The sequence below is a fragment of the Bufo gargarizans genome, chromosome 1, assembly GCF_014858855.1.
Source record: "Bufo gargarizans isolate SCDJY-AF-19 chromosome 1, ASM1485885v1, whole genome shotgun sequence".
Lineage (NCBI taxonomy): Eukaryota > Metazoa > Chordata > Amphibia > Anura > Bufonidae > Bufo > Bufo gargarizans.
This window is the reverse complement of record NC_058080.1, coordinates 478,176,585-478,464,942: the sequence shown is the minus strand read 5'-3', so window position 1 is coordinate 478,464,942 and position 288,358 is coordinate 478,176,585.

Below are 288,358 nucleotides of genomic sequence, written 5' to 3'. Positions count from 1 at the left end.
GCTTTACTTATATAGTGCCAGCTAAGGATGAGCGAACCAGTTCAAACCAAACCGGTTTCAGTCTGAACTTTGCTATTTTTTGGATGACAAATCTGCAAGTTGTGCCCTTCTGAGGGGGTACCAGCTGTACCTTCCACAGTCTACCGTACTGGAATCAACAAATATATTGGGGGGGGGGGGGGGGGAGCAGTAGTAACTAATAGTGACCCATACGACTTAACTTTTAATAAATAAATAGTAAAAAGATCAACAATCCCCTAAAGCATCAAGCCCCAGAAAAATAGACAGAAAGTAAAAAACACCAAATACAAATAAATAAATAACACTTTATAGGGTGTATAGGGTGGACAGACAGAAAATAGATGGTTCTTACCTGTCCAGTGGTTCGATAACGTATGGATAGGGCTTTAAATCGAAATAGGTGTGCAGTGGCTCTGTCCTGTTGAGGCCGTGTCTTGCTTTTTCATCTATCAGCACATCAGTCCTTATAACTGGCAGGGTATGGATGCGGCCCAGGAACGAGTTGCATGCATTGTAATTCAGTCTTGTTGATAATGTAGATGTTGTATTTCTACCTGTTCACCCTATACACCCTATAAAGTGTTATTTATTTACTGTATATGTGGATTTTTTGGGTCCACTTGGACTTTCTGTCTTTTTTCTGGGGCTTGATGCTTTAGGGGATTGTAGATCTTATTCTCTAACACTTTTTACTATTTATTTATTTATTAAAAGTTAAGTCTTATGGATCACTATTAGTTACTACTGCTCCCCCCCCAATATATTTATTTTTTGGATGGTAGATGAACCTGAATATTTTCAGGTTTGTTTTGGAAGAATCCACTAAAATGGCGCTTAGTGCCATTTTAGTGCACATGTTGGCTGGAGAAAAAAACTAGGGAGGAAGAAGAAGGGTTCTCACATGACCCTGAGAGGAAGTGGTGGGGGTGGGGGGCTTGCCTTGATTGGCTCCCAGGCTGACAGAAAGCCTGCATGAGCCAATCAATGCTGCAGCAGGCAGGGAGGTGTCGTAGCAGAACACCATTCTGTGCTTGGCTGTGATTGAGGGTGGTTGGGACTTACAGTGTCTGCCAGAAAAGCTATCTTACATAATCAGGGAGACCAAAAAAACTGACCGAAAAAATCTGTCAAAAACCAACCAATCAAGCTTGGAATCTACTGCCAGGGCGAGTGAAAGGAAAGGCTAGAATTACAAAGAAGAAGAAGAATTGTGTGTGGGGCAACTTCCTTTTTCCTAAAAAGTGGCAAGAAAACCCCACCTCTCCCTACGGCAGATAGTCAAGAGAGTCTCCCTGTTGACGACTTGTATGAGAGCTGTTACCATTTGGGATGCCCTGAGGAGGATTTTGGGAAGGAGGCTGGGGACCCCATGCATACCTGTGTTGGTGGTGGTGGTAATAGTGGCACCAGTAGCCATAGCATTGGAGGTAGGGGCAGCAAAAGTGGGAGTCAGGGAAAACACAGAGCAGGGGAGAGGGGCCCAGGAGCCCACTATGATATCACACAGTCTAATAAAAGCTGCAGGGAGGGTGAGGACTTCGGTGCCGCTTGTGTGCTGGACAGTACCTGGGAGCCGTACCGGGGTGCTGAGGTGGAGGCGGCAATATCAGTGAAGGGTGGTGGCGGCAGCAATAAAGAGCAAAGACCACATACCTCCTAAAGAACAACCAGGGTGATTCCACTGACACTGTGGGTGGGTTAAGCCCCAAAAAAGCCAAAGCTAGGCTGCCTGTAGCTCGGTGCAAGTATGGTGCTTTTTCTTCACAAGGCAGGCGCACAAAACCACAGTGATGTGCAAGATCTGCAGTATTAAAATAAACCGTGGCTGTTCAAACGCACTCATAGCTACCAGAGGTCTATGAGGCAGCATCATCGGATCCTTTGTGAAAATACAACTGGCCAGCATTCCCAATCGAAACAAGTCTGTCATCCTTCTCCTTGTTCTCTTTGTGGCAGCCAACCCGCATCCGCAAGCAATGCGGAATCTTTGTCATCATCATCATCACCTTCTTCTCCTGCTAAGACTCCTCCTTGTCCTCTATAACGGAATGTTTGGGCATAAAATTTTTTTTCTCTACCAACAATTAGCCCTACCTGGTCATATTACTGGCAGTGCAGTCACTATAGTACCATTGTAGTAGTGTCTGGTACTTTCATGTGTCAGGGAATGTGGGCCACTCCTTGCAATTCTTGCTGTGCGGCAAGCTGCACTCCACGGTGGACACCTGGAGCAGCTGTTATGGGCAGGGATAAAATCACAGAAATATAGTGGCAAATATGGAGGAACTGCTCAAACCCCAAACACTGTAGCGTGTTTCTCATTGGATGAGCAGTCCCACCGCATGTGGACCGCAGCAAACGACCATCCCCAGCAAACAAATGCGTACAATGGAGGATGTTAGCGCGGTCCACATGCACCACAAAGGCATCCTACACAAAACGTAGCATTGTGCGGATGAAAATATAATTATTTAAATCACAGAAAAAAAATGCACCAAACGGATATGCCACTGACTATACTAGCTAGTCATACAAGCAGATATTAAAAGCTGAGACTTTTGCCAATATATTCCTGTCAGGAAAACATCGGAGCCCATGATGCACCACGTCACGGTCTCTCAGCATGGCATGGGTCCTACCACTACGCTAACTATGGTGTGAACACAGTCTGAAGGTGATGAAGTCCAGCTCACAGCCAAGCTTCCACACAACCGCATAGCAGGACAACTAATGCAATGTGAATAAAGCAAGACTGTAAGCCACACCCATATCAGACCGTGTGATGGAGGTTACCAGGTGGAAAAGAATGCTTAAATGCCAGGTAAAGGCACATTCAATACATATAAAACAAAATCACAGAAATATAGTGGCAAATATGGGGGAACTGCTCAAACCCCAAACACTGTAGCGGGTTTCTCATTGGGTGAGCAGTCCCACCGCATGCTCTTTTCAGCCATCCTCACTTGGTGAGGAATGGTCTTCTGGACTTGCAACATCAGAAAAGTCCACAGCTACACTGTTTAAACTCGCTGGAATTCAACATTGCACATGCTTGAGCGTCTATACGAGCAGTGGAAAGCCGTGAACGATTTGGTTATGCACTAGACTGCCTTAGCAGGAAGCATGTGTTGTTTCCAGGTCGGGCAGTGGCAGTTCAAGGTGCAGTTGTCCCTCTTCCCCCTCATATGTATTTTTGAAGAGATGCTGACGCTCATGCAACAGGTGGTGACGAAGCAGAAGGAAGAACAGCTAGTACATCTTACTGTCTGCCCTGTAGCTGTTAGGGACCCACAGTGAGAAACTCTCATGGAGAAGGAGGAGGAGGTGCTGCCACTTGAGGAGGAGGAGTTGGGGGAGAAAGAGGATAATGATGATGACAGCGATACCAGCCACGACACCCAGTTGTCTCAGTTTGGGGCGGAAAGAACTGGCTCCTTGGGCATGCTGGCCAGAATGGCAACTAGAGATGGCCTTGCAGTTTGCCAGTGCCATATGCCTGTTTCCGCCAAATACTGATTGAGGGGTGCTATATACCTTCTTCCACAAAATCCTTATTGAGGAGTGCTATATACCTGTTTCCGCCAAATACTGATTGAGGGGTGCTCTATACCAGTTTCCGACAAATACTGATTGAGGGGTGCTATATACCTTTTTCCACAAAATACTGATTGAGGTTTGCTATTGCTATATACCTTCTTCCACCAAATACTGATTGAGGCCTGCGATACACCTGCTTCCACAAAATACTGACTGAGGGGTGTCATAAACCTGTTTCCGCCAAATACTGATTGAGGGGTGCCATATACCTTTTTCCACAAAATACTGATTAAGGGGTGCTATTGCTATATACCTTTTTCCACCAAATAATGATTGAGGGCTGCGATATACATTCTTCCACAAATACTGCTCTTCTCTACAGACTTAGGCAGAGGGTCATTTAGAAAACGAAAGGCAGAGGAAGAGGCAGACCATTCCGCAGGGATGGTAGGGGTTGGGCAGGTGCACCAAGCCTGAGCCTAAGTGAAAAAGGCACGTGTGATAACTTCAAAGGGCGCACCAGAGTTGGTTGAGTGGCTCTCTCAGCCTTCCACTTCTGCAGCCTCCTCACCCTCTGTATCTGCACCCTCCTCACTCTCTGCTGTGTACACCCCAAAAGACACCACCACCATCATAGTCTCTCCACTCGAGTCAGAGAAATTATTTTCTCGTCCATTCCCAGACCTTACCAATGCGCAGCCATTCTTGGCATCGGATGAGGAAGAGGAGGTAGCAATGGCCACCACCCAGCGGTCTGACAACAGTACCCAGTTCAGCCAAAGGAGGGTGGTCCCCACTGTTGCTGCCTACTCCGAGATCTCTAATGTCAGTGGTGGTGAAGATGACAATCATGACATGTCGATGGACATCACGTAGGTGCCTACAAGAGAGGAAGAGGAGGGGAGTTCAGAGAGAGAGACGGCGCAGCAGATAGGGAGGAGAAGCAGGCAGAACTCGCAGTGCACAGGAAGCAAAAAGTAGACTGCAAATGTATCTGGAGCAAGCCATCCACCATGTACAGTCACATCTTGCGCTCCCAGGATGCCAGCACATGGCTCCCCAGTGTGGGCTTTTTTTTTAACATGTCAACTGTTGATAATAGTGTTGCCATCTGCAGCATTTGCTGTCAACGCATAAGTTGCGGTAAGCCCAACACTCACCTAGGAACGTCTGCCATAAGAAGGCACCTGGCCTCCCATCATCAAGCCCAATGGGAGCAACGCCATCAGAACCCACAAAGCCACACTCCTGGAGCTCCATGTCCTGCCTCTTCTCATCTGGCACAAGTCAGGCTTCTGTGGCCCAAATGTTCGAGCTTGAAAAAATTATGACACTGGATAATCCTCTTGCCCAATGGCTGACCGCTGGCTTGTCAGAACTGCTAGCCCGCCAACTACTGTCATATAAATTGGTAGATTAAAGGCCTATAGAACATTTGTGGCCATTGGCACACCGCAGTGGAAGGTCCCCGGAAGGAAATATTTCTCCCAGAAGGGCATCCCTGAACTATATGGCCACGTTCAGCGGCAAGTTAATATATCTATGGCACACAGTGTTGGTGCCAAGACACATCTGACCACAGACACGTGGTCTAGCAAACATGGGCAGGGAAGGTACATAACTTTTACTGCCCACTGGGTGAACCTTCTGACGGATGTCAAGCAATAACTAGTGGCACCCATGTGGATTTGGTGTTACCGCCACGGATTGCATGCAGGCCTGCCTCTTCTTTTCCTCCTCCTACTCCATCCTCCGTCTCCTCCTCGGCTGACTCCTCCTTTTCCACTGCTACCGCCTTTTCCACTGCACCCCCCCAGCTTCCCAGAACCTATTCGACGTGCCAGATGAGACGTTGCCATGCTGTGCTGTGGCTGTTGTGCCTGGAAGCCAAGAGCCACACCAGTCCTGCACTGCTTTCAGCTCTGCAGTCACAGGCCGATCAGTGGCTAACCCCGCTCAATTTGACAGTTGGTAAAGTGGTGTGCGACAAGGGTGCCGATCTGCTGAGCACGTTGAAACAGGGCAAAATGACAAACGTGCCGTGCATGGCACACGTTCTGAACTTAGTCATGCAGCGATTTGTTGGCAAATACCCCGGGTCCAGGACGTCTTGCGGCAGGCCAGGAAAATCTCTGGCCATTTAAGAAGATTTTACACGGCCATGGCTCGCTTTGCTGACATTCAGCGGCGACACCACTTGCCCATCAGACGTCTGATTTGTGACTGCCCGAAGCGCTGGAACTCCACCTTGTATATGCTTGATAGGCTGCTCCAGCAGAAACGTTCCATTAACGACTACCTGTACAAACTCTGCGGCATGACTGGTTCTGGGGAGCTTGGTTTCTTTTCACCGCACAGTGGCTGCTCATGCGCAACTTATGCAGACTTCTGCAGCCATTTGATGAGATCACCAAACTGGTCAGTCGAAGCCAGGGCTCCACCAGTGACATCGTGCCTTACGCCTTCTTTCTGGAGCGTGCATTGCATCGTGTCATTGATCAAGCCGTCAAGGAGCAAGAGCTGGAAGATGAGGAAGTCGCAATGCTGAATTAATTCCCAGGGGGGCTACTCCATATTAGACAAGTCAGCAGGAGTCTGAAGAGGAGTCAGAGGAGGATGGTGGCTGGGGGAGGAGCAGGAGCAAGAAGTGCAGGCTTTAAAATTTTTGGGGATCCCTGGTGTTGTCCGGGGTTGGGGGGGGGAGACCGAGGACGACATTCTCCTGGGCGATGAGCAGGAGCCAGGGCGCTCAACCGCTTCCAATTTAGGTCAAATAGGGGCCTTCATTCTTCAGTGTTTGAAGAGGGACCCCCGTATAAAAAGCATAAAGGTCAAGGACCTGTATTGGGTGGCAACATGCTTAGACCCCCGGTACAAACACAAAATGGCTGACATGTTGCTAGCATCACAGAGGGCTGTCAGAATGCAGCATTTCCAGGCCTTGCTGCAAGAGATACTGCATTCTGCTGTTGCGGGCACTGGCAGAGGAATTTCCACCAACAGCGAAACAGGTGCGGGTACCAATCCTACCGCGCCTGCAAAAAGAGGTCGGTTTGAAGATGTGTTGGTCACTTCAGATATGAGATCATTCTTGCAGCCAACCCATCAACAGCGGCCCTCCAGATCCAGCCCCAGGGAATGCCTAGACTGACAGGTGTCCGACTACATCGGGTTAACGGCCAATGTGGACACTCTGAGAAGCGAGGAACCCCTTGACTACTGGGTGTGCAGGCTTGAGCTGTGGCCAGAGCTGGCACAATTTGCCATGGAACTCTTGGCTTGCCCCTCGTCGAGTGTCCTGTCCGAAAAGATGTTCAGCGCAGCAGGGGGGATCGTGACCGATAAGCGTACTCGCCTAGCTCATGACAGTGTGGACTACCTCACATTTTTAAAAATGAATGAGGCATGGATCTCGGAGGAATTCAACACCTGTGATGACCACGTGTAATTGAATTTCCTCATGCCAGCTCACACATATCCACCACCACCCAGAACAAATAATGGTCCTTGCCTTATGTATATACAGCGGCATAAAAGGCCTTTTATGTCAGGTGAAGGTCTAATATTTAGGGCCTGTACTGGCTGACAGTTACATATTTATCCTGTGACTGCCTAATGCACGTCTAGCCACAGAATCCAAAGTTCTGTTCTGTCAGGTGAATGGGTATATCATCAAAAATAAATCCTTTATTGAATTAATGTCACATAAAAACGAGACATGAGACAACAGATAAAAAATGGCTACATCTGAGGAGGTATGTTAACACAAATGACACATGGGGAGGAGGGGTTTTGGAGTATGCAATGTACAAAATGGTAAGATACATCACCAAATACCACTCACAGTGGGAGGATATGTACCAAATGTTGAAAAGGTTCTGGCCCATCCTTAGGACGGACCCAATTTTGGAAAAATTCTTGTCCCCCACTCCATCACTGGTTGCAAGGAGATCAAGAAATTTGAGAGATCACCTGGTAAAATCATACTATACTCCAGATGAGGCAGCGGCAATTTTTGGGTCCAGTGGACCCAAAGGGGGCTGCTATCCATGCGGTAAATATGTGGCGTGTCCCAATGTGGAGAGGGCCATGGATTTTCTGAATTCAGCCCGGACAAAAACATATAAGATCAAGAACAGTATATCCTGCACTACAAAAGCAGTGATATATTATGCAACCTGCCCGTGCCAAAAGATCTATGTAGGTCTCACTACCAGAGAATTAAAAGTGAGGGTTAGAGAACATGTTCGGGACATAGTGAAAGCAAGAGATACTGAAGATCTGGTTAATTTAAAACCGATTCCCAAACACTTCAGGAAACACCACAAGGGCAACCCATCCCTTTTGAAGGTACGTGGCATTGATCACGTGGATTTGGGGATGCGGGGTGGTAATATAGCCAAAACCCTGGCTCAACGTGAGACCAGGTGGATCTGGACCCTGGACACCGTGCCACACACTCTTGTTCTTAATATATAATTTTTAAGCGTTGGCATCCTTGTTGTTTGTGTGTCAATTATTTTGTGATTACTTATATATGTGTTTTTATATTCTTTAGTATACCTGGTGCTCTACTCACCTGTGCCCCTTACCATATGGAGCCTGCAGGATATAGTGAGATGAGAAAATTCTGAGACGTTTGTCAATTTGGAGAATTTACTGTATATTTTATTACATACTTTTCATGTATTTGTGCACGACCTCACTGTCACATACATTCTACACATGCAATTATATTTTGTCTATGTATTATAATTTACAGTAGTCACACATTCACTTATTTGTTTGTTTTCTGTATTCACTGTGCCCGATCGCGGCTAGCTCCCATCCCATTAGTTTTCTCTTGGGGGGGATGCTGTCCGTCTTCAGATACAATTTACTGGCAATTTGACCCCAAAATGAATGCATTTTATTTTTTAACACATTTTGTTCATGTTTGACTTATGTATTCCTTGTTCACCCACTTGATCATGTATAATAGAACACATTATATATTGGTTTTTCACTTATATCTAATCATGTATGACAGAATTTGTTATACATTATATATTATGTATTATGTCACATTCTTATATATTTTCCACCTTGTTAGGATTTCTCTATATATATAGTAATTATTTGCCATTCTAGTGCAATAATAGTAAACATTGAATATGCTGAGTACTTTGATTGTGAGGGTTTCCCATGTTATGGACACATTTGCTTTACCAGCTAAGTGCTACAATTTATGATCCACTTTGTCTGAAGGACCTTCCTGGAGGAGTGGTTTACCATCTGTGACAGGTCGGAGCATGTGACTGGCCGTCACGTGACCTGCGCATCACGTGGGCAGAGAGAGGTGTGCGGCCTCGTGACTGGCCATCAGGGGGCCGCGCCCACCTCCCTGCCTTCTTGTGGGCGTTTACGGGGGCGCGATTGGCCATCGCGGCTCTGACTTAGCATACGGGTGGGGCAGGGGGTGCGGACGGCTAACTGCCCATTGGCCGGCTGCACTAGTTTGCCTGCCCTGAACTTTCCCTCCTCCCAATGTCCTGATTACAATGGGGCGTTCCTAGATCAATTTGATATGTGATACAGGTGTGTAGGGCTCTTTATAAGAAGCACATTCACAAGGAGAGCCTCATCTCCCCAGAGGAAGGCATCCGCCGAAACATGCATCGGGGTTACGTGGCTCTCCTGAGGTGTACATCCCCACATCTATGTGTATGTAGACATGCTATATTGTTGTGGACTTTGAGGGATGTGCTCTTTGGCTCTAGGTGCTCAGCTATACCCACTTGGGTTATCCACAGGTGGATGTTTACTGTGCACCTGAGCCAGTTTTGCATGTATTTGGAGGTTTAAGCTGTCACCACAGCTGCAATTGTGGTATCTGACCATTTGATATGGTGACTTCTTATGCACTTGCACTTTAACCTTCTGTTGGCTGTTATATGGTCCCATAACTTGGAACCATCAGACATCCATATGTTGCGGTGTTATCTGCAACCACTTTTTTGATATGGTGTTTTGCCACTCAGTATTTGCACTTTAGCATTTTTATATCTGTGGTTGCAGTTATACATACAGAAATCAGTGAGGTATTGTACTCCTTTTTTCTACCGCCTTTTGTACATTGCATACTCCAAAACCCCTCCTCCCCATGTGTCATTTGTGTTAACATACCTCCTCAGATGTAGCCATTTTTTATCTGTTGTCTCATGTCTTGTTTTTGTGTCATTAATTCAATAAAGGATTTATTTTTGATATACCTGTTTAATCTCAGTTTATTCTTGTTGGTTGGTGTATTCATGTACACTGAGTGGGTTTTTGCTTACTCTTTCCGGGTTTATTTAACAGACATACACGGTAATTAAATATACTATGTTTTGTGTAACCTACTTTTAATTAGCTGTCAGGTGAATGCCTATCAACTTCTGTCAGCTGCAGGGGTGTGTAGCTTACACTCAGACAGCACGGTGCTGCTGTCTTAGAGTGAGCTGTTCAAAAGGACACACCCCCAATCCGGTTAGGCTATGCCACCTCCCACTCCTCAACCGACTGAGATTGAAAAAATGAAGCAAAAAAATCCACTTCTAGGTCCTGCTAAGCCACGCCCAGATCTGGTTAGGCCATGCCCCTTCCCACTCCTGAGCTAACGGGGATTGAAAAAATGAAGGTAAAAATCTACTTCTAGTTCCCGGTAAGCCAAGCCCTGATCCTGTTAGGCCACACCCCCTCCACTCCTGAGCCAACAGGAATTGAAAAAATTAAGATAAAAATCTACTTCTGTCAGCTGCAGAGGTGGGAGGGAGGATGACTTTCTCCCTGCAGCTCACACTTAGACAGTACTGTGCTGCTCTCTTAGAGTGAGCTGTTCAAAAGGACACACCCCTGATCCAGTAAAGGCCACTGTTAAGGGGGCGGGCCCCTGTTGAGGTCACTGTCAAGGGGGTGGTATGCTATGAAAGTCACTGTTAAAGGGGAAGGCTGCTATAAAGGTCAAAGTTAAGGGGGTGGGCTGGTGTGGAGGTCCAATTTTAAGGGATGGGGCACTGTGGGGGGTCAGTGTTAAGGGGTGGGGGCTGTGGAGGTCACTGTTTTGGGGGCGGGGTGCTGTAGATGTCACTGGTATAGTGGATAGTGTTATCTTTTAACGACACACAAACATTAAATATACACGAGCGAAGCTGGGGCCTTCAGCTAGTATTGTATAGATTCTAGTGTATTATACTGTGCCCTGCATTTCCTAGGAGAAAATGATCCTTGGGAAACACAGTCCTCATCCCTGACCACCAGGACCAGGTAGCGCTTTGTCAGTACATGGCGGCCTCCCCTCTCCGCCACGCTGCTCTGCTGTGTACTGGTGCTTATTCTGACACTAGGGCTGGGTTCACATCCTATTTTTGCCATCCATTTAAACGCATACATTTTTGGTATGTATAACAGATGCCTCAGACTGATGCCTTACAGTAGCATAAGTTCACCATACAGAATTTTTTTTAAGTTAAGGTATGCATTTTTTTTAATGGACTCTGCACATTTGTATACATCAAACCAATAAGAAATAAAAAATTTCTAGGCTCCAGCAGGGCACATTTTTGAGTTTCCCTTTAAGACGCATAAGAATGGCCCCTAATTAAAATACATATTTTTATGGGAATTTTTTACAATGATCCCCCTCTGGTATATCACTGTACATGTTGTGAGACTATTTATGTATTTCTAGTAAGTGTTTGCTGGCTGCAAATATGACATGAAGGTTTCTCAGGTTCACATGCCATTAAAGTGAATTGGGTTCACGAACATCTGATCGCAAACGCACGTTCGCAAATCGTCTCGGCCTATGTTCGTCCATCACTAGTGGCAACCTGTCGATTAGCTGGCTAACGCAGTGATAGGCATATTGTTGACATCAAGTAGTCAGATGATTACTGGATAGCCATGCTTTTAGACCCTTGCTACGAAGGCAAAATGGGGAAATGTTATTTTTTCTCACAGAAAGGGAGGCCAAATTACGTCTGAAAGAGAGGCCCTTCTCCGCCTCCTGCAGAGTCCTACCCCCTCCTCCTGCTGTTACCAGCCGCAGAAGGGGCAGCAGCAGCCATTTCAGTCTCTTCAACATGATGGAGCAATTTTTCCATCTGACACGCCATGCTGAGGCCACTTAGCAAGTCCACAGCTCCTGCCTTGATGCTCAGGTTCAGGCCTTCCTAAACTCTGGCCAGTCTCTGGCGCATACCCTGTTCCCAGGCCCGGTGAATTTTTGGGCAAGCGGACTGGCACAGCATGCTCTCTTTCTTGCCCAGCCTCCCGTGTCATCTCAGAGAGAGGGTTTTCAGCACTGCATGCAGCGTGGTGACACCCATACTGACCAAATTGTCCTCCACCACAGTTCGAAACATCATATTTGTCAAAATAAATTAAGCCTGGATTCAGGAGGATTTTCACACTCTTCCGACTAATTCCGATGAATAGATCTAGCCTTGCTGGTGGTGCCCCATCTTGCCACTGTTGCTCTCTGCCTGCCTGATTCCATCATTCTATTGCTGGGACCTGCCTAGAATTACGTTGAGTACGGCTGCTGCTGCCACTTACCTCATGCCACTGCTGTGACCTGCCTACCATATAAGTCACAGGGGCCTGATGGGATACACCTAAAGCTATTAAAAGAGCTTAGCGGTGAACTAGCAAAACCATTAACAGATTTATTTAACCAATCACTGGTAACAGGAGTCGTCCCAAAAGACTGGAAATTAGCAAATGTTGTGCCCATTCACAAGAAAGGTAGTAGGGAGGAATTGGGCAACTATAGGCCAGTAAGCCTGACATCAATGGTGGGGAAATTAATGGAAACCATACTTAAGGAGAGGATTGTGGAACATCTAAAATCCCATGGATTAAAATGAAAAACAGCATGGGTTTACTTCAGGGCAGGGCCGGCGCTTCCATAGAGGCAAGGGGGGCAATTGCCCCCGAGTCCTTAGGGGCCCCCTCCGCGCCAGCCCGCAACTAACTTTAGGCAGGCAGGACAGTCAGTGTCACACGGAGATGAGCACATTGTGGAAGCGCTCATCTCCAGTTATCTGTATCGCTGTGCGGCAGGGGAGGGAGAGGTGTGTCCCTTTCCCTTCCTCTGATAGGCTGCAGGCACTAGGCCGATGATGTCATTGCGCCGCCTGAGCCCTGAGCCGTACACAGCGTGGGACACAGGCCGGCTGCATCACATCACTGCCAAGAAGGTAAGTATAAGTGTTTTTTTTTCTTTTTTTTTTTTTTTTTCTGTACAATACTGGTGGCTAGTGGCACATGATAGGGGGGGGCCCGCCTATGGCTAGTGGCACATTTTACTGGCACACTATTTGTGGCACTATAGGGGCATCTACTGAGGCCACAAAGAATGGTTATTTTATATGGGGGCTCTGTATAGGCAAGAAATAAACAATAAGACAGCACTACTCACTATTGTTATAGCTACTCCGGTACGTGGTGGTGCCTGCAGCATTAAATCCTGGTCCTAGGATTCCAATAGTTAACAGTGTAGAATAAGCCACGGCACTCCAGAGGGATTCCAATCGATTTCTTTTTATTACACCTTGTGCAGCAACGTTTCAACCTAACGGTCTTTATCAAGCTCCCAATACACAGGTAACACAGTGAACATTAAATACAGTCCCATAGCCCCGCATTGGTTCCTGCTAGGCCCTACCCATTAACCCTCCCTTTACTTCTTAAAACAACATACACATATTGCCCACTCCATAATCTATCTAAAACAACATATACTTTTGTCTGTCACATTACCATGCTGTAGGAGATTCTGCCTTCTTTATTCGGGTGCATATTCATGCTTTCGTTTTCCCATGAGGTCTCGGCGTCCCTGCATGCCTACTGCGCCTGCGCGACATCGTCACTTCCGCCCTTCCATGCGTACTTCCGCCAGGCAATGCCCAGCTTTCGAATCATGTGATTCTGTCGCTCTGGTGACGTATTGTCATGTGATCGTACATCGATCATTTATCTAAGTGTCATTAGATGTTCAGGCTCAGTTACCCTAGATATTTAAACATTATAAGCGGGACGAGACCTGTGGTTTCATGGTGCGGGCCGTCTGGTGCATATCAAATACAAGCCGATGTTTTATCAAACTATCAGCTATACCATTTCACTACTATTCAATTACTGTTTAAGAGGCTGCAGCTATCGGGTCCATTATTACATCCTTAATGCATCAGCATTTTCTTGTTACATCTCCAACACTTCAGAATGAGTCGCATGGCGTTCTATTCACAGGTTATTCTTGCAGGTTTGCCATCATTCATCCAGTGGCTGGTGTATAGAGCTAGCGTTCTAGGGGTAGTTAGCCCCCAGTCCACTAGCTCATCCAGTCCCATACTGTCATTCATTCTATAGGAAAGTTCCAATGGGAGCACGTAGGGTAGCCCTTCCTTACGGGGAGTCACCCCTATCCTCTCATGACTTCCTAATATTTTATGGCTAGTCCTGCTACATCTTTAATAGCCTCCAGCGCCATTTCACTCAATTGTTTTTACAGAGAAATTCTCAAATTATAGAATATCAAGGACTGGGTCCTTCTAGCTGCAGTCTCAAAAAGCATCACAAAAGACTTTTTATATATGGTGCAAACCTTGACAGACCCACATCACCACCAGAGGACCCGTTCAACTATTTCCCATGCTTCCTTATCAACTATAGGCCTTTCATTTAGAGGCATCGTGAGCGTCAAGAGGCGGTTCTCCCACAGCATGTATGTTGACACCATCTATGGACAAAAGAAAAGGTTTTATTAAATGAACTTTTACCATAAAAATGGAGATATAGGCAAATAAAAAGAAAAAAGGAGTTAAATATTGTACATATATATGCATACATAAAACCGGCTATTCAGCCTAATGTCTTTTACGCACAACCCAGTAGAGAGTCAGAAAAGGGAACCAACCTTGAATTCCCTATTCAGGCCCTTCGGCTCCATTGTTTCCAACTCATAAATCCATCTTAGCTCTTTTTGTTTTAGCAGCTTTTCCCTATCTCCACCCCTCCTTAAAGTTGGAACATTATCAATGATCCTGTATCTCAATTGAGAGACATTATGTATATATTTCCAAAAGTGCTCAGGCACTGGTAACTCCGTTTCATCATCACAATCTAAACTTGGCTGATTTTTTTCTTTTTCTTTTTTCGCTAGTAGCTTGCGTATAGTGTACCGATGTTGATTTATCCTGTTCTTACAGGGCTGCGTCGTCTCGCCTATATAGAGAAGGCCACACGGACACTGCAAGCTATAAATAGCAAAATCTGTGTTACACGTGTAGTGTCCTCTAATGTCGTATTTCTTCCCCGTTCTAGGGTGGCAGAAGGAGTCACCCTTGATTAGGTTGCCGCAATTACAGCAACCCAAGCAAGGGTAACACCCCCTTCTGCCAACCTCTTTTTTCTTAGTTTTAACATCAGCTGATGTCAGGCTATCCTTGAGGTTTCTAGGCCTCTTGTATGACATCAGTGGGGGGGATTGGAATACAATTACATTAGGAAAAGAATGTGTCAATATATGCCAATTATGTCTTAATATGCCTGAGATGCGATTACTTATTTTACTGTAGGTCGATACAAATGGAATCCTGCCTGTTTTTCCTTCTCTCTTTGTTGTATTGACTAGTAATTGCTGTCGATTGGTGTTTCTGGCCTTTTCCAAATGTCTATCTATCAATTTTTTGGGATATTTCCTTTCCCTAAATCTTTGTCCCATTTTTTTCAATCTATCATCTACCAGACTTTCTTCAGACACTATTCTTCTCGCTCGCAGGAACTGGCTAAACGGTAAAGATTCCACCGACCTCCTAGGGTGTGCACTATCAAAGCGTAACATGCTGTTCCTGTCCGTTGGCTTAATAAAGAGATCGGTTTCTAATTTACCTTCCCTTACATAAACCAACGTGTCTAAAAATTGTAATGATTCCACTGAATACACCTTTGTAAATTTCAATTGATCATGCAACTGGTTAATGTAGCCATGAAATTCCTGTAGTTTTTCTTCTGTACCATTCCATATAAGGAAAATATCGTCTATATACCGCATCCACCCTCTCACATTAATGTAGAAGGTGGATGGGTATATAGACGTCTCCTCCATTTTTGACATGTATATATTCGCATATGTCGGGGCCACGTTGGACCCCATCGCGGTGCCCCGACATTGCTCGTAAAACACGTCCTCAAACAAAAAATAATTATGATACAGTAGAATTTCAAGTAGGGAGATTAAAAATGATTTGGTGTCAGACCGTGGTAATGGACACAGAGAAGTATAAAATGGAGGTGATGAGACAAGTGAATGACAAGGAGATATACAAACCTCTAAGTCAAGATCCAAAATGGACTATTATACGCAAGATCAGACTATTGGTGGATAATGCATTCGCGAATGACCTGATCGATGCAAATTTACATACTTACCTTGTGCCTCAGAACCCGGTGACTCCTCTCTTATATAGCCTCCCTAAGATACATAAAGGGTTGATAGACCCGCCAGGTCGCCCCATTGTGTCGGGCATGGGGTCAGTCTTTTCCAATGCAGCAACTTTTTTGGATAAAGTTTTAAGATCCTATGCAATGGAGGCTAAATCTTATGTGAAAGATACCACAGATTTCCTGTTAAAAATTGATGCACTAGAATTTCAAGAGGGAGATTTTTTGGTTTAATTCGATGTAACCAGCCTCTATACCAGTATCGATCATGAACTGGGATTGGAGGCAGTCAAATGGGCCCTGGAAAGGTCGGATTTTGGGTCTGACACCAAATCATTTTTAATCTCCCTACTTGAAATTCTACTGTATCATAATTATTTTTTGTTTGAGGACGTGTTTTACGAGCAATGTCGGGGCACCGCGATGGGGTCCAACGTGGCCCCGACATATGCGAATATATACATGTCAAAAATGGAGGAGACGTCTATATACCCATCCACCTTCTACAGTAATGTGAGAGGGTGGATGCGGTATATAGACGATATTTTCCTTATATGGAATGGTACAGAAGAAAAACTACAGGAATTTCATGGCTACATTAACCAGTTGCATGATCAATTGAAATTTACAAAGGTGTATTCAGTGGAATCATTACAATTTTTAGACACGTTGGTTTATGTAAGGGAAGGTAAATTAGAAACCGATCTCTTTATTAAGCCAACGGACAGGAACAGCATGTTACGTTTTGATAGTGCACACCCTAGGAGGTCGGTGGAATCTTTACCGTTTAGCCAGTTCCTGCGAGCGAGAAGAATAGTGTCTGAAGAAAGTCTGGTAGATGATAGATTGAAAAAAATGGGACAAAGATTTAGGGAAAGGAAATATCCCAAAAAATTGATAGATAGACATTTGGAAAAGGCCAGAAACACCAATCGACAGCAATTACTAGTCAATACAACAAAGAGAGAAGGAAAAACAGGCAGGATTCCATTTGTATCGACCTACAGTAAAATAAGTAATCGCATCTCAGGCATATTAAGACATAATTGGCATATATTGACACATTCTTTTCCTAATGTAATTGAATTCCAATCCCCCCCACTGATGTCATACAAGAGGCCTAGAAACCTCAAGGATAGCCTGACATCAGCTGATGTTAAAACTAAGAAAAAAGAGGTTGGCAGAAGGGGGTGTTACCCTTGCTTGGGTTGCTGTAATTGCGGCAACCTAATCAAGGGTGACTCCTTCTGCCACCCTAGAACGGGGAAGAAATACGACATTAGAGGACACTACACGTGTAACACAGATTTTGCTATTTATAGCTTGCAGTGTCCGTGTGGCCTTCTCTATATAGGCGAGACGACGCAGCCCTGTAAGAACAGGATAAATCAACATCGGTACACTATACGCAAGCTACTAGCGAAAAAAGAAAAAGAAAAAAATCAGCCAAGTTTAGATTGTGATGATGAAACGGAGTTACCAGTGCCTGAGCACTTTTGGAAATATAGACATAATGTCTCTCAATTGAGATACAGGATCATTGATAATGTTCCAACTTTAAGGAGGGGTGGAGATAGGGAAAAGCTGCTAAAACAAAAAGAGCTAAGATGGATTTATGAGTTGGAAACAATGGAGCCGAAGGGCCTGAATAGGGAATTCAAGGTTGGTTCCCTTTTCTGACTCTCTACTGGGTTGTGCGTAAAAGACATTAGGCTGAATAGCCGGTTTTATGTATGCATATATATGTACAATATTTAACTCCTTTTTTCTTTTTATTTGCCTATATCTCCATTTTTATGGTAAAAGTTCATTTAATAAAACCTTTTCTTTTGTCCATAGATGGTGTCAACATACATGCTGTGGGAGAACCGCCTCTTGACGCTCACGATGCCTCTAAATGAAAGGCCTATAGTTGATAAGGAAGCATGGGAAATAGTTGAACGGGTCCTCTGGTGGTGATGTGGGTCTGTCAAGGTTTGCACCATATATAAAAAGTCTTTTGTGATGCTTTTTGAGACTGCAGCTAGAAGGACCCAGTCCTTGATATTCTATAATTTGAGAATTTCTCTGTAAAAACAATTGAGTGAAATGGCGCTGGAGGCTATTAAAGATGTAGCAGGACTAGCCATAAAATATTAGGAAGTCATGAGAGGATAGGGGTGACTCCCCGTAAGGAAGGGCTACCCTACGTGCTCCCATTGGAACTTTCCTATAGAATGAATGACAGTATGGGACTGGATGAGCTAGTGGACTGGGGGCTAACTACCCCTAGAACGCTAGCTCTATACACCAGCCACTGGATGAATGATGGCAAACCTGCAAGAATAACCTGTGAATAGAACGCCATGCGACTCATTCTGAAGTGTTGGAGATGTAACAAGAAAATGCTGATGCATTAAGGATGTAATAATGGACCCGATAGCTGCAGCCTCTTAAACAGTAATTGAATAGTAGTGAAATGGTATAGCTGATAGTTTGATAAAACATCGGCTTGTATTTGATATGCACCAGACGGCCCGCACCATGAAACCACAGGTCTCGTCCCGCTTATAATGTTTAAATATCTAGGGTAACTGAGCCTGAACATCTAATGACACTTAGATAAATGATCGATGTACGATCACATGACAATACGTCACCAGAGCGACAGAATCACATGATTCGAAAGCTGGGCATTGCCTGGCGGAAGTACGCATGGAAGGGCGGAAGTGACGATGTCGCGCAGGCGCAGTAGGCATGCAGGGACGCCGAGACCTCATGGGAAAACGAAAGCATGAATATGCACCCGAATAAAGAAGGCAGAATCTCCTACAGCATGGTAATGTGACAGACAAAAGTATATGTTGTTTTAGATAGATTATGGAGTGGGCAATATGTGTATGTTGTTTTAGGAAGTAAAGGGAGGGTTAATGGGTAGGGCCTAGCAGGAACCAATGCGGGGCTATGGGACTGTATTTAATGTTCACTGTGTTACCTGTGTATTGGGAGCTTGATAAAGACCGTTAGGTTGAAACGTTGCTGCACAAGGTGTAATAAAAAGAAATCGATTGGAATCCCTCTGGAGTGCCGTGGCTTATTCGGCTCTGTATAGGGGCATTTTATACTGGGACACATTGTGGTTGGTACTATGGGGAAGGGGGGAGAGGACTACTATGGGGTCATCTACCGGGGCGCTGAGAAGGGGTATTTTATACTGGCACATTATGGAGGCACTATGGGGACATTAGCTCAACTGGGGGCATTACAAGGGGGTATTTTTGCACTGTCACATTATAAGGAGAATTATTTCTACTGGGGGGGGCATTATGGTGGGCGTTATAACTCCCACATGGTATGACCCCCTAGTAGCAGCACCATCCTCTCCCTGCTCTGCTATTCCTCTGCCCCTTCTCCAAATCCTTATTATGAAATCTTTCTCATTAGGATAAAACACAACATCAGCTCCGCCGAGCCCCCAGCCAAAGTGTGGAAGTGGCGTCCGAGATCCCCAAGGGCCAAGCCAAGTAACTCTAAGTTTTCATATGAAATATGTTTGTTATACACACAGAGCCTACACTGTGCCCCAAAATATACAGTTTCTTCTGTAAAAGTCATCAAGTGTCATGGGGCGGGGGCCCCTTATTGTTTTTTGCCCCAGGGCACCATTTCACCTAGAACCGGCCCTGCTTCAGGTAGATCATGTCAAACTAATCTTATTGATTTTTTTGATTGGGTGACTAAAATAATAGATGGAGGTGCAGTAGACATCGCTTATCTAGACTTTAGTAAGCCAAGTCAAAGAATTAGATCTACTAGTTGAGGAAATAACTTCCCCCTTCAATGTCATTTTAGCTATCATTATGGGAGACTTCAATCTTCCTGATGTAAACTGGAAAACCAAAATAGCTAATTCTGCCAGGAGTACAGATATTCTAAATTCCCTACTGGGATTATCTCTACAACAAGTAGTTGAGGAGCCAACCCGGAAGGAGGCCATTTTAGATTTAGTATTCACAAATGGGAATTTGGTATATGATATTACTGTAGGGGAAAGCTTGGGATCTAGTGATCACCAGTCAGTGTGGTTTACTATAAGTACAGTGACTGAGTCACACCACACAAAAAGTTTTAGATTTTAGTGGTATACGAGTCCCTATCAGATTGGAACAGTTTCATTGGAGTCCATGAGAAATGGGACTACTTAAAAGAGGCACTATTGTGTAATGACCGGCATCACGCACAGGGAGGGAAAAGGGAAAGCCCTGGCCAAGGGAGAGGGAAAGGTGGTGACCCCTGACTCATCTTGCGGCTGGCACCTGACTGCCCTGACGTCCCTAGACGGGTTCCTCACCCGTGCGGCAATCACGTGCCTAAACCCTGGCTTTCCCTAAAATGAGCCCTAGATAGTGAACAGGCCGGTGGGATCGCTAGTCCGCACCACTGACACTAAGAGGAAAAACACCAGGGAGAGGACAGACAAACACATAAACCCAGGTGGGCGACCACAGCAGACCACAAAGGTCCAACAGGGTTCCGGAGGGAAACGTTCTGGACCAACAACCAGAGAACGCAGCAACACAGCTCCAGTGGGTCAGTATAGAAGTCCAGGCAGGAAGCTCTATATCTGGCAACCAGAGAAGTGTGAGAGGGGAATATAAGGAGGTTGGGAGTGCTGGACAAGGAACAGCTGGGGAGAAGGAGCTACGGATCCCTGATTGAGCCAAAAAGGGTTGCAAAGCAAACCCAGAAAGCTACCATAAGGAAACAGCCCTATCTTACTACATAGAGCGCGCAGCCAACCGCTGCGACTTCCTGACCCCGGGTATAACAGAGTCAGGCGTGGTTCTTGACACCCTCGTGACATATTGAAGGCAACAGAAAATTGCATTAGGCTTGTCAGTAAAAGCAAAAAAAGGAAAAGACCACTGTGGTACTCAGCAGAAGTGGCCAAAATCATTAAAAACAAAAAGATAGCATTTAGGAATTATAAAAAAACAAAAACGAGGATGACAGGCTAATTTACAAGATTAGGCAGAGAGAGGCCAAAAAAGTTATAAGAGCTTCTAAAGCACAGGCAGAAGAGAAATTAGCTCAGTCAGGGAAAAAAGGCGATAAGGCATTCTTCAGATACATAAATGAAAAAAGGAAACTAAAACAAGGAATTACAAAATTAAAAACAAAAGAAGGAAGGTATATGGAAGAAGATAAAGAACTAGCTGACTGCCTCAATGAATACTTCTGTTCAGTCTTTACGAAGGAAAATGAAGGAAAAGGACCTCAGTTAGGAAAGAAGACTAATGAATCTTTTGATGCATGTGTCTTTACAGAGGAAGAGGTTCTAAGTCAGCTGTCTAAAATCAATACAAATAAGTCACAGGGGCCTGATGAGATACACCCAAAGCTATTAAAAGAGCTCAGCGGTGAACTAGCAAAACCATTAACAGATTTATTTAGCCAATCACTGGCAACAGGAGTCGTCCCAGAAGATTGGGAATTAGCAAATGTTGTGCCGATTCACAAGAAAGGTAGTAGGGAGGAATCGGGCAACTATAGGCCAGTAAGCCTGACATCAATAGTGGGGAAATTAATGGAAACCATACTTAAGGAGAAGATTGTGGAACATCTAAAATCCCATGGATTGAAAGATGAAAAACAGCATGGGTTTACTTCAGGGAGATCATGTCAAACTAATCTTATTGATTTTTTTGATTGGGTGACTAAAACAATAGATGGCGGAGGTGCAGTAGACATCGCTTATCTAGACTTCAGTAAGGCTTTCGATACTGTCCCACACAGAAGGCTTATCAATAAATTGCAGTATTTGGGCTTGGACTCCCATATTGTTGAATGGATTAGGCAGTGGCTGAGGGACAGACAACAGAGGGTTGTAGTCAATGGAGTAAATTCAGACCAAGGTCTTGTTACCAGTGGGGTACCTCAGGGATCTGTTCTGGGACCCATATTGTTTAATATCTTTATCAGCGAAATTGCAGAAGGCCTCGATGGTAAGGTGTGTCTTTTTGCTGATGACACAAAGATTTGTAACAGGTTTGATGTTCCTGGAGGGATACACCAAATGGAAAAGGATTTAGGAAAACTAGAGGAATGGTCAAAAATCTGGCAACTAAAATTTAATGTGGATAAGTACAAAATAATGCACCTGGGGCGTAAAAACCCAAGAGCAGAATATAAAATCAGTGATACAGTCCTAACCTCAGTATCTGGGGAAAGGGATTTAGGGGTCATTATTTCAGAAGACTTAAAGGTAGGCAGAAAATGTCATAGAGCAGCAGGAAATGCTAGCAGAATGCTTGGGTGTATAGGGAGAGGCATTACTAGTAGAAAGAAGGAGGTGCTCATGCCGCTCTACAGAGCACTAGTGAGACCTTATTTGGAGTATTGTGCTCAGTACTGGAGACCATATTTCCAGAAGGATATTGATACTTTGGAGAGAGTTCAGAGAAGAGCTACTAAACTGGTACATGGATTGCAGGATAAAACTTACCAGGAAAGATTAAAGGACCTTAACATGTATAGCTTGGAAGAAAGACGAGACAGAGGGGATATGATAGAAACTTTTAAATACATAAAGGGAATCAACAAGGTAAAAGAGGAGAGAATATTTAAAAGAAGAAAAACTGCTACAAGAGGACATACAGTCAGGTCCATAAATATTGGGACATCGACATAATTATAACATTTTTGGCTCTATACACCACCACAATGGATTTGAAATAAAAAAACGAACAAGATGTGCTTTAACTGCAGACTGTCAGCTTTAATTTGAGGGTATTTATATCCAAATCAGGTGAACGGTGTAGGAATTACAACAGTTTGTATATGTGCCTCCCACTTGCTAAGTGACCAAAAGTAATGGGACAATTGGCTTCTCAGCTGTTCCATGGCCAGGTGTGTGTTATTCCCTCATTATCCCAATTACAATGAGCAGATAAAAGGTCCAGAGTTCATTTCAAGTGTGCTATTTGCATTTGGAATCTGTTGCTGTCAACTCTCAAGATGAGATCCTAAGAGCTGTCACTATCAGTGAAGCAAGCTATCATTAGTCTGAAAAAAACAAAACAAACCCATCAGAGATAGCAAAAACATTAGGCGTGGCCAAAACAACTGTTTGGAACATTCTTAAAAAGAAGGAATGCATCGGTGAGCTCAGCAACACCAAAAGACCTGGAAGACCACGGAAAACAACTGCGGTGGATAACCAAATAATTATTTCCCTGGTGAAGAAAAATACCCTTCACAACAGTTGGTCAGATCAAGAGCACTCTCCAGCAGGTAGGTGTATGTGTGTCAAAGTCAACAATCAAGAGAAGACTTCACCAGAGTGAATACAGAGGGTTCACCGCAAGATGTAAACCATTGGTGAGCCTCTAATACAGGAAGGCCAGATTAGAGTTTGCCAAACGACATCTAAAAAAGCCTTCACAGTTCTGGAACAACATCCTATGGACAGATGAGACCAAGATCAACTTGTACCAGAGTGATTGGAAGAGAAGAGTATGGGGAAGGAAATGAACTGCTCATGATCCTAAGCATACCACCGCATCAGTGAAGCATGGTGGTGGTAGTGTCATGGTGTGGGCATATATGGCTGCCAATAGAACTGGTTCTCTTGTATTTATTGATGATGTGACTGCTGACAAAAGCAGCAGGATGAATTCTGAAGTGTTTGAACTCATTGGACGGCGCTTCAGAGTGCAGTTAGACAATGACCCAAAGCCTACTGCAAAAGCAACCAAAGAATTTTTAAAGGTAAAGAAGTGGAATGTTATGCAATGGCCAAGCCAATCACCTGACCTGAATCCGATTGAGCATGCATTTCACTTGCTGAAGACAAAACTGAAGGGAAAATGCCCCAAGAACAAGCAGGAACTGTAGACAGTTGCAGTAGAGGCCTGGCAGAGCATCACCAGGGATGAAACCCAGCGTCTGGTGATGTCTATGCATTCCAGACTTCAGGCTGTACTCGACTGCCAAGGATTTGCAACCAAGTATTAAAAAGTGAAAGTTTGATTTATGATTATTATTATGTCCTATTACTTTTGGTCCCTTAACAAGTGGGAGGCACATATGCAAACTGTTGTAATTCCTACACCGTTCACCTGATTTGGATGTAAATACCCTCAAATTAAATCTGACAGTCTGCAGTTAAAGCACATCTTGTTCGTTTCATTTCAAATCCATTGTGGTGGTGTATAGATCCAAAAATGTTAGAATTGTGTCGATGTCCCAATATTTATGGACCTGACTGTAGTTTTAAATTAGAGGGACAAAGGTTTAAAAGTAATATCAGGAAGTATTACTTTACTGAGAGAGTAGTGGATGCATGGAATAGCCTTCCTGCAGAAGTGGTAGCTGCAAATACAGTGAAGGAGTTTAAGCATGCATGGGATAGGCATAAGGCCATCCTTCATATAAGATAGGGCCAGGGGCTATTCATAGTATTCAGTATATTGGGCAGACTAGATAGGCCAAATGGGCTAAATGGTTCTTATCTGCCGACACATTCTATGTTTCTGATGATGATGATGTATAGTCTTGTGTACATGCAGTCTTACCCTTAGGGCCTCGATGCGCTTAGCTGGCTGAGAAGAAGGTATGGCACTTTACCATGGGCCGCAAAGGCCTAGAGGATAAGGCACCTATTCCAGAGACCAATTTGCTAGCACTTATCAAATGGAGAATCAAGAAAGAGGGAGGGAAGGTAGGGGGATCTCAAGGTTCAAAGGGTTCGGACGAGATATAGAGAATGTGAAGAGAACAAAATTAATAAACGTGAGGAAAAGGTATCTTTAAAATAAAAGGGACATTACCAACCGTGAAGTTATAGACTAAGATTTACGAAAACCCCCAAAATTATATGAACCAAAAATAAATATTACATAGGAAGATCAAACGCCTGTTTGAAAAGTAGGGTTTTCAGTGCACGTCTGAATGAGAGAAGACTGGGAATCATTTTCAGGGCCAGAGGTAGGTGGTTCCAAAATCTGGCCCCTTGAGCCGAAAAGGATCTACCACCACGTCTGATCTTATTAACTTGCGGGATGTTAAAATTCGCAGAGTCACTAGACCTCAATTTCCTCAACGGGGCGTACCTGGTGAATTTACGTCACAGGTACAAGGGCCCCACACCATGGAATACCCTATGCATGAAGCATCCAATCTTGAACATCACCCGTTGTTGGACGGGGAGCCAGTGCAAGGCAATAAGAGAGGGAGTGATATGCTCTCGGCGGGCAACACCCGTTAGTAGCCTTGCTGCAGCATTCTGCACAAGTTGAAGTCTATGCAAATGTTTCTATTACCATGACGTTCTGTATGGCTGCTGTTGCAATCATGCCACTGCTGTGACATGCCTACCATCATGCTCTGTACGGCTGCTGCTGTCGCCTTCGTCACATCACTACTATGACCTGCCTACCATCACGTTCTGTACGGCTGCTACCATCATGTCACCACCGCCATCATGCCAGTGCTGCGGCCTACCAACATCTACTGCCACCGCTATTAAAGCAAAGCATCTGCAACTACCACTGCCACTACTACTGCTAGGCATAGACAGCCAACCTACTTCCTTGTATGTTCCATGCTATGCTGCTTCTGTTTTCATTACTATTGCAGCCGCATGCAGCTATATCTGTACCATACCCTTTCCATATCTACACTGTACTGCTGCTGTTTCCAACTAAAAGAGAAAGTTTTTTTAGGCTTGTTCACAACTGTCAAGGCATTTTTGGATGCCTGGTCCCCCATGACACTTTTTTGCCCCATAACACCATGTGTGTTTAAACATCATCTGCCCCTGGTTAAGGGACAATTTTTGGAAGCTTTGGAATATGAAAAAGTACGACACATGTGCCGTCGCGTTGTGTTTTTAAACACACTGTATGTTAACACTGTGTAACATGTGTTTACTAGAGATGTCGCAAACAAAAAATTTTCAGTTCGCGAACAGCAAACGCAAATTTTCGCAAATGTTCGCGAACGGGCGAACCGGGCGAACCGCCATTGACTTCAATGGGCAGGCGAATTTTAAAACCCACAGGGACTCTTTCTGGCCACAATAGTGATGGAAAAGTTGTTTCAAGGGGACTAACACCTGGACTGTTGCATGCCGGAGGGGGATCCATGGCAAAACTCCCATGGAAAATTACATAGTTGACGCAGAGTTGGATTTTAATCCATAAAGGGCATAAATCACCTAACAATCCAATTTTTTTTTAACAACGTGGTTTAAAACATCCAGTGTGTGTATACGATCAGGTATGATGTTGTATCGATCAGGTAGTGTAAGGGTTACGCCCGCTTCACAGACATTGACAGACCAAACTCCCCTTTTAATGCACCGCAAACCACCGCAAACAGTCCATTTGCCCAACCGAAAACTTCCCATTTGCACAAGGTTGGATACCAAGCTAGCCATGTCCCATTGATGTCATTGAAGATTTCTTCCTCCACCCAGCCACATACAACACCAAGGGTCCCGGAAAGGTGAATTGAATAGATTTTTCGAATGGGGAGATGGTTAAAAAAATGCTGGCTCCCTCCCCTTTGTTTGAATCCACGGTCACTGCGTCTGTGCCGTGCAATTTACTGTCCCACCCGATATGAGTGGTATTTCCTGTAGTTCTCTCTTCTCATCAGTTTAATCCCTGTTACGTCCCCAATCTGGGGTCCATTTATTAAATAGATTTTTCGAACGGGGAAATGGATAAAACATTGTTGGCTCCCTCCCCTTTGTTTGAATCCACGCCACGGTCACTGCGTCTGCGCCGTGCAATTTACTGTCCCACCCGATATGAGTGCTATTTTCTGTAGTACTATTCTCATCAGTTTAATCCCTGTTACGTCCCATATCAGGGTGGGATTGCCTTTTGTGAAAAAAAATTTAGGCCGGGTATCTTCAACTGCCTTCACAGTGACAGACCAAACTCTGATACACCAAACTGAATTGATTTTAGGAACCGGGAGATGGAAAAAGCAGCTTGGTCGGTCCTCTTACTCCCAAGTTGGGGCACTGCACGTGCACGGAGCAATGTGCTGTGACACCCTATATGAGTGGTGTCTTAACTAGTACTATTCCTATCAGTTTAATCCCTGTTACGTCCCCTATCCGGGGACGTGTGTCGAATTGATTAACCATTGTCGAATTAACGAACCATTACGACATCCTGGAATAATTTAGTTCTGAGCTTTGTACTTGATTTGTATTGGAATTGTTGGGGATTTTTTTAAATTGTCTGCATTATTTCTAATAAACTATTAAGAGACTTTATTATGATTTTTTATTTTATGTATTAAAAACCCACCCATACAACTTAAAAAAAGATAAATAAAAAAATGTAAGTTTTTTCTATGAAAAAACATCCAGCCGTCCCTCGCTTTTGGTCTGATTATAATGAAGCAACGGCCTTATCATCTGGGGTGTGGCAACATTGCCAACACACTCAGAGGTGATGATCGCTTCATTGTACGCAAGCCCCTTCACCACAACAAGGTAACGATCACGAAAGGGGAATTGACACTTGTATGTGCCTTTTTTTTGTTTTGTTTTTTGCAGCCACAGTGCAGCACCAGAGGCCAGAAAAATTAGGCATGTACACATGCCTGAAAAACAATGTTATTGTTGCAGCCGCTGTTGTAGCAGCGGCCGGAAAAATTGACGTTTTCAAGGCAGAAAGGTGACTAAAACATTGCGGCTTGAACCCAAGTTGGTGGCGGAGAATTCACGAAAGTCATCCGGTATGCAGACATTAAATACAGCAGCGTGGGGACCATTGTGAGGCCAAGGCATGTTAGGCCTTTTGTTAGTTAAACATATCACAAACACAGAAATATAGTGGCAAATCTGGGGATGCTGCTCAACCCCTAACACTGTAGCGTGTTTTACATTGGGGGAGCAGCCCCACCGCATGTGGACCGCAGCAAATAAATATCCCCAGCAAAAAAATGCATACGGTGGAGGATGTCGGCGCGGTCCACATGCACCACAAAGGCATCCTACACAAAACGGAGCATTGTGCGGATGAAAATATAATCATATAAATCACAGAAAAAAATGCACCAAACGGATATACCACTGACTATACTGGCTAGTCATTAATGCAGATATTAAAAGCTGAGACTTTTGCCAATATATTCCTGTCAGGAAAATATCGGAGCCCATCATGCACCACGTCACGGTCACTCAGCATGGCAAGGGGTCCTACCACTAAGCTACCTATGGTGTGAACAAGGTCTGAAGGTGATGTAATCCAGCTCACAGCCAAGCTTCCACACAACCGCATAGCAGGACAGCTAATGCAATGTGAACAAAGCAAGACCGTAAGCCACACCAATATCAGATCATGTGATGGAGGTTACCAGGTGCAAAAGAGAGTGTTTGAATGCCAGGTAAAGGCACATACACTACATATAAAACAAGACACAAACACAGAAATGTGGACCGCAGCAAACGACTATCCCCAGCAAAAAAATGCATACGGTGGAGGATGTCGGCGCGGTCCACATGCACCACAAAGGCATCCTACACAAAATGGAGCATTGTGCGGATGAAAATATAATCATATAAATCACAGAAAAAATGCACCAAACGGATATGCCACTGACTATACTGGCTAGTCATAAATGCAGATATTAAAAGCTGAGGCTGCGTGACCTTGACGTGGTGCACGATGGGCTCCGATATTTTCCTGACAGGAATATATTGGCAAAAGTCTCAGCTTTTAATATCTGCATTTATGACTAGCCAGTATAGTCAGTGGCCTATCCGTTTGGTGCATTTTTTCTGTGATTTATATGATTATATTTTCATCCGCACAATGCAGCTCCCCCAGATTTGCCATATCCATCACATGTCAGTCCCTTCGGGATCCATGCCTCATTAATGAAGGTGAGGTAATCAACACTTTTTTGACCGAGGCGACTTCTTTTGTCAGTGACAATGCCTCCTGTTGCACTGAAGGTCCTTTCTGACAGGACACTTGAAGCGGGGCAGGCCAGAAGTTCTATCGCAAACTGAGATAGCTCAGGCCACAGGTCAAGCCTGCACACCCAGTAGTCAAGGGGTTCATCACTCCTCAGAGTGTCGATATCTGCAGTTAGGGCGAGGTAGTCTGCCACCTGTCGGTCGAGTCGCTCTCTAAGGCTGGATCACGAAGGGCTGTGGCGATGTGTAGGACTGAAAAAGCTCCTCATGTCCTCCATCAACAACACGTCTGTAAAGCGTCCTGTCCTTGCCGCCGTGGTCGTGGTAGGAGGAGGATTACTTTGACCTCTTCCCCAGTTAGATTCCCGTTGTGCTGTGACATCCCCCTTATAAGCTGTGTAAAGCATATTTTTTAGTTTGGTTTTGAACTGCTACATCCTTTCTGACTTCCGGTAATTTGGTAACATTTCCGCCACTTTCTGCTTATACCGGGGGTCTAGTAGCGTGGCCACCCAGTACAGGTCATTCTCCTTCATCCTTTTTATACGAGGGTCCCTCAACAAACATGAGAGCATGAAAGACCCCATTTGCACAAGGTTGGATGCTGAGCTACTCATTTCCCGTTCCTCCTCCTCACTGATGTCATTGACGGTCTGTTCTTCCCCCCAGCCACGTACAAGACCACGGGTAGGTGACAACAACGAGCACCCTGGGGTGCCTGCTGTGGTTGGTCTTCCTCCTCCTCAAAGCCACATTACTCCTCTGACTTCTCTTACTCATACTCCTCTTGCAGCGTTGCGGCAGGTACGGCAAGCGATGATGACAAGGCTGTTTCTAGTGGTGATGGTGACCACAACTCTTTCTCTTCATGCTCATCTACAGCCTGATCCAGCACTCTTCGCAGGGCACGCTCCAGGAAGAAAACAAATGGGATGAGGTCGCTGATGGTGCCTTCGGTGCGACTTACTAGGTTTGTCACCTCCTCAAAAGGACGCATGAGCCTACAGGCATTGCGCATGAGCGTCCAGTAACGTGGCAAAAAAATTCCCAGCTCCACAGAGGCTGTCCTAGCACCCCGGTCATACAAATACTCGTTGACGGCTTTTTCTTGTTGGAGCAGGCGGTCGAACATTAGGAGTGTTGAATTCCAACGTGTCGGGCTGTCGCAAATCAAGCGCCTCACTGGCATGTTGTTTCGGCGCTGAATGTCTGCAAAGTGCGCCATGGGCCGTGTAGGAACGTCTGAAATGGCCACACACCTTCCTGGCCTGCTTGAGGACGTCCTGTAAGCCTGGGTACTTAGACACAAAGCGTTGTACGATGAGATTCAACACATGTGCCATGCACGGCACATGTGACAACTTGCCCAAATTCAATGCCGCCAACAAATTGCTTCCATTGTCACACACCACTTTGCCGATCTCCAGTTGGTGCGGGGTCAGCCACTGATCCACCTGTGCGTTCAGGGCGGACAGGAGTGCTGGTCCGGTGTGGCTCTCTGCTTTCAGGCAAGTCAACCCCAAGACAGAGTGACACTGTCGTATCTGGGATGTGGAATAGCCCCTGGGGAAACCTCAGAGATTGTTGTTACACGCCCCCACAGCTCTGCAACTGCATGTCAACAAAGGGCCAGAACAAGAATTAAGGAAATGCATAAATATATATATATATTTTTTTTATTGCTTAAAACTTGCTTAGCTTAAGTATATGTTGCTGTCCATGAGATTTACAGTGCTTTATAAATTTTTATATCTGTAAAGAATAAATCAGCAACTGGACGTACTGTAGATTTCTTGGAAACGTTTCACTCGTTCTTCCAACGAGCTTTCTCAATTCTGAGTGACTGTACAAAAATTCTGGGAATAAATATGTAACTGAATCAACATCTGGTAATTATACCAGATGTTGATAAATTTTTACATAACTCAGACAACCGAGTTGCAAATTCTCCTCTTTTGTGAATTCACTCCTGGTTTTGGCTTCCAAAACTGCATCAGGAAAAGTGACCATGTGGCTGTACCCTAAAGCAAACCTCCAGTTAAAGAAAAAATGTTTACATTAACAGAGGAATGAACAGAACAATTACCTGGTGACCTCCTTTTCCTCTTGTTAGCAGCAGACCTACCAATTCCTCTTAATTTATTTAACATTGGCAAGCAAGCAATTACTCAATCACTGGTATATTGCACTGCTGTACTTCTGCATTGCAGTGTATTATGTCTGTTAGTGTAATTCTGCCTTTATTAGTCCTTCAACTGTCCTATCTGCACACTGCAATCATATTGTGGGGACACAATTGGAGGGACCGAGCTTGTTCTCTCTGCCTAACAACCTCTGAGGCGCTAAATGTGCAGGATTGAAAATAACTATGGTGTTAACACCTGCTACAAATGGTACAGTCGCAGCTACTTCACCTGCACTTTCTTACTGCACATTTATGGCATTTGGCATTGACTAGGTTGTGCAAGCGCCATAAATGTACAGCAGATGGCCCCAAGAGTTTAACCAGTCATCCATGCAGTCTATATACTTTTAAAACAAGTATATGCGTCCAATATTAACAATACTCATAATGGTTTTTACTGGTCACATACATTACACAAAAGTCATCCAAACCAGACATTTCAAATATTGAATTTGAGGGCAGGGAAAAGAAGGAGCAAGTGTTTTATTCACCTCTCCCCATTAAAAAAAAAAACATTCGGCTGAGCCATACATAAACAAGTATGAATGTTTATAAATAAGAATTAGCTGTCGGATAAACGGGTGGCTGTCTGGTGTATGGTTAACTGTTGAATAGACACTTGTCTACCTAATACAAATGTTGCAGTAAGTTTTAGTCTGCAATTGCTTGATTTATTTTCAGATCTCCTAATGCTCAGTTTGCAACCTGTTGCTAGTTTTACACTTTTCTCATGTAGGTGTGTCCTTAATATATACTGGATCTGTGTGTCCAGAATGCTGCCGTCTTCTTCCTGCAAACTGCCATGTTTGTGCTTAACTCCCTCGATACAGCTTGTGTGAGCTGTCCTCCTTGGATCTTCTGTGCCCTCTCCATACTGTGCAACCTCCAGCTGGTATCTCTAACACCAAGAGAAGGAAAGGGAAAAGCAGAGAAAGCCTTCTGAAACAGAAGTGCTCTTATGGATTTGTCAGATTCACCAGCACCACCAGCCAGATGAAAGACTCTCTGTAGAAGCAAAATAGCAGGAAACTTTGAATAAAGACTGTCTAGAAAGCTGCTTAATTTTGCATTTTAAAAGCAAATGAACAATAAATATATTTCAGTGCAAAGGTATCTATAGCCTTAACAATCAGCCTCGCCAACCCCCCCCCCCCCTCCCCCAATACACACACACAGACAAACTTTTTTTAGTACAATGGCATGCAAAAGTTTAGGCACGCCTGATCAAAATTACTGTTACAGTGAACAGTTAAGCAAGTTGAAGATGAAATGATCTCCAAAATGTATAAAGTTAAGATGACACATTCTCTTTGTATTTTAAGCAAAAACAATTTAGCATTTTCAAAATAACAAAAAAGAGCCTGAAGCAAAAGTTTGAGCACCCTGTATTGTTAATACCTAGTAGCTCCCAAGTCTTCCCTTTCTGTGAGATTTCTGGGTCATCTTGCATGCACTGCTCTTTTGAGGTCTAGCCACATATTTTCAATGATGTGCAGACCAAGGGAATGTGAGGGCCATGGTAAAACCTTCAGCTTGTGCCTTTTGAGGTAGTTTATTGTGGATTTTGAGGTGTGTTTAGGATCATTATCCATTTGTAGAAGCCATCTTCTTTTCAACTTCAGCTTTTTTACAATTCGTGTTATGTTTTCTTCCATAATTTGCTGGAATTTCACTGAATCCATTCTGCCCTCTAACTGCAAAGCATGACTGATCCACCCCCATGCTGTCACGGCCTATTGTGTGCTTAGTGACATTTTCCTTCACTTGGTTGCCCATGACTACGTTTGGTGTTGTGTGCATGTGGTGGCAGTGTCTCTGCCTTCTGGCTGATCCCCAGGACATGGTTGCCACGCATGCCGTTGCCCGCGGTAACAGGTGGAGTGTGATCTTTATGTGTGTTATTCCCCTTTAAGTGTCCGTCTTCCCTTGCCTTGTGTTGGAAGGGTTAACTACCTTCCTAGTGTGTGTGCACTGGGTGTGTCTGTGTGTGGGTGTGGCTACATGGGCTATTTAGCCTCTGCTGTGATCAGTAGTCTGGGGGGTACTTCAGCCATGGCTAGCTGGAGTCATCCTCCTGTGATATACCATCTGCCAGTGGGGGCCACCCTTGTGGTCATAGGTTCATGTATGGTGTTATGAAGATGTTTCTTTGGTCTCTTTATTTATTGCAGCTTATGGTTTCCTGGGTTCCCGTGTGATGTGTGGTGTGTGCTGTGTCCTTTGTGTTGTTGTTGTGGACAGCAACACTTGTACATTGTATTGGTTGGTGATGAGGCCTTTCAAATGTGTGGAAATCTTCTGAAACTTCTGAAAGGGCTCGAAGAATGGTTGAATGCACATTTGGAATTTTGGTTGCAAAATGGAGGATTTTCACTAAACCCATTCATATGAAGGTAGAATCGGCCAACGAGGTTGTAAAGTCTGCTGTTGTGTTACACAAATACCTCCTTAAAAAAGAACCACTAAATTTGGAACAGATACCGGAGGACAGCGAGATGGCAAGCATTCAAAGTTTTGGACCGCGGTCAAGTGTAGCGGTTGCACGGATAAGAGACTGTTTTGCAGATTATTTCTGCTCTGATACAGGAAGGGTGGACTGGGAGGACCGATTTGTATAAACATTTTGTGATTAATTTGCAAAGAACCGTTAAGTTCTGTTTGTTTGCCTGTTTGTTGGTGGTTACAGTATGTTATATTGTTGTATATTGGATTTTTTGTTCAATAAATATTGTTTATCAACGTACTTGTAATTTTTTTGTACTATATTTATGTCCCCATGCTTGAGGAGCAACATATTCTTGTGTTGCTCCACTGGCGCTGGTATATTATGTCCGCCTTGTTATAGAGACTTAATGTTCAATCTACCCACGCTTGAGGAGCGACACATACTTGTGTCGCTCCACTGGCACTGGGATATTTTGTCAGGCCTGTTATGGAGACTCATTTTCAATCTCCCCACGCTAGAGGAGTGACACATACTTGTGTTGCTCCACTGGCGCTTGGTGATTTGTTAAGGCCTGTTCTACATACACTATAAGTTATCTCCCATCGCGACCCAAGTATTGGTCGCTTCAAAAGCGATGTGAGATGTTAAATTTTTGTAAACACTTAAAAAAAATACAAAACAAATTACATTTTGCAAAACAAAAATATTTTATTTTAAAATATATCTTTTTTAAATAAAATAAATATATATTTTTTTTTTAAAGAAAGGCTACAAATGCCTGTATGTAGGCCCAGTTGGAGTAGAAGGTTGGGTGGTGGAGGGCAGAACACGGTTTGGTCCCCCTCGGTCCTGTTCTTGTGCCCCTGTGGACATATACAGTTGCAAGAAAAAATATGTGAACCCTTTGGAATGATATGGATTTCTGCACAAATTGGTCATAAAATGTGATCTGATCTTCATCTAAGTCACAACAATAGACAATCACAGTCTGCTTAAACTAATAGCACACAAAGAATTAAATGTTACCATGTTTTTATTGAACACACCATGTCAACATTTACAGTGCAGTTGGAAAAAGTATGTGAACCCTTGGATTTAATAACTGGTTGAACCTCCTTTGGCAGCAATAACTTCAACCAAACGTTTCCTGTAGTTGCAGATCAGACGTGCACAACGGTCAGGAGTAATTCTTGACCATTCCTCTTTACAGAACTGTTTCAGTTCAGCAATATTCTTGGGATGTCTGGTGTTAATCGCTTTCTTGAGGTCATGCCACAGCATCTCAATCGGGTTGAGGTCAGGACTCTGACTGGGCCACTCCAGAAGGCTTATTTTCTTTTGTTTAAGCCATTCTGTTGTTGATTTACTTCTATGCTTTGGGTCGTTGTCCTGTTGCAACACCCATCTAATGTTGAGCTTCTGCTGGTGGACAGATGGCCTTAAGTTCTCCTGCAAAATGTCTTGATAAACTTGGGAATTCATTTTTCCTTCGATGATAGCACTCCGTCCACCCCCTGATGCAGCAAAGCAGCCCCAAACCATGATGCCCCCACCACCATACTTCACAGTTGGGATGAGGTTTTGATGTTGGTGTGCTGTGCCTCTTTTTCTCCACACATAGTGTTGTGTGTTTCTTCCAAACAAATCAACTTTGGTTTCATCTGTCCACAGAATATTTTGCAAGTACTGCTGGGGAACATCCAGGTGCTCTTGTGCAAACTGTAAACGTGCAGCAATGGTTTTTTTTGGACAGCAGTGGCTTCCTCTGTGGTATCCTCCCATGAAATCCATTCTTGTTTAGTGTTTTACTTATCGTAGATTCGCTAACAGGAATGTTAGCATATGTCAGAGACTTTTGTAAGTCTTTAGCTGACACTCCTGGATTCTTCTTTACCTCATTGATCAGTCTGCGCTGTGCTCTTGCAGTCATCTTTACAGGACAGCCACTCCTAGGGAGAGTAGCAGCAGTGCTGAACTTTCTCCATTTATAGACAATTTGTCTTAATGTGGACTGATGAACAGCAAGGCTTTGGGAGATACTTTTATAACCCTTTCCAGCTTTATGTCAACAATTCTTAATCAAAGGTCTTCTGAGAGCTCTTTTGTGCGAGGCATCATTCACATCAAGCAATGCTTCTTGTGAAAAGCAAACCCAGAACTGGTGTGTGTTTTTGATATGGCAGGGCAGATGTAACCAACACCTCCAATCTCATTTCATTGATTGGACTCCAGTTGGCTGACACCTCACTCCAATTAGCTCTTGGAGATGTCATTAGTCTAGGGGTTCACATACTTTTTCCACCTACACTGTGAATGTTTACATGGTGTGTTCAATAAAAACATGGTAACATTTAATTCTTTGTGTGTTATTAGTTTAAGCAGACTGTGATTGTCTATTGTTGTGACTTAGATGAAGATCAGATCACATTTTATGACCAATTGTCACGGAAGGTGTACAGGAAACAAGACAACACAAAATGAATATACGACTCACTGGATCCAAAACTAAGGAACAAAAAGGGAGACCCCTGCATCAGACCTGGCACTCTCCCTGACTGCTCAGCCTATGCGAAAATCCCAATGGTAGATGATCGCATATCCTCGTACCTCGACTGTATAACACCTGAACACCCTATAATAGTGAGGGGACACGACCACCGGCTCCCTACACTAGATACGGAGGGAGTCAGGGTCACCTGGGATCCAGCAAACAGAAAAACACAAATGAATGCACAACACTTATCTTGTAGAAGACTGGGAAGTAGGATCAGCATGCACACACACTCCAGGAAGTAATATAAACCGCAAACTGATGCACTATGGGGAGGGATTTAAAGGTATGCAATCAGTACAACTACATGACAGCTGAGAGAGGCTAACGAGATGAGGAACTGAAAGCAAAACAAAGGAAGCTCAAGGAGGAGGTTCTGAAAGGCATCTGTCAGAGCTTCTCAGATGTCTGGTGGTGACATTACCCCTCCTTCTACGAGTGGACTCCGGACACTCAGAGCCCACCTTCTCAGGATGGGACCTATGGAAAGCCCTGATGAGACGAGTGGCCTTAATGTCCGTCACTGGGACCCACATCCTCTCCTCAGGACCATAACCCTCCCAATGAACGAGGTACTGGAGAGAACCGCGGACAACACGAGAATCCACAATCCTAGAGACCTGAAATTCAAGATTACCATCAACCATAATTGGAGGAGGAGGCAAAGACGAGGGTACAATGGGTTGGACATAAGGTTTTAATAAGGACTTATGAAAAACATTATGGATCTTCCAAGTCTGAGGAAGATCAAGACGGTAGGCAACAGGATTGATGACAGACAAGATTTTGTAAGGCCCAATAAACTTAGGACCCAACTTCCAGGAGGAAACCTTCAATTTGATATTCTTAGTAGACAACCACACCAGATCACCAACATTCAGGTCCGGACCAGGCACACGTCTCTTATCCGCCACACGCTTATATCTCTCACTCATGCTCTTTAGATTATCCTGAATCTTTTGCCAAATAGATGACAAAGACGAGGAGAATCTGTCCTCATCAGGTAAACCAGAAGACCCCTCTCCCGAGAATGTCCCAAACTGCGGATGAAACCCATATGCACCAAAAAATGGTGACTTATCAGAGGACTCCTGACGACGGTTATTTAAAGCAAACTCAGCAAGGGACAAAAATGAACACCAATCCTCCTGATTCTCCGCCACAAAACAGCGCAGATATGTCTCCAGATTCTGATTGACACGCTCTGTCTGGCCATTCGACTGCGGGTGGAAAGCAGAAGAGAATGACAACCGAACCCCCAAACGAGAACAGAAAGCCTTCCAGAATCTGGAAACAAACTGCGTGCCCCTATCAGAGACTATGTCTGAAGAAATACCATGCAATTTGACAATGTGATCAATAAATGCCTGCGCCATTGGGCAAGCCAGGAAAAGGGATGAAAGGCACCATTTTGCTAAAACGGTCCACCACCACCAGAATCACAGTCTTCCCCGAGGAACGAGGCAGGTCCGTTATGAAGTCCATGGACAGATGTGTCCAAGGACGGGAAGGAATGGGTAAGGGAAGGAGAGGACCGGATGGCCGTGAATGAGGGACTTTGGCACGAGCGCAGGTCTCGCAGGCTGCCACAAAACCCTCAACCGACTTACGAAGCGCCGGCCACCAGAATCTCCGAGCGATGAGATCCACTGTGGCTCTTGCCCCCGGGTACCCAGCAAGGACCGTATCGTGGTGTTCCTTAAAAATCTTGTGTCTTAAAGCGAGAGGCACAAACAACCTCCTAGGAGGACAAAGATCAGGAGCCTCTGACTGGGCTACCTGCACCTCTGCCTCCAATTCAGGATAAAGAGCAGAGACCACCACACCTTAAGCCAAAATGGGACCCGGGTCTTCAAAATTCCCACCTCCCGGAAAACAACGTGACAGGGCATCTGCCTTCACATTCTTAACCCCAGGGCGGAACGTGACAACAAAATTAAACCTTGAAAAGAACAAAGACCATCTGGCCTGTCTCGGGTTCAGACGCTTGGCTGACTCCAAGTAGGCTAGATTTTTATGGTCAGTAAACACGGTAATAGGGTGTCTGGCTTCCTCTAGCCAATGGCGCCATTCCTCAAAAGCCAACTTGATGGCCAACAACTCCCTATCTCCCACATCGTAATTTTTCTCTGCGGAGGAGAGTTTCTTCGAGAAAAAGGCACACGGTCGCCATTTGGCAGGAGAGGAACCCTGAGACAAGACCGCACCCACACCCACCTCAGAAGCATTAACCTCAACTATGAAAGGTAGAGAAATATCAGGTTGTACCAAGATGGGAGCGGAAGCAAAACTCTCCTTGATATTAGAAAAGGCCTTACGCGCCTCTACCGACCAGGAAGAAAAATCTACCCCCTTTCTGGTCATATCAGTGAGTGGTTTAACAACAGAGGAATAATTCAAAATAAACTTCCTGTAATAATTGGCAAAGCCCAAAAAACGCATCAGCGCCTTCTGATTCTCAGGAAGCTCCCACTCAAGCACAGCGCGGACCTTCTCGGGGTCCATGCGAAAACCAGAAGCGGAGAGAAGAAACCCCAGAAATTGAATTTCTGGAATCGCAAACACACATTTTTCCAGTTTCGCGTATAATTAATTCTCCCGCAGGATGAGCAAGACCTGACGTAAGTGTTCCTTATGAGTTTTGAAATCAGGAGAAAAAATCAAAATGTCATCCAAATACACTAATACAAATTTCCCCATTAAATGATAAAAAATGCTGTTCACGAAATGCTGAAAAACGGCTGGAGCATTCATCAAACCAAAAGGCATAACCAAATTCTCGAAATGGCCCTCAGGGGTATTGAAGGCCGTCTTCCATTCGTCTCCTTCTCTGACCCTGACCAGGTTGTATGCCCCTCTTAGATCTAATTTGGAAAAAACTTTAGCCCCAACAATCTGGTTAAACAGGTCCAGGATCAGAGGAAGCGGATAAGGGTCACGAATTGTGATACTGTTCAGCTCCCTGAAATCCAGACAAGGTCTTAAAGAACCATCTTTTTTCTTAACAAAGAAAAAAACAGCGGCAACAGGTGACTTCGAGGGTCGTATGTGTCCTTTTCTCAGACTCTCAGAGATATAAGCACGCATAGCGACCCTTTCAGGTTGGGAGAGATTGTATAAACGAGATTTAGGCAGCATGGCGCCTGGGATGAGATTAATAGGGCAATCGTACTCCCTGTGCGGGGGCAAATCCTGAACTCCACTCTCAGAGAAGACATCCGAAAATTCAGAGAGAAAAGATGGTACAGTCTTAGTAGAAACCTCAGAAACAGATGTCGTGAGGCAATTCTCTCTGCAAAAGTCATTCCAACCATTTATTTGCCTCGCTTGCCAATCAATGGTGGGGTTATGTTTAGTGAGCCAGGGTAGCCCCAACACTAGAGGAGTAGGCAATCCGCTAAGGACGAAACATGACACATCCTCAACATGATCCAATTAAATGGATATTGTGAACTATGCCCTTTAATGATTTCTGAGAAAGTGGAGCGGAATCAATAGCAAAAACAGGAATATCCTTTCCCAAAGTGCATACCTGGAAACCATGAGTTATCGCAAATTGATTATCAATGAGATTGACAGCTGCTCCACTATCTACAAAAATCTCACAAAAAAATTTCTTGCTCTCTAGCGCCACCCTGGCAGGCAGGACAAAACGGGAACTACAAGCAAACGGAAAACCTTCAATTTCCTCCTCAACCCTGCCAATGTTAACAGATGAAACATTTTTAAAGGATTTTTTCTTTTTTGTTTCTTTATTACTCCCAGAAAACTGCCTGAATCTCCTAGAGGGACAAACATTTGCCAAATGATTTATACCTCCACAACAAAAACAATCCTTCCCATGCGGGCTGAATCTTCTATTGTCAGAGGCAATCAACCCCAGCTGCATAGGCTCCTGCTCAGAAGGGGTTGACAGTGACCGAGACCCCTGCGCACAGAATGAGACCGCTGCACTGTCCTGGGATTGAGTATGACAGGAAGGAGTGATCTCTCCTCTCTCTCTAAGCTGCCTGTCAATACGAACGGCCCGAGACATGGCAGAGTCCAAGGAGGTAGGCCTCTCATGAAAGGCAAATGCATCTTTCAATCCCTCTGAAAGACCATGGCAAAATTGACTTCGGAGTGCAGCATCATTCCAACCAGTATCAGCTGCCCATCTCCGAAATTCTGAGCAGTATATCTCTGCGGATTGTTTAACCTGGCATAACAGACGTAGTCTAGACTCAGCCAGATCAATACGATCCAGATCATCATATATCTGACCCAGGGCAAAAAAGAATTCATCCACTGAACGGAGGGGCCGTGCCCCCACCGGCAGCAAAAAGGCCCAGGATTGAGCGTTATTCCTGAGCAGCGAATATAATGATCCCCACCCTCCGTTCCTCATCACCAGAGGAATGGGGAAGAAGGCAAAAATGGAGTTTGCAAGCCTCTCTAAAACGCACAAAATTCTCACTACCCCCGGAGAACGTATCCGGGAGCGAGATCTTAGGCTCAGAACAAACTCCATGAACGCAAGCTGAACCGGTCACTAGAAACTGAGAAAGAGTCTTACGGAGATCTGCTACCTCCAATGAAAGACCCTGCAAGCGTTCAGTCAAAAGTGAAACCGGATCCATGCTTGAGACTGTTTTGGCAGTTTATAATGTCACGGAAGGTGTACAGGAAACAAGACAACACAAAATGAATATACGACTCACTGGATCCAAAACTAAGGAACAAAAAGGGAGACCCCTGTATCAGACCTGGCACTCTCCCTGACTGCTCAGCCTATGCAAAAATCCCAATGGTAGATGATCGCATATCCTCGTACCTCGACTGTATAACACCTGAACACCCTATAATAGTGAGGGGACACGACCACCGGCTCCCTACACTAGATACGGAGGGAGTCAGGGTCACCTGGGATCCAGCAAACAGAAAAACACAAATTAATGCACAACACTTATCTTGTAGAAGACTGGGAAGTAGGATCAGCATGCACACACACTCCAGGAAGTAATATAAACCGCAAACTGATGCACTATGGGGAGGAATTTAAAGGGATGCAATCAGTACAACTACATGACAGCTGAGAGAGGCTAACGAGATGAGGAACTGAAAGCAAAACAAAGGAAGCTCAAGGAGGAGGTACTGAAAGGCATCTGTCAGAGCTTCTCAGATGTCTGGTGGTGACACCAATTTGTGCAGAAATTCATATCATTACAAAGGGTTCCCATATTTTTTCTTGCAACTGTAAGTGTGTGTTGGGGCAAGTACGACAAAGGGAGTATGCAATCGGGGGGGGGGGGCAGGAGAAGGAGTTGACCTAGCAAGAGTAGAGGGAGTGTTGAAACTGGTTGCAGAAAAGTAATGAGGAGGAGAAGGAGAAAAGTGTTGAGTAAAGTGCTTAGTGTATTGGGAATGGGGATGGGGAGGCTGAGAAGGGGGATGAGGAGGTTGGGAAGAGGGGTAGATAGTTTGGGAAGGGGATTGTTGAGGTTGGGATGGGGAATAGGGCATGGATGGGGGATAGGGCATGGATGGGGCATAGGGCATGGACGGGGCATAGGGCATGGATGGGGGATAGGATGTTCGGCAGATGTGTACTTGCCACAAGACACTGTCCACCTGTCTTCAGGCCTCAAACAGCTAGTCGGGCGTAAACCATTCCATCACAGGGAGCAACGATAACCAATAGTGATGCACCGGATCCAACTGCGACGTCAGCACCACCCCCTCCTGCAGACATCGCACTGTGTCCTCCATAGCAGCAACTCTATTGGTGAATCCCATCAAGGACTCGTAAACGAGCCTTGTGAGATCCTCGTAGTCCACCTGGCGGCTCCTAGCGATCCTCTGGCGAACCATCAAGGCCTCAAAGAGTGGTGCCATTGTGGCCGTTGTTGATTCGCAGAGGGCACAGGTAGGGGAACATTGAGGTCCTGACCAGCTGTTGGAGTGGAAAGAGAGGGACCCGCGGTGGACGGCTCTTTTGGGACCGCCTCCGCTGCGCCAGCCTCCGGAAGGACTTCACAAGGAGGTTTGGGCGCCCGAGTACTGCTTGATGTGCTGTAAAGGAAACAAAAAATAATTAATGAAAAAATAGAGAACTATATGTGGATGTCACGGACAGAGTGTCAAATGACAGCCTGGCCAAACACATAGATCGGAGATTAACATTCATAATTAGTATAAACATTACAGCTTACCTTCGCAGCTGCAGGGTTCTTCTAAGGAACACTAATACGGCTTCCTCTAGACCCACATCGGGCGCTTGACCTCCTCGTTAAAGTCCTTCTTATAGCGGTCCCTGTCATGGAACCATGAACCAGACGTACAACAAGAGATAAGTGGAAAATAAGAAGGTTTTATTGAAGAGCAAGCCGTAGCAAAGTCCGAACGGATGGCTAAACCGAAGCAGGGTCTTGCGGAGACAGAGGTCAGGAACCAGAAGGGTAGTCAGACGAAGCCGGAATCAGGAACCAACGGGGTAGTCAGACGAAGCCGGAATCAGGAACCAACGGGGTAGTCAGACGAAGCCGGAATCAGGAACCAACGGGGTAGTCAGACGAAGCCGGAATCAGGAACCAACGGGGTAGTCAGACGAGGCCAGGATCAGGAACCAGAAGCAGCAGCAGTCTTGGAAGCATGTGAACACAGGAGGACCAAGCAAGGAACTGAAGCCACAGACCTCCTATATATATGAGCTAGGCATCCAGCTCCTCCCAGTGGGAAGGAGGAGCCGCAGGGTGGGAGGCTACAAGAAAACCCAGAAACCAAGATGGCCGCCAGCACATGTCAAACGAAGGGAACAGCAAGGAGGTAAGACCATGACAGTACCTCCCCCTCAAGGGCCCCTCCTCCGCGGAGTAAGGAACGGTTTCTGAGGGAAGCGTGCGTGGAAGGCTCGGAGCAAGACAGGAGCATGGACATCTGCGGAGGGAACCCAGGAACGCTCCTCTGGACCATAACCACGCCAATGGACCAAAAACTGCACCCGGCCGCGGACCAGGCGTGAGTCCAGGATATTGCTCACCTCATACTCCTCACGATTGCCCACTTGGACCGGACGAGGCCGAGGAATCGAGGAAGTGAAACGATTACACACCAGTGGCTTCAACAGGGAGACATGAAACACGTTGGAGATCCGCATGCCAGGAGGAAGCGCAAGGGCATAGGCTACCGGGTTTACCCTGCGAAGCACTCGGAAGGGACCAACAAAGCGAGGCGCCAGCTTGGGAGTGGGCACTCGAAGGTTGAGGTTGCGGGTGGACAACCATACGCGGTCTCCGACCTGGTAGGAAGGAGCGGGCGCTCGTCTGCGATCAGCCTGGAGTTTCTGGCGCTGCGCAGAGACCTCAAGGGACCTCTGGATCTGTACCCAAGAAGCACGTAGGACGGAAAGGTGATCCTCCACAGCCGGAATATCCTGGGGAGAGAATACCTCCGGTAACACGGCAGGTTGGAACCCATAATTGGCCATGAAGGGAGACGTCCCAGAGGAAGAGTTCACCGCCGTGTTCCTGGCAAACTCAGCCCAAGGCAGGAGGTCAACCCAATTGTCTTGGTGATCGGAGACATAGCAACGAAGGAATTGCTCCAAGGCCTGATTGGATCGTTCTGCGGCCCCATTGGACTGAGGGTGGTAGGCCGAGGAGAAAGAGAGATGAATCCCCAACTGGGAGCAAAAGGCGCGCCAGAACCTGGACACAAACTGACTCCCCCGATCCGACACAATCTCCTTGGGCAAACCGTGCAACCGGAAGACCTCCCTGGCAAAAATCGAGGCCAACTCTTGTGCAGAGGGTAACTTCTTGAGAGGAACACAGTGGCACATTTTGGAAAACCGATCCACAATCATGAGAATGACCGTATGGCCTCGGGATGCAGGGAGGTCCACAATGAAATCCATCCCCAGGTGTGACCATGGACGCTCCCCGGTGGCTATGGGTTGCAAAAGGCCCAACGGAAGGTGCCGAGGGGACTTACTCTGGGCACAAACGGAGCATGCCGCTACATATGCGGCGATGTCGGAACGTAGAGAAGGCCACCAGAACAGACGTGAAACCGCCCAGGACAGCTGATTCTTTCCAGGGTGCCCCGCGGCCTTGGAGTTATGGTAGGTTCGCAACAACCGAGTGCGCAACTCCTCAGGCACAAAACATCTGCCGTTGGGTCTCCCAGAGGGAGCACCAGATTGAGCCGCCAAAATCTGCTCACCCAGAGGAGAAGTCAGGCTGGTGCGAATAGCGGCCAGGATCTGATTCGGGGGTATGACCGTAGTCGGAATCGACTCCTCCTCGGACAGCTCGGAGTACTGCCGTGATAAGGCATCCGCTCTGATGTTCTTGGAGCCGGGTAGGTAGGAGACCACGTAATTAAAACGTGACAAGAACAGAGCCCATCTGGCCTGACGTGGTGTCAATCTCTTGGCCTCAGAAAGGTAGGTCAGATTCTTGTGGTCCGTCAGGATGAGAACCGGAACCACCGAGCCCTCGAGCAAGTGCCTCCATTCTTTAAGGGCCTGCACGATGGCCAATAACTCCCTGTCACCAATCTGATAGTTGCACTCCGCGGAAGACAGTTTCCGGGAGTAAAACCCACAAGGAAGCAGAGGACCCTCTGGTGTTCTACGCTGAGACAGGAGGGCGCCTACTCCCGTCTCAGACGCGTCCACCTCGAGGACAAAAGGCAACCCAGGGTTGGGATGCGACAGAATCGGAGCCGACACAAAGGCGGACTTTAGAGCCTCAAAAGCTCGGATGGCCTCGAGCGGCCAGACCTGCGGATTACTGCCCTTCCTGGTCAGATCCGTGAGAGGCTTGGCTAGCATGGAAAAGTCCCTGATGAACTTCCGATAATAATTGGCGAAGCCCAAAAAGCGCTGCAGGGCACGAAGCCCACTGGGCTGGGGCCACTGTAAGACAGCCGAAACCTTCTCAGGATCCATGGAGAACCCCTCAGCGGAAATGATGTAACCTAAGAAGGTTACCTGGGATCGGTGAAATTCGCATTTCTCAAGCTTACCGAACAGCTTGTTCTCTCGTAAGCGTTGCAACACTCGTCTGACATCCAGAATGTGGGCCTCCATGGATGCAGAATATACCAAGATGTCATCCAAATAGACCACCACACACTGCTGCAACAGGTCACGGAAAACATCGTTGATGAATTCCTGGAAGACTGCGGGCGCATTGCACAACCCAAAGGGCATAACCAAGGATTCATAATGACCGGTCCTGGTGTTAAACGCGGTCTTCCACTCATCGCCCGCCTTGATCCTTACCAGGTTATATGCCGCCCTCAGGTCGAGTTTGGTAAAGACCGTGGCCCCTTTGAGGCGATCGAACAGCTCGGAAATCAAGGGTATCGGGTAAGCGTTCTTGATCGTGATGCGATTGAGACCCCTGTAATCGATGCAAGGCCTCAACTCGCCGCCCTTCTTTTTCACAAAGAAAAATCCAGCCCCTGCCGGGGACGAGGATTTGCGAATGTGTCCGCGTGAAAGCGCCTCCCTCACGTACTCCTCCATGGCCTCATTCTCCGCTACCGACAGTGGATAGACTTTGCCACGAGGAGGAACGGCACCGGATTGTAACTCTATGGCACAATCGTATGGGCGGTGCGGAGGTAGGGCAACCGCGCGCACCTTATCGAATACATCCCGGTACTCTTCGTATTCAGGAGGCAACAGAGAGTCCGAGGAAGTACACAGCAACTTGACAGGCCCATGGATGCAACTAGCCCCACACTGCGGTGACCACGAGAGGATCTCGACCGATCTCCAATCGAAAGTCGGATTATGCTTCTGGAGCCAGGGGTACCCCAAGACCACCGAGTAGTGTGGAGACGAAATAACCTGGAGACAGACCGACTCTCTGTGAACGGCACCAATGGCCATCCCCACTGGAAGGGTCTCATGAGTCACGTGTGGCGGCAGAAGGGGTCTGCCGTCTATCGCCTCAAGAGCCAGTGGGGAACCTCGAGGCTGCAGAGGAATGGAATTGGCGGCAACGAACACTCTATCAATGAACAAACCACCAGCACCAGAGTCCACCAACGCCTGGGTCGTCACCGAGCCCCCGACCCAGGAGAGGACAACCGTGATCAGTGGTTTGTCAACACGGGAAACCGGGGACGAGGAGACTCCACCCAAGATCTGCCCCCGACAGGACCTCAGGTGCGAGCGTTCTCCCGGACGGTTCGGACATGCCAACCGAAAATGCCCACCGAGACCACAGTACATGCATCGGCCCTCGCGTCTCCGGAGTACCCTCTCCCCCTCAGACAGGCGAGCAAACCCCCGCTGCATGGGTTCACCCCCAGACAAGTCATCCCCAGGAGGCGTGGGAGGAGAGGGAGGCACGGGTGGGACAGCAAACGTAGGCGCCAATCTGTTAGGAGACCTCCGCAGGCTCTCCTTAAAGGAAGGTCTCTCCCTGAGTCTGGTGTCAATCAAAATCAGGAAAGAAATAAGAGACTCGAGCTCCACTGGTAGGTCCTTAGCTGCAACCTCATCCTTCAAGGCATCCGAGAGACCATGAGAGAAAGCAGCGACCAGAGCCTCATTATTCCAGCCCACCTCTGCTGCCAGGGTACGAAACTCAATGGCGTATTCAGCTACGGATCGTGAACCCTGTCTGATGGACATAAGGAGCTTCGCAGAAGAGGCAGCACGAGCCGGCACATCGAATACCTTCCGAAGAGAAGCAACAAAACCGGAAAACTCGGCAACCACCGGATTGTTGTTCTCCCATAAAGGGCTGGCCCAGGCCAAGGCCTTGTCCGAGAGCAGCGAGATCAAGAAGCCCACCCTTGATCTCTCAGTAGGAAAGGCATGTGGCAGCAACTCGAAGTAAATGCCCACCTGGTTAAGGAAACCTCGGCACTGAGTTGGCTCTCCCCCAAAGCGCTGTGGAAGGGGGGCAGAACCGGTCATACCCTGAAACCCCACAGGCGCAGCAACAGGTGTCAGGGTAGACTCTGGCGCAACAACCGGAGCGGCAGTAGGAGCGGGCCCAGGAGCGACAACCGACCCATCGGCAACGGAAGCTAAATGAGCCGTGCGTTCAAGCAGGGTTTGCAACGCCACAGCGAACCGACCCAACAGGTGATCCTGCTGATCAAGTCTGGCAACCAGCGTAGGTAGCGAGGGTGGCCCTGTACCGTCAGAATTCATGGCTTGGTCCTAATGTCATGGAACCATGAACCAGACGTACAACAAGAGATAAGTGGAAAATAAGAAGGTTTTATTGAAGAGCAAGCCGTAGCAAAGTCCGAACGGATGGCTAAACCGAAGCAGGGTCTTGCGGAGACAGAGGTCAGGAACCAGAAGGGTAGTCAGACGAAGCCGGAATCAGGAACCAACGGGGTAGTCAGACGAAGCCGGAATCAGGAACCAACGGGGTAGTCAGACGAAGCCGGAATCAGGAACCAACGGGGTAGTCAGACGAAGCCGGAATCAGGAACCAACGGGGTAGTCAGACGAGGCCAGGATCAGGAACCAGAAGCAGCAGCAGTCTTGGAAGCATGTGAACACAGGAGGACCAAGCAAGGAACTGAAGCCACAGACCTCCTATATATATGAGCTAGGCATCCAGCTCCTCCCAGTGGGAAGGAGGAGCCGCAGGGTGGGAGGCTACAAGAAAACCCAGAAACCAAGATGGCCGCCAGCACATGTCAAACGAAGGGAACAGCAAGGAGGTAAGACCATGACAGTCCCTCATTGACTGCCACCGCACCAAGATTGTCGTCCCTGTCCACAAGAAAAAGAAAGCAAAAAAAATAATTATTATAATTCTTTTTTTTTTTTCAGACATCAAAAATGGTTTACTATTTGATTGTACCTGCCACAACAACAATAAAAAAAATATTGATGTTCACTATAGGTAGCAGTGACCAACTTCAGTGACCAACTTCAACCATTGACCAACTTCAACCAGACACAAAACCAATTAATAAGCAGTATACAAATTAATACTGTATACATTGACTTTCATTGAGGTCATCCCAATTTGGCACTATCACCTCACAGATCTCGAGCCAGAGGAGCCCGGTAGCATGATGGCCTGCGTCGCGGCGGTCAGTGTGGTCCCACAGTTGTGGTCGGTCCTCCACCATCTGGATGAGGAGTTCGTTGTCGATAAGCAAACCTCCGACATCCTCCTCATCCGTTCTGGTGGAGCCTCTGGAACCCTAAAAATAGAAAAAATAATAATAATAATATAACCTCATGTTTGACAGATTTCAAATTAAAAACACTCATTGTGAAAATACTCACACGACCACGACAGTCGCGTGCTCCCCGACTTCCTCTGGCTGTAGCTCGACGACCTCTATTGGAGTCAACGGGGGGAGCTGACTGTAATAGAAGTAAAAATAAGAAAAATTTACAAACATACAAATCATAATTGTGCTATAAAAATAAAAAACAAAAATAATAAATTACCGCTTGCTGTTCTCCAATACCGTAATGTGCGCATTGTACACGCAATACAGGCGTGGGTCACTGTTGCTACATTTTTCAAGCTGCTAGAAGTTTCCTGAGACTGAGAGAATGGTTGGCACGGCAGAACATTACAATAGCTTTATATGCAGAGTGCTCCAATATGATCACGATTGCGCAAATCAGCAATTAATGATGCGCATATTTTGGCTCAATAGGTGCAACTTCTCATTGTAGCATGTATAATGTATAGCAGAACCTATCACACTACCTAACACCCTGCACTGGAGCTGCTACACTATATCACGATCTAACCTACACTAACTATCTCCCACTAACTATCTGTATTATATATATAAGCTAACTAACTATCTAATGTAATTAAACAGTAAAGCACAGAGCACAGCAATAAAACTGCTGTCTCTCTTAGAACTTTAAAAAACAGCAGAAAATGGCTGCTGGGGAGGTTCTTATATAGTAAGGGGTAGGCAACTTACTATTGGTTGCTAGGGATGTTGCTAAGCTCAGACAAAGACATTGCAGCCTTCTCATTGGCCGACAAGCAAGAAGGGAGGTTACCGATGAAAAAAAAAATCTAGAATATTCGAGAATACGAATATATAGCACTATATTCAAAACCTTCGCGAATTCTCGAAGTGGCGATATTCGAGATTAAAATTCACGATTCGAATATTCACGCCCAACACTAATAGATATGTGTCTTCTATATAGAGCCGGACATTTATTAAATATTATATTAGAATTTTTATTTACCCTTTAAATGTAAATAGGGAAAGAAAATGTAAAAATAAAAACTGACGTTTTAACAGTGAAACACCATTTCAATCAGAGTTTTCTTTTTAAATATATGGATCATAAGACTATACTAAGCCCAGTTTTTGCACCTTCTCTTTTAATTTTATCTTCTTGTGAGGTTCTTTGCAATAACACTTCCAGTAAGTTATGGAACATAAAATCTGAGAATTAGTCTGCTAGCAAAGAATCTGGCAATAACTCAGGCATTTCCTTCTGGTGTTTACTACACGATGTAGGTCTTAGCAAATGTCTACTGTCCAAGTGTCAAACATTAGAACAGATAGACCAGAGGTATTGGGTTTGTATACATATCATCAAGTATACATTTGTGAAAGGCTAAATGTCAGAAGTCAAAGCTTTGCACTCTGATAATACTGTATATTGTCATAATTTGCATTTATTCTTGCATATTATTTATTTTGCTACATATTTGTAATAGCTTCATCATACATCAGTCAATAAAATGGGTAGCAAGGCCTGTTTAAAAGGTCGAGCCTTGACTTATAGGATAGCTACCTTACATCTGATGGCATTAGAGACCCAGCTTTCTTTTACGTTTTGGAAAGAGAGCTAATCTAGTCTTTTTTCTCAAAGGAGCACTGCCTGGTGGCCTATAGGACTCTCTACCTCTATTAGGCACTTGCCATAAGGAGAAATAGTACACCCACATCCCAACAAAGGCAGATGAGGTACTAGCTTAGCTATTATCCAAGACTTCAAGGCCTGTTTAACCCCTTAGGGACCATTTTCACCTTAAGGATGAGGCCATTTTTTGCAAATCTGACCAGTGTCACTTTAAGTGGTGATAACTTTAAAACGCTTTGCCTTATCTAGACCATTCTGCAAGTTTTTTGTCACATATTGTACTTCATGACACTGGTAAAATGGAGTAAAATTTACTCTACTTCTACTAAATTTCTCTACTTCTATAATAGATAGGAATACCTCCAAAGATAGTTATTATTTTACATTCCCCATATAACTACTTCTTGGTTGGATCATTTTGGGAATGACATTAAATTTTTGGGGGATGTTACAAGGCTTAGAAGTTTAGAAGCAAATCTTGACATTTTCAAAAACCCACTTTTTAAGGACCAGTTCAGGTATGAAGTCACTTTGTGAGGCTTACATAATAGAAACCACCAAAAAATGACTCCATTCTAGAAACTACACCCCTCAAGGTATTCAAAACTGATTTTACAAACGTCGTTAACCCTTTAAGGTGTTCCACAAGGGTTATTCGCATATGGAGATGAAATGTAGGAATTTAAATTTTTGGGCTAATTTTCCATTTTAATCAATTTTTTCCAGTAACAAAGCAAGGGTTAACAGCCAAACAAAGCTCAATATTTTTTGCCCCGGGGGGCGGAGCCTGACCGTGCTGCATGGCGGCTGCTTAAGAGGAGCGCTCCCGCCACCAAGCTGCTTTCAGCCACATTAGCACTCTAATCCCCGTGCCATGGTCAAGATCCAGCCTAAACCTGGTGCAGGAGTACTAGCTGGAGGTTCTCTGGAAGAGCAGGAGGAGAACAGAATGGAGAAATTCGTCCACAAGCGTGCGGCACAGCTCCCCATCAGGGAGGACAAGATGGCGCTGAAAGCGCTGAATCGCAGACTGGACGCGGCTCAAGGAGAATGCACTCTGCCCCTGGAGGGAGACGGCCGGCCGCAACATGGGGTGAGCGATTCTAACCCCCTATCTAAGGACTATTTCGACATGGCCCTGCAGAGAGCCTTAGCCCCGATCGCTGCGGACTTGTCATCTATTAAAGTGGATATCCGTCATATAGGCAACCGTGTGGAGGCCCTAGAGCAATCGCAGGACGCGCTCTTTTCACAAGCGGCGTCCGTTGCTAAAACCCTGGAGACCCACAACGAGGCGATCAACACGGCCCTGCTATTAATTGAGGACCAAGAAAATCGCAGCCGCCGCAAAAACATCCGTGTGAGAGGCCTTCCAGAGGCTGCGGACAAAGAAAATCTCTTTGCGGCTATGCATGAGCTCTTCACTTACCTCCTGGGTGCTGAGCGCGCCAAAAACATCATAGTAGAGAGGGTGCACAGATCCCTCCGTCCCAAGCCTTCTCCGGCGGATAATCCTAGGGACATTATTTGCGGCCTACTAAGTTTTCGGGACACTGACGCCATTTTAAACAAAGCCAGGGGTCTGGAGGAGGTAAAAATTGCAGACTCCACAGTCCAGTTGTTCCAAGATGTCGCCCCTTCCACTCTCCAAAAAAGAAGAGTTTTGAAACCACTTACAGAGGCTCTGCGTGCAGCCAGGATCCCATACAAATGGCTTTACCCCTTCGGGGTTCAGGTCACATCTGGAAATAGGCACATTATAATCCGTTCACCCGAGGACTTACCTGTGCTCTGGAATGCCCTACAGATCCCACCGATCGCCATTCCTTCATGGCTTCCAGTCCAGCATGATGGCACGTTCCCGCAACTCCCTACTCCGTGGACCACCGTTGGAAAGCAGAAACTTAAGAAGCCCAGAACGTCGCGGTTGGACTCTAATGATTGAGGCCCTTTTTATGGTCACTTTAGTTTCTTCTTTTTCTACTTGCAGGTCATTGGGTTGAGGTTGGAGTTGTGAGGATGAGGCCCTTTTTTGGTCTTTCTCCTCACTCCTGTCATCCTCTCTCTATGCGGTTCCCTTTGACCACTCTCCTGGGCCAGTTTTTCGGTCCATACTAATTGGTTATAATGCTTTATATTGCAATGCTTATATATAATAGGCTATATACTTACTTTATTCCCCCTCTTCCCTCTCCCTCATGTAATTTTCCTTTGTAGTGTTGGGTTTGTTTCAACCCCCCCCCCCCCCTCTTGTCTGTCCACATTTTTGCCTCCCTTCCTCGCCCATTGTTGTTACTGACCATATCTTTCCCTGCACGGGATTAGACCTTTTTCTTACTTGCACTTTATGTGCTTCTGTCTGAAATGCTTGGCAGCTTGGGCAGATCAGGCCAGAGGTTTTGAATCCTTACTTCCCCCCCTCTCACGCTCGTTATAGAGCGCACCATATCTACACTTGCTCCATACTTATGTGTATTGCTATTCTACATTTTTGTGGCAATGTTTGCCTGTTTCTTTTATTTTCAGTTAAGTTTATCGAGGACATATTTTGCTGGTACGGGCGGTTATCTGGTGTTTTTAAGACATGGCGGCTCTGACTATCAATGTAGCCTCGTTCAATGCGAACGGGTGTAACAATCCCATCAAGCGTAGTCGGGTTTTCCAAATACTAAGGAGACATAAGGCTGACATCATTTTACTCCAAGAAACCCACTTTAGAGCAGGGCATGTTCCTAATTTATCCAGATCCAGCTATTCCAAATGGTTTCATGCGTGTCACTCTAGCTCTTCCAGGGGGGTTAGTATTGGGGTACATAGGGATGTCCCCCTCACTGATCCCACTATAGTTGCAGACCCGGAGGGTCGCTATATATTTCTTAGCTGTAAAATTGGGAATGTGGCGGTCACTTTGTGCAACTTATACGCCCCCAACAAGCAAACTGTACCCTGGCTCACCAAGATCATTAGGGATATTTCTGCAATGTATACTGGTTTGTTACTAATTGGCGGTGATCTGAATCTCACTCTTAATCCTATTTTAGATGCATCATCAGGGAGATCAGCTATATCATACCGTGCCCTGGGGAGTCTGCAGGGTCGCCTGAGGGACCTCAACCTGTGTGATGCCTGGAGGTCCGTCCATGGAGATGCCAAAGATTTTACTTTTTATTCTAATCCACACAGATCGTACCAGAGGCTCGACTACTTCTTTATCCAGGACAGGTACTTGCAGCAGGTGCATGGGGTGGATATCCACGCTATCACAGTCTCTGATCACGCCCCTATTGTTATGTCCCTGTCACTGCCCGGGGTTGCTTCTAGAGAGTGGACATGGAAGCTGAACCCCACGCTTCTTAATACATCCTCACAAATGGATGCTATCTCACGTTCACTTACAGATTATTTCCAGACCAACTCAGTCACAGAGGTATCTCCCGCATCCATATGGGAAGCCCACAAAACTGTGATTAGGGGGGAGTTGATCTCGATTGGTGCCTTCCTGAAGAAGAAGCGTCTTGCGGAAATCAACTCCCTTCTATCTAGAATTGCGACACTAGAATGTACACATAAAAAATCACTGGCTATTCAGGAGCATAAGCTCCTATTATCTTTGAGGAATGAACTAAAAACGCTTCTAAACGCCAAGGCCGCTAATGCTTACTTAAAACTGCGTCATAGACAGTATGCCCATGGCGACAAGGGCAACAAGATAATGTCGGCTCTGATTAAAAAACGTAAAGAGCAAACACACATTAGCTCCATGAGGAACACTGCAGGTGCTTTAGTTTCTGACACTTCAGAAGTCGCTAAGGCGTTCACTGAATATTACTGCTCTTTATATAATATTCGTCAGAGCGAGACTCCTGATGTAATTGATTCTAGGTCAAAGAAAGTTGCAGACTTCTTAGACTCTCTCGCCTTACCTGCCCTGTCTGAACCAGAAAGGGACTCCTTATTAGCTCCTATCACGCTTGAAGAAATTAAGAAAACCCTCTCCTCCATTCCCCAAGGAAAAAGCCCTGGCCCCGACGGGTTCCCGATCACGTACTACAAAAAATTTCTCCCGGTCTTAGGCCCCAACTTGTTTCCTATTTTAACGCTTTGCTTACTGGTGCCGCCATGAATTCTCAGGCTTTGGAGGCGCATATAGTGGTGCTCTCTAAAGAGGGGAAGGATTTGTCTCTCCCTTCCAGCTATAGGCCCATTTCTCTGCTAAATGCAGACACTAAATTATGGGCAAAGATTCTGGCCCACAGAATAAACCCTTTACTCCAGAGACTGATAGGGGGCGATCAGGCCGGTTTCGTGGGGGGTCGGGAGTGTTGGAACGGCACTTTCAGGGTATTGCAAGCCATAGAATATTCTTTGACGAGTAACAAGCAGCTCACCCTTCTCAGCACTGATGCCGAGAAGGCATTCGACAGGGTTGATTGGAAGTTTATGGAAGCCACTCTTAACAAATTTGGTTTCCCTCCTCATTTTATCCGAGCGGTGCTGTCCCTGTACTCCTCGCCCCACGCGAGAGTTAGAGTCAATGGGGTACTCTCACCCTCCTTTGCCATAGCCAATGGGACCAGGCAGGGCTGGAAACGTTGTTGCAGGCCATCAGACAGGATGATGACATTGCCGGGCTAAAGGTTGGCACGTCGACTCATAAGGTCGCGGCCTTTGCCGATGACATGTTGCTCCTCCTACCAGATCCAATAAAGGCGTTCCCAGCTATCCTGGGTCTTTTTGAGTCTTTTGGCCATATATCCAACTTCAAGATTAATCTATCTAAATGCACGGCACTGGGGGTTTGTGTCCCCGATGCAACCATCTCATTGCTGTCACAGGATCATCCCTTTCATTGGTTGTCCAGTATCACCTACTTAGCGGTGAAGATCTCAGCCAGTATAGATCAGGCCTTCCAATTAAACTATGCCCCTCTCCTTGCTGATATTAAAGAACAATTGAAACATTTAGATATTCCATTTGTTTCTTGGATGGGGCGAAAAAATATAATTAAAACGTATATCCTTCCCAAAGTGCTGTTTCTTCTCCAGACTCTACCTATATACTTACCTGACTCTTACTTCCAGGACCTGCGTAGGATTATTTCAGGCTTCATTTGGAGGCGAGCTCGTCCGAGATTGGCTTATGACTTGTTAACCCTGCCAAAACATAGAGGCGGCTTTGGCTTGCCAGACATCAAATTATACTATAGGGCTATTCAGCTCCGTCTGTTGAGTGAATTACTAAACATTAACATTAAAAAATTGGGTTGCCAAATTGCACGCCAATTAACACCACCTGACGTGTTCGCCCGCCTTTGGAAGGGGGATCGTGGTCCTGCGTTTGGCATTGATGCGCCACCCCTTCTAAAAGGTCTCTTAACAACTTGGAACGTTACAGCCAGGAAGTTTGGGTTTTGCCCTGGTCCCTCGCCCCTTCTCCCCATGCACCTGCTGCCGTACTGCTTATCTTCAAACTATTCAGATGTCTTGGGGATATGGCCTGCCTTTAACGAATTTGCTGTGGGGGATTTCTTGAGAGACGGGCGGATTGCGTCCTTGGGGGACCTCCAGGCATCACAATTGGCTTTGAATTGGACCCCTTTGCATTACTCTCACTTTTCATTTATAGGCCAACAGTACCTCGCTAAAGCTAATAGGAATTTTATTCCTTCTTGGTTCGACACTCTGGTAGCCTCACACAAACCGGTGAGGAGGGCTATTTCGTTAATCTACAACAAATTGTTGCTGGAGGGCGTACCTAGCAGACCGTCCTTCATTGGGAGGTGGGAGCAAGATTTAGGCATTACTTTATCAGATGAGTCTGTCTCTTCACTACTTAGGAATTCTCACGGGTTCTCCAGATGCATCAGAATCCAGGAGAATTCCTTTAAACTGCTGACGAGATGGTACCGCACTCCGGAGGTGCTACATAGGATGGACCCTCTCACTTCCCCAGCCTGCTGGAGATGTCACGAAGAAGTTGGCACAGTCTCACATGTATGGTGGTCGTGTCGAGGGGTCTCCCAGTTCTGGACCTCGCTTAGTAAGATACTACAGCAAATATGTCCTTCAGCCCCTCCACTTTCTCCGACTCTGGTTCTTCTCAATGTACCATCAAAGGATTTCCCCTTGCATAAATATTCTCTACTAGCACACATGTTGACGGCGGCCAAACTTTTAATCCCTCTACATTGGCTCTCGACACATACTCCTTCAATTGAGGAATGGACCCAAAAGGTTCACGAGATCTGTAGGTTTGAAGAACTTACTAGTTGGGAGTCCTTCTCACACGACAAGTTTAATGATATGTGGGGACCGTGGTTTAATTGGTTGGAATCAGAGTCGAGGAACTTGTGTCTTTCTACTGGGGTTACTGTGAACTCTCCCCCTTTTTAGTAACTAACCATTTGTGCTATACACCCTATATTGTATATCATGCCTGTTCTATTTACCAATGGTCATGTTTCACTCTACATCAGCACACTTTATTACTATTCCTAGCCTACACCACCTCTGTCTTGTGGACTAGGGTGGTTGAGCCTCAGGGGTATCTGACCCTCCTTACATGACACGCATACTACTCTTGTTAGGTCCGCCTGACTAACTTATCTTTATTCATTGCCTGTACATTCATGATAATGCACTTATATTCACATCATTGTACTGCATATGTCTCCTCGATTGTTGGGCTGTTGCCCGCATATTGTTCTTGTCTTTTTTACCATGCTTGCCGTGATAAATAAAGATTTGTTTAAAAAAATATTTATTGCCCCGATTCTATAGTTTGCAGAAACACCCCATATGTGGCCGTAAACTACTGTACGGGCACACGGTAGGGCGTAGAGGGAAAGGTGCGCCGTGTTGTTTTTGGAAGGCAGATTTTGCTGGACTGTTTTATTTACACCATGTCCCATTTGAAGCCCCCCCTGATGCACCCCTACAGTAGAAACTCCATAAAAGTGACACCATCTAAGAAACTACACCCCTCAAGGTATTCAAAACTGATTTTACAAACGTGGTTAACCCTTTAGGTGTTCCACAAGAGTTATTGGCAAATAGAGATAAAATGTAAGAATTAAAATTTTTGGGCTAATTTTCCATTTTAATCCATTTTTTATAACTCTTGTGGAACACCTAAAGGGTTAACGACATTTGTAAAATCAGTTTTGAATACCTTGAGGGGTGTAGTTTCTTAGATGGGGTCACTACTATGGAGTTTCTACTCTAGGGGTGCATCAGGAGTTCTTCAAATGGGACATGGTGCCAAAAAAAAGCAATCAAAATCTGCCTTCCAGAAACCATACGGCTTTCCTTTCCTTCTGCGCCCTGCCGTTTGGTCATACAGCAGTTTACGACCACATATGGAGTCTTTCTGTAAACTTCAGAATCAGGGTAATAAATATTAAGTTTTGTTTGGCTGTTAACCCTTGATTTGTTGGTTTAAAATAGCTGTTTTGGCACTGTTTTTATTTTATTTTTTGACCGTGTTCATCTAAGGGGTTAGGTCATGGGGTATTTTTATAGAGCAGATTCTTACGGACGCAGCGATACCTAATGTGTCTACTTTTTTTAAACTTATTTAGGTTTTACACTATATTATCCTTTTATAAACAAAGAATAACATTTTAGTATCGTCATAGTCTAAGAGCCAGTATTTTAAAAGTTTTTAGCCGATTATCTTAGGTAGGGGCTCATTTTTTGCGGGATGAGAGGACGGTTTTATTGGCACTATTTTGGAGGGCATATGATTTTTTGATCGCTTGCTATTACACTATTTGTGATGTAAGGTGACAAAAATACCTTTTTTTGCACCGTTTTTATTTTATTTTTTTGACCGTGTTCATCTGAGGGGTTAGGTCATGGGGTATTTTTATAGAGCAGATTCTTACGGACACGGCGATACCTAATATGTCTCATTTTTTATTTATTTTAGTTTTGCAAAATAATATTTTAGAAAAAAAAAAATTTGCCATGCATTTTGTTTTAGTGTCTAAAGTCTGAGAACCATAGTTTTTTTTTTCCGATTGTCAGTGACTAAATTGGGGAAGGGGAACTTCATGGAAGTGTGGTACTCCCTAAAGCAACCAATAATGCAGAAGCCTGGATGATCAGGGCACGTGTCACACTGAGTAGCGGTGTCCTTCCGTATCCCCCTCCTTTGACACACTCTGCACCTTTTTTGGGTCCGTCCCTTCTTTCCAGTATGGGGGACCACACCTGGAAAGTGTTGGCCAGGGACGATCCGGGCAACTCCAGTTCCCGAGGTACTCCGGCCTGCTCTTTCCCGGTCAGAAAAGATCAGGTCCTTGAGGACTGCCTCATAGAACTAAAGGAATTTCCCTGTTTTGCCAGCGCTCCAGGACAGCACAAAAGAGTTGTACAAGGCCACAACCTTTTTGTACCATGCCTGGGTTTTGCGCATGGCATTATACTTGATCACAGATATGAACTCCTCCCATATACCGATTGTAGTCGACGATACCATCAGGCTTGAGGACCGTTGCAGCTGTACCTCGCACAGGGACAGGGGTGATGCTGTCACCGTGAATTGTGGACAGTACAAGGACATCTCTCTTGTCCTTATATCTGACCAGCAACAGGTTACCACTGGTAAGGCCACGGGTCTCACCTGTCACGGGGCGCCAAAGGCGCACTCGGTCTCCCATCAGCCACAGACCTGCTGCTTAGCTTCGGGAGCGAGGATCTGTGTTTGGCCTCGTTCCCAGGGCGGCTTTGCTAGCTGGAAGGCTCCCTGCTCCTAGGTCTGCCTTGAGTGCCGAGCTGATCACTCGATGCTCGACTTGTCTGTCTGTCGGTCATGTGACGCTGGCCACGTCACATGACCCTCAGACCCCACTAGAAATACAGGCAGCCTGCTGGCCACAGGTTGCCTGTTAATTCTAGGTTCCTGGCTAATTGTTGGACTACTGAATACTACCTGATCCTGTTCCCTGACGATCCTTTGTCTGCTCCTCCTGTACTGCGCATCTCTCCTGGTATCCTGACCCTGGCTTCCACCTGACGATTCTTTGCGGACTCCTGTTGAACTTTGTTTCTCTCCTGGTATTTCACCTCGGCTTTTCCTGACTATTCTCTGCTCATTCCTTAGTACTGCGTAGCTCTCTAGGTATTTACCCGGTCCGTTCACGTTCCGTTTTTTGTCTTCCCTGTCTTCCCAGCACGTTTCCTAAGTTAGGGACTGCCGTCTAGTTGTCCCCTGTCATGAGGACTTGCGAGGCAAGTAGGCAGGGCCAGGGGTGAGGGTGGAGCGCAGTGGTCACTATCCTCCCCCCTGTGTATAGAGTACGTGACCGTCACAGATTAACAGGCCATAACCTAAAGACCAGGTACACCCTGATATTATGAAATTTAAGCTTTTGGTACCTATAACAATATCTCTGGGGGTTAATAAATGGCCGGGTAAGGCATTATTGGCTCTGGTTCAGCGGCCAGCTTTATTGACTCCGCGTACGCCATTAGACTGGGTATTCCAATTTTTCCTCTTCCTACACCTATCCATGTCATGGCTATTGATGCCACTCCCCTGGTAGGTGGTATGGTGAGGTCATGTACCTCCAGAGATTTCTTTAACCGTGGGGGTGTGCCACTCTGAGAAATGTTCCCTCTTAGTCCTGGAGAACTTACCGGTCAAGGTGGTACTAGGGTTGCCTTGGCTCCGATTACACAACCCCACTATTGATTGGTCCAGGGGGGAGTTGGTGAAATGAGGACCTAAGTGTGACTCGTGCTTGTCTGTGGTACAAGCTGGGGTCTCAGTAGAATCTGATATATTACCCACCGTCATTAGGGAATATTCTGATGTGTTCTCATCACCTACCCGGAGGTTCTACCACCCCATAGACCTTATGGTTGCGCCATAGAGTTAGTAGAAGGTGCCAGGTTTCCTAAGGGGTGTATTTATAATCTGTCTAAGCCTGAACGCAAGGCCATGGAGGATTATATTAAGGAAAGCCTCGGTAAGGGGCACATTAGACCTTCTGTCTCTCTTATGGGAGCGGGGTTTTTCTTCGTTAAGAAGAAGGATGGTGGTCTTAGGCCTTGTATCGATTACCGGAAATTGAATAAGATCACTATCCAGAATAGATACTCTCTCCCATTGATTCCGGATTTATTTAACCAGGTTCTGGGGGTAACCTGGTTTTCTAAGATTGACCTGAAAGGGGCATATAATCTAATCCGAATCAAGGAGGGAGACGAATGGAAGATGGCGTTCAATACTCCGGCAGGACACTTTGGATATCAGGTTATGCCTTTTGGACTCAGCAATGCCCCAGCTGTGTTCCAAAACTTTATGAATGATATTCTTAGAGAGTTTTTAGATAAATTTGTCATTGTCTATCTTGACGACATTTTGATATTTTTTCCTGATTTCAAATCTCATGTGTCTCATGTTAGACAAGTATTAGAGGTGTTGAGGGAGAATCAGTTGTCCGCTAAACAAGATAAATGTGTCTTTGGTGTACAGGAGATACTGTTTCTAGGGCATGTCCTGACCCCTCATGCCTTCAAGATGGCTCCTGGTAAGGTACTAGCTATTAAGGAATGGGTAAGGCCTTCATCCTTAAAGGCCTTACAACGGTTCTTAGGTTTTGCCAATTACTACCGTAAATTTATTAAGAATTTTTCAGTAATTGCTAAACCATTGACCGACCTTACTAAGAAAGGGGCGGATTTGGAGAACTGGTCTACTGATGCCATTACTTCATTTGAAACACTAAAAAAGGCATTCGTAGCGCTCCCATTCTGATCCAGCCAGATCTGGAGAGACCTTTTATTGTGGAGGTGGATGCTAGTCTAACTAACCTGAGACCGTGTGCATTCTTTTCCCGAAAATTTTCTTCCACCGAGAGAAACTACGACATAGGGAATTGGGAGTTGCTGGCCATTAAGTGGGCATTTGAGGAGTGGAGGCATTTTCTGGAGGGGACAAGGCATTGTGTAACTGTTGTCACTGACCATAAGAACCTTATGTTTCTCAAATCTGCTAAGAGGTTAAATCCCCGTCAGGCTAGATGGGCACTGTTTTTTACTCATTTTGAATTCTCCATTACTTTCAGGCCTGGAAGTAAAAACGTGAAGGCTGATGCATTATCTCGGAGCTTCCATGCTTTTCAGCCTACAGAGGCACTGGCTGAATCCACCCTACCAGCAAATATCTTCGTAGCAGCCTTAACTCAAGATATCTCGGCTCTCATTAAGGCTGAGCAACATCTGGCACCGGCAACCACCCCAACAGATAAGTTGTTTGTCCCCATACAATTTCGTCTCCAGCTGTTGGGTGAGTGTCATGATTCTGCCTTTTGTGGACACCTATCTCCCCTGGGGATAGGTACCTGGAGGGGGTGTGTAGGGAGGACGCGTTGATTTTTCTGCATGGTCCCACAAGCGGACGTGGCTCTGGCGGTGAGAGACTGGAACAAGGGGATACTAGTATAAAAGTTATCCACGTACAGGTGCTAACCCTTATCTAGCAGTGGGTGCATAATGTCCCACACAAGTTTCCCGCTAACACCCAGAGTAGGGGGACATTCTGGGGGTTGAATACGGGAATCTCGCCCCTCGTACACACAACTTGTAAGTGCACCCTGAGGTACTCTCACAAAGTTTGTACAGCTTCACGCCATACCTCGCCCACTGAGAGGGAACATACTGGCGGAAAATGAGTCTCCCCTTGAAAGCAAGGAGAGACTAATTTTTTGTTTGTTTGCGCCACCATCAGATTTACAAAGTGGTCACTGAAAAAAAAGACTAAATAGTCGTATTCAGTGAAGCCCACTGTGGAAATCTGGATTCCTGGTTGGCCTACAAAATCAGGAATCGCGGGCTCAAAATGCTCTGGGGTACACCATGCAAGTTCACCGGTAGGGGGCTCCAGTGGATTTAACTGGTGGGCCGCAAAACTAGTACGAGCCCCAGAGCGCCTCGTACTAGTGTGAGCCACAGGGTCCCTAGCATGGCGGTCCCCTTGCTCCGCCTGGCGGCGTCTCCGCCGCCCTGGGGGCTCATCATCATCTCTAGATGATGAGCAGTTTGGCGAGAGAGAAAAGAAAGGGGAGAGGCGCTCATAGGGTGGTGGGTAGCGGTTGTGTTGTTCTGCGTAATGGTCGAAGTGTGCTCACCTTTTGGTGTTGTGCTGGTTGGAGCTCAACGTCCGTGAAGGTAGGTACACGTGGAGAAATAGGGGGGCGTTGGTTATTTTGGAAAGGTCGGTGCTGCCAATACCCGTTCGGTCCCTTAGGTGGAGTTGCCAGGGACTCCTAGGGACTGTGAAGGAAGAAGTTGCTGGTTTGTGTGCGATTGCACACAGTAGGGTATTTGTTTGGCGCACAAAAGGACGACCTCAGACAGTGGACTTTGGTGAAATAGCTGTTTTTATTGTTCAGTAGACAACGCGTTTCGGAGTTTATAACTCCTTTATCAAGTCTTAATCGGGCGTCGTCAGCAGAGAGACAGGCCAGATGGCTGGAGCGTCTGGTTTGTGCTGGGAACGCCGCGGCGGAGGACATGGATGACAAAAGGAAAGTGGAGTCATCCTTGTCCTCACTGGGGCTCTCGGACTCGGAGGCAAGCTGGGTGTATGCCTTCTCGGCCGAGAACATCCGGCGGGCCATAGGGGAGTGTGTGCGCGCGCATGCGGGGAAAACTTTATTTGGTGTGTGTGGGGGCACGGTTGTTCACGGACTTACCCTAAACCTAACAGACCAAAATAAATAAATAAATAAAAAAAGGCCAAAAAATTTGGAAAAAAATAATAATTCAAACTTGCTGATCAATCGTCCGATGTTGATCAGTGGTGGGGTGTGCGATGCGCTAACAGTGGCCGGATGCTAAGTTGCCGGCCACAGTCAGCGTACGCAGAAAAAAATAATAATATGCTTGCGCCCAAAAAAAGTTGGGGGGGGGGGGGCAGGGGAGCAAGCTGCAGCATCCCTGGGGGGTCTAGGGTCACACTGTGCTGTGGACCCCAGACACCCGATTTAGGGTGATGCAACCAAAAACTTTTTTTTTTTTCAACTAAACTTTCCTTGAATATCCCTTCCTAACCTAACCTGTCCCTAACCTTTCCCTAAATACTTTTTAGTGAAGGTGAAGGGGGTGCTGGGCACAGATGGGGGTGCTGGGGTGCTGGCTCTGGAGATCCTGGACACAAAAGGAGGCTGAGAGGAGCGCTGCAATAATTTGAACTGCCCGCCCGCCCCTGCAGCTGTCACGGAAGGTGTACAGGAAACTAGAAGACACAAAATGAATATCCGACTCACTGGATCCAAAACTAAGGAACAAAAGGGAGAGCCCTGCATCAGACCTGGCTCTCTCCCTGACTGCTCAGCCTATGCAAAAATCCCAATGGTAGATGATCGCATATCCTCATACCTCGACTGTATAATACCTGAACACCCTATAATAGTGAGGGGACACGGCCACCGGCTCCCTACACTTGATACGGAGGGAGTCAGGGTCATCTGGGATCCAGCAAACAGAAAAACACAAATGAATGAACAACACTTATCTGTAGAAGACTCAGAAGTAGGAATATACTCCAGGAAGGAATATAAACCGCAAAGTGAAGCAGTCTGGGAAGAGATTTAAAGGGATGCAATCAGTGCAACTACATGACAGCTGAGAGAGGCTAACGAGATGAGAAAATGAAAGCAAAACAAAAGGAAGCTCAAGGAGGAGGTTCTGAAAGACATCTGTCAGAGCTTCTCAGATGTCTGGTGATGACAGCTTCCAATCCGAGACTATCCTGAGAGGTGATGTCACCATCACCTCTCAGAATCGCAGGATGGTGATTGGTGGTGTATTATTACACCACTGATAACCATCTTGTTCCAGGTTATCGAGTTCCCAGAGACCCGAATAACCCAGAAATGCAGCAAACCGCAGGTCTGAAATGACCTGCGGTTTGCTGCGATCGCCTACCCGGGGGGGAAGGGGGTCACAGGACCCCTCCGCGCTTTGTCCCAGGGTGCCTGCTCAATGATTTGAGCAGGCACCCAGTTCCGATCACCGCCCGCCAGTGATCGGAACTACACATGACGTAACGGTACGTCATGTGTCCTTAAGTACCGGAACATCATGCTGTACCAGTACGTCAGGTGTCCCCAACAGGTTAAAAAGTCAAACATTGATTTATAGGATAGCTACCTTACATCTGGTGACATTTTCTTTTTAGAAAGAGAGCTAGTTTGCATAAAATGGGTAGCAAATACTGTACAATCTACTCCACAGTCACCTCAACAGTCTCACTCCTTTGCCTTCTTCACCTGTATGGATTAGTCAACTAAAGAAGGCACTCCAGCACTGAAATGCTCCAGCCTGTGGGTTAGCAATACAAACTCCTTCTCTTACGACTTACATTCATTTCAATGTATGGCACAATCGGTACAGAAAACTAACCATACTTCCTGTCAAATTTTTTCACAGGATTGTCCCTTAAAACATCACAAATTGAGTGGTACATATTCAAGTATGCTTAAAAGTAAGAGTTTCCAGACAGGCTGTGGTGGTGCTAATCACTGGTCTCAGCGATCTTGTGCCATACACCACTTAGGTAATTAATTGGCTGCAGAGGTCACATGGTTAGACAACAGTGGCACTGGAATAGCAGGGGATTTATCAGGTGAATTTATCAGGTGAGTAAAGGGTCTATTATTTTATGATGTTTCTCCTCTTGGCCAAATTTGTGCTCATCTCAGAAAAAAAACTTCCAAGTAACATACAGCACAATGTACATGTATAAAAAAAATACTCTAGAATTGTTATTTCATGAGGAATGCAAGTAGTTAAAGGGGTTGTCCGCTTTTTACTATTGATGACCTATCCTCAGGATAGGTAATCAATATCAGATCGGAAGGGGTCCAACTCCTGGCACCCCTACCAATCAGCTGTTTGAAGAGAAGGTAGCGCTCATATGAGAGCTGCTTTCTCTGCTCTGTTCATCTGCTTGCTACAGAAATAGCAATGGTGAGCAGGTGTAATTACAAGTATGGCATTCTCATTCACTTCTATAGGTCAGCTCAGGCTGTTCAAGTGCATAGGACAGAGCCGTCCCGAAGAAGTGAATGAGGACGCCATACTTGTAATTACACCTGTTCACCACTGCAGTTGCTGCAGAGAACTGGTAAACAGAGCAGAGAGAGCAGCTCTCATAGGAGCGCTACCTTCTCTACAAATAGCTGATCGGTGGGGGTGGCAGGTGTCCGACTCCCGCCGATCTGATATTGATGACCTATCCTGAGGGTAGGTTATCAATAGTAAAAGGCAGACAACCTGTTTAATAAATCAGATATGTCAGGAGAGCTGTCAGGCCCTCTGTAAAGAGAAAGACTTTATACTGGCTGGTGAATGGCTCATGCAGCGTTATATCTACTTACCATTTTGCTAAGATGGCTGGACCATTGTACAAAAAAGCACTTCTTATCTTTTGTGTCACTCCTATCTCCTCCTATATTGTAAGCTCTTGCAAGCAGGGACCCCATTCCTCTAGTTTTTATGTTTAAAGTTTTATTAGTAAGAATGAACAAATCAATAAGTCAAAGAACTGTGACAACACAAGCCTCACGCAGTAGGTGACAAACAGTAGAGACACCTTCATTCATAGTCAGTATCGAAGAAACCAAAAACAAATATTCAATGGTGGGCAATATATGAAATGCATAGGGCATATGAGGTGAGCACCACTTGCTTATATAATAAGGTAACATAATATGCCCTATGGGAAGAATAGGAGAACAGCCACAGCTGCCAATGTTTCAAGTATGAATCAACGGCATCACCCTGGATTGCTGCAATCTTTTCATTCTATAATAACTTCAGATATATTCTGGTTGTCAACTCGCCATTTGGTAGCAATATGGATGGGTGCAGCTAGAAGAAGAAACTGTGCTAGCTTAAATGGAGCATGTTTTAGGCCCAGAGGTTTGTCCCAAAGTATACAAACAGAAGCAATTTTATGAAAGGTGAGCCCCAGCACATCAGAGATAATTGCACACAACAGAGTCCAAAATGTATTAAACATGGGGCAGGCCCACCAAATATGGTACATAGACCCAATCGTATCACAACCACGAAAGTAAAATGCCGAAACCGAGGGGTAAATACGATGCAATCTTTCAGAAACCAGGCTACTGTACGTTCTATGTGTGTGCAGATGGCGTCCTCCTGAATGAACTGAGCCTCTGTCCTCCTGAATGACCTGAGCCTGCTGCAGATAGATTCCTATGAAGACCCTGCCTGGGGCAGGGCTCCAAAGAAACACAGTGACATTTTCACATTATTGCGTGAATCCTACAGAAGGGGCTGGTCCAGCCTCCGAAGGTGTTTCTATTCTACACAAAAAAAAATTGATATACCAAGAGTACGCAGTTGAAAGTTTCTTCAGCAAGCATTGCAATGAAAAGCCTCATTTTTTCTTTGTTTCTTTTGATACGTGGTGTATCCCAGCATGTCACAAACAGCAGCAGGAGTATTGGAGAAGCACAGCAGAGAACAGTGCTAGAGAAAGAGGAGAGCCTCAGATATTTTTTTTATTTAAAGGATAGTTTTAATTATCTCAGACAACCCATTTAACAACAAAATTGTCTACATACGTAAGTCACTCTCCCACCCGTCTTGCTATAAATTAATTTGATTTCATAAATATCTCACCAGATTTACCTTAGTTAGGTTTAGTTTACCAGCAAGTAGAAAGTGAAATAACTTTCCGTAAACAGATAAAGAAGTGGTTCTCTGGAAAAATGCTTCTGCGTAAATGTCATATGCAGAACAAACTAGACTGCAAACAGTAAAATGACTGAGCGGTCTCAAAAGCCTGCCCAGAACACCTCCAGCAGCTCAGAAGCTTATTAAAATGAACATGTTACTGCCTCACAGCTATGAAGTCATGACAGCTGTGATTACAAGCATGAAAAGTGAAATCAGTGGAAATATTATGTGGAAAAAGTATTCTCACTCTAAATGAACTAAAATCTAATTACCAACATTAAAATGCACATGTCCAAAACACTCATAATGCTGTAATTAACACAAGCAGAAAATATTAGGAATAATTATGTCTGACACTAGAGCCAAAGTCTCTTTCTTACAAATTCATATAATGTAATGGCAGATATTTCCATACCTTAAACTTTTATTTAACTTTTTTATACATAATTAGATATAAGTTCTGAACTAACAACATAAACAGCAAATTCTGGACAGAGCCTGTACATCCACTCACAGTTGGAGCAAGCTATAGAATCGAGCTGTATGGCCAGCTTCAGCCAGTGTATGCATAAATTCAATGCACTTCAGATTTTAAGAGGTAAAATGTTTTCTTACTTATAGCTTTAAAAACATAAAATTATTATTTCAAGGCTGAATATGGTGCTAAATTGATGTCACAAGGGTGTCACGACCTATACCTGACCCTGTTGCGCCTGGGGTCAGAAGGTCGCAGCGGGTGGCTCCTCACTCGGTTTCAAGAGATTACTCCATGACCTAGTGGTGGGAATGGATTCCGGTCCAGGTTTTCCTGCTTAGGTTTGCAATCCTTTTTGACCCAGTTAAGAATCTGTAGCTTTTCCTTTCAGCTGTTCTCTGTCAGCCATTTCATTGCTTCCCTTGTTGCAGGATATAGACCTTCCTTCCAGATCTTCTATTCTGATCTCTAGTGGAGTTGGAGTTGCTGTGGAGGTATTGGATCTGAAGCTGTTGGATCTCCAATTCACTCCTGTTGTTGTCTCCCTTCGGGGGATTGTTTGTGGTGTTTGTGTTGTTTGTCCTTTCCCTCTGGTTACCCTAGGTGTCAGTGTTGAGGACTAGTGCTCCCAACGCCCTATTCACTACCTAGGGCTTATTTCAGGGTAAGCCAGAAACAAGGCACGTGATCAGTGTACGGGTTAGCAGCCCATCTAGGGACGTCAGGGCAGCCAGGTGCCAGTGCTAGGTGAGTTAGGGGGTCACCACTCCTTCCTCTCCCTAGTGAAAGGGTACCCACCTTCCCTCCCCTCTGCGCCACGACACGGAATAAAACAACGGTCGTGTGCATGAGGCCTAATTCACATGTCCGATTTTCTTCACTGATCATAGGTTTGTACTGAGAAAATTGTACTATTTTGGTCTGATTTTCACATTAGACATTTTTACATTTTCCAATACTCATTTCTATATGTGTGTATATATAATATATATATATATACACAGTACAGACCAAAAGTTTGGACACACCTTCTCATTCAAAGAGTTTTCTTTATTTTCATGACTATGAAAATTGTAGATTCACACTGAAGGCATCAAAACTATTATATACATAACAAAAAAGTGTGAAACAACTGAAAATATGTCATATTCTAGGTTCTTCAAAGTAGCCACCTTTTGCTTTGATTACTGCTTTGCACACTCTTGGCATTCTCTTGATGAGCTTCAAGAGGTAGTCACCTGAAATGGTTTTCACTTCACAGGTGTGCCCTGTCAGGTTTAATAAGTGGGATTTCTTGCCTTATAAATGGGGTTGGGACCATCAGTTGCGTTGTGGAGAAGTCAGGTGGATACACAGCTGATAGTCCTACTGAATAGACTGTTAGAATTTGTATTATGGCAAGAAAAAAGCAGCTAAGTAAAGAAAAACGAGTGGCCATTATTACTTTAAGAAATGAAGGTCAGTCAGTCCGAAAAATTGGGAAAACTTTTAAAGTGTCCCCAAGTGCGGTCACAAAAACCATCAAGCTCTACAAAGAAACTGGCTCACATGCGGCCCGCCCCAGGAAAGGAAGACCAAGAGTCACCTCTGCTGCGGAGGATAAGTTTATCCGAGTCACCAGCCTCAGAAATCGCAGGTTAACAGCAGCTCAGATTAGAGACCAGGTCAATGCCACACAGAGTTCTAGCAGCAGACACATCTCTAGAACAACTGTTAAGAGGAGACTGTGTGAATCAGGCCTTCATGGTAGAATATCTGCTAGGAAACCACTGCTAAGGACAGGCAACAAGCAGAAGAGACTTGTTTGGGCTAAAGAACACAAGGAATGGACATTAGACCAGTGGAAATCTGTGCTTTGGTCTGATGAGTCCAAATTTGAGATCCTTGGTTCCAACCACCGTGTCTTTGTGCAACGCAGAAAAGGTGAACGGATGGACTCTACATGCCTGGTTCCCACCGTGAAGCATGGAGGAGGAGGTGTGATGGTGTGGGGGTGCTTTGCTGGTCACACTGTTGGGGATTTGTTCAAAATTGAAGGCATACTGAACCAGCATGGCTACCACAGAATCTTGCAGAGGCATGCTATTCCATCCAGTTTGCATTTAGTTGGACCATCATTTATTTTTCAACAGGACAATGACCCCAAACACACCTCCAGGCTGTGTAGGGGCTATCTGACCATGAAGGAGAGTGATGGGGTGCTGCGCCAGATGACCTGGCCTCCACAGTCACCGGACCTGAACCCAATCGAGATGGTTTGGGGTGAGCTGGACCGCAGAGTGAAGGCAAAAGGGCCAACAAGTGCTAAGCATCTCTGGGAACTCCTTCAAGACTGTTGGAAGACCATTTCAGGTGACTTACCTCTTGAAGCTCATCAAGAGAATGCCAAGAGTGTGCAAAGCAGTAATCAAAGCAAAACGTGGCTACTTTGAAGAACCTAGAATATGACATATTTTCAGTTGTTTCACACTTTTTTGTTATGTATATAATTCCACATGTGTTAATTCATAGTTTTGATGCCTTCAGTGTGAATCTACAATTTTCATAGTCATTAAAATAATGAAAACTCTTTAAATGAGAAGGTGTGTCCAAACTTTTGGTCTGTACTATATATATATATATATATATATACAGTGCTGCCCATAACTATTCATACCCCTTGCAAATTTTGACTTAAAGTTACTTTTATTCAACCAGCAAGTAATTTTTTGACGGGAAATGACATGGGTGTCTCCCAAAACATAATAAGACGATGTACAAGAGGCAATATTGTGGAAAAAAACACATTTCTCAGCTTTTATTTGCATTTGAGCAAAAAATACAAGATGTTCCGCACTGTGGAAAATTTCAGAGGACGTGGTCGGAAGCCAAAAGTGACACCTGTGCTGGCCAGGAGGATAGTTAGAGAGGTAAAAAAGAATCCAAAGATCACCACCAAGGCCATCCTGGTGAATCTGGGCTCTGCTGGTGGCAATGTCTCAAGGCAGACAATCCAACGGACACTGCACACTGCTGGGTTCCACTTCTCCAGATAAGGCACTCAAAAGCTTGCTTGGCCTTTGCAAAAGCTCCTCTGGACAAAGAAGAAGAATTCTGGTCTTCTGTGTTATGGTCAGATGAAACAAAAATGTTATTGTTTGGTCACAATGATGTTTCCTTCATTTGGCATAAAAAAGGAGAAGCCTTCAACCCAAAGAACACCATCCTCACTGTCAAACATGGTGGTGGGAACCTAATGCTTTGGTGGTGTTTTTCAGCTAATGGACCAGGGAACCTAATCACAGTAAACGGCACCATGAAAAAAGAGCAATACATGAGGATTCTCAATGACAACATCAGGCATTCTGCAGAGAAACTTGGCCTTGGGCACCAGTGGACATTTCAGCATGACAATGACCCAAAACACATAGCAAAAGTGGTGAAGAAATGGTTAGCAGACAACAACATTAACATTTTGGAGTGGCCCAGCCAGAGTCCAGACTTGAATCCAATTAAGAATCTGTGGAGGGAGCTAAAGATCAGGGTGATGAAAGACCCTCCAACCTGAAACATTTGGAGCTCATTGCTAAAGATGAATAGGCAAAAATACCTGTGGAGACATGCAAAAAGCTGGTCCGCAATTATAGGAAGCGTTTGATTGCTGTAATAGCCAATAAAGGCTTTTCTATTGATTATTGAGAAGGGTATAAATAATTTTGGACTGGACACTTTTTGCTCAAATGTAAATAAAAGCTGAGAAATGTTTTTTTTTCCCACAATAATGCCTCTTGTACACCGTCTTATTGTCTTTTGGGAGACACCCATGTCATTTCCCGTCAAAAAATTACTTGCTGGTTAAATAAAAGTAGCTTTAAGTCAAAATTTGCCAGGTGTATGAATAATTATGGGCAGCACTGTAAATATAAATATATATAAACAAACGTACCGAATAGAGCAGCACTCCGAAAAATAAGTGAAGAAATTAAGTTGTTTATTCACCCAATGGTGTAGCAACGTTTCGGCTCTATCCAAGAGCCTTTCTCAAGCCATGTGCTTGAGAGAGGTTCTTGGATAGAGCCAAAACGTCGCTACACCATTGGGTGAATAAACAACTTCATTTTTTACTTATTTTTTGGAGTGCTGCTCTATTTTGTACTTTTGGATATTGGGTAAGCTTATTCCCTTTGAGCCTGCACCCAGCTTTTCTTTTTGAGTCGGTGCTGCCCTTCCTTTTTAATATATATATAAATTAATGATTATACTTTACTAAGGTAAGTGTTGGGTAAATATATTGTAACAACTGTAGGTAAGACGGAACTGGTTGATGGTCCCTATGCTATTTAAGTGCGGAGATGGACTAACAAAGACAGACAAACACAATATCAGAGTTCTACATAATTGGGTCAGGACCAGATGAGCTTTACAGTACCAAACGAGAGACAGAGAGTGGTCAGAAGATAAGCCATGATCAGAAGCACGAGCAATCCAATAAAGCACAGGAACAAGAACCATGAACACAGCTAATGAGTCCAAAGACTATGACTGGCAAAGGTGTATGGCCAGGAGGGTATTTAAATAGAGTGCCGAGCCCCTGGATCAGAACCTGATATGTCCATGGACTCGGCACTCCATAGGACAGGATACAAACTACACAGTAACTAGGCAGCTGGGCTGTCATTCAGCCCGCTGCTAATCTCCGCCAGTGCATGCATGCAGCGGGGAGAAAAAGAGCATTGCACTCTGTTGCTAGGGACACGACAGCGTTACTGATTGGCGTTTCTTAGCAGCCCGTCTCTCCCATGCCGTAGCTGAGACTTACATTGCTGGAGCCCGGTCAGGTAAGTATGTTACATATATAAGGTAGCTGGCTAAATTCTATAACATTGTGAATGTATGCTTGCAGGTGCCGCAACGGCATCACAACTGTATCCAAACTGCGCTGTGTGGCAGCATTCTGAAGGTGCCTGTACACAATACAGTCTTGCTGTGGAGTATGCATGGAGATCAGCACTAATTGCAATGCCACACCTGTACTTGTAGCAACAACAGCAAGTACAGCGCAACAATTAGCTGTAATGTGTATGCAAAGTCCACAGTTGGAAAGCTCCATGTACAGGCAACCTTACATATTATTGTGTGATGCGATCATTATCATTGGCTCTAACTAAAGTATTTCAATCTTGTAATCAACATGGAACATTAATCTCCATTTCATATCCACTCGTCAGTCAGCAAAGTGTCTGTAGTAACTGGGTAAAATAGTAAACAATGGGGCAGATTGAAAATTAACCAGTTTTTTGGAGAATTTTGTGCCTGAAAACTAGCTTGCATGTTATAACCACATTTACTGTTTTGCACTCTTCTCTAAGCATTTTACTTCCTGTCTGACAAGGGGTTGTGGCTTCGTAGGAAAGGGGCGTCATCTAAATGCACCTTCATGCACCAAAAATGCAGCATAATTTTGGCTCTTTTTTGAGCGAAACTATACCAATTTATAGGTGGAGTAGACTTGCAACAGACAGTTTCTTTGGTGCACGGACACATTTAAGATGCAGTGCACAAATTTTAGGTGCAGAGACAAAATTCTGACAGATTGACACATTTTTCATGCATGAACTGAATCCTATTGTAAATTAGGCGCAGGATTTTCGATACTCCAAATTTACAAAGGTCCTTGCACCAGAATAGTAAACTTTGTCTAATATTAGGACTGGGATTCATATTCTTAGACAGTGTAAAGTGTGACTCTATTAGCAAATTTGTCAAATGTGTGAGTACCAAGTCCAAGCTTCTTAAAAGTCATCCACCATGTTCTGAAGTGGTCACATTGTTTAATATTGTTCTTTTAACGAGTGTTGCCGAAAAATCAACAATTGTGACTTTGTGAATGAAATTGCAATCATGAGCTTTCTTTGCTAACAACCTCTGAACTGAATTACATTTCCCTAAACATCTGAGTCTCTAGTCGCTACAGTAAATCTTAGGCTCTTCCTGTTTGAGCCTGATCTTTGCTTTCTTAACGATGCACACAAGTGCAATGCTGCACAGCTGCCAGGGTTCTTGACTTGCTGCTGACATAAATAATACAGCTGGATTGCATGGTTTTTCTTATGTGAAGCTTTTCCTGAAGCCTTTTTGTCAAGCCAGCTGGTTTTAATTGCCAACACAAATGGCATAAGGAACAGAGAAAAAGCTCTTCATTTCCTGTCACTTTCTTTTTGTTCATAAGAAGTACAATTTGTAACACCATTAATGGTTCCAATCCATGTGATATTAAACTTTTAAATGGTTATTATAGATTGTACATCAAACGATAATGGTGTGGCTGCCTTCCATAGCTTTACGAAGAATGTAAATTGGCTTCTTTGCATGTTCCAAGAGAAGGAAGTTATGCCTGTTTCCTCATTCTGAAAGCATTTAAGAGTAGGATGTGTGCCAAATCCATCCCAGTACAGTTCAGCAAGGTCCTGATTTCTGAAAACATCGATTAAACATTTTACTAAAATTATCATCATATAAACACATTGGCCTGTATTTACAAACCAGGGTATGCCACTTTTAGCATAAATCATGCTAAAAAGGCACAAAATTTGAGAAAGAAAATCTGGACTTCTCTTGCACTTGACAATGTGATGAGAAAAGTGGACTTGGTCTCCAGGGAGACAAAGTTTAAGCTAAATGCCTTAAAAAGAAAACCAGAAAATGGTGCTTATTAGGCTGGTGCTCATAGCATGCATAGGGGAATTTGTCAGTAGCTTTACACCTGTTTTGTGGCTTAAAAAATGTCAAATCATAGCACACACCATCAATTTCAAAAAGTGCAGATAAATGTGGGCAGCACAGGAAGTGAGTGCAAGTCATATATATTAATGATGCATATTAAATTTTCTTAGAGAGCCTTAACTGTGACAATTTTTTAAGAGGAGGAAGATTTTTATTAAAATTGGTGCAATATACTCCCAACCCACATTGGGACACAATTAGACTGGTGCCATTCTATTAAAAGACACGTCTCTTCTTAATTAAATCTGATGCATTTAGGACTGTCTAAAAGTCAAAAATGCAAATCTACATCTGCCATGAGCAAGCGTAGATTTACATAAAAATTTTCAGGCTTCCTTCTAAATTGGACTAAAACTTACTATACTTACTCATTGAAGACCCCACCCACTCATCTCATCACTTTTCAAATTTGTCAAGTGATAAGAAAAGTCATACATTTTTGTGAATTTTGGGATCATTTATGGGAAATATAGGCGTAAACTGCTAAGTAATTATGGGGCCTATATCCTTAACTCAGACTGATGTAAGATATACCAGTCTTAGTTACTGTGGGCCATTGGTCTTACCATATGTTAGAAAAGCAAAACTCCCTCAAGTTACAATATTAATTGCTTCCAAGATAACCATTGTAACATGAAAATATTAAGACCATATCTATGAGCGAATCTAGCTTTGGATCATAGATCCAAAGTCAATTAGTTAAAAAATACTTTGATTTTGTAATTACTTAGATTTTTAATGCTGTATGTGAATTAATTCGGCATTGCTATAAATATTTGGTATATATATATTTGGGTCTCAGAGGCTACTTTGGTGAGAGATCATTGACTGCCAAACATGCCTCTATGATATACATTTTTCCCAGCTGACAGACTTTGAAAGGGGGCACATCATTGGACTGACAGAAGCAGGATGGTAGTTTCAATGAATTGCCTGCCATCTAGGCCATCTAGGCCATTTTGCTCTAGCTGTTAGGAGTTTAGGGAGCATTGGTTAAGTGAGGGAAAGCACAAAACATTTTCCACCATCCAGACACAGGTGGCAAATTCATTACACACCCCTGTCTCTGCCTGAACTATTTTCTGACGCTTAGCAGAAGGAAATTTAGTGTCATGGTGCCCATTACATGTCCTGCCATTGACAGCTAACCAACATCTTCTTTTGTTTGCAGTAATGTTATAAATGAGAATCCTGAAGGACTGCTATGGACTGTAACCATATCATCTTTAGCAATAAATTCAGCTTCTGTTTGAGATCCCACAAATGTTGGGTTTGAATATGGAGGCCTGGTGATGATCATTTACCACAGTTGGTCATACCTAGTAGTGATAGGAGGGACACGGACTGGTATTTTTCAGCAGGACAATGCTCACCCACACACAGCTATAGTTTTCCAGAAATGTCTCCGCCAGATTGCAACATTTATTTGACCTGCTCGGTGACCAAAATTATCACCAATTGAGTATTATGACCAACTGGGAAGCCAGCTTTGATAACCTACAAGTGTGCAGGATCTACAGGCCCAGCTGCAACAACTGTAGGCAAATGTGCCACAGACTCTGTATGCCTCCATGCCCAACTGTATCTTATCTTGTATCCAGGCTAGAGGCAGCCCAGCAGGGTGCTAGAGCCACCTTTCGATAGTACAGCTTTCAACCGGTAAACATCTATTCGCTCTAATATTGTAATCATGTACATATATCATCATTACATGCGCATATAAAGTTTTATTCAATTCCAACAACCCCCTTGTGTTAGTTTTTTTTTCAATGTGTGTACAACGACTGCAGAATCGAAGTGGTGGGATAGATGGATGGGGCAAAAGTGTAAAAAACACATATATGAGAATAACAATTATAACAAATTAAGCATCCCACCTTGATCTATCTAATGTATTTGTATTGAGTGCACTGACAACCTTCCTATATGCACAGAGGTATACAAAAATAAGTTATGTTTCTACCAGTCAGCCCATGAGACACTAAGAACTAAATAATTGCACATACCATCAATAAATTGTGTTCAAACATATGGATTACTAAATACAATTCTATATTTGAAAAAAATAATAATAATAATAAAACAAAATAATGGTAAAAAAATAAAATTGTTAATAAGTCTGCTATTAGATCTACCTAACACCAAGAAGGAAATATTCGGCAAGTATATCATATTGTGCAGTCCACCAATGCTGAGACTTGTAATGTGCTTAGGTAGCTGCTGTTGACTGTTAGTTATCCAATAAGTATGATTGAGTTGTATTTCATATTCACACATGTTATAAGTGCACTAGCTGGTAGATATAAACTCAGCTATTTAATTAGATCCATTGTATCATGGTATCCATAATCATAAGAAACACCGTCAGAGAAAAGTTAGATGCTTAAGATGTGACATGTAAAAAAAACATTTATAGTAGCTTACACACTGTAAGTCACAGCATTACCAAGTGGTAAGTTATTACCTTCTTGGTGTTAGGAAGATCTAGTAGCAACCTTTTAAACTATTATTTTACCATTATTGTGTTTTATCATCATCACCATTATTATTATTATTTGTTTTTTATATATATATCATGGTATTTAGTGACTCATGTCTTAAAACATTTTATTGATAGTATGTGCAATTAATTAGTTGTTTGTGTCTTGAGAACTGACTGGAAGAAACATATGATATTACCATAAGGGTCCATTCACACGTCCTGTTTTTTTTCATCCTGAAAAACGGTCCGTTTTTTGCGGATCCGTTGTTCCTGAAAATGTTTCCGTATGTCATCCGTATGTCATCCGTTTTTTGCGGATCCGCAAAAAACGGGAACATGTATACATTTCAATAATCAAATAAAGTTGTTTGGATTTCTTTGAAAAAAAATTGGAAAAAAAAAAATAAAATAATAATTTGTTATGTGTTTCCAGGAACGGAATCCGCAAAAAACGGATGACATACGGAATGACATCCGAATGTCATCCGTTTTTTGCGGATCCATTGACTTTGTATTGTACCAGGATCCGATTTTTCAGGACAAGAATAGGACATGTTTTATATTTAAACGGACATGCGGAACGGAACAACGGAAACGGACAGCACACATTGTGCTGTCCGATTTTTTCCAGGACCCATTGAAAATGAATGGGTCCAGATCTGGTCCTGATCTGTTCCTGAAAAAACTGAACAGATCAGGAAAGAAAAAACGGACGTGTGAATGGACCCTAATTGTAAGGACCCTTATAATAAAGTTAACGTTATTTAAACCAAAACAGCAAACAACATAAAACAATGCAAAAAACAACAGCTGAATTTCTTTTTTCCATTGCCTTCCATGAAATTTAAAAAAAGTTAATCATTAATTTATATGTACCCCAAAATGGCTCTATCAGAAATGTGACTGATCCTGCAATAAACAAGCCAACATACGGCTTACGTACATGAAATAATAAAAACTTTATGGTTCTAGGAATGTGGCGGCATAAAAAATATTAGCTTTTTATAAAATGTGTTTTTATTGTGTAAAAAAGTAGTAAAACATTTTCAAACATACATTTTTGATATTGCTGTAATCGTACTGAACCATAGAATAATGTTTTTATGTGGATGTATGTGTGTATGTTGAAAACAGCACTTATTATAATTATTTTTTTTAAAAGCCCCATTAATTCCATAGTGCTGTACCTGTAAAAGGGGTTACACATATATAATATAAAAAAGACAAATACGATAAACACGAAACTGTTAACAAACTGGTACAGAGGGAGAGAGGACCCTGCCTGCGAGAGCTTACAATCTACACTTAGGTTACGCTTCTATCCAATGGCCTATTGTATTATTTCTGCCAGGTAATGTGTATAGATGCACAAGGACCTTTTGTTCATGTGAATTAATTTATTTAGGTCCTTAAGCTGTAGTGACAGGACATGGCTGGGAGAGAATAAACAAAAGAGCGGCAAGCTCCATTGAATTGATCTGCACATGACAGTACACATGCCCTAATTTTCCTTGCTAATGCCACTAATGGATTGATCAAGCCACATGACCCTCCATCAGTGGCCATGTTGGGATATGAATGCAGTACAACCAGAGGTGCGGACTGGTGTAAGCAGAGGGACAGCTTTTTTGAAAGCAGGTAAGTTCTCAATACATTAAATAAGTAATATATTTTATAAGCTGTTTTCAGCACATTTTAGGAGATAAGGAGTGGCCAATCCCTTTAAGAGTTGTCACACACCATGTAATGTACAGTATGTTGAACTCAGTTATAAATTCAATGGTAAAATCTACAAATTCCATTTCCATGTAAACCTCATAAGTCATGTGTCAAATAAGAATTATACTATGTAAGCACATTTTACTCAAAAGTTGTCATAAAATTAGATTTATAACCAAGTATCATTGAATATATGTAACATATAAGATACGGTATGAGTGATTTACTGTTTTAATATACACCTGAAACCTAGAACTGCGTAATATATTTCTCCATGTTATGAAGGGATGATATGAGTGTACTGCCTTACATTTCATCTCAGCCAAACCAAAACCACAAATATCCTTCTCGGTTTAGATGGAATTTCGCTAAAATAATAGTAGTCACCAGAGGATTAAGCCACCAATCTAAAATGGGTACAAATGTATGTAAAATGAACAAGTTATTTTAACAACAATTTATTTATCGTGAGAACCTCAGTTTTTTGTGATTTTATAAAAGTGCCATGGCTGAACTCTTGCTTGCCAATGCAAAACTTTTACAGATGCCCAAGTATAATTTAAATACTCAAAATCATTTGTGAATTTCATGCTGGGATATGTAATAATAACAACTAATTCCAACCCAATTAGGGGTGTTATTAAGGATGAAGTAAAATAATTGAAAATATAACATTTATAGATATGTATCAGCAAGGTTTAATATAACTGAGTTAGATGTTTTCTTTATTCTTAGGAGCTTCAATTGTTTAGGATTTTGCAAAAGTAACCTTATTGAACTTCAAATACCTACAAATAATTGAAGAGCAAGAAAGAGCAGGTAACCATTAGTTATGCCATGCACAAGAAATGTAGAATTACTGTTAAAAAGAAACAATGACATCAATGAAGTTTGTATGTTCTCCTTGTGTTTGTGTGGGTTTGCTCCAGTTTCAACCCTTACTCCAAATACATACTGATAGGGACCTTAGATTGTGAGCCCCATTGGGGCAGCTTGATACTAATAGAACACCAATTGAAGTATATGTGGTTCAATAATAAATAACAAGCTAACCACACATCCATCATGATTATAGTATACATATTTTATTCCCTTACGTCCTACCAGCAGCACAGATGGGGTTAACTGCCCCCCGTGGACTGGTAGGACCGGCGGAATTTTTAATGAGCACAAAGATTAAACCAATATAAGAACTCCAGCTCCCTTAAAGGGAGGGGTTCATCCCCCAGCCCACCGTGTTTTTTTCTGTCCTTTGGACAGGTGGACTGGCGAGTCTTTTCTCTCCCTGGTTTATTTTTTAAAGAGGGAGTTAGGGACGTTATCGTGACTGACCTGAGAAGGTCTCCTTTAGTCCCTTTTTTTATCCGAGTGCGCTTATATTTGCGCCCCTTTGCAGCTGTGGTTTTCTCCACACGCTCGCAGGTCCTTCCCTCCGTCATTTCCCCTGCGATAGCTGGCAGCGCTCCGCTGTTAAGTTTTGCCTGGGCGCCGCCATGACCGGAAGTGACGCGGGCCTAGCCTCGGCGTCACTTCCGGTTTCCCCGGCGTCAGCCGGCCGGTTTTTTTCCGGCCGGTTTTTCTTTCGCAGGGGGGAATAGGTGGATGTGGGGGACACTCTCACTTAGGCTTAGGCCTTTCTTTTCCCTTTCTTTGCAAGGGAAGTCTGTTTGCATAGCTGTATTAAGGGGGAGGTTTAGGCCTGGACTTCACCACTCCCCTGGGCGGAGCTACACTATTTAAGCTCCCTGATTCCCTCAGTCGGTCTCTGGTTGCGCTGCTTTAACAAGCTAGCTCCAGAGTCTCCTGTCATTTGTGAGACATTGCCTTCAGACCGGTCTTTTTTGCTGTTCAGCTATCTTTGTTCTCTCCTCTGGTTCGTGCTCTAAAATCTGGAGGGATTTCCCTTATTTCCATTCTATGATGTTTTAAATTCTTCTCCTTTTTGTTCCTTTTCAGCTATGGCCTCTCCCAGAGAGCCCGATCAGCCACGGAAATCAGCCACCAAGAGGAGACACCTGGCTTGCTATGATTGCAATACGCCTCTTGAGGACAGCTGCCTGTTTTCTAGATGCAACAGCTGTCGTTCCGCCACTGCTACAGAGCCTTCAATGCAGGATATGTACCAGTGGGCTAAGACTTATGTTGACGACTCCAGAAGGGGGTCGTAAGTCTCCTTAACGAGAGACTACCCATTCCCTCCCAAACGCCTATTGAGGTGGCCGCCCCCACCGATAGGCCTATGCCCCTTTCTGTGGGGTCATCTTCCTCGGATGAGGAAGAATCGACTTCTGGCTTCTTTCCACCGGAAAAGACCCAGAAGCTTCTAAGGTCCATCAGGTCGGGGGACCATGATGTTGACGTAGGGGAGTCTTCCGATCCCGCCTGCCGGACCCAGCGGGTCTTTAAGGCAGATGAGACCCTTCTCTCTGTGATGCGCACGGAGTGGAAAAAGCCAGAAAAAGGCCCAGTCCTTACCAGGAAGTTTAAATTAATGTTTCCTATGGCTATACCCTTAGTGGAATCATGGGGTTCCATTCCTAAGGTGGACATGGCGATTGCCAAGTTGTCCAGGCGCACTCTGGTCCCTGCAGACGATGGGTCTAGCCTGCAGGACCCTCTAGATAGGAGGGCAGAGTGCACCCTCAGAAGAGGTTACTCGGCGGCCGCAGCCTCGGCCTCAACTTCCATTGCTGTCACAGAGGTCTCCTCCTTCCTCAGAACCAAGCTGAACCAGATCCAGACGGCTGTTGACCAGAGTGTCTCTCGTGACGATATTCTCGCTGCCTTTAAATCCGTCAACTTAGCCATGGATTTTCTTTGTCACACAGCCCAACTCCAATTAAAGTTGGGGGCCAAGACTATGGCTTTAGTGTCTGCCGCCAGGAGACCTCTGTGGCTTAAACCTTGGAATGCGGATAATGCGTCCAAATATAACCTCTGTGGGCTCCCCTTTGAACCTAGCCGTCTATTCGGATCTGAGCTAGACACCATCATGGAGGGTCTCTCAGACAAAAAGGGGAAGAGCCTTCCCCAACAGCCCTTTCGAGGCAGGGGAAGACAAGCCCGCGGGGGCCGACCAGGACAGCAGGGACGTAAGGATTGGGGGGGGGCCGCCTAGAAAGTTTTCTAGACGTTCCCGCAAACCCACCAGGGAGGCAAAGCCCTCCTGACTATGGGCCTCTCAGAGGCTCTTGGATAAACCCTGCTATCCCTGCCTCTGGATTTTCCCGTACCCCTCCCCCACCTCCCTGTGGGGGGGCGTCTTCTTTTCTTCAGACATGTATGGGCCCAGGAAATCCGGGACCCCTGGGTCCAAAATATAGTAGCCGCCGGCTATCTAATAGACCTTATTCCCCCCCCCCCCCCCCCAGGAAGATTCATTGCCACACGCAGTTTTTTGCCGACCAGGCAAAGGATCTTGGAAGCCTATATCCAAGACTACCTTTCCAAGGGAGCCCTGGAGGAGGTACCGGCAGGGGAGAAGGGTCTAGGGATTTATTCTCCAGTATTCCTGGTACCCAAAAAGACGGGAGATCTTCGGATGATTATAGATTTGAGATTTCTCAATCGTTTCATAAGGAGGACCAGGTTCCGCATGGAAACCATAAGGTCAGTCAGCCACCTCCTCAACCCTGGGGATGTGATGGCTACTCTGGACCTCAAAGACGCTTACCTCCACATCCCGATCCATTCTTCCGCCCGGAAGTTTCTCAGGATCGCGGTCCAGATATCAGGAGTGTGCAAACATTTCCAGTTTGCCGCCCTTCCCTTCGGAATCTCGTCTGCCCCCCTGATCTTCACCAAAGTGGTAGTATCAGTAGTGGCAGCATTGAGACTCCAAGGTCTGACCATTGTCCCTTACCTGGACGACTGGCTTCTTCTAGCCCCTTCAGTCCCTCTACTTTCCCACCAACTTCATGTCGCAATTTCTTTTCTGCTCCGCCTAGGCTGGATGGTCAACTGGTCGAAGTCGAACGTGAGCCCTTCGACTTCTATCCATTATCTGGGATTCATAATCGACTCTCTGGAGATGTCCCTCCAGTTGACACCAGAAAGAAGAATGCGGATTCAGGACCTAGCAAGGTTCCTTTACGTACCACGACGAGTCTCCATACGGACCCTCATGAAGATGGTGGGGCTCATGTCAGCGGCTGCGGATGCAGTCCCTTGGGCTTTATGGCACCTCCGACCCCTTCAATCGGAGGTCTTAAGCAAATGGAACGGCAGCCCCATGGGGCTAGATTCCCTGTGCTCCCTATTCAACCTATCCCGGAATTCCCTCAGATGGTGGTTCCATCTACCAGAAGGGAAGTCTATGACCCAACCAGCTTGGCTCATATTGACCACGGGACGCGTCCCTTGTAGGCTGGGGCGCTCATCTAGACGGGTCCCCAGTTCGGGGATCCTGGTCTCCTCAGGAGCGGCATCTTTCTTCAAACCTCCGCGAGATGCGTGCTATCCGGCTAGCCCTCCTTCACTTCGCCCCTCGGATTCGGGGCAAAGCAGTGAAAGTCCAGTCAGACAACATGACTGCCGTGCTTTATATAAACAAGCAGGGAGGCACAAGAGCCGTACCCCTTCTCTTAGAGATTGGGGTAATTCTTCGGTGGGCAGAGCTGAACTTATCCCATCTATCCGCCACTCACATCAGAGGCTCTCTCAATGTCATCGCGGACCGCCTAAGTCGCGGCCTAGCGACCATGGAATGGTCATTACATCCGGAGATCTTCAAACAATTAGTCCTCAGGTGGGGGATGCCAGAGGTGGATCTCATGGCAACCAAGTTCAACGCCAAGGTACAGAGGTTCTGTTCCCTATACAGGGAGGACAACCCCCTGGCGATAGATGCTCTGACAATACCGTGGAGGTTCAGGCTGGCGTACATCTTCCCTCCTTTTTCCATGATCCCGAGGGTATTGATGAAAATCCGTCAGGATCAGGCCTCGGTAATAGCCATCATACCGTTTTGGCCCAGGAGATCCTGGTTTACCCAGCTCATTCAGATGAGTCGGGGACAATATTGGAGACTCCCCCCGGAGCAGACCCTGGTGTCGTGGGACACTCATTTCTGCCCAGATCTGCACAGATTCAACCTGACAGCCTGGAGGTTGACCAGTCCCTTCCCAGAGTGGAAGGGCTCTCTGAGTCGGTCCTGAGAACATTATCGCATTCCAGAGCAGAGTCTACCAGAAAGGCCTACTCCCGGATTATGAGGATCTTCACCTCTTGGTGTAGCTCCAACCAGGTGGCGTTTGCAGATCCGCCCCTCGCAGCGATCTTACAGTTCCTTCAGGATGGGATAGACAGAGGTCTCTCCCCTTCTACCCTGAAGGTCCAAGTGTTTGCCATCTCGGCCTGTCTTAACAAGAGACCATATTCTCGGGACCCGCTCATCAAGCGCTTCCTTAAAGGAGCGGAAAGATTGAAGCCTACAATACTGAGACCCGTTCCTCAATGGGATTTGTCAGTTGTTCTTAGGGGGCTAGCATCTCCCCCCTTTGAACCCTTGGAGGAGGCAAGTTTTAAACTCTTAACACTTAAGATGGTTTTTCTTCTGGCCATAACTTCGGCCAAAAGAGTTTCGGAGCTTCAAGCTTTCTCCGCGTCATACCCTTATACCATGTTTCTACAAGATAGGGTCCTTCTGAAATTTCTACCTTATTTTAGACCTAAGGTTTCTACCTTTCAAAATATTAATCAGGTAGTCTCTCTACCTGTATTGCTCTCTGCCTCCTCCTCTGCTGTTCCAGTCCGACATCCACTGGATATAGCTAGATGCCTTCAGATCTATGTGGATAGATCCAAAGAGTTCAGGATGGATGAAAATCTCTTTATCCTGTTTGCCGGTAAGTCAAAAGGCCGTAAAGCGTCTAAAGCGACTATTAGTCGCTGGGTTACGGAAGCCATTAGGGAAGCCTTCATTTCCCAAGCCTTAGATCCTCCTGAGTTTGTGAGGGCCCATTCTACAAGGGCCGTAGCTACCTCTGTGGCGGAGAGAAATCTTCTCCCCCTAGAGTTGATCTGTAAGGCAGCTTCCTGGAGCTCTGAGTCTACCTTCATCTCCCATTATAGGATCGATGCTAGGATATCGGAGTTCTCGGCCTTTGGGCAGACAGTCCTTACTTCTGCCGAGCATGAGGACCCTCCCTAGGGGATTCTTCTTGCTATCTCCCCATCTGTGCTGCTGGTAGGACGTAAGGGAATCGTTAATTTCTAACGATAATTTGTTTTCCCTTAGTCCTAACAGCAGCACACAAATTTCCCGCCCTAAAGTACTTTTCTCTTGTGACATACACGGTGGGCTGGGGGATGAACCCCTCCCTTTAAGGGAGCTGGAGTTCTTTTATTGGTTTAATCTTTGGGCTCATTAAAAATTCTGCCGGTCCTACCAGTCCACGGGGGGCAGTTAACCCCATCTGTGCTGCTGTTAGGACTAAGGGAAAACAAATTATCGTTAGAAATTAACGATTAAGGCCTTGTTCACACGTCAGTTATTTGATCAGTCATTTCCATCAGTTTTCGTGAGCCAAAACTAGGAGTGGAGGCTACTCAGAGATAAGGCTACTTTGAAACTGACGTTTCTGGGTCCGCTTGTGAGATCCGTTTCAGGGCTCTCACAAACGGCCCAAATCGGATCAGTTAAGCCCTAATGCATTCTGAATGGATAAGGATCCGTTCAGAATGCATCAGTTTGGCTGCTCTTGGTCTCCGTTGCGTTTTTCAGACGGTCACTAAAACGCAGCTTGCAGCGTTTTGGTGACCATCTGACTATGCGGAGCCAAACGGATCCATCCTGACACACAATCTAAGTCAATGGGGACGGATCCGTTTTTCAATAACACAATATGGTGCAATTGAAAACGGATCCGTCCCCCGGGTCCGTTTTGACTTAGACTTTTTTTTTATGAATAATGTTAACGGATCAGTTATTAACGGATACAAGCGTTTGCATTATTGGTGTGGATCCGTCTGAGCAGATACAAGATGGATCCGCACCAAACGCGAGTGTGAATGTAGCCTTAGGTATAATGAAAAGATCTGCTCCTGTTCTGTGTTTTTGAACCACACCTGGTTTTGGCTCACAATCACTGATGGAAATAACTGCGATGCAGTATAATACAAAGTATATAGGCAGATATCTATATAGTACCAACCAAATAATTGTGTACAGCCTCAGGTCAGACCACCACCATGCCCTGACGCGCGTTTCGCCATCAGCTTTCTCAAGGGGTAGTGGTTGGTGGGAACATAGTGGATTTATATAGTGCTAACAATAATGCATTCATATGTGAGTACAAACCATTAATTAGTAATGTGCCAATGCCCTTCATGACTTAATTAAATAAGACCTCTTAGAATCAGACATCTAATCAAAGAGGAAGAACCAGTTACCTGTGTGATTCAACTATGAGATGAGCCTCTGCCGACTATAAGGACCGCCATTGTTCCCGGCACAACGCCAGCCTCGAGATGCCGCAGTCGCACCTGGAAGAGACGGAGAGCGCAAGGAATTGCGCGGTCCGCCACATCACGAGGCCGAGGGAGCTACCTCGGCCTGGCGTATTCACAGAAACAGGCGCGCACGGAACGGAACCTCAGAAAGCACTCCGTAGTGCTTCCGTAGTGTTCAGTTCCGTAGTTCCGTTCCGCATCTCCGGATTTGCAGACCCATTGAAATGAATGGTTCCGCATCTGTGATGCGGAATGGCCACCGAACGGGACCAGTGTATTGCGGATCCGCAAATGCGGTCCGCAATACGGGCACGGGCTTCACGCGGTCGTGTGAACGAGCCCTTAGACCTTGCAGCACTGACTGGGGATCCAAAATGTCATTATACAGCTCTGCAAATCCAGCAAAGTGTTCTTATTAGGGTGCAAGTGCTGTTTGCTACAGGCATTAACAGGGTTTATTATAAGGCAATATTTCTACGTCTTATTTGCCCTTGTGCAGAGCACTTATCTGTATTAAAGGCTTTTGTGGGGTGTTTTAGCAGAAATAGAAAAAATATATTTGCCGTTCAACGGTGCAGTTATTTCTTGTTAAGCCTTTTGTGACGTGTATTAGCGCAAAAAGAAAAAATACATTTGCCACTCTGTGGTGCAGTAATTTGTAGTAAAGGCTTTTGTGGGGTATTTTAGCGGAAAAAGAAAACATATATTTGATGCTCTGCGGTGCAGTTATTTCTTTTAAAGCCTTTTGTGACGTATACCAAAAAATACATTTGCCACTCTGCGGTGCAGTATTCTGTAGTAAAGGCTTTTGTGGGGTATTTTAGCGGAAAAAGAAAACATATATTTGATGCTCTGCGGTGCAGTTATTTCTTTTAAAGCCTTTTGTGACGTATACCAAAAAATACATTTGCCACTCTGCGGTGCAGTATTCTGTAGTAAAGGCTTTTGTGGGGTGTTTTAGCGGAAAAAGAAAACATATTTGCTGCTCTGCGGTGCAGTTATTTCTTTTAAAGCAATTTGTGTATGAGCATAAAAAGAAAAAATTTATTAAATTAATAAAATTTAAAAATTAATTTGCCGCTCTACGGTGCAGTGATCTGTAGTAAAGACTTTTGTGGGGTGTTTTAGCGGCAAAAGAAAAAATATATTTGCGGCTCTGTGGTGCAGTTATTTCTTGTTAAGCCTTTTGTGACGTGTTTTAGCACAAAAAGAAAAAATACATTTGCCTCTCTGCAGTGCAGTTATTTTTTATTAAGCCTTTTGTGACGTGTATTAGAATAAAAATGAAAAATACATTTGCGGCTTTGCGGTGCAGTAATCTAGCAGAAAAAGAAAAAATATATTTGCCTCTCTGCGGTGCAGTTATCTGTAGTAAAGGCTTTTGTGGGGTGTTTTAATTTCCTTTTTATTTATTTGATCTAACCGTATGTCAAGCAGAGAAGTGCCAGGCCCTGCGCAGGCAGTGGTCGCAGCAGAGTAAGGGGCAGTGGCAGCAGGGGTCACTTCCAGAGGCCTGAGCTCCTAGTCTCAGCTAGCGGTCGTGTCGTGACCAGCAACCCAGCGATTTTCAACGTCTCAAGTGACAGCAGATACCCCCAGCCAAGAGTCAGTGGGTTCATCAGACACAACCCTTAGTTTGCATGTCCCAGGAGCAGGCCCTATGCCCTCACCTGTCCTCAACCTGCCTCTGTCCTTTTCTGTTCCCTCACCGCGAGAATATGCTGTAGGCTCGGCTCCACTTTTCAGCGAGGAAGATCTTCTAGAGGACAGTCAGCAGCTACTGCCCAGCCAAGATTTGGAGGAGACATCCACCGCTTCCTCCGCTAGGAGGGCAAGTGGTGATGAGGAGAGTGGCGAGGGAGCTGTTATTGAGTGCGGTCAGGCCCCTGACCCAGAGACGGTTGAGGAGGACATCAGTGATGTGCAGACAGTACTCGATGATGATGTAGCTGATCACATTTGGGAGCAGGGTGACAAAGGGGCTTCATCATCATCAGGAGAAGAGGGTGGCAGCTTGCCCTTGAGCCAGCAGCGGAGCCAGCAAGTCGCTAGCGTGGCCGGGAGTCAGCAGAGTGGCAGCAGTGGAAGGTCGGGAGCCAAACGTGACTGGGGTAGACCACCTGCTTCGAGGGAGCCTACCTGCCCGGGAAGTAGCGGTGCATGGGTTCACGGAGGCAGCGGCGGAAGCAGTCAGTCAGTGTGTAATGTTGGGGGTAAAATCACCTAATCGGCAGTGTGGCAGTTTTTTCTTAAGCCACTGGAGGAGATGAACATGGCCATATGTGGAATCTGTGGGCAGAAGGTGAAGCGTGGCCAGGGTGCCAAAGTTGGCACTACGGCCCTGGGTCAACATATACAGCGTCGCCATAAAGTAGCCAGTGAGTGGTAGTCCAGCCTGCCGCAGCAACCACTGTATCACCCAGTGCCACGCACCTGGTTTCAGGCAGTCAAGGCTTCACCACCTCAGCCGAAGTGAGCTGTCTGTCATTCCCATCATCTGCTGGTCCCGATGCTCCTGCTCCTCCTCCTCCTCATCACTCATTCCGTCAGCAATCGATCACCGAAGCGATTGCCAAGAGACAACAGTATGCGTGCACTCATCCAACGTTGCAGAAGCTAAATGTGCTCCTGTCCAAGTTGCTGGTGCTGCAGTCCCTCCCTTTCCAGATGGTGGACTCTGCATCTTTCAGAGAACTGATGGCTTGTGCCGAGCTGAGGTGGAGAGTACCAAGCCATCATTTCTTTGCCAAAAAGGCAGTACCAGCCCTGCACAGAAATGTAGAACAGAAGGTGGGCCAGTGCTTCAGCCTGTCAGTGTCTGCCAAAGTGCATGGTAGGGCCGACATGTGGAGCTGTAACTATGGTCAGGGACAGTACATGTCCTTTACAGCCCTCAGGGTGAATGTGGTTCCTGCACAGCCACACCAGCTACTTGGCCAGGTGACGCCGCTTGAGCCTCCATGTTGCATGCCGGTGGTCCACCGACAATGTCCGCCTCTGCCTCCTCATCCTCCGCCGTGTCCTCAGCCTCCACTGCAGGGACAATTCAGAGTTCCCCTTAAGCATACCACATGTGCAAGGCACAGCAGTGTCACGCTGTTCTGCACCTCGTTTGCCTGGGTGAATGGAGTCACACAGGGGAGGAATTGCTCCTTGTCCTTCAGCAATAAATCGAATTCTAGCTTTCTCCACAACAAATGAAAATTGGACCGACAACGGTAAGAAAATTGTGTCAGCGCTGCGTCAAGGAGGTCTGAGCCATGCGCCCTGCATGGCACACGTGTTCAATCTGGTTGTCAAACGGTTCCTGAAGTCTTCCACCCATCTGCAAGACATCATAAAAATGGCCAGGAAACTTTGCATGCATTTCAGCCACTCGTACATCACGAAGCACACCCTCCCTGAGCTGCAGCGGCAGAACAGCATCCCCCAACATAGGTTGATATGCTACTTTTCCACCCATTGGAATTCCACCCTCCATATTTTGGACCGACTGTACAACCAGAGAAAGGCCATCAACCATTTCCTAAAGATCCAAGAAGACAGGAGTACTCCCCTGTGTAACTTCGATGTCAGCCAGTGGCCTGCGGTTTGCTCAGGCCCTTTGAGGATGCAACGTTATTTGTCAGTCGCCTGGACTACGGGATGAACAACGTTATTCCACTGCTTCATGTCCTGGAATAGATGCTGCTAAATCTGGCTCGTCAGGGGACTGGAGACGTGGCGCCTAGATCTCACAGCCACATGAGCCCTGTGGGGCTGAACTGGAGGAGGAGGAGGACGTTGGAGTACAAGCAATGTCTAGTGAAATGGATGTTTTTTCTACACAGGTGACAGGAGAGGAGAAGAAGGCGGAGGAGCAAGAGGGAGATGAGGAAGATGAGGCAGATGACCCAGGCACACCATGTCAGTATGCAGTGGAGATGGAGGCAAGGAGTCCCTCCAAGTCACTTGCGCAAATGGCTGGCTGCATGCTCACTTGCTTGGGAAGTGACAGACAAATTGTCACCATTCGACAGAAGGATGACTTCTGGCTCTCCACCTTGTTGGACCATTGCTACCGGTCCAAAATGGGGGTCTTTTTTTACACCCGCTGAGAGGGAGGACAAACTGAACTACTATAGAGACATCCTATGTAGTCAGTTGGTCGCTGCCTATCTGCGCCATCGTCCATCCTCTCGCAGGCCTGACCGGGGGGCCCTCTGTGCTCACGTTCCACTGCCATGGCTGCTGGGGAGGGGTGGGGTGGCAGGAGCAGTACCAGCTCCATCAGCAGCAACCTGAGTCTAGAGTCGCTGATGAGCATAGAAACATAGAAACATAGAATGTGTCGGCAGATAAGAACCATTTGGCCCATCTAGTCTGCCCAATATATCTGAATCCTATGAATAGTCCCTGGCCCTATCTTATATGAAGGATAGCCTTATGCCTATCCCATGCATGCTTAAACTCCTTCACTGTATTTGCCGCTACCACTTCTGCAGGAAGGCTATTCCATGCATCCACTACTCTCTCAGTAAAGTAATACTTCCTTATATTACTTTTAAACCTTTGCCCCTCTAATTTAAAACTGTGTCCTCTTGTGGTAGTTTTTCTGAGCAGATTCCTTCACCTGCATAGTGAAGAAACAACTCACCAGCAGCTAGACATAGAGCAGGACCTGACTGTCACGGCCAATTTATGTTTGACCGTGACGCTGTTGCGTGCAGACTGGTTGACGGGGGCAACTTGTAGGTTTCTGTTTGCACGTACACTTTCCTTTATTTGGTGCTTTCCCCATTTTGGTTGTCACGGGGTTAATTTAGGTGTGTCTGCTAGGTGCGGTGGGTGTGACCTCAGGCCTCTTTATAAGATGGTGTGTTGGAGCCTGTGGTCATTATTCTTTTGTTGTCTGCCTGTGTAGGAGCTCTGCTCCCTGGCGGTATGTCTTTGTGTCTGTGTGAGTCACCCTTATTTATTATATTGATTCCTTACCCTGGCTGTGTGTCCCCTCCGGTGTGTCTGTTTTCCTCCCCCACCTGGTGTATGTTGTATTGGTGTGGTTGGTGCATGGAGGTTTTCTGGTGGTGTCTTTGCCTTCGAAAGAGGGTGCAGCATGTATTGCCAGCTGTTTTCGGCATACATGCGCGTTCTCTGGAGGGAGAGCGTTATGAGGTTCACCGTTAACGGCACGGTTGGTGGATTCTCCCCGCCACCTTGCTAACCGTGTCCGTGTTGGTGACCCCTCGTCCCTCTCAGGGTTCCTATCTCTGGTCGTCTGCTGGCAGCATTCCTTTGGTGTTCCGGCAGGTGTGCTGGTTGGGGAGTGTCTGCTGGCAGCGACCTGGAGTAGGAACGTTTTCCTGAGTTGGACACGGTGTCCAGTGTCCCTCCTCCACACTGCTTTGGTGGCTGGCTGCCTGAGACTGAGGTGTCGGTCCAGGTATGTTGGCGGAAGTTCTGGAGGAGGATACGGGTACCTGTCTGGCAGTGCCTCCAGTTGTTCTTTTCTCCAGTCTGCTTTGGTGGCTGACGACCTGGGACTGTTGTGTCGGTCCAGGTTTGTTGGCGGCAGTTCTGGAGGGAGACACTGGTGGTTATCAGGCATTGCCCCTCCCCCCCCTCCCTGTTGTTTGGCCCCACCAGCTTCCCCTTTTCGGTTGGAGGGGGCTTTGAGGGGTGGGAGTGTCACGGCCAATTTATGTTTGACCGTGACGCTGTTGCGTGCAGACTGGTTGACGGGGGCAACGTGTAGGTTTCTGTTTGCACGTACACTTTCCTTTATTTGGTGCTTTCCCCGTTTTGGTTGTCACGGGGTTAATTTAGGTGTGTCTGCTAGGTGTGGTGGGTGTGACCTCAGGCCTCTTTATAAGATGGTTTGTTGGAGCCTGTGGTCATTCTTATTTTGTTGTCTGCCTGTGTAGGAGCTCTGCTCCCTGGCGGTATGTCTTTGTGTCTGTGTGAGTCACCCTTATTTATTATATTGATTCCTTACCCTGGCTGTGTGTCCCCTCCGGTGTGTCTCTGTTTTTCTCCCCCACCTGGTGTATGTTGTATTGGTGTGGTTGGTGTATGGAGGTTTTCTGGTGGTGTCTTTGCTCCGGAAGGGGCGTGCTTTCCCGGAGGGGTTAAGCGAAGGCAAGACCGTGGGTTTCCCAGCCGGGAGCCTCCGTCCATCTTGGCTGCGGCAGGTAAGAGTAGATAACATTGTTATTTTGCTGTGTGACTTACCTGCCGTACTGCTTTACCCATGTTCTTGCTTCCTGTCTGCCACTGGGTCTCTGGAGACACCTTTTCATCCGTTGTGTAGGATGAATGGGTGGTCTCTGCCCTGTCATCAGGCCTAGGGCATAGCAGGGATAGCAGGGTCCTAGGTTGGTGAGCATGAGCCCACTTACCTTATGAGGCGGCTCATGCACTAGGAGTCTAGGGAGAGCGTTTAGGGTTACGTGAGGAGGTGACCTGCTCCCTGTTCCCTGCTATCTGTCGTTGCAGCCCCAGCTATTGCACAGTGGGGGGGTTTTCCCCACTCCCCACCATGACACTGACCCAGCAGGTGGTGGCATACTTGGACAGCAGCCTGCCACCCCACATTGAAGATCCGCTGGACTACTGGGCAGCCAAACTGGATTTGTGGTCGCAACTGGCAAAGTTTGCCCTGGAAAAGATGTCCTGCCCGGCCAGTAGTGTGGCATAAGAGCGGGTGTTTAGTGCGGCGGGGGCCATAGTTACCCAAAAAAGAACTCGCTTGCCCAAAATGTGGGGAGATTGACCTTTGTCAAGATAAATCAGGCGTGGATCAGCCAGAATTTCCACCCACCAATTCCTGATGCATCAGACTAGATCATCCATGGTGCCACATCAACACTTTGACAAAAGAGACCGGTTTCTTCTGGCTACCTGCCTCAGCTACTACTCTGATGCTGCCACCCGCCTGATGACACACATCTGATGCCAAGTGCTCCTTCTTTTACCCACCATCTTCATCGGGTACTGGTATTGCCAGCCACCTCCACACTATGTCACCTTGCCACTCTGTGGCCTCCTGATGCTGATGCCACCTCCACACTCTGTCATTGTGCCACTCTGTGGCCTCCTCATGCTGCTGCCACCTCAACACTGTCATTGTGCCACTCTGTGGCCTCCTGATGCTGCCGCCACATCCATACTCTGTCATTGGGCCACTCTGTGGTCTCCTACTGCTGCCGTCACCAACAGACTCTGTCATTGTGCCACTCTGTGGCCTCCTGATGCTGCCTCCACCTTCAGATTCTGTCATTTTGCCACTCTGTAGCATCCTCATGCTGCTGCCACCTCCAGACTCTGTCATTGTGCCACTCTGTGGCCTCCTGATGCTGCCTCCACCTTCAGATTCTGTCATTTTGCCACTCTGTAGCATCCTCATGCTGCTGCCACCTCCAGACTCTGTCATTGTGCCACTCTGTGGCCTCCTCATGCTGCCTCCACCTTCAGATTCTGTCATTGTGCCACTCTGTGGCCTCCTGATGCTGCCGCCACCTCCACACTCTGTCATTGGGCCACTCTGTGATCTCCTCATGCGGCTTCCAACTCACCACTATATCATAGGGCCACTCTGTGCATTTCTCATGCTGTTCCCACCCTCCACACTTTTTGACTGGGCCACTATTTAGCCTTTTTAGCTTGGCTGACATCTTCATTTATTTAACCTGTCTTCTGATCTGTCAGAATCAAGGAAAAATGAGACACACAACGGATCCTCTCTGTGCAGCAGCTGTAAGGCCTGTATGGTCCCATCAGAATTGGCTTATGATTTAGTAGCCAAAAGCAGGAGTGGGTACAAAACACAGAAGACATGCAAATATTCAATTCATGTGTCATCTCTGTTTTGGATCCACTCCTGTTTTTTTTGGGCATTAGCAACACTGATGGATTACTGACCAAATGCTGACTGAGTGAAAGCAGATGCTCATCAGACAGGATCCATTTTTTGTGGGTTATTGTTCTGACGGATCAGAGGAAGGGCAAAATAATCAGGGATGTCAACACAAACTTACTGCTGACACCCTTTCCACTCTGTCGGGGGGCTCTACTTATATAAGCGATTAATAGAACAGGTTCTGTAGACATCTATGTGGAATCAGCTGACAACAGTGTAAAGGGAGTGCGCTTCTTCTTGGCGGTAACATTGAACTGTAAGGCTGAGTTCATAAGTGAGTTATTTGGTCAGTTTTGGCCCTGTGACTGCCCAAATAAGTGTGCAGTGATTATAAGTGTGACACCTGTCATCTGCATGTCATACGGACTCACAGTATTATTTCACTACCAAAGCAGACTCCCTATGCGTGTTACAGCAAGGCAGAGTGTTCTACACCACTATAACCACTCTCTGCAGCAAGGAAATAACCTTTTTTTTTTTTGCGTAATTCACCACAAATTTATTCGGATTGAACCAAAGTTTTCCCCCAAAAATTCGCCGAACTGGCGAATCGAATTTTAGAAAAATTCGCTCATCTCTAGTGAGTATAATTAATAAATAAAAATAAATAATGATAATATAAGTTTAAAAGTGATATCACCGAGAGTAATTTGTGGTTTTTCATTGCATTATAACATACCGATACAAGGGTTTTACAATGTTTGCAAATTTTGTAGGGTACTATAAGCATAAAATATTAAATATCCTCTGTCAGCATGATAAATCCTATAAAACCAGACATATTGCCTGGTGGGTTTGATCATGCTGATTAAAATGATACCTTAGTTTTCTTTGTACGTAGCAGTTTTCCAAAATATCAGCATTTCTATTATTATAATTATCTCTCTCAAGCAACAATGGGTGGGCAGAAGGCTTGGAGTACCACTATTCTAACGCCCATCTCTTCTGTGCACACCCCCTCCCCTTTGGTTGACAGGCCTAGAGATGTCGTCCAGTCCTGTATTCAGAAATGCCCAATAGCATCCTTATGTAAACACTTCTATAGTCCCTTTAAAAAAAAATAATAATGTTGGGAACAGAGTGGTCTTATAATGTAACAAATAGTCATTGGTGGCCCAGCGGTATGGAAATACTAATAATGCCGAATACATCATTGGTGTCAGTGTGTGCTGTGGATTACATGCGGGTCTCAGCATTCATTGGTGGCAGTGGAGCATCAGGACAAGGGAGAGAGGGCTGTACAGACAGGGAAGAATACTCACCTCACAATCCTCCCAGCAGCTGCTCTCCTCCACTCTCAGTGAAGTCACCAGTTCTTCCACCTCCAGGAGCCCCTCATGTCACATTACATCATCACTGGTCCTTCCCCACTACTTCTCCACTACCAAGCTCCACCCCGTACTGCACTGATCACATGATGGTGATGTCATCACAGGTTCTTCAGCTCTTGCAGTTTGGCAGATACAGAGTATGTCCTAAAGGCCTGGGCCCCTATGCTGCTGCAGGCAACATAGCAGCCATCATGGGTGCCATGGCAGTAGTTTCGCCCCGACACTCAACATAAAACCACTATAGTGCTCAGTTTATATGAAGTATCTAATGCACTACCTATGATTTCCATGTCATACTACATACAATTTAATTCTCAGATAATTCCACCATGGCCTCCTAATACTTTTAATTTACTCATATGGTTCTTATACTAATGGGCTCCCTAGGAAACAGGGACCCGAGTCAGCTGCCCAGTTTTCTACCCACTAGAACGAACAAAACAAAACAATAAATAAAAAATGAGTTTTCTTTCCTGTTCGACAAGAAGGTCCTGATCATGTTGCTACACATGGCAAAATGTCACAAATAGAACTAGACCCTTACTCTATGCTAACTCTTGAAATGACTGGTTAACTTTACCAGCAGTAATATAAAAAAAGGATGTATATACTGTACTATTCATTTTTCAATTTACATATTTTACTGTGCAGTGTTATAACTGGGTTAAATTCATCAGAATGCTATATTTTTTTACAGATTAGTGGAAAATCTGTCTAACGCAATAAAGTTAAGAAGATGTTTTCCAAAAATAATACTTTTAAGCAATTTATGGGCAGAAGGGAACACAAACCATTGCAGCAAAATAAGTTGAACTATTCCATAGTGGACAGTTACTAATGCTCCCTGATCCCAGACATGGTGACCTCCACTCTCCTGATGTATCTCTTCTCGAATACACCCAGAACCCTGCCTGATTTATTCTAGTGTGACAGAATAGAAAAAGGATATTGCAATATTTTTTATTCCATTACTAAGCCTGTGTACTGGAACCTGCCAACCTAAATAACTCTTGTCTGAGATCACCTAACACACAGGGACATTTGTTAAATAAATGAAATTTTACATTAAGTAAATGTGTAAGTAACATGTAATCATTCTCAATTATAAAGCTGTATTATTATTTTTATCTGCTTTTATCGCTATACTGAGTTACAGTCCCTGTCCTTGCATACCCTACTAAATGAATGCAGTGTCTTGGCTCATGTTTCTAAGTGCAATTAGTCAAGAAAGACTCCTTCATTTTTCATAATTCAACTGAAGCACACTAGTTATACTGCATAGTGTTGGCTTTGAACCAGTGTTTAAAATGATTCAATGTCCAAAGCAGTCACAAATCCCATCTGTCGCCGAACAAGTCAGAAATAATTAATGGACTAACTCAAATTGTTTTAAAATGTTCTATAAATCTAAACAAATTGAGAGAAACCACCAATGCCATATATAGTTTTTCCCTATGATGCTTCTCAACATCACATGCTAGTCGTTTGTTGGATTATGCTAAATAAGCTAATTTGTAAAGCAGAAAACACCTCAGTCAATAAAAAACATTGGCCAAGATTCACTAATCCGCATAAACGTATACATGTTGTCTGGGCCTGCACCAGGTTTATCACGGTGGCTCACCCTGGATAATAAATACAGTGCAGGGATAAATACTTTGTACCGACTACTATTTGGACGCAAGTGCAACCAGTAGCGCAAATGTGAAACTCCACCCTTCTACTAAGCCCCTCCTTTCCCTGTGAAACTCCACCCTTTCTTCTAAGCCCCCCCCTTGTCTAGTATGTGTAGAAACCCTAGATGTGCCAGATTGTTTCACTTTTTAGACAGATTTTTGGTGCTGATACATTAATAAATTTGGGCCATGGAAAATGGCTCAATGTACCTAATATATGAGTTCTGTACACTGATCTGGACGATTTGCAATAGGTTTGACTTCATGCACTGACTCAAACCTTGTTCGCATTGGACTCTTCTCAGTTTCTCTTGTTACAGACTGGATATACTAAGATTCTGTGCAAAGTGAGACCTACATTTAGCAAATGTGCTGCGCACAGCATATACAGTATATGAAATGTAGGTCTCCATTTTCCCGGTGGAGGCTAAAAGAGTGTCACGGTGGTACAGTATGTCACGTGGTGTACCTTTTTTCTTTTTACCATTGTGACCAATGGACAACTTATTGACAATGTGACAATACATCAGAGACGTACCTTACCTGTCATCAATCCTTATTGTCAAAAAATATTTTTGAAAATATTGCATTTTTCTATAAATGGACAATTTCTACTAAAGGACAATGTCCATAAAATTGAGTCTCTCTGTGTCAAGGTACAGTCTTCATTATAAGCAATTACTTTTCTAACAGGTCTTAAATAAACCTGATAGGGTGACCAGTAAAAGAAAGGTTAGGTAAGCACACAATTATTTTTACACCAAATTTATTTTAAAGGCTGGGAACTTGTCAAGAAAAAATACGGAAGATTATATGAAAGGTTTTTGTTATATCCGCTCGCTTTACTCAACATATTTTTTCAATAAAAAGAGTCTGATGGAAGCAAATCTACTCCAGCCTCTTGTTCTGACAGGCATAGAGCCGGAGGAGGCCAGGTAACAGGGGTTACTAAAACACTTGAGGTCATTAGAAGTAGGTCAAAGGTCACCTTCTACATGTCTGCTCTCTACTGACATACTATAGACAACATGGAGAAAGAAGACTAATTACTAATACCCCATGAATTATGGATATGAACATGTTCAGGGTATGTATATATATATATATATATATATATAACACTTAGATGAAGAGGTAAATCTGCAATTTACAGACTATGAAATGTAAATTTCAAATTAAGGGAAATCTAAACTAGAAAGTTGATAGTAGAATTTTTTTATTTTATTTTTTAAATAATGATATACAAAGTTGTGGTTGGTAGTAGATGACCCGGTAATGTATTTAAAAATTGCCTACACTTGAAGTAAATGCTACAGATTTTCTGCAGTGGGATTGTATGCTGAAAATCCACCACGATTTACAGTAGCACGCTGCTGGAAAAAAATCCATAGCAAAAATTGACCTACAGTGCAGATATAAAATCTGCAGCATGTGAATTTACGCAATTTATGTCCACTATATGCAGGGGCCCCAAGCAAAGTTATATCTGAGGGACCTCATCAGGATAGTCAGCCAGGAATCGCTTTTTCCAGCAACGGTTCCCGATCCGTCGACAACTGTATCTGCTTTCTTAGGAAGCAGATACAGTTGAAAATGATGGCCTGGGCTGATTCTACTCATTTACTCCCTGGTCACTGCAGTAAACACGCCACAACTAGGGATGAGCGAACTCGAACTGTATAGTTCGGGTTCGTACCGAATTTTGGGGTGTCCGTGACACGGACCCGAACCCGGACATTTTCGTAAAAGTCCGGGTTCGGGTTCGGTGTTCGTCGCTTTCTTGGCGCTTTTGTGACGCTTTCTTGGCGCTTTTTGAAAGGCTGCAAAGCAGCCAATCAACAAGCGTCATACTACTTGCCCCAAGAGGCCATCACAGCCATGCCTACTATTGGCATGGCTGTGATTGGCCAGAGCACCATGTGACCCAGCCTCTATTTAAGCTGGAGTCACATAGCGCCGCCCGTCACTCTGCTCTGATTAGCGTAGGGAGAGGTTGCGGCTGCGACAGTAGGGCGAGATTAGGCAGATTAACTCCTCCAAAGGACTTGATTAACTGATCGATCTGCAGCTGTGGATCATTGAGCTGCTGATCCTCAATTGCTCACTGTTTTTAGGCTGCACAGACCGTTTGTCAGTCTCATTTTTCTGGGGTGATCGGCGGCCATTTTGTGTCTTGTGGTGCGCCAGCACAAGCTGCGACCAAGTGCATTTAACCCTCAATGGTGTGGTTGTTTTTTGGCTAAAGCCTACATCAGGGTGAAGCTGTCACACCAAGTGCATTTAACCAGCAATAGTCTGTTCATTTTTTGGCCATATACAAAATCAGGGGCAAGCTGCGCCTGTCACCAAGTGCATTTAACCCTCAATGGTGTGGTTGTTTTTTGGCTAAAGCCTACATCAGGGTGAAGCTGTGACACCAAGTGCATTTAACCAGCAATAGTCTGTTCATTTTTTGGCCATATACAAAATCAGGGGCAAGCTGCGCCTGTCACCAAGTGCATTTAACCCTCAATGGTGTGGTTGTTTTTTGGCTAAAGCCTACATCAGGGTGAAGCTGTCACACCAAGTGCATTTAACCAGCAATAGTCTGTTCATTTTTTGGCCATATACAAAATCAGGGGCAAGCTGCGCCTGTCACCAAGTGCATTTAACCCTCAATGGTGTGGTTGTTTTTTGGCTAAAGCCTACATCAGGGTGAAGCTGTCACACCAAGTGCATTTAACCAGCAATAGTCTGTTTATTTTTTGGCCATATCACAGTCTAATTCTGTCACTAAATCCATACCGGTCACCCAGCGCCTAAATACTAGGCCTCAAATTTATATCCAGCTAAATCTGTCCCTAGTGCTGTAGCTGGGCGAGTTATTTAGTGTCCGTTCAAGCACATTTCTTGTTCTGGGTTGAAATACAATTCCCAATTTAGCAATTTCATAATTTAGTGGTTCCTGCTATATCAGAGCTATTTGAAATCTATCCCAAAAAGGGTATATAATATTGAAGGTGCACATTGGGTCATTCAGAATAACTTCACACACACCCGCTACTGTGTATTTCCAAGTCTAATTCTGTCACTAAACCCATACCTGTCACCCAGCGCCTAAATACTAGGCCTCAAATTTAAATCCCTCTAAATCTCTCGTTACCGCTGTACTGTTGTTGCTGGGCAAGATATTTAGTGTCCGTCAAAGCACATTTTTTGTTCTGGGTTGAAGTACAATTCCCAATTTAGCAATTTCATAATTTAGTGGTTCCTGCTATATCAGAGCTATTTGGAATCTATCCCTAAAAGGGTATATAATATTGAAGGTGCACATTGGGTCATTCAGAATAACTTCACACACACCCGCTACTGTGTATTTCCAAGTCTAATTCTGTCACTAAACCCATACCTGTCACCCAGCGCCTAAATACTAGGCCTCAAATTTAAATCCCTCTAAATCTCTCGTTACCGCTGTACTGTTGTTGCTGGGCAAGATATTTAGTGTCCGTCAAAGCACATTTTTTGTTCTGGGTTGAAGTACAATTCCCAATTTAGCAATTTCATAATTTAGTGGTTTCTGCTATATCAGAGCTATTTGAAATCTATCCCTAAAAGGGTATATAATATTGAAGGTGCACATAGGGTCATTCAGAATAACTTCACACACACGCTTCTGTGCATTTCCAAGTCTAATTCTGTCACTAAATCCATACCGGTGACCCAGCGCCTAAATACTAGGCCTCAAATTTAAATCCCTCTAAATCTCTCGTTACCCACCGCTGTACTGTTGTTGCTGGGCAAGATATTTAGTGTCCGTCAAAGCACATTTTTTGTTCTGGGTTGAAGTACAATTCCCAATTTAGCAATTTCATAATTTAGTGGTTTCTGCTATATCAGAGCTATTTGAAATCTATCCCTAAAAGGGTATATAATATTGAAGGTGCACATAGGGTCATTCAGAATAACTTCACACACACGCTTCTGTGCATTTCCAAGTCTAATTCTGTCACTAAATCCATACCGGTGACCCAGCGCCTAAATACTAGGCCTCAAATTTAAATCCCTCTAAATCTCTCGTTACCCACCGCTGTACTGTTGTTGCTGGGCAAGATATTTAGTGTCCGTCAAAGCACATTTTTTGTTCTGGGTTGAAGTACAATTCCCAATTTAGCAATTTCATAATTTAGTGGTTTCTGCTATATCAGAGCTATTTGAAATCTATCCCTAAAAGGGTATATAATATTGAAGGTGCACATAGGGTCATTCAGAATAACTTCACACACACGCTTCTGTGCATTTCCAAGTCTAATTCTGTCACTAAATCCATACCGGTGACCCAGCGCCTAAATACTAGGCCTCAAATTTAAATCCCTCTAAATCTCTCGTTACCCACCGCTGTACTGTTGTTGCTGGGCAAGATATTTAGTGTCCGTCAAAGCACATTTTTTGTTCTGGGTTGAAGTACAATTCCCAATTTAGCAATTTCATAATTTAGTGGTTTCTGCTATATCAGAGCTATTTGAAATCTATCCCTAAAAGGGTATATAATATTGAAGGTGCACATAGGGTCATTCAGAATAACTTCACACACACGCTTCTGTGCATTTCCAAGTCTAATTCTGTCACTAAATCCATACCGGTGACCCAGCGCCTAAATACTAGGCCTCAAATTTAAATCCCTCTAAATCTCTCGTTACCCACCGCTGTACTGTTGTTGCTGGGCAAGATATTTAGTGTCCGTCAAAGCACATTTTTTGTTCTGGGTTGAAGTACAATTCCCAATTTAGCAATTTCATAATTTAGTGGTTTCTGCTATATCAGAGCTATTTGAAATCTATCCCTAAAAGGGTATATAATATTGAAGGTGCACATAGGGTCATTCAGAATAACTTCACACACACGCTTCTGTGCATTTCCAAGTCTAATTCTGTCACTAAATCCATACCGGTGACCCAGCGCCTAAATACTAGGCCTCAAATTTAAATCCCTCTAAATCTCTCGTTACCCACCGCTGTACTGTTGTTGCTGGGCAAGATATTTAGTGTCCGTCAAAGCACATTTTTTGTTCTGGGTTGAAGTACAATTCCCAATTTAGCAATTTCATAATTTAGTGGTTTCTGCTATATCAGAGCTATTTGAAATCTATCCCTAAAAGGGTATATAATATTGAAGGTGCACATAGGGTCATTCAGAATAACTTCACACACACGCTTCTGTGCATTTCCAAGTCTAATTCTGTCACTAAACCCATACCTGTCACCCAGCGCCTAAATACTAGGCCTCAAATTTAAATCCCTCTAAATCTCTCGTTACCGCTGTCCTGTTGTAGCTGGGAAAGTTATTTAGTGTCCGTCAAAGCACATTTTTTGTTCTGGGTTGAAGTACAATTCCCAATTTAGCAATTTCATAATTTAGTGGTTCCTGCTATATCAGAGCTATTTGAAATCTATCCCAAAAAGGGTATATAATATTGAAGGTGCACATTGGGTCATTCAGAATAACTTCACACACACCCGCTACTGTGTATTTCCAAGTCTAATTCTGTCACTAAACCCATACCTGTCACCCAGCGCCTAAATACTAGGCCTCAAATTTAAATCCCTCTAAATCTCTCGTTACCGCTGTCCTGTTGTAGCTGGGAAAGTTATTTAGTGCCCGTCAAAGCACATTTTTTGTTCTGGGTTGAAGTACAATTCCCAATTTAGCAATTTCATAATTTAGTGGTTCCTGCTATATCAGAGCTATTTGAAATCTATCCCAAAAAGGGTATATAATATTCAAGGTGCACATTGGGTCATTCAGAATAACTTCACACACACGCTTCTGTGCATTTCCAAGTCTAATTCTGTCACTAAATCCATACCGGTCACCCAGCGCCTAAATACTAGGCCTCAAATTTATATCCCGCTGAATTTGAATACAATACATTGGGCCAAATAATATATTTGTTGTTGTGGTGAACCATAACAATGAGAAAAACATCTAGTAAGGGACGCGGACGTGGACATGGTCGTGGTGGTGTTAGTGGACCCTCTGGTGCTGGGAGAGGACGTGGCCGTTCTGCCACATCCACACGTCCTAGTGTACCAACTACCTCAGGTCCCAGTAGCCGCCAGAATTTACAGCGATATATGGTGGGGCCCAATGCCGTTCTAAGGATGGTAAGGCCTGAGCAGGTACAGGCATTAGTCAATTGGGTGGCCGACAGTGGATCCAGCACGTTCACATTATCTCCCACCCAGTCTTCTGCAGAAAGCGCACAGATGGCGCCTGAAAACCAACCCCATCAGTCTGTCACATCACCCCCATGCATACCAGGGAAACTGTCTCAGCCTCAAGTTATGCAGCAGTCTCTTATGCTGTTTGAAGACTCCGCTGGCAGGGTTTCCCAAGGGCATCCACCTAGCCCTTCCCCAGCGGTGAAAGACATAGAATGCACTGACGCACAACCACTTATGTTTCCTGATGATGAGGACATGGGAATACCACCTCAGCATGTCTCTGATGATGACGAAACACAGGTGCCAACTGCTGCGTCTTTCTGCAGTGTGCAGACTGAACAGGAGGTCAGGGATCAAGACTGGGTGGAAGACGATGCAGGGGACGATGAGGTCCTAGACCCCACATGGAATGAAGGTCGTGCCACTGACTTTCACAGTTCGGAGGAAGAGGCAGTGGTGAGACCGAGCCAACAGCGTAGCAAAAGAGGGAGCAGTGGGCAAAAGCAGAACACCCGCCGCCAAGAGACTCCGCCTGCTACTGACCGCCGCCATCTGGGACCGAGCACCCCAAAGGCAGCTTCAAGGAGTTCCCTGGCATGGCACTTCTTCAAACAATGTGCTGACGACAAGACCCGAGTGGTTTGCACGCTGTGCCATCAGAGCCTGAAGCGAGGCATTAACGTTCTGAACCTGAGCACAACCTGCATGACCAGGCACCTGCATGCAAAGCATGAACTGCAGTGGAGTAAACACCTTAAAACCAAGGAAGTCACTCAGGCTCCCCCTGCTACCTCTTCTGCTGCTGCCGCCTCGGCCTATTCTGCTGCTGCCGCCTCGGCCTCTTCCTCCGCCTCTGGAGGAACGTTGGCACCTGCCGCCCAGCAAACAGGGGATGTACCACCAACACCACCACCACCACCTCCGTCACCAAGCGTCTCAACCATGTCACACGCCAGCGTTCAGCTCTCCATCTCACAAACATTTGATAGAAAGCGTAAATTCCCACCTAGCCACCCTCGATCCCTGGCCCTGAATGCCAGCATTTCTAAACTACTGGCCTATGAAATGCTGTCATTTAGGCTGGTGGACACAGACAGCTTCAAACAGCTCATGTCGCTTGCTGTCCCACAGTATGTTGTTCCCAGCCGGCACTACTTCTCCAAGAGAGCCGTGCCTTCCCTGCACAACCAAGTATCCGATAAAATCAAGTGTGCACTGCGCAACGCCATCTGTAGCAAGGTCCACCTAACCACAGATACGTGGACCAGTAAGCACGGCCAGGGACGCTATATCTCCCTAACTGCACACTGGGTAAATGTAGTGGCAGCTGGGCCCCAGGCGGAGAGCTGTTTGGCGCACGTCCTGCCGCCGCCAAGGATCGCAGGGCAACATTCTTTGCCTCCTGTTGCCACCTCCTCCTTCTCGGCTTCCTCCTCCTCTTCTTCCACCTGCTCATCCAGTCAGCCACACACCTTCACCACCAACTTCAGCACAGCCCGGGGTAAACGTCAGCAGGCCATTCTGAAACTCATATGTTTGGGGGACAGGCCCCACACCGCACAGGAGTTGTGGCGGGGTATTGAACAACAGACCGACGAGTGGTTGCTGCCGGTGAGCCTCAAGCCCGGCCTGGTGGTGTGTGATAATGGGCGAAATCTCGTTGCAGCTCTGGGACTAGCCAATTTGACGCACATCCCTTGCTTGGCGCATGTGCTGAATTTGGTGGTGCAGAAGTTCATTCACAACTACCCCGACATGTCAGAGCTGCTGCATAAAGTGCGGGCCGTCTGTTCGCGCTTCCGGCGTTCACATCCTGCCGCTGCTCGCCTGTCTGCGCTACAGCGTAACTTCGGCCTTCCCGCTCACCGCCTCATATGCGACGTGCCCACCAGGTGGAACTCCACCTTGCACATGCTGGACAGACCCGTGCACAGCTGCAGCACGCACGGGTCAGTCGCACTACAGAACAGCACCACTTCACCACCAATGACTGGGCCTCCATGCGAGACCTGTGTGCCCTGTTGCGCTGTTTCGAGTACTCCACCAACATGGCCAGTGGCGATGACACCGTTATCAGCGTTACAATACCACTTCTATGTCTCCTTGAGAAAACACTTAGGGCGATGATGGAACAGGAGGTGGCCCAGGAGGAGGAGGAGGAGGATGAGGAAGAGGGGTCATTTTTAGCACTTTCAGGCCAGTCTCTTCGAAGTGACTCAGAGGGAGGTTTTTTGCAACAGCAGAGGCCAGGTACAAATGTGGCCAGCCAGGGCCCACTACTGGAGGACGAGGAGGACGAGGATGAGGAGGAGGTGGAGGAGGATGAGGATGAAGCATGGTCACAGCGGGGTGGCACCCAACGCAGCTCGGGTCCATCACTGGTGCGTGGCTGGGGGGAAAGGCAGGACGATGACGATACGCCTCCCACAGAGGACAGCTTGTCCTTACCCCTGGGCAGCCTGGCACACATGAGCGACTACATGCTGCAGTGCCTGCGCAACGACAGCAGAGTTGCCCACATTTTAACCTGTGCGGACTACTGGGTTGCCACCCTGCTGGATCCACGCTACAAAGACAATGTGCCCACCTTACTTCCTGCACTGGAGCGTGATAGGAAGATGCGCGAGTACAAGCGCACGTTGGTAGACGCGCTACTGAGAGCATTCCCAAATGTCACAGGGGAACAAGTGGAAGCCCAAGGCCAAGGCAGAGGAGGAGCAAGAGGTCGCCAAGGCAGCTGTGTCACGGCCAGCTCCTCTGAGGGCAGGGTTAGCATGGCAGAGATGTGGAAAACTTTTGTCAACACGCCACAGCTAACTGCACCACCACCTGATACGCAACGTGTTAGCAGGAGGCAACATTTCACTAACATGGTGGAACAGTACGTGTGCACACCCCTCCACGTACTGACTGATGGTTCGGCCCCATTCAACTTCTGGGTCTCTAAATTGTCCACGTGGCCAGAGCTAGCCTTTTATGCCTTGGAGGTGCTGGCCTGCCCGGCAGCCAGCGTTTTGTCTGAACGTGTATTCAGCACGGCAGGGGGCGTCATTACAGACAAACGCAGCCGCCTGTCTACAGCCAATGTGGACAAGCTGACGTTCATAAAAATGAACCAGGCATGGATCCCACAGGACCTGTCCGTCCCTTGTCCAGATTAGACATTAACTACCTCCCCATAACCATATATTATTGGACTCCAGGGCACTTCCTCATTCAATCCTATTTTTATTTTCATTTTACCATTATATTGCGATGCTACCCAAAGTTGAATGAACCTCTCCTCTGCCTGTGTGCTAGGCCTAAATATATGCCAATGGACTGTTGCAGTGGTGGCTGACATGAAGCCTGATTCTCTGCTATGACATGCAGACTAATTCTCTGCTGACATGAAGCCAGATTGTCTGTTACGGGACCTCTCTCCTCTGCCTGGGTGCTGGGCCTAAATTTATGACAATGGACTGTTGCAGTGGTGGCTGACGTGAAGCCTGATTCTCTGCTATGACATGCAGACTGATTCTCTGCTGACATGAAGCCAGATCCTCTGTTACGGGACCTCTCTCCTCTGCCTGGGTGCTGGGCCTAAATTTATGACAATGGACTGTTGCAGTGGTGGCTGACGTGAAGCCTGATTCTCTGCTATGACATGCAGACTGATTCTCTGCTGACATGAAGCCAGATCCTCTGTTACGGGACCTCTCTCCTCTGCCTGGGTGCTGGGCCTGAATATATGCCAATGGACTGTTGCAGTGGTGGGTGACGTGAAGCCTCATTCTCTGCTATGACATGCAGACTAATTCTCTGCTGACATGAAGCCAGATTGTCTGTTACGGGACCTCTCTCCTCTGCCTGTGTGTGTGCTGGGCCTAAATATATGCCAATGGACTGTTGCAGTGGTGGCTGACGTGAAGCCTCATTCTCTGCTATGACATGCAGACTGATTCTCTGCTGACATGAAGCCAGATCCTCTGTTACGGGACCTCTCTCCTCTGCCTGGGTGCTGGGCCTAAATTTATGACAATGGACTGTTGCAGTGGTGGCTGACGTGAAGCCTGATTCTCTGCTATGACATGCAGACTGATTCTCTGCTGTCATGAAGCCAGATTGTCTGTTACGGGACCTTTCTCCTCTACCTGGGTTCTGGGCCTAAATTTATGAAAATTGACTCTTACAGTGGTGGGTGACGTGAAGCCTGATTCTCTGCTATGATATGAAGACTGATTCTCTGCTGACATGAAGCCAGATTGTCTGTTACGGGACCTTTCTCCTCTGCCTGGGTTCTGGGCCTAAATTTATGAAAATTGACTCTTACAGTGGTGGGTGACGTGAAGCCTGATTCTCTGCTATGATATGAAGACTGATTCTCTGCTGACATGAAGCCAGATTGTCTGTTACGGGACCTTTCTCCTCTGCCTGGGTTCTGGGCCTAAATTTATGAAAATTGACTCTTACAGTGGTGGGTGACGTGAAGCCTGATTCTCTGCTATGATATGAAGACTGATTCTCTGCTGACATGAAGCCAGATTGTCTGTTACGGGACCTTTCTCCTCTGCCTGGGTTCTGGGCCTAAATTTATGAAAATTGACTCTTACAGTGGTGGGTGACGTGAAGCCTGATTCTCTGCTATGATATGAAGACTGATTCTCTGCTGACATGAAGCCAGATTGTCTGTTACGGGACCTTTCTCCTCTGCCTGGGTTCTGGGCCTAAATTTATGAAAATTGACTCTTACAGTGGTGGGTGACGTGAAGCCTGATTCTCTGCTATGATATGAAGACTGATTCTCTGCTGACATGAAGCCAGATTCTCTGTTACGGGACCTCTCTCCTCTGCCTGGGTGCTGGGCCTAAATTTATGACAATGGACTGTTGCAGTGGTGGCTGACGTGAAGCCTGATTCTCTGCTATGACATGCAGACTGATTCTCTGCTGACATGAAGCCAGATTCTCTGTTACGGGACCTCTCTCCTCTGCCTGTGTGTGTGCTGGGCCTAAATATATGCCAATGGACTGTTGCAGTGGTGGCTGACGTGAAGCCTCATTCTCTGCTATGACATGCAGACTAATTCTCTGCTGACATGAAGACAGATTCTCTGTTACGGGACCTCTCTCCTCTGCCTGGGTGCCAGGGCCTAAATATCTGAGAATGGACTGTTCCAGTGGTGGGTGACGGGAAGCCAGATTCTCTGCTATGGAACCTCTCTCCAATTGATTTTGGTTAATTTTTATTTATTTAATTTTTATTTTAATTCATTTCCCTATCCACATTTGTTTGCAGGGGATTTACCTACATGTTGCTGCCTTTTGCAGCCCTCTAGCTCTTTCCTGGGCTGTTTTACAGCCTTTTTAGTGCCGAAAAGTTCGGGTCCCCATTGACTTCAATGGGGTTCGGGTTCGGGACGAAGTTCGGATCGGGTTCGGATCCCGAACCCGAACATTTCCGGGATGTTCGGCCGAACTTCTCGAACCCGAACATCCAGGTGTTCGCTCAACTCTAGCCACAACCTCTTCCCTCTGAAGGCTGTAAAAGGCTTCTGGATGACTGCTAGAGCAGCAGGAAAAGGTTGTGAAGCATGACTTGATTACACTGGAAGAAGGTCAGGGATGATTCCAGGTTTTCTGCTGGATGATGTGTAACACCCTGCAGTGGTGTTACCACACCTACGCCCTGCTACTATCTTTAATGGTCTAACCTAAATGCCATCTTAAGTATTTATATCCAGTTCCACTACACTGTGCATTCCTAATCTTGTTATGCAACTGTTTATTACATGTAATGTGCCTGGTTCACCAGGAGGTGGCAGCGTAAATGGCAGACCTATGTTTAGACAGAATGGAACTCATCATTCCATTCTCCCCTTTTTTGGGCAGAAGTGGGTCAGTTCTGGTTGCTACCAGAAGGAATGGTGGCAGTTCTAGATTATTCCGGTTCGGACTCCATGTTGGAGCCGAGAAGACCTGAATGAAGTAGCAGTCAGAGGAAATTGTTCTTTGACTGAAAATAAGTGGTTTACTGAGTGTCAGGAGGGAAATAACAGTCGATGGCACCCCATCCAAGGATACCAGAGCAGATTAGAAGTACAGAAATCAGACTAAAGCAGAGTTTAGTGCAACATAAAGAAAGAAGCAAAGTATCTAAGCAAGCCTGTCAGAACAGCAGAGAAAGAAAGGAGTTTGCCTGCCAGTTTATGCTTAAGCCTGCTGGAACCAAGAGAAAGCCTGCCAATCGTTTGGATGAATGTTTATTGAAGTAAAGCTGCCACTGAATTTCACCACAAGGTCTGGACTCAAATTATTTTTCCTTCATCCCTCAATTATTCTCCATTTATTTTCCTTCAGAGCCAAAGCCTGGGGTCCAGCAGTATCCAGGTAGGAGCACCGTGACACATAAAGAGGCATTTAGGCCGCACTACACCACTCGGCATTCCAACTAAACCTGGGATGCAATAGGGACCCTGGGGGGCAGAGCAATGCAGATGCAAAAATTGAAATGGCGCTCACCCCCCTACCCAGTCCTACTGCTAAAAACATTCAGTGCTGTGTACATTTGTCACACTTAAATGTTTCAGATTATGAAAAAAAAAAAAAATTAAATCTGACAAAGATACCCTGGTAAATGCAAAAATGCAGTTTTTAAATGATGATTTCATTTATTAAGGGACAAACGCTATCCAAACCAACCTGGCTCTATGTGAAAAAGTTATTGCCTCCTAAATCTAATAACTGGTTTTGCCACCCTTGGTGGCAACAGCTGCAGTCTATCCAGTTCGGTCTGTCAGACTGCAAGTTGATCTAAACAAAGGCAAAAAAAAAACTGAGGTAGAAACCAATTTTCCTCACTTTAGGAGAATAAAAAATTCCTTCCCGACTCCAATCAGGCAATCAGAATAACTCCCTGGATCAACGACCCCTCTCTAGTAGCTATAGCCTGTAATATTATTACGCTCCAGAAATACATCCAGGCCCCTCTTGAATTACTTTATTGTACTCACCATCACCACCTCCTCAGGCAGAGAGTTCCATAGTCTCACTGCTCTTACCGTAAAGAATCCTCTTCTATGTTTGTGTACAAACCTTCTTTCCTCCAGACGCAGAGGATGTCCCCTCGTCACAGTTACAGTCCTGGGGATAAATAGATGATGGGATAGATCTCTGTACTGAACCCTGATATATTTATACATATTAATTAGATCTCCACTCGGTCATCTTTTTTCTAAAGTGAATAACCCTAATGTTGATAATCTTTCAGGGTACTGTAGTTGCCCCATTCCAGTTATTACTTTAGTTGCCCTCCTCTGGACCCTCTCCAGCTCTGCTATGTCTGCCTTGTTTACAGGAGCCCAGAACTGTACACAGTACTCCATGTGTGGTCTGACTAGCGATTTGTAAAGTGGTAGGACTATGTTCTTATCACGGGCATCTATGCCCCTTTTGATGCAACCCATTATCTTATTGGCCTTGGTAGCAGCTGCCTGACACTGTTTTTTGCAGCTTAGTTTGCTGTTTATTAAAATTCCTAAATCCTTAACCATGTCAGTGTTACCGAGTGTTTTACCTTTTAGTATGTACGGGTGACTTGTATTATTCCTTCCCATGTGCATAACTTTACATTTGTCAGTGTTAAACCTATAGCTGTTTTTCTTGATTCTTTTGTGAACTCCTGGATGTGTCGTTTATGCGCTCTTGGAGTAATTTTGGTCGGTCACAGCTGGGAAGGTTGACCACTGTTCCCTGTTTTTCTCCATTTGTAGATAATAGCTCTCACTGTGGTTTGCTGGAGACCCAAAGCCTTAGAAATGACTTTGTAACCTTTTCTAGACTGATAGATGTCAATGACTTTCTTTCTCATCTGTTCTTGAATTTCTTCAGATCCGGGCATAATGTTTTTGATTCTACAGGTCTGGCAGTAATCAGGCCAAGGTGCGGCTAGTCAAATTAGACTCAGCTTTCCAAAAACTGTGGTTAATCACAGTTATTCATTGGGGAAGGGGGGGCGTCAAGTATTTTTTCACATAGGGCCAGGTTGTTTGGCATAGCTTTTTCCTTTAATAAATGAAATTATCATTTTAAACTGCTTTTCGTATTTACTCAGGTTATCTTTGTCTGATTCACATTTGTTTGATAATCTGAAACATTTGAGAGTAACAAATGTGCAAAAATTAAAGAAATCTGTAAGGAGCAAATACTTTTTCACAGCACTATATTTGGATGGACATTTCATTCTGTGCTAATATATAGGACAACGAGGCATCACCTACCTCTTGCATCCTGTGACATTTCCTCTGATATAGATGTTTTCTTTCCTCGTGTTCTCCATTCAGACCAGACCACCATGATGAATTATGTCAGCTGTGCCTCGCCTCTGCAGAGTTTACCAAATAGACATCTTGAGCATCTTATTTTACCATCATCCTCCCACCTTCTCAGCACAAACTTCCCATCCTGGTGCCCCAACATTGTTATCCTGCTGCTAACTACCCCTAATGTGCCTGCTATGCTCCCTAATGCCCACAAACACTCAATTGCAAAAATAATAGTGCTCTATAGAGAGTCCCCCATAGTAATAGTGTTCCCCAAAGACCCATAGAATCCCATAGTAACATAGTTTGTAAGGCTGAAAAAAGACTTAAAAAATAAATAAAAAATTTAATCATTTTAGGGGTTAAAAAATCATTCTCGGCTCCAATTAGGCAATCAGAATAACTCCCTGGATCAACGGCCTCTACAGAAATCTAATAACTATAACCTGTACTATTATTACACTCCGGGAATACATCCAGGCCCCTCTTGAACTCTTTTAGTGAATTCACCAAACCTCCTTTTCTCCAGACACAGAGGATGTCCCCTCATCACAGTCAGTCCTGGGGAAAAATAGATGATGGGAGAGATCTCTTTACTGACCCTTCATATATTTATACATGGTTATTAGATCTCCCCTCTGTGGTCTTTTTCCAAACTGAATAACCCTACTTTTGATAATCTTTCTGGGTACTGTAGTCCACACATTCCAGTTACTACTTTAGTTGCCCTCCTCTGAACCCTCTCCAGCTCTGCTATGTCTGCCTTGCTCACAGGAGCCCAGAACTGTACACAGTACTCCATGTGTGGTCTGATTAGTGATTTGTAAAGTGGCAGGACTATGTTGTCATCATCGGCATCTATACCCCTTTTGATGCAACCCATTATTTTATTGGCCTTGGCAGAAGTTGCCTGACACTGGAATCTACAGTTTAGTTTTCTGTCCTCTAAAATTCCTAGGTCCCTTTCCATGTCAGTGTTACCCAGTGTTTTTCCATTTAGTATGCACTGGTGACTTGCAATATTCCTTCCCATGTGCATAACCTTACATTTGTCAGTGTTAAACCTCATCTGCCATGTCTCTGCTCAAGCCTCCAATCTATCCAGATCTATCTGTAGCAGTATACTGTCCTCTTCAGTGTTAATTACTTTACACAGTTTAGTGTCATCTGCAAAAATTTATATTTTACTATGCAGCCCCTCTACAAGACCATTAATAAATATATTGATGATATATATATATATATATATATATATACTAGCAGATTTCATTTTATGTTTCCGTGTGTCGTAAAAAGATATCAACAGTTTCCCCATAACAGTGACCTCTACAGTATCCGCCCCTTTAACAATGACCTCCAGTGCCCGACCCATTAACATTGACCGCCACAGTGGCTGCCCCTTTAAAATTGACCTCCACAGTGCCCGCCCCTTTAACAGTGATTTCCACAGTGCCCGCCCCTTTAAAAGTGACTTTCACAGTGACCACCTCTTTAACAGTGTCTTTTACAGTGACCGCCCCTTTAACAGTGACTTTCACAGTGACCTCCCCTTTAACAGTGACTTTCACAGTGGCCGCCCCTTTAACAGTGACCTCCACAGTGCACGCCCCTTTAACAGTGACCGCCCATTTAGCATTGACCACCCCTTTAACAGTGACCTTCATAGTGACCGCCCCTTTAACAATGACCTTCACAGTGCCTGCCCCTTTAACAGTGACTTTTACAGTGACCGCCCCTTTAACAGTGCCCGCCCCTTTAACAGTGACTTTCACAGTGCCTGCCCCTTTAACAGGGACCTTCATAGCGCTCGCTCCTTTAATAACAGTGACCTCCACAGTGCTCGTCCATTTAATAAAAGTGACCTCCACTGTGCCCGCCCCTTTAAAAACAGTGACCTCCACAGTGCCCGCCCCTTTAAGCAGTAAAGAAAAATGACTTAGTTGTTATGGAAACCTGGAGTAAAACTGTGTTTATGGCAGCTGGGATTTGAAGAGAAAGACTTGCAGGCTTGTATTGACTAATGTGGGTTATTTTTATGGGAATATCTCAGGAACGGTAAGTCCTAGAGAGCTGAGACCTGGTCTAAAACTTTCCCAGACACCTGATGTACCTGTATGCCAAATTTGGTAAAGATCGGTCCAGTCGTTTAGTCGCGCATAAAGAACGTCCAGACAGACATCTAGACAGACAGACAGAAACTCATTTTTATATATAAGATATATATATATATATATATATATATATGGTTGATGAGCAGCACACAAATCCAAAGCGGTGCAATTCCTTGAAACAGACCAAGGACCTGGTCCTGTTAGATATATGTAAAAAAAAGGCCAAGGCAGCACTCAAATATCTGTGAAAAAAGGGTATTTTAATCACCCATGTGGAAACAGCAACGTGAGCTGAAACATTGCTGTTTCTACATGGGTGATTAAAATACCTTGGCCTTTTTTACATATATATATATATATATATATATATATACTGTATATATATATGCCCAATAATAATAATGCCCCCTCAGTATCCCCAGGAGTAATAATTCCACCTATATGTATGTCAGCTGTACTGCTAGTATGTATAATGCCCCCCATAGTGCCCCTGTATTACGATGTCCCTGTAGCGTCAGTATGTATAATGCCCCCCTGTAGTGCCCCCTGTATTATAGTGCCCCTGTACTGTCATTTTGTATAATTCTCTTCTGTAGTGTCCCCAATATTTGGTGGTAGCCAGACAAAAAGGTGGCAATGTCTTCTTGTGGCCTTCTGTTTTATAGTTCAGCTAGAGTAGGTTACATCATGAAAGATAGAAGTAATGGACAGGGCCTGGGATCTGGGGCCTGATATAGAAGTACGTAGAAGCATAGATGGAGATGGTGGAAATAGATAATTATAGAGGTTCAGGGCACACAGAATACTGTGGGCAGCATATTTGCAATCTGTACAACATGGGTGCCAAATACATTTTTGTGCACAACTACTGAACTTATAGGATCTGATATCATGGTTGTAGAAAGGCTAAGACTATGTTGACCTATGCTATGTTTTTCTCTAGTTGGCAACTTATTAGTAAATGTGTTAATAATGCCCTCTTGCCCACTAAATTTAGCTGACATGGACTGCTCATCTCAACAGAAATGCTTGTTTGCTGCGAATGTGACTGTGATTAGTGGAAGGAGTTACATTTTTTTGGCGTAAGAATAATGTAATGTGCAATCCCTGCATACTTTTCAATGTCTCGGTATACAACTGTCTGCTTTCCATGGGTGTTACCCATAATGAGAAAGCCAGAGGCAATGAAAAGAAAGTGTTTTTGCAGGAATAAAAAGAAAGATAATAGTTTACAGAAATAACAATTTTCTTTCTACAATTATGCATAGACATCATAACTATGTAAAACTACACACCTAATTTATATGCAAATGTGTATAGTAGATTAGAATCGTTCATAAGAAAGGTGCTGTCTCATTTATTTCCTTAAAGCTAAATGGCCAGGCAAACAGGGATGAATATGGATATACAACTGCAGAAGAAGAGATATTAAAATGTAAAAATTTGCCTACATTTGAACATTTATGTATGAAATTAATCTACACAAAAAAGTCATATTGTAAACACATTGTATTACTTATATTGATACTTCATACAACCTGTATTATAGTCCATATCAGCTCTGAAATCTCCCAGCATTCTTTACTGTCTGCCATCTTTAAACCAGAAACTATAAACTAGTTCTTAATCTCAGGGGGTCTTGACCCAAATGCAAAATCTGTAAAAGAGATTTGACTATTTTTAATTTCGCCGTTTGCTGCATGGGATAAATATTTTTATATGTTAATAGTACAGGTGTTTTTGCAAGTGGAGATGCCCATGATGTGTATTTTTTATTATATATGTATTTTTATTTTCATTTTGGGGAAAGGGGAGTGGCTATGGCAACAGATGCACTCACGAGCAGATGCCATCTTTAAAGTCCCGGTCAGCACCAGACATGTACGCCACTGGTTGGGAAGGGTCTAAAAGGCATTTGTAACCTTAAGGCTGGGTTCACACCTGAGCGTTTTACAGCGCGTTCCTACTCGCTGTAAAACGCTCAACAAGGAGAAACCAATGATTCCCTATGGGAATGGTTCTCACCTGGGCGTTTTACAGCGCGTACGATCGCGCTGTAAAACGCCCGACGCCCCAAGAAGTACATGAGCTTCTTTGGGGCGTCTTGTCGCGCGTTCCCGTACATAGACTTTCGGGAACGCGCGACAATTGGTGTTCGCTTGTCTCTGTATGCGCGATTGCAAACGCCAGTACAATCGCGCATACAGAGCGCTCCTTTCAGAACGCTCAGGTGTGAACCCAGCATTAATACCAGTTTCAAAGTAAGCATGCTGCAATGTAGGGTAAGTGTACATCAACATAACCATTCCTGTTTTGTAAAAATCCAGTCCTCTAATCCTGAGAAATGTTAGTTAGAAATGATTGATATTATTATGCAAATAAGGTTTTCGGTGCACTGTGTGAGCGGTCACTCTGTTGGAGGCACCTGGTATCCCCATTGGATTCTTGCAAGACAGGTATGGTTATATTTAGGTACACTTACCATACATGGTAACATGCTTATTTTGAAACTGACTATGTGCCATTTATAAAACTGGTGTCTTCTTATGTGGTATCAGAGCTTATCTTGGTTAGGCAATGCAACATACCTGTAATTGTCACACTCTACATATTAATTACGGTATAATGACATTATAATATTCAATTTCGCTGTCAATCCAAACATATCAGATTCCTGTAAAAGAAAATTTGGGCTGACAAAATAATGCTATCTAATGTGTTTGATCGGTTTTGCCAACTAAAGGTATATATACAATATAGAGAGGCAGTCCTACCAGTGATAGTGCTCAGTTGGAGAGTGATTTTGGTACTGACAGACTCACTTTAATACATGCAACAGTAATTCATGATTTATTTTAAGACTATATTAATACTTAAGAGTTACAGTGCACCCTAGGATGTCATAGCTAAAATCTGAAAGAATTATTATAATTATAAAAAAATATCTGGCATGTTCTCTTCCAGACAAGGTTAACCAAATGTCAGGGGCAAGCAGTGGCAGTGAATAGCCTTGGGATAAACAGCAGGTCTTAACTGCAGGAAGTAGGCTGTTGTTATACAATCATTTATTTTGGCTACCAACCCTTTCAGCTTTTTAGAGGAAACATAGACAATTTTGAAGACATTCACAAATAAACATTGCCGTTTTTTGACACAGTAAAAATAAATCAAGTTAGTAGCAGTTCCCTTTCATACAGTCTTCTTTATTAGTGTTGAGCTAGAATATTCAAAAAGCACTTTTTTTCACGAATATCGGCACTTTAGAATATAGTGCTATATATTCATAATGACAAATATTCATTTTTTTTTTTTTTTAACACAGTACATTTCAGGTGATCATCCCTTCCTTCTTCTAGCTTGTGGGCCAATGAGAAGGCTTTGTCAAAGCTTAGCAACATCCCTAGCAACCAATAGAAAAGTTGCCTACCTGTCACAGTCGTTACCTCTGGCTGTGACCTTCTGTCTATGCTCTCGCTGCAGCTCCGTTCCTATGTGTTTGTGGTTCTTTATGGGTTAACTCCCCTGTGTGCCTATTAGGAGTTAATCCTCTCTGTCTGCTCCATAGGTGTGGCCTCTCTGCTGCACCTATGGAACCTGTATATAAGGCTGAGGTTTCCTCAGTTCTGGGCCAGCTCTCCTGGTGTGTGTTGTCTTGTCCTGCTCCTAGTTTGTACTCACTCTCCCATGCTGCTGACCCATGGGATCCGTGTCTGTCTGTGCTCTGTGGGTTTCCTACTTGTTCATTCCCGTCCTCTTTCCTGTGTTTTTGTTATCTGTTCTGCCAGTTATGTTTTAGTCACCTAGTTTGTATTCATATGTCTCTGTTCAGCAAGCCCTTGCTGCACCTTTCTTTTCAGCAGAGTGCCATGGGCAAGGCCATGCAGTTTACTACTGGTGGAGCTAGTCCTTCTCTGCTCATTGTCACTCCTGTTTCCTTGCTATGAACTTCTGCTTGTGTTTTTAGTTGCCTGCTTGTATTTGCCTGTTTGTTAGTTTGTTATGTTTGCCTATGTACCGTCGGTACCTGTTGTCCGTTTGGCTCCTGTTGTCGCTGTCTAGTTCACGCTCCAGAGTGGACCCTGGCAACTCCCTGCGGCAAAGCCTAACCCTACCATCTGGGGCCCTAGTGAATACCAGGAGTTGCTTAGTCACGCCCCTCTGGAGTATTACTAGACAGTGGCGCAGTGGGGGTTTTCCTCCCACTGTGCGGACGGTACATAGAGCTCTCTATTTCCCTGCGTTTCCCTCCTTGGATTCTGTTTGTGCAGTAAACTCTTGTGTGTCTGTACCTGAGTTCTGTTTGTTTATTGCTTGATGACGCAGAGGTCTCTCCTGGGACCTCCAACTCGTGACACTACCTCAAGCCAATATTTCGGAAATAATACATTGCCAATTTTCGCAATCAAGAATATAATCTCGAAGTCACGAATATATGACAAATATTCTACAAAATATTTGCAAAATATCGCGAATTAGAATATTGCCCCTGCCGCTCATCACTAATCTTTATGTTGCATCGAAAAAAAAATGTACTGTAGGTTTGTATTTTTCTATTGTTAACTTACATCCTATCATATTTAACAAGCAAACAAGCTGTTTTTCTATCATAATTCTACACTAATTCAATATCTTAGCTATTAAAATTATCTTTGGATTATCAGTAGTAATAATTATGAACAATTGGACTTGTCTTTTATCTTAAGGATGTTTTGCTAGTCATCCGACTGGATCTCTAAATTAGAATGACTTGAGTGAGAAATCTTCTGCATTAAATATTGGTGACTCATGCTTCAGTCATCATAATATGTTGATCATAATCAACACAAGGTCAAGAACCTTGTGGAGGTAACATGCTAATTGCAACTTGCACAACTGAATCTACTAGGTGACAATAAATTGCCCTGGGAGAGGTGTTAGAACAGCGTTGTAAGTGGGGAAACAAAACAGCAGCTATACTAGCATAAGACTCAATTGTGTACCTTCTACTTACAGATAGACATTTGTTTGATGACAGTGAGGTTGTCATCTTGTAGTCATGATCAAAATATTTCAGACTGACACAAATTTTGGTTTTCACAAAGATTGCTGTCTCAATTTTTGCGGTGACAATTTGCATTAACTCTAGATTGTTATGAAGAGTGATCAGATCAGATGAATTGCAATTATTTTCAAAATCCTTCCTTGCCATGGAAATTACCCATATTTTTTGCCCTATAAGAAGCACCTGCCCATAAGACGCACCAAGATTTTTGAGGAGGAAAATAAGATTTTTTTTTCATAAAACCTCATACCAGATCTCTAGTGTGTCTCAGACCTCAGATTAGACCCCCAATCAAACCCCAAGTGTTGATGAGACCCTCAATCATAGCCCCAGTGATTCTCAGACCTCCTATTAGACCAAAAAAATTCTCCTCTCCTGCTCCTGACAATGACACCACCTGGGAGATCCTCTTTCTGTCGTGATGTAATGTGACCTGAAGTCACAGACAAGGCCAATGTACTCACGCTATGCACAGGTCACAGCATAGTGTGTGTTGCCGGCAGTTGAAAACCAGGGAGCCGTGAGTACAGAGGCACCACTCGCCGGTTCTGCTGTACTAATAACCACTTCCATAATGGAAGCAGTCATTAGTATTCACCCCATAATATGCACTGCCATTTTTTCTCCAGTTTTGAGGGGGGGGGGGAGTACATTGTAAAATACAATAATCAGAAAATCCCTACTTCCTCTGCCTTTCAGCCTTGCCAAAAATTAACCTGCTAACATGATTTCAGCGATCTTCTTGCTAGCTCAGGAGAAAGTGTTAATGAGGACAAGGCAGCTGATCTCATTGTGTCATGCTGAGTGAATTACAAAAGCAGACTGGTTGCTTTAAAAAGGGGTGGTACTGGAAATCATTGCCTTCTGCTGGTAACCATGGTTTACCCAAGAAAACATGTGCAGTCATCATTGCTTTGCATCAAAAGGGCTTTACAGGCAAGGACATTGCTGCTTGTAAGACTGCTCCTAAATCAACCATTTATTGGATCCTCGAGAACTTCAAGGAGAGAGGTTCAATTGCTGTGAAGGAGGCTTCAGAGCACCCAAGAAAATATTGGTTAAAAAGAGGTGTGAGAGAAGCTATGTACGTCAAATGGAGAAACTGAGCTTGAATAGAGGGGGAGGGTTGTGACAGCTCTTATCTTCCACTTACACTGCTGTTCTAACACCTCTCCCTAGGTAATTTAATTGCACCTAATAGCATCAGCCATGTAAATTTGTTATTGAGAAAGCCAGCCAAATGACTAATAAAATGTCTTCAATGGAAAATGCGCTAACTTATTACTACTAATATATCATGACCTGGATGAATGAGAACCTTCACAGAAATCTTTGGATTAGCCACTGTATCAGCTGGTTTCATTATGCATTATTAAGATGCACCATGTTCTCATGCCAATAATTCTGTTTTGTCTATTGAAGGGTTTCATCAGTAGGCATACCGTTGCTATGTGCTGTTAGGATACCACCTTTACTGACTATGTTATCCAGTGCTGTTCAAATGCCTCTGTGACCTACTGTAGCTCCTTTTTTGTCTCTTTTAGTACACATTTGATGAAGAGTTGTTGGTCAGGATCTGTGGCTATAACTAAAAATGAGTAACATAAATACATATATTGGCATCTGCCCTGCCTGGAAACTTTCCTGCTGCCCTTGGGCACTACCAAAAGGTTATATCTGAATAAGGTTTACCTACATAGGCAGGAAGATGCGAGGGTCAATGAGAGGGGTAATGGTGTCAGAAAGACAATAACAGATCTTAGATAGAAATGGCTAAAAACGTATGCAAAATAAGAACAACAGATGCTCAAAATAAAAGATCCACATTTTTTAATTTAATTTTCTGTTCTTCTGACGGATTATATGAACAGAAAACTAAATGGTGATTTGAACCTAGTTTTAGTTGTACAATAACAGGCATCCAACCCCAAAGTGAAATCTGAAAACTACCATAATCAAAGGTGGTCTGTATTCAGTGGCCATTGAGATAGGCAATTTGGAAAGACAAGTATTGATAAAGAATAAATAGTTCAATACACCTTATTTTTCAAATATAGTGGCCACAATGCAACAGATGCGAACCCTGTCCAAACACAGCAGCCATTTGCAATTTGTAGGTTAACTATAGATATTACTTTGACATTTCTCTGTTCATCTGTCACTGTGAGAAAGGTTGTGGCCTCAGTATCATACTCACCCAGTGGATACCCAGTCAAAAAATGTGTTTGTCATGTGATGGACATGGCCTGGAGAGGTGCATGGCTCATTACAGGCCACAGCTCTGATGACTGTACTGTAATGGTACAATCACCTGTGTGTCCATTGAATAGGCATTCTTCTGATTTTAGGACCGATTTTAGTCCATGATAACTATGTGATAAGTGAGGTGAAATAGGATTAAGAGATTTTTTGCCTACTTGCGCTCTGCCAATTTTTTCTTCACGAGCCAGCAGAAAGTCAATCTTGTGGGGATTTCATAAAATGTACTTTACAAGAATGTGAGAATGTAAAACTGGATAAAGAAGGTTCATTAGATAAATGTTCTACAGGAAGAAAACCTTTTCTTCAGGCATTTCAGAACGTTCCCTGAGGATTAACATTGTGATCACTGGTATAAATACATAGAGGGGGCTGATCACGCTCTATGATGGGATGCAAAGTAAATATTTGAATCTTCTGACAAAGAGCAGATGATCTGCTGTGTGTGGTAAGACCTCTGTTTTCCGTATCCCCATGACCAGCATAAATCACACACTACTGTGTGCACTGTGGAACATTTTTATTGCATTTATGTAGTGGTACTTTGATTTTTCATTTACACATTGACATTCAAACACACTAGGCTATAAAATATTGTCTTAAGAGCAATAAATATCAACTGGTTAATGTTTCCCATCAGTATATTATTTTGAGTGACCTGACAGTCATCTATTTCTTTATAAAGCCCATCACTGCCCATGATTACTCCTTTACAGTTTCCACAGACATAGGCACTTCTTCCTACACCACTAGTCTTTGAAATACTTTTTGAATATAGGGATCACTAAAAGTTATTCTCACTTGTCACAGTTAAAGGGGGTTCTGCGAAATTTTGATATTGATGTCCTATCCTCAGGATAGGTCATCAATATCAGATCGGTGGGGGACCAGCTGTATAAAGAGGATGCGGCACTCCATGAGTGCTTAGACCTCTTCCTAGGCCATGTGACATCATGTTCATCGGTCACATGGCCTAGGTGCAGCTCAGTTCCAATCAAGTTAACTCCTTAGTCACCACCAATATGCCTTTTTACGGCGGTCACTAAGGGACCTCAGGCTGGGCCGTCGCCTTTTCGCGGCAGCCTGGTCTAAGCGCTGCACGAGTTCCCTAAGCACCGGAGAGCAGTGGCTCAGGTCTCACATGAGAGCCACGCTTCTGCTCTAAAAGCCCAGACCAGAAGTAGTGCCGAACTGGGCTGTTTAACCCCTTACATGCTGCAGGATCCCTCTGTCTCCCATCGGTCCCCGCAAATGCTATCACGGGGTACCGATGTGTGTAAAGGCTGGCTGGGGCCTGGTATAGGTCCCAAGCCTGCCGAGTGTTTTTCAGCAGCCTGTGCCTCTGTGACATTGTATTTTAAAAGCAATCAAAATATTGCCTGTTAGTGTCCCCTTGTGAGACTATTAAGTGGTAAAAAAAGTTACAAAAAACTCTAAATAAAAAAATTCTGTTTTCATTAAAAATAAGCTTTTCAATGAAAAAATTGCAAAAAAAAATTCTCTCCCACGTTTGGCATCGCCGCATCCATAACGAACAATCACTACACAAATATCATGTAAATTATCCATAAAAAAAGCAGAATTGCTCATTTATTCTTTGCCACCCAAAAACTTATTAACAAGCGATCACAAGTCGTCCCACAAAAATCAAGCCCTCATACAACTCCATAAAAAAAAAAGTTATGGGTCTTTGGAAGCGTCAATGCAACAAGACTTTCTTACTTTAAATTCTATTTGGTAATGTTGTAATCATACTGCCCCAGAGAATTAAGATATTATGTTATTTATACCGAAAAAGGAATGTCGTAAAAATTATAATGTAAAAATTCAAAGGCAGCATTGCTGTTTTCTCCCATCTGCCACCCAGAAAGAGTTAATAAAAGTTAATCAGAAAGTTATGTGTACCCCAAAATGACAGCATTAAAAACTTCTACAACTTGTCCCACAAAAACAAGCCTTCATAAAGCTTCATAGCTTCAAAGTTTTAGCTCTTGGAAGGCGATGAAAAAATAAAGATAAATGCTTGGTCAGTAAGGCCCAAAACAGGCTGGTCATTAAGGGGTTAATGGGGCCGAGCTTCAATGCCAAGCACAGCTAAAACAAATGGACGGTGCTGTACTTGGTAAGCTGCGAGGAGCCCACAGCACTCACCAAACCTCTATGAACACCACGATTCCTCAAACAGCTGATCGGCAGGGATGCTGGTTGTTCATATTGATGACATATCATGAGGATAGGCCATCAATATAAAAATCCCAGAGAACCCCTTTAAAGTTTATTATATTAGACCAAAGGAAACTGGTTCAGCACATTACATTATTTTTTGAGTTGTCCAACACGCATAACCTTGTGGAAAAGTACTGACCCAACAAAAAAAATATCTTCTTCACTGCTGAGGAAGTGTAATATTGCATGTAATATGTACATGGATATCTCAAGTCCTTGAGACCAGGAGCCACTCTTATAGAGCCATTTTGGCTCAAGAAAGGGGTGTCCTGAATCAAGGGCCTCTTTCTAATAGGACATATGCAGGGTTTTTCTTCATAAAGCAATCCTTTTAACTGAAGGTAAGTGGGTAATGATTTGGAATATGAGGGATATATATCCACATTATATTATTATATTCACATATTGCAATCATGAAAATGGAAACAACTGACATTTCTAAAGGACATTCTGGCTGACACTGTTAGTACTGTTATGGGGTAACTGTAGTTAGCATTGTCATGGGGCACTGTGCCTATTGCTGTCATTAGGGCAATGTATGAATTAGCATGTAAGGGATTTGCAGGGAATTTATTGAAGTGGTTGTCTGGGATTTTGATATTGGTGGCCTAATCTTAGGCTAGGTCATGAATATTTGATTGTGGGTGGTATGACTCCTGGCAGCCCCGCTCAGCTGTTTGTAAACAGTGTGCGGTATGGCCTCTTCTTAGGCCAGTAACACTATTACCTAGGAGTGAATGAGCCTGAGCTGCAATACCAAGTACATCTACTGTATGACACTGTGCTTGGTAAGCCGGCAGGAGGCCACAATGCTCACTCAAGCTTCTTCAAACAGCTAATTGTAGGGGGTGTCGGAAGTCATACTGCACTTATCAGATACTAATGACATATCCTGAGAATAGGACATCAATATCAAAATCCAAGACAACCCCTTTAAAGGGGGTCTCCAGGATTTACATATTGATGACCTATCCTCAGGATAGCTCATCAATATGATATCGTTCTGGGTCAAACTCCTGGCACTCCTGCAGATTAGATGCTCCCACATTTCTCCCATGAGCGCTGAAGTCTCTTCACAGCTTATGAAGCACAGTGTGCTGTACCTTGTTTAGCGGCTTTGTTTACAAACCAGCACCTAAACCTGAATACTTTTGTAATTGCATGTAATAAAAAATGTTGTATAGCCACTGAGTTATTTAATAAAATGTATCTGTATAGCGTCACCTGCTATTTTTTTTCTTATTTCTTTGTCCTGCTCGCTGAGATGGCCGCACATGCTCAGTTTCATCCTCCAACTCCCTCCTGATCTGTGATAGGAAGAGTGGGACACGCCCCCTTACCTGCAGCAGAAAATACCCCCCTTCCCCTCTGCAGACAGCTTGATATAAATCTAGCAGAACAATAACTGTGGAGATCTCTGAATCCATCCATGTGAGGTACAGGGCTGGTTCTATCTTTGTTGAAGAGATAGTAATGTACTAAATGATGTCTGATTTTCATTTATTACACTAGTCATAGGATAACCCCTTTAAGTGCTCTTAGGTCATGTGACCGATAATTGTGATGTTACATGGCCTAGGAGGAGTTCTAACCATTTACAGATCCCCATGGCCTTTTAGTACAGCTGATCGATGGGGGTATCTGGAGTTGGACCCCCAACCAATCTCATTTTGATAGGTCATCAATATTTAAATCCCGGAGACCCGTTTTAAGCCATTTTTCACAAGTTTTGTGGCATCAAGAGTCACAAATTATGGTGCATGTCATATTTGTGTAATAATTTGTGACTACTATCTCCTCTCTCCACTTTGGAAAAACAGCAAGAAAAGTGGACAGAGGTTAATCAGGGGGACAGGGTCATCAAGTATTCAACAGATTTACTATCTCTGAAGACAAAAAAAAGGTACAAACTGTAGAGCAAATCAGCGTCATACTAGGCAGAGATTTCACATTGTTTCATTTTCTGTCTTTAGGATAATCCAAGATGCACCAAATGTATTAAGACATATGCACCCCTTAATAACTTAGGTGTACTTCTTTCTAGTGAGCTTCAGTTTAACACAGAAACGCCAGTCTTAGTAAATATTCAAGCTTGGTGTGTAATATAACGCTGTCAAATGTTATGTGATACTAAAATATTAACATCAGGGACTTGGATGGGTGTGGAGTTTGGCAGTTTTTCTCTTTTCTGCCAAGACATACAGAAACACAGAACTAGTTAGACTTTAATTAAAATGAGCTCAGTGGAAGAAAATTTTCTACAAGGCAGTAAAACAAATTCAGCATTACAGAAGACGTTCTGGTATTTTATTAATGGTGACCTTTCAGTACATGTTTTTAAATAATATTCAGAAGTATGAAAAATAACATGAAAGCTACTATTTCTATGTATATGTACTAATATATATTTAAGCCATAAAACAGGGCAGTCAGAATGACTGATAATATTTCCTGAATGGGACTTAATTGCTGGTATCTTTAAAAATCCTTCCAAAATTACAGTCATTCTAAAGAAATTACATCCTCAGGAAATCCATGCAATCAGGGCACCATTTAAGAAAGACTGTTGTGTTTTACAGGAGATGGGAGTAAATTGGTTTGCCATTTTTTGTTATTAAGTAATTGCTGAGGCTCCAAGACAATGCCATTTATTTGGTGATTATGAGTTCCCGAAATGCTGCCGAAATTAACCCATTTTGCGGTCTGTGTTATAGCATGATGTTGTAGACATGCATACATTCGTAGCAAGTGAACATTTGTACATTTGTGTTGTTAATTTTTGGACAAAAAAGCAAGTGGTGATAATGGGCTCATATTGTTGTTGAATCATTTAAAGGGAATGTGTCCCCTACCGTTAAAAGCAGAGAGTGATGCATATCCATTTTTCTAATCTGTTTTTATTTTCTGATTGTATATTTTCTTTCTATTTCCTGAACATGATTATAGAGGCAACCATCTTGTCTGGCCGTTCTTAACAGCATTTAGAGATATGCTTTACAGCAGCCACGTGGGCCATAGATACATCGAAAAGGAGTTTTCCAGGCATGCTCTGTGCAAAGGTCATGAGGGAGAGCATAAGCTTTGACGATAACCTATTGTGAATGGTGGATTCTGTGTTATCTATACGTAGGTAATATCTATCATATTAATTCTGCCTGTGATGATGAAGAGATGACTGCAGTAAAGTGATCTGTACAGACCAAGAAGTGACGCCTATAATTAGGCTTAGTAGACAGTGGCAAACTTACAGGATTTTAGGATTTGTTTTAAAATATAGCTAATGACATTGAAAATTTTAAAAAAAATAAACATCACCAAAAAATCTTAAAAAATATGTTTACTGCCAGCATGCCAACCAATACCATCCAGTCTGCACCCCTTAGGGGGGCCAGGTCTTAATGATGACCATTCTCATCTTTTGTTCGCTTAACTTCTTCCAAATCATCCTTCAAAGAGAGGAGGAGTTTGGATGTCCCTTATTACATATTCTCATCGATATTAGATGATGTGGAAAAGGAGGAAAAGCAGATGGCAGAAGAAGGGCTTCCACCTGTAGGCCAGGAGATGGCTAGGGTTGGAGACGTGGGTACAGCCCCTGTTTAAAGGTGCATTAAAGGTGCTGTGTGGCCATTAACAATGAAGACTGATTATACAGTGTGGTCTTGATTATTAAATGAAAGACAGCTGAGGACTAATTGGCTGCACGGTTCTTAATCGCAGCATGGCCTCAACTCGCCTGCAGCACAGCCACTTCAGGGCCTTACCCTAAAGCAGAGTGGCCTGGGTATAACTGATTTATATCGATTTGTGACAAATTTGTAACAAAGCGAATTTCTTGTGGAACTCTGGTGAAGCTTTGAGTAGAATTTTTCAAAACTTCACTCATCTCTACTGATGAATATCAATTTCCTTTGAAATTGTCTCTAGTTTGCATTTAGATTGTGAGCCCCACTGAAGAATGAGACTGATATTAGTGGTAACAAATCTCTGTAGTAACTACAGCATGTAGCTCTGTAAGCTATGGGAAAGAAATAATGGTAGTTATCAATTGTCGCCTACCGATTTCAATAAATGCAGACAGGATTCTGGAACGCAGAGCAACATAGGGACATTAGATTGCTTATTCCAAAACTATTACTTCTTCTTTTTTTTAATTATTCATGCTTCCATATTTTAGAGGATAGAAAATGTTTCTATACATAGTCATCTTTGCTCCAGCTGTTACTATGGTACAGAATGGAGCATGTATGACCATAGAGCTTTTGGATAAAGATGGCTAAATGCTGCATTTATACATCCAAATGTTAATACCATAATAAGCTTCTGTGGTTTCTGTTATAACTTGATAGAAGGGATTATCACCACACAAATATGTCATTCTTCAGAATGTTAGTCATTAATCCTCCTCTGTAAATTAGTTCCTCCGGTTTAGGGAAAACATTTTTTCTCTTAATTATTAGAACAAAACAAGTCCCAACTGAACTGAATCTAATTTCTGCACCCAATTTTGGATATATGGCATCATTATTACAATTCAACAATCACCTTCACTGTATTAGCAGAACGAAAGAACTGGACAACTAGATGTGAAATTCTTTTAGAAGTCATAGCCATTATATCCAAAGGGACTTTAAAGAAACTGTTCACTTTTAGGCCTCCTGCACATGAATGTGTGTGCCCCGTGGCTGTGCTGCGGCCCGCAAATTGAGGGCCACAATGCACGAACACCGACCGTGGGGTAGCCGCAGCGGATCATGGACCCATTCACTTTAATGGGTCCGCGATCAGCCCGTTCCTCAAAAAGATAGGACATGTCCTATCTTTTTGCGGAACGGAAGTACGGGACGAAACCCCACGGAAGCACTCCATAGTGCTTCCGTGGGTTTCCGTTCCGTGCTTTCATTCCGCATCTTCGGATTTGCGGACCCATTGAAGTAAATGGGTTTGCATCCGTTATGCGGAATGCCCACTGAAAGCGGTGCCCATGTATTGCAGATCCGTAAATGCGCAAATCCCGCTAGAGAGAGATATTATACTGTGTGGCCAGATGGCTGAGGTTTATGTTTATGATTTCTTTGTTTGCTTTGCTGGTGTCAAAATAAAAGCACAGTTTGGACACTAAAATCCGTTGTCTGGTGAGACGTCTGAGTGTGACCCCCTGAAGAAAGATGATCCATTGCATATGGTGGAGGATGCGGGCACTCAGAAGTTGTCCATGTGAGATCGGCAACAACAGCCGATTGCTAGGGGCAACGACGTCTCCGAAGCTTGATTGTTCACTGGAGCAGGTGCTGCTTGTGATAATCTGGACTGTTTTTTTTTATTTTTTATCTCCCTGAGGTGCGGTGATTTAAAGGACCAGGAGCCCCAAATGTAAAGAGACTGACTGGTGAAATTTTTTTTTTTTTTTTTTGTGGTCTCTGGCTAAGCGAACTGTGTTACTAAGAGACTGTCTGTTGCCATGGGTGTCGGGGAAGAATATGCCCGACGGACGTGGGAGATAAAACAGCAGGAAAAATTGGCCAAACAGATGGGTTCTACCCCAGGTGAAATGGTGCAATTTGATGCAGAGCAAGAGGCTTTGCAAGCGCATCTGCATGTTGGCCCTGAAGAGAGGGTCCTCGACGCAGAATGACCAGTTTGTAAAAGTCCAAGTTGTCGGTGGTGTGCCTGGAGTTCTGGAGGAAAAGCGGATTCATGCCATTGCCAAGGGCAACCAGCGGGAAGACAAAGAGGTGGAGAGCGGTGAGGTTCATATCATCCCTGCAACTGTGCACAGAGTCTTAAAGGGCTCTGCTGGAGTGACCGTCCAGGAAAAGTCGGGACTCCAGGCCATGCTTTTTCCGATGGCAACGATTGCAGTAAGGAGTCTGCTGGTGTTCGACATACCAGGAACCAAGAGAAGGCTGGTGATCTTGGTAGAGACATCCTAGGAATATCTTCGTCTCCCGAGACTACGAATCCACGACGTCAGGCGGTAAGACTGTTCCTGTAAATAATTTTGTGGCAGTCCCAGTGACAGGGAACCGGCTGCAGTGAAACCACCGAGGCGAGAAACTGTCTCGGAAGTGTGTAACATTGGGAAAGACGCAGTGTCTGAACAGGTGGGTAAGCCTGTTGCGGTTGCTCCCTCGCAGGAACCTGCAAGGGAGAAGGTCTCTGGGTCGCCTAATAAGCTTTGGATGGAGAAAAAAAACGCAGCATGCTGCATTTTTCTTTCTGGCCAAAAATCCTGAACACTTGCCTGAATGCCAGATCCGGCATTTTTTCCATTGGATTGTATTAGTGCAATTGCCGCATTGACGGATCCTGTCTTCCGGTCTGCGCAAGTGCAGACCTTTAAAAATATAAAAAAATAATAATAATGGATCTTTTTTTCCGGATGACACCGGAGAGACGGATCAGGTATTGCAATGCATTTGTGAGACGGGTCTGCACCCGGATCCGTCTACAAATTGCTTCCGTTTGCATACAGATTGCCGGATCCGGCAGGCAGTTCCGGCGACGGAACTGCCTGCCGGGATCCAGCAACGCAAGTGTGAAAGTACCCTAAGGACTAGGCTCTTTCTTCAGGCAAAATGAAAAGTTAATGACTGGAAAACAGGCACAACATTTAGAGGATGTACATCGGGAGATGCATAATTAAGATAAGATAGACCAATAACAGTTTTTATTGCTCCGTCTTATCTTAATTATGCATTCCCCGATGTATAATAACATCCTCTAAATGTTGTGCCTGTTTCTCATTCATTTGTGATCTTGCCTGAAATAGGAGCCCTGAAAGCTTGCAATATGATTTTTGCTGGTTAGCCAATAAAGGTATTCACTCCCATAATACTTTTATGTTTATTAACACAAGAGTTATCAACATCACATAGTTTTTTTCTAGCTAATATTGTTTCCTGTTACCTATCATTGTAATTCTGCCTATGGTGATAATTAGGGATGAGCGAATGGACTTCGGATGAAACATCCAAAGTCGATTTGCATAAAACTTCGTTCCAAGGGACCATTCACACGTCCGTAGAATGGGTCCGCATGAATTAATTTGTACTATAAAAAAAACATTTTCCGAACTTGTGTTCGGTTCCAAGGTACCACTTGGAACCGAACCAGAGTTCGGGAAATTGTTTTTTACAGTAGAAATTAATTTATGAAGTTATTGTACGAAGTCTCTCAAGACTTTGCGAAGCAATATCTTCGGCTCATTGAAGCCAATACATTCAAATACTGTACGGAGCTCCTGTTCCGTACAGTATTAGAACAAATTTCTATGTGAATCGACTTTGGATGTTTCATCCGAAGTTGATTCGCTCATCCCTAGTAATAATGATTGTACTGTACTGAAAATTTACCTGTATAGAATAGGAAATTATCACCTATTATTAGGATTATGCAGGATTATGTAAATTTTTAAAAAACATGTGACATAGTGAAAAAATAATCACCAAAAGTGAAAAGAAAAAAGTTTAACACAAAAATTAACAGCAAACAATAGGTCAATTTCTGATTACACATTTCCTTTAAAGGGGTTGTCCCATGAAAACTATTCTACAGTTTTCAAACCAGCACCTAGTTCTGAATACTTTTGTAATTGCATGTAATTAAAATGCTCACTGAGATGGCGGCACATGCTCAGTTTCTTCTTTTAACTGCCTCCAGAGCTGTGATAGGGAGAGCATGGACACGCCCCCTGAGCTGCAGTGGAAAAGACACTCCCCTTCATCTGTCGGCTTGATATAAATCTAGCAGAGCAATGAATTGGGAGATCTCTGGATCAATGTGAGGTGCAGGGCTGGTTCTAGCTTTATTAGAAAGGTATTCTCATGTATTATATGATGTCTGATTTTAATTTTTTACATTATTTAGGGGATAACCCCTTTAAGGCTACATTCACACAACTGAGTTATGGAAGTTTTTATAACAGCCATCAGACGGACATTTTAGAACCAATTGAAGTTAATGGGGTTATTCACAAGGCTGTTTTTTCTTAACATGTCCTATTTCTGGCCATTTCAATCAATGGGACTGTTTTTAACAGCCGTTTAGACAGATGTGTGCCTGTCTAACGGTTGTTAAAAACGGGTACACTTGGTCAAATCAAAGCATCTGAAGTGGAATTCAATCCGAGGTTTAGGAAAAATAGAATTCCCAATTCATTCGAATTTCCTTGCGCTTTTTGGAAATGAATAGTTTTTTTTTCCTAAAATAGCAGCTACACGTGTTACATAGTGAAAGTAAGAAGCTCGGGAACGCAAGATCACCTATAACGTCATGCAGCCAGTCAATCAGCAGCTAGCCAGCTCCTGTGATGTCACAGCTAGCGATAAGTGAAGCATTGGAAAATTCGATTTGGCTGCTTCGACAAATTTTACAAAAAGATTAGCTTCAATTCGTCCCGAAACGCATTTCTTTGTAAGTAGTGGCTGCAATTAGGAACAACTTCTGTGCCCTTACCTGTCCTGCAACTACCTCTTTCTTTTGCTGCTCCTTCTGCTCGGGAAGTAATGTATGCTGCTGGCTCTGCTATGCTTTTCAGCGAGGACGAGCTTAGTCAGGACAGTCAGCAGCTACAGGTCAGCACAGACTTAGAGGATAGGTCTGCTGCGGCATGCAATTAGTGATGATGACAGTCGAGTGGGATCATGTGTTGCGAGATGGCCATGAGACTGGTGAGGGTGACCTAAGTGACGACCAGACATTAGTGGATGATGATGTAGCCGATCGCATGTGAGAGCAGGGTGAAGAGGGGGCATCATCATCAGGGGGTGAGGGTGGCAGAAGGCCCATGAGACAGCTGTAGGTCGGCAGCATGCCGATGATCCAGCAGGGTGGAAGCAGTTGGAGATCTGGAGTCAAACACTGTCTGCTACTCAGTAGCCTACCTGTCAGAAAACAATAAGTGGTGCACACATTCATAAAGGCAGCGGCAAGCAGTCAACACGGAGTGATAAGGAATTTTAACATAACCGGCAGTGCAGGAATTTTTTATCAAGTCGCTGGAGGACGTTAGCACAGCGGTGTACAGGATATGTGGGCAGAAGGTGCAACGTGGTCAGGTTGCTAATGTTGGCACCATGGCCCCATGTCAACACATGGAGTGTCACCATAAAGTGGCCTGGGTAAACCGTGGCACTAATGTAGTACAGCGTAACTGCAGCAACCACTGCATCTCCCAGCTGCCCAAACCGTTTATTTAACAGTCAGGGCTCCTCAACCTCAGCAGAAGGAAGCTGTCATTCATTCTCTTCATCTACTGCTTCTAATGCTGATTGCACAGAGACAACATTATGCGTGCACTCATTCAATGGCTCAGAAGCTTCAAGTGCACCTGGCCAAGTTTTTGGTAATACAGTATCTCCATTTCAATGTTGTTGATGCTGCACCTTTCAAAGAGTTGATGGCTTGTGCCCAACCAAGGTGGAGAGTCCCAAGCAGTTATTACTTCTCTAAAAAAAAGCTTGGAGGGCTGACACATGTGCCTTGCATGTCGCATGACTTTAATCTAGTTCCTAAAGTCTTCCACCCAACTGCAAGACGTCTTGAAAATGTCAAGGAAACATGCATGCACTTCAGCCACTTGCACAGTGCAAAACACACCCTCCTTGACCTGCAAAGGCAGAATGGTGTTCCGCTACATAGCCTCATATGCAACATTTCCACATGTTGGAACTCCTCGCTCCATATGTTGGATCAACTGTATGAGCAGAGGAAACCTGTGACCAATTTCTTGATGATGCAGACAGACAGGACTACTCCCCAGTGTAACTTTGATGTTAGACAGTGGCAGCTCATGTGTGACACCTGGCGTTTGTTCAGGCCCTTTGACAAGGCAACTTTATTTGTCAGTTGCCAGGACTATGGGATAAATGATATCATTCCACTCCTTCACTAGTGATGGACAAACATCGGCTGGGACTACTGTTGAGCGCGAATATTCGAATTGCGAATTTTTTTCTCGAATATCGCAATTTCGAGATTTCGCGAATATTTAGAATATCGTTCTATATATTCGTGAAATCGAATATTCGTGTTTTTTTTAATTGTTATATTTTTTTCTTTCCCACTTCCCTAAAGTTGTTCTTACCTGTCCTTTGGATTCCTGGCTTCCTGGCTGCTCCAGTCAGTGCCCGTTGCCGCTTCTTAGCACTGCTATATTCCATATTAGCTAAATTACAATCTATATGGGTATTTTACGAAATTTCGTAATATTGCTCTAACTTCGTCTTTTAGAATATTCGTAATATTGCTCTTACTTCGTCTTTTAGAATATTCGTAATATTGCTCTTACTTCGTCTTTTAGAATATTCGTATTGTAATATTCTAAAAGACGAAGTTAGAGCAATATTAAGAATATACGTAAAAAGTTGGAATTGCGATGCGATTAATATAACTCGAAGTAATCGCCTGGCGATTTCAACTTAGCACTGCTATATTCCATATTATGGAATATAGCAGTGCTAAGTTAGCACTGCTATATTCCATAATATGGAATATAGCAGTGCTAAGTTGAAATCACCATGCGATTACTTCGAGTTATATTAATCGCATCGCAATTTCAACTTTTTACGTATATTCTTACTATTGCTCTAACTTCGTCTTTTAGAATATTACGATACGAATATTCTAAAAGACGAAGTTAGCGCAATATTACGAATATTCTAAAAGACGAAGTTAGCGCAATATTACGAATATTCTAAAAGACGAAGTTAGAGCAATATTACGAAATTTCGTAAAATACCCATATAGATTGTAATTTAGCTAATATACTGCTATAGTAATTTTTTTAATAGTGTACATATTTTACAAAACTTAAGTTCAGAAGAGGCAAAAAAAAGAGAAAAAAAAGGATTATAGCACTATATTAGCTAAATTACAATCTATATGTGTATTTTACTAAATTTCGTAATATTGCTCTAACTTCGTCTTTTAGAATATTCGTAATATTCTAAAAGACGAAGTTAGAGCAATATTCCGAAATTTCGTAAAATACACATATTAGCCTAGCCATAGTCAATTAGTCATAGGAACGTTGCCTTATACTATCAAAGAAAAAATTCAGCAATACGTGATTGATTAAATCGCATATTATTCGCGATAATTGGAATAATTACGAATATTCGATTTCGACGAATAAAACACGAATATTCAATCGAATATTCGCGAAATATCACGAAATCGAATATGGCACCTCCCGCTCATCACTAGCTGGGACGAATCGTGAACGTGCGTTCGCAATCAAATATTCGCGAACCGAGCGTTCGCGGCGGACCCCATTGACTTTAATGGCAGACGAACCTTAAAACCTTTTAGGTCATATTTTCAGCCATCAAATACTTACTAGAAGTGCACAAATAGTCTCACAATATGGACAGTGACATATCAGAGGGGGATCAATGGCAAAAATTCCCACAAAAAATATGAATTTTAATCAGGGGCCATTTTTAAGCGTCTTAAACTCTCAAAAATGTGTCCTGCTGGAGCCTAGAAATTTTTTATTTTAGGCCACGGGAGTACAGGCCCCAAAAATTAGGCATTCACATGACAAAAAAGAACAAGTGATTATGTGGCAGAAGGTTTATTAGGCGGTCACTGGATAACTATTTTACTGTAGACCAGTGGAGTACAGGCCCCAAAAAATAGGCATTCACCGGACAGAAAAGAAAAAGTGATTATGTGGCTGGAGGTATATTAGGCGGTCACTGGATAACAATTTTACTGTAGGCCAGTACAGGCCCCAAAAATTAGGCATTCACCTGACAGAAAAGAACTAGTGATTATGTGGCTGGTACATTAGGCGGTCACTAAATAACAATTTTACTGTAGGCCAGTGGAGTACAGGCCCCAAAAATTAGGCATTCACCTGACAGAAAAGGCCTTTTATACCACTGTATATACATAAGACAAGGACCATTCTTTGTTCTTGGTGGTGGCGGATATGTGTTGGCTGGCATGAGGAAATTCAATTACACGGTGATGAAGTTGTTTAGGTTGTCCAGGAGCTGACTGTTAGTCTCCACAAAAGGTGATGCCAATGCTAATTCATCTTCCGTCAGGAGATTGACCATGAATAGCACCTTCTTTTTCTCGGTGGTGAAGGGGGCCGGGTACATCTGAAAATAGATGCAGCATTGGTTTAGAAACCCCCGATACTGGCGTCTGTCGCCGCCGAATCTTGATGGGAGTGGCATGCGGGTGTCTGCGGCCGCGCCACGTTCGTCCAGGAGTTGCCTCTGTAGTTCAATAATCTCCCTTTGCTGGCTTTGGACTACGCCTTGGAGCTGGGCAAATTTCTCCTGATATGTAGTACCAAATTCTTGAAGTTCGGAGACCTGCTTACGCAGAGTGGCCATTGCGGAATCTATAGTGCGGCTGATTATTCTATAACAGTCCTACAGGCTCACCTGAGTCAGAGGACCGCTGGCTGGAGGTAGCAGTGGAGCCCAGTGGCAAGGACCGCAGGCAGGTAGTAAGCGTGGTCAGACAATCCGGATGGCAACGGTGGTAGCAGTTCAGTAGATAGGGGCAAAGCAGAAGAGTAGTCGGTAGGCAGGCGGTGGGTCAGGGCAGGTGGCAGTAAGCGTGGTCAGACAATCCGGATGGCAACGGTGGTAGCAGTTCAGTAGGTAGGGACAAAGCAGAAGAGTAGTCGGTAGGCAATTCCTGGTCAGCAGTGGACTTCTAGTAGTAGCAAGAGCAGCAGATGAGGAGAAGCTTGATCAAGGCTCAGGAGCTCAATAATCAGCAAACTGGAGTGCAAGGGGCTGGACTTATATAGGGAAGTACCAGGTGTGGGAAATCAAGGGTGATGAGCAAGGCTTGGCAAGACTGAGGTTAACTAATAGGCTTCAGGGAGGAATGTCCAGAGAGGACGTAGCCTAGTAAGCAGGGCTACCGCCTGGGCTGTGGCTGGTCATGGGTTCGAATCCTGACACCCAGTGGGCAGTAAAAGTTATGTACCTTCCCTGCTATTGCTAGACCATGTGTCTTTGATCAGATGTATCTTGGCACCAACACTGTGTGCCAGAGATATATTTACTTGCTGCTGAATGTGGCCATATAGCTCTGGGATGCCCTTCTGGGAGAAATATTTCCTTCCGGGGACCCTCCATTGTGGTATGCCAACGGCCACAAATTTTCTAAAGGCCTCAGAGTCCACTAGTTTATATGGCAATAGTTGGCGTATCCGGCGTCATCAACTTTCTACGCTCAAACATTTGGGCCAAGGAAGCCTGCCTTCTGCCAGATGAATGCGACGATGGCACGGTGGAAGGTGGAGTGAAGGACAAATGAGAGAAGAGAGGAGAAGGAGCAGGATGTGTGGCTTTGTGGGTTCTGATGGCATTGCTCTCACTGGGCTCGGTGATAGGAGGCCAGGTGCCTTCTTAAGTATAAGTTAAATCCACGGCACTCCGAAAGTTTTTTTGCAAAATAAAGTTTCACATTTTAATTCTTAGTATACAGAATATCATTAATGTACATCCAGTGCAATTCATTTACATATAGTAAGTATATGCCATATCAGATAATCTGTGCGACCTTCTTCAGCGGGGTCTGTAGGCAGGGTGAGGAGGAAGGTCGCAACTGGCTGTTTGCCCTGGACAAGATTTCCTGTCCGGCCAGTAGTGTGGCATCAGAGGGGTTGTTTAGTGCAGCGGGTGGCATCCTCACCCCAAACAAAGTCTAATTCCACATGCCTGCTGCCTCTAGTGCCCTCTGCTCATACTGTGATCTGCCACCATCTTGTTATGTAACTGCCACTGCTGTTGCCCCCCTCCCCCACTCTGTTCAATGGCCACTAATGTGACTGTTCATGCTGTTGCCACCCTCACCAGTCTGTTCAGGAGCCACTATTGTGACTGTTCATGCTGTCCCCACACTTACCAGTCTGTTCTGGGGCCACTATTGTGACTCTTCATTCTGTTGCCACTCTCACCACTCTGTTACAGGGCCACTACTGTCCCTGTTTGGCCGTGTTGACATCATCATTTTTTCTGTTCTTCTGATCCATCAGGTCCTGTCATTTGAGCGTCCCTAAGGCCTCTATCACATAGTATTTTGCATCAGGATTTGATCATAATTTGGAAGCCGATTGCAGGAATGGGTCCAAAACACAGAAGACATGCAAATATTTCTATCACATTTTATCTCTGTTTTGGACCCACTCCTGTTTTTGCCTTATCAATACTGATCAAAAACTGATGCAAAAAACTGACAGTGTGATAAAGGCCATTAAAGTGCTGCATGCAGGACTTCCTTTTCATCTGAATAAAACCGATTTCAGACGCAAATGGCCAAAACTTATGCAAATTGAGCATATGGCCTTTATCAAATGGTCAGTATTTTGCATCAGGATTTGATCATGATTTGTAAGTAAATATTTCCATAACATTTTATCTCTGTTTGGACCCACTGCAGTTTTTGCCTTACAAATACTGACCAAATACTGACCACTTGAAGGAGGATGCTCAAAATACAGCTTTTTTTTGGCTGTTCTTCTGATGGATCAAAATAAGGGAAAAATAAACAGTGACATCAACACAAACTTACTGCTGCACCCTCCCCACTCTGTCACCGGGCCATTACTTGAATCTTGGGCCACTGCACGGTTCATGCAGATAAATTAGACCTGGCGCTAATATTGACCTGTAAGGGCTCATGCACACGACCGTTGTTGTTTTGCAGTCCACAATTTGTGGATCTGCAAAAAAAACTATACCGGCTGACCATTTTGCATTTTGCGGAACAGAATGGCCGGCCCCCAATAAACCAGTCTTATCTTTGTCCGTAATGCGGACAATAATAGGATATGTTCTATTTTTTACAGAACGGATATGCGGACACGGAATGCACATAGAGTAATTTAGGTTTTTTTGCATCCCCATGGGCCGCAAGAAAAACGGACACGGACAAAAACTCATTCTTGTGCATGAGCCCTAAGGCTGTGTTCACACTTTGGTTATTTGGTTAGTTATTTCCATCATTGTTTGTTAGCCTAATTTAGAAGCCAAGCCTACTCTTAAATTAAGTATCATGAAAAGATCTACACCTGTTCTGTATGTTTGACCTTCACCTGCTTTTGGCTGAGAATATCTGACCAAACAAGTGAAGTGTGAACTGAACCAAATAGTGACGCGCAGTCATTCTAGAGCTAACAGAAGGGATTCAAAAGCATGTGTTTGCACTGCCACAACATGGATTAAAAGAAGCTTTTTTTCTCCACTAGTTTATTGGTACTGCCTCCTTGTCTTTATTATGTTTCACTAAAGAGTCATTTGGAAATAGCTCCGGCAGGGGCGTGCAGTGCTTTTTTTTTTTTTTGCTTTACTGAAGGCTGCTGTATCCTTTTCTTTTTGTTTAACAGAAGATATTAGCTAGGAATGTTGGTGGCCTACACGATGATGCGCACGTCCATATATGTGACCTACCTGTCATTCTGACGTACAGTAACAGTTTTTCTACCAAAAAGGATTAGCTATGCATGTTGGTGCAATACACACTGATGTACACCGAGAAACACTCTTCCTGCAGTTTACCGCACTTTGTGACAAATTCATTTGCAACGACCCGGTTTTCTTGGCAAAATTCGATGAAGCGTCTGAATCAAATTTTTGAGAACTTTGCTCATCTCTAATAATAATACACACCTCAGCCACTTGCACATGTAGGGACACTCACTTTCAGTGAATAAAGCAGGAGCTGACATTCCCAGCATGATGACATCACCACGCAGGGAGCACAAGTCCTTTCCTGGTGCATCCAATGAAGAGCAAGTGTCACTGTATGTGAAAGTGGATGAAAGTGACATTTATAATACTGGAGGGCACTATTGTGCAGTCTGGGCATGCTGGGAGTTGCAGTTTTGCAACAGCTGGAGAGCCTCAGGTTGGCCATCCCTGCCATAGACTACCATTGTTCTTAAAACAGACATGTGAAGACATAAAAAAAAACGTACATTACATGTTCGTGTGAACATAGACAATCTTGAGAGGTAGGGAAGCCGTGACAGGGAAAAAACTAGCTTAGGCTGATTTTAATCAGAGAAAAATAAATGGATTACATAAGCAGATAGATAATGCATATGCAAGTGGTATGTGAGTCAGTGATTTCTCCAGATTCACAGTTTTTCTTAATCACTTTACATCCGGGCCATTTCCCCGTTCCTGACATAACTTAATTTTGCTAATCTGACATATGTCACGTTATATTGTAATAACTTTGGAACCCTTTTACTTATCCAAGCCACTCTGAGATTGTTTTCTCGTGACACCTTGTACTTCATGACAGTGGTAAATTTGAGTCGATATATTTCACCTTTATTTATAAAATAATCCAAAATTTGCCAAAAATGTTGAAAAATTTGCAGTTTTCTAAATTTCAATTTCTCTGCTTTAAAAACAAAAAAGTGATACCTCATAAAATATTTATTACTTAACATTCCCCCTATGTTGGCTTCATTTTGGAAATGTTATTTTATTTTTTTAGGAAGTTAGAAGGCTTAGAATTGTAGAAGCAATTCAAATTTAAGAAAATTTCCAAAACCCAACTTTTAAGGACCAGTTCAGGTCTGAAGTCACTTTGTGGGGCTTGCATAGTGGAAAACCCCCATAAATGACCCCATTATAGAAACTAAACCCCTGAAGTTACTCAAAACTGATTTTACAAATGTTGGCAACCCTTTAGGTGTTCCACAAAAATTCTAGGAAAATGGAGATGACATTTTTAAATTTCACTTTTTTGGCAGATTTTCCATTTTAATCCATTTTTTTAACACATCGAGGGTTAACAGCCAAACAAAACTCAAAATGTATTACCCTGATTCTGCGGTTTACAGAAACACCCCACATGTGGTCGTAAACTGATGTAAGGGCACACTACAGGGCACAGAAGAAAAGGAACACCATATGGCTTATGAAAGGCAGATTTACCTGAACTGGTTTTTAGATGCCATGTTCCATTTGAAGCCCCCCTGATGCACCCTTACAGTAGAAACTCCCAAAAAGTGACCTCATTTTGGAAACTTAGGGATAAGATGCCAGTTTTATTGGTACTATTATGGGCTACATATGATTTTTAATTGCCCTATATTACACTTTTTGTGATGCAAGGTAACAAAAAAATGGCTGTTTTAGCACCGTTTTTATTTTATATTTTCTACAAGATTCATCTGACAGGGTAGATCATGTGCTATTTTTATAGAGCAGGTTGTTACAGACGCAATGATATTAAATATGTCTACTTTCTTTGTTTCAGTTGTACATAATTTTTTTTCAAAAATGCTTTATTATGTTTTTGTGTCTCCATTTTCTGAGCGCCTTTATTTTTTTTGCCAATCGTCTTGTGCAGGGGCTAATTTTTTGCAGGAAGAATTGACATTTTTATCAGTACCATTTTTGGGTACATATGATTTTTTGATCATTCATTATCTCAAATTTCACTTGGGGCAAGGTGACCAAAATATTGGTTGTTTTAGCACAGTTTTTATTTATTTTTACAGCGTTCACCTGAAGGGTTAGGTCATGTGACATTATTATAGAACAGATCGTTCTAGATATGGCAATACTTAATATGTATACTTCTTTTTTATTTAAGTTTTACACAATAATAGAATTTTGATTGCTTGGTGTTGCACTTTATGTAATGTTAGGTGACAAATGTTTTTTTTGGCACTGTTTTTTTTTATGGTGTTCATCTGAGGGGTTAGGTCATGTGATATTTTTATAGAGCTGTTTTTTACGGATGCGGCTATAACTAATATGTCAGCTTTTTTTTATTTATATTACTTTTACACAATAATAGCAGTATTGAAGAGAAAAAAACATATTTTAGTGTCTCCATTGTCTGAGAGTCATAGTTTTTTTTATTTTTTGACCGATTGTCTTGAAATGAAATCTATTTCACTTTAACACAATATAGCATTTTTTAAACAAAAAATGATGTTTTAATGTCTCCATGTTCTGAGAGCTAAAGTTTTTTTAATTTTTTTAGCGATTTTCTTATGTAGGGGATAATTTTTTTCGGGATGAGGTGACGGTTTTTATGGTACCATTTTGTGGGACATACGCCTTTTTGATCACTTGGAGTTGCACTTTTTGTGATGTAAGTTGACAAAAATGGCTTTTTTTACACAGTTTTTTTATGGTGTTTATCAGACGGGGTGGATCATGTGATATATTTATAGAGGAGGTCGTTACGGACGCGGCAATACCAAATATGTCTGTTTTTTCTATTTTTAACTTTTTTTATTACTTAATTGGGGATCTTTTTTATTACAGGTGAAACCTTTTTTTATTAATTTTTTTAAACACTTTATTTTTTTATTTTACACTTTGCGTCCCCCATAAGGTCATACAAGATCTCTGGGGGACATTTACTTTTACATTTTTTTTTTTCATCATTCATTTCTCCTGTAACTGGAGGTGACATAGAAGCCCCAGTTGCAGGGGAAATACAGCCCCCAGAGAGGCTGTACAGCAGAATGCAATGCTGTACAGCCTCAGTGCAGGGCTGATCGAGGTCTGTAGAAGACCCGAGAGCTCCTGCACTCTTCCGACCTCGACGGTCGCATATAGCTTCCTAATCTGTATACATAGGGCTCGCTGAGCGCTTTGTATGCAGCAATTTAGAAGGCAGGGACACCTTGGAACTGTCCCTTCCTTCTCTCTGGGGTGGCCTGCTGCCCCCTGCTCAGCAGATGCACGAATAGCGCGCAGCTGCCATCTCTGAATGGACGTTCCAGGACGTCCATTCAGAGATAAACATCCACCCATAGGACGTTTATATCCTATGGACGGATGTGAAGTGGTTAAAAAGGCATTATAGCTGAAGCGGCTTGGGAATTCTTACATATCTGCCATATGTCTCAATGCTTTATTAGCCAAACCTTGCAGAATACAGTGGAGCTAACATTGTTTCTCCAGTGTGCATGCTTTTGGACTATAAAGTGTAGAAATCCCATAAAAACTTTCACTTTCATGGTTGCTTATCCTATTAGGCTATTGAAGACAGCAGACGTTATTGGATCTAGTCTACGCTGCTACATGACCTGTGTGCCTGCACAATGAATGGTTTCCAGATGTAGCTTTTCGGGGCTTACAGAACTGAAATTGAATGCATTCCTGTTTCCTGTATCCCGATTTTTTATCAATCACCAGCGGACAGTGCTGGCGGTGGGAAAACAGCTAATGAGTGTCTGTAATATTTGATATTTCTGAATCAAACTACAGAAACATGGCTCCTCAGGGACAGACATTTGCAGAAATATCCTGTTTCAGTACACGAGGTAGATTTCAGCCATTTTATCCATCACAGACAAAGAAAAGGCAAGACTGCTGAAACAAGGGAACCATTAAAGATATTAACATTTTACAAAATTGCAGCTTCTTCCGTCACAGATCTCAAAATGGCAGCTGCAGAGATAAAACCATGTACAGTCATGAACTTTTACACATTGCAGATGTTTTTCTCTTCAGACCGCTTGCCACTTTGCCGAATAAATGTATGCACATGTGGACTGGCTATGCATGATTCCTTGTTATACAGTTATGTATAACAAATGTAACTTTTATTTTCAGAGTTTCTTTTACCATAAAAGTAAGATTTTAATTTTGGTCTATGAAAGCCCTCCAAACCAATCCAAACATACATTACATTTTAGGGCATTTTTCCAGCTAAAATATTGCTTCTTGTATATTCTAGTTGTATCTGGAGTTTTTTAGATGTAGTGGTGCTTATCTGACATATCTCTGGTTTTCACCAGACTGCTTGGAATGTTTTTGAAGAATATAAACAATTAAAAAATTAACTGATAATCAGGGTAAAAACACAGACAGAGCCATCCCATGGTTTGAGATAATTATGAAGAATTGTGAGAACCGCAGAACATAAACACTATTGTAAATTACAAACCTCATCTGATCTTAAATCTCGGTTATTGCACTTGGATAATGATAGAACCCTTCACCAGTTTCTGTTTTGAATAAGGGGAGCAATACATGAAATGGCACAGTAGATCCAAAAGTATCTCTATTGTAGACAGATGGATGAATAGATAGATAATAGACTGAACACAACCCATTAGTCAGTGGGTTCATAGTGCCATCTCCCCCCCAATGTGCCAGTATCAAGTGCCTCTCTCCTACCCCCCATGTGCCAGTATCATAGTGCTTCTCTCCTTCCCCCCCATGTGCCAGTATCATAGAGCCGCTCTTCTTCCCACCCCCCATAGAGCCAGTATTATAGTGCCAACCCCCCATGTGCCAGTATCAAGTGCCAAACCCCCCATATGTGCCAGTATCAAGTGCCTCTCTCCTTCCCCCCATGTACCAGTATCATAGTGCCAACCCCCCATGTGCCAGTATCAAGTGCCTCTCTCCTTCCCATCCCCCCATGTGCCAGTATCATAGTGCCTCTCTCCTCCCCCCATATATGCCAGTATCATAGTGCTATTCCCCCCTCCCAATGTGCCAGTATCCATGTCAGCGATGCAGCCTCTTCCAGCCTGTGTCCCGCACTGTATGTCCATATATGGAGTCAGTGTTTGTGTATTTCAGAAAGTCTTCTGCTGGGACTCGAACCCGCGACCTTCTGTTTCAGAGGCAAGGCAGTTAACCATGCAGCCATAAGAGCTGCATAGCCACTGCCTGAAAAAATATGAGACTTCTACTGTAGACTCTGTCATAGCTTTGATAGCTAGTGTACATCCATACACATGACATCTGCCCCAACACACCCAGCACTGCTATATCTCTATATATGGTAGCTGCCCCAGCTTACCCAGTCTGCTATATCTCTATATATGATAGCTGCCCCAGCACACCCAGCTCTGCTACATCTATATACATGACAGCTGCCCCAGCACACCCAGCTCTGCTACATCTAATACACATGACAGCTGCACCAGCACACCCAGCTATGCTACATCTATACACATGACAGCTGCCCCAGCACACCCAGCTATGTTACATTTATACACATGACAGCTGCCCCAGCACACTCAGCTCTGCTATATCTCTATATATTGTTGTAAAAATATTAATAGTTGTAATCAGCTTGCATCAAAGTTTGTGTAAGGAAAAAGGTAAATCCCTTTTCCCTCAGCCGCAGTCAGAGACAGACCCAAGTGTAACCATATTGATTGAATTCTTGCTGAGCACTCCTCTCCTCCCTGCTCAACCTGTTCCTTTTATTTACTCACAAAAGGTGTAAAAGGAGCTGGCCCAAGACAAGGATACAGGAAGTGATGACATATCAAAGGACAGGGAGGGGCAATCAATGTGGCTGGACAGGCAATGCACACACCCCATCCCTGTATAAGGAAGGATGAGTCATGTCCATTGTCTGACCAGCCAGGTGGCTGCCCACCCCCCATCACTGTCAGCATGGACCTCATTCAATACTGATCAAAAGTGATCAGTATCTAATAAAGATCATTCTACTGGTTCTTATAGGTTTGAGATTATCTGCAAGACATTGCTACGGCTATTATCAGTATACAGTACGAGTATACCGACAAGGCAGATATGCATGTCTTAAAAGCAGATATGTATCCAGAAAGGGATAGCGAAGCCGCAGCAGAGGTATAATATGTATCTCTCGTTATGCAGACTTCACTTCTCTAATGTGTATAGACATTTGAAGGGAAGAAGCCCAGTGCTTGCACTTAGTGCTCACAAACCGGCAAACGCCCCCCTACACACTGAGAACGCGTCTCCAAGCCCATGAGAAGGTTTTCATACTGACGGTTTTACCACTGGTCCCAATTCAGCCAAAGTACCCTCTGCTAGAGCGCTCTTTGGCTAAATCCGACACAGGGAGACAGATGACAATCTATAAAAACACACACACGCATCCTAAGATAAAATGTCCGCATAATAAAATTTCCACAACAATATCTATCTACTGTATAGTAATACTTATAGATATATAGATATAGCAGAGCTGATTCGAATCTCGTAAATGAGAAGCGTGCAAGTTGTGACACAGGCAGGGTGTCTATAAAGTAGTAACGGTGCTGGATCAATCTAGAACCCACCTCTGTAGTGTCAAGATTAGGACCCTAGGATACAAAGTTGTGCAGGTTTAGCAATAGTAGATAACCCACTAAAAGTTAATATATACCCAATGACCGATTGGTCCAAGGAAATGAGTACACAACATGATAAATTTGGAAAATTAAAAATTAAATATTAGAACACATCAGAGGTAAGATCACTTAAAAGTTATTGACAATAAAATCACAGTATATACAGTCAGGTCCATAAATATTGGGACATCGACACAATTGTAACATTTTTGGCACTATAAGATATGCTTTAACTGCAGACTGTCAGCTTTAATTTGAGGGTATTTACATCCAAATCAGGTGAACAGTGTAGGAGTTACAACAGTTTGCATATGTGCCTCCCACTTGTTAAGCAACCAAAAGTAATGGGACAATTGGCTTCTCAGCTGTTCCATGGCCAGGTGTGTGGTATTCCCTCATTATCCCAATTACAATGAGCAGATAAAAGGTCCATAATTCATTTCGAGTGTGTTATTTGCATTTGGAATCTGCTGCTGTCAACTCTCAAGAGTTGAGATCCAAAGAGCTGTCACTATCCGTGAAAAAAAAACATCAGAGAGATAGCAAAAACATTAGGCGTGGCCAAAACAACAGTTTTGAACATTCTTAAAAAGAAGGAACGCACCAGTGAGCTCAGCAACACCAAAAGACCCGGAAGACCACGGAAAACAACTGTGGTGGATGACCGAAGAATTCTTTCCCTGGTGAAAGAAACACCCTTCACAACAGTTGGCCAGATCAAGAACACTCTCCAGGAGATAGGTGTATGTGTGTCAAAGTCAACAATCAAGAGAAGACTTCACCAGAGTGAATACAGAGGGTTCACCACAAGATGTAAACCATTGGTGAGCCTCAAAAACCAGAGGTGAGCCTCAAAAACCAGATTAGAGTTTGCCAAACAACATCTAAAAAAGCCTTCACAGTTCTGGAACAACATCCTATGGACAGATGAGACCAAGATCAACTTGTACCAGAGTGATGGGAAGAGAACAGTATGGAGAAGGAAAGGAACTGCTCATGACCCTAAGCATACCACCTCATCAGTGAAGCATGGCGGTGGTAGTGTCATGGCGTGGGCATGTATGGCTGCCAATGGAACTGGTTCTCTTGTATTTATTGATGATGTGACTGCTGACAAAAGCAGCAGGATGAATTCTGAAGTGTTTCGGGCAATAATATATTCAGCCAAATGCTTCAGAACTCATTGGACGGCGCTTCACATTGCAGATGGACAATGACCCAAAGCATACTGCAAAAGCAACTAAAGAGTTTTTTAAGGGAAAGAAGTGGAATGTTATGCAATGGCCAAGTCAATCACCAGACCTGAATCTGATTGAGCATGTATTTCACTTGCTGAAGACAAAACTGAAGGGAAAATGCCCCAAGAACAAGCAGGAACTGAAGCCAGTTGCAGTAGATGCCTGGCAGAGCATCACCAGGGATGAAACCCAGCTTCTAGTGATGTCTATGCGTTCCAGACATTAAGCTGTAAAGGACCACTCGGTCATTGGGTTTATGTTAACTTATAGTGGGTTATCTACTATTGCTAAACCTGCACAACTTTGTATCCTAGGGTCCTAATCTTGACACTACAGAGGTGGGTTCTAGATTGATCCAGCCTACAATTTCCTGCTCCTCTGACTTTGTCCTGGCGCTCCACCACGGTCTCTTTTTTTTCTTTTCACAATTGTCATATTTTGCCCATATGAACCTAGCCAGCTGTGAATTTATTCATATATTCCAAAGAGGAACGGCTTAATGAGTTCTAAGGAAAGATGTATTCTAATGTATTGTAATCTTATGGAGAGTACCAGCATTTACTAAAACAGACACATTTTCTTTATAGCTATACCTTTTGAATTTTGTTTAAGGACAAACCTATAGGGACTTCAGAGGATGCAGTTGGCCAAAATGGCCCATGGGCAGCACTACCGTACATGAAACATGAAAATGCTGTTTTGGCACCCATGAACCTCAAATTACAAATCTAATTTTATAACATCCTTAGGATATATTTTTAAGCTTTCTTGTTATTCACTGGAAATAATCTAAAACTATAATTGATAAAGGCTATATACATATATATATATATATATATATATATATATATAACAGAAATAAAAGGATAGATATAAAAGAAAAGGTACTTATAAGAAATAGTTAAATTTGCATTGGTATTTTTCTGTCTGCTGGAGCACTCTTATCTTGCATTAGACAATATACCTGTATAAACAATTTCATACAGCAAAACATGCTGGCGCATCTGTATCAGGGCATCTATCACCCTGCCCATATCGCTTTCAGAAATCTAGTGTTTTGGTTATTCACCTGCATCCTGGAAATCTCAATATTTTCATTTTCAGAAATATTTCTGAAGCTTGCCAAGTTTTTTTATTTATGTGGGCCATTCATCTGCTCAAAGCAAAAACAAAGGATTTTACTTTCATCAGTAAACACAAGTATGACTTTTCAATTTTCCAGGCATCAAACATTATTTGTTATCTGGCATGCCAGGAATTCCAGGATATATTCACTGTTACTTTACAAAATATTTTATTTTCCAAATCAAAAAATAGACCCAGACCGAACACTTTTTTATACATAAAACCGATCATCAATTCTGATCTATTTGGCTCAATGTTACCATTTTCATAGGGTCACTGCAGAGAAAATATTAACACAAGGTACAGACTGAAATAGAATAGGTTAAAGGGGTTATTCACCTTTTATGATGTTTTTTACAACCCCCCGCACTGCATGGCTGCACCTGCAGTGGTAATTATACTTACCTGACCCCTGCCTCTGGGTTCCAGCTCCAGTGCTGCCCTACCAGCTCTGCATGTCCTGGGTCTCTCTGCATCAACATCTGGTTTGACGTGCAGCAGTCACATGTCCCCTATACATCATGTTACTGGGTCACGAGTGACATGTTACCACCGCAGCCAGTCATTGTCTGCAGCAGTCACATAATCTACAGCAAACCAGATGTTGATGTGAGGAGACCTGGGAGCTGCAAAGTCGGGCAGCGATGGACCAGAATGGAGCTGTGGCGATCAGGTAAGTATGATCATAACCGCGGGTCAAGCCACTCTGTGGGGGTCTATAAAAACATCATAAAAGGGTTGTCTGAGTTAACTGTTCTTTTTTTCTCCATTCCAGCCCTGCCATTCCAATGCTCCCCAAGACTGCAGATATGTTTTGGCTGTAGCCATGATGTGCCACACATAACCCCCACTGCCAATCACTGGTCTCAGTGGTATATGGCAAAATTCCAGTAATTGGCTGCAGCGGTCAAATCCAGGATACAGGCACATCACCCCTGTAGTCATGAAAACAAAGCAAGGTAGAGAAGATAAAGAAGCACTGCTGGAATAGAGGGGGTTCGGGATGATGAGTATAAGATGTTTTTAATTATCTCAATACCTTTATTACCATTAAAAAAGAGCTTGATAACTTATGAGCAGATCAATCTATCCAGTCTTACTGTGTATTAAAAGCTCTGTCCATCTTTGTGGCCAATTTTCAGAGACATTTAAATGTTTTCAAATATTTTATAGAAGGTGGACGTATGAACATAACATTAGGGGCTTCTGGTGGACCTGACGCTTGAGGGGGCTTAGCCGCCCCATTGATCACTATGAGTCTGCTGAAGAAAGTGGAATACAGTACTCTGTTACTTCCACAAGTCTTAGGCTACTTTCACACCTCCAGTGTGAAACTCCAGCATGGCTGTTCTAGCAGACGATTGGAGAATCGTCACAAACCATAGCATGCAGCTCTTTGTGTCAGACCGGTTCTCTGCTTGTCTGCTGGATTGCGTATGGATATCTGCCAGACCCTATTATACTTAATGGGAACGGTGGACATTCTATGTGCATCCGGCAGCGCCAGATCTGGCGAATTCCAGCAGGCTGTTCTCTGCCAGAACAGTCTGCCAGAATTCAAACCGGAGGTGTGAAAGTAGCCTTATAGAGATGAGTGAAAGAGTGCATTCTCGAACTGCCACTCCGTTCTTTTCAGTGCCCTGAGTGATACTAGGTCTCCGTTTGAATGAACAATGGGCGTCCCAGCTGTAGGACACCCACAGATCTAATAGCTCTCCCCTATCCTATGGACAAGGCATAACGTCAAATTACTGAAATACCCCTTTACCTTTCCTATGGTCACTCCTCCACTTTGTACCAAACCATTACTTCTGATTCTCTACTGGGTGGCAAATACCGTATTCTTTATGTGTCAGACGACTTGTACAGTTCTTTTAGAAGTCACACTGATATTAGCTCAGCTCTGATATGAGATATAGTGCTGCTTCCATTTCACAATTTCTCTACTGTCTCAGACCTTTCCCCTGGATGTGTGGCATCAGAATATCAGAATACGGCACTATTCTTGCTGACAGAAGTGCTGAACTGAAATGTGAACATAGCTTTCACTTACTAGAAATATAAACTTTTCATCAACAAATCTCTAAAAATCACAGGTATTCCGGGCATTACACAAAATAAATTAAATAGCCCTTTGGAATGTCTGTTTAAACATCAAATACCCCACCAGCAAATTTAAATTGTTCCTGCCATGCTTTCTTAACACAATAACCCATGCACTTATATTGTAAGCCTTGAGCTGAGGCTTTGGAGCTCCTACCAGATCCACTGCACCTCCATGCTGTACTGGAATGAATGGAGATGGGCTCACTTTGCTTAGGTATTTTAGAACACAAACTCCATCAGTCACACTTATGTTGTACAGACCACCACCATGGTAATAACTCTACCTATAAAATATTAGAAAATACCTCTAATGACAACTGTTTGCTTTTATTAAAGATGAATAATCCCATTAGCTCGGCATTATCCATCTGCTGCTGTCAGTTTTCTGGCTTCCTCATCTCAAAAACAATTCCTTTCCAGTTTAAAATGCATTATGACCTCGGAATGAAGGTGTAATATTACAAGAGGGAAAAAAAAGTCTTTCTTTAGGTAGATGTTGAATTCCCAAATGAAGTTCCAGACTAATGTCAGTGCTGTGAACAAGCAATGCGTCACATGTCCAGCTAACATTTAGGCGCTAGCTTCATCCAGACAGAGAAAAGCAGAGACGATCTAAAGCCTTATATTTAAAACCTAAATCCTCAGGATAGGGTTTATGCTACTAATGTACATAATGCAATGATGGCAGATCCATGGAAGGTAGAATTCATGATTCACAAGGTTAATCTATTCCATATGATTCATTTTAATTCTGTGTACTACCTAAAGGAGAATTAAATGTCTAAAAATGTACAAATAATGTTGGCATCATACTTAAAATCTCCAGATAGATATTCATTTTCTCACTCCTCTTTCACACAGATGTAGTTTTATTCACATCTGCGGCAGCCTATCCTGCAGACTGTTCCAGCAGAGAGCAGCCTGACAGATTTCGTCAGATGCAAAGTTTTTTTGTCCGGCTGACAGCCAGCATTTGTGCCGGTGTTCTGCCACTTTTCTATACCCGGACAAAAGTCTATACCCGGAAGTGATGTAGCTGCACCAGAAGTCACGTGGATGCGTTGGAATCAGCTGGAGGAGGGGGTGTGCGCGCTGCGCAAGCGTATTCGGCTAAAGTATGTTAATCTGGGAGAACGCCCCTGCATTTTCGCAGCCCTCCATTTCTTTACCATCCATTTCTTTCTTTACTATCAATGGCGGCATAGAGCTAGTTTTAGCAAATGCCGAGCGCAGCGAGGCCGAGCCCGATGCGTGGAGAGCGAAGCGAGCCCGCGAGGGTACAAGTTAATGTAGATTACAGGCTCGCGGAGTTCTGCCAGATTACTATACTTTAGCCGAATGCGCTTGCGCAGCGTGCACACACCCCTCCTCCTGCTGATTCCAACGCGTCCACGTGACTTCCGGTGCAGCTACATCACTTCCGGGTATAGACTTTTGTCCGGGTATAGAAAAGTGGCAGAACACCGGATCAGGTATACCAGACATGTGAACGTAGCCTTAGAGAAATTAGTAGAGTCTGGCTTATTCATGAGCTTCCACTGCTGATTGACTGTTTTCTTCTATGGAAAGGCTCTGAAGGGAGCTCATGTATAAACAGGACTCTTCTCTGGCAGAGTCTGACTCTTCTCTGGTGTGTGGTCAGCATTATACAGTAAGTTCTCAGAAGCCACGTTAAAACAGCAGAAACCACTGAAATCTGTGTCTGTCACTACATTATTCTGCTGTCAGTGAGGGTAGCATAAAGTAGATAACAGGTCCTCTTTTTGCCTTATACCTTACATTATATCAACTGTATAAGATGTATGTAACATGAAGCTCCTGAAACCCCTTAATGGCCGTTCCTGTTTGGGCCTAGCTGTATGAGACCTTGATTTTTTAGGCACTGTGTGGGGGTGTGCTACATATGCATTCATGTTTAGTTTACAGTTTTTTATAGGGTGTACAGAAAATGGTAATTTCATAAAAAAATTTATACCATCAATGGTTCACAGTAAGTAAATTAAATTGTAGTCATGGAGATATATAACACAGGTACATTTTTGATGTGTTTATCTAACTTATCTGCAAACAAAGATGATTGTATAATTAATAATTATGTACTGTATATCGTCATTATTTTTCTCTAATTACTTTGTTATCCCATAAATGAAATACAATTTTTCTTCTTTCTTCTAAACTTAAATGTATAATACAGGTCTGTATGGTTACCACGATCTCAACAGCCTGCGTGAACATCTAGCCATAGGTTGCCAAGATCTGACTGTACAGTCCCCAATACCATCAATAGGAATCATGGAAAACCTACCAAAAGGGGAAGACCTTAAAGCAGCACTTTACAACTGGACCTATTAATGACCACTATTAAAAGGCATAATGACAATTTTAATGACAATCTAATTTTGATCCATATTTATTTTACAGAAATGAAATGGCGATGGAGTTTATAAACTAGGGAAACCTGCCTAGTTATGCAAAGTTATGCAAATCTTAAGGGCCCATTCGCACGACCAGATGCGGATCGGATGCTAATCCATTCAATGGGTCCACAAAATATTTGGACAGACCACCATGAGCTGTCCACATACATATGTTTATTCCGCAGTCCCGCAAAACAGATAAAACATGCCCTATCCTTGTCTATCTTGTGGACAAGAATGGGCATTGTTACAATGGATCCCCCAAAAAATGGATGCGACACAGTCTTCACGCAGATGTCATCCATATTTTTTGTGAATTTAACAGGAAACTCATTTCTCATTCCTTCTAGACGTTTCTGACCAGTTCAGCTACAACTGGCTAGACTGGGCTTTGATCCACTAGACTGAAATGCATGGCTTATGTGCACATCTAGGCAAGTTGGAAAAAAGCTTGTAATGATTTTAGGTTAGGGACAGACAAGGACAGTGAGTCCTAAACTAGAACCCAGCCTGCTTTCCCTACCTACGTGCCGTATAAGCTCTAAATGGCAGAACTTGATGATGGTCCTTACTCTAATTAAAGTGCAGAGATGGACAATCGCAAACAAACAAACACCATAACATCGTCGTACGGGTCAGAACCAGATGGGCAAAAAGGTACCAAAAGCGAGAGACAAATGAAGGTCAAGAGGCAAGCCGGGGTCAGAAGCACGAGGTATAAAACAGCAATCAGGAACAGGAACAATACTAGTGAGCTCAAAGACTATCACTGGCAATGGTTCAAAGCAATAGGGAATTTAAAAAGAGCACTAGGTCCCTGGACCAGAACCTGATTGGTCCTGTGACCCAGCACTACCATAGGTCAGTCACAAAACAGAAACAACAATAGGACAGAAGGGCTGTCATATAGCCCACTGCCCATCTCCCCCAGGACATGCGCGCTGAGAGGAGAGACTCCCAGTAATTAAGGACGCGGCCGTGTCACTGGGGGGCATGGCTCAGCAGCGTGTATCCGCGCGGAAGCTGAGGGACACGCTGCTAAGTCCTGGAAAGGTAAGTTCCTTACACTTCTTGAGTTCATTTCTAAGGGCTCTTTCACACTTGCGTTGTCCGGATCCGTCGTGTAATCCATTTGCCGGAATTACACGCCGGATCCGGAAAAACGCAAGTGAACTGAAAGCATTTGAAGACGGATCAGTCTTTAAAATGCGTTCAGTGTTACTATGGCACCCAGGACGCTATTAAAGTCCTGGTTGCCATAGTAGTAGTGGGGAGCGGGGGAGCAGTATATTTACCGTCCGTGCGGCTCCCGGGGCGCTCCAGAATGACGTCAGAGCGCCCCATGCGCATGGATGACGTGCCATGCGATCACGTCATCCATGCGCGTGGGGCGCCCTGACTCTGAAGCGCACCGGGAGCCGCACGGACGGTAAGTATACTGCTCCCCCGCTCCCCACTACACTTTACCATGGCAAACAGGACTTTAGCGTCCCGGCAGCCATGGTAACCATTCAGAAAAAGCTAAATGTCGGATCCGGTAATGCGCCAAAACGACGTTTAGCTTAAGGCCGGATTAATGCCTTTCAATGGGCATTAATTCCGGATCCGGCCTTGCGGCAAGTGTTCAGGATTTTTGGCCGGAGCAAAAAGCGCATCATGCTGCGGTATTTTCTCCGGCCAAAAAACGTTCCAGTCCTGAACTGAAGACATCCTGATGCATCCTGAACGGATTTCTCTCCGTTCAGAATGCATTAGGATGAAACTGATCAGGATTCTTCTGGCATAGAGCCCTGACGACGGAACTCTATGCCGGAAAAGAACAACGCAAGTGTGAAAGAGCCCTAAGGCCTCTTTCACACTTGCGTTGTCCGGATCCGGCGTGTACTCCACTTGCCGGAATTACACGCCGGATCCGGAAAAATGCAAGTGAACTGAAAGCATTTGAAGACGGATCCGTCTTCAAAATGCTTTCAGTGTTACTATGGCAGCCAGGACGCTATTAAAGTCCTGGTTGCCATAGTAGGAGCGGGGAGCGGGGGAGCGGTATACTTACAGTCCGTGCGGCTCCCGGGGCGCTCCAGAATGACGTCAGAGCACCCCATGCGCATGGATGACGTGCCATGCGATCACGTCATCCATGCGCGTGGGGCGCCCTGACGTCACTCTGGAGCGCCCCGGGAGCCGCACGGACGGTAAGTATACTGCTCCCCCGCTCCCCACTACACTTTACCATGGCTGCCAGGACTTTAGCGTCCCGGCAGCCATAGTAACCATTCATAGTAAACGTCGGATCCGGCAATGCGCCGAAACGACGTTTAGCTTAAGGCCGGATCCGGATTAATGCCTTTCAATGGGCATTCATTCCGGATCCGGCCTTGCGGCAAGTCTTCAGGATTTTTGGCCGGAGCAAAAAGCGCAGCATGCTGCGGTATTTTCTCCGGCCAAAAAACGTTCCGGTCCGGAACTGAAGACATCCTGATGCATCCTGAACGGATTTCACTCCATTCAGAATGCATTAGGAAAAAAAATTGTTCAGGATTCTTCCGGCATAGAGCCCCGACGACGGAACTCTATGCCGGAAGACAATAACGCAGGTGTGAAAGAGCCCTTAGACGTACCTTGTATAAAATAATGATATAAAGTAACATTCAGAACCAAACAAAGAGGGTTAACTTTTTAGCAGACATCCTCTTTCCAAACATTACATATGAATAAGCAACGGTACAAGATGTAATGAATTAACTAAGAATAACATGGTTCTTTTTTAAGTGAGTCCACTGGTGAAATGTGAATCTCAGTGTTGAGAGCTGTAATTGTTGTTTATTTGATTTTTTACGTATGAGGAGCTTCTATTTAAATACAGCTATAGTTTACAATGGTATGAACTCTGGATGACACATTCCCCTAGGTACTCTATGTATAACATAGCCATGTGGTAACATTTCACTTCTTTCACTAGTTTATCTTTAAAACATACAGCAAAAATGCAGGGCAGCAGTAAGCACCATTACAACATAAACTACTGTGAAATATATCCTCCTACTTCTACGTCACAAAATAATTTGGCTCTTGGTGATGTTATGCCCTGAAATCAATGACAATAAGATACGGATTATGAAAAAGTCCCAGTGCCAGGTCATAGAAATCTAGGGTAACAATTACAAGGCTTGATTGAATGCTCCTATTTTTAAATGATATTAAAGCAGGACTTGTCTACCACCTGAAATTGTCCCACGTTACAAGTATAATTAAGCAGATATGTTTGCTTCACCTTTTAGTTGGCCTTGAAGACTTATCCTCATCATCATAAGGCCTTATGCACACGACCGTTGTGTTCCGTTCCGCAAAATGGGGTTCTGTTGTTCCGCGATCCGTTTCTGTTTTTGTTTCCGTGTGTCTTCCTTTATTTTCGGAGGACCACCAGACATAAAGTAATGTAAAAAAAAAGTCTAAGACAGGTTTGCCATGCAAATGATAGGAAACAAAAACGGACGCGGACGCGGATGACAATCTTGGACATGTTATATTTTTTTGACGGACTGGAACCACGGATCACGGACGCGGATGGCAAACCGTGCATTAGCCGAGTTTTCAACAGACCCATTGAAAAACAATGGGTCCGCAGAAAATCACGAAAAACGGCGCAACGGACACATGCATGAGGCCTAATGGACATAGGGCAATCATGTACAAAATGTAAAGGAAGGATGAGCAGACAACCCTCAGCTTTTCCTAAATGCTCTGTGTAGCCTAAGACATGCTAGACTGTAGACACTGGTCACAGATTGAGGTACATTAGGGTGATGCTTCAGAAGAAGGTTGCACACTACAATTACAATGTTATGGGCATCAGGCACTGATCAGAGACCAATTAAGTTGGTCTCCAATTATTTTAACCTCTTAGATGCCACTGTCAGTCGTGTCCATCACATATAATGGCCATCATCCACCCTTGACACGATCACGGGGGACTGATAAATTGCTATGGCAGCTGATGGTCTAAAAAAAGCCCCAAGATCTGCCAACATTATCTGTCTTTTTGGTCATACCATAAGCATGGCCTAATACTTTTCCTGTCAGGGTGGTCTATAATGCTTTGAAATACTATATACAGATCAATGTATTACAGAAGCGATCAAAGCAATGCTGTTCTTAGGGGGACAAAAAAGTGTTATTAGGTTTGTGACGGGGCCTCACGTCCAGTATATTCCTACTCATAATGTGCTTTCGTGTTGGTGACTTTTTCTGTGTACTAGAGTCTCCAGATGGTAAAAAGTTAGTGCACTGGCTCACTGTTAAAGTTGTTCGGATGGTTACAAAATGTTAAAGGAGCATTCCCATCACATACAATGGGGGCATATTGCTAGGATACGCCCCCATTGTCTGACAGGTGCAGGTCCCACCTCTGGGACCCGCATTTACAAGGAGAAGGGAGGGGGGAGAGCTGTGGCTGGAGGGCCTCAGGTTTTCCAGGGTCCATCTACCACCAAGTGCTGCTCTCATATAAATGTATTGGAGCGTACCGCGCAAATGCGGCCCCTGCTTCCATTCATTTTTATGGGGCAGACGGAAATAGCCGAGCCAGCGGCGGCCCCATTGTAATGAATGGAAGGGGGCTGCGCATATGCAGTGCGCCCTCCATTATTTTCCCCGCTCCATTCTCGTTGTAGGTGCGGGTCCCAGAGGTGGGACCCGCACTTATCAGACAATGGGGGCATATCCTAGTGATATGCCCCCATTGTATGTAATGGCAAAGCTCCATTAGCTATGCACCATCAATTATACAAGTGGTTAATGTGAACTTGCTATACACTGTGTATTGTAAAATGCTTAGTATGGGTAGGAATTGGTTAACTGGCAGTTCATAGTTACAGTCGCTGGGTAGTGAGCTGGTTCGATGAACCTTTTTAGTGAGTCTTATAGAAAGCAAGCCAAAATGAATACCTGTTTTAGTGTGTGATGCTGCAAAGTAGGTCAAGAAAGAATCCTTCTCCAGAAAGACAATATTTCTGTGAGTGAAAGCTGCTGGAAATGCAACTTCGCTAGAAACTTACCCCTGAGAGAAAGCAGCATTGAATTATTGCAGAAGGTTGAGGAGCATTTAAGGGCCAGGTTTGAAAAGGTAACACACACAGTTTTATACCTTTCTGCCTGTGGTTTGGCTAATATTGCTTGAGGCGCTCGCCACACTACTGACACGGACTGGCCATCTGATCTAGGACTGCACCCTGCAATTAGGTATTGCAGAGAAACATTGAGGAATTGCATGCTTTTGGTCAATTAGGAAGATTGCTAGTGTCTATGGAGTGAGAGACTCAGAAACTACCACCATTATGATAGCCACCTTGTATATACAGCTTTTGTGAAAAGCCAACTCTGTGAATTCCTGCCATGCACTCTGCTGCTCACCTTACATCAAGAGCATCCCAGCCACCACCAGACAGGAGAACCTAAAATCCAGAGAATGCCCCGAGGGGAAGAAGGGTTGTGCCCCACCAATGACTGCAGGCCTGGCCTGGGGGAGTACCGGAGCAGTGTTAGATACTGTGATGACTACAACCACCTTTATTTTCACAGCTACCACTCTCCCGGGCTGGTGCATTGCATGGGGAGACAGGAACAGTGAAATTCCTACTGTATTAATGCAAAAATGAATTTGTCCCTAAGGGGTCTTAACCCCTTAAGGACCGGGTCATTTTTCACCTTAAAGGGGTTGTCCGGGTTCAGAGCTGAACCCGGACATACCCTTATTTTCACCCCGGCAGCCCCCCTGAGCCTAGCATTGGAGCATATCATGCTTCGATGCGCTCCCGTGCCCTGCGCTAAACCGCGCAGGGCACGGGCTCTTTTGTTTTCAATAACACACTGCCGGGCGGTAACTTCCGCCCGGCAGTGTGTTCGGTGACGTCACCGGCTCTGAGGGGCGGGATTTAGCTCTGCCCTAGCCGTTTTACTGGCTAGGGCAGAGCTAAATCCCCCCCATCAGTGCCGGTGACATCACTGGGGTTCCTGTCAGCCCCACGGAGAGCCCCGGTACGTCACCGGAACTCCTAAAAATGCCTTTGCCCTGTCCTATTTAGCTGGGCGGCGGCTACAACTCTCCCGACTCAAGTGCCCGGCGCATGCACATAAAGCAGAGGCTGCAGCACTTGAGTCCGGAGAGTTGTAGCCGCCGCCCAGCTAAGTGAATATTGATGAGCTGGGCGGGGCTTCAGAACGGCAGTTAGGAGCGGCTGGCTGAGCGCATTTTGTGATGAAACGCCGCCCCTTGGGCAGATTGGTGACCGGACAAGCAGGTTATATAACTTTATATTTTGGTACTTATAAGGTGGACAGGGGGGATACTTAGATCATTTTAATAGACTTTATAAGACCTGTACTCACGTATATATACCTAAATATGCTAATTGGGGCTGTCAGTGTCCCTTTAAGATGTTCACTTTTTTGGCAGATTTTCCTTTTTAATAATTTTTTTCCGCTAACAAAGCAGGATTAACAGCCAAACTAAACTCATTATTTATTGCCCTAATTCTGTAGTTTACAGAAACACCCAATATGTGGTCGTAAACTGCTGTATGGCCACACGGCAGGGCGCAGAAGGAAAGGATCGCCATATGGTTTTTGGAAGGCAGATTTTGATGGACAGTTTTTTTGACACCATGTGCCATTTGGGACCCTTTTTTGGAGTTTCTACTCTAGGGGTGCATCAGGGGGTGATGCACCCCTAGAGTAGAAATTCCAAAAAAGTAACCACATTTTAGAAACTACACCCCTCAATGTATTCAAAACTGATTTTACAAACTTTGTTAACCCTTTAGGTGTTCCACAAGAATTAATTGAAAATGGATATGAACTTATTTTTTTTTTTTTACTTGAAACTTTTTTTTTTTATTGAAAACACTTTTTTGTACTTTTTTTTAAACTTTATTTCTGTACCACTCTGGGACTTCAGCTTTTGGGGGTCTGATCCCCTCTACAATGCATTACAATACATCTGTATAGTAATGCATTGCCTGTTAGCGTATTACAGTGAGTCATACACTAACAGGTTGCCTAGGAGACACAGCCTGAGGCTGTATCTCCTGGGCACCCGTAGAAGGCAGGTCCCAATGCCGTGCAAGGCATTGGGCAGCCTCTGCACGGCATCGGGCTGCCTTGTCACACATCGGGTCCCACGCCACAGCAGTACGGGGACCCGATGCTCTCCTTCACCAGCCGCAAACCACTTCTATGTCGCCGTTAGCGTTGACCGCGGTATATAAGGGGTTAGTCTGCCGGAATCGCTGTAAACAGCGATGTCGGCGGATACAGCAGGGACCCAGCTACCAATGACTGCCGGACCCATGCAGTGATCGGGCAGGCGCAGCTCCTGCACCCGCCCGATCAGCTCACTGTGCATGTACGGCAGAATGCATTCTGGCAATGCATTCCCCGCCATGCATGCACCGTGTTTTGCTTTAAGGGGTTAAAGCATGTGGATGTTAAAGATGGGAGTACCCACTTGTGACTGCTGTCTATTAGCCAGAACACAGAGACTCTAAGGCTGGGTTCACACGGGCGAGATTTCCGCGCGGGTGCAATGCGTGAGGTGAATGCATTGCACCCACACTGAATCCGAACCCATTCACTTCTATGGGGCTGTGCACATGAGCAGTGATTTTCAAGCATCACTTGTGTGTTGCGTGAAAATCGCAGCATGCTCTATATTGTGCGTTTATCACGCAACTCAGGCCCCATAGAAGTGAATTGGGCTGCGTGAAAATCGCAAGCATCCACAAGCAAGTTTTCATTTTCACGCATGGTTGCTAAGATGACAGTCTAGTCACTGTATTATTTTCCCTTATAAGATGGTTATAAGGGAAAATAATAGCATTCTTTAATACAGAATGCTTAGTAGAAGGTAATTTGAGGGTTAAAAAATTAAATAAAAATTAACTCACCTCCTCCTCTTGATCACGTAGTTGCCGATCTCTTCCTACTTCTTTAATCATGAGCTGCCGGCTAAAGGACCTGTGGTGACGTCACATCACGTGGTCCAATCACATGGCCCATCACCGTGGTGATGGACCATGTGATTGGACCATGTGATGAGCTCAGTGATGTCACCACAGGTCCTTTGACAGGTCCTGAAGAAAGAACAGGAGACCGATGGCTACACGATCAATTGGAAGAGGTGAGTCAATTATTATTTTTTTTTAACCCTCAATTGACTGCCTACTAAGCAGTGAAGAAGCTCGGGTCTGGGTACCACATTCAGCTTTTTATCACACGCGTGCAAAACGCATTGCACCCGCCCGATAAAAACTGAACAACGGAACGCAGTCGCAGTCAAAACTGACTGCAATTGGATACCTACTCGCGCGGGTTTGCTGCAATGCACCCGGGACACATCCTGAGCCAAAACGTGACGCCCGTGTGAACCCAGCCTAACAAAGAGCCACTCTTGCTCTGGCAGGCCTAGTTGCATAATGGCCTATTTAGGCTACTTTCACACTCGCGTTTGGTGCGGATCCGTCATGGATCTGCACAGACGGATACGTTCAGATAATACAAACATCTGGATCCGTTTGTATTATCTTTAACATAGCCAAGACGCTATAGCCATAGCCAACACCATTGTGTCATAGAAAACGGATCTGTCCCCATTGACTTACATTGAGTGTCAAATCCGTTTGGCTCAGTTTCGGCAGAAGGACACCAAAACGCTGCAAGCAGCGTTTTGGTGTTCGCCTCTAAAGAGGAATGGAGACTGAACGGAGGCAAACTGATGCATTCTGAGCAGATCCTTTTCCATTCAGAATGCATTAGGGCAAAACTGATCTGTTTTGGACCGCTTATGAGAGCCCATGACGGATCTCACAAACGGAATCTAAAACGCCAGTGTGAAAGTAGCCTTAGGCCTCCTGCACACGACAGTATTTTTTAACGTCCTGCAAAACGTGGTTCCGTTGTACCGTGATCCGTGCCCGTTTTTTCTTCCGTGGGTCTTCCGTGATTTTTGGAGGATCCACGGACATGAAAAATGAAAAAAAAATCTAAGTCAAGTTTGCCATTGAAATGATAGGAAAAAACGGACACGGATCACGGACACAGATCACGGACGCGGATGACAATCTTGTGTGCATCCGTGATTTTTCACGGACCCATTGACTTGAATGGGTCCGTGAACAGTTGGCCGTCAATGGGACCGCAGAAAAGTCAATGAGACCGCAGAAAAACACATTAAACGGGACAACGGCCACGGGTGCACACAACGGTCGTGTGCAGGAGGCCTTAGTTGAAGGCCCGGCCCAGCAGTGACCTATATGGGCATTATTGTATAAAGTGGATTTGCATTCAGCAGGATGAAGACATGTTGTCTATAAAGCAGCAATACAGCTACAGTACGTATGTACATAGCTTGATATCTTGGATGTCGTCTTGTCTTTGTACTGAACTAGTTTACATTACAGTGTTATCTTTATGGTGGTATGTTTCTCTACTGAGTGTTAAGAAATAATATACAATGCAAAACTTCAAAGAAATGTAAATGGTTTTGTAGCTAGAAATTTTGTACTTCTATTTTATTTTGAACGCTTACTCAAATAAAACAAGATATTCTGCATTGTGCTACTATCACAAGTTATGTGCATTCGGAATGTTTTCTACTTATTTTAGGCAAACTTAAAATTCTGGTTCTTATCCAAGTTTGACTTTCTCTAAATAAAAGCTAAGCAACTAGCGGTTACTACAGTGTTTTTGGCAAAGTAAAAAAGCAAGCCTTTTTTTATTTTATAACTAGCAGAAGGACCTGGCTTTGCATGGGTATATTTCATCTATTTCATTTAATGTTTGTGTGTGTCATTAAAAGATAGCGACAGTATCCCCCATAACAGTGAACTCCACAGTCCCCCATCCCTTAACAATTACCCCCCCCCCCCCCCACAGTGCCCCGCCACTTTAAAATGGGACCTCCACAACAGCCTATCCCCTAAACTTTGACCTTCACAGCACCCCACTCCCTTGACAGTGACCTCACAGTACCCTGCTGCCTTAACAGTGACCTCCACAGCAGTTGCCCCTTTAATAGTAGCCCCTGCCCCCTTAACAGTGACCTCCACAGTGTCCGCCCCTTTAACAGTTAACTCCACAGCGGCCTGCTCCCTTAATAGCAACATCCACAGTGAACGCCTCTTTATCAGTGACCTCCACAGTACCCTGCTGTCTTAACAGTGACCTCACAGTACCCTGCTGCCTTAACAGTGACCTCACAGTACCCTGCTGCCTTAACAGTGACCTCCACAGCAGTTGCCCCTTTAATAGTAGCCCCTGCCCCCTTAACAGTGACCTCCACAGTGTCCGCCACTTTAACAGTTACCTCCACAGCGGCCTGCTCCCTTAATAGTAACATCCACAGTGAACGCCTCTTTAACAGTGACCTCCACAGTGTCCGCCCCTTTAACAGTGACCTCCACAGCGGCCTGCTCCCTTAATAGTAACATCCACAGTGAACGCCTCTTTAACAGTGACCTCCGCAGTGCCCGCCCCTTTAACAGTGAACTCCACAGTCCCCCATCCCTTAACAATTACCCCCCCCCCCCACAGTGCCCCGCCACTTTAAAATGGGACCTCCACAACAGCCTATCCCCTAAACTTTGACCTTCACAGCACCCACTCCCTTGACAGTGACCTTACAGTACCCTGCTGCCTTAACAGTGACCGCCACAGCAGTTGCCCCTTTAATAGTAGCCCCTGCCCCCTTAACAGTGACCTCCACAGTGTCCGCCCCTTTAACAGTTAACTCCACAGCGGCCTGCTCCCTTAATAGTAACATCCACAGTGAACGCCTCTTTATCAGTGACCTCCACAGTACCCTGCTGTCTTAACAGTGACCTCACAGTACCCTGCTGCCTTAACAGTGACCTCCACAGCAGTTGCCCCTTTAATAGTAGCCCCTGCCCCCTTAACAGTGACCTCCACAGTGTCCGCCCCTTTAACAGTTAACTCCACAGCGGCCTGCTCCCTTAATAGTAACATCCACAGTGAACGCCTCTTTATCAGTGACCTCCACAGTACCCTGCTGTCTTAACAGTGACCTCACAGTACCCTGCTGCCTTAACAGTGACCTCACAGTACCCTGCTGCCTTAACAGTGACCTCCACAGCAGTTGCCCCTTTAATAGTAGCCCCTGCCCCCTTAACAGTGACCGCCACAATGTCCGCCACTTTAACAGTTACCTCCACAGCGGCCTGCTCCCTTAATAGTAACATCCACAGTGAACGCCTCTTTAACAGTGACCTCCACAGTGTCCGCCCCTTTAACAGTGACCTCCACAGCGCCCTGCCCCTTTAATGCTAGGGCTACATGATGACATGTGTCGCACGACATTTTATGTCAACAATTTTTATAATGATAGTCTATGGTGTTGCACTGTGACATGTGACATGCTGCGACTGCGACACAACAGTTGCAAAAAATCCATCCAAGATGGATTTTTCTGCGACTGTCGCATCACAGTCGCAGCATGTCACATGTCAAAGTGCGAAACCATAGACTATCATTATAAAAATTGACGCGCGACATTGGTACAACATCATAGTAGTTGTGCCCTATGTGTTGTGCGACTTATTGTCCTGCTACACATGTTGTCGTGTAGCCCTAGCCTAAAGCTGACCTACAGCAGTGAAGAAAAATGGCTTGGTTGTTATGGAAACCTGGTGTTAAACTGTGTGTATGTGGAGACTAAGGAACTGTGAGCTTCAATTGGCAGATAAGGGACATGTGACCGCGTGTATGGCAGTTGGGATATGAAGAGAAGGACCCTCAGGCTTGTATTGCCTAATGCAGGAAATTTTTAGGGAATATCTCAGGAACGGTACATCCTAGAGAGCTGTGACCCCCCACAAAATATCTTTCCAGCTAGCAAGGGATGTGTATACCAAGTTTCATTGAAATCGATGGTTGAGTTTTTGAGTGATGGCAGAACATACAAACATATATACGTCCTTCTTCATATATATATATATATAGAGAGAGAGAGAGAGAGAGAGAGATTAAAATACAGTACCAGTGTTACAATTAGAGATGAGCGAATTTCTTATTTTGAAATTCGTTCACGGTTCGTTTGGTGGCAAAAGCAGAATTGCGTTATGGATTCCGTTACCTTTAGAGGCATTCCGTTATTTATTCCGTCATAATAGAAGTCTATGGGCTGCAAAACTGATCCGTCCCGTTTCCGTTATGCAGGGGAGTCCTGCTAAATTTATTAATAAAGTATAATAGAAATAGTTTTATTAGGGCATTAGGGACATCATATTAAAAAGTGATATACAGGTTTAGTTACTCTTTAAGCTAGTCAAATTAAGTACAAACTATATAATATTATGCATTATTTCCATATAAAACATCACACACAAGCAAGCTTTGTTATGGACTATCAACAGGTATAAGGTTCTTTGGCTGGTGACTTTTTGACAAGTGCATGAGATAATGCAGGTTGATTTGCTTCTATACACAAAGTTGAGCTTCGTTTACTTTGCATTCTCATTTAGTCTACCAACCCCTGCCTACACTTTACCATCTGCTGGGCTTCCAGCCAGGACTCATTTCACTACAGGAGATCATCTCCAAAACCTCAACACAGACATATAAATTGTTTAAACAGGACCTGTCATCCTACAGCAAGTTTAGGAATTCCTACACACTTTATTAATAGCGAAAGTAGATATATTGCATCTAAACAGCAGTTCTTGCAACTGTCTAATAAGCTTTACATGTGTTATATGGAAAAAACAAGTTGTTTGCAGAATAGGCTAAACAGAACACACAGTTTTCTAAACCCTCATGATGATTTGTAATATGAACTACTGTAACGGGTAAGAAAAACAAGCTTTACTAAAAGCTGCTAACTCCAATGGGGTTCAGAAGCAATAAAGTATTTCCTGGCCCCCTCCCCAAAAAAAAGTAATAACACTTATAGCAGGACATAATTTACCTGTATATACTTTATTTGTGTAATAAATGATAGTAATCACCACCTTACTATCTAGAATCCCACAATGTCTATCTTCTATATCATCCTTCTTCGCCTCTCGCTTTCTTAAACTTAACATGGATAAGACAGAATTCATAATCTTTCCCCCATCTTGTTCAACCCCCCCAACAGACCTATCTATCACGATCAATGGCTGCACATTATCCCCAGTCAACAAAGCCCGCTGCCTTGGAGTGATCTTGGATTCTGCCCTTTCCTTCCGACCGCACATCCAAGCCCTTTCCACCACCTGCCGTCTCCAACTCAAAAACATCTCCCGCATCCGCGCTTTCCTTAACTTCGAATCTGCGAAAATACTTGTACATGCCCTCATTATCTCCCGCCTAGACTACTGCAACATTCTCCTCTGTGGCCTTCCATCTAGCACTCTCGCACCCCTCCAATCTATCCTCAACTCTGCTGCCCGACTAATCCACCTCTCACCCTATTATTCCTCTGCCTCTCCCCTTTGCCAATCCCTTCACTGGCTCCCCATTGCCCAACGAATTCACTTCAAAGTACTTACAAATACATACAAGGCCGTCCATAACCTGTCCCCTCCCTACATCTCTGAGCTAATTTCCCGATACACCCCCACACGCACTCTCCGATCCTCACAAGACCTCCTTCTCTCCTCTCCTCTTATTGCCTCTTCCCACAATCGACTCCAGGATTTCTCCCGTGCATCCCCCATACTCTGGACCTCGCTACCCCAACATATCAGACTCTCACCTACAGTGGAATCCTTCAAAAGAAACCTGAAAACCCACCTCTTCAGACAAGCCTACAACCAGTGACCCTGCTGCCTCTATACCGCCATGACCAACTTAACCCGCACCTACTGTGTCCTTCTCCCATACCATGTAGATTGTAAGCCCTCACGGGCAGGGCCCTCTCTCCTTCTGTACCAGTTTGTAACTCATTTTGTTTATGATTAGTGCAATTGTCTGTATTATGTATGTGCACCCCTTATCATATGTACAGCGCTATGGAATGAATGGCGCTTAAATAATAAATAATAATAATAGTAAACTTACTAGACTTACACACAACATGATGCAAGTTCCATCTATTGAAGGTAGGACCCATTTTGTGTTTATTAAAAGGTGGCAATACTTTCCCTATTTCATATTCAGGAGGAGGCACAGTAAGTAATACTGTATAAATCAGACATAGACACCTTTACATTGCTATTACATATTCAGGAGGAGGAACAGTAAGTAATACTGTATAAATCAGACATAGACACCTTTACATTGCCATTTCATATTCAGGAGTAGCCACAGTAAGTAATACAGTATAAATCAAACATAGACACCTTTACATTGCTATTTCATATTCAGGAGGAAGCACAGTAAGTAATACAGCATACATGAGATGTAGACACCATTAGTCTCCACATACACACAGTTTCAAAGCAGGTTTCCATAACAATCCATTTTTCTTCACTGCTGTAGGTCAGCTTTAAAGGGTCAGGGTGCTGTGGATGACACTGTTAAGGGAGCAGAGTGCTGTGGAGGTCACAGTTCAGGGGCAAAAGATGGACATAAAAACTCTGTCCCTGATCCCGCTAAGCCACTCCCCGACCTGGTTAGAACACGCCCACTCCCACTCCGCAGCCGACTAGGATTGAAAAAATGAAGGTAAAAATCAACTTCTGTCAGCTGCAGGGGTGGGAGGGAGGGTGACTTTCTCCCTGCAGCTCACGCTCAGAAAGCACAGTGCTGCTGTCTAAGAGTGATCTGTTCAAAAGGACATCCCTGTGTCCATCCAGGCCCTGCGCTGGATGGAGGACAGGAAGTCTGAAAGCCGGACTGTCCACCCTAAAACCGGTGTCACCACCAGACATCTGAGAAGCTCTGACAGACGTTCTTCAGAACCTCCTCCTTGAGGTTCCTTTTGTTTTGCTTTTGTTTTCTCATCTCGTTAGCCTCTCTCAGCTGTCACGCAGTTTCACTGATTGCATCCCTTTAAATCCCTTCCCATACTGCATCACTTTGCAGTTTATACAACTTCCTGCAGTGTGTGCATGCTGGATGCTACTACTGAGTCTTCTACAGATAAGTTTTGTTCATTCATTTGTGTTTCCCTGCTTGCTGGATCCCAGGTGACCCTGACTCCCTCCGTATCAAGTGTAGGGAGCCGGTGGTCGTGTCCCTTCACTATTATAGGGTGTTCAGGTGTTATACAGTCGAGATACGAGGATATGCGATCATCTACCATTGAGATTTTTGCATAGGCTGAGCAGTTAGGGAGAGAGCCAGGTCTGTTGCAGGGCTCTCCCATTTTGTGTCTTCTAGTTTTCTGTACACCTTCCGTGACAACCGGACCTCTGGCCACCCTAGGGGCAGGCTGCTGGGGAGGTCACAGTTAAGAGGAAAATCCGCGATGGAGGTCAGTGTTAAGGGGAAGATTGCTGTAGAGGCCACTGTTAAGGGGGCGGGGTGTTGTGGAAATCACTGTTAAGGAGACGGGGTACTGTGGAGGTCACTAATAAAGGGGTGGCTGCTGTGAAGGTCACTGTTAAAGGGGCTGGCCGCTGTGGAGGTCACTGTTAAGGGGGCAGGATTCTGTGGAGGTCACTGTTAAGGGGGTGGGTGCTGTGGAAGTCTCTGTTAGGGGGGCATGGAACGGTGGAGGTCACAGTTAAGGGGATGGTCCCCTATGGAGGTCAGTATTAAGGAAGGTCACATTTTGAGGGATCGGAGCTCTGTGAAATGTCACTGTTAAGGGGGCAGGATACTGTGAAAATCACTGTTAAGGAGACGGGTACTGTGGAGGTCACTAATTAAGGGGAGGGCACTGTGGATGTTACTGTTAAGGGGGCAGACTGCTGTGGAGGTCACTGTTAAAGGGGCGGGAACTGTGGAGGTCACTGTTTAGGGAGGAAGGGATTGTGGAGGCCACTATTAAAGGGGCAGCGGGGTACTGTGAGGACACTGTTAAGGCAGCGTACTGTAAGGTCAATGTTAAGCGAGCGAAGTACAGTGGAGGTCACTGTTAAGGAAGTGGGGTACTGTGGCAGTTACTGTTAAAGGAGTAGTCACTGTTGATGTCTCTGTTAAGAGGTCTGTAGAGTTGAGCGAACACCTAGATGTTCGGGTTCGAGAAGTTTGGCCGAACTTCCCGGAAATGTCCGAACCTGACCCGAACTTCGTCCCGAACCCGAACCCCATTGAAGTCAATGGGGACCCAAACTTTTCGGCACTAAAAAGGCTGTAAAACAGCCCAGGAAAGAGCTAGAGGGCTGCAAAAGTCAGCAACATGTAGGTAAATCCCCTGCAAACAAATGTGGATAGGGAAATGAATTAAAATAAAAATGAAATAAATAAAAATTAACCAATATCAATTGGAGAGAGGTCCCATAGCAGAGAATCTGGCTTCACGTCACCCACCACTGTAACAGTCCATTGTCAGATATTTAGGCCCAGGCACCCAGGCAGAGGAGAGAGGTCCCTTAACAGAGAATCTGGCTTCATGTCAGCAGAGAATCAGTCTTCATGTCATAGCAGAGAATCATGCTTCACGTCACCCAACACTGGAACAGTCCATTGTCAGATATTTAGGCCCCAGCACCCAAGCAGAGGAGAGAGGTCCCGTAACAGAGAATCTGGCTTCATGTCAGCAGAGAATCAGTCTTCATGTCATAGCAGAGAATCAGGCTTCACGTCACCCACCACTGTAACAGTCCATTGTCATATATTTAGGCCCAGGCACCCAGGCAGAGGAGAGAGGTCCCGTAACAGAGAATCTGGCTTCATGTCAGCAGAGAATCAGTCTGCATGTCATAGCAGAGAATCAGGCTTCACGTCACCCACCACTGTAACAGTCCATTGTCAGATATTTAGGCCCAGGCACCCAGGCAGAGGAGAGATGTCCCTTAACAGAGAATCTGGCTTCATGTCAGCAGAGAATCAGTCTTCATGTCATAGCAGAGAATCATGCTTCACGTCACCCAACACTGGAACAGTCCATTGTCAGATATTTAGGCCCAGGCACCCAGGCAGAGGAGAGAGGTCCCGTAACAGAGAATCTGGCTTCATGTCAGCAGAGAATCAGTCTTCATGTCATAGCAGAGAATCAGGCTTCACGTCACCCACCACTGTAACAGTCCATTGTCATATATTTAGGCCCAGGCACCCAGGCAGAGGAGAGAGGTCCCGTAACAGAGAATCTGGCTTCATGTCAGCAGAGAATCAGTCTGCATGTCATAGCAGAGAATCAGGCTTCACGTCACCCACCACTGGAACAGTCCATTGTCATATATTTAGGCCCAGGCACCCAGGCAGAGGAGAGAGGTCCCGTAACAGATAATCTGGCTTCATGTCAGCAGAGAATCAGTCTTCATGTCATAGCAGAGAATCAGGCTTCACGTCACCCAACACTGGAACAGTCCATTGTCAGATATTTAGGCCCAGGCACCCAGGCAGAGGAGAGAGGTCCCGTAACAGAGAATCTGGCTTCATGTCAGCAGAGAATCAGTCTTCATGTCATAGCAGAGAATCAGGCTTCACGTCACCCAACACTGGAACAGTCCATTGTCATATATTTAGGCCCAGGCACCCAGGCAGAGGAGAGAGGTCCCGTAACAGAGAATCTGGCTTCATGTCAGCAGAGAATCAGTCTTCATGTCATAGCAGAGAATCAGGCTTCACGTCACCCAACACTGGAACAGTCCATTGTCAGATATTTAGGCCCCGGCACCCAGACAGAGGAGAGGTTCATTCAACTTTGGGTTGCCCCGCAATATAATGGTAAAATGAAAATAAAAATAGGATTGAATGAGGAAGTGCCTGGAGTACAATAATATATGGTTAAGGGGAGGTAGTTAATGTCTAATCTGCACAAGGGATGCACAGGTCCTGTGGGATCCATGCCTGGTTCATTTTTATGAACGTCAGCTTGTCCACATTGGCTGTAGACAGGCGGCTGTGTTTGTCTGTAATGACGCCCCCTGCCGTGCTGAATACACGTTCAGACAAAACGCTGGCCGCTGGGCAGGCCAGCACCTCCAAGGCATAAAAGGCTAGCTCTGGACACGTGGACAATTTAGAGACCCAGAAGTTGAATGGGGCCGAACCATCAGTCAGTACGTGGAGGGGTGTGCACACGTACTGTTCCACCATGTTACTGAAATGTTGCCTCCTGCTAACACGTTGCGTATCAGGTGGTGGTGCAGTTAGCTGTGGCGTGTTGACAAAACTTTTCCACATCTCTGCCATGCTAACCCTGCCCTCAGAGGAGCTGGCCGTGACACTGCTGCCTTGGCGACCTCTTGCTCCTCCTCTGCCTTGGCCTTGGGCTTCCACTTGTTCCCCTGTGACATTTGGGAAGGCTCTCAGTAGCGCGTCTACCAACGTGCGCTTGTACTCGCGCATCTTCCTATCACGCTCCAGTGCAGGAAGTAAGGTGGGCACATTGTCTTTGTACCGTGGATCCAGCAGGGTGGCAACCCAGTAGTCCGCACACGTTAAAATGTGGGCAACTCTGCTGTCGTTGCGCAGGCACTGCAGCATGTAGTCGCTCATGTGTGCCAGGCTGCCCAGAGGTAAGGACAAGCTGTCCTCTGTGGGAGGCGTATCGTCATCATCCTGCGTTTCCCCCCAGCCACGCACCAGTGATGGGCCCGAGCTGCGTTGGGTGCCACCCCGCTGTGACCATGCTTCATCCTCATCCTCCTCCACCTCCTCCTCATCCTCCAGTAGTGGGCCCTGGCTGGCCACATTTGTACCTGGCCTCTGCTGTTGCAAAAAACCTCCCTCTGAGTCACTTCGAAGAGACTGGCCTGAAAGTGCTAAAAATGACCCCTCTTCCTCCTCCTCCTCCTCCTGGGCCACCTCCTCTTCCATCATCGCCCTAAGTGTTTTCTCAAGGAGACATAGAAGTGGTATTGTAACGCTGATAACAGCGTCATCGCCACTGGCCATGTTGGTGGAGTACTCGAAACAGCGCAACAGGACACACAGGTCTCGCATGGAGGCCCAGTCATTGGTGGTTAAGTGGTGCTGTTCCGCAGTGCGACTGACCCGTGCGTGCTGCAGCTGAAACTCCACTATGGCCTGCTGCTGCTCGCACAGTCTGTCCAGCATGTGCAAGGTGGAGTTCCACCTGGTGGGCACGTCGCATATGAGGCGGTGAGCGGGAAGGCCGAAGTTACGCTGTAGCGCAGACAGGCGAGCAGCGGCAGGATGTGAACGCCGGAAGCGCGAACAGACGGCCCGCACTTTATGCAGCAGCTCTGACATGTCGGGGTAGTTGTGAATGAACTTCTGCACCACCAAATTCAGCACATGCGCCAGGCAAGGGATGTGCGTCAAACCGGCTAGTCCCAGAGCTGCAACGAGATTTTGCCCATTATCGCATACCACCAGGCCGGGCTTGAGACTCACCGGCAGCAACCACTCGTCGGTCTGTTGTTCTATACCCCGCCACAACTCCTGTGCAGTGTGGGGCCTGTCCCCCAAACATATGAGTTTCAGAATGGCCTGCTGACGTTTACCCCGGGCTGTGCTGAAGTTGGTGGTGAAGGTGTGTGGCTGACTGGATGAGCAGGTGGAAGAAGAGGAGGAGGAAGCCGAGTAGGAGGAGGCAACAGGAGGCAAAGAATGTTGCCCTGCGATCCTTGGTGGCGGAAGGACGTGCGCTAAACAGCTCTCCGCCTGGGGCCCAGCCGCCACTACATTTACCCAGTGTGCAGTTAGGGAGATATAGCATCCCTGGCCGTGCTTACTGGTCCACGTATCTGTGGTTAGGTGGACCTTGCCACAGATGGCGTTGCGCAGTGCACACTTGATTTTATCGGATACTTGGTTGTGCAGGGAAGGCACGGCTCTCTTGGAGAAGTAGTGCCGGCTGGGAACAACATACTGTGGGACAGCAAGCGACATGAGCTGTTTGAAGCTGTCTGTGTCCACCAGCCTAAATGACAGCATTTCATAGGCCAGTAGTTTAGAAATGCTGGCATTCAGGGCCAGGGATCGAGGGTGGCTAGGTGGGAATTTACGCTTTCTCTCAAATGTTTGTGAGATGGAGAGCTGAACGCTGGCGTGTGACATGGTTGAGATGCTTGGTGACGGAGGTGGTGGTGTTGGTGGTACATCCTCTGTTTGCTGGGTGGCAGGTGCCAACGTTCCTCCAGAGGCGGAGGAAGAGGCCGAGGCGGCAGCAGCAGAAGAGGCCGAGGCGGCAGCAGCAGAAGAGGTAGCAGGGGGAGCCTGAGTGACTTCCTTGTTTTTAAGGTGTTTACTCCACTGCAGTTCATGCTTTGCATGCAGGTGCCTGGTCATGCAGGTTGTGCTAAGGTTCAGAACGTTAATGCCTCGCTTAAGGCTCTGATGGCACAGCGTGCAAACCACTCGGGTCTTGTGGTCAGCACATTGTTTGAAGAAGTGCCATGCCAGGGAACTCCTTGAAGCTGCCTTTGGGATGCTCGGTCCCAGATGGCAGCGGTCAGTAGCAGGCGGAGTCTCTTGGCGGCGGGTGTTCTGCTTTTGCCCACTGCTCCCTCTTTTGCGACGCTGTTGGCTCGGTCTCACCACTGCCTCTTCCTCGGAACTGTGAAAGTCAGTGGCACGACCTTCATTCCATGTGGGGTCTAGGACCTCATCGTCCCCTGAATTGTCTTCCACCCAGTCTTGATCCCTGACCTCCTGTTCAGTCTGCACACTGCAGAAAGACGCAGCAGTTGGCACCTGTGTTTCGTCATCATCAGAGACGTGCTGAGGTGGTATTCCCATGTCCTCATCATCAGGAAACATAAGTGGTTGTGCGTCAGTGCATTCTATGTCTTCCACCGCTGGGGAAGGGCTAGGTGGATGCCCTTGGGAAACGCAGCCAGCGGAGTCTTCAAACAGCATAAGAGACTGCTGCATAACTTGAGGCTCAGACAGTTTCCCTGGTATGCATGGGGGTGATGTGACAGACTGATGGGCTTGGTTTTCAGGCGCCATCTGTGCGCTTTCTGCAGAAGACTGGGTGGGAGATAATGTGAACGTCCTGGATCCACTGTTGGCCACCCAATTGACTAATGCCTGTACCTGCTCAGGCCTTACCATCCTTAGAACGGCATTGGGCCCCACCAAATATCGCTGTAAATTATGGCGGCTACTGGGACCTGAGGTAGTTGGTACACTAGGACGTGTGACTGTGGCAGAACGGCCACGTCCTCTCCCAGCACCAGAGGGTTCACTAACACCACCACAACCATGTCCGCGTCCCTTACTAGATGTTTTCCTCATTGTTACCGTTCACCACAATAAGAAAAATATTATTTGGCCCAATGAGGCCTAGTATTTAGGCGCTGGATGACAGGTATACGTTTACGGACAGAATTAGACTTGGAATTGCACAGTAGCGTGTGTGTGAAGTTATTGAGAATAACCCTATCTGCACCGTGAATCTTATATACCCTTTTATGGATAGATTTAAAGTAGGTCTGATACAGCAGAAACCACTAAATTAGGAAATTGCTAAATTGGGAATTGTATTTCAACCCAGAACAAAAACTGTGCTTTGACGGACACTAAATAACTTGACCAGCTACAGCAATAATGACAGATTTGGATGAATATAAATTTGAGGCCTATTTTTTAGGCGCTGGGTGACAGGTATACGTTTACACACAGAAATAGACTTGGAATTGCACAGTAGCGTGTGTGTGAAGTTATTGAGAATAACCCTATCTGCACCTTGAATCTTATATACCCTTTTAGGGATAGATTTAAAGTAGGCCTGATACAGCAGAAACCACTAAATTAGGAAATTGCTAAATTGGGAATTGTATTTCAACCCAGAACAAAAACTGTGCTTTGATGGACACTAAATAACTTGACCAGCCACAGCAATAACCACAGATTTAGATGAATGTAAATTTGAGGCCTAGTATTTAGGCGCTGGGTGAAAGGTATATGTTTACAGACAGAATTAGACTTGGAAATGCACAGTAGCATGTGTGTGAAGTTATTGAGAATGACCCTATCAGCACCTTAAATCTTATATACCCTTTTAATGAATAGATTTAAAGTAGCCCTGATACAGCAGAAACCACTAATTTAGGAAATTGCTAAGTTGGGAATTGTATTTTAACCCTGAACAAAAATATATCCTTTGTCAGACAGCAGACAGTATTACAATTGGCTGGCCACAGCTGAAACACCAGATTTAGGGTACTGCTATTTTGGCAATTGTATTTCACCCCTCAATAAAATAGCAAGCACAGCCAAGCCCCTGATGTAGGATATAGCCAAAAAATAACCACACTATTGAGGGTTAAATGCACTTGGTGACAGCTTCAACCTGATGTAGGATATAGCCAAAAAATAACCACACTATTGAGGGTTAAATGCACTTGGTGACAGCTTGACCCTGATGTAGGATATAGCCAAAAAATAACCACACTGTTGATGGTTAAATGCACTTGGTGTGACAGCTTGAACCTGATTTTAGGATATAGCCAAAAAATAACCACACTATTGATGGTTAAATGCACTTGGTGTGACAGCTTGACCCTGATGTGGGATATAGCCAAAAAAACAACCACACTATTGAGGGTTAAATGCACTTAGTGACAGCTTGACCCTGATGTAGGATATAGCCAAAAAATAACCACACTATTGATGGTTAAATGCACTTGGTCTGACAGCTTGAACCTGATGTAGGATATAGCCAAAAAATAACCACACTATTGATGGTTAAATGCACTTGGTGTGACAGCTTGACCCTGATGTGGGATATAGCCAAAAAACAACCACACTATTGAGGGTTAAATGCTCTTGGTGACAGGCTCAGCTTGCCCCTGATGTAGTATATGGCCAAAAAATAACCACACCATTGATGGTTAAATGCACTTGGTGTGACAGCTTGACTCTGATGTACGATATAGCCAAAAAACAACCACACTATTGAAGGTTAAATGCACTTGGTGACAGGCTCAGCTTGCCCCTGATGTAGTATATGGCCAAAAAATAACCACACTATTGATGGTTAAATGCACTTGGTGTGACAGCTTGACCCTGATGTAGGATATAGCCAAAAAACAACCACACTATTGAGGGTTAAATGCACTTGGTGACAGGCTCAGCTTGCCCCTGATGTAGTATATGGCCAAAAAATAACCACACCATTGATGGTTAAATGCACTTGGTGTGACAGCTTGACCCTGATGTAGGATATAGCCAAAAAACAACCACACTATTGAGGGTTAAATGCACTTGGTGACAGGCTCAGCTTGCCCCTGATGTAGTATATGGCCAAAAAATAACCACACTGTTGATGGTTAAATGCACTTGGTGTGACAGCTTGAACCTGATTTTAGGATATAGCCAAAAAATAACCACACTATTGATGGTTAAAGAGGACCTTTCATCAATATAATTTTATTTAAATGACCCCCCTACCTAATAGTCCGGCATCCACTGATGTTCCCCCTTTTTTTTTTTTTTCAAATCGACCCCCGAATCTTGAAATAACAGCCTTTTTCTTCTGCTGCAGCGTCTGTCAATCAGACGCTTTTTTGTAGGGGGCGTTGCTCAAGTCTTTTCTTTGCTATTCTCCTTGGCTGAGAGCGCAGCCAATCGCAGCGCTCTCTCTCAGCCAGGGAGAAGGAGCTCAAGTTCTCGCGAGAATCGCGAGAACTTGAGCTTCCTAACATCCGGTTCCAGCGCCATCTTGGATTCCCCTGACGAGGATCGCGGCGGGTGAGGAAGCAGCGCAACGAGCGGCAGGGTAAGTATTAGAATATACCCCTATGTCTAGGGGTATATTCTAATACTTACCCTGCCGCTCGTTGCGCTGCTTCCTCACCCGCCGCGATCCTCGTCAGGGGAATCCAAGATGGCGCTGGAACCGGATGTTAGGAAGCTCAAGTTCTCGCGATTCTCGCGAGAACTTGAGCTCCTTCTCCCTGGCTGAGAGAGAGCGCTGCGATTGGCTGCGCTCTCAGCCAAGGAGAATAGCAAAGAAAAGAATCGCGAGAACTTGAGCTTCCTAACATCCGGTTCCAGCGCCATCTTGGATTCCCCTGACGAGGATCGCGGCGGGTGAGGAAGCAGCGCAACGAGCGGCAGGGTAAGTATTAGAATATACCCCTATGTCTAGGGGTATATTCTAATACTTACCCTGCCGCTCGTTGCGCTGCTTCCTCACCCGCCGCGATCCTCGTCAGGGGAATCCAAGATGGCGCTGGAACCGGATGTTAGGAAGCTCAAGTTCTCGCGATTCTCGCGAGAACTTGAGCTCCTTCTCCCTGGCTGAGAGAGAGCGCTGCGATTGGCTGCGCTCTCAGCCAAGGAGAATAGCAAAGAAAAGACTTGAGCAACGCCCCCTACAAAAAAGCGTCTGATTGACAGACGCTGCAGCAGAAGAAAAAGGCTGTTATTTCAAGATTCGGGGGTCGATTTAAAAAAAAAAAAAAAGGGGGAACATCAGTGGATGCCGGACTATTAGGTAGGGGGGTCATTTAAATAAAATTATATTGATGAAAGGTCCTCTTTAAATGCACTTGGTGTGACAGCTTGACCCTGATGTGGGATATAGCCAAAAAAACAACCACACTATTGAGGGTTAAATGCACTTAGTGACAGCTTGACCCTGATGTAGGATATAGCCAAAAAATAACCACACTATTGATGGTTAAATGCACTTGGTCTGACAGCTTGAACCTGATGTAGGATATAGCCAAAAAATAACCACACTATTGATGGTTAAATGCACTTGGTGTGACAGCTTGACCCTGATGTGGGATATAGCCAAAAAACAACCACACTATTGAGGGTTAAATGCTCTTGGTGACAGGCTCAGCTTGCCCCTGATGTAGTATATGGCCAAAAAATAACCACACCATTGATGGTTAAATGCACTTGGTGTGACAGCTTGACTCTGATGTACGATATAGCCAAAAAACAACCACACTATTGAAGGTTAAATGCACTTGGTGACAGGCTCAGCTTGCCCCTGATGTAGTATATGGCCAAAAAATAACCACACTATTGATGGTTAAATGCACTTGGTGTGACAGCTTGACCCTGATGTAGGATATAGCCAAAAAACAACCACACTATTGAGGGTTAAATGCACTTGGTGACAGGCTCAGCTTGCCCCTGATGTAGTATATGGCCAAAAAATAACCACACCATTGATGGTTAAATGCACTTGGTGTGACAGCTTGACCCTGATGTAGGATATAGCCAAAAAACAACCACACTATTGAGGGTTAAATGCACTTGGTGACAGGCTCAGCTTGCCCCTGATGTAGTATATGGCCAGAAAATAACCACACTATTGATGGTTAAATGCACTTGGTGTGACAGCTTGACCCTGATGTAGGATATAGCCAAAACATAACCACACTATTGATGGTTAAATGCACTTGGTGTGACAGCTTGACCCTGATGTGGGATATAGCAAAAAAACAACCACACTATTGAGGGTTAAATGCACTTGGTCACAGCTTGACCCTGATGTAGGATATAGCCAAAGAACAACCACACTATTGATGGTTAAATGCACTTGGTGACAGGCTCAGCTTGCCCCTGATGTAGTATATGGCCAAAAAATAACCACACTATTGATGGTTAAATGCACTTGGTGTGACAGCTTGACCCTGATGTAGGATATAGCCAAAAAACAACCACACTATTGAGGGTTAAATGCACTTGGTGACAGGCTCAGCTTGCCCCTGATGTAGTATATGGCCAAAAAATAACCACACTATTGATGGTTAAATGCACTTGGTGTGACAGCTTGACTCTGATGTACGATATAGCCAAAAAACAACCACACTATTGAGGGTTAAATGCACTTGGTGACAGGCTCAGCTTGCCCCTGATGTAGTATATGGCCAAAAAATAACCACACTATTGATGGTTAAATGCACTTGGTGTGACAGCTTGACCCTGATGTAGGATATAGCCAAAAAACAACCACACTATTGAGGGCTAAATGCACTTGGTGACAGGCTCAGCTTGCCCCTGATGTAGTATATGGCCAAAAAATAACCACACTATTGATGGTTAAATGCACTTGGTGTGACAGCTTAACCCTGATGTAGGATATAGCCAAAAAACAACCACACTATTGAGGGTTAAATGCACTTGGTGACAGGCTCAGCTTGCCCCTGATGTAGTATATGGCCAAAAAATAACCACACTATTGATGGTTAAATGCACTTGGTGGCAGCTTGTGCTGGCGCACCACAAGACACAAAATGGCCGCCGATCACCCCAGAAAAAAGTGAATGAAAAACGCTCTGGGCAGCCTAAAAACAGTGAGCAATTTAATAGCAGCAGTTCAATGATCCACAGCTGCAGATCGATCACTGAATGAAGTCTTTTGGAGGAGTTAATCACTGCCTAATCTCGCCCTAACGTCGCAGCTGCAACCTCTCCCTACGCTGATCAGAGCAGAGTGACGTGCGGCGTTACGTGACTCCAGCTTAAATAGAGGCTGGGTCACATGCTGCACTGGCCAATCACAGCCATGCCAATAGTAGGCATGGCTGTGATGGCCTCTTGGGGCAAGTAGTATGACGCTTGTTGATTGGCTGCTTTTCAGCCTTTCAAAAAGCGCCAAGAAAGCGACGAACACCGAACCCGAACCCGGACTTTTACTAAAATGTTCGGGTTCGGGTCCGTGTCATGGACACCCCAAAATTCGGTACGAACCTGAACTATACAGTTCGGGTTCGCTCATCCCTAGAGGTCTGGAATGGTGAAGGTCACAGTTAAGGGGACTATAACCTATGGTCAGTGTTAAGGGCGGGTGTTGTAGAGGTCACTGTTAAGGGGGCGAGTGACTTTGTCTGTCACCGGCCAGTGAGGGTAAGTATTTTTTTTATAATTCTGCAAATTCCTGCTGCAAAGTGTGGGGAGCACTTAAGCAGCAATCCATTTGGGATTTGTCATGTCATGAGGAAGGACCTTGAATATATGATGGTCTGAAACGCGTTTACATAAGCATCCTGTACTGAAGATTTTAATTAACGCAAAATAAAGATACAAAATTTGTTTCTTGCTACTTATCATCGCCTCCAGGTGCGACCTCCGTGCTCAAATAGTGGATAAGCAGGTGAGAGCTGCCTTCTACCTGTACTGGGACTGTTTTCAGATGCAGCAAAAGTACTGAAAACTCTGTTTGATCCCCTGCCGGCGCGCTTCTCCACACATGCTTGAAGTCAAAGAGGCAGCGGCCTCCTTGCTTCAAGTGACGGTAACCAAGTCCCCTTCCCTGCCCCTTCACTGTGACTGACAGCGCTTATGCAGAGAGTTCGGCAGAGCCAGCCGAACTGCCGGCTATCAGCCCCAGGAAAAGGGCACAGAAGGGGGAGTGGTTACCGTGACTTGAAGCAAGGAGGCCACTGCCTCCTTGACTTCAAGCATGTGTGGAGAAGCGCGCCGCAGGGGATAAAACTAAGTTTTTAGTACTTTTGCTGCATCTGTCTTCAGGAGGAAAGGCATCATCATAACCCCTCCTCCCAGTGCTCTCCCCGTCTCATGTTTATATCAGAGAGGAGACAGCCTGCACATGACAACGCTGTGAGAAGAGGGCAGCTCAATGGGAAAGTGACACACATTTCTGAGTGTTGTTATGAGGTGAAACTGAAAATGATTAAATTATAAAGCACAAAAGCATTTATACAGTAGGGTGTACTATACCATTAGGGTATAAAAAATGAAATGGCAGTTACACTTTAAAGTGGCCATGGAAAAAAAAATAAAAGTAGTTCTATACTGTAAGTGGGTCCAAATTCACAAAAGGTGGGGCAACGCAAGTAGGCAGGGTCAACACAAGTAAGTCAGCAATACCATAGTGTAGCACAAAATACTATCCCAACAGAACCAAATAACACAGTGCAGCACAATATGCTGCCCTAAAAGCAGTAACTCTGTGTGGCCATCAATAGCTGCCAGGATCTGTCCTCTTCTATTTGTCTCTAAAATATGGAGCAGGGGGCTTTGAAGGTGAGATAATAGACCACAGCACCAAGCAAGGCCTATCTTCAGTATGCTGCCTGGACTGTTCCTAGTAATGACCCCAATAGCACCATTAGTTTGCCCCTGCTCAAACTCACCATCTCTTTTGCAGGCCACAGGCCTTTTCCAGTCTACGGCCTGAGACTCCTGTGTCCCTGCTTTATTTGTACACTGCCTCATATAGTGGCCTATGGTCTATGAGTGTGAACAGCATGGCTGGAAGCCATGATCTTTTCTCAACTATCCTGAAGCCAGCCATACAATTGAATTCAGGACAGCATCTGAGGCCGAAAAGCCATGTACATAGGTACATGTTCTGAGCATTAATTAATGCTGAGAATATTTATTTATTTATTTTACTCACTTATATAGCGCTGCTATATTGCGCAGCGCTTTACAGACATTAGCATCAAGCTGTCCCTAATGGGGCTCACAATCTAAGTTGCCTATCAGTATGTCTTTGGTGTGTGGTAAGAAACCAGAGTACCTGGAGGAAACCCACGCAAACATAGGGAGAACATACAAACTCCATGCAGATGTTGTCCTTGGTCGGACTTAAACCTAGGACCCCAGCGCTGCAAGGCACCAATGTTAACCACTGAGCCACCAAGTATCAGATCATTATGTATCCAGCTGATGGTCATGAGGATGGCTCAGGCGGCCCCATGAGCTTCGGCCCACCAGGAAATTTCCCGGTAGAGTCCAGAGCCAGTCCAGCCCCAGATGGATTCCACTGACAATAAGTTGATCTCAAAGTTTGCTGGTGCTTGGACGCCCTGTGATCAATTGTAATAAGTAAAAGAATCCCACAAGCAGGGTTCAGTTTCCTTGCAGCACCACTACAGTGTAAATGAAGCATTACACAGTGTCCACTGAAATAAATGTGCTGTCTGTAAAGTCCACAGATGCCAGGTCATCAACAAAGACACTGTTTGTTGCCACTCTTTCTGCTGGCCAATAGATGAAGGTCCCAAGTCCAAACAATGGGACACAATCTCTTAACTTAGATCTCTCTAGTAGGGTATTTAAAAATGTTAGATGAGCTCTTAAATAGATGATGGTCATGGTTTAATCATTTTGATTTCAAAACGTATTCAGTATTGTTCTACCGATATAGTGCGCTGTTTTTCTTTCACAATATCTATATTCAATCAGCACATGGGATTGTAAGTAGACTAGTGAATAAACTACAGAGTCATAAATTACTGTAATAGCTAAAGTAGTCACATATATAGCTTGGGCTGAGTGCAAAGATCACAATAAGTTCAATAAACATAGAATTTAGAAGACAATTCTTGAAGGAAGTAAAACAATCTGGACAAAGGAGCATACTATGGTGCCTTGAGTCCCACAGTAGTCAGAGCACTTAGGGTAGGTTCACATCTCTGCTAATCTGGTAGTCTGTTCGAGCAGAGAAACAGACTACCGGAGTTACAGTTTCCAGCATAGCCACCACTAAATCCCCATTCACTTTATTTAAGATGGACAGATGATCGATCCCAATGGGGAATGGGGATCAAGCAGTGCACGTGGCTATGCTGGATATGTTTGTTCCTCTGCTGGAACTACCTGAATACCTAGGTGGATATGTGAACCTACACTTACTGTAGTAATGCAGACCCCATAAAGCATCAGCATGTGGATAGTCATAAAAAGGAGTCCACAAGCCCCATAATCAAAACAGCAGTATTTCCATAGTGAGCAAAAAAGATGGATACAGTATTTAGCCATATTTTTATTTTCAAGATGTAGGTGCCGGAGCTATACAGCACTGTTAACAATGTAGTGGATGGCGCTCACAACTGCAGTGCTGATCCCATTGAAGGGAGAAAGGCTGGACAACCCCTTTAATCTAGATTAGCTAGATGGCAGACTGATAGGCTGGCCAGATAACACAGAGGTGAATTAATCATGATAAAACAAAATACATATGTTATTGTACAGTGACATTAAAGTACACCTAGAACAATACATTTTCCATGTTAACCACATGAAGGGCATGACAATCTGCAGAAGCCTGAACATTGGCTAGTGAGGACCACGAGTGAGAATACATACCTAAGAAGTCCAATGATGTTTAGCATGACTGGTAAAATCTTGAGTTGGTAGCATTATATTATAAGCAATACATACTGACATAGTTGGCAGAGTTGAAAAAAGACACAGGTCCTACAATAATTCTACAGTGTTGATCCAAAGAAAAAAAAAAAAAATGAGGTAGAGGCCAATAGCCCCATATAACAGTTTAACCTAACCTAAAGACAAGTAGTGAACTGGGATTCCATGACTGGAAGAGTAGACAGCAATTGTCATGTTGCTATTACAGTGGAACCTCTCCAAAAGACCACCTCCTTGAGAAACTCTTTATCTAGACCATATTTTAGGTGACACCACTTTAGAATTTTCAGTGCAATTTTATGTGGCCTACTCAAAAAGATTTCACTGTATATTATACTAAATTTTCCAGCTGTATTGTAGCCTTTAACTTCAGCAACATATTGGACCAGCATTTGAGCTGCCATTTGAACAACAAAAATGTCCATCTTTTAATTGTTTATTCAGATATGACTCCTGAAACACACATTATCCCTTACTTAGGCTGAGTTCACACGGGCGAGATTTCCGCGCGGGTGCAATGCGGGAGGTGAATGCATTGCACCCGCACTGAATCTGGACCCATTCATTTCTATGGGGCTATGCACATGAGCGGTGATTTTCACGCATCACTTATGCGTTGCATGAAAATCACAGCATGCTCTATATTGTGCGTTTATCACACAAAGCAGGCCCCATAGAAGTGAATGGGGCTGAGTGAAAATCACAAGCATCCGCGATTTTCACGCATGGTTGCTAGGAGACAGTCTATTCACTGTATTATTTTCCCTTATAACATGGTTATAAGAATGTTATTCAGAATGCTTAGTAGGTAGTCAATTTAAGGTTAAAAAATAAATAAAAATTAACTCACCTTCACCTCTTGATCGCGTAGTTCACGGTCTCTTCTTTACTTCTTTAATGATTAACTACCGGCTAAAGGGCCTGTGGTGACGTCAGATCACATGCTCCAATCACATAGTCCATCACCACGGTGATGGAGCATGTGATCTGACGTCACCACAGGTCCTTTAGCCCACAGCTCATCATTAAAGAAGTAAAGAAGAGACCGGGAACTACGCGATCAAGAGGAGAAGGTGAGTTAAATTTTTTATTTTTTTTTAACCCCTCCAGCACTATTATACTATGCATTCTGTATTCAGAATGCTATTATTTTCCCTTATAACTATGTTATAAGGGAAAATAATACAGTGAATAGACTGTCATCTAGAAACCATGCGTGAAAATCGCACCGCATCCGCACTTGCTTGCGGATGTTTGTGATTTTTACGCAACCCCATTCATTTCTATGGGGCCTGCGTTACGTGAAAAACGCAGAATATAGAGCATGCTGCGATTTTCACGCAACGCATAAGTGATGCGTGAAAATCACCGCTCATGTGAACAGCCCCATAGAAATGAATGGGTCCAGATTCAGTGCGGGTGCAATGCGTTCAACTCACGCATCGCACCCGCGCGGAATACTCGCCCGTGTGAAAGGGGCCTTAGAAATGAGTGGGTCAGGATTCAGTGCAGGTGCTATGCGTTCACGTCACTCACTGCACCCGCGCGGAAAACTCGCTTGTGTGAAAGAGGCCTTATGGGGTAACAACTTTGGAACACTTTTATTTATCCAAGCCATTCTGAGATTGTTTTATCGTGCCACATTGTACTTCATGACAGTGGTAAATTTGAGTAATAACAAATCACAGCAAATATTATCTTGATCCAAGGTTACTTATTTTATTGCAGAAAACATTCAAGTTAAGCGGCAGTACGTGTGTTAACGTTTTCGGCGCAAAATGGAGCAAAAGACAACACATAAAAAATAAATAGACAATACAGAAAAAACACAGAAATTAATACAATCACTGACTCCCACTACAAAAAAATTCTCTTCCAGGTTCTCAATTAAAAAGGGTCTACACCATAGTTGAGGATCCCACAATCAGGACAGCAGATGGAGGAAATGAAACAGCGGTTTAAAGACTGTAGCTACCCATCACATAAATTGACAATCCATTCATATAACAAACAAAAATCTACGAACGTGAACAAATGTATTCCTATTGTCCACACTTTTCATCCCCGTGTTAGAAAAGTCCTGAATATTATCCGGGGCCATTGGCCATTATTGAAAAAAGCATATCCAAGAATAGAAGAATTCAGTAATCCTGTACTATCTTGCAATCGTAGGCCAAAGAACTTGCGTGATGTTTTAGTAAGAGCAGATGAAGGCCCATGTAACCGTCTACCCAAACAGTTGCTCTTACAAACATAGAGGAGAGGCAAATTTCCATGTCTCTAATGCTTCCAATGCTCGAATGTTCAGAAGGGCTCAGTCATAACTCACCCACATACGGGGAAACTATTAGATATTCGGGGGGTTTTTGCCTGTCACTCTGATTACGTGGTATATCTCATCAAATGCCTATGTGGTTTAGTGTATGTAGGCGAAACCTCCCAGTAGACAGTATACTGGCGCATGGACAGTTATTCCACACACCAACTTCCCATTGGTGCTGGTAAGCACCATTTCCAAAGGTGTGCATCAACCTTCCTCTCTTCATACCTTACCTGTGGCACAGGTAAGTCCATCACAGTGGATTATGGCCTCTCGTTTAGTGATTATCAATCTATGGAGCTTTTGATCCTCATGTATAGCCTTTTACTTACCATATGGCGATGCAGATGACGGTAATCTGATACACTTCTGCCTACCAATTGTTATATCTGAGTTGATACCTCTATATTTCATCAGTACAGTGAATAATGGCCTTGTGTCTAGTGATTATCTATCTATGGAATTTTGACCCTTATATATAGTTTTTACTTATCATATGGCGATGGATATGACGGTAATCTTGTTACACTTCTGCCTATAAGATTTGTTATCTGTGTTGACACCTTAATACTCTATCAAATTTACCTTAACAATACCTGGCTTGATATGCACCAAGATATAATGCACTGGCTTGGTATGCACCTACGATAGGTGTCCCTTCCTCCTGCCTATACATTTGATCATATATACACCTTTATGAATCGCCACAATTCCAGTGGATACGACAGCGGAATTTTGTGACCAGTGAAACATCTGTGGAGATAACTAGTCAACTGTGGACATAACTAGCTATTTTCATTTTTCATTTAATTTCAGTATAATGTCAGTCATTGTGTTAATTTCTGTGTTTTTTATGTGTTGTCTATTTATTTTTTATGTGTTGTCTTTTGCTCTATTTTTTTCACTTTTAGTGTCTGATGAAGGCCTGCACGCCGAATATGTTGACAAACGTACTGCCGCTGAACGTTCTGCAATAAAATAAGTAACCTTGGATCAAGATAATAATTGCTGTGATTTGCTATTACTAGAAATTGGGGTGGGAACCCTATACACAGCATACACAGTGCGACAAAGTCTTGTGATCAGTTATAAATTTGAGTCAATATATTTCACCTTTTATTTATGAAAAAATCCCAGATTTACCAAAACTTATGAAAAATTAGCAATTTTCTAAATTTCTATATCTCTGCTTTTAAAACAGAAAGTGATACCTAATAAAATATTTATTACTTAACATTCCCCATATGTCTACTTTATGTTGGTATCATTTTGCAAATGCCATTTTATTTTTTTAGGACTTTAGAAGGCTTAGAATTTGAGAAGCAATTCTTAACATTTTAAAGAAAATTTCCAAAACTCACTTTTTAAGGACCAGTCCACTTTGTGAGGCTTACATAGTGGAAACCCCCCATAAATGACCCCATTGTAGAAACTACACCCCTCAAGTTATTCAAAACTGATTTAACAAACTTTGTTAACCCTTTAGGTGTTCCACAAGAATTAAAGGAAAATGGAGATGAAATTTCTAAATTTCACTTTTTTAGCAGATTTTCCATTTTAATCAATTTTTTTTCTTTAACACATCGAGGGTTAACAGCCAAACAAAGCTCAATATTTATTACCCTGATTCTGCGGTTTACAGAAACACCCGACATGTGGTTGTAAACTGATGTAAGGGCACACGGCAGGGCACAGAAAAAAAAAGAGCTCTGTATTGGTTTTTGGAAGTCAGATTTTGCTGGACTGGTTTTTAGATGACATGTCTCATTTGAAGCGAACCTGATGCACCCTTATAGTAGAAACTCCTAAAAAGTAACCCCATTTTGGAAACTATGGGATAAGGTGGCAGTTTTAATTGGTACTATTTTGGTGTACATGTATGATTTTAAATTGCTCTATATTACTTTTTTGTGAGGCAAGGTAACCCAAAAAGTTTTTGGCACCATTTTTTTTTTTTACAACATTCATCTGACAGGTTAGATCATGTGTTATTTTTATAGAGCAGGTTGTTACGGACGCAATGATATCAAATATGTCTACTTTCTTTGTTTCAGTTTTACATAATAAATCATTTTTGGAAAAAAATTGTTTTTGTGTCTCCATTTTCTAAACGCCATATTTTTTTTAATTTTCTGCCAATTGTCTTGTGCAGGTTTTTTTTTTGCAGGAAGAGTTGACATTCTTATTGGTACCATTTTTGGGTACATATGATTTTTTGTTATTACACTTTGTGGGGCAAGGTGACCCAAAAATTGGTTGTTTTGGCACAGTTTTTATTTATTTATTTTTACAGCGTTCACCTGAGGGGTAAGGTCATATGACATTTTTATAGAGCAGGTCTTTACGGACGTGGCAATACCTAATATGTATACTTTTTATTATTTATGTAAGTTTTACATAATAATAGCTTTTTTGAAACCAAAAAAATGATGTTTTAGTGTCTCCATAGTCTGAGAGCCATAGCTTTTTTATTTTTTGACCGATTGTATTTGGTAGGGTCTCATTTTTTGCGGGATGAGTTTATGGTTTGATTGGTACTATCTTGGGGGGCATATGCCTTTTTGATCGATTGGTGTTCCAATGTTTGTGGTAGTTTTTTTGGCACTGTTTTTAATTAATTTTTTTACTGTGTTCACCTGAGGAGATAGGTCATGTGATATTTTTATAGAGCTGGTTGTTACGGACGCAGCGATACCTATTATGTATAATTTTTATTTATTTTATTTCAACACAATAATAGCATTTTTGAAACAAAAAATAATGTTTTAGTGTTCTGAGAGCTATAGTTTACATTTTTTTTAGCGATTTTCTTATGTAGGGGCTTATTTTTTGTGGGATGAGGTGATGGTTTTATTGGTACATTTTAGGGGCATACACCTTTTTAATAACCTGGTTTGCACTTTTTGTGATGGTAGTTGACAAAAATTGTTTTTTTGACTTTCTTATGGTATTTATTGTACAGGGTGGATCATGTGATATATTTATAGAGCCGGTCGTTACGAACGCGGTAATACCTAAAATGTCTGTTTTTTCTATTTTTTATTATAAAATCAGGGGAAGGGCATTTTTTTATTTTTTACTTTACTTTATTTTTTCTTATTAAAAACACATTTTTTGCTTTTTTTTTTTAAAACTTTATTTCTGTCCCACTCTGGGACTTCAACTTTTGGGGGTCTGATCCTCTCTGCTATGCATCTGTATTGTAATGCATTGCCTGTTAGTGTATTACACTGAGTAATACACTAACAGGTTGCCTAGGATACCCAGTCTGAGGCTGGATCTCCTCATCCCCTGTAGAAGGCAGGTCCCGATGCCGTGCAAGCCTTGTCACCCAATGGGTCCTAGCCACAGCAGCACCGGGACCCGATGGGCTCCCTTACTCACCGCATGCACCTTCTATACCGTGGTCAGCGCTGACCATGGAATAGAAGGGGTTAATACGCTGGCATTGCTGCAATACAGCAAGGGCCCGGCTATCAGGGACTGCTGGGCCCTTGCATTGATCGGGCGTGCACAGCTCCGGTGCCTGCCCGATCACCATGACGTAATAGTACGTCAAAATGCGGCAAGTCACCTGCCGCCATGATGTACTATTACGTCATATGCCGGGAAGGGGTTAATGCTCATCCGGGTTTCATCTTTAGAACCAAATGTAAATGAATGAGCATTAAACATCTATGATGGTCAAAAATAATTGCCTTCATTGACACCAAATGCTGTGAGTAAATTGGAAATGAGTTAAGCTTTAAGTAGGGCTTCACTTTGATAGAGCTTCACATAATGGTCTTGTAAATAGTTCTCAGGAGCTATTTATGCGACAACTGTTAATATGAACAACTGCACATACCTGTTTTAATATGTAGTGCTGCCAGTTGTCGCTTGTTAAAAAAGATATAATCTCACTAATTGTGAAGTAAGTGGTCAGGGTTGAAATCTTGGAAGGCCTTGTAGTCATAGGGTGCAGCCAAAACTTAGAGTGTAAACTTTATATGTAAAACTATATACAGTAGAGTAAGATAAACAAGATCAGAGATCAGACTCAGACTGGTACTCTTCCCTACCAGGCAACTTCCTGGTGGGCAAGTCTGTCAGGGGGGTGCTTGACATGATAAAGCAATAACTGCATTTTACCCAGTGATAGTACAGGAACTGCATTAATAATGCAAGCCTTGATGTATTAGTGCAGTTCCAAGCTTAGGAGGGCTAAAGGACCTGATTGTGAGGACATTATCACAGATCCTTAAAGACTACAGAGAAGAACTAGAGGAGAGACACCCTCCCTCCTCTTCTGTTGCTGCCAGTGGAGTAGAGGCAGTTAGGGGGACAATACTGCTGGCTCATGGGGGAGAGTTTGTCAGAAGACAATGCTGCTGGGGAGTATTTTGTGCAGCAATGTGATGTTTATTTGGTGTTGTCGGGGAGGGATTTTATGCTATACTGTGGTATTTATTAGGCATCGCTGTAGAATTATTTTGTGTTGCACTGTGGTATTTATTTGGCACCCCTGAGAAGTATTTTGTGCAGTACTGTGGTATTCACTTGGCACTGTTGGGGAGGTATTTGTGCTGCACTGTGGTATTTATTTGGCACTTCTGTGAGGTATTTTGTACTGCACAGTGGTTGTATTTGGTGCTGTTGGGAGTTATTTTATGCAGCAATGTGGTATTTATTTAGTGCTGTTGGGGAGATATTTTGTGCTGCTCAGTGGTATTTATTTGGTGCTGTTGGGGGGTATTTTGTGCTGCACAGTGATATTTAGTTGGCGCTCTTGGCAGTGGCGTACACACAATCCATGGGGCCCCGGTGCGAAACTGATCTATGGGGCCCCCTCCCCGTCGCCCCCCCCCCAACCTGCCTCCTAGCCCCCCCCCCCCCCCCCACTACCTCCCCTACCAGTGGTGTAACTATAGTGTTATGGGCCACAGTGCAAACATTTTTTCAAAGAACCGGCAGATTTTTTTACTAAGGGCTCTTTCCGTGCGGCTAATCCGCGGCGTGACTGAGTGCCAAACCCATTCTAGACAGCAGAGACACGGAGCAGTGACATGATTGACTGATCTTTTTACTACAAAATCATGGTGACAACTTTATGTCTCTGTGATTTTGTAGTAAAGAGATCACAGAGAGGCACGGAGCATAATCAGTCATGTTAATGCTCTGTGTCTCTGCTGTCCGGAACGGGGCTTGGCTCTCATTTACGCAGCGGATTCCTCGCACGGGATCCGCTTGTGTTAAAGAGCCCTAAGCCCAATGCATGGCTACACTCACCTAGTCCTAATAAAATCTGGTCCTACCTCATCCAGGGTGTCGCTGGCGTCGGCGTGATGTCCGCTGGATCCAGAACAAGGTCCCTGTGGTGAGAAAAAAAGAATAATCACATAAGGAAGGGATGGTGACTGCCCCTGTGAAATCACCAGCTGGCCTGTAAGACTGAGCCATGCCAATGTGTAGCAGGGTAATCTAGGACATTTCCCCTAAGTGCAACCACACGGTACTAATGCCCACCTTGTGGCCCCTCACAGTAGTTATGCCCACCTTTGTTCCCGTCACAGTAATTATGCCCAGATATGTGCCCCCTCATAGTAGTTATGCCAAATATGTGTCCCCTTACAGTAGTAATGCCAGATTATGTGCCCCCTCACAGTATTAATGCCAGACTATGTGCCCCTCACCTAGTAACGCCAGATTATATGCCCCTTACAGTAGTAATGCCAGATTATGTGCCCCTCACAGTATTTATGCCCAGTTATGTGCCCCCTCAAAGTAAATATGCCCACATATGTGCCCCCTCAGAGTGGTTATGCCAGATTACGTGTCCTCTCACAGTAATAATGCCAGATTATGTGCCCCTTCACAGTATTTATGCCCGGGTAAAGGGCCCCCTCAAAGTAAATTTGCCCAGATATGTGTCCCCTCAGAGTGGTTATGCCAGATTATGTGCCCCTCACATTAGATATGCTCACATATGTGCCCCTCACATTGGTTATGCCAGATTAGGCTACTTTCACACTAGCGTTCTGCTGTCCGCTCGTGAGCTCTGTTTGAAGGAGCTCACGAGCGGACCCGAACGCCTCCGTCCAGCCCTGATGCAGTCTGAATGGAGTGGATCCGCTCAGACTGCATCAGTCTGGCGGCGTTCAGCCTCCGCTCCGCTCGCCTCCGCACGGACAGGCGGACTGCTGAACGCTGCTTGCAGCGTTCAGCTGTCCGCCTGGCCGTGCGGAGGCGAGCGGATCCGTAACTACTGTGACGGGGCATGTAAGGCTACTTTCACACTAGCGTTCGATCGGATCCGTTCTGAACGGATCCGATCATATTAATGCAGACGGAGGCTCCGTTCAGTACGGATCCGTCTGCATTAATAACTTAGAAAAAATTCTAAGTGTGAAAGCAGCCTGAGCGGATCCGTTCAGACTTACAATGTAAGTCAATGGGAACGGATCCGCTTGAAGATGAGCCCATATGGCTCAATCTTCAAGCGGATCCGTCCCCCATTGACTTTACATTGAAAGTCTGAACGGATCCGCTCAGGCATCTTGCGCACTTAGAATTTTTTCTAAGTTATTAATGCAGACGGATCCGTACTGAACGGAGCCTCCGTCTGCATTAATATGATCGGATCCGTTCAGAACGGATCCGATCGAACGCTAGTGTGAAAGTAGCCTTACATGCCCTGTCACAGTAGTTATGCCTTCATATGTGCCCCCTCATAGTTATGCCTTTATATGTGCCCCCTCACAGTAGTTATGCCACATTAGGTGCCCCCTCAAACTAGTTATGGCAGATTAGGTGCCCCTCAGTAGAGATGCCAACTTTTGTGCCCCCTCACTCTAGTTGTTCCCATCAATCCCCCCCCTCTGCCCCTCTGCCCCCTGCCCCTCTGCCTCTCTGCCCCTTTGCCCCCCTGCCCCCAGTCTGCAGCATTAGAAAAAAAAAATCTTACATACTTACCTTCTTCCCTGAGGAGAGTAGGCAGCTTGCCGGGTTTTTAGGTCTCCTCCCACAGTGACAGGCAGCAGCGCGATCTGGGGCCAGCAGGGGGAGCTCCTGAGCTCTGAAGATCAGTGAAGCAGGGAGCAGAGAGGTTTCCCTGCTTCACTATAGAAACGGAACTGCCGGCCCTGTGTGTGTGAGTGCGTGCCCCCCCCCCCCCCTCGCTTACTTGACCCTCCGGCCCCCCCACCCCCCATATTATACATGTAATGGTGGCATGGAGCGCTCTGATGGGGCCCGAAATTGCCACTGTACTTCATGCCGGGCCCCACCAGAGCGCTCCATTACATCTGAGTACAGCGGGAGCCCTGCCAGCGGCCTGGGGGGGGGGTCCACAGGCGGCCGGGCCCCCTGGAGTGCCGGGCCCGGTCGCAACTGCGACCCCTGCGACCCTGGTATGTACGCCACTGGCTCTTGGGAGGTATTTTATTCTGCAATGTGGTATCTATTTGGTGCTGTTGGGGAGATATTTTGTGCTGCACAGTGGTATTTAGTTGGTGCTGTTGGGAAGGATTTTATTCTGTAATGTGGTATTTATGTAGTTCTGTTGAGGAAATATTTTGTACTGCATGGTGGTACTGGATGCTGCAGGAGAGGTATTTTGAGCTTTATCATGATACAGTACCTTGAAAAAGTATTCATACCCCTTGAACTTTTACATATTTTTTAGGTTAAACCCACAAACTTAAATGTATTTTATTGGTATTCTACAGACGTGGACAAAATTGTTGGTACCCTTTGGTCAATGAAAGAAAAAGTCACAATGGTCACAGAAATAACTTTAATCTGACAAAAGTAATAATAAATTAAAATTCTATAAATGTTAACCAATGAAAGTCAGACATTGTTTTTCAACCATGCTTCAACAGAATTATGTAAAAAAATAAACTCATGAAACAGGCATGGACAAAAATGATGGTACCCCTAACTTAATATTTTGTTGCGCAACCTTTTGAGGCAATCACTGCAATCAAACGCTTCCTGTAACTGTCAATGAGACATCTGCACCTCTCAGCAGGTATTTTGGCCCACTCCTCATGAGCAAACTGCTCCAGTTGTGTCCGGTTTGAAGGGTGCCTTTTCCAGACTGCATGTTTCAGCTCCTTCCAAAGATGCTCAATAGGATTGAGGTCAGGGCTCATAGAAGGCCACTTTAGAATAGTCCAATTTTTTCCTCTTAGCCATTCTTGGGTGTTTTTAGCGGTGTGTTTTGGGTCATTGTCCTGTTGCAAGACCCATGACCTGCGACTGAGACCAAGCTTTCTGACACTGGCTAGTACATTTCTCTCTAGAATTCCTTGATAGTCTTGAGATTTCATTGTACCCTGCACAGATTCAAGACACCCTGTGCCAGACGCAGCAAAGCAGCCCCAGAACATAACAGAGCCTCCTCCATGTTTCACAGTAGGGACAGTGTTCTTTTCTTGATATGCTTCATTTTTTCGTCTGTGAACATACAGCTGATGTGCCTTGGCAAAAACTTCGATTTTTGTCTCATCTGTCCACAGGACATTCTCCCAGAAGCTTTGTGGCTTGTCAACATGTAGTTTGGCATATTCCAGTCTTGCTTTTTTATGATTCGTTTTCAACAATGGTGTCCTCCTTGGTCGTCTCCCATGTAGTCCACTTTGGCTCAAACAACGACGGATGGTGCGATCTGACACTGATGTTCCTTGAGCATGAAGTTCACCTTGAATCTCTTTAGAAGTCTTTCTAGGCTCTTTTGTTACCATTCGGATTATCCGTCTCTTAGATTTGTCATCAATTTTCCTCCTGCGGCCACGTCCAGGGAGGTTGGCTACAGTCCCATGGATCTTAAACTTATGAATAATATGTGCAACTGTACTCACAGGAACATCTAGTTGCTTGGAGATGGTCTTATAGCCTTTACCTTTAACATGCTTGTCTATAATTTTCTTTCTGATCTCTTGAGACAGCTCTTTCCTTTGCTTCCTCTGGTCCATGTCGAGTGTGGTACACACCATATCACCAAACAACACAGTGATTACCTGGAGCCATATATATAGGCCCAATGGCTGATTACAAGGTTGTAGACACCTGTGATGCTAATTAGTGGACACACCTTGAATTAACATGTCCCTTTGGTCACATTATGTTCTGTGTTTTCTAGGGGTACCATCATTTTTGTCCATGCCTGTTTCATGAGTTTATTTTTTTACATAATTCTGTTGAAGCATGGTTGAAAAACAATGTCTGACTTTCATTGGTTAACATTTATAGAATTTTAATTTATTATTACTTTTGTCAGATTAAAGTTATTTCTGTGACCATTGTGACTTTTTCTTTCATTGACCAAAGGGTACCAACAATTTTGTCCACGTCTGTATGTGATAGAGCAACACAAAATAGCAAGTATGTGTGAAGTGAAAAGAAAGTGATACATGTTTTTCAAAATGTATAATAAATAAAAATCTGGAAAGTTTAGCCCCCTTGAGCCAGTACTCTGTAGGACCACCTTTCGCTACAATTACAGCTGCAAGTCTTTTGGGGCTGTAATTGGCTGATATTTTCACCCATTTTTCTTTGCAAAAGAGATCAAGCTCAGTCAGATTGGATGGAGAGCGTCTGTGAACAGCAATTTTGAAGTCTTGCCACAGATTTTGGTCAGGACTAGGCCATTCTAGCACATGAATATACTTTGATCTAAACTATTACATTGTAGCTCTGGCTGTGTGTTTAGGGTTTGTTGGAAGGTGAACCTCCGCTCTAGTCTCAAGTCTTTTACAGCCTCTATCAGGTTTTCCTCCAGGATTGCCCAGTATTTAGCTCCATCCATCTTCCCAACAACTCTGACCAGTTTCCCCATCCCTGCAGAAGAAAAGCACCCCCACAGCATGATGCTGCCACCACCATGTTTCACGGTGGGAATGGTGTGTTCAGGGTAATGTGCAGTGTTAGTTTTCCGCCACACAAAACGTTTTGCATTTGGCCAAAAAGTTCAACTTTGGTCAAGCTCAGTGGCGTACCGCCCATAGAGGCAGACCACGCCATTGCTATGGGGCCCGCGGCACTGGGGGGCCCGTAGCGCAGAGAAGGCCCCGCCCACACTATTTGGCCCCGCCCACTGACATGCCGCTATAGCGCTATGCGGCTGCTTTTATTCTCAGCCTGCCCTGAGCCAACTATTCTTCCCCCCCGGCTCCCAGGGCCCCCTCAACCCAGGAGAAGTTAGAACGCAGCCGGATAACTAAAATAAGATTTACAGGGGGCGGAGCGGAGGACGGCGAGAGGAGAGGCCCTGCGTGACGCGGCGAAGTGAGGAGGGGCCTGGGGGAGCGGCTTCAGTTGAGGTGCGACGCAGGACTTTTAGTCACGTACCTCACTGTGACCTCCTGCGTCGGATCTCGCGAGATGACGCGATGACGCGGCGCGGGAAGGCACAGTGAGCGATCCTGTACCAGGATGCCACAAGCTGTCCTTAGAGAGGTAAGTATTCATTTTTTTATTTTTTTATGTACCCTACGTTCTACCCTTATTGCAGAGGCACTGGGGGCACGAGAGGAGGACCACTGACAGTACTCAGTCAGTGGTCCAGTGGACATCATAGTATTAATAAGAGTGGAGAGGGGGACATTATATTAATAATAAAGAGGGGGACATTATATTATTAATAAAGAGGGGGGCATTACATTATTATTAATATAATGGCCCCCTCTTTGTTATTAATATAATGGCCCCCTCTTTGTTATTAATATAATGGCCCCCTGGGCCCCTCTTTATTATTAATATAAGGGCCCCTCTTTATTATTAATGTAATGGCCCCCTCTTTGTTATTAAAGTGGGGGCCATTATATTAATAATAAAGAGGGGCCCTTATATTAATAATAAAGAGGGGCCCATTATATTAATAATAAAGAGGGGCCCATTATATTAATAATAAAGTGGGGGCCATTATATAAATAATAAAGTGGGGGCCATTATATAAATAATAAAGTGGGGGCCATTATATAAATAATAAAGTGGGGGCCATTATATAAATAATAAAGTGGGGGCCATTATATAAATAATAAAGTGGGGGCCATTATATAAATAATAAAGTGGGGGCCATTATATAAATAATAAAGTGGGGGCCATTATATTAATAACAAAGAGGGGGCCATTATATTAATAATAAAGTGGGGGCCATTATAATATACAGGGGGAATAATATTATGGGGAATGGGGGACTATCTGTCTGGCTCTAGCACAATATTGGGGGGCAGCAGGAGGAGTTGTTGAGACACCAGGAAGGAGAGGTTTATAGTAAAGTGAGGAACCTAAATTTTTTTCTGTGAAACTCTGCAGAGACGAGAAGCGGCTGAAAGAAGGTGTCATGGCGGTCTTATCTCTGGATGAAGACGTTGAGAAAAGTCTACATCACAGGAGACGTCACTGGATGTAACAGGTATGGGGCGGCATTCTCCTGTAATAATATTATCCATGCACATATCTGTTTCTCGGTAGGGTAAGGGGTAGATAGAATTTGACCCACACTGCCTCAGCCCGGCCCCAGACTTCAGGTCACACTGTACGTGTTCTGAATTCTGGGGCCTCACCCATCTACAACATTATCTGTACTCAGAGAGTTATCACTGTGTTACATAGGATTGCTAGTGATCTACTACAGTATTTGTTAAAAGGGGCGTGCCCAGGGTGGGGGGGAAGTAGGAAGAAAGCACACTGTCCTGAGAATTTTGGGGGGGGGGCATTAGGGGTTGGGGGGCTCATAGAGGACAGTGTGCTTTCCTCCTACACCTACTAACCCCTCTAACTCCTTGCTGCTAATGCTGAGTGTGCACATAGCCACCAAATGATATTTCACCAACCAGCCAAACCCCCCGCCCCCCCCCCCCCCACACAAACACATGCGTATATGTGCACACTCAGCAGCAAGGTGTTAAAGGGGTTTGGGGTAAGAGAAGTGATGACAAAATGGCGCAGGTAGCAAAGGGGTTAAGATGTGGGGGATGGCTTACGTCCGGCTTTAGCACAGTGGACAGAGGCAGGAGGAGTGATGTGTATGCGCTCCTGCGCTGCACTCGGTCAGTTGTGTGGCATACATATTGTGCCCTGTGTCCACTCTGCTAAAGCCTGGCAAGTGACATGCCCATTATATGAAAATATAAAAAAATAAAAATATTTATCCCTAACAGTTTCTGTAGGTCATGTATAAATTTATTTAATGGGGGTGTGGCATGGGAGGAGCCAGGTCAGGAAGTGGGAGGGGCCATGGTGGGTAGTGGGCGGGGTTAAGGGGCCCAATTCAGATTTTTGCTATGGGGCCCAGTGATTTCTATGTACGCCCCTGGTCAAGCTACATGGTTTGTGGCAAACTGCAAATGGGACTTCTTATGGCTTGCTTTCAAAAATGGCTTTCTTCTTGCCACTCTTCCTTAAAAGCCAGATTTTTAGAGTACACGACTAATAGTTGTCCTGTGAACATATTCTCCCACCTGAGCTGTGGATCTCTGCAGCTCCTCCAGAGTGACCATGGGCCTTTTGGCTGCTTCTCTAATTAGTGCTCTTGCTTGGGCTTGCCTAGGTGGACAGCCATGTCTTTGTAGGTTTGCAGTTGTGTTATACTCCTTCTATTTTTGGATGATGGATTGAACAGTGCTCTGTGAGATGTTCAGAGCTTGGGATATTTTTTTTATAACCTAACACTGCTTTACAAATTTTCCACAACTTTATACCTGACCGGTCTGGTATGTTCCTTGGTTTTCATGATGCTGTTTGATCACTAATGTTCACTAACAAACCTCTGAGGCCTTCACAGAACAGCTGTAGTTATACTGAGAATAAATTACACACAGGTGGATTATTTACTAATAATGATGAGCGGCAAGGGCAATATTCGAATTCACGATATTTTGTGAATATTTTGGCAAATATTCATCATATATTCCCGAATTAGCGAATTTGCAAAAATCGCCAATGTAATATGTCCGTATTGGGCGCGCAATACAGGTGTGGGTCAATGTTGCTACATTTTTCAAGCTGCTACAAGTTTCCTGGGACTGGGGAAAATGGTTGGCACGGCAGAACATTACAATAGCTTTATATGCAGATAGAGTGTTCCAATATATTCGCGATTGTGCATCACACCTATCACACTACCTAACACCCTACACTGGAACAAATAGCTACACTATATTACTATCTAACCTACACTGACTATCTCTCACTAACTATCTGTATTATATATAAGCTAACTAACTATCTAATGTAATGAGTTTGACACACCAAAGCACAGAGCACAGCAATGACACTGCTGTCTCTCTCATACATGCAAAAAAAAAAGTCAGAAAATGGCTGCTGTAGAGGTTCTTACATAGTAAGGGGTAGGCAACTTTCCTATTGGATGCTAGGGATGTTGCTAAGCTCAGACAAAGACATTGCAGCCTTCTCATTGGCCCACAAGCAAGAAGAGAGGTTACTGATGAAAAAAAATCTAGACTATTCAAGAATACGAATATATATCACTATATTCTAAATCTTCACGAATTCTCGAAGTGGCGATATTCGCGATTAAAATTCACGATTCAAATATTTACACCCAACACTATTTACTAATAGGGGACTTCTGAAGGCAGTTGGTCTCACTGGATTATTTACAGGTTTCAGAGTACAGGGGGCTATATACAAATGCATGGCACACTTTCCAGATTAGTCTTTATTAAAAATTTTAAAATCATGTATCATCTTCTTTTCTCTTCACACACACTTGCTAATTTGTGTTGGTCTATCACATAATATTAAAATAAAATACATTTAAGTTTGTGAGTGTAACGTGAATTTTTTTAAAAAAGTTCAAGGGCTATGAATCCTTTTTCAAGGCACTGTATGTGTTGCTGCTGGAGAGGTAACATATGTTCCTGACTGTGTGATGATGCATTCCTGTTTTCCCTTGTATTCCTGTTTTTTGTATAGACGGTTTACAGGTTTACATAGGGGCATGGCCAAGTAAAGCAGTAAAGAAAAATTTGGAGCAGCGTGCATTGTTTAGCACCATTTTTATGCAGTATCATATGTTGGCCGGGGGGGAGGGGAGGGGACGGTGTCCAGGACTGCTTTGTAATCCCAGTCTGTCCCTGTCAGAAACATTCTTGTGCTGATTATGCGCCGCAGCAGTTTTGGACCTATCAAAACATTCAGGGTAAGAGAATTGGCTTTAGAAGAAAAACTTCTTCAGTTTGCAAAAAAACAGGAAGTAGAGCCCAGTGGGAATAAAATAATAAATGCTACCACAGACGAGGGATATTACTTTTGCAGACAGAGACATTTAAGGACTGAGAAATAGGATGCTGAATACACAGAAATCAATGTTCCATTACTGGCCCAGTAAGAGGTCACCAGGAGGAAATTAAATCTGAAGCACTGGACTAGGAATAGGCAGACTGTCTGATATTTATTTCATCTTATATTCACAGACAATAATGCAGAAAACATTTTTCCAGGATGAGGTAGTTTAAAAGTAGGGGAATGATTCATTTTGCATTGTCTCAGTTTGGATTCATCTGACCGGGGATACCTTAATGTATTCTGAATGGGTTTAACAGATTGGAGAAAAGTACAATATGTGGAAAGTACAATTTAAAATCGAATAAATACAGAAAAATGGAAACGACTTAAGGGGAATATTATTCTCTAAGTTTTCTTAACTTCTGTATATTAGTCTGGTTGTTCAGTTAATGCACTCTTACACTGTCTTACTCTGAGTTAATATATGGGTGTCCTCTGTTCTGGATCTTCTTTTCTTGGCCACAGTAAAGAGCAGCTACAAAGAGTGCCTCTCACTGTCAAGGACCATTCTTGTCCTGATTTACAAAAGACTTCCCATTTATTTTAAAAGGGCACTGTGTAATTCCAAATTTTCCCTGTGGAGGTGCTGCAGGGAAATTGAACTCTTACTGTTAGGTTTCACAAAAGAATATACCCAACCACAGTAAGTGGCTGTTGTCACATAAGTAATTTGTACAATACTCCATGATGCAGAGCAAGTCACTCTGAATAGAGAACAATTTAAAAAGTTAAGACTTAACTTTTATACAATCAGGTTAAAAATTCCAAATAAATATGGCTATATTGGTCAGCCTAAAACAATACATCAAGAAAATATAGGGGTCATCTACTAACTGATATACGCCAGTTATTTGTGCCACAATCAGCAACTTTTCCCTGCTCAAGCAAGGTCTAAAAAAAGGGGGCATGGCGTGGGCAGGAAAGGGGACAGGAGGCAGGCCCACCTCATTTATCATTTTTTATGCCTGTTTTAGACATAGAAAATTGTCTAAATTATAGACAGCAAGAAAGCCTCTTCATAACTTCAGCTGATCCACCGCCAGTCCACAAGGTTATTAAGACTGGCGTCTAAAACGCTTCTCTTAATAAATGACCCCCTGTGTCCCCAAAATGGTGTAAAAATGGCCAGTGCACATAGAAATAAATGAACTGTCTTACCAGGTCCTAAAGGAACAACATTATTGGGATAACCGTCCAATGGTCCAGGGCGGAATCGTATTGCTATGTCTAGTAGTCCCTAATTGGCTTCCCCTAATCTTTACGTCCAGGTGAGTGGAGTAAGCATCCTGAAATAAATGACACCTGGATCATCTGGATCATCCCTGCCAGCTATCTAGGGTGTGCTAAACGCAATCCTATGCAGGTGGTACCAATCCTGCTCTTTGTGGTAACTTGGGCAGAATAGACGCTGGACAAAGTAAACAGCTTTCCTACGCATTTCAATTGGACTGTAATGTCCAATCTCATCAGGGTACTGAAAAACAGCAAATACAGACAACTAGCTTTGTCCTTCGGGACCAGGAGCCAGTGGTCACAGGAGCCAGGTATGATGTATAAGCCTGGCTATTAACGATACCCCAAACATGCACAATGTATGGTCTAATGCGGGTACAGACTGGGCATAAAAACATAGGGTTCCCCATAAATTGAAACTGATTGCTAGGGATTCCATCATGGGGGGGCACTTTGTGGTCTGCTTATTGTCAAGGGACACTTCTGACAAGGAAGGAATGTCAAAGGCCTTGTCAATGGATATACAGCATACATGTATAGGTGTGCACGACTGCATATGGTTTCTGAATAAGTGACTTACAGTGCTATAGTGAACAAACTACATTTAAACAACAGAACACTAGATCAATTTAATGATGTTATAATGCATGACAACTTTAACCACATCTTCCAAGCCATATTTTCAGGGATTCTACTTATTATTCGTGTCACATGGCATATTGTGTGCAATTTTGTGCAACTTTATATAGAAGGACATATCTGAACTAGAGAAGGTACAGTGGAGGCAACCAAGGTAATTAAAGGGTATCTGTCAGCAGATTTGTACCTATGAAACTGGTTGACCTGTTGCTTGTGAACTTGGCACCTGGAGGTATCTGTGTTGGTCCCGTTCATATGTGCCCACATTGCTGAGAAAAATTGTGTTTTAATACATGCAAATGAGCCTCTAGGAGCAAATTGGGGGCATTGTTTTTACACTTAGAGGCTCTGCTCTCTCTGCAACTGCTGTGCCCTCTGCACTTTAAATGACAGGGCCAGGTGTAATACATGGGGTTTATTTTTGTCATTTTCATTTTAGTATTCTTTTGTTTTTATTTCTTTAAAAAAAAGGGAACATGTAAAAATTAGGGGACTTTTTTTTATTTCTTTTATTAACAGCACAACGTGCAACAAAAATATTTTCTTATTATGTCCCATTTCCATAATGGTCATTTTGATATATGAGATGTATGGGTTATGGTGGCTGGAGGCAGGGTTAGAAGGTGTGGTGCGTTGTGAAATTTTGTCTTTATTTTAAAAAATATACATATTTAAAATTACATTATTTTTTATTGATGATTCCTGTAACTGGGGCTGCTATAGTAGTCCTAGTTACAGGAGGAATACAGCCCCCAGAGAGGTTTACAGCAGTAGACAACCTCACTGCAGAGTTGACCTGGGTCTGCTAAGACCCAGCAGCTCGTACAGATTCCCAGCTCCCCACAATCATATGCCCTCTGGGATCAGAGCAGGAAGCTATGTGGTTTCGTGCTCATCTCTATACAGAGTGCTCTGCCTTCTCTATGGGGAGCACGGCGTTCACTGACAGCCATCTCCCTGCTGCACTATTAGCGTGCAGTTGGGATCTGTGAGGAATATGGATTAATATTTACTGTCAGCCATGTCCTCACACCCCCCATTTGCTGACAGGATTTCCCTGCTTCAAAGCCCCAGCCCTGATTGTAATTTTATGCACCTCTTGGCATGACTCAGTTGGCCAGGAAGACACCCCTCAGGGGGTCCAAGCTTCAAGGAGAAGTTCACACCTCTGTGCAGCAGTTGGGAGCCACCTGAATCTGCAGGAAAACCCCCCAGCAGGGGGTATCTGCTTTGGCCTGGATCAATGAGATTTCCTAGACATATTGGCACCTACCTCTCATAAGGAATTATGAATCACCTGGCCACCGCAGACGCAAACCGGATACATATTTGTGTCCCGGTGGCCACGAGGTACGGTCCCATGGTCTTTGTTTACTCGTACCCAGTCGGGGTAGGGAGATACCCATATCTCCCCATAGAAGCCACCTACCGGTACCAGGTTTGGGCTCTAATTGTAGCCTGAACCCAGGCAGGTCCATTAGTCCCAGAACCATCTCCCTGTGACCCTCTGGTCTGGAGCTATGACCCCTAAAGTGTTTTGTGGGTCATTCACTGTCAGCCCAGAAGAGGGGGAGTTGACCCCTCCCTGAGGCAGGGAGGGGACGGACCAGCTGCAGGTTAAAAGCCTGGTGCCAGCAAGTAGGGGGCGTCTTTTTCTGAAGAGGGGTCGCATGCTACACATGTGTTTAGAGGGACCCAGGAAATAGCAGGAGAACACAGCCCCTCGGGTGGCCTCCTGCTCAGGACATCGCCAAGGAACTCTCATCATACTTGGTAACTTACTTTCACACTGCTTAATCCTATTGTAACCATATACCCTGTAATCTGTAACCTCAGACCACTGTATATATATTGTCTGTGTATAGTGTGTTATATCTAGTGCGCTCTTATAGCGATTAAATCTATAATTTAATCTTGTGCTATCTTGTATCTCGATCACGAATCCCCACGTCCGTGTTTTGGCCTAGTTATAAGCTACCGCGGGTTGGTTTCTGACCCTATATAATCCCGTTAGCGGACCGGGCTTATATCAAACGAGAAACTGGTGGCAGTTACCCGGGCTGAGTGTGGGCTGTTTTCACTGCGGCAGTGAAAAGGCCCTTCCAGCTTGTTGCCTCTCTGTGCCCGCGTGGACAGGAGGTGTGTGTGTAAACTATACCAGCCTGACCTTACGTGCTCCTCTGGAGGGCGTAACTTCACGTTTTTGGTAAACCCCGTGATCATACCAGGTCTCGTGAGCTCGACGTGGTTGACGTCAGCGGACACGAGGGGTGGTATTCATCACATATTGGTGGCAGCAAAGTGGGATCGAGATACTAGTGTGTGTGAGTGTGAGACCCATACTCCCAGACACTAAAGACGACCAGCAGTAGCTCTTGCTGCTGGAGTCTTAAGATCAGCTCAACACTAGACTGTCTGAGGGCAGATACAATAAGGTGTGTGTGCATCAGGTTGCAGTGGTGTCAGTGACCACCCGTTGCAATGACGGCCAGTATCACAAGGAGCAAATCGAAGGAGATGGCCGATGCTTTAAATGGGGGCGGAGAGGAGGTGGAAGGCGAGGGGGAGCACAACCAAAGCTCCCCAAGGAGCCAGTCGCCAGAGGTGAGGTCCGCGGCGGGCCTCGCTCCACCTGCCCCTCCCCCCAGCCAAGCTGGCTCAGCTGCTCTCCTACAAGCTGCCATGGACCGTCTCCAGGCTGGAGACCAGGCAGCCTCTGAGCTCCTACTGGCGGCTGCAGAGCGTCGCGAGCAAGCAGAGGCTGCAGAGCGTCGCGAGCGAGCAGAGACTGCAGAGCGTCGCGAGCAAGCAGAGGCTGCAGAGCGTCGCGAGCGGGCCGAGCGTGAGCACCAGCTACAGATGCTCCAGCTAAAGCTCCAATTCCAGCAGCCATCCCCAGCCCAATGTGAGTCTCCAGAGGTCCGGATTCCCAAACTGCGGGCGGAGGACTTTCCCCTACTGGACAAAGATGGGGACCTGGACACCTTTTTGTTGGCATTTGAGACAGCCTGCCATCAATACCAGCTGCCAGAGGACCAGTGGGTCAGATTCCTCACGCCACGGCTCAGGGGAAAAGCCCTTGAAATCTTCGGGTACCTGCCCAGCGAGACCATCCTGAGCTATGAGGACATCAAACAGGCTCTGGTCAGGCAGTATAACTTAACCCCTGAGTCGTACCGGAAAAGGCTCAGGAATTTGCACCGGGGTTCTACCCAGAGCTGGGCCGATCACATGCGGGCCTTGCTGAGAGCGGTCGACCAATGGACCACAGGATTGGAGCTCTCCACCGTCCAGCAGCTGAAGGAGCTCATCGCCACAGAACAGTTCTTGTGGAACTGCCCAGAGGATCTCCAGCAGTACCTCCGTGACCGGAAGCCAAAGGGGGCCTCCGCAACCGCAGCCCTGGCCGATGAATACACCAACAACAGGACTTCAGAGGCCCGGAAACCTGTCGGCTGGAGAGGGGGTAAGACGCACGCTGCACCTGCTACCCCTGCCCCTAGGCCCAAGTGGGCACCGGCCCCTGCTGCACTTTCCACGTCGGTGGGGGAACCCCGACTTTGTCACCTGTGTAAGCAGCCAGGACACTTCAAAGCCATGTGTCCCCAGCGCCCGAGGGATCCGTCCCAGTCATCAACCCGGAAACCGTCCACGGTGTTGTGTGTGGGTGGGGGTGGTGGGAGGTCCCTTGACAATGTTCAACCGGTCACCGTGGGCCAGGCCGTGGCCATGGGACTTAGAGACACCGGCGCTGAAATGACACTGGTACGGCCTGAACTGGTGACACCCTATGATTTACTGCCCGGGAGATCCCTCACTGTCTCCGGGATTGGAGGAGTGGAACCGGCGCTGCCCGTCGCCAAGGTCTATCTGGACTGGGGCGCCGGTCGAGGGGTAAGGGAGGTGGGGGTATCCGCAAATATCCCCGCCAGTGTTTTGCTGGGGACGGACCTGGGGCGGCTTGTGTCTAAGTACGTGGCCGCTGACACCCCAAGGTCCGATTCCCCAGAAGGTGATGTGATGTCCCCCCCTGATAATACTGTGAATGTACCTATTATGCATGTTGATGGGGATGTGGGGGATGTAATGTGTGCCTCTCCCCTCAGTGGGGAGGGGGTCATTCCTGTCAGCTGGGCGGAAGCCCCAGGGTGTAGCCAGCAAGCCTGCTGGACCCTGTTGTCCTCCAGTGTGGTGACTGGGGGGACAAGCAGGGGGCAGACAGCTGCAGGGGGGGAGGATGCAAATGAGGTCAGGGCTGTCCCAGGAGAAGTAGGACTGCCAGGTGAACTCTCAGTGCAGTGTTCCTCCCCCACTGGGATGTCAGAGGGCCAGGTTAGTCCGTCTGGACTGGCGACTTGGTCAGGAGCCGAGGGAAAGCAGGCACTACCAGCAGTGGCAGCGGCCATAGCTGCTGTCACGCGCAGTGTGAGTGCTGGGGCCCTAGGGGCCCCTCAGGGGTCTGATGGCTTTCCCCCTTCCGACCAAGTGGCTGCCGAGTCAGAGGGAGGCCAGGAGACAGGTCCCAGGGACCTGACAGGGGACGTGGCAGTCTCGTCTATTCTGGCCATGTCCAGTCAGGAGTTTCAGGCAGCGTTAGCGGCTGACGCCAGCCTGAACGCTCTCAAGGAGCAAGCGGAACAGCCCCCCTCGGACTCAGACCTCGAGCGGATGGTCTGGGACCAAGGACGGCTGTACCGGGTCACGGTCCAGCCGGGCTCACAGGAGGCGTGGCCTAGGGACCAACAGCTAGTGGTACCCTATCAGTTCAGGAAGGAGTTGTTGCAGGTGGCGCATGAGATTCCGATGGCTGGACACCTAGGGATCGCTAAGACAAGGGCCAGATTAGCCCAGCATTTCTACTGGCCAAAGATGGGGGCTGATGTGGTTGCCTACTGCCGTTCATGTGACACCTGCCAGCGGGTGGGGAAGGCGGGGAGACGCCCCAAAGCCCCACTGGTAACGCTGCCCATAATTGAAGAGCCTTTCAGGAGGGTGGCTGTGGATCTAATTGGACCGCTGTCCATTCCCAGCAGCTCCGGGAAACGCTTCATATTGACGGTAGTAGACTATGCCACCCGGTACCCGGAGGCGGTAGCCTTGTCATCCATTCGGGCCGACAAGGTGGCTACTGCTTTGCTGGAGATTTTCTCCAGAGTGGGCTTTCCCCAGGAAATGCTCACCGACCGGGGGACCCAGTTCATGTCGCAATTGATGGAGTCCCTCTGTAAGCAAACACAGGTGCAACATCTGGTGACCAGCCCGTACCACCCACAGACAAACGGCCTGTGTGAACGATTTAATGGCACCTTAAAGCAGATGCTTAGGATGTTGGTCGACTCCCACGGGCGTGACTGGGAGCGGTACCTCCCACATCTGCTGTTTGCTTACCGAGAGGTCCCACAGGCCTCCACGGGGTTCTCCCCCTTCGAGCTCCTGTACGGGCGACGTGTGCGGGGGCCCCTGGCTCTGGTGAAAGAGGCCTGGGAGGGAGAGGTAGTCACCCCTGGAGTGTCGGTCGTCGAATATGTCATGCGCTTCCGGAACAAGATGCAGGCCTTGTCGCAGCTGGTGCACGATAATATGGAGCGGGCCCAGGCCGACCAGAAGCGATGGTATGACCAGAACGCTTGTGAGAGGACCTACCAGGTGGGTCAGAAGGTATGGGTACTGGTCCCCGTACCTCAGGACAAGCTTCAGGCGGCCTGGGAAGGCCCGTACCTCGTGCATCAGCGCCTCAATGCCGTGACGTACCTGGTCACCCTGGACCACGCCCGAGGAAGGCGTAAGGCCTTCCACGTGAACATGATGAAGGCCCATCATGAGAGGGGGGAATGTGCCCTCCCTGTCTGCAACCTCCCCGAGGAGGGGGAAGAGGAAACCCTCCTGGACATGCTCACCCAGGTGAAGGCGGGTGGGTCCATCGAGGATGTGGAGGTGGGCCAACAGCTCTTGACGGACCAACGGTCCCAGCTGTGGGCCACCCTTCACCCCTTCCGGGAATTGTTCAGCAACAAGCCCGGAAGGACAGAGCTGGCTGTCCATCACGTGGACACTAGGGATCACCCCCCAATCCGGCGTTCAGCATATCGGGTTTCCTTGGAGGTGCAGCAGCACATGCGCCAGGAGATTGACGAGATGCTGAAGCTGGGGGTCATCCAGGCATCCAACAGCGCTTGGGCCTCGCCTGTGGTCCTCGTCCCAAAGAAGGACCGGACCACCCGGTTCTGCGTGGACTACAGGGGACTCAACGCTGTCTCGGTCACCGATGCGTACCCTATGCCACGCATCGATGACCTGCTCGATCAGTTGGCCGGGGCCCAGTACCTGACCATCATGGATCTGAGCCGGGGGTACTGGCAGATTCCCCTGACCCCGGAGGCGCGGGAACGCTCTGCCTTCATCACCCCCTTTGGATTGTACGAATCCACAGTGATGCCGTTCGGCATGAAGAATGCCCCTGCCACTTTTCAGCGGATGGTCAACACGCTGCTTAAGGGACTCGAAAGGTACGCGGCCGCGTACCTGGATGACATTGCCGTCTTCAGTCCCACCTGGGAGGATCACCTGCAGCACCTGATGCAGGTGCTGGGGCGGATCCACCAGGCAGGCTTGACCATCAAGCCGGAAAAGTGCCAGCTGGGCATGAGCGAGGTCCACTACCTGGGGCACCGGGTAGGCGGGGGGACCCTTAAGCCAGAGCCCGGGAAAGTGGATGCTATCGCATCCTGGCCCACCCCCAGGACCAAGAAACAGGTGATGTCCTTCCTGGGCACCGCAGGGTACTATAGGAGGTTCGTTCCCCACTATAGTAGCCTGGCGAAGCCCTTGACGGATCTCACCAAGAAGAAGCTGCCCTCCGCAGTCGATTGGACGAACGACTGCGAGACGGCCTTCCGAGCGCTGAAGGCCGCCCTCTCGAGCTTCCCTGTACTCCAGGCGGCCGACTTTACGCTGCCGTTTATAGTGCAGACTGACGCCAGTGATTTCGGCCTCGGTGCCGTACTCAGCCAGGTTGACACTACGGGCCAGGAACACCCTGTTCTGTACCTGAGTCGGAAGCTCCTGCCGAGGGAGGTGGCGTACTCCACAATGGAGAAGGAGTGCCTGGCAATTGTCTGGGCACTGCAACGGTTGCAGCCGTATTTATACGGGCGCCGCTTCACGGTGGAGACCGACCACAACCCCCTCAGTTGGTTAAACACCGTATCCGGGACGAATGGGAGGCTGCTACGCTGGAGCCTAGCTCTCCAGCAGTATCACTTGACCATTCGCCACAAAAGGGGCCGTGACCACGGGAACGCCGATGGGCTATCCCGACAAGGAGAGGGGGCGGATGGGCGCACGGGGGAGCACAGGAATGTGCTGCCCCCTGGCGCCCTCTAAAAGGGGGAGGTGTGAGGAATATGGATTAATATTTACTGTCAGCCATGTCCTCACACCCCCCATTTGCTGACAGGATTTCCCTGCTTCAAAGCCCCAGCCCTGATTGTAATTTTATGCACCTCTTGGCATGACTCAGTTGGCCAGGAAGACACCCCTCAGGGGGTCCAAGCTTCAAGGAGAAGTTCACACCTCTGTGCAGCAGTTGGGAGCCACCTGAATCTGCAGGAAAACCCCCCAGCAGGGGGTATCTGCTTTGGCCTGGATCAATGAGATTTCCTAGACATATTGGCACCTACCTCTCATAAGGAATTATGAATCACCTGGCCACCGCAGACGCAAACCGGATACATATTTGTGTCCCGGTGGCCACGAGGTACGGTCCCATGGTCTTTGTTTACTCGTACCCAGTCGGGGTAGGGAGATACCCATATCTCCCCATAGAAGCCACCTACCGGTACCAGGTTTGGGCTCTAATTGTAGCCTGAACCCAGGCAGGTCCATTAGTCCCAGAACCATCTCCCTGTGACCCTCTGGTCTGGAGCTATGACCCCTAAAGTGTTTTGTGGGTCATTCACTGTCAGCCCAGAAGAGGGGGAGTTGACCCCTCCCTGAGGCAGGGAGGGGACGGACCAGCTGCAGGTTAAAAGCCTGGTGCCAGCAAGTAGGGGGCGTCTTTTTCTGAAGAGGGGTCGCATGCTACACATGTGTTTAGAGGGACCCAGGAAATAGCAGGAGAACACAGCCCCTCGGGTGGCCTCCTGCTCAGGACATCGCCAAGGAACTCTCATCATACTTGGTAACTTACTTTCACACTGCTTAATCCTATTGTAACCATATACCCTGTAATCTGTAACCTCAGACCACTGTATATATTGTCTGTGTATAGTGTGTTATATCTAGTGCGCTCTTATAGCGATTAAATCTATAATTTAATCTTGTGCTATCTTGTATCTCGATCACGAATCCCCACGTCCGTGTTTTGGCCTAGTTATAAGCTACCGCGGGTTGGTTTCTGACCCTATATAATCCCGTTAGCGGACCGGGCTTATATCAAACGAGAAACTGGTGGCAGTTACCCGGGCTGAGTGTGGGCTGTTTTCACTGCGGCAGTGAAAAGGCCCTTCCAGCTTGTTGCCTCTCTGTGCCCGCGTGGACAGGAGGTGTGTGTGTAAACTATACCAGCCTGACCTTACGTGCTCCTCTGGAGGGCGTAACTTCACGTTTTTGGTAAACCCCGTGATCATACCAGGTCTCGTGAGCTCGACGTGGTTGACGTCAGCGGACACGAGGGGTGGTATTCATCACAGGATCTCTGCAAGTATGTTTTAAAACATTTGTGCAGAGATAGTCATAGAATGTGTCGGCAGATAAGAACCATTTGGCTCATCTAGTCTGCCCAATATACTAAATACTATGGATAGCCCCTGGCCCTATCTTATATGAAGGATGGCTTTATGCCTATCCCATGCATGCTTAAACTCCTCCACTGTATTTGCAGCTACCACTTCTGCAGGAAGGCTATTCCATGCATCCACTACTCTCTCAGTAAAGTAATACTTCCTGATATTACTTTGAAACCTTTGCCCCTCTAATGAAAGACAACTATCTGGATAGGTTTAATATACATGTCCATACTGTATAACAGAGGGGAAACCTCACCTATTTCAACTTTATATAGAAACTTTTCCAGAATAAATATTGTGCATCCGATACAGTATACTCTAGCAGTGATCCCCCCATGCGTGACATCTGCTTTTCACCAACATTTCTGTAAATAGTTTCAGCTGCTTGTCTAAGGTCACTCTGTTAAATTTAACTTCCGATTGTTGACTTTGGCCATAGTAAAGTGAAGCATTGTAAATCAACTCTACACACATCATATTATTGTTAGTAATTCAATGCTGTCTCCATATGTCAGTGTAATAAATGCATGAATAATACAATAAGAAATGACTGTAAAAACAAGAGTGGGTTCAGAACACGTTTTTGCCATCCATTTAATGTGTACAAAAACCTGTAAATTAACGGTTACCTCGGACTGATGCCATACAGTGGCATCCATTCAACATAGAGTCCCATTGTAAGAAATAACGAAAAGCGTGGTGTTCGCTTGTGTCCTTTTTTTTTACAATGTATCCATTAAACGTATAGCAAAAACGTGATGTAACAGACCCCAGAATATACTCCTGAATTAGGATACTTTTTCTTCATATGCAAATTAGAGCCATTGCTCTTGTCCTCATCACCATTGCTCTTGTCCTCAAGCTCCACTTCTTTTTGTGGCCAGTCCCTCCCAGTCATCTTTGATTGACAGGTCAAGGCAGTGGGAAAGCGGCGAGGGAGGGGCTCGCCACAGAAAAAACTTGAGCAACAAGAGCAATGGTGACTCCCTCACTGCACGAAAGACCTAATCTGCAAATTAAGAATAGTATCATAACTTGGGAATGGAGCCTTGGATCAACCCAAAACAACGGTGTTTTTATCAGATGATATACAGCTATGTTTCTATGCAAACAGTTGGATACTGAGGTCGCTGGTGACAGATTCCCTTAAAATAGGAATTAATCTAAATATTACATGTAAGCATATAATCCTGTTGGTGGAGACCCTGCTCCTTTCACTGCCTGAAGTTTTAGTCTGCATTTAAAAGGGCTAGAAATGCTCTAAACCCCTATTACAAAAGAAAATGTATCCTTGTTTTGCTCAGCTCCTGCTCTGTTGCCGTGGGTTAACATTGATCCTGAACGGAGACATTCACACAGGTAAAATACTCGAGTATTTTGCCTATGGAACACAAAGCAGAAAATCGAGGACGTAGTGAGCAAGCACGACCACTGCTGCTAGATTGCAGGGTGGTCATAACCATGGAAACGAAAAGTATATAATGGGATGGAAAATGAATCAACTCCGCAAAGGAGTGAATTTGGACAATCACAATACATTAGTAAGTGCCTTGTATTAACTTTCTCTACCTAATAAATGCCATTTGCTGAAGTCACAACCTCTTTAAGTTAGTTGCCTCTTGTGACAACTCTGTAAGCGCCAAACTTGTCACCCTACATGAGATCAGTAAAGACCTCTTGAAATTACAACGGTCTGATTCCTCCCTTGAGTGGGGTGTTACAGTATGCTCACTGGTGAAATAAGATCCTTAGTAAGGTCTGACCCCTTACATGTACACTGCATTCTGAAAGTCTTTAAAAAAAAATTCCGTTATTCCCCATCATTCTGCACTCAATATCCCATAATGAGAAAGTGAAAAACACAATGTTCTAAATCTTGGCTAATTTATAAAAAAATAAAAATAAAATATTGCCTGTACATAAGTATTCAGTCTCTTTTCCGGACTTGGTTGAAGCACTATTGGCAACAATCACAGCTTCCCGTCTTCTTGGGTATAATCGCAGCATGTTCTATATTCTACGATTTTCACGCAATGCTGGCCCCATAGAAGTGTGGATGCAGTGCGTTTTTCACTGACGGTTGCTAAGAGATGTTATTTGTAAACATTCAGTTTTTTATCACGCGCGTGCAGAACGCATTAAATCGCATTGCACCTGCACAATAAAAACTGAACAACTGAGCGTGATCGCAGACAAAACTGATTGAACTTGCTTGCGAAATCTCACATTTTTCACCTTGTTATTAAAGGTGTATTCCGGTTGGGTAAAGTTATCCCCTATCCACAGGATAGGGGATAACTATCAGATTGATGGGGTCCTACCGCTGGAACCCCTACTGATCACGACAACAGGAGTCCTGTACCCCCGGAGCCCCCTGCAGCTCCCCTGAAAAGAAGGGAGTGGCCGGTGGCACATGCGCGTGGCCGCTCCATTCATTTCTATGGGAGTTCCGGAGATAGATAACACAGATGAGATTAATGTTGGATAAAATAGTGCAAACGACCTTTTGCCATGGCCGATGGTAGACTTTTGTCGGCTGGAGATGTAATTGGCTAGGCTGGAAATGTTTAGTTGTTGACGACCATAACTACATTTTTTTAACAAAATGACTTTTATTGGACAGTAGTCTGACTTGTTGCTGGTGGGATTGTTGGCACAGTTATTCACTGTCTATGGCTGGCTTAAGTTTGCACCCTCTTCACTACAGTATTTGGAAGAGGCAGCTCTGACACTAAATAGGACCCAGTGTTTGTATGAACAAGTCCCCTATCATCTTTACATGTGTAGCTTTGCCTTTATGTTTAGTATTCTGTAATGCTGGTAAACAATTCTACTTAAAGGGATTGTCCCACCAAAAACAGCTTATCACCTATCCACAGTAAGATAAATATCTAATTGGTGGATGTCCTAAACAGTGCCACTCTTGCCCATGGGTTGTCAAATGAATCGTTTTGACACATTAGCGTTTTCAATTCCGCTATTGAGATCAGTCATAGGATCTCAATAGCGGAAGAAAACACTTCCGTTTTGTCCCTATTCATTGTCAATGGGGACAAAACTGAACTGAACTAAACAGATTTCACCAAAATGCATTCCGTTCCTTTTGGTTGCATCCCCCATCGCGGACAGAAAAATGCTGCAAGACACAACAGAAAACGGATCTGTCCTCCATTGACTTTCAATGGTGTTGAAGACGGATCCGTCATGGCTATAGAAGACATAATACAACCGGATCCGTTTATGACGAATGCATGCGGTTCTATTATTGTAATGGACGCGTTTTTCACAGATCCATGACGGATCCGCAAAAACGCTAATGTGAAAGTAGCCTAAGATGTCAGATGAGTAGGTTTCTTTGCCACCACAACAGCTGTTACATGCCCAGTCTCTCTTCTCACCATGTTAAGGCTGCAATATAGTAAAATGTATATGAAATGTTCATGTGACTATCATGCGACAAACATATAAATAACAAAGACATAGGATGAAAATACAAAAAGTTACATGTCATGCATATATTGTAAGCCATGAACCAATTGGTATTGAAGCTGTCTCATGTAAGTCTCACATTAGTCATTCAAGTGGTGACAGCCATAGAAAAAAAATCAACTGCAAAATTTGCATTTGTCTGAACTTTTTGAACTGTATTTTTTACATCTTGGACATTTCTTTTTACAGAGTCACTGGTGTAAAGTGTGTGGTTTGGAGTCATACCCCAGGGCAATTTAAATAACCATCTGTAATAAATGACACAAAGATTTGCAGATTTAAGTGCAGGCTCATTTTTGGTAACTATGGAATGAAGTACGTAGCAGTTCCCAAATACAGTATGATTTGTTTTGATCTCTTTAACTTCAGGGCTACAGATATAAGAAGGATGGCACTGAATAGTGGTAGAAAAGCCATTTACAGAGTTAAGCAAGAATCTCAGATCTATACAGTATGAGAGTGCCATCTACTGGTCAAATCTATATAATGAAGACAACGGTTTTGTATTTTGTCAGGTCTACTATATATTTTGTATTTTGTCATGTCTACTATATATTTTGTTTTTTGTCATGTCTACCATATATTCTACATAAATAATAGTTTAACTTTCCTGTACTATTTACTACTAGTCATCATGTTGTATGCCCTATACCTGGTCCTTGATGCCAGAATTAATGGTACCACCTTCCCTTCCAAAACAATATCACCCTGGCCATTTTTCAGACCATTACAACTTAATTTCTGAAAAACATCATGCCTTAAAGTCAACAAGATATCAAAATTAAATTGGTAGACAAGTGGAAGCTATGATTGTGATGGATCATAAGTAGAGTTGAGCGAACACCTGGATGTTCGGGTTCGAGAAGTTCGGCCGAACATCCCGGAAATGTTCGGGTTCGGGATCCGAACCCGATCCGAACTTCGTCCCGAACCCCATTGAAGTCAATGGGGACCCGAACTTTTCGGCACTAAAAAGACTGTAAAACAGCCCAGGAAAGAGCTAGAGGGCTGCAAAAGGCAGCAACATGTAGGTAAATCCCCTGCAAACAAATGTGGATAGGGAAATGAATTAAGATAAAAATTTAATAAATAAAAATTAACCAAAATCAATTGGAGAGAGGTCCCATAGCAGAGAATCTGGCTTCACGTCACCCACCACTGTAAGATTCCATTTTCATAAATTTAGGCCCAGCACCCAGGCAGAGGAGAGAGGTCCCGTAACAGAGAATCTGGCTTCATGTCAGCAGAGAATTAGTCTGCATGTCATAGCAGAGAATGAGGCTTCACGTCAGCCACCACTGCAACAGTCCATTGGCATATATTTAGGCCCAGCACCCAGGCAGAGGAGGGAGGTCCCGTAACAGAGAATCTGGCTTCATGTCAGCAGAGAATCAGTCTGCATGTCATAGCAGAGAATGAGGCTTCACGTCAGCCACCACTGCAACAGTCCATTGTCATAAATTTAGGCCCAGCACCCAGGCAGAGGAGAGAGGTCCCGTAACAGACAATCTGGCTTCATGTCAGCAGAGAATTAGTCTGCATGTCATAGCAGAGAATGAGGCTTCACGTCAGCCACCACTGCAACAGTCCATTGGCATATATTTAGGCCCAGCACACACACAGGCAGAGGAGAGAGGTCCCGTAACAGAGAATCTGTCTTCATGTCAGCAGAGAATTAGTCTGCATGTCATAGCAGAGAATGAGGCTTCGCGTCAGCCACCACTGCAACAGTCCATTGGCATATATTTAGGCCCAGCACCCAGGCAGAGGAGGGAGGTCCCGTAACAGAGAATCTGGCTTCATGTCAGCAGAGAATCAGTCTGCATGTCATAGCAGAGAATGAGGCTTCACGTCAGCCACCACTGCAACAGTCCATTGGCATATATTTAGGCCCAGCACACACACAGGCAGAGGAGAGAGGTCCCGTAACAGAGAATCTGTCTTCATGTCAGCAGAGAATCAGTCTGCATGTCATAGCAGAGAATGAGGCTTCACGTCAGCCACCACTGCAACAGTCCATTGGCATATATTTAGGCCCAGCACCCAGGCAGAGGAGGGAGGTCCCGTAACAGAGAATCTGGCTTCATGTCAGCAGAGAATCAGTCTGCATGTCATAGCAGAGAATGAGGCTTCACGTCAGCCACCACTGCAACAGTCCATTGGCATATATTTAGGCCCAGCACACAGGCAGAGGAGAGAGGTCCCGTAACAGAGAATCTGTCTTCATGTCAGCAGAGAATTAGTCTGCATGTCATAGCAGAGAATGAGGCTTCACGTCAGCCACCACTGCAACAGTCCATTGGCATATATTTAGGCCCAGCACCCAGGCAGAGGAGGGAGGTCCCGTAACAGAGAATCTGTCTTCATGTCAGCAGAGAATTAGTCTGCATGTCATAGCAGAGAATGAGGCTTCACGTCAGCCACCACTGCAACAGTCCATTGGCATATATTTAGGCCCAGCACACAGGCAGAGGAGAGAGGTCCCGTAACAGACAATCTGGCTTCATGTCAGCAGAGAATCATTCTGCATGTCATAGCAGAGAATCAGGCTTCACGTCACCCAACATTGGAACAGTCCATTGGCATATATTTAGGCCCCGGCACCCAGACACAGGAGAGGTTCATTCAACTTTGGGTAGCCTCGCAATATAATGGTAAAATGAAAATAAAAATAGGATTGAATGAGGAAGTGCCCTGGAGTCCAATAATATATGGTTAAGGGGAGGTAGTTAATGTCTAATCTGGACAAGGGACGGACAGATCCTGTGGGATCCATGCCTGGTTCATTTTTATGAACGTCAGCTTGTCCACATTGGCTGTAGACAGGCGGCTGCGTTTGTCTGTAATGACGCCCCCTGCCGTGCTGAATACACGTTCAGACAAAACGCTGGCCGCCGGGCAGGCCAGCACCTCCAAGGCATAAAAGGCTAGCTCTGGCCACGTGGACAATTTAGAGACCCAGAAGTTGAATGGGGCCGAACCATCAGTCAGTACGTGGAGGGGTGTGCACACGTACTGTTCCACCATGTTAGTGAAATGTTGCCTCCTGCTAACACGTTGCGTATCAGGTGGTGGTGCAGTTAGCTGTGGCGTGTTGACAAAAGTTTTCCACATCTCTGCCATGCTAACCCTGCCCTCAAAGGAGCTGGCATTGACACAGCTGCCTTGGCGACCTCTTGCTCCTCCTCTGCCTTGGCCTTGGGCTTCCACTTGTTCCCCTGTGACATTTGGGAATGCTCTCAGTAGCGCGTCTACCAACGTGCGCTTGTACTCGCGCATCTTCCTATCACGCTCCAGTGCAGGAAGTAAGGTGGGCACATTGTCTTTGTAGCGTGGATCCAGCAGGGTGGCAACCCAGTAGTCCGCACAGGTTAAAATGTGGGCAACTCTGCTGTCTTTGCGCAGGCACTGCAGCATGTAGTCGCTCATGTGTGCCAGGCTGCCCAGGGGTAAGGACAAGCTGTCCTCTGTGGGAGGCGTATCGTCATCGTCCTGCCTTTCCCCCCAGCCACGCACCAGTGATGGACCCGAGCTGCGTTGGGTGCCACCCCGCTGTGACCATGCTTCATCCTCATCCTCCTCCACCTCCTCCTCATCCTCGTCCTCCTCGTCCTCCAGTAGTGGGCCCTGGCTGGCCACATTTGTACCTGGCCTCTGCTGTTGCCAAAAACCTCCCTCTGAGTCACTTCGAAGAGACTGGCCTGAAAGTGCTAAAAATGACCCCTCTTCCTCCTCCTCCTCCTCCTCCTCCTCCTGCATCATCGCCCTAAGTGTTTTCTCAAGGAGACATAGAAGTGGTATTGTAACGCTGATAACGGCGTCATCGCCACTGGCCATGTTGGTGGAGTACTCAAAACAGCGCAACAGGGCACACAGGTCTCGCATGGAGGCCCAGTCATTGGTGGTGAAGTGGTGCTGTTCTGTAGTGCGACTGACCCGTGCGTGCTGCAGCTGAAACTCCACTATGGCCTGCTGCTGCTCGCACAGTCTGTCCAGCATGTGCAAGGTGGAGTTCCACCTGGTGGGCACGTCGCATATGAGGCGGTGAGCGGGAAGGCCGAAGTTACGCTGTAGCGCAGACAGGCGAGCAGCAGCAGGATGTGAACGCCGGAAGCGCGAACAGACGGCCCGCACTTTATGCAGCAGCTCTGACATGTCGGGGTAGTTGTGAATGAACTTCTGCACCACCAAATTCAGCACATGCGCCAAGCAAGGGATGTGCGTCAAATTGGCTAGTCCCAGAGCTGCAACGAGATTTCGCCCATTATCGCACACCACCAGGCCGGGCTTGAGGCTCACCGGCAGCAACCACTCGTCGGTCTGTTGTTCTATACCCCGCCACAACTCCTGTGCGGTGTGGGGCCTGTCCCCCAAACATATGAGTTTCAGAATGGCCTGCTGACGTTTACCCCGGGCTGTGCTGAAGTTGGTGGTGAAGGTGTGTGGCTGACTGGATGAGCAGGTGGAAGAAGAGGAGGAGGAAGCCGAGAAGGAGGAGGTGGCAACAGGAGGCAAAGAATGTTGCCCTGCGATCCTTGGCGGCGGAAGGACGTGCGCCAAACAGCTCTCCGCCTGGGGCCCAGCTGCCACTACATTTACCCAGTGTGCAGTTAGGGAGATATAGCGTCCCTGGCCGTGCTTACTGGTCCACGTATCTGTGGTTAGGTGGACCTTGCCACAGATGGCGTTGCGCAGTGCACACTTGATTTTATCGGATACTTGGTTGTGCAGGGAAGGCACGGCTCTCTTGGAGAAGTAGTGGCGGCTGGGAACAACATACTGTGGGACAGCAAGCGACATGAGCTGTTTGAAGCTGTCTGTGTCCACCAGCCTAAATGACAGCATTTCATAGGCCAGTAGTTTAGAAATGCTGGCATTCAGGGCCAGGGATCGAGGGTGGCTAGGTGGGAATTTACGCTTTCTCTCAAATGTTTGTGAGATGGAGAGCTGAACGCTGCCGTGTGACATGGTTGAGACGCTTGGTGACGGAGGTGGTGGTGGTGGTGTTGGTGGTACATCCCCTGTTTGCTGGGCGGCAGGTGCCAACGTTCCTCCAGAGGCGGAGGAAGAGGCCGAGGCGGCAGCAGCAGAAGAGGCCGAGGCGGCAGCAGCAGAAGAGGTAGCAGGGGGAGCCTGAGTGACTTCCTTGGTTTTAAGGTGTTTACTCCACTGCAGTTCATGCTTTGCATGCAGGTGCCTGGTCATGCAGGTTGTGCTCAGGTTCAGAACGTTAATGCCTCGCTTAAGGCTCTGATGGCACAGCGTGCAAACCACTCGGGTCTTGTCGTCAGCACATTGTTTGAAGAAGTGCCATGCCAGGGAACTCCTTGAAGCTGCCTTTGGGGTGCTCGGTCCCAGATGGCGGCGGGCAGTAGCAGGCAGAGTCTCTTGGCGGCGGGTGTTCTGCTTTTGCCCACTGCTCCCTCTTTTGCTACGCTGTTGGCTCGGTCTCACCACTGCCTCTTCCTCCGAACTGTGAAAGTCAGTGGCACGACCTTCATTCCATGTGGGGTCTAGGACCTCATCATCCCCTGCATCGTCTTCCACCCAGTCTTGATCCCTGACCTCCTGTTCAGTCTGCACACTGCAGAAAGACGCAGCAGTTGGCACCTGTGTTTCGTCATCATCAGAGACATGCTGAGGTGGTATTCCCATGTCCTCATCATCAGGAAACATAAGTGGTTGTGCGTCAGTGCATTCTATATCTTTCACCGCTGGGGAAGGGCTAGGTGGATGCCCTTGGGAAACCCTGCCAGCGGAGTCTTCAAACAGCATAAGAGACTGCTGCATAACTTGAGGCTGAGACAGTTTCCCTGGTATGCATGGGGGTGATGTGACAGACTGATGGGGTTGGTTTTCAGGCGCCATCTGTGCGCTTTCTGCAGAAGACTGGGTGGGAGATAATGTGAACGTGCTGGATCCACTGTCGGCCACCCAATTGACTAATGCCTGTACCTGCTCAGGCCTTACCATCCTTAGAACGGCATTGGGCCCCACCATATATCGCTGTAAATTCTGGCGGCTACTGGGACCTGAGGTAGTTGGTATACTAGGACGTGTGGATGTGGCAGAACGGCCACGTCCTCTCCCAGCACCAGAGGGTCCACTAACACCACCACGACCATGTCCACGTCCGCGTCCCTTACTAGATGTTTTTCTCATTGTTATGGTTCACCACAACAACAAAAATATTATTTGGCCCAATGTATTGTATTCAAATTCAGCGGGATATAAATTTGAGGCCTAGTATTTAGGCGCTGGGTGACCGGTATGGATTTACTAACAGAATTAGACTTGGAAATGCACAGTAGCGTGTGTGTGAAGTTATTCTGAATGACCCTATGTGCACCTTGAATATTATATACCCTTTTAGGGATAGATTTCAAATAGCTCTGATATAGCAGAAACCACTAAATTATGAAATTGCTAAATTGGGAATTGTATTTCAACCCAGAACAAAAAATGTGCTTTGACGGACACTAAATAACTTTCCCAGCCACAACAGGACAGCGGTAACGAGAGATTTAGCGGGATATAAATTTGAGGCCTAGTATTTAGGCGCTGGGTGACCGGTATGGATTTAGTGACAGAATTAGACTTGGAAATGCACAGTAGCGTGTGTGTGAAGTTATTCTGAATGACCCTATGTGCACCTTGAATATTATATACCCTTTTAGGGATAGATTTCAAATAGCTCTGATATAGCAGGAACCACTAAATTATGAAATTGCTAAATTGGGAATTGTACTTCAACCCAGAACAAAAAATGTGCTTTGACGGACACTAAATAACTTTCCCAGCCACAACAGGACAGCGGTAACGAGAGATTTAGCGGGATATAAATTTGAGGCCTAGTATTTAGGCGCTGGGTGACCGGTATGGATTTAGCGACAGAATTAGACTTGGAAATGCACAGTAGCGTGTGTGTGAAGTTATTCTGAATGACCCTATGTGCACCTTGAATATTATATACCCTTTTAGGGATAGATTTCAAATAGCTCTGATATAGCAGAAACCACTAAATTATGAAATTGCTAAATTGGGAATTGTATTTCAACCCAGAACAAAAAATGTGCTTTGACGGACACTAAATAACTTTCCCAGCCACAACAGGACAGCAGTAACGAGAGATTTAGCGGGATATAAATTTGAGGCCTAGTATTTAGGCGCTGGGTGACCGGTATGGATTTAGTGACAGAATTAGACTTGGAAATGCACAGTAGCGTGTGTGTGAAGTTATTCTGAATGACCCTATGTGCACCTTGAATATTATATACCCTTTTAGGGATAGATTTCAAATAGCTCTGATATAGCAGGAACCACTAAATTATGAAATTGCTAAATTGGGAATTGTACTTCAACCCAGAACAAAAAATGTGCTTTGACGGACACTAAATAACTTTCCCAGCCACAACAGGACAGCGGTAACGAGAGATTTAGCGGGATATAAATTTGAGGCCTAGTATTTAGGCGCTGGGTGACCGGTATGGATTTAGCGACAGAATTAGACTTGGAAATGCACAGTAGCGTGTGTGTGAAGTTATTCTGAATGACCCTATGTGCACCTTGAATATTATATACCCTTTTAGGGATAGATTTCAAATAGCTCTGATATAGCAGAAACCACTAAATTATGAAATTGCTAAATTGGGAATTGTATTTCAACCCAGAACAAAAAATGTGCTTTGACGGACACTAAATAACTTTCCCAGCCACAACAGGACAGCGGTAACGAGAGATTTAGCGGGATATAAATTTGAGGCCTAGTATTTAGGCGCTGGGTGACCGGTATGGATTTAGCGACAGAATTAGACTTGGAAATGCACAGTAGCGTGTGTGTGAAGTTATTCTGAATGACCCTATGTGCACCTTGAATATTATATACCCTTTTAGGGATAGATTTCAAATAGCTCTGATATAGCAGAAACCACTAAATTATGAAATTGCTAAATTGGGAATTGTATTTCAACCCAGAACAAAAAATGTGCTTTGACGGACACTAAATAACTTTCCCAGCCACAACAGGACAGCGGTAACGAGAGATTTAGCGGGATATAAATTTGAGGCCTAGTATTTAGGCGCTGGGTGACCGGTATGGATTTAGCGACAGAATTAGACTTGGAAATGCACAGTAGCGTGTGTGTGAAGTTATTCTGAATGACCCTATGTGCACCTTGAATATTATATACCCTTTTAGGGATAGATTTCAAATAGCTCTGATATAGCAGGAACCACTAAATTATGAAATTGCTAAATTGGGAATTGTACTTCAACCCAGAACAAAAAATGTGCTTTGACGGACACTAAATAACTTTCCCAGCCACAACAGGACAGCGGTAACGAGAGATTTAGCGGGATATAAATTTGAGGCCTAGTATTTAGGCGCTGGGTGACCGGTATGGATTTAGTGACAGAATTAGACTGGGATATGGCCAAAAAATAACCACACTATTGCTGGTTAAATGCACTTGGTGACGGGCGCAGCTTGCCCCTGATGTAGTATATGGCCAAAAAATGAACAGACTATTGCTGGTTAAATGCACTTGGTGTCACAGCTTGACGAACCACACTACTGAGGGTTAAATGCACTTGGTGACGGGCGCAGCTTGCCCCTGATGTAGTATATGGCCAAAAAATGAACAGACTATTGCTGGTTAAATGCACTTGGTGACGGGCGCAGCTTGCCCCTGATTTAGTATATGGCCAAAAAATGAACAGACTATTGCTGGTTAAATGCACTTGGTGTGATAGCTTGACCAACCACACTACTGAGGGTTAAATGCACTTGGTGACGGGCGCAGCTTGCCCCTGATGTAGTATATGGCCAAAAAATGAACAGACTATTGCTGGTTAAATGCACTTGGTGACGGGCGCAGCTTGCCCCTGATTTAGTATATGGCCAAAAAATGAACAGACTATTGCTGGTTAAATGCACTTGGTGTGATAGCTTGACCAACCACACTACTGAGGGTTAAATGCACTTGGTGACGGGCGCAGCTTGCCCCTGATGTAGTATATGGCCAAAAAATGAACAGACTATTGCTGGTTAAATGCACTTGGTGACGGGCGCAGCTTGCCCCTGATTTAGTATATGGCCAAAAAATGAACAGACTATTGCTGGTTAAATGCACTTGGTGTGATAGCTTGACCAACCACACTACTGAGGGTTAAATGCACTTGGTGACAGGCGCAGCTTGCTCCTGATTTAGTATATGGCCAAAAAATGAACAGACTATTGCTGGTTAAATGCACTTGGTGTGACAGCTTCACCCTGATGTAGGCTTTAGCCAAAAAACAACCACACCATTGAGGGTTAAATGCACTTGGTCGCAGCTTGGATGGACTTGGTCGCAGCACCGCACAAGACACAAAATGGCCGCCGATCACCCCAGAAAAAAGTGACTGACAAACGGTCTGGGCAGCCTAAAAACAGTGAGTGAGCATTTGAATTTCAGCAGCTCAATGATGCACAGCTGCAGATCGATCGATTAATCAAGTGAAGTCCTTTGGAGGAGTTAATCTGCCTAATCTCGCCCTACTGTCGCATCCGCAACCTCTCCCTACGCTAATCAGAGCAGAGTGACGGGCGGCGCTATGTGACTCCAGCTTAAATAGAGGCTGGGTCACATGGTGCTCTGGCCAATCACAGCCATGCCAATAGTAGGCATGGCTGTGACGGCCTCTTGGGGCAAGTAGTATGACGCTTGTTGATTGGCTGCTTTGCAGCCTTTCAAAAAGCGCCAAGAAAGCGTCACAAAAGCGCCAAGAAAGCGACGAACACCGAACCCGAACCCGGACTTTTACGAAAATGTCCGGGTTCGGGTCCGTGTCACGGACACCCCAAAATTCGGTACGAACCCGAACTATACAGTTCGAGTTCGCTCATCCCTAATCATAAGGACTACATGAAGGAAATACACCGATAGTTAGCTGACTTCTGAATTCAGCACTGGCTTGGCTAGTTCTGGCAGTCAAATAGCGGTAAATGAAGAAGTGACCATGCTTGCGTGGCTTAATCTCCATTCACTGTTATGTGACTTCCGAAAAGAGCTGAGCGTGCTCACTCATCTATTTTTGGAAGTCTCATAGCAGTGAAAGGAGAGCAAGCTGTATGTGTGGTGTGCTGTCCTTCACTTTTAGGGGCCCTGTTCTGGTGATTGGAGCAGGTCCCAGAGGTAGGACTTGCGCCTATATGAAATTAATAGCATATCCTAGCAATATGCCATCAATGTCCCAGATGGGATTTCCAGGAGTTTACTATTGATAACTTATCCTTGAAGGGAACAGCACCACATTAAGCAGGCACAGCCACTTTACAAGAATTCTGGTTACACCAGCTCCTGAAAATAAGTGATCAGTGGTGCTGGTGGGAGTTGGACCCTTACCAATCTGATATTGATGAAACACCCTGCTGCTGAAACAGTGAATGTGAATAAGAAGAAGTGATCACTCTAGCGATTTTTCATCCCCATACAGCAGAGGTGATTGGTGCAGGTAAATGCAGCTTTCACCTCCTGTAATGAACAGACAATTATCTATAACAAATGTTTTTTTCCCTAATAGTCAGCGCATGTAAAGAGGCCTTTAGACATTTTTAGGTACTCCCACAGTTACATGCAGATGGCACTCAGTGTTGCCTCATACTGTCCAAGAGACTAATTTGTGAAACATTTTTATCTTCCTGTTTTTTAAATTGATTTACACGCAGTTGAGTCACATTATTATGACCACTTCCTATAAGCTCATGAAGGAAGTCACGTGTTGTGAGCTAGCTTGGTGGGTATATAAGGTGTGAGATAGGCTGTCTGCACACTAATCCCTTGTTGCTGTCATGGGTAAAAGGGATTGCAGAAGGGGATGATTATTGGCTTTTAGACCAAGGGTAGCAGCTAGAGATGAGCGAATCAAGGCTGACGAAGTGGAATTTGATCCGAATTTCATGAAAAATTCGATTCACACCGAATCCGAATTTCCTCATGCGTCGTGGTAACAAATTGCATTTTTTCCTAAAATGGCTGTTGCACATGTGAGGACATAGAGCAAGGAACTCTGGGAAGGCGGGATCACCCATAATTCCATGCATGCAGCCAATCAGCAGCCAGCACTGTGATGTCACAGCCCTATAAATAGCCTCAGCCATCTTGGATTCTGCATCAAGGAGGGCTGAGCCATGTGCCCTGCATGGCACACGTGTTCAATCTGGTTGACAAGCGGTTCCTGAAGTTTTCCACCCATCTGCAAGACATCCTAAAAATGGCCAGGAAACTTTGCATGTACTTCAGCCACTCGTACACTGCAAAGCACACCCTCCTTGAGCTGCAGAACAGCATCCCCCCAACATAGACGTTTCCACCAATTGGAATTCCACCCTCCATATGTTGGACTCACTATATGAATAAAGAAAGGCCATAAACGATTTCTTGATGATCCAAGCGGACAGGAGTACTCCCCTGTGTAACGTCGATGTCAGCCAGTGGCAGCTCATGAGTAACACCTGCCATTTGCTCAGGCCATTTGAGGAGGCCACGTTATTTGTCAGTCGCCAGGACTATAGGATGAACGATGTCATTCCACTGCTTTAAGTCCTGGAACAGATGCTGGTAAATCTGGCTGGTCAGGGAACTGGAGACGTGGCGCCTAGATCTCACGGCCACATGAGGCCTGTGGGGGCTGAACTGGAAGAGGAGGAGGGCATTGGAGCACAAGCAATGTGTAGTCAAATGGGTGGTTTTTCTACATAGATCACAGAAGAGGAGGAGCAGAAGCAGCCAGAGATGCTACAGGGCGATAAGGAAGAGGAGGCAGAGGACCCAGACACACAGTGGCAGTATGCAGTGGAGATGGAGGCAGGGAGTCCCTCCGAGTCACTTGCACAAATGCCCCAAAAGTTAGGCATTCACCTGACAGAAAAGAACTTGTGATGATATGGCTGGAGGTCCATTAGGCGGTCACTGGATAGAAATTTTACTGTAGGCCAGTACAGGCCCCCAAAATAAGGCATTTGCCTGACAGAAAGAACTTGTGATTATGTGGCTAAAGGTACATTAGGCGGTCACCGGATAAAAATTTTACTGTAGGCCAGTACCGACCCCAAAGTTAGGCATTCACCTGACAGAAAAGAACTTGTGATGATATGGCTGGAGGTCCATTAGGCGGTCACTGGATAGAAATTTTACTGTAGGCCAGTACAGGCCCCAAAAATAAGGCATTTACCTGACAGAAAAGAACTTGTGATTATGTCGCAAAAGGTACATTAGGTGGTCACCGGATAAAAATTTTACTGTAGGCCAGTACAGGCCCCAAAATTAGGCATTCACCTGACAAAAAACAAGGACCATTCTTTGTTTTGGGTGGTGGCAGATATGTGTGGGCTGGCATGAGTAAATTCAATTACACGTGGTCGTTACAGGTGTTGAATTTCTCAGAGATCCATACCTCATTAATTTTTTGAAATGTGAGGTAGTCCACACTGTTGTGAGCTAGGCAAGTGCGCTTATCGGTCACGATCCCCCATACAGCGCTGAACGTCCTTTCAGACAGGACACTCGAAGAGGGGCAAGACAAGAGTTCCATGGCAAATTGTGCCAACTCTGGCCACAGGTCAAGCCTGCACACCCAGTAGTACAGGGGTTCCTCGCTTCTCAGAGCGTCCACATCGGCCATTAACCCGATGTAGTCGGACACCTGTTGGTCTAGGCGTTCCCTGAGGCTGGATCCGGAGGGCAGCTGTCGATGGGTTGGCTGCAAGAATGATCTCATATCCAAAGTGACCAACACATCTTCAAACCACCCTCTTCTTGCAGACGTGGTAGGATTGGTATCTGCACCTGTTTCGTTGGGGCTGGACATTCCGCTGCCAGCCCCTGCAACAGCAGAATGCAGCATCTCTTGCAGCAAGGCCTCTGTGATGCTGGTAACATGTCTGTCATTTTGTGTTTGTACCAGGGGTCTAAGTATGTTGCCACTAAGTACTGGTCCTTGCCCATTATGCTGTTACATGGGGGTCCCTCTTCAAACACTGAAGGGCCCCCATTTGCACTCAATTGGAAGCGGTGGAGCGCCCTTGCTCCTGCTCATCGCCCAGGAGAATGTTGTCCTCGGTCTCCTCAACCCAGCCACGGATAACACCAGGGATCCCCGAAAAGTTTAAAGTCCCCCTCAAAGCCTGCTCTTCTTGCTCCTCCTCCTCCTACTCCCCCCACCCACCATCCTTCGCTGAATTCTCTTCAGACTCCCGCTGACTTGTCTCAGATGGAGTAGCCCCCCCTAGGAATTCATTCAGCATTGCAACTTCCTCATCTTCCAGCTCCTGCACCTCGATGGCTTGATCAATGACACAACACAATGCACACTCCAGAAAGAAGGCGTAAGGTACAATGTCACTGATGGCACCCTGGCTGCGACTGACTAGTTTGGTGATCTCATCAAATGGCCGCAAAAGTCTGCTCATGCGTCGCGCATGAGCAGTCACTGGCGCGGGAAAAAAAATCAAGCTTCCCAGACCCTGTCTTGCTGCAGAGTTCGCACAGGTAGTCGTTAATGGCACGTTGCTGCTGGAGAAGCCTATCAAGCATATACAAGGTGGAGTTCCAGCGTGTCGGGCTGTCACAAATCAGACGTCTGATGGGCAGGTGGTGTCGCCGCTAAACGTCAGCAAGGCGAGCCATGGCTGTGTAAGGACCCTTGCCATGCTGAGAGACTGTGACGTGGTGCATGATGGGCTCCGATGTGTTCCTGACAGGAATATATTGGCAAAAGTCTCAGCTTTTAATATCTGCTTGTATGACTAGCTAGTATGGTCAGTGGCATATCCGTTTGGTGCATTTTTTCTGTGATTTATATAATTATATTTTCATCCGCACAATGCTCCGTTTTGTGTAGGATGCCTTTGTTGTGCATGTGGACCTCGTCGGCATCGTCCATTGTATGCATTTTTTGCTGGGGATGGTCGTTTGCTGCGGTCCACATGCGGTGGGACTGCTCCCCCAATGAGAAACACGCTACAGTGTTTGGGGTTTGAGCAGTTCCCCCATATTTGCCACTATATTTCTGTGATTTTGTATGGCTGTGTAAGATCCTCTAAAATGGCCAGAGATTTTCCTGGCCTGCCGCAAGACATCCTGGACCCTGGGGTATTTGGCAACGAATCGCTACAGGACTAAGTTCAGGCCATGTGCCATGTACGGCATGTGTGTAATTTTGCCCTGTTTCAGCATGCTCAGCAGATTGGCACCGTTGTCTCACACCACTTTACCAACTGTCAAATTGAGCGGGGATAGCCACTGATCGACCTGTGACCGCAGAGACAAAAGCAGTGCAGAACCGTTGTGGCTCTTGGCTTCCAGGCACAACAGCCGCAGCACAGCATGGCAACGTCTTACCTGGCACGTCAAATAGGTTCTGAGGGGCTTGGGAGGAGCAACGGAAGAGGTGGTAGCAGTGGAAAAGGAGGAGTTAGCCGAGGAGGAGACGGAGGAGGGAGTAGGAGGAGGAGAAGAAGAGGCAGGCCTGCATGCAATCTGTGGCAGTAACACCAAATCCACACGGGAGCCACGAGTTATTGCTTGACGGCCGTCAAAAGGTTCACCCAGTGGGCAGTAAAGGTTATGTACCTTCCCTGCCCGTGTTTGCAATACCACGTGTCTGTGATCAGATGTATCTTGGCACCGACACTGTGTGCCAGAGATATATTCAATTGAGGCTGAACGTGGCCATATAAGTCTGGGATGCCCTTCTGGGGACCTTCCATTGCGGTGTGCCAATGGCCACAAGTTTTCTAAAGGCCCCCGAGTCCACCAGTTTATATGGCAGTAGTTGGCGGGCTAGCAGTTCTGACAAGCCGGCGTCATGAACTTTTTATACTCGAACATTTGGGCCACGGAAGCCTGCTTTCTACCAGATGTACACGACGATGGCACGGTGGAAGGTGGAGGACAAATGGGAGGAGAGAGGAGAAGGAGAAGAGGCAGGATGTGGAGCTCCGGAAGTGTGGCTTTGTGGGTTCTGACAACATTGCTCCCACTGGACTCGGTGATGGGAGGCCAGGTGCCTTCTTAAGGCGGTCGTCCCTAGGCTAGTGTTGGGCTTACCGCGACTTATGCGTTGACAGCACAGGCTGCAGATGGCAACACTATTGTCAGCAGCTGACACGTTAAAAAAAGCCCACACTGCGGAGCCATGTGCCGGCATCCTGGGAGCGCCAGAAGTGACTGTGCATGGAGGATGGCTCGCTCCAGATACATTTGCAGTCTGCTTTTAGCCTCCTGTAACCTGCAAGCTCTGCCTGCTTCTCCTCCTTCTCCTCCCTCTCTGCTGCTTCGTCTCTCCCTCTGAACTGCCCTCCTCTCTTGTGGGCACCCACATGACGTCCATACGCGACGTTCATCGACACGTCATCATTTTCACCTTCACCACCACTGACATTTGAGATCTCGGAGTAGGCAGCAACAGTGGGGACCTCCCTCCTTGGGCTGAACTGGGTACTGTCGTCAGACCACTGGGTGGCGGCCCTTGCTACCTCCTCTTCCTCATCCGATGTCAAGAATGGCGGCGCATCGGTAAGGTCTGGAAATAGATGGGAAAATAATTCCTCTGACTCGAGTGGAGGGGCTATGGTGGTGGTGTTGTCTTTGAGGGTACACACTGCAGAAAGTGAGGAGGGTGCAGATACAGAGGATGAGGAGGGTGCAGAAGTGGAAGACTGAATGAGCCACTCAACCAACTCTGGTGCGTCCTTTGAAGTAATCGCACGCGCCTTCTCCAACTTCCCACTTAGGCTCCGGCCTGGTGCACCTGCCTGACTCCTACCACCCCGGCGGAACGGCCTGCCTCTTCTTCTGCCTGTCATTTTCAAAATGACCTTGTGCCTAAGTCCCTAGAGAAGAGCAGTATTTGTGGAAGCAGGTATATCGCAGGCCTCAATAAATATTTGGTGGAAACAGGAATATCAAACCCCTTAATCAGTATTTTGTGGAAGCATGTATATCACAGGCCTCAATCAATATTTGGTGGAAACAGGAATATCGAACCCCATAATCAGTATTTTGTGGAAGCAGGTATATCGCAGGCCTCAATCAAAATTTTGTGGAAGCAGGTATATCGAACCCCTTAATAAGTATTTTGTGGAAACAGGTATATCACAGGCATCAATCAATATTTGGTGGAAGCAGGTATATCAAACCCCTTAATCAGTATTTTGTGGAAGCATGTATATCGCAGGCCTCAATCAATATTTGGTGGAAACAGGAATATCGAACCCCTTAATCAGTATTTTGTGGAAGCAGGTATCTTGCAGGCCTCAATCAATATTTGGTGGAAACAGGTATATCAATCCCCTTAATAAGTATTTTGGGGAAGTAGGTATATCACAGACCTCAATCAATATTTGGTGGAAACAGGTATATCGAACCCTTAAATCAGTATTTTGTGTAAGCAGATATATCGCAGCCCTCAATCATTATTTGGTGGTAGCAGGTATATCAAACCCTTTAATTAGTATTTTGTGGAAGCAGGTATATCGCAGGCCTCAATCAATATTTGGTGGAAGCAGGTATATCAAACCCCTTAATCAGTGTTTTGTGGAAGCAGGTATATCGTAGGCCTCAATCAATATTTGGTGGAAACAGTTATATCGATCGCCTTAATCAGTATTTTGTGGAAGCAGGTACATTGCAGGCCTCAGTCAATAATTGGTAGAAACAGGTTTATCAAACCCCTTAATCAGTATTTTGTGGAAGCAGGTATATCGCACCCCTCAATGAATATTTGGTGGAAACAGGTATATCAATCCCCTTAATCAGTATTTTGTGGAAGCAGATATATCGCAGCCCTCAATCATTATTTGGTGGTAGCAGGTATATCAAACCCCTTAATCAGTATTTTGTGGAAGCAGGTATCTCGCAGGCCTCAAGCTATATTTGGTGGAAACAGGTATATCGAACTCTTTAATCAGTATTTTGTGGAATCAGGTATCTCGCAGGCCTCAATCAATATTTAGTGGAAGCAGGTATATCAATCCCCATAATCAGTATTTTGTGGAAGCAGGCATATCAAACCCCTTAATCATTATTTTGTGGAAGCAGGTATATCATACCCCTCAATAAGTTTATTTTGGGGCAACAGGTATATCACACCCATTGCAAATAGTTGTTCCAATAGCGCTAGTCCCTCTATATAGCTGCGGTATTGCAGCAGAACCGCATACAACTGCTGCACAAATCAAATGCTCTATAATATACTTTCTATGTTAGAAAGTATATTATAAGTATATCACACCCCTCAGTATATCACACCTATCAATAGCACACCTATACTAGTCCTTAAAAGGACTTTTGTGGCCCTATTAGCTAGTGTTTGGTGTCCCTAACAAGATGTCCTTGCTCCACACAGCAACCTCTCCCTACACTGGCAAAACACAGAATGTAAAATGGCTGCTAGATCGTGTTCTATTATAGGGTGGGGGTGTGTCCATGTGCTGAAACGTCTCAATTGGCTTTCCTGTCCCACCTGATGGATGTGTCATGGGTCAAAGTTTGGCTCAATGCAAAAGAATATGGCGCCGGCAGACATCGCCATATGTTCACATGTTTGGCGAATTACGAACGCGCAAAGTTCGCCCCGAAACGACCGCCGGGTTAACCGCAAGGCCATCTCTATTGCCCAGTCCGTGAGTTTTGGTGGGAGGCCTTGTTTTGGTAGGTTTGCTGTTGTGCCATGTTCTTTCCATTTGGTTATGATACATTTGATGGTGCTCCTGGGGCTCATCAAAGATTTTGATATTTTTTTATGACCTAACCCTGACTTATACTTCTCAACAACATTGTCCCTTACTTGTTTGGAGAGATCAAACAGCGATGGCAGCATCTCCAATCACTTCATCTTTATTGAGGACTTCACAGCATACAAAAACTGAGCAATGTTTCGGCTGTACAACAGCCTTTGTCATGCATAAAAACAGTATGACACATATGCATATAAATACTAAAATCACGGTCTACCCACTATTGTCAATGCCAATCAAGGCTCGCCCTAAGCGCACCCACATATCTCACTACCTATCCTTGCACAGATCTCAACATTCCTCTCATTACCATACTAAAATTAGTCATTACCTGTGCTTATCCTTCACCTTGTCGCTAACATGTTTTTCATTGTGGTCCACGTCCTCCATTCCGTACTGCGCATGTCTCTGCATTGGCGTCTCTGCTCTAAGTCACGCACGCTCGTCAGGAGCGAGATCCCGCGATAGCTGACGTCAGCAATCAGCTGAGCGCAGCGTCACAGACATCCCGCCCAATCGTTCGCGCAGTCCCAGAGTTAAGCATTGCGTTGCCTAGGAGATCCCACAGCGCCAGTGTACCGGAACCGCATATGGATCAAAGCATGATTCCAGGCCACAACAGAAATACATTGTTATCACATGTACGATCTATATCCATATCACAACATAGCGAATATAGACCAGATCAAATAGAAGTGTTAAACTGGCATTAGTTCTATCATTACAAAACCTAAATACCATGCAGGGCACAATGTATTGTGCCATGCAGCCATGTGTGCAAATATACAGGTTTATCAAATATGTGTATAGAGATGTTAAATGGTGACGTACGATATACTCAAATCTGACAATCTATAGTTGATAACATGGTAGGACCTCAGCCCCATATAGAATATCATAAAAACAATTACTATGCAAAACACTGATGTGGATCATCCACCAAACCCTAATCTATACTGGCTACATTAAATTCTAAATTCAGCCCATAGGGCTGTAACGATCTCAAAGTATGGATCCATTTTAGTTCCGTCCTTCTGAGCAGTTTATTTTTGTCCCCACCTCTCCTCAGTAACCCCACAGAATCTATTGCATGAAAACGGAGTTGATTAATGGAGTGCCCACAGTCAATAAAATGTTTTGCTACTGGTTTTTCTATCATGGCTTTCCTAATGGTACTCTTGTGTTTATTTATTCGCTCCCTGAGCTCCATAGTGGTTTCTCCCACATAGATGTAGCTGCTACAGCGGCACTGTATCATATAGATTACGTCCCTAGATCTGCAGGTATAGTATTCCTTCATTTTAAAGGTTTTCCCACTATATGGATGGGTGAAAACATCACTCTTCATAATCCCACTACAATTGCAACATGATAGACATGGAAAATTACCTGTTTTCCTCGGCGCCAGTAGGGTCTGTTTTTCCATTCTAGCTCCACCTACATCGGATTTGACTAGTTTATCCGGTAAAAAGACACTCCGTCTGTATGCCATCATCGGGGGTGCTGCAAACTCCTTCATAGTTGGCATTCCTCGATGGAGGATGTGCAAATCTTTCCTGAGGATATTGGATATTGCACCACTGTCACCCCCGAAGATGGATACATAGGGAATTCTGTTCTCTGTCGTTATCCGTGTGGATCCACCCAAAACAGTTTCACGATTGACTGCTAAAACTTTGCTCCTTGTTTTCTGTAATAAAGTACGTGGATATCCCCTTCTCATAAACTTTCTGCACATCTCATCTGCTCTGGTTAGTAATCTGTCATTATCAGATACTATTCTTCATACCCGTAGTAATTGGCTCCATGGTAGAGACTCCACCATACTTCGAGGGTGATTACTGTCATATAACAATAATGTGTTTTTATTGGTCACCTTTTGGAAGATATCAGTTCTAGTCTCTCCATTCTCAATATATACACGCACATCTAGGAATTGTGGCTCGTCCATAGAAGCAGTCAATGTAAATTGTAGCCCTGGGGCACCACTATTTAGATAAAGGTGAAATTGTTCAAGTTCATCTTTGGTCCCACCCCAAATCATAAAAATGTCATCGATGTAGCGCTACCAGCATAGGACCCTCCCAGCAAACATGGAGCGGTATACCAATCTGTCCTCGAACTCCGCCATGAAGATGTTAGCGTAGGTGGGGGCCACATTGGACCCCATGGCCACATCCCGCTTCTGTTGGTAGAAGGTGTCCCTGAAGAGGAAATAATTTCTCCTCAGGACCACCTCCAAGAGGTCGAGGATCAAACGGCACGCGCCCAGGGAGAGTTCCATGCCAGCCAGGGCCACATCGACGACATTAAGACCATAAGTATGGTCGATGGAGGTGTAAAGTGAAACAACATCAAAGCTTACCAACATAAATATATTGGGCAATACAATTTGTTTTAACTTTGAAAGAAAATCGCCAGTGTCCCTGACATAGGAGGGAGCCGAAGTTGCATGGACACACAGGACTCTGTCCAGAAATATGGAGACAGTATTGAAGACAGAGCCCCTGCCCGACACAATAGGTTGGCCCGGGGGATCCACCAAGCTCTTATGTATTTTAGGAAGTATGTATATCACTGGGGTGACCGGTTGGCTAATTCTTTAATACTCATTTAAATCATCATCGATGATTCCTTCATCACTTGCCTTATCAAGAATACCCCCAAGTATACGCATAATGTCCCATTTGGGATCACCTCCCAAAACCTCATAAACCTCCACCTCCCGTAACTGTCTCATAACTTCCCCAATGTACCTACATGTGTCCATGACAACGACGGCTCCCCCCTTGTCGGCTGGCTTGATCGTAAGTTGTTTATTGCACTCAAGCTCTTTGATGGCATGTCTTTCCACAGCAGATAAATTGGACCTATTTTGTTTCAAATTGGTACCCTGCAAATCAGCAATATTCCTTCTCACAATATCAATATACATTTCCTCTGCATGGTTATTTTGTGGAGGTGAAAAGCTACTTTTATTCCTCAACCCATACAATTTATATGACAGTTCACCCTTTTCATCATTCTTATTGGACCCAACATTTACGGTATTTGTCATAGAAAAGAATGCTTTCAATCTCAATCTCCTAAAAAAAGAGTCACGGTCACCTGTAGGGCAAATGGTGAGGCCACGGCTCAATACATGTATCTGATCATGACACAACTGAAGAAATGTTTACCACCAGATCTCTCATTTCCTCTAGTTGCGTCTCGTCAATCTGCACCTGTTGGGCCCAGACTAAATTGGTGGTAACTCTTTTACGAGGCCGGTGGTGTTTCCTTCCACCCCTTCGATATCCACCTCTCCTGCTTTTCTTGGTGCCCCTAAAAAATAAGATGACACCGATTCATCCGTGGAATCTGATTCCCCTGTGGTGAATCCAAACCGACCATGGTCAAATCTTCTGCCCTTCCTCCGCCTAGATGTGTTCTGTGACGATTGCCAATTATAGACTTTGCCAGACTGATAATCGTCTAGATCTCTGTGCCATTTTTCCCTTTTCATACGTTCAGCTTCTGACCTGTGTCTCTGTACATGTTGTGTCACCTTTTCTTTCTGTCCAGCAAAGTCCTCCGTATGCATTCCGTTTCCGTATTTCAGTTTTTCCGTTCCGTTGAAAGATAGAACATGTCCTATTATTGCCCGCAAATCACGTTCCGTGGCTCCATTGAAGTCAATGGGTCCACAAAAAAAATGGAACACATACGGAAATGCATCCGTATGTCTTCCGTATCCATTCCGTTTTTGCGGAACCATCTATTGAAAATGTTATGCCCAGCCCAAATTTTTCTATGTAATTACTGTATACTGTATATGCCATACGGAAAAACTGAACGGAAACAAAAAAAAAAACAGAACAACGGATCCATGAAAAACGGACCGCAAAACACTGAAATAGCCATACGGTAGTGTAAAAGAGGCCTTAAGCTGGTCCCCTAATATAATACACCCGCTCGCCTTCCTTGCTGACTAATCAAGTAGCGAAAACCCGCTCAGACCAGTGAGAAGGAGCAGGGCCCTCACTGTTAACGGCAGACATCTTAGGCACATGTGCCGCTAGGGACACAATTCCACAGGCATAATTTGCTCAAATAGCGCTGTGTGACATACAGCAAAACAGGGGGGCATACTATACCATTCCCCCGCAGTCCTAAGAAGATAACAACATACAGGGGCCTTCTGATATATATCTAGACAGAATTCCATCTCACTGGTTTCATCTTACAAAGAGTGGCAGCTACGTCACTCAGCAGCTTTATCATGACCCCAAAAAATAAGCAAATCGGCTGCCCCAAGGAAACTGACAGACTTTTTTGAAGCGGCAGCTTCATCTGGACCTACCAGGTCTGAATAATGTTACTCAAATGTGCATAAAGTGTTGATAAAAATGAATCTACAAAAAAGGTATGAGAATAAAGAGGTGTTAGCCAGGGAAGTACTGGAAGGTGACAAGCATGTAAGCCTGGGATTCATTCTGGGATTCAGTATGATTACTGTTTTTATGTAGGAAGAAGTACAATGTATTATTAATGTGTCACAACATATCAGGCTATGCATAACTCAGTGCCTCTAACTCAGCCCAATACCTATCTATACATGCCCAATCCCACCCAGTACCCTTTGTACCACCACACAGTGGTTATACCCCCTTACTGCCCCCTTCAAAGTAGTGATGCTCCCATAGTGCCCCCTTCACAGTAGTTATGCCCCTTGGTGCCCCACACAGTAGTTATGCCCCCTTAGAGCCCTTCACAGTAAGAATGCCCTGTTAATGCCCCTACAATTATGCCCCCTTAATGCTCTCACACAGTAGTTATGCTCCCTTAAAGCCCCTCACAGTAAGAATGCCCTGTTAGTGCCCCTACAATTATGCCCCCTTAATGCTCTCACACAGTAGTTATGCTCCCTTAAAGCCCCTCACAGTAAGAATGCCCTGTTAGTGCCCCTACAATTATGCCCCCTTAGGGCTCTCACACAGTAGTTATGCCCCCCTTAGTACATTCTTGACAGTAGATTGCTCCCTTAGTGCTCCCACATATTAGAATACCCCTTAACACCCCCACACTGTAGTTATGCCACATTAGTGTTCCCACACAGTAGAAAGCCCCCTTACTGCCGCCTATAATAATATTAGTAGTTTGCCCCTTTCTTTTGGTGAATGGAGCACATCCTGTTGTCCCCAGCAGCAGCACCAGGCGGTGACATCTACATGCCTGCTGAGCTGGGCAGGTGAGTGAACAGGCCAGGGGATGATCCCGGTCCTGTACACTCTTCTGTTCTGCCCAGGTCAACATGCGCGATGATCTAAAAAAACGGTTGAAAACATGAGCTAACCGGCATTTTCTACAAAAGTACATAAATCAAGTAAGAGACCACTTGGATGTCCAGTTCTATCTGGAGTAGGTTCAGTAACTAAGCCCTCTCCCAAAATATGGGCCAGCTTCTGCACACTTTGTTATTATTATTATTTATTATTAACCCCTTATGGACCCATGACTTACATGTACGTCATTTCTTTCCGGGACTTAAAGACCCATGATGTGCATGTACTTCATAGTGATCCTGCACCCGCCCGATCAGCGGCAGGGATCCGAAAGTCATTGATAGCTGGACCCGGGCTGCATGAGCGGCATCGGTGAAATCACGGATGGTGGCGCATTAACCCTTGATGTGCTTTGGTATTGTCACATCCGTAACAACCTGCTCTATAAAAATACCACATGATCTATGTTGTAAATAGCAAAACATGAAAACGGTGCCAAAACAGCTATTTCTTGTTACCTTGCCTAACAAAAAGTGTAATATATACACCTTTTTTTTAAACTTTTTTTTAAATCACCCTAGGTGACTATAAACATGCAATCATTAGATTGCCTCTTGTATTCTGTAATTAATGAATATCTATGCAATATATTTCAATGCTGTGCTGCCACCTGCAGGCCAGCATTGGATTATACTAGTAATCAATTGGTAAGCATTGTACAAGCTTAGGCCTTTTATTACTATGGGCCTCCTCCCCGATCTCAGCGAGGGAAAGGTGGCCCAGTCCGGGAAGCGTACAGCTCCTGGTTTTAGCGTTCCCAGATGCCATGGTCACATTTTGATATGAGCCAATCACAGACATTAGCCTCTGGCCTCTGCTGAGTAATATAGCAGAAAACCGGCGGTTATGGCGCATGCAGCGCTCACCAGCAGATGCCCTCTTTAAAGACCGGACTTCCACCATAAATGTATGGCAAAGGTCTGATAAGGGCTAAGTGAGGTATAAACTTCTTGGATGGAAAGGGGGTCTCCATTTACCGTGAAGAACAAGTCATCAATGTATTTCCTATACAGGATATTGTTGTTCCTGTAGCAGTCATTCCCTTAAATATGCTGGTTGTTTTCAAAGGCCCCCATAGAAAGATTTGCATAGGAGAGCACCACTTTGCCTCCCATGGCAGTCCCAAAAATGTGATGTTCAGCATTCTTGGCATAGGTAAAATGGTAAAATATTAGTCTAAAATAGGAGGAGCATCTTTTGTTAATCCAGGATGTTCGAGTCTTCAAAATAGAGATCAACGAACCACTTGAGATTTGTTTCAGGTCCGGTTCGCCGAATTTTTGAAAAAGATCGGTCTGGGCTGAACCAAAGTTGCTCCAATTGCCCTGAAAGTTGTTATATGACTCCCCTACCCAATTCTGGAATGCAATGACAGCAATTGTGAATGATGTTTGAGTGACATTGACATACATAGCTGTGGTTAAATGCACGTTTGACAGTATTAACATACAGCATGTTTAAAAACATACTGTGCCAGCGCGTTATGCATTTTCATATTCCAAAGCTTCCAAAAACTGTCCCTTATTAGGTGCCAATGATGTCTAAACACACATGGCAGAAGGGGGTGACTCTGAGTGGGGCAGAGAGGGGCCTCCTTTCAGACACGTTGGATGCAGGTATCTGCTCGCCGTAAGCTGAAGGCAAGGTGCATAAACAGTGTTTCCTGGTAATAACGCTATTTGTCCTCCCTTTCTGTGAGAGGAAAACATTCCCCCATTTTGCCTTGATAGTGAGGGTCTATAGCGTGTTATAATCAGACTGCTTGATGTCACCAAACCGTCTGTCACTGAGTATGCAAGCGAGTCCACAGTTCGCCATTCTGGCCAGCATGCCCAAGGAGTCAGTTCTTTCCACTTCCGCCCCGCACTGAGACGATTGGGTGTTGTGGCCGGTGTCACTGTCATCATCATCATCCTCTTTCTCCTCCAACTCCGACTCCTCTTACTACTTCTCAAGTGACAGCAACTCCTCCTCCTCCATGAGAGTTTCTCACTGTGGGTCCCCAACAGCTACAGGGCGGACAGCAAGATGTGTTAGCTGTTCTTCCTCCTGCTTCGTCACCACCTGTTGCACAAGCGTTAGCGTCTCTTCAAAAATACATATCAGGGGGGTGAGGGACAACTGCAGCATGAACGGCATGAGCTGCCATTGCCCAACATGGAAACAACATACGCTGCCTGCTGATGCGGCTTTCCGCTGCTCGTACAGATGCTCAAGCATGTGCAATGTTGAATTCCAGTGAGTTGGAAAGCTGCGGATTAAACAGTGTAGCTGCAAACATTTCTGATGTTGCATGCCCAGGAGAATGTTCCTCACCACATGAGAATGGCCAGAAAAAGGGTCCATTCACTTGTCCGCAATTCTGTTCCGCATTTTGCGGAAGACAATTGCGGACCTATTCATTTCTATGGGGCCGCACGATGTGCTGCCCGGATCCGGAAATGCGGATCCGCACTTCCGGGTCCGCATTTCCGTTCCCGAAAAAAATAGAACATGTCCTATTCTTGTCCGCGGACAAGTTTAAGCATTTTCTATTGTGTCGGTGATCTGCGATCTGCAAAATGCGGAACGCACATTGCCGCTGTCTGTGTTTTGCGGATCCATGGATCTGCAAAACACACACGGACGTGTGAATGAACCCAAAGGGACAGTCTCCTGGACATTGTCAGCACCTTGAGCAGGCCAGTGCATTTTTTTTAAAAGGTCATTCAGGAAGCATGTATTATTTCCCCAAGGTTCAGGGCGGCTAGGATGTTGCGCCTATTGTCGCTGACCATTTTGCCCAGTTGGAAGTTAGCAGGATGTTTGCTGCTTGATGTACTTTAGCTGCAATTGGTCACCAGTGTGGCTACTCTCGCCCAGGCTGATCAGCTCCAACATGGCATGGCAACGCTTGACACATCTGTTAGGAAGGAGGGGTAGTGCGAGCGACGATGTTCCCTGCTGCTGTTGGGGACGAGACTGTGTTCGTGCTATGTAAGCCAGCCCCATGATAGGGTGAGTAGTGTTAGTGTCACTTCAAGAAATCGCGAATATTTAGAATATAGTGCTATATATTCGTAATTTCGAATATTCTAGATATTTTCATCAGTACCCTCCCTTCTTGCTTGTCGGCCAATGAGAAGGCTGCAATGTCTTTGTCTGAGCTTAGCAACATCCCTAGCAACCAATTGGAAAGTTGCCTACCCCTTACTATATAGGAACCTCCCCAGCAGCCCTTGTATGCAGTATTTTGCAGATCTGAGAGAGACAGCAGTGTTATTGCTGTGCTCTGTGCTTTACTGTGTCATTACATTAGATAGTTATTTCATATATATATATATATATATAATGCAGATAGTGGGAGATAGTCAGTGTAGGCTAGAAGCAATGTCATTGCTGTGTTCTGTGCTTTACTGTGTCATTACATTAGATAGTTATTTCATATATATATATATAATGCAGATAGTTAGTGGGAGATAGTCAGTGTAGGTTAGAAGCAGTGTCATTGCTGTGCTCTGTGCTTTACTGTGTCATTACATTAGATAGTTATTTCATATATATATATATATATATAATGCAGATAGTGGGAGATAGTCAGTGTAGGTTAGAAGCAGTGTTATTGCTGTGCTCTGTGCTTTACTGTGTCATTACATTAGATAGTTATTTCATATATATATATATATATATAATGCAGATAGTGGGAGATAGTCAGTGTAGGTTAGAAGCAGTGTCATTGCTGTGTTCTGTGCTTTACTGTGTCATTACATTAGATAGTTATTTCATATATATATATATATATATAATGCAGATAGTGGGAGATAGTCAGTGTAGGTTAGAAGCAGTGTTATTGCTGTGTTCTGTGCTTTACTGTGTCATTACATTAGATAGTTATTTCATATATACAGGTCCTTCTCAAAAAATTAGCATATTGTGATAAAGTTCATTATTTTCTGTAATGTACTGATAAACATTAGACTTTCATATATTTTAGATTCATTACACACCAACTGAAGTAGTTCAAGCCTTTTATTGTTTTAATATTGATGATTTTGGCATACAGCTCATGAAAACCCAAATTTCCTATCTCAAAAAATTAGCATATTTCATCCGACCAATAAAAGAAAAGTGTTTTTAATACAAAAAAAGTCAACCTTCAAATAATTATGTTCAGTTATGCACTCAATACTTGGTCAGGAATCCTTTTGCAGAAATGACTGCTTCAATGCGGCGTGGCATGGAGGCAATCAGCCGGTGGCACTGCTGAGGTGTTATGGAGGCCCAGGATGCTTCGATAGCGGCCTTAAGCTCATCCAGAGTGTTGGGTCTTGCGTCTCTCAACTTTCTCTTCCCAATATCCCACAGATTCTCTATGGGGTTCAGGTCAGGAGAGTTGGCAGGCCAATTGAGCACAGTAATACCATGGTCAGTAAACCATTTACCAGTGGTTTTGGCACTGTGAGCAGGTGCCAGGTCGTGCTGAAAAATGAAATCTTCATCTCCATAAAGCTTTTCAGCAGATGGAAGCATGAAGTGCTCCAAAATCTCCTGATAGCGGCTGCATTGACCCTGCCCTTGATAAAACACAGTGGACCAACACCAGCAGCTGACATGGCACCCCAGACCATCACTGACTGTGGGTACTTGACACTGGACTTCAGGCATTTTGGCATTTCCCTCTCCCCAGTCTTCCTCCAGACTCTGGCACCTTGATTTCCGAATGACATGCAACAGTCCAGTGCTGCTTCTCTGTAGCCCAGGTCAGGCGCTTCTGCCGCTGTTTCTGGTTCAAAAGTGGCTTGACCTGGGGAATGCGGCACCTGTAGCCCATTTCCTGCACACGCCTGTACACGGTGGCTCTGGATGTTTCTACTCCAGACTCAGTCCACTGCCTCCGCAGGTCCCCCAAGGTCTGGAATCGGTCCTTCGCCACAATCTTCCTCAGGGTCCGGTCACCTCTTCTCGTTGTGCAGCGTTTTCTGCCACACTTTTTCCTTCCCACAGACTTCCCACTGAGGTGCCTTGATACAGCACTCTGGGAACAGCCTATTCCTTCAGAAATTTCTTTCTGTGTCTTACCCTCTTGCTTGAGGGTGTCAATGATGGCCTTCTGGACAGCAGTCAGGTCGGCAGTCTTACCCATGATTGCGGTTTGGAGTAATGAACCAGGCTGGGAGTTTTTAAAAGCCTCAGGAATCTTTTGCAGGTGTTTAGAGTTAATTAGTTGATTCAGATGATTAGGTTAATAGCTCGTTTAGAGAACCTTTTCATGATATGCTAATTTTTTGAGATAGGAATTTGGGGTTTTCATGAGCTGTATGCCAAAATCATCAATATTAAAACAATAAAAGGCTTGAACTACTTCAGTTGGTGTGTAATGAATCTAAAATATATGAAAGTCTAATGTTTATCAGCACATTACAGAAAATAATGAACTTTATCACAATATGCTAATTTTTTGAGAAGGACCTGTATATATATATATAATACAGATAGTTAGTGGGAGATAGTCAGTGTAGGTTAGAAGCAGTGTCATTGCTGTGCTCTGTGCTTTACTGTGTCATTACATTAGATAGTTATTTCATATATATATATATATATATATATAATACAGATAGTTAGTGGGAGATAGTCAGTGTAGGTTAGAAGCAGTGTCATTGCTGTGCTCTGTGCTTTACTGTGTCATTACATTAGATAGTTATTTCATATATATATATAATACAGGTAGTTAGTGGGAGATAGTCAGTGTAGGTTAGAAGCAGTGTCATTGCTGTGCTCTCTGCTTTACTGTGTCATTACATTAGATAGTTATTTCATATATATATATATATAATGCAGATAGTTAGTGGGAGATAGTCAGTGTAGGCTAGAAGCAGTGTCATTCCTGTGCTCTGTGCTTTACTGTGTCATTACATTAGATAGTTATTTCATATATATATATATATATATATATAATACAGATAGTTAGTGGGAGATAGTCAGTGTAGGTTAGAAGCAGTGTCATTGCTGTGCTCTGTGCTTTACTGTGTCATTACATTAGATAGTTATTTCATATATATATATATATATATAATGCAGATAGTTAGTGGGAGATAGTCAGTGTAGGTTAGAAGCAGTGTCATTGCTGTGCTCTGTGTCATTACATTAGATAGTTATTTCATATATATATATATATATATATATATATAATACAGATAGTTAGTGGGAGATAGTCAGTGTAGGCTAGAAGCAGTGTCATTGCTGTGCTCTGTGCTTTACTGTGTCATTACATTAGATAGTTATTTCATATATATATATATATATATATATATATATATATAATACAGATAGTTAGTGGGAGATAGTCAGTGTAGGTTAGAAGCAGTGTCATTGCTGTGCTCTCTGCTTTACTGTGTCATTACATTAGATAGTTATTTCATATATATATATATATATATATATATATATATAATACAGATAGTTAGTGGGAGATAGTCAGTGTAGGTTAGAAGCAGTGTCATTGCTGTGCTCTGTGCTTTACTGTGTCATTACATTAGATAGTTATTTCATATATATATATAATACAGGTAGTTAGTGGGAGATAGTCAGTGTAGGTTAGAAGCAGTGTCATTGCTGTGCTCTCTGCTTTACTGTGTCATTACATTAGATAGTTATTTCATATATATATATATATATATAATACAGATAGTTAGTGGGAGATAGTCAGCGTAGGTTAGAAGCAGTATCATTGCTGTGCTCTGTGCTTTACTGTGTCATTACATTAGATAGTTATTTCATATATATATATATATATATATATATATAATACAGATAGTTAGTGGGAGATAGTCAGTGTAGGTTAGAAGCAGTGTCATTGCTGTGCTCTGTGCTTTACTGTGTCATTACATTAGATAGTTATTTCATATATATATATAATACAGGTAGTTAGTGGGAGATAGTCAGTGTAGGTTAGAAGCAGTGTCATTGCTGTGCTCTGTGCTTTACTGTGTCATTACATCAGATAGTTATTTCATATATATATATATATATATAATGCAGATAGTGGGAGATAGTCAGTGTAGGTTAGAAGCAGTGTTATTGCTGTGCTCTCTGCTTTACTGTGTCATTACATTAGATAGTTATTTCATATATATATATATATATATATAATACAGATAGTTAGTGGGAGATAGTCAGCGTAGGTTAGAAGCAGTATCATTGCTGTGCTCTGTGCTTTACTGTGTGATTACATTAGATAGTTATTTCATATATATATATATATATATATATATATATAATACAGATAGTTAGTGGGAGATAGTCAGTGTAGGCTAGAAGCAGTGTCATTGCTGTGCTCTCTGCTTTACTGTGTCATTACATTAGATAGTTATTTCATATATATATATATATATATATATATATAATACAGATAGTTAGTGGGAGATAGTCAGCGTAGGTTAGAAGCAGTGTCATTGCTGTGCTCTGTGCTTTACTGTGTCATTACATTAGATAGTTATTTCATATATATATATAATACAGATAGTTAGTGGGAGATAGTCAGCGTAGGTTAGAAGCAGTGTCATTGCTGTGCTCTGTGCTTTACTGTGTCATTACATTAGATAGTTATTTCATATATATATATATATATATATATATATTGTGGGGATTCGCTTTGGTAGGCAGGGTAAGCGGACGCAGTACAGAGGCAAAAAACAAGGTTTAAATCAAAGTTCAGTGTTTATTCACACATAGCCAGAAAACAAGCCAAAAGAAAGTGTTCAGTCTTGGTGCCTGTTCACACCACACAAAGTTCACAGTGCAAAAAGACGTCACCTGGTCAGCAGATGATTTTCACCCAGAGTCCGCAGCAGCCTTTAGTGGCCTGTTTCCCCAGCCTATGGCTCACACAAACAGATCCCTCAGTGTCTCAGACCACAGACTCCTCAGCTCCTCTGTCATGGAGGATAATCCACCCCACCTGAACATGCTGGCTGGGTTTTTTATATTCCAGCCAAAACCCGGCCTGGAACCGTGGGGAACAGCCACCCACCCTGCTCTTTGGCTGCTCCCAATAAGAACCGGCCCGGATTGGCTTTACAGCCATTCTGACAGCTGAAGTGTCAGACTGCACTACAGACCTGACACTTCAGGGAGAAAATCCGGTTCTTACCTCACCGAGGCCAGGAACCTCGGTGACACGTATCTTCCGTCAATGACGGCTCCTTGTTCCTTCTTACAATATATATATAATACAGATAGTGGGAGATAGTCAGTGTAGGCTAGAAGCAGTGTCATTGCTGTGCTCTGTGCTTTACTGTGTCATTACATTAGATAGTTATTTCATATATGTTGGTAAGGCTGATTAGTCAGCCTGCATTTGTGGGAGGGGCGGAGGCTCTTCATATACGAGCCACACCCTCACTCACAGGTGTGTGTTTTCAGGTGCACAGCTGCTGCTGGGTGTCATTAGCACACTAGCTTCTCTGGTGGTAGGATTCTTTCTTTGCAGCATGGAGCCAGAATAGAGCTTGTTATTTTGCTCTCTGCTACCATAGCATGCACGCGCCATACTACGTAAGTAGGTTGGGCCGGGGCCGTCTCTCCAGGCCGGTCGGATCCGACTTTGCTGGCGAACGGGAGGCTTCGCCTCAGAATCCGCTACCTCAGGTTTGCTCGTTTGGGCCTAAATACTTCCATTTGCTTTTCATTTTTGGTTGTTGGTAATAAGAGTTGGTTCCTATAAATCTTACAAGTTTCACTTTGCTTCGTTCGTCTCGTATGAAAAGTTTCTTTACAGCAATCCGTCTGAAGTAAGAGTTACCCGGCTGCACCTGACGTCATGTTTGGAGATCGGACGCAGCGTTTATTGTATAGGCCTTTTGCTGTAGCTGTTCCTTGCCATGTGTCTCCCCCCCTACCACCATCTTTAAACTTCATGTATTTCACTTTCGTAAGCCGTGTACCGGGGTGGGCTCCCCAGGATACAGCAGAGTCACAGACATGGAAGCAACACTGACACCAGCTTTATATGCAAGAATATAAACTTTACTTTGGAAACAGTATTAACACAAGTACAAACAGTATAAGTAATACCCCAGGCCCACAATCACCGTCCCTGTCCGAGGGACAGGCCTAGCCCGTTGGCGTACACAGCAGAGCCTACAAGTCGTACTGTGCCGCTATAGAGGACACACCTAACCGTTGGCAGACGCAGCAGAGCCTGCAAGTCAATTACTGCGCTGCAGTCCAGTACAGTAAGGCCTAACAAAGCTATAACCCTATCTAACTAGCTAATACAAGGCCTAGGCTAGTGTCTCGTTACTTTAGGTGCCAAACAGTGAAGTACAATTGGTAATCAGGTGTACTGACCTGCATCCGTTCTGGGCCCTAGGATGCCGCTTACCCAGGATGGCCACCAAGCTCTCAGCAACCGTGCGGCCTTGCTTGATGCTAAGGTTTTCTGTCAATACACTGGAACTGGTCTTCCTGGGACAACCTCTCTTTCAAAGTGCTGTATCCAGACTGGGGACAGTAGATACTCTCCTTCCTTTGAGTGTCCGTTCACTGCCGGACATCTGCAAGCCAGGATGGAATCGGATTCAGCCCCTCACAGCACAATCCTTCCACCATGTCAGATCATCACTTCCTGGTTCACCCAGAAGCATGCTGACTGTGCTGCAAAACAGCGGCCTCTAGTGCCCAAAATGCCAAATGACAGCTCCAGTACAATTTAAACATACATATACAGGCAGAGCTTATCCACAATCTCATACTTTCATGCTCCGCTGTTATCCTGAGCGGCATTTACACTCTCTGCTTTTATTTAATGTCTTATGCTGCATCCGCACGTCTTCACTGTACTGCACTTTTCTACTCTTGGTTCGTATTCACTCAGATTGGTCTCACATTCAAGCTTGCGATCACCTGTTGGCTGTTACATCTCATTCCGTCCCCAGCCGACAGCCGGATCCGTATTACATGCCTGTTATTACATGTTGTATACTCTGCTTACAGCCATAGCTGCTACTGTTACTCCGTTTTCATGCTCTGGACGCACCACCCTGGTGTTCCCACCTTGCTCCACTCACAACCAGAGCTGCGGTAATACCAATTTTCATGCTCTGCTTATAACCAAAGTTGTGTTCACACTTCTACTGCTACACCAGGTCGTATACCCCACTCACCAAAGCCGCTTTCCATGTCTGCGGTCACATCAAGTTAATATTCCGTTCACATCCAAAGCTGCGTCCGACTGTCTGCTTTTCACATCTTGTCCTATACTCCTTTCACTACTAGAGCTGCGTCCACGTGTCTGCTTTCGCATCACGTCAATACTCTGCTCGCTTTCAGGTTGTATTTACACGTCTGCTTTATACCATGTGCTACCCATACTCAGAGCTGCGCCTATACCATGTTTTTAGGTACCACTCACATCCAAAGCTGCATTCACCCATTTGTTGTTACATCATGTGTTGTACTCTGCTCCCACTCAAAGCTGCATTCTCCTGTTTATTGCTACATCATGGTTTTGCTCAATCTCACCGGGGCAGTCTGCACCCACCGCTCTGGTACCTCTCTCCTGACAAACATAACTGCGTTCTTTTCAGGCTTACGTTCCTTTCCTCGGTGGTCTGTCACATTCCATAGGCCTACTTTCTGTTTAATCCTGGTTCGTATTCACTCAGACTGGTCTCCTTTTACTTCTGGTTCGTATTAACTCAGATTGGTCTCCTGCCCCAGTTCACCAAACAGCTCCTCAGCGGAGGTCAGTGGGCCGATAGGAGTACGTTTCCGGCTATGTTTTCACAAGCTGTTCATTTGTTTGTCACGATATGAGACTTCTCTTAGCGAACTTGCAATGCCTCAGGTATTTCATGTTTACGTTTATGGTTCGCGGTGGTTAGTGTTTTATGTACGCACGTGCTTCGGATTACTAATGTCTATATTTTTAACACCTGTCGGCAGTGATGTTCCTTAGGCCACCTTCTAGCCAATCCAATCATTCAAGTCGCTTCATATGCCATCAGGTCCGGCTTACGTTTTAATTACTTAATTTAATTGCTTCAGCCCCATGGCTTCAGGGGTCTGACCAATGGTTGTCTGTCCACCTGTGCAGCTATGCTTTTGAATGACTCATATCTTTACCTGCTTGCCAGCTTATGTTATTAATTTTAGTTAATGTCCGTTATTATCTCCATTTTCTGTCACGCTTCCCTTCGTCTTTTCAGGTCATGCAGTTGAACTATTGGGGTCACCTTCCACGTCGGTCAGGTCTCGTTCCTAACGATATTTCGCCTTGCATGTTATTCAGGCCACGTAGTTTATCTTGGGTATCGCCTGCCACATCGGTCAGGCTCATGGTTTAATTTACGTGCACCTTATTCATGTCACTTTTCATAGTTATAATTCTTAAAAAAAAAAAAAAAAACTCGGCCCCATGGCTTCGGGGGCCCGACGACTGCTTCAGCCCCATGGCTTCGGGGGCCCGACGACTGCTTCGGCCCCATGGCTTCGGGGGGGCCGACGTCTGCTTCGACCCCTTGGCTTCGGGGGGGCCCGACGACTGTTTTCAGTCCTGCTGGGCTGATTGCCTGGTTGGTTGTCCATCTGTGCATCTAGGCTGTTTTGGCCCCTATGTATCGCATACATACCTGCTTCCCTAATTTCCTAATAATCCATGTTGATCCATGGCTTCGGGGGCCCGACGACTGCTTCGGCCCCATGGCTTCGGGGGCCCGACGACTGCTTCGGCCCCATGGCTTCGGGGGCCCGACGACTGCTTCGGCCCCATGGCTTCGGGGGCCCGACGACTGCTTCGGCCCCATGGCTTCGGGGGCCAGACGGCTGCTTCGGCCCCATGGCTTCGGGGGCCCAACGACTGCTTCGGCCCCATGGCTTCGGGGGCCAGACGGCTGCTTCGGCCCCATGGCTTCGGGGGCCCAACGACTGCTTCGGCCCCATGGCTTCGGGGGCCCGACGACTGCTTCGGCCCCATGGCTTCGGGGGCCCGACGACTGCTTCGGCCCCATGGCTTCGGGGGCCCGACGACTGTTTTCAAACCTGCGGGGCTGATTGCCTGGTTGGTTGTCCATCTGTGCATCTAGGCTGTTTTGGCCCCTATGTATCGCACACATACCTGCTTCCCTAATTTCCTAATAATCCATGTTGATCGCTCCATGTTGATCCATGGCTTCGGGGGCCCCACGACCTGCTTCGGCCCCATGGCTTCGGGGGCCCCACGACCTGCTTCGGCCCCATGGCTTCGGGGGCCCCAAGACCTGCTTCGGCCCCATGGCTTCGGGGGCCCCACGACCTGCTTCGGCCCCATGGCTTCGGGGGCCCCACGACCTGCTTCGGCCCCATGGCTTCGGGGGCCCCACGACCTGCTTCGGCCCCATGGCTTCGGGGGCCCCACGACCTGCTTCGGCCCCATGGCTTCGGGGGGCCGACGACTGCTTTGGCCCCATGGCTTCGGGGGCCCCACGACCTGCTTCGGCCCCATGGCTTCGGGGGGCCGACGACTGCTTTGGCCCCATGGCTTCGGGGGGCCGACGACTGCTTTGGCCCCATGGCTTCGGGGGGCCGACGACTGCTTTGGCCCCATGGCTTCGGGGGGCCGACGACTGCTTTGGCCCCATGGCTTCGGGGGGCCGACGACTGCTTTGGCCCCATGGCTTCGGGGGGCAGACGTCTGCTTCGGCCCCTTGGCTTTGGGGCCCGACGACTGTTTTCAGTCCTGCTGGGCTGATTGCCTGGTTGGTTGTCCATCTGTGCATCTAGGCTGGCCCCTATGTATCGCATACATACCTGCTTCCCTAATTTCCTAATAATCCATGTTGATCGCTCCATGTTGATCCATGGCTTCGGGGGCCCGACGACTGCTTCGGCCCCATGGCTTCGGGGGCCCGACGACTGCTTCGGCCCCATGGCTTCGGGGGCCCGACGACTGCTTCGGCCCCATGGCTTCGGGGGCCCGACGACTGCTTCGGCCCCATGGCTTCGGGGGCCCGACGACTGCTTCGGCCCCATGGCTTCGGGGGCCCGACGACTGCTTCGGCCCCATGGCTTCGGGGGCCCGACGACTGCTTCGGCCCCATGGCTTCGGGGGCCCGACGACTGCTTCGGCCCCATGGCTTCGGGGGCCCGACGACTGCTTCGGCCCCATGGCTTCGGGGGCCCCACGACTGCTACGGCCCCATGGCTTCGGGGGCCCCACGACTGCTTTGGCCCCATGGCTTCTAGGCTGATTTGGCCCCCATGTATCGCTTACATACCTGCTTCCCTAATTTCCTAATAATCCATGTTGATCGCTCATTTTATGTTTTTACCGCAAACTGGTCCTGTTCGCCCTACAGCATTATTGTCATGTCTTACACAGATATTTCGTCTTTCTTTAATTGTTCATGCTTTCGTTCAGGTCCTGCCAGAGGAAGAACAAGTAGGGCAATTCGCTCTAGCATTTTAGTCTCTGATTGTAGTCGATCATATCTTGTCAACCAGGTCCCCACGCAAAGTCTTTGCCTTTTTACCACGACCAGGAATTCATTTTCGCCAGTAGCTTCATTGCATTGCATTCCCTCACTCATGGGAGGGCATAGACAGAATCTTGTATATTATGGCTTCATAGCTTCTTGCCGCACTAACCTCCGACTCCCTACAACCACGTTGAATCGGATTTTGGACAAGGTCCAGCATTTTCTCACGGTAGAAGATTCAGATAGTAGGTCGGTCTTCACGTCTCAAGCGTAAAAATAATTCTCAGGGGCGTACAGTAGAACAAAGCGCGGATAGCTGTTGTCTGGGTAACTATTCAAGGATTCTCTTCCTATCTACATGGTTCTTTTTGGCCCTCATTCCTGCATAGTCTAGGCTGTTAGGTTTTGGTCCCATGATCTCCTGACGCTAGGGCATTGCCAGTACTCGCACTAAAACCAAACTTTACAAGTTTCAGTTGGTTTTTATGATCCATTTCACAACGTATTCTCGGTCCTCCATTCCGCTTTGGTGCAGTATCCGCAATATTGAGCATCATGTCTCTGGCCTTGTCATCCACAAGATGGGTTGTAGGTTTCCTACTGGTCTTGCCTCACATACCCTGAATTTTCGCTCTAGATCCCGGATGCCTTGCAGTTGGCTTGGGGATTAGTTTGTACATGCCATTCAAATTCCTTTTCTACCCTACTTGGCTTGGTTTTTGCCCACTTATAGGCCTACCCACGATCATGGCTTAGGGCACACAACAAGCCATTTAGTCAGGTCAGCTAAGACACGCCTAGCTGGGTTAGGTTGTTCCTGTTTTCTCCCTAGGGTTCTTCGGATACCTCTTGGCCGTAGCCATGACCACAAGTTGGTAAGGCTGATTAGTCAGCCTGCATTTGTGGGAGGGGCGGAGGCTCTTCATATACGAGCCACACCCTCACTCACAGGTGTGTGTTTTCAGGTGCCCCACCCTCCCTCCCTTATCTTCTCATTTCCACAGGGTATGCCCACTTATAGGCCTACCCACGATCATGGCTTAGGGCACACAACAAGCCATTTAGTCAGGTCAGCTAAGACACGCCTAGCTGGGTTAGGTTGTTCCTGTTTTCTCCCTAGGGTTCTTCGGATACCTCTTGGCCGTAGCCATGACCACAAATATATATATATATATATATATAATACAGATAGTTAGTGGGAGATAGTCAGTGTAGGTTAGAAGCAGTGTCATTGCTGTGCTCTGTGCTTTCCTGTGTCATTACATTAGATAGTTATTTAATATATATATATATATATATATATATATATATATAATACAGATAGTTAGTGGGAGATAGTCAGTGTAGGCTAGAAGCAGTGTCATTGCTGTGCTCTGTGCTTTACTGTGTAATTACATTAGATAGTTATTTCATATATATATATATATAATACAGATAGTGGGAGATAGTCAGTGTAGGCTAGAAGCAGTGTCATTGCTGTGCTCTGTGCTTTACTGTGTCATTACATTAGATAGTTATTTCACATATATATATATATATATATATATATATATATATATAATACAGATAGTTAGTGGGAGATAGTCAGTGTAGGTTAGAAGCAGTGTCATTGCTGTGCTTTACTGTGTAATTACATTAGATAGTTATTTCATATATATATATATATATATATATATATATATATATAATACAGATAGTTAGTGGGAGATAGTCAGTGTAGGTTAGAAGCAGTGTCATTGCTGTGCTCTGTGCTTTACTGTGTCATTACATTAGATAGTTATTTCATATATATATATATATATAAGGCCTCATGCACACGACCGTTGTGTGCATCCGTGGCCGTTGTGCCGTTTTCCGTTTTTTTTCGCGGACCCATTGACTTTCAATGGGTCCGTGGAAAAATCGGAAAATGCACCGTTTTGCAGCCGAGACCATGATCCGTGTATCCTGTCCGTCAAAAAAATATTTTGACGGACAACGGTTCACGGACCCATTCAAGTCAATGGGTCCGTGAAAGAACACGGATGCACACAAGATTGGCATCCGTGTCCGTGATCCGTGGCCGTAGGTTACTTTCATACAGACGGATCCGAAGATCCGTCTGCATAAAAGCTTTTTCATAGCTGAGTTTTCACTTTGTGAAAACTCAGATCCGACAGTATATTCTAACACAGAGGCGTTCCCATGGTGATGGGGACGCTTCTAGTTAGAATATACAACGAACTGTGTACATGACTGCCCCCTGCTGCCTGGCAGCACCCGATCTCTTACAGGGGGCCGTGATCCGTACAATTAACCACTCAGGTGCTGCACCTGAAGGGGTTAATTGTGCTATCATAGCCCCCTGTAAGAGATCCGGGCTGCCAGGCAGCAGGGGGCAGACCCCCCTCCCTCCCCAGTTTAAATTTCATTGGTGGCCAGTGCGCCCCCCCTCCCTCCCTCTATTGTATTAACATTGGTAGCAGTGTGCACACCCCCCACCCCCCCCCCCTCCCTCTATTGTTTTAATACATTGGTGGCAGTGTGCACCCCCCCTTCCTCCCTCTATTGTTTTAATACATTGGTGGCAGTGTGCGCCCCCCCCCCTTCCTCCCTCTATTCTTTTAATACATTGGTGGCCAGTGTGCGGCCTCCCCTCTCCCCCCCCCCCCCCCCCAGATCATTGGTGGCAGCGGAGTTCCGATCGGAGTCCCAGTTTAATCGCTGGGGCTCCGATCGGTAACCATGGCAACGAGGACGCTACTGCAGTCCTGGTTGCCATGGTTACTTAGCCTTAGCAATAGTAGAAGATTCATACTTACCTGCTGGCTGCTGCGATGTCTGCGTCCGGCCGGGAGCTCCTCCTACTGGTAAGTGACAGCAATGCGCCGCATAAACCTGTCACTTACCAGTAGGAGGAGCTCCCAGCCGGACACAGAGATCGCAGCAGCCAGCAGCCAGGTAAGTATGATGCTTCTACTCCGCTGCCACCAATGATGGGGGGGGGTGGCGCACACTGCCACCAATGCTATTATTACAATAGAGGGAGGGAGGGGCGCACACTGCCACCAATGCTATTATTACAATAGAGGGAGGGAGGGGGGAGGAGGGGGGGCGCACACTGCCACCAATGCTATTATTACAATAGAGGGAGGGAGGGGGGCGGGGGGGAGTGCGCACACTGGCCACCAACGAGTTAACTACAGGGGAGGGAGGGGGGGGCACTGGCCACCAATGAGTTAAAAACAGGGGGACGGTCTGCCCCCTGCTGCCTGGCAGCACCTGCCAGGCAGCAGGGGGCAGTCATGTACACAGTTTTTTTTGTATATTCTAACCTGAAGCGTCCGCATCACCATGGGAACGCCTCTGTGTTAGAATATACTGTCGGATCTAAGTTTCACGATGTAGCTCATATCCGACAGTATATTCTAACATAGAGGCGTTCCCATGGTGATGGGGACGCTTCAAGTTAAAATATACCATCGGATTGGAGAAAACTCCAATCCGATGGTATAAAAGAACTCCAGACTTTACATTGAAAGTCAATGGGGATGGATCCGTTTGAAATGGCACCATATTGTGTCAACGTCAAACGGATCCGTCCCCATTGACTTGCATTGTAATTCAGGACGGATCCGTTTGGCTCTGCACGGCCAGGCGGACACCAAAACGACTTTTTTTAATGTCCGTGGATCCTCCAAAAATCAAGGAAGACCCACGGACGAAAAAACGGTCACGGCTCACGGACCTACGGACCCCGTTTTTGCGGACCGTGAAAAAATACTGTTGTGTGCATGAGGCCTAATACAGATAGTTAGTGGGAGATAGTCAGTGTAGGTTAGAAGCAGAGTCATTGCTGTGCTCTGCGCTTTACTGTGTCATTACATTAGATAGTTATTTCATATATATATATATATATATATATATAATACAGATAGTTAGTGGGAGATAGTCAGTGTAGGCTAGAAGCAGTGTCATTGCTGTGCTCTGTGCTTTACTGTGTTATTACATTAGATAGTTATTTCATATATATATATATATATATATATATATAATACAGATAGTTAGTGGGAGATAGTCAGTGTAGGCTAGAAGCAGTGTCATTGCTGTGCTCTGTGCTTTACTGTGTCATTACATTAGATAGTTATTTCATATATATATATATATATAATACAGATAGTTAGTGGGAGATAGTCAGTGTAGGCTAGAAGCAGTGTCATTGCTGTGCTCTGTGCTTTACTGTGTCATTACATTAGATAGTTATTTCATATATATATATATAATACAGATAGTTAGTGGGAGATAGTCAGTGTAGGGTAGAAGCAGTGTCATTGCTGTGCTCTGTGCTTTCCTGTGTCATTACATTAGATAGTTATTTCATATATATATATATATAATGCAGATAGTTAGTGGGAGATAGTCAGTGTAGGGTAGAAGCAGTGTCATTGCTGTGCTCTGTGCTTTACTGTGTCATTACATTAGATAGTTATTTCATATATATATATATATATATATATATATATATATATATATACAGATAGTTAGTGGGAGATAGTCAGTGTAGGGTAGAAGCAGTGTCATTGCTGTGCTCTGTGCTTTACTGTGTCATTACATTAGATAGTTATTTCATATATATATATATAATGCAGATAGTTAGTGGGAGATAGCCAGTGTAGGCTAGAAGCAGTGTCATTGCTGTGCTCTGTGCTTTACTGTGTCATTACATTAGATAGTTATTTCATATATATATATAATACAGATAGTTAGTGGGAGATAGTCAGTGTAGGTTAGAAGCAGTGTCATTGCTGTGCTCTGTGCTTTACTGTGTCATTACATTAGATAGTTATTTCATATATATATATAATACAGATAGTTAGTGGGAGATAGTCAGTGTAGGGTAGAAGCAGTGTCATTGCTGTGCTCTGTGCTTTACTGTGTCATTACATTAGATAGTTATTTCATATATATATATAATACAGATAGTTAGTGGGAGATAGTCAGTGTAGGTTAGAAGCAGTGTCATTGCTGTGCTCTGTGCTTTACTGTGTGATTACATTAGATAGTTATTTCATATATATATATATATATATATATATATAATACAGATAGTTAGTGGGAGATAGTCAGTGTAGGTTAGAAGCAGTGTCATTGCTGTGCTCTGTGCTTTACTGTGTCATTACATTAGATAGTTATTTCATATATATATATATATAATACAGATAGTTAGTGGGAGATAGTCAGTGTAGGCTAGAAGCAGTGTCATTGCTGTGCTCTGTGCTATACTGTGTCATTACATTAGATAGTTATTTCATATATATATATATAATACAGGTAGTTAGTGGGAGATAGTCAGTGTAGGGTAGAAGCAGTGTCATTGCTGTGCTCTGTGCTTTACTGTGTCATTACATTAGATAGTTATTTCATATATATATATAATACAGATAGTTAGTGGGAGATAGTCATTGTAGGGTAGAAGCAGTGTCATTGCTGTGCTCTGTGCTTTACTGTGTCATTACATTAGATAGTTATTTAATATATATATATATATATATATATATATATATATAATACAGATAGTTAGTGGGAGATAGTCAGTGTAGGTTAGAAGCAGTGTCATTGCTGTGCTCTGTGCTTTACTGTGTCATTACATTAGATAGTTATTTCATATATATATATATATAATACACATAGTTAGTGGGAGATAGTCAGTGTAGGTTAGAAGCAGTGTCATTGCTGTGCTCTGTGCTTTACTGTGTCATTACATTAGATAGTTATTTCATATATACAGGTCCTTCTCAAAAAATTAGCATATTGTGATAAAGTTCATTATTTTCTGTAATGTACTGATAAACATTAGACTTTCATATATTTTAGATTCATTACACATCAACTGAAGTAGTTCAAGCCTTTTATTGTTTTAATATTGATGATTTTGGCATACAGCTCATGAAAAAACAAATTTCCTATCTAAAAAAATTAGCATATTTCATCCGACCAATAAAAGAAAAGTGTTTTTAATACAAAAAAAGTCAACCTTCAAATAATTATGTTCAGTTATGCACTCAATACTTGGTCGGGAATCCTTTTGCAGAAATGACTGCTTCAATGCGGCGTGGCATGGAGGCAATCAGCCTGTGGCACTGCTGAGGTGTTATGGAGGCCCAGGATGCTTCGATAGTGGCCTTAAGCTCATCCAGAGTGTTGGGTCTTGTGTCTCTCAACTTTCTCTTCCCAATATCCCACAGATTCTCTATGGGGTTCAGGTCAGGAGAGTTGGCAGGCCAATTGAGCACAGTAATACCATGGTCAGTAAACCATTTACCAGTGGTTTTGGCACTGTGAGCAGGTGCCAGGTCGTGCTGAAAAATGAAATCTTCATCTCCATAAAGCTTTTCAGCAGATGGAAGCATGAAGTGCTCCAAAATCTCCTGATAGCTAGCTGCATTGACCCTGCACTTGATAAAACACAGTGGACCAACACCAGCAGCTGACATGGCACCCCAGACCATCACTGACTGTGGGTACTTGACACTGGACTTCAGGCATTTTGGCATTTCCCTCTCCCCAGTCTTCCTCCAGACTCTGGCACCTTGATTTCCGAATGACATGCAACAGTCCAGTGCTGCTTCTCTGTAGCCCAGGTCAGGCGCTTCTGCCGCTGTTTCTGGTTCAAAAGTGGCTTGACCTGGGGAATGCGGCACCTGTAGCCCATTTCCTACACACGCCTGTACACGGTGGCTCTGGATGTTTCTACTCCAGACTCAGTCCACTGCTTCCGCAGGTCCCCCAAGGTCTGGAATCGGTCCTTCTCCACAATCTTCCTCAGGGTCTGGTCACCTCTTCTCGTTGTGCAGCGTTTTCTGCCACACTTTTTCCTTCCCACAGACTTCCCACTGAGGTGCCTTGATACAGCACTCTGGGAACAGCCTATTTGTTCAGAAATTTCTTTCTGCGTCTTACCCTCTTGCTTGAGGGTGTCAATGATGGCCTTCTGGACAGCAGTCAGGTCGGCAGTCTTACCCATGATTGCGGTTTTGAGTAATGAACCAGGCTGGGAGTTTTTAAAAGCCTCAGGAATCTTTTTCAGGTGTTTAGAGTTAATTAGTTGATTCAGATGATTAGGTTAATAGCTCGTTTAGAGAACCTTTTCATGATATGCTAATTTTTTTAGATAGGAATTTTGGGTTTTCACGAGCTGTATGCCAAAATCATCAATATTAAAACAATAAAAGGCTTGAACTACTTCAGTTGGTGTGTAATGAATCTAAAATATATGAAAGTCTAATGTTTATCAGTACATTACAGAAAATAATGAACTTTATCACAATATGCAAATTTTTTGAGAAGGACCTGTATATATATATATATATATAATACACATAGTTAGTGGGAGATAGTCAGTGTAGGTTAGAAGCAGTGTCATTGCTGTGCTCTGTGCTTTACTGTGTCATTTCATTAGATAGTTATTTCATATATATATATATATATATATAATACAGATAGTTAGTGGGAGATAGTCAGTGTAGGCTAGAAGCAGTGTCATTGCTGTGCTCTGTGCTTTACTGTGTCATTTCATTAGATAGTTATTTCATATATCTATAATACAGATAGTTAGTGGGAGATAGTCAGTGTAGTATATATATATAATACAGGTAGTTAATGGGAGATAGTCAGTGTAGGCTAGAAGCAGTGTCATTGCTGTGCTCTGTGCTTTACTGTGTCATTTCATTAGATAGTTATTTCATATATATATAATACAGATAGTTAGTGGGAGATAGTCAGTGTAGGTTATATCCTGATATAGTGTAGCTGATAGGTTCCTCTGTCCATACATACATGCTACATACATAGTGCTGTGATGTCAAAAGTTCACAACAACACTTAATGCACCAATCACTAAGTAGTCAGACCTGTTAAAATGTGAAGTTGCACGTATTGCACAAATATTTGCATCATTAGTGCCGAATATATTGGAGCACTCTATCTGCATATAAAGCTATTGTTTTGCTGTGCCAATCATTTTCTCCAGTCTCAGGAAACTTCTAGCAGCTTGAAATGTAGCTATAGTGATCCACGCCTGTATTTCGCACGCATTATGCGAATATTACATTGCCGATTTTTCGCGATCAAGAAAATAATTCTTCCAAATATTCGTGAAATATCGCGAATTTGAATATTGCCCCTGCTGCTCATCACTAATAATGAGAGGGGGTCAAAAGGACCTGGCCATATTGCTGGGGTGCTGCCTCTCCACTGCAGCAAAAAACATTTATCCAGTGGGCCGTGAAAGACATGTACTGTCCCTACCTATAACAGCTGCTCCAGGTGTTTACCATGGAGTTCAGCTTGCCGCACAGTGAGAATTTCAATGAGTGGCACTTGAGAGTACAATGCACTACTACAATGGTACTACAGTGACTGCACCACCAGCAACGTGGCCAGGTGCGGGTTCAGCTTGTAGAGAAGCTGATTGCTGTTGGAGAAAAGTTTTTTCATAGCCAAACATTCCGTTATAGATTCTCATGATGGAGTCGAGCACAAGGAGGAGTCTTAGCAGGAGAAGAAGGTGATGATGACAAAGATTCCACATTGCTTTGGGATGTGGGTTAGCTGCCACAAAGAGGCCAAGGAGAAGGAGGACAGACTTTTTCCAATTGGGAATGCTGTGCAGTTGTATTTCCCCAAAGGATCCAATGATGCCGCCTCATATGCTGCTATAGACCTCTGTTAGATATGAGTGTGTTTGAATGGCCACAGTTTATTTTAATCCTGCAGACCTTGCACATCGCTGTAGATTTGTGTGCCCACCTTGTGGAGAAAAAGCGCCACATGGAAGTTGCCCGCACAGGCAGCCAAGCTGGGCCTAGCGCTGGCACTTTTTGTGCCTAACCCACCCACAGTGTCAGCAGCATCACCAGATCCTAAAGCAAACATGGCCCTGGCAGTTCTTTGGGAGGTAGATGGCCTTTGTTCTTTATTGCAGCCGACACCACCCTTCACTGATGTTGCAGCCTCCTCCTCAGCACCCCAATATGGCTCCCAAGTCCTGTCCAACACATAATTATCACTGGAGTCCTCACCCTGCCTGGAGCCTTTATCAGACTGTGAGATATGATGGTGGGCTCCTGAGGCCCCCTTCCCCTGCTCTGCGTTTTACCTGACTCCCATTGTTGCTGACCCAACCACCAATGCTGTGGCTACAGGTGTCACTATTACCACCACCATCAACACAGGTAAGCATGGGGTCTCCAGCCTCCTTCCCAAACTACTCCTCAGGGCAGCCCAAATGGCGACAGCTCTCACACATGCGCAATGGCCAAAAATCGTCTTGCGTATATCAACCATCATGAGGACTAACTAAATATACACGCAATTGCAGTGATATTTTTTGGCCAGGCATCTACTGGCCAATTTTGTGTATGCGCAAGCGCATATGAACTAGCTACAGTACCCTCCCCTATCCCGTTTTTCCTCTAAGTCCCGGCGCATGCGCAGTAGAAACTAGTGGGCGCGAATTGAGGACAAGTGTCTGCGGCTATCTTTGCGCAGCTGGGCTTCTGTTTCTAAGTCCCAGCGCATGCGCACTACAAGTATAGGAGCAGCCGCAGTACCCTCCCCTAGCCCATTTTTCCTCTAAGTCCCGGCGCATGCGCAGTGAAAACCAGTGGGCGTGAATAGAGGATAAGTGTCTGCAGCGATCGGTATTGCGCAGCGTGGTTCCTTCATCTAAGTCCCAGCGCATGCGCACTACAAGGCAATGGGCACGTATGGAGCGTAAGTGTTTGCAGCGGTCCCTACTGCGCACCTGGTCACACTGGACCTCCCCTCCTAGTGACGCCATTAACCTGTCATAACAATAACGACTGCAATGATAAGCTACGAGTAACTAGTTAGATCCATACTCCCTTCGGATTGGTGCTTCCCCCCACAGAAAGTGAGAGAGCAGAGGATAAAATCCCCCACCAGCATTAGTTATTCCAGTCTGCCCGATACCCCTGATGAAGCCAGAATAGCTGGCGAAACATGTTGGGGGGCGGAATTTAGGTTTTAATCTGCTGTACCCTATTGAGCTATTGCTGCAACCTATGTGCTTGATGTAATAATACGTATTGCCATTAGGCTCATCTGACATTGGTGCTTACACCCCAGATATGGGGGCCAAGTAGACATCAGGCACAGCATAGTATTTTGTTCATACAGCTGGGATGGTGGTGTGTGGTTGAGCGGTGTTAGTGCACTCCCGCCTACCTATACACCTTACCGACCCCTTATTTACAGCATCTCTCATGGGGCACAGTGCTTTTAACCCTTTAGGTAGCTCACAAAATATCTTTTCACCAGTTTTAAAGATAATAAAGTAAAAGTTATGTTTTATTAGTCTGGGACAAGAGTGGTTAGTAGCCGTTTAAGCAGTAGTGTTTTGAGCTCTCACACAAGTCATCAACAGGGAGATTCTCTTGACTATCTGCTGTAGCGTCTGGTGGGGTTTTCTTGCCATTTCTTAGGAAAAAGGAAGGCACCCCACTAGGAAGGGGCAGTGCAGCCTGAGATTACTCCACTGAAAGCTTTCATTGAGGCTACAAGGAGGAGGAGCAGGAGGAACGCTGTGACCCCTGGCTCCAATGAACGGTGTTGGACTCAAAAGTCACCTCCATGTCATCCTGCTGCTACTGAGAGGAGTAAGCCATCCAATCCACAATCTCATCCTCTTTCTCCTGAACAATAATGTTGCATCTTTCCGAAGCCAGCATGGACAACTGCAGTCTACTACTACTGCTTCTGGATGGATAACCCACATTCTGGCTCTGGGTCTTTTGTTTAGAACCCTTTGGTAGCCCTGACATTTTTGGACCTCTCAGATAATGTGCACTACCCTGTGTATTGTTGTAGTAATCATTTTTATATGCTTGTTTAATTAAATTGAAACGGATGATTGAGGCTGGATGCTCAATTTCACATTAACACTCACAGGTAGGTTGCTGGACGACAATATGTGTTGCTGTAGTAATCAAGTATATATGATGGTTTAATTAAATCAAAAAAGCCCCCCGAAAAATATAATTCCAACCATGTGGAAACTGAATATACGATGATGATTCATGCCTGACCCTTAATATTCCATTAACACTCACAGGTGTCTAGCCTTTCCCCTCACTTTCCTGGCAGTAGATTCAGGGCCGTTTCTAGGTGCGGGCGGGCCGCGCGGCTGCCCGGGGCGCTGTCAGAAGGGGGGCGCCGGCAGGGGCGCCCTCTTGTCGTTTCTCTGCCTATTACTCTCGTGCCGTGTGCCCCCCTGGCTCCCTCCCTCTGAGATCTCGCCTGCCCTGCGACCTGCGCCCGAGTGCCGAGTCCTCTGTCCGTACGTACCGAGTCCAGTCACTCAGCTCCGGTACATGCGGTGCGGGCAGCACTTACTGACGTCACGTGCCTGCTCCTCCCACTAGGCGGCGCAGGTGAGTGACGTACAGTGAGTGAGTGAACGCCGCACTGCCTGCCTGTTACCGCCCACCCTGAGCAGTGCTGATTGCTGAAAAGAAGCCTGCTGTGAAGATCCGGGACAGTGGGTCGACTCGGGTGCAATGTGGGTAAATTACACAATTTTTTTTTTACAATGGGGACAGTGACACTGTGGATGGTCTGTGGGGGGGCATTAATTACAATGGGGGGCGGGGGCCACTGTGGGAGACATACAAATGGGGGCCACTGTCACTGTGGGGGACATTAAGTTAAATAAGGGTCACTATGGACATTATTTAGAATAGAGGCTGCTGTTGGTGTCATTATAACTATAATGTCTGATAGGCCTAGTCCTGAGCTGAGTTATATTACCCTGCCCATGCCCTGTATAATAATGTACCCATCCCTGATACCCCTTATTTATTAGTTCAGTTTCCTTCACACTATTTGTATTTGGGAAAGCTGGGGAAGCATTTCCCAGTTAGAGCTGGACTGAATTAATTTAATCTACTGGCTGACACTGACACATTTGCTGGTTTCATCTGTCAATTTTAATCTGTAGGGGACTGCCCTTTTCTCTGCCCCTACACCTTGTTTTGAGAGTCTTAGGTTTTTAAATTTAAGTAGCTGTTAGTTTATGTTATACTAAACCTGATGAAGCAGCTATCCGCTTCATCAGGTTTAGTCATCTTCTGCTTTCTGGATTGGAGCAGTGCCATCCGCATATTGTTTCTGCATAGACCTCCTCGTCCGGTGTGTGAGTTTTGATGGGTGGCCTTCTCTTGTCTGGTTTGTAGTTTTTACATATTCTTTCCTTCCTTTATAATGGATTGAATGCTGCTCCATGAAATATTCAAAGTTTGGAAAATGTATTTTGTAACCCAACCCTGATCCATACTTCTCAATAACATTGTCTCTGTGACCTGGTTAGGCTAGTTTCACACTAGCACTAAACATCTCTGGCAGACTGTTCCCTGCCAGATCTCTCTGGATCCCAGCATTCGGGCAGTAGTTTTCATCTGGCCAATTCTCAGCTTCTCAGATTCTTCGCCGGGTGGCTGCCGGATCTCCACCGGCACCTTTATAGTTAATGGGGCCGGGCAGCAAGGCGTTAGCTTCTGGCAATGCCAGACCCCAGAGAGATCTAATCCTGCCAGAACGGCCTGCTGGATATAAAAGCACTAGTGTGAAACTAGCCTTAGAAAGCTAGTTTTCATGTTCCTGGCTTAGTCGTGCTGCAGACTCAGGTACCTCTCAGAATAGGTGTATTTATACTCACATCATGGGACACTTTGATTGCACACAAGGGGACTTATTCAACTAATTTTGTGACTTGTAAAGGTAATTGCTTGGACCAGACTTTATTTAGGGGTTTTATAGCAAAGCAGGTGAATACATACGGACTCTTATTTTTTATTTTTGAAACAAAGTAGCTGCCATAGATTTCCGTCTTCTTTTACACCAGAAAACCATAATATCCCAGAAGGTCTCAAGAAGGTTATACTCAGTTTCAATACAAACCTCTTTTAACTATGTTCAAGAGATACAGATCAAATGGTGGCTTTCCTGTATGCAAAAAAAATACAAATATCCTTCAGTTCATCACAACATACTTCAAAATGTGCAAATGGGCCTCCTTTTTACCGGTCATGTGTGCCCCGAATGTTCCCATTCCGAATGTCCTATCCTACAGTATGTTAAAAATGCTTATTCTTGTCCACAAAGCAGGCAAGAAAAGGATATGTTCTTTTTTTATTTTTTTATTAGCGGGTCCGCACCCGTTCCCCCAAAAATGCGAATCCGATGCGGACCAAAAATATGGTTGTTTGTATGCGGCCTAAGTATAATTTCTACTTTTTCTCTTTTCTCTCCTTTTACTGATGCAAATCTAGGATGATCATTCTATTTACATCAATTTGTCAAATTTAAAGAGTTTTTGCTAGTCTGTTCACTTATAAATATTGTTACATACCAATCTCTGTTCCTCACAAAGGCAGTCTCCTTTCACACAAGCGAGTTTTCCGTGCGGGTGCAATGCGTGAAGTGAACGCATAGCACCCGCACTGAATCTGGACCCATTCATTTCAATGGGTCTGTGAACATAAGCATTGTTTTTCATGCATCACTTGTGCGTTGCGTGAAAATCGCAGCATGTTCTATATTCTGTGTTTTTCACGCATCGCAGGCCCCATAGAAATGATTGGGGCAGCGTGAAAATCTCAAGCATCCGCAAGCAAGTACGGATGAGGTGCGATTTCCGCGCATGGTTGCTAGGAGATGATAGGGATGAGCAACCCCGGACCACATTAAAGTCTATTTACTGTATTATTTTCCCTTATAACATGGTTATAAGGGAAAATAATAGCATTCTTAAAGGGATTCTGTCATGAGATTTTAGCCCTATAAGCTAAACATATGCCCATGTCTGTACTAACATGAATCCTAAACTGGCCTTATTACACCTGCTTGTGGCTCTATTAGCCCAAAAAACTGGTTTTTATAACCTGTCAATTACCTACCTAAGGTACCCAAGGGGTTTTCCGTTAATACTGGGTGCCCAGACGTCTGGTGCCCAGCACCTTCTTCGCAGTCTTAATCGCCGCCCTCCCTGTCTACAGTGCCGCCTTCCTCACCTCAGCGCCGCCTCCACAATCCTCTTGTCCCTCTGTCAGATCCAGTGCCTGCGGATAAGGCCAGTTTAGGATTAATGTTATTAGTACTGACATGGGCATATGTTTAGCTTATAGGGTTAAAATCTCACGACAGAATCCCTTTAATACAGAATGCTAACTAAAATGTCGATTGAGGGCTTAAAAAATAAAAAAATTAACTTGCCTCATCCACTTGATCGCGCAGCCGGCATCGTCTTCTTTCTTCTTCTTTCAGGACCTGCAAAAGGACCTTTGATGACGTAATCGCGCTCACCACGTGGTGAGCGCGGTGATGTCAGCGCAGGTCCTACTGAATGAAGATAGAAGGATTATGTCATCAAAGGTCCTTTTGCAGGTCCTGAAAGAAGAAGAAAGAAGACGAAGCCAGCTGCGCGATCAAGCTGATGAGGTGAGTTAATTTTATATTTTTTTTTTAACCCCTCAATCCACATTTTAGTAAGCATTCTGTATTAAGAATGCTATTATTTTCCTTTATAACCATGTTATAAGGGAAAATAATAAAATCTACAGAACATCAATCCCAAGTCCGAACTTCAGTGAAGAAGTCCGGGTTTGGCTCTGGGTACCACATTCAGTTTTTTATCACGCGCGTGAAAAACGCATTGCACCCACGCAATAAAAACTGAACAACACAACGCAACTGACACAACGCAAATTGCGCGTGCACTCGCGCGGGTTTCCCGCAATGCACACACGACGCCTCCGGAGCAAATCCGGGACGCCCGTGTGAAAGAGGGCTAAGTCCTCATGCAAACAATTGTATGTTTTTTTACTGCACCCAATCCGCGTTGTTTGTGGTTTCAATGCAGACCCATTCATTTTAAAAAGACAGCAAAAAATGTATATATCTGCATGTCCATCCTGCAAAAAATTAGAACGTCCTATTCTTGTCCGTTGCGGACAAGAATAGGCATTTTGACCATTGGGCCAGCGGAAATTACAGTATGCACATACTGTATCGAAAGCTTGCTTCTGTAATGTATTAAGCCAAGTAAAAAGTATGACAAAACTACAATTCCTGCCTCTATGGATGGCTAAAAACACCATAGTATGGGATATAATAGTTATACACAGTTTATAATATGACCACTAGATGTCACTGCACTTGCACAATTACTTCAGACATTGGCGCTATACTACAGTAAAGCTACATAGCTGAGGCTGTTGCAGTTTTCCTCATGGGAAAAAAATGACAACCGACCTTGTGTCTAACCCCGAATTTTCGATATGCTCATGATTTAATTGTGGTTTTATTCTCAGTTAAAATTGGGGGAGATACTTGAATCAAAATGCATTTTTTACTGCACATTGTCGTATCATCAGTCATGACCCCTTCCTGGTAGGCCACACAAAAAAGTGTCTACAACAAAAATGTGGCACAAAGCTTGTTATACGATCAACTAGACCAAAGCACTCAGTCTGGAAGTAAAATACTAATAATTTATATTAATCCATGAGGTGAAAACATTCAATCTTAGTCTCATCTGACCAGAGAACCTTCTTCCAGTCTTTTTCCAATGTGTTTTCTTTATTATGTGGAGTATACAGCTTATAGCGGTCCTGTGGAGAGATACCGATCTCTGGAGCTTGTTCAGCATTATCATTGGTGCTGAATCTCTGACTAGTGCAACAAAACTGAAAAAAACCTTCTGGTGGTGAATACTTTCGCAGGGCACTGTATATATCACCTATTCCGTGGGTAGGTGTTGTTCGTGGGTGAACCACTTAACCACTTCCTGTACCACAATGTAACTGTATGTCAAGAGCTAACCTCTCACACTTTGATGTACAGTTACTGTACGTCACAGGGATGGGGCAGGCACAGGAGTTGTGTCCATACCATAGCAGAGCCGGCTGGAATATTCAGCTAGTCTCCTGCGACCAGACTCTTAAAGGTTTGGTCACTTTCTGGTTATTGATGACCAGTGTGTATGTAAGATGACTATATGGCACTTACTAATATAACCTTTGTTGAAATTCTGCACCATTTTCTATATTTCATTAGGTATTCTCCCTTGTTTACAAAGTCTTTTGTGATGTCCACACAGAGGTCCTGTCCGTAAGATGGCCGCTAATAGAGGGTCATGTGACCAGACAAATCACTGCCATGTGATGTCTCCTCCATTTACAGTAAATACACTGCACTTGCCCTGTTGGATAGTTTAGTGCAGGATGTTTGAATGCATTGGTCATAAGTAGCCAGAAAGTGTCCAACCCCTTTAACCCTTAGAGGACCAGGCAATTTTCAGTTTTTGCATTCTTGTTTTTCACTCCCCGCCTTCCCAGAGTCATAACTTTTTTTTATTTTTCCCTTCGCATAGCCTTATAAGGGCTTAAAGGGGTTTGCCACTATATAAGTACTTTCCAATATATAGTGGGAGGTAGGGTAAAAAAGAGTTTCCTAATATACTTTATTAAAAAAAATCTGAATGTTAATGTTTTTATAATGAGCCCCGCCTCCTCAGCTCCGCTCTGCGTGCAGCCAGTTCATCCAAGGCTGCACGCAACATGGAGGAGCTTTGGAGAAAGCTCGTCCATGGCTTTATTCTAACTGCACATGCGCTGCTTTAACTAATAAGAGCAGCACATGCCAAGTCTGCCCCTGCCACTGGCGCGCACCCTGCTCCGACTCTGTCTCTACAACCGGCTTATTCCTGTCAGAGTTCGGAGCAGGAAGAAAAGTAAGAGCGCGTCTGCCGTTTGTAGAGACAGAGTCGTAGCAGGGTGCGCGCCAGTGGCAGGGGCAGACTGGGCATGCGCTGCTCTTATTAGGAAAAGCAGCGCATGTGCAGTTAGAATAAAGCTATGGACGATCTTTCTCTAAAGCTCCTCCATGTCGCTTGCAGCCATGGACGGACTGGCTGCACGCAGAGCGGGGCTGAGGGGGCAGGGCTCATTATAAAAACATTACCATTTCGTTTTTTTTTATAAAGTATGTTAAGAAAATCTTTTCTACCCTACCTCCCACTATATAGTTGATAGTACTTAAAGAGTGGCCAACCCCTTTAATTTTTGCACGGCAAGTTGTACTTTCTAATGGCACAATTTACGGCTGCATACAATGTAGTGGGAAGCGGGAAAAAAAATCCAAATGGGATGGAACTTGAAAAAAATGCAATCCTGCACCAGTATTTTTTATTTTTATTTTTTTTACAGCGTTCACTATGCAGTAAAATTGACCTGTTACCTTTATTCTCCAGGTCAGTACGATTACAATACCAAACTTGTATAGTTTTTCTTGCATTTTAATACTGAAAAAAAATGTAAAAGCTTTAAAAAAAAGAAAACATTTTCATCACCATATTCTGAACCCTATAACTTTTTTGTACTTATGCATACAGAGCCGTTTGAGGGCTCATTTTTTGCGGTATAATCTGTCATTTTCAGTGATACAATTTTGAAGCGTGTGTGACTTTTTCATCACTTTTAATACATTTTTTTAGGGAGTCGAGGTGACAAAAAATTGTCGAATTGGCCATTTTTTTCCATCACGCCATTTTCTGTATGGTATTAGTATTGTTATATTTTAATAGTACTGGCATTTTTTATATGTGGCGATGCCCATGATGTGTATTTATTTTTTTATTGGTTTGGATTTTGGGGAAGGGGATGATTTGAACTTTTATATTTTTATATTTTTTATATTTAAAAAAAAATTTAAACTTTTTTTAAGTCACTCTGGGTGAGTATAACCAATAATCACTAAGCAATAAATCACGCTTATTAGACAAGCCAATCTACCAGTTTACTAGAACTATGGATATCATGAAGATAACTGTTAGGCCTCATGCACACGAACGTATTTTTTTATCGTGTCCATTCCGTTTTTTTGCGGACCGCATTGGAACCATTCATTTCAATGGGTCCGCAAGAAAAAATGTCAGTTACTCTGTGTGCATTCCATTTCCGTATGTCCGTTCTGCAAAAAAATAGAACATGTCCTATTATTGTCCGCATTACGGTTAGAGAAACATGGCTGATTTCAACCAAAAACAGCACCAAAGGTAGTATGTAGAATTGCAGATCATCACTCACTTTAATGGAGTTGAGCTGCAATAAAAGACACAATCCCTTGACAAGAGTGGTTCTATATGAAAGCAGGCATATTTTTCTAAGTGCTCATGCATACGACCCTTGGATGTTTTGCGGTCTTTAAATTATGTATCTGCAAATTACAGATACTGTCCATGTGCATTCAGTATTTTGCGGAATAGAAATGCTGGCTGCAAAGCAGACAATAATAGGACATGTTCTATTTTTTTGCGGATAGGACATTTGGACATATAGAAACGGAATACAGTAATTAAAAAAATTTTTGCGGCCCCATTGAAATCAATGGCTCCGCATATGGGCCATAAAAAAACTGAATGGACACGGAAAAAAAATACATTTGTGTGCATGAGCCCTAATCCTGTGCAACCCATTCAATTAAACAGCAGTTAAATATTAATGACAAAACAACTTAAAAGAGGAGCTGTCACCAACTTTGACATGCCAATTGTTAATATATAACATATACACTCACCTAAAGAATTATTAGGAACACCATACTAATACGGTGTTGGACCCCCTTTTGCCTTCAGAACTCCCTTAATTCTACGTGGCATTGATTCAAAAAGGTGCTGATAGCATTCTTTAGAAATGTTGGCCCATATTGATAGGATAGCATCTTGCAGTTGATGGAGATTTGAGGGATGCACATCCAGGGCACGAAGCTCCCGTTCCACCACATCCCAAAGATGCTCTATTGGGTTGAGATCTGGTGACTGTGGGGACCATTTTAGTACAGTGAACTCATTGTCATGTTCAAGAAACCAATTTGAAATGATTCGAGCTTTGTGACATGGTGCATTATCCTGCTGGAAGTAGCCATGAAAGGATGGGTACATGGTGGTCATGAAGGGATGGACATGGTCAGAAACAATGCTCAGGTAGCCCGTGGCATTTAAACGATGGCCAATTGGCACTAAGGGGCCTAAAGTGTGCCCAGAAAACATCCCCCACACCATTACACCACCACCACCAGCCTGCACAGTGGTAACAAGGCATGATGGATACATGTTCTCATTCTGTTTACGCCAAATTCGGACTCTACCATTTGAATGTCTCAACAGAAATCGAGACTCATCAGACCAGGCAACATTTTTCCAGTCTTCAACAGTCCAATTTTGGTGAGCTCGTGCAAATTGTAGCCTCTTTTTCCTATTTGTAGTGGAGATGAGTGGTACCCGGTGGGGTCTTCTGCTGTTGTAGCCCACCTTTCTTTCCCATTCTGACATTCAGTTTGGAGTTCAGGAGATTGTCTTGACCAGGACCACAACCCTACATGCATTGAAGCAACTGCCATGTGATTGGTTGACTAGATAATCGCATTAATGAGAAATAGAACAGGTGTTCCTAATAATTCTTTAGGTGAGTGTATAACATATAATATGTGTTAATAATAGTTGTATTCTTCACAAAATAACACTTCTGGAGCCACAAAAGAAACGGAACGGACACGGAAAAGAAATACGTTCGTGTGCATGAGTCCTAAGGGTCCTTTTATACAGACCGATGGTCAGGCAGATTGTTGGGAGATGAGTGTTTGTATAAACGTTCTTTCCCTATAATTGGCCTGTGTAAAAGGTGCCGATGATCACCCAGTGAATGCCATTCTGCCAACAACAAAAAATCATTGTTTCTGAGCTGCAGCTTTCATGTGAATAAAACCCTCATCTCTTCTGATAATCAAGCCGTTATCGGAATCCTCTTTGTGCTTTGTTCCCAATAATCTCCCTGATCATCAGTCTGTGCAAAAGGACCCTAAGGCCTCGTTCACATTTCCTTTTTTTTTACTGACGTGTGCTGTCCGCATTTTTTGTGGACAGCACATGTACTCATTTATTTAAATGTGTCTGTTCACATTTTAGCTTATTTTTTTTTTACTGACCGTGGGTCAGTAAAAAAAACACGGGGACTTGCAAGCATTATAAAGTCTATGGGTCCGTGAAAATCACTGACACACATCCGTGTTGTGTCCGTGTTACGTCTGTTTTTCACTGAAGACTAATAGGAGATTCTTTGGAAATTAATTTTCAACTGAGCAAAGTCAGTGAATTACGGATGACACATGGATGGTAAAAACTGACCCACGGACCAACCCCGGATCCTTCACGGTCAGTTTCACGGATAAAACACATACTATTTTTAAGAAACGTGACACTGACACGGAAATGTGAACAAGGCCTAATTAACAAAAGGAATGTTAGTTGTCAAATTAGTCATGTTTCCAGGATCCACGCATGTATATCCGCCGCTCCATCCAACTCTATGGGACTGCTGGAGATAGCCAAGTATAGGTGCTCGGCTATCTCTGGCAATCCTATTGAGCTGAATGGAGCAGCTGGAGTATGCGTGACTGCCATCCCATTAAAACAGGGAAGAACGGGTCCCTGTTCTCATGCTTGGCGGGGCCCCAACAGTCAGACCCTTGCCGATAAGACACGTATCCCCTATCTTGAGGAAGGGACAACTCATTTAAGAGCATCACTATTAGGATGGCCTGCTTCAGAAGTTTGATGACAGTCAAACATAAATACACACATATGGTGCAGGCAATGCATAAAATCTACTGTATATTCATTTGATTTAGTACCAAAGGTTATGTATATCTCTGCAACTAATGCATCTAAAATTAAGAACTTTGCTTAAAAATCTCATACCATTTTGTGTCTACAGGTCCTATGTGTGTATCTGCAGTGCTCACTGTATAAGCGGTTAAAATGTGGCGTTATTCCGTGTAATGGGTATGGTCAACTTTTAGGCTGCAGATAGGGTTAGCAAGCCCTTAGAGACAGTAGTTAGCTGGGTCTGCCCCTTCTAACCCCTCTAGGGAGAGGCTGTTGCTAAGTGAGTTAGAGTCAGTCTGAAGGATGGAGCAGAGATAGTGTGAGCACGGAGCAGCATCGGGAAGTAAGATCAGCCAGCTAGAGGATCCAAGGAGTCATTACAAGATTACCAGCCTCTGAGGAAGAGAAGTGATTTTGCTTCTTTGGTTGCAGAACAGCCATTTGAACTGTGGAGCAGCCTGTGGAAGTGATGCACGTCTAAGGTTTTGGGCTCCACAGAGCACTTGTCTGGGTTACGATCTTCAGGCACTGGAGAGGCAGATGGCAGGTCTGCTACAGGATGACACCCTGCAGCTGGGCATTGTAGTGCTCTATTTTGAAGAGACAGAGAGAAAGGGAGTATTTTACCCCCTTTTTGGGCTGGTAAATATATAGTGGAAGAGTTTCTCAGAGAATCACAGGCCTGTCAACCTCATATCCTATGGCTTAAGCCATTTTCCTTAACCGTATGTCAAAAACTGTGCCTACTTCTAAAAATACATGTATTTGCATTTTGCATTTTACCTTCAGTAAAGAACTGGTGTTTGTTGCAACAAAACCCGTCTCCTCATTGGAGACCATGTCTAAGCTTCTATTTCCATCTATCTACTTTGGGCCCCAAAATACACCAACGCCAAGGGCACCCCACAACAACACCAGGCAGAATACACTAGGGTCTGCCCCGACGGAAAAAAGGTATGTCCCTTCATTCAATATGTGTGAATGGCCCAGGGAGAGCTGAAGAAAGATTGACACCATGAGTAGTATCATCACCATTCTCACCACAGCCAACACTCCCATCCTCTCCACCCTATGTCTCCCCTGCGGAGCAAGGCTCACCACATATCCATGGTAACAGCATACAAACTCTGAATTTAGAGCCACTATTGTCCCTACTCACAGATCTGGTGGACTCTTTTAACCCCTTAGGGACACAGCCTTATTTCACCTTAAGGACCAGGCCATTTTTTGCAAATCTGACCAGTGTCACTTTCAGTGCTGACAACTTTAAAACACTTTGACTTATCCAGGCCATTCTGAGATTGTTTTTTCGTCACATATTGTACTTTATAACACTGGTAAAATTAATTCAAAAAAATTATTTTCTTTGCACAAGAAATACCTAATTTACCAAAAATTTGGAAAAGTTTGCAAATTTCAAAGTTTTAGTTTCTCTACTTCTGTAATACATAGTAATACCCCCCAAAAATGTGATGACTTTACATTTCCCATATGTCTACTTCATGTTTGAATTATTTTTGGAATGATATTTAATTTTTTGGGGATGTTACAAGGCTTAGAAGTTTAGAAGCAAATCTTGAAATTTTTCAGAAATTTACAAAAACTAAATTTTTAGGGACCAGTTCAGGTCTGAAGTCACTTTGCGAGGCTTACATAATAGAAACCACCCAAAAATGACCCCATCTAAGAAACTACACCCCTCAAGGTATTCAAAACTGATTTTACATACGTTGTTAACCCTTTAGGTGTTGCACAAGAGTTATTGGCAAATGGGGATGAAATTTGAGAATTTCATTTTTTTGTCTAATTTTTCATTTTAACCCATTTTTTCCACTAACAAAGCAAGGGTTAACAGTCAAACAAGACTGTATCTTTTTTGCCCTGACTCTGCCGTTTACAGAAACACCCAATATGTGGCCGTAAACTACTGTACGGCCACACAGCGGGGCATAGAGTGAAAGGTGCGCCGTTTGGTTTTTGGAAGGCTGATTTTTATGGACTGGTTTATTTACACCATGTCCCATTTGAAGCCCCCTGATGCACCCCTAGAGCAGAAACTCCCTAAAAGTGACCCCATCTAAGAAACTACACCCCTCAAGGTATTCAAAACTGATTTTACATATGTCATTAACCCTTTAGGTGTTGCACAAGAGTTATTGGCAAATGGGGATGAAATTAGAAAAAAAAAATTTTTTGCCTAATTTTCCATTTTAACCAATTTTTTCCACTAACAAAGCAAGGGTTAACAGCCAAACAAGACTGTATCTTTATTGCCCTGACTCTGCCGTTTACAGAAACACCCAATATGTGGCCGTAAACTACTGTACGGCCACACAGCGGGGCGTAGAGTGAAAGGTGCACCGTTTGGTTTTTGGAGGGCTGATTTTTATGGACCGGTTTATTTACACCGTGTCCTGTTTCAACCCCCCTGATGCACCCCTGGAGTGGAAACTCCTTAAAAGTGACCCCATTTTGGAAACTACGGGATAAGGTGGCATTTTTTGGGGGACTATTTTTAGGGTACATATGATTTTTGGTTGCTCCATATTACATTTTTGTGAGGCAAAGTTACCAAAAATTTAAATTCTGAAATTACATCTCCATTTGCCATTAACTGTTGAGGAACACCTAAAGGGTTAATAAAGTTTGAATAATCAGTTTTGAATACCTTGAGGGGTGTAGTTTCTTAGATGGGGTCACTTTTAGGGAGTTTTTACTCTAGGGGGGCATAAGGGGGGCTTTAAAAGGGACATGGTGTCAATAAAAAAGGCCATCAAAATCGGCCTTCCAGAAACCATGTCGGTCCTTTCCTTTTGCGGCCTCCCTTTTACTGATACAGCAGTTTACGACCACAAATGTGGCGTTTCTGTAAACTGCAGTATCGGGGTAATACATTTTAACTTTTGTTTGGTTGTTAACCCTTGTTTTGTTACCGGAAAAAACTGATTGAAATGGAAAAGTGCCAAAAATAGCGGTTTTGGCACAGTTTTTTTTTTTTTAACCGTGTTAATCTGGGGGGTTAGGTCATGGGATATTTTTATAGAGGAGATTCTGACGGACGCGGCGATACCTAATAAGTCAATTTTCTTTTTTTGTATCTCTAAAGTCTAAGTGTCATTTTTTTTAAATCAGATTATCTTATGTTCGGGCTCATTTTTTGCGGGATGAGCGGACGGTTTTATTGGCACTATTTGGGGGGCTATATGACTTTTTTATCGCTTGCTATTAAACTTTTTGTTATGTAAGGTGACAAAAAAAAAATCTTTTTTTGCACCTATTTTTTATTCATTTTTTGACCGTGTTAATCTAAAGGGGTTGGGTCATGGGGTATTTTTATAGAGGAGATTCTTACGGACGTGGCGATACCTAATAAGTCTACTTTTTTTTACAATTATTTAGGTTTTTGACTATATTATCCTTTTTGATACCCCAAAAATATTTGTATCTCTAAAGTCTAAGTGTCATTTTTTTATTTTATTTGTATCCGATTATCTTATGTGGGGGCTAATTTTTTGCGGGATGAGACAATGGTTTTATTGGCACTATTTTGGGGGCTATATGACTTTTTGATCGCTTGCTATTCAACTTTTTATTATGTAAGGTGACCCAAAAAAACTTTTTTTGCACTTTTTTTTTTCTGGACCATGTTAATCTGGGGGGTTAGGTCATGGGGTAGTTTTATAGAGGAGATTATTACCGACGCGGCGATACCTAATATGTCTACTTTTAATAAATTATTTTAGTTCTTTTGGGTGTCTCAAGTCTGAGAACCAGTTTTTTTTATCCGATGTCAGTGCTAAATTGGGATATAAATTTAGTACTCCATGGAAGTGTGATACTCCCTGAAGCAACCGTCAATGCAGAGGCGCGGATGATCGGGGCACGTGTCGCACGGAGTAGTGGTGTCCTTCCGTATCCCCCTCCTGCGACACACTCTGCACTTATTTTGGGTTCATCCCTTCTTTCCAGTATGGGGGACCACACCTAGAAAGTGTTGGCCAGGGACGATCCGGGCGCCTACAGTTCCCGAGGTACTCCGGCCTGCTCTTTCCCGGTCCAAAAAGATCAGGGCCTTGAGGACTGCCTCATAGAACTGGAGGAATGTCCCTGTGCTGCCAGCGCTTCGTGATAGTACAAAAGAGTTGCACATGGCAACCTGTACCAAGTAGACCGCAACTTTTTTGTACCATCCCCGGGTTTTGCGCATGGCGTTATATGGCTTGAGGACTTGATCCGATCAACTCCTCCCATATACCGATTGTAGTCGAGTATACAATCGGGCTTGAGGACCGTTGCCGCGGTACCTCGAACAGGGACAGGGGTGATGCTGTTACCATGAATTGTGGACAGCATAAGGACATCCCTCTTGTCCTTATACCTGACCAGCAACAGGTTTCCAGTGGTAAGGGCACGGGTCTCACCCCTGGGGATAGGTACCTGGAGGAGATGGGCAGGGAGGCCGTGTTGATTTTTCCGCACGGTCCCACAAGCGGACGTGGATCTGGTGGCAAGGGACTAGAACAAGGGGATACTGGTATAAAAGTTATCCACGTAAAGGTGGTAACCCTTATCCAGCAGTGGGTACATAAGGTCCCATACAAGTTTCCCGGTAACACCTAGAGTGGGAGGACATTCTGGGGGTTGAATCCGGGAATCTCGCCCCTCGTATACACAAAATTTGTAAGTGTACCCTGAGGTACTCTCACAAAGTTTGTATAGCTTCACGCCATACCTCGCCTGCTTGGAGGGCACATACTGGCGGAAAATGAGTCTCCCCTTGAACGCAATGAGAGACTCATCAACCGTGACCTCCCTTCCAGGTACATAGGCCTCCATGAATTTGGCCCCAAAGTGATCGATGACCGGCCGTATCTTATACAGACGGTCATAGGTAGGATCACCTCGGGGGGGGACATGCTGCATTATCGGAATAATGCAGACATTTCCGGATGGCCTCAAACCGGGAGCGTGTCATGGCCGTACTGTAAAGTGGGGTCTGGTATAGGACATCCCCACTCCAGTACAGCCTGACACTGGGTTTCTTGACCAGGCCCATATGCAGCACGAGGCCCCAAAATGTCCTCATTTCGGCTGCACTGACCGGCGTCCAGCCACCGGGCCTGGCTGAGAAGGAGCCCGGGTGTTGAGCGACGAACTGTTGGGCATACAGGTTCGTCTGCTCCACCATCAGATTTACCAGTGGGTCACTGAAAAAATGACAAAAAAAGTCATATTCAGTGTAGCCCACTGTGGAAATCTGGATTCCTGATTGGCCTACAAAATCAGGAATCACGGGCTCGTATCGCTCTGGGCTACACCATACAAGTTCACCGGCAGGGTGCTCCGGTGGATTTAACTGGTGGGCCGGGAAACCAGTACGAGCCCCAGAGCTGCTCGTACTAGTGTGGGCCACAGGGTCCCTAACATGGCGGTCCCCTTGCTCCGCCTGGCGGCGTCTCCGCTGCCTTGGGGGCTCATCATCATCGCTAGATGATGAGGAGGACGCGGATGACAACAGGAATGTGGGGTCATCCTCGTCCTCACTGGGACTCTTGGAGTCAGAGGCAAGCTGGACGTATGCCTCCTCAGCCGAGAAAGTCCGGCGGGCCATAGGGGAGTGTGTGTCTGCGTGTATATGTGCGCGTATGTAAATCTTTATTTGGTGTGCGTGTGTGTGGGGGCACGGGTGTTCACTAACTCACCCTAAAACTAACAGAAAAAAAAAAAACGAACTAAAAAAAAGGGCAAAAAATGTGGAAAAAAAAATTCAAAACCGCTGATCAACCGTCTGAAGTTGATCAGCGGTGGGGTGTGCGATGCGCTAACAGTGGCCGGACGCTAAGAGTGCCGGCCACAGTCAGCGTACACAAAAAAAAAAAAACCTGCACCCCAAAAAAGTGTGGGGGATGGGAAGCGGCAGCACCCCTGGGGGGTCTAGGGTCACACACATCTATGCTGTGGACCCCAAACACCCTAACTTAGGGTGATGCAATAAAAGTTCACAAACTAACGTTCCCTTTTTTTTCCCTGCCTAACCTAAACTTTCCCTATGCTTTCCCTATGTACCTGATGGGGGTTGCTGGGGCACAGATCGGGTCCTGGGGGCACAGATGGGGTGATGCTGGCACCGACGGACGACACGTGCAGGCAGCTCCTCTCTCCTCTGGCTCCGGAACACAAAAAGGAGGAGGAGAGGAGCGCCTGCATCTTTTGAATCTGCCGCCGGCCCGCCCAATGACCAATCAGAAGCGATCCTGAGTGGTGATGTCACCATCACCACTCAGGATCGCTGGATGGTGATTGGTGGGGTGAAATCACACCACCATCACCATTCTGTTCCGGGTTATCGGGTCTTCAGAGACCCGAATAACCAGGAAACACAGAAAACCGCAGGTCTGAATTGACCTGCGGTTTTCTGCGATCGCATACATGGGGGGGTTACAGGACCCCCCGGCGCATTTGCCCCAAGTGCCTGCTCAATGATTTGAGCCGGCACGGGGTTTCGGCGATAATCGAAAATACACAGGGCGTACATGTACGCCCTGTGTCCTTAAGTACCGGGACATAAGGGCGTACCTGTACGCCCTATGTCCTTAAGAGGTTAAGTCCCTGATGAACTGCCCCTGCCTGAGTTCAAAATAACACATGCTCCTTGCTGTGGTGGTCTGCATAAAATAATCATTGAGCACTTTATGCTGCTTGTACAGAAGCTCCAACATTGCAATGTGGAATTCCAGTGAGTTGGAACATCACCTGTGCAAAGACAAACCATTCTGTGGCTGCAAGTCTAGGAGGGCATTAAATGTCTGAAATACATACACAGTCTCCTAGACATGGCCAGCACCTTCTACAAACCATATGCATTTTGAGTTGTCAAGTCCCCCACCTCTGTCTTAACCTCCTCTTTATAGGATGCTGTTGGCTCTTCTTAAGAAATAAGAAGGCATCCCACTAGGAGGCGGAAGTAAAGACAGAGATGTTGCAAATGAAAAGTTTCTCTGAGGCGACAGAAACGTTGAACCTTGGCTCAAGGGCATTGTGTCAAACTCAGAAGTGACACCATCATTCTTCTGCGACTGAGATGATCAGTGAGCCATCCAGTCCACAAAGTCACCTTCTTTGTCCTCAGTAATATTCTTCTGCCTACTACTAATGGGCCGACGGCTGGTGACAACTGTGCTGCTACAGCACTACTACAACCACCTGTTATGCTCCTGTCCCATGCCAGTCGCTTTGCCAGTGCTGGTCCCAGCCACTGGTTCCTCCCTTGCTTTCTGCAGGCTCCCTTGCTTTCTGCGCTCCAGGGTGCTCTCGGACTCTTAAAGGGCCAGTGATTGCACATCCAATTTCTTCCCCAGCGTATGGCTGGCTGTCTCTGGGTACATAAGGCACCTTCCCAGTGGGAGTGTGCCTGAGCTTTAGGTTTCCTAGTTTCTAGTAACCAGCAAAGATGTATACTCTGTCTGACTACCCATGTACCATACTCTGTCCTGACCTCAGACATGTCTTTAGGATATGCTTGTACACTGCCTGCCCTGATCATTTCCATCTCCAGATTACTCTTAAGGGGAATTCACATGACCATGTGTATTTTGCAGTCTGAAAAATGCGGATGAAGTCCATGTTGCATTCATTTTTTTGTGGACCCATTGACGAATGTCATGTGCTTTCCGCATCATATGTCAGTTTCGCAAAGGAAAAAACATGTCCTATTCTTGGTTGCAAAATGCCGTTCACAAACTTATTGAAGTCAATGGGTCTGCAAAAAAACGGAGTGCAAAACACACAATTCACACGAATGTCCTCCCTATTTCGCAGAACTTAGTTTTGCGGACTGCAAAATACGGGCGTGTGAATGTATCCTCATTGCCTGATCCTTTGGTGCTTTGCACCAGTGTCTCTTACCCACAATGGTCAGCCGCCAAGGACTATCTCAAGAGGTAATGGCCTGGTGTCAACTCTGAGGAAGCTGCTGGGCGGCAATACACATTGGGTGCTTTTTCCCCACAGCACATTTATTGTAAGCCTTCTCTTTTTTGGATGTCACATTATCACGGCCTACTGATCATATATTATTGCCTTGATTAACACTTTGTTTATTATTCTGGGAGCAGCTCTCATTTACGTTATCATGTTACCTTTATTAAGGGTGTGTGTTGTGAAGGTACTTTTTTTTATTGTTGCTACCTTTCTGTTGGATGTATTTTAATGTTTTTAACTGTTTCGAGTTTGTCTTTTAGGGTTTTGTGTATTTAATAATATTATTTACATAATTTATTTTTTTGCAATGCTCCACTTCCACATGTACATTGTCTTTTTGTATAGGTTTGGTACACTGATCATGAGGAAACTTTGCAACAGGTTTATGAGGGGGGGGGGGGGAGCACAATTGGACAACCCTGCAACCATATGCCCTGCTTAAAATATTAATTGTACTGCTCAAGTGTAAACTGTAAAAAAATTGCAACAGGTTTTTGAGGGGAAAAAACACTGGCGCAATTGGCTGTTCCCAGGCTGTGACCAAAATAAACAGCATATTGCTGTTGATGCACTAAAATACCAGTGTAGCGCTCAGAGGAAACAATCAATAACTTTAGTCAGGGACAGGCCAAAGTCAGGGCAGGAAGCACAGTATCAAAACGGAGATCATACAAAGGTCCGCTAAGGCAGCAAAGGGACATATTCAGAAAACAGGCAGAAGTCAGTACACAGGCAGAAAATCTATTACTGCACTCCTTTGCAGGACACTAGTGGACTAGAACCTATTGCTCACGCAAGTTCCCATAAGGGAGAGTGCCTTAAATACCCCAGTGCAGCCCGCCATTGGCTGGGGAATAATAGGATGTGCGTGCTCTGGCTCTTAGGAGCATGCTTTCTGGCTGGAAGGAGCAAGTGTGCCCTACAGGCAGAGAGGGATAGCCAGAAAGAAGCAGTCTATACAATGTGTGAAAGGACAGAGTTATTCCGTTGGATAGACCCACTGGGAAGGAGAAGGAGAAAGGGGCCGTCAGGTCCATGCCACAAAAACATGAAGATGCAGAGTGGGTAGGCAGAGCACCAGGGTCTGCAGGCCACTGCTGTAACAACACACTTTTTGCAATGCTTACTCACAACTGTAGAAAAATTGCAATAGGTTTTGGGACGAAAAAACACAGGCACAATTGGACATACCTTGACTGTGACCAAAATATACAGCACACTGCTGTTGACCCATTAAAATATGCTTATTGCAATGCTTACTTATAAACTGTAGAAGCTTTGCAAAAGGTTTTTGGACAAAAAAAAAGTCTGGCTCCTGCACATAAAAAAAAGAGTACTGTCTCTTTAAAAGCTCATCTCTTGTGCAGTGCAACACATGAAGTTATAAATAGCTTCAGTCGCGGCTCCAGACAAACAGAACGCTAAGGCTAGGGCTACACGATGATGACCATGGTCGTGCAACAGCTGTCATGGCTAGGATTGCAGAGTAGTGGTGGATTAGTTGGCCTTTTTGTGACCATTCATTTTATGGGATAACCATTACTCTGTGATCCTGTCCTTAATGTCAAAACGCAACTATCTACCTAATAGTTCAATCTACCTAACTAAATATATCTTCTTTACAATCCCTACACTGTCCCTGCAAGACCATAAAATGGCTGGCATGTTTGTCCAATTGCTGTGTCTGTCAGAGATACAACAGACCCGTGTTCTCTTTAAGCTTTGTGGCTAGTGGGGCAGTTTGGGACCTAAGCTCTACTCCCTCTAAGCAAAGCCTCTTCCTCTGCACTGCTTAGCTCTCTCTCTTCCTCCACTGGTCACATGATGATGACATGACTCAGGTCCTTCACCACTCTTTCCATTGCTGAGCTATGTTGCCAATAAAATTGCACCTACCCTGTGTACAGTGCTGGATACAGGACAGAGTATGTCTACTGTGCCACTGCCAGTGTAGGGTATACAAGCCAGGCTCTCTGCTGCAGTGGATCGAGGGTCCTGAAAGTAAATAATCATTTTGTTTTCCTCCTGCTGTCCCAGGCCACTTTCTGGGAGGTATTTCAAATGGGTTCAGTATATATGTAGAACTTGTCCTCCCCAAATTCATTGGTTTGCGACTGGCACTACAAGAGGTAGCATATAGCATAAGTTCCTGTCCATAACAAGTCACCTTGCCATGGTGGATGGGCAAAAATAATTTGATCAAAAGTATCTCACATTAATTTATACAATGAGTACAGCATTAGTTCATATATTTTATTATCATGTATTTTGTGTTTGCAGTGTACATTGTGTTTTTGTATTTTCAGCTATGGTGATGTGTACCAGCACATCTGGATGTGCTGACTAACTTGTTTTTTTAATTCCATAATACTATAACATCTCACTTGATACAATGGAACTGATGTCTTCATTTTATTCAGTGTAAAATGACTGACAGCCCCAGAAAGTTGCAGTCCTCACGTCTACATATTTAATGGGACTGGGGTAGCAATATTGCATCCATTCACTTTTAGGTGGTTTATTAGTGACCACATCACACATAGAATATAAAGTAAAGTATAGATCAGGATATGCCATATAGATAGATAAAGATCCCACCCATGTAAAATAGGGGCCAACGCTAACCAGGCTGCTTCTGGAACCCCCACGAATTCCAACATTAACCCCTCCACTGACCACCAGGGACACAGATATGTTCACTGTGCTAGACCTGGATGCTGTGGAATCCTATTTTCCTGAATGCTTTATATAGTTAATAGAGTTGAAAAAAAGACAAAAGTCCATCAAGTTCAACCAAGGGATAGTAGGGGACGCAAATTTTAGAAAAGGGAGTGAAACACAGATTTCTACACATTTTCATTAGTATTAATGTAATTTAATTTTAAGAATTTACCGAGGACCTTTTTAAAACTGACCACTGTGACCACGTCCTGAAGTATTATTCCACAGATTCACAGTTCTCACAGTGAAGAAGGCTTGATTCCTCTGGATTTTACAGCTTTTCGGCATATTTTTTGTATGGCCCAGTTATATATTTGTATAAGTTCATCATGTCACCGCTTAGGCATCTCTTCACAAGACTAAAAAAATGTAATTCTTTTAATTTCTTTCCTCATAACTAAGACCCTCCATGCCCCTTATCAGTTTAGTCGCTCTGTTTTGTACTCTCTCCAGCTCCAGAGCTTCCTTTCCATGGAAAGGTGCCCAGAACTAAACTGCATATTCCAGATGAGCCCACATCAACGCTTTGTAAAGAGGTAGTATTACATCCTTGTCCTGCGAGTCCATGCCTCATTTAATACATGACAATGTCCTTCTTGCCTTAGAAGCAGATGATTGTTATTTGATCTATGATCTACACAAACACCCAACTCTCTAAAAATGACTCTCCCAGTGTTACCTCCGCTAGGATATATTGTGCACATACTGTAGATTATTACTACCCAGATGCATAACTTTACATTTATCCACATTGAAGCTCATCTGCCAAACTGATGCCCAATCACTCAGAGTGTTCAAGTCACCTTGTAGTTTTTGGACATCTTTCATAGACTGCACAGCACTACAAAGCTTGTTGTCATCTGCAAAAATAGAAATGGTGCTATTAATCCCATCCTCGATATCATTAATGAATAAATTTAATAATAGAGGACCCAGCACTGAACCTTGGGGTACACCACTTATAATCCCAGACCATTCTGTATTTCTGGTTGTTTTAAAGCTAATCATTAGGGTGCTGTATGTTCTGTATTGCCTTGATAATATACAAATTAAAACAGCACTGTTAGGTCCTAGTCGGACAGTCCATGGGGTGGCGGTGCCAGCCGGGCCTGGTAGTCAGAAAATATGGAGAGAATACTGCAGCACTCAATGTCAAAAGTGCGCAGTTTCGACTACAGTGAGTCTTCTTTAAGCAGAGTAACAGTATACAACAGTGTTGAGCATACATAAATACATAAGTGCAATACATCTTGTGGGTCTTGACCCACCCCTAGGGGTCGAGTCTGCCCCTCCAGTCAGATCATGTGATAACCATTGAAAAGAAATATACATCCAAATATAACATCACCCCTTGTGTATAAATATATCAGACAAAAATCAGTGGCGCATAAGCAAAAAGGCATAATTAACATACCCACATCATGTTGTTGGAGGCATTTGAGGTGGGATCCCTTCCATGTGTCTGGTGTGCAGCGTCTAAGTCATCCGCACATACGTCAGCGCGGGAATACAGGGGGTAGTTTAACCACCAAGTAAAAGTGTCCACATGTCACCCTCCCTTGAATAAGGGAAACAACCTAGTTGCGTGTGTTCGTGCACGTCAGGGAGCCCGGTAGCGCTCTTCCCTCTGCAGCACTGTGTATCCGATTACTTCACATCACCTAGCAACAGGGACGCCTGAGGTGTCCCTATTAGTATAATGTATGGCCAAACGGGAGGTGAAGCCTACCTATGATAATAAAAACCCCGGAATCAAATTGATGTAGTAATCAAACCGAGAAGACGCAGACAGAGGGGATGTCCAGACAAACAAGAAGGGGTGGACGCAAACACCGGAGGTGCAGAAAGGGACAGTGTGTAAATTACACGTTCAAGGAAACCACCATTGGGGAACAGAAATCTCATACCACAACAGGGACCACAAAACAGAAAAGGGAAACAATGATGGAAGACATGTCAAACAGACTAAGGCTACTTTCACACTCGCGTTTTGGGTGGATCCGTCATGGATCTGCAATAACGGATCTGTTACAATAATACAACCGCATGCATCCGTCATGAACCGATCCGTTTGTATTATCTGTATCATAGCCAAGACGGATCCGTCATGAACTCCATTGAAAGTCAATGAGAGACGGATCTGTTTTCTATTGTGCCAGATTGTGTCAGAGAAAACGGATCCATCCCCATTGACGGATCCGTTTGGCTCAGTTTCATCAAGCGGACAGCAAAACGCTGCAGGCAGCATTTTGGTGTCCGCCTCCAGAGTGGAATGGAGACTGATCAGGGGCAAACTGAGGCATTCTGAGCGGATCATTTTCTATTGAGAATGCATTACGGAAAAACTGATCCATTTTGGACCGCTTGTGAGAGCCCTGAACGGATCTCACAAACGGAAATCCAAAACGCGAGTGTGAAAGTAACCTTATACTAGACAGACTACAGCTAAACAAAGTGATACACTTAGACTACTAAACATAGGGCTACACCTTAAAAATGACTTTCAATCACCTCTTAACAACAAGGCAGTGGACACCTATATTTCCTTGGTTAAATCAGGCATTATGGAAATTAAAAGAAATACTCCACATCATAGCCGTGGAGCTAATAAAAGCAACAAAGAAGCAGAAGTCCTGACCACCTTAATAACCAAAACAGAAATAACCATTGAGGCTGCAGACAAAGGTGGGGCAATAATAGTGATGGATACAGATAAATACATCTCAAAAATAAACAGATGACTACAAGATAGAGAGGCATACCAACCATTAGACATGGACCCAAAAATTGGACATCATGCTCAAAATTAAATTACTTGTTGATAATGCCTACACCAATGACATAATTGACGAAAAATTACATGACTTCCTCATAGTACAACACCCAGTCACCTTGATCCCATACACCTTACTGAAGATACACCCACCAGGATGGACGATGGTCTCTGGTATTGACTCTGTTTTCACATGCTGCTATGTACCTAGACAGACTCCTCAGGCAATATGCTACAGGGGCCAGCTCCCACACAAAAGACACAACTGACTTTTGTGTAAACTACATGACATTGAGCTTAAAGGGGTTGTCCGGGTTCACAGCTGAACCCGGACATACCCTTATTTTCACCCAGACAGCCCCCCTGAGGCTAGCATCAGAGCATCTCATGCTCCGATGTGCTCCCTTGCCCTGCGCTAAATCGCGCAGGACACAGGCTCTTTTGTTTTCAATAACACATTGCCGGGCGGAAACTTCCACCTGGCAGTGTGTTCGGTGACGTCACCGTCTCTGAGGGGCAGGCTTTAGCTCTGCCCAACCATTTTACTGGCTAAGGCAGAGCTAAATTCCGCCCATCAGTGCCGGTGACATCACCGGGGTTCCTGGCAGCCCCATGGAGAGCCCCGGTACGTCACTGTATCTCCCCAAAATGCCTTTGCCCTGCGCAATTTAGCGGCTGTGGAGGGGGTTGTGTTTTTTATATGAAACTGTGTGTTGAAGGCAATGTTATTTGTGTGGGACTGTATATTGAGGAGGGCAGGAGAGATGGTGTGATGTTATTTACATGGGACTGTATTTTAGAGGGGGCTGGAGAGATGGTGTGATGGTATTAACATGGACCTGTGAAGGGGCTAAGAAATTATAATTTTTGAGGACAGTAAACGGAGGAATATAACTACAGGAGGCACTGCAGGGGGCATTATAAATACTGGGAGGGCTTCAGGGCGAGCATTATAACAGTAGGGGGTGATAGAAATACTGAGGCACTTCAGGGTTAGCATTATAACAGAAACGGGCATTATAAATAACTATGGGGGCATTTTAAATCCAGGAGACATTAGGCGTTCTTATTACTACTGGGGGCTCTATAGGAGGGACTTATAGATCCGCATTATTTCTACTAAGAGCACTGTGGGGGTCCTATTACTACTGAGGGGTCAGTAGAGAGCTTTATTACCACTGGGGGAACAATAGGGGGGCCTTATTTCTACTAGGGGCCCTGTAAGGGCATTATTAAAACTGGGGGGCTCTTTAACTAATGGGCACATTCTTGGGGAGCATTATCACAGTTGGGGGCACTGTAGGGGGCAGTATTACTAATGAGGGCATTCTAGAAGGGAATTACTATTGGTGGGACTATGAGGAGCACTATTACTATGGGGGGCACTCATTTTTCTTCAGGATAGTATTTGGGGATACAGAAAAATGAGGAAGCTAAGATGTTTGTGTGTCATACTCTGTAGAGACGAGGAGCAGATAAGAGAAGTTGTCCGGATGGAATGGAGAATATTTCCCCACTCCTAATATCATATAGACGGTAAAGGAACTTTACTGATTCATGCAGACACGATCAAGACAATAACACTTAAACACAATAAGACGGGGTGTTACTCCTGCCTAAATTGCCTTAACTGCAAGTCTGATTAAGGGTAATTCCTTCTTACATCCAATTCCTTCTGACATCTCAGCCTTTGGGTGAAATACATATTTTTGATATTCACAGCCTTTATGACCGTCTTCTCATTTCAGTGGGAGCCACACACAGGGCTGGTTCAAGGATTTTTGCCACCCTAGGCAAAAGCTAATTTTGCCGCCCCCTTCATTCCGCCCATTGACCCGCCCCTTTTTCACAAGACAGGAATGTGCCCCCTCAGTGTACAGGAACTGAGCTGGCAATGTAATCCTGATGAAGCCAGGCGTAGGACATCATACTAAGCTGCACATAGAAGAGCTCAACATGGTCTCCATGGCACATGTGGAGGCACACTATACCCACAAACAGTAGTAGGGGTCCTCTCCTATTCCCCCTGTCACAGGAGCCTGCTGTCTTACCGTGTCTGAGCCAGAGCTCACATGCTGAAAGGCGAGGATGCCAAACACGAACCCTGACATGAGCTCTCTGGTGCTCTCCCCTGCCATGGTGCCAGCCGCTCACCCCCTGCAACCTGTGGTATCTCCGTCTCTGTGGGGTACAGACTGCTGGCTGCGCTGCGGAAGTATCTCCGACTCCTGACACACAGCAGAGAGAGCGGGCTGCGGGCAGATAGGCAGTCTCCTAGGCGCAGTATGGGCTTTGTCCAGTACAGGTCACTGTTTCTTCTTGTGTCGCACTATACATGCCTATCTGCCCACAGCCCACTCTCTCTGCTGTGTGTGAGGAGTCGGAGATACTTCCGCAGCGCAGCCAGCAGTCCATACCCCGTAGAGACGGGGATGCCACAGGTTGCAGGGGGTGAGCGGCGGGCAGGGCCAGTGCCACCCATAAGCACAGTAGGCACAGAAAGAGTGCGCTCTACGCTGTGGCCTACTTTGCTTATGGATGGCACCAGCCCTGGCCACACATGTGCAAACGGAGGAATATGAGGAGGGATCAGGCATCGAACTTCATTCATATTAGATAATATACAGACTAAACTGCTGGGCCAACTGTCCTGGATCCTTCCTTTGACTGACAGATGGTTATGGTACAATTTTATGGTTCTATACCTTTATAAGTTATACAGTATATAGTACATAAGTATTCTTTCAACATTCGGAGACAGTCTATGTGACAATACAACCCCATAAAATTGGACCAGTTGCCTGCAGCTTATGGCTTACCTTGACCCTCACAGGCCACACTATTAAACATGGGCTATACCCCTGTCACTAGGGGGAGCGATGTACATACTTTATGTCAAGCACCGGAATGACCTCTGGAAGGAGGTGGTCCAATAAATGGGTATCATCCACACCGTTGGGAATATGAGGTCCGGGGAGCGCATGGGGCTTTTGTTGCTGATATGAATTTATACCTCTCCAAGAGCTGCGTGTTTGTATGCATGGTGTGACCAGGACCATTCCTAGACTTGAGAATTTTCCTCCGATTGGGGTTTTGTTCCAGGATAGCATAAGGACCAGTGCGCGGATGGTGACAGGTTGGCCCCCCTGTCTAGGACAGAAACCACTTGACAGGAGAGCATACCTAACTGGTCGAGAATAAGGGCAGCTATGATAATCTCTTACATATACTAATAACAGCATTGCCCTTTGACTTTGACTGACTCAGCTTGCCCTGTACAGTATGTGGCTTTGGGGATCCAGATTTAGCAAGTAATAGGTTTGATTACTACTGTCACGAGGTGCCGGCTTCACGTTCCCCCTCCACAGTGCCGCCGGCGCTCTGCGGGTGGCACGGAGCGAGGACATGCTCGGCGTCCGCGTCTCCACAGCAACGGAGGGCGGGTAGGACCCGGGCCGCACTCACCTCCTTAGCGCGGTCAGCGTCCTCCACTCTCATGACAACTGTAAGGAGTCTGAGCGCCGAGCTGAACACTCAGCGCTCAGCTGGTTGCAGGGGAATGAGTCATGTGGCTCTGGCCACGTCACATGACTCCTCTCCCCCACTATATATACAGGCAACCTGCTGGTCACAGGCAGGGCCGGTGCAAGGATTTTTGCCGCCCTAGGCAAGATAAAAATTGCCGCCGCCCCCCCCCCCCCTTATCAGATGATGGTAAAGGAGCACTACAGGGAGTGCAGAATTATTAGGCAAGTTGTATTTTTGAGGATTAATTTTATTATTGAACAACAACCATGTTCTCAATGAACCCAAAAAACTCATTAATATCAAAGCTGAATATTTTTGGAAGTAGTTTTTAGTTTGTTTTTAGTTTTAGCTATTTTAGGGGGATATCTGTGTGTGCAGGTGACTATTACTGTGCATAATTATTAGGCAACTTAACAAAAAACAAATATATACCCATTTCAATTATTTATTTTTACCAGTGAAACCAATATAACATCTCAACATTCACAAATATACATTTCTGACATTCAAAAACAAAACAAAAACAAATCAGTGACCAATATAGCCACCTTTCTTTGCAAGGACACTCAAAAGCCTGCCATCCATGGATTCTGTCAGTGTTTTGATCTGTTCACCATCAACATTGCGTGCAGCAGCAACCACAGCCTCCCAGACACTGTTCAGAGAGGTGTACTGTTTTCCCTCCTTGTAAATCTCACATTTGATGATGGACCACAGGTTCTCAATGGGGTTCAGATCAGGTGAACAAGGAGGCCATGTCATTAGATTTTCTTCTTTTATACCCTTTCTTGCCAGCCACGCTGTGGAGTACTTGGACGCGTGTGATGGAGCATTGTCCTGCATGAAAATCATGTTTTTCTTGAAGGATGCAGACTTCTTCCTGTACCACTGCTTGAATAAGGTGTCTTCCAGAAACTGGCAGTAGGACTGGGAGTTGAGCTTGACTCCATCCTCAACCCGAAAAGGCCCCACAAGCTCATCTTTGATGATACCAGCCCAAACCAGTACTCCACCTCCACCTTGCTGGCGTCTGAGTCGGACTGGAGCTCTCTGCCCTTTACCAATCCAGCCACGGGCCCATCCATCTGGCCCATCAAGACTCACTCTCATTTCATCAGTCCATAAAACCTTAGAAAAATCGGTCTTGAGATATTTCTTGGCCCAGTCTTGACGTTTCAGCTTGTGTGTCTTGTTCAGTGGTGGTCGTCTTTCAGCCTTTCTTACCTTGGCCATGTCTCTGAGTATTGCACACCTTGTGCTTTTGGGCACTCCAGTGATGTTGCAGCTCTGAAATATGGCCAAACTGGTGGCAAGTGGCATCTTGGCAGCTGCACGCTTGACTTTTCTCAGTTCATGGGCAGTTATTTTGCGCCTTGATTGTTCAATGATCACGCTTCAGAAGCTTTGCAATTTTAAGAGTGCTGCATCCCTCTGCAAGATATCTCACTATTTTTGACTTTTCTGAGCCTGTCAAGTCCTTCTTTTGACCCATTTTGCCAAAGGAAAGGAAGTTGCCTAATAATTATGCACACCTGATATAGGGTGTTCATGTCATTAGACCACACCTCTTCTCATTACAGAGATGCACATCACCTAATATGCTTAATTGGTAGTAGGCTTTCGAGCCTATACAGCTTGGAGTAAGACAACATGCATAAAGAGGA